Source organism: Dipteris shenzhenensis, chromosome 32 (genome assembly GCF_047967505.1).
Source record: "Dipteris shenzhenensis isolate YYH24624 ecotype China chromosome 32, Dip_SZ_1.0, whole genome shotgun sequence".
NCBI lineage: Eukaryota > Viridiplantae > Streptophyta > Polypodiopsida > Gleicheniales > Dipteridaceae > Dipteris > Dipteris shenzhenensis.
This window is the reverse complement of record NC_141627.1, coordinates 22,454,741-22,743,098: the sequence shown is the minus strand read 5'-3', so window position 1 is coordinate 22,743,098 and position 288,358 is coordinate 22,454,741. Positions and strand designations below refer to the sequence as shown.

The window sequence follows — 288,358 nt, the reverse complement described above, 5'->3', positions numbered from 1 at the left end:
TCAGAAACGATGCACACGGTTTTAAGCGGTCTTTATCTAGAGAACTTGGATACAGGGCAGCGAAACAAACAAGCGGCAACTTAGTGGTACAGGACGGTGTCGACGAGCCTTGGATTAATATTCACTCCAGATTCGTAGGTCAGCTTGGATTTTGAGGAAAATGGGTCAAATCACTCCTACAAAAGCTATTGCGGAGTGATGTAGCCCGTATCGGCCTTAGCTTTGGAACATTTGGAGTTCTACTCGCAAGCGCATCCTTTTGAAGACCTTGTCACTGTGACTATCAACTGGTCTACAAATGTAAGCAACTTGTAAGCATTTCTCTGGGTCATTTCACTCCGCGCTTGAAGTAACTTCAATCTCTGTCATATTGGAGTCTGGAGGATGTCCACATGGGAAGCTCATGGAGCCGCAGACAACGCCTTGCTCGGCTGGTCATCGGTAAGATGGGGTTTGCTTCCCATCTTTTTCAGGTTGATTGATGATGTTATGTGAGAGCTCCAGTAGTCACGGTGGTGTCGTGTAGCGAATAGACGTCATTGGTATGCATTAGGTCAGATACAGTGGTGCGCTACAATGAAAAATGTAAGCCGCGCTGTATACATCGAACGCAGATGAGATGAGAAATTTAGCTAAAAGGCGACTGATGCACTTTCTATTTGTGGCTTCTTGTCTTCGCTTTCCCGCTCACAGCCCTGGAGTTCCATCAACCGTCTTTGATCGCAGCCCTAGAAATTAGCTTTTCAATACCATAGATTGGAGCAAGGTTGGTTGGAAGTTTCTCAAAATAGATTTGCACGTTATTAGACTTGGATCTTGCTGTTCTACCTGTCTGTGATTGCTCGGCAGTGGAGAAGTGATTGTGACTCCAGTCTCCACAGCTATAGGGACGCGATCCCCTTTATACAGAGCTTAAGCTTTTATATGTAGCTATCAAGTGAAGAGAGTGATCTTGGATAATGGTGGAGGGTAGGGAACAACAATGGAAAGACAATCAATGAGCTGCCTTATCTAACCTTAGGCCGAGGGCATGTAGGTGTATATTCAGAAACTTGGCATCATGTAGGGAACAGCAGGAATAAGGACATACAAAGAGCCGTTCCATCAAATCTCAGCCCCAGGGCATGTTGGGTATTATGTATTTGGGCAGGCTAACATTGGCAGGTCCTAATCTTTAGGTAAATCTATAGTTAACCAATGGGGTTTTATTGCAACCCTCATACATCAGTGTGAAAACGCAGGGATCCCCACATGCTAAGGAACCTTGCTGATCCAACTCTTCCAATTTTCTTATCATTAAGGTTTGCAGGTGTTAGCTTTTCCACCTGTTGTCCTAAGATACATATTTTATTTATTTCCTCCATGTGGTTTTATGTGTTAGATATGCGCATTTATAATGGCATTTGTTTGTACATTAGTACGTGAACGTGTAGTGTGGTTTTATGAGAATACAAAGGTATTAAGCCTCTATCAAGTCATGTGGTTTGTTTTCAATATATATTTTGAAAGCATAGATATAAATTAATTTGTGGTTCTTCTATTTGTACTAAATAAATGCATTTTTGTGCTTTGCAGTTTGATGAAATGGTATGGAATGAGTTTGAAGAAAGTGGCGACCATATTGTACCAGGGACTGAAGCTTTGACCAAAAGTGCATGGACATCAAAGGATGAGTCTCGAAAAAATTTGAACAATGAATCTGATCTCAGTACGACAAAGAGCTCAGATCAAAAGTGGACAAACTCTCTTTCCTCTGACCTAGACTCGACGGAAGGATGTTTTAGTGATTTGAAAGCTCAGCAGGCAGTCCTCCCTTCCAAGGAGGAAAGTCCAAAACTTAAGGTTCCAAATATAATAAACAAGTCTGCCTGCTTGAGTCCAATGGATAGTGATTTTAATGGAGGATCCATGGATGGTAGCAAGGGATCCAAGTTTGATTCGACTGACTATGAATTTGGAGGAGCTGAGGGCCTATGCAAAGTTGAGTCTGGCTATCAGGATAACGATGCAGACATAATCAATGGCTCTTGTCATTTTTTGCTGTCGGACATCTGTGCTCCTGGAGGAGATCTCGAATTTCTTGGAGAAGTGCATGACGAGGAGAGAGGAAGTAACTTACTGGATTATGGCTGGGAAAATGCTAGGAACCTGGAAGATATGGACAAGTTATTTCTGTGAGTCACCTCTCAAATGTGTATGTTTCCTTATTTTAGCAGCAGGGTCCTCAATAAATGTTAAATGATTCAGAGTTTTACAGTATTTTTGCTGTTTGTCAAGCTGGGGAATGGAAACTAATTGTGTTGTTTTGATAAGCAGAAATAATGATCCGCTTTTTCCACAAGCTTTTGATGATAGTCCAGATGGAATGCTTTGGGAATCTTCCCCTCCTGTGATAGGAGGCAGTCCTCCCATACTTTATCAGCCTATCAGGAGTCAAACAAGCCATGAGCTTAGACCACTTAAAGGAGACTTGAAGAACTTTGAAACCAAAACAGAATTTGTTCCTTGTGAAATTCCTGCAACATTAGCAAAAATGGAAACTGTTGCTGCAGCAGGAAGAAAAGAACAATCTTTATCTTGCCATGCCAAGCTGCCTATTGTATCTGAGAAATCACCAGTACGTGCAAAGGCAGAGAATCATGGAGGACAACCTCTCAGTGATAAAGAAAGATTATGGGAGGTCAAGGTGTGTTATTTTGTTCCTGCCTGTGACGTGTTTGCACTAAATCTTGGCATCAACCAGGGGCCATGTTCCAGGCTCTTGGGGACTTGAAATGTCTAACGCGCTATGGTTTATGGCAGACATTGGGGCCAGTTCAGGGGATTGTTGGTTCAGAGAGTGTGGAAGATGACAGCACTTGTACACCCAAAGAAGCTGAGAAAGTGAGTTATGAGGTCTGATTTTGAAGTGTTTTTTCTGTTCTCATGTCTACGTCAGTGCATCTACTTGTTGCTTGTCTACACCAAGGCATCTACTCATTGATTGTCTCTCCCCTGGATCTTTAACTCAAGATTTGTCTAACGGAGTTATGCTCTTCCAGGCAAGTAGAGCAAGGAGGCACGCAGCTCGCCGGAAAAGGCTTGAAGATAGATCAAGAAAGCAAATTACGGAACGAAAGCTAGCACCTAGCTCCTACAGTTACTTACCATCCAATAAGCCTCAACTCCCGAGTTCACAAGATTTTCCATCTCCTTCGACCCCAAATTCCCAAAGTACACGGAGTGCGGTGTGTGAATCACCAAACTCAATGCAGTGCCCACAGCCTGTTCCTTATGTTCATGCAGGGTTTGGGTTCCCAGCCCATCACATGCCCATTGTAGTTCCATGCTCTTCTGCTGGCCCACAGCAGCTGCAACAACCTCAACCAGTCTTTATTGGTTATCAGTCTCCACTTATAGATCCTTCTAAACTTCAACAAGTTGGAAATTCTTTTGAAACCTCTCCACAACCCCCCATTGGAAGCTCCACCATGACTCCTCAGGAGAAGATTGAGAAGCTCCGTTGGAGGCAGAAAATTCAGGCTCAATTGGCTGTTGAGCAGCAGCAACAGCAGCTGATAAATCAACAACTTATGCTTGAGCAAAATCAGACACACAGGCAACAGCAGCACCAGACCCCACCCGTGCTGAAAAGCTCACAAGAGGCTGCAAGTGGAGGTGTAAGACTTATACCTACACAGGCTGCTGAGCCACTCGTTTGGAATGAGGGATCAGTCACCAAGGAAGAATCAACAATAGAAGAGGGAGATGACTCTTTAGCTGCAACCGTGCTACAGCAGTTGATAAATATTGCCACTGAAGTACGCATTCTAATACCTCAGGTTCTCCGGGAAGTTGGTTGTGAGCTTGGCACTATACAGGCAACTCCCTATGTTATATAGAGTATTTTTATTTTTTGTCACTCGTAAACAAGGAAAGCAGTACACAAGTTTCTAATTCAACATATAAATGGCTTGTACAGCTGGACGTCAGAACAAGGTTGTGTTTACGTGATGGTTTCCACCGCCTAGCTAGAAGCGCAATGCAACGGCGTGCAATGGGTGATGGAAGAGGCGTTAGTGGGAGCAATACTCAGCTTCACAATGGAACCTGTGGACCTGAGTCTTCTTCTAGTAGTGACCAGTCCTCTAGTAGAAGGTATTGTTGAACCATGACTTCCTTGTAGATTGATTGGCTTTGCTTTCAGGTTAAATGAAACTGCTGGACAACTGATTCAACTCTCTTTCATCCCATTGTTCTCAGTCGTAGGGACCTGCTTGATCTTGCTTACTTTCACCCTTTATTGTCATCTCAAATACCTCAGTTCATAATCTGAACTAGTTGATCCTTTTAGGCCTGGTCTCTCTCTCTCTCTCTCTCTCTCTCTCTCTCGTTCACACACATGCGCACACCACGCACCAGGCACACATGCATGCACATATGCTCGAGCACTCAGTCCTCTCTGCTTTGTAGAAACTTTTACTGCATCCTAATACAAAGCTTATAGTTCTGTTGCTCTCTTTAAACCGTGTGTAACATGCACAGAAAAACTAATACTAAATTTTTCGATTGTGCAGAATTTTGACAGTGGCAGACATAGTGGAAACAGAAACCAACCCTATTGATAGATTTATAGCTAACCTCCTGTTCCACAAACGCTATCCTCCAACCCTGGGACCTGTGTATATGAGTCCAAATTGCTGTGCTGGTATGCCAGAAAGTACACAGGCAGTTTTGTTGCATCAAACTCCTTGGGCATGGCACACAGCAACTCCATCTGAAGGTTCTCCTGCTACTGGACCTTCCACAGTGAATAGTAATGCTGCTATTCTTCGTAAGCCCTTACATGTAATTATTGATGCACCAGCGTGTAGTAACACTTCTGAGAGACTTACCAGCACATCTGCTTGCATATCTTCTTCTTTTGCCCCTGATGTGGCTCCAGAAGTCGGCTCACCTGTACAAGCAAAGTCTGTTTCCTCTCTACAGGTGGAAGGTTTCCTTGTAGATCGAAGTAAGGAAGTGAGTTCAAATCCTCAGAATTTATCTGGGTATGAGCCTATCAACAGCATGATAATAAGGCATGCTTTATATAACCATAGGGAAAGTGCAGTTGGATGTGTTTCTGCAGAACATATGCAAGAGCACAAGCAAGCTGATGAAATCATGGCAGAAAGGAGATTCCCATCCAGTGATTTGGGTTCAGAGGGATTGCTGCTAGGTGACCAGGAAACTCTGGTATCTGCATCGGACAGCTCTTTAATAAAGTCCGTCAAGGGTAATGAAGCTGAAATGATGGAAGTGGATATTCCTTCTAGGAACTTGTCATTGGTGGATGTACACAGCCTAGATGAGGGTTTGGAACCACAGGTACAGGTGAAAGAAGAGCTCAGAGGGTAACTGCACAACTTCCACCAGAATGCAAGCCAGTCCAGGGGTCCAAGCTGTGATGCAGCTTTGCGAGATCAAGAACTAAGCCATGAATTTTGTACTTTTGCAATCTGTATAATTATAGTTGACCATCCACTCACATTATTTATGGTGCATCTTTCCCGATCTTTTCTATGCTGATGTATATGACTCTTTGAGATGCTTTCATACAGAAGTCTGTGGATGTTTACTTCATAGATTTTTCAGTGATTTTCATCCATGTGAGTTGATATGAAATGTAGTTGAACAATATGCCTCTAAAGATCTGAGTCTTTATGGTCGTTTGTTATGCTACTCAGAAGGATCCTTTTCAAGAAAGAAATTTATGGACATTGTACAAGGCTGAGAATGTTGTATTTCAAGTGGTAATTGGAGTTGCCGTTTGTTTATATCTGCACTTTGAAATGACAGACAGAATCTTAGGAGATTTAAATTTCATTTTCATAGTTTCCATCATCTTTCCTCCTATGGTTTGCCATGCCCTCTGTTTTATCAACTCTTGTTAACTCTCTCTCTCTCTCTCTCTCTCTCTCTCTCTCTCTGTGCAGAAACTACAGTGTATGGTTTACAGGGTTGGCAAGGTGCATACCACTCTAAATAGGGACATGCAGTATTTGAGACAAGAATCTCAACTCAGCTCTCGTTGGAGGTGCAGAATCACAATGGATGGATTTTGTCAACTCTTGAACTCTTGAAGACCTAGGTGCATGTACTAACAACAGACATGGCTTTCCCACGAAAGCCAAAAGTGAGCCTGCCAAATATATATTGTCTGGTCACATTCATGTCATATCTCTACAGGTGACAGTGATAACGGTTGCTATGAAGGATACGTGGATGCAGAACTAGATGTGACTAAGGTTTGACATAGATTCCTTTCTCTTGTGTGGCCTTTTTGCCCTGCCAAGGCCGGCTACGCAGTGGCTTCCCCTAACATTTCGTCTTTCCTTTTTTTTAAAAATATTTTTTGTATGGTCATGGCCTTTGACACTAGGGTGGCAGCTAGGTGAGAGTCACCTGCTGCTACATTTTGGATGTGGCGAACCTTCCCATCTGTCTCGCCATGTGAACTTGGCCAGGGATTTTTAGACTCAAAAAGTATGGGGGACAAGCAAGTGGGCTACAGTGGTGGATTCTCTTTCTGTGACCTCCTGTCATTCAGCCGCTTCAGATTTTTACTATCCAGCTAATGTCCAGGGTGTTGTCCCAGATGGCCACCGTACAGCCCTTAGTTCCTCTTAAAGGCTTCTGTCCTGTTAGATGCTTTACACAGAGCTGTCCTCTTTTACTCCACACTCAGCACCACTGACTTGCATCTTTCAGTGACAATGGTGGATAAGGTGCAGTCTGCAGAGTGCAGGGTAGCCAAGAGATGATTTCTCTAGAGTAGTTTCAAGCTGTTAAGAGTAGCATATGGGAGAGCAATCAAGAGGAGAATGCCTTATCTTGTGTGTCCAGTGAGAGGAGGAGCCCTCGTTAGTATGCAGTAGCAATCTAGTTGGGTTTTGGTGCCGCCCTAGGCAAAAGGTATCAGTGCCATGTCAGATCGACAGTCTCTGTATGAGCACGCCACATTGTCTTTATTACTAGTGAGATGGTGGAGAGCACTGGAGGATTCTCAAAACCAGCAGACCCAGAAAGTTTGGAATCTGAAGCTGTAATAGGGATGCTGTTGTGTGCACGGATTAGTATCTGATGTGTACTAGGGTACACAAGACTAGCTCAGGTAGCCTCGGGAGGCTTAGGGCTAGGCAGGCTTGATTCCCAGGTTGAGTGGCAAGGGTATGAACCAAATAGAGGTCTCCGCTATAAGGGGTCCAGAGGTTCAGTTTTCAGAGAGCCGATAGGGAGCAAGTCTAGTTCCCTCGTGCTAGGTCTGATCCTGGGTTGAGTCGTGGACGTGCGCCTGCATCTTAGCATAGCCCAAGGCCCAATAGTAGATCCCCTCTACACCAGACCATGGATTGCGCACGTGAAACCCCTCCACGCCTTTCTGCTTGGATCACGCCAGCTACTACGGCCTGCTGCTGCAGACTATCTTACAGAACAGCTGCCATCACCATCAAGCTTGGTCAGCCAAGATCAGGGGGGGTTTCTGTTCGTCAGCTCGGAATCAGCCGCTTCTTTCTCCTTAGCCAGCCTTGCTCTTGCTTCGCCTTCTCCTACCCTCGTGGCAAGCCTCCACTCTGCTCCATTCTCCTAGCTCCGATCCACCTATTGCTTCTCTTCTCTAGACTACTCTCTTCACCAAAACCAGTTCTGGTTATGGTTGATTCAGTAGAACGCAGGCTTTCTGAGGGTGATCAAGATATGGATTATCACGGAGGGGACAACCAGGGTCTCTTTGATGATTTGATTACGAAGACCGTCTGCAATGAATTCACCACAACTCTTGACGCGAAGTTTCAGCTTGTTAATGCGAATCAAATGGGGTTGATGCAGCAACTCCAAGGGATTCGGGCTTCTATCACGCTTTTGACCAACACTATTCAAGCGCTCACATATGTTGATGCTTTGACTTCAGTGTTGGGTCCGAATATTACACCAGATCCCTATCTCGGAGATTAGAAATTCAGGACCAAGGAAGTGGTTGACACTTGGTTGTACAAGTGGCAAGTACACTTCCAGTTTCACCCTTATCCTGATGAGAAGAAGATGCAACTTGCAGGAGGGTATTTATCAGGGAAGGCTTTATTGTGGTGGAAAGAACTCCATCCGAAGTCCTCCACATGGATCGAATTTGAAGAGCTCTTCAGGAAAGAGTTTCTAAAGGAGGAGGATTATGATATCGTAGGTAAGCTCAAGGACAAGGCACCAAAGCTAAGAGAGCTAACCAAGCATCGATGACAGGTAATCCTATAAATGTCATTACCTACCCACTTTCTTGTAATTGCACTTTTAACAATTCGTTATTTGGTCCCCGTGACCTTTTCTGAGCTTGTGGAGAAGGGACCAAAGAGTTCACATCCTCTTTGACCCGAGCAGCTCTCACGATTTTATGAACTACAAACTTGTGCAGAGGATGGGGTTGTCCATGACACCTAGCGATCACACCTACGAGGTGTAACTTCAGTTGGGAAGCAGTTTTGGGATCATAAGGTCGGCGAACTTGCTACCAAGTCTTGAACCCGGATGTGCTCAACTATCATGGGTTACGCTCTCCCCGTATCTTGGTTAACACCCTTACAGGGTGGATCAAGGGTTGGAGTAGTGCCTATTTTGGCAATGAGATCCTCTTCTGCAACTCCTTCAACCCCGTAACATTTTCAGGCATATGAATACTGGCATGGGCATGACTCAATGCATCCACAGTTTGCCTAGTCACAAGTAGTCTTGAGATTGTGGACGAGCATTTCTAGTTTCAGGCATTTTTTATTGTGCATTCGTAGTCATAACACGTGCCCTATTTTTGCTCAAGTCATTGCCATCTCGTCTCCCCCTTCTCTCCATACCTAGGGCCCTTAGCTTAAGAGTCAAGATTGCTCACTAACAATCACATTCATTGGCACTCATGATCATGGTCCGCAAGTTCCCCAAAACGCAAGGAGTCAGAGTATAGACCACCCTCAAGAACACACAACAAACACTCACATCCACTAGCCCTCATGTTCATGGTCTACAATTTCCACAAGAGGCAAGGAATCAAAGGAGCAAACCACACCCACAGGTATAATGAATGCTGACTCACTCTAACGCACTTACCCTGATTCAAGACTACACAGCTGCTCTTATGTGCTATGTCATGCACTTGGAACATGTGGACTTGTGAATCAGAATAGAGTGGTTTAAAACCCACGATATTCAGATTGGATGGAAAGATCATACACTCTCTTTTTTGGACAAGGACAACAATTTTGTATCCAATGTGATAATATTTCCTCTTCTCAGGGACCTATTGTATCTGTGATGCAGCTTCGGAATATAATAAACACTTCTCATTATGATGTGTATCAATGTGTCTTGATTCCGCTTTCTTCATTTGTTGTCTCTGTTAATAACAAAAATGATTTAAGGGTGTTTGAACACCGAGAATTGAGAACGTTGTTAGATGATTTCATTGATGTATTCCCTGCACAACTGTTGGAAGGTTTACCTCTAGAACGGGCAATAGATCATCACATAGATTGTCCCTGGGGCTCAACCTATTCGTATTCCACCTTATCGGATGAGCCAACTCGAGGAGGACGAGTTAACTTCACATCTACAAGATTATCTTAATATGGGCTATATTCGCCCAAGTAAATCACCCTAGGGTGCACCTGTCCTCTTAAGAAGGAAGAAATATGGTTCTTGGAGAATGTGTGTAGATTATAAACGATTGAATAAAGTGACAATTAAGAATACATACCTTCTTCCTTGTTCGGATGATTTGATAGACCAATTGGCCGGAGTGAAGTACTTCACTAAGATTGATTTGCGTATGGGTTACCATCAAATCCGTATCTATGCTAAACACATAGAACCGCTTTCCGAACTAGGTATGGCCATTACGAGTTTCTCGTATTACCTTTTGGTTTGACCAATGCTCCTGCTACCTTTCAGCAAATGATGAACGATTTGTCCAAAGATTATTTGGGCAAATTCGTTGTTGTGTTCTTAGATGACATCTTGGTATATAGCCGATCGCTAGAGGATCATATTGGACACCTCTGGATTGTCTTAGTTATTTTAAGACAACATAAGCTCTATGCCAAGATGAGTAAATGTGACTTCTTTATGAAGGAAATCATTTACTTAGGACACAAGATTTTTTCTGAAGGGATCAGCATTGATCTCGATCGTATCCAAAAGGTTTTGGGATGGCCCATCCCTCAAACAGTGAAATAACTTTGTTCTTTCCTAGGATTTATGGTCTTTCTAAGTAAGTCTATGTGTGATTATTCACACATCACGGCACCCTTGACCAACATATTGAAAGGGCGTGGACGCAGGTCTACCCAGCTGATCTCTTGGAATGATGCATTAAACAAGGCTTTTAAAACCTTGAAGCAAACTATCAACGAAGCCCTTGTTCTTGCATTACCTGATCCTACCTGGCCTTATGTTTTAGAGGCCGATGCAAGTGATTTTGCGATTGGCTCGGCAGTTTTATTCCAAGAGGGTAGACCTGTAGCTTTTGAAAGTAAAAAGCTAGATGGCACCTAATATCATTGGTCCATACTAGAAAAAGAACTATATGCAGTTGTGTATGCTCTAAAGGTTTGGAGACACTACTTGTATGGTTCTAAGTTTCTTGTAGTGACAGATCATCGGTCAATCAAGTATGTGTGTGACGGGAAGAAAGGCTACATGGGCAAAGCTAATACAAGATTTTGATTTTGAAATACATTATCGAAAGGGTTCCATAAACAGTGTGGCGGATGCCTTAAGTTGAGTCAAGTTTGTAAATGCTATGTCATTTACGGAAATATCCTCATACCTATTTCAATCCTTGAGAGGGCTTTGCGCAACTGATAGTCATTTTAGTTCTTATTGGCAGAAGGTCTAGGATGGGAGCTACATGGTTGACCAGGACTCGGGGATTGTGCCACCTACATTACATGCGACAGGAGGTCAATGGATGATTAGGAATGGCTTGATTTCCGGAATGAAAAGATATGTGTGCCAAATGTTTCGGATCTTCGATCCAAGATTCTCTCGGAGTGTCATGATGCTCCTAGTGCAGGACATCTAGGTATACATCAGACTCTATCTCTTGTGAAACTTACCTTTTATTGGCTTAAGATACGTGCATTTATTGAAAGCTATGTGGTAGGTTGCCGTGTTTGTCTGGTTACTAAGGCCAAACACCTTAGAAGCACGGGCTAGTTACAGTCATTGCAAATCCCTGGTAATAAATGGGAAAGCATTTCCATGGACTTTATTATAGGATTGCCTACAATGCGCAAGGGTCATGACTCCATTTGGGTCATAGTTGACCGTCTAACAAAGATGGCTAGAAAAGAATCTAAGTTTTTTATAAAATAATTGCTTGAAGTACAAAGTATTCAAAAATGTGGTTATGTGTCACAAAATTTATATTCTGATGCACACAAGTTTTTTAGATGGTGCAAAAAGGCATGATATTCATCTAAACCATGCCTTGTCATTTGATTTGATATGTAACACTATGCCATTTATATTTGATAATCAAAAAATGCAGGGATGTTAAAAACTCATCTTTTGGGCCAAAACAATCAAATGTTGACATCTTGCCAAAATATAAGGATGTGAAAATGTTAACGCGCTCCCTGTTTTGGCCCAAAAGAGGACATTTTCACATCCCTATATCTTTTGATTTACAAGTCCAAACGGGGTCATGTTACATATCAAATCAAATGGCAAGGCGTACTTTAGACGATTATCATGTCTCTGTGCACCATCTAGTAAAATTTAATGCACCAAAAAATGAATTTGTGGCTAATTTGCTGCATTGGTAAGATTAGTGGGAGGTAATAATAAATCATTAGGGAAGGATATTTTTGCAGTAACAAAGAAACATGGGTTTTGTTCCAAGAGTGAACAGAGTTTAAAAACCTAAGCATTTACATATGCATGGAATCTAGACTAATCCATGCAAGGAGTCCTTGGAAAGATGATCTCAATTACTCTAGTGGAAAGAGAGAACTTGATTGCAATAGGGTTTGTCTTTGATACAAACAATGACTTGGAAGTTAAACATACAAACTGTCTCATGGATGATGTGAAATTAGTGTTAATGGCTTTAAAGTTATATGCATGTTTAACCTTCTGGCATTGAGGGAACATGTGCACTTTTGAATAAGTTATTATTTTTTGCTACTAAAATGGGGGATTTATAGATCTTTTATTGTTTTTTATCGCTCGCTTTTTTTAGCTTGCTCACTTTTTGTTGCTCGCTTTTTGGTAATCCTCTGGCATAATTATATATCCTCTCACTGTGGCTTCTCACTTATCACGTCCGGCAATAACCCCACAAAGGGCTTTGGCTTTTTATCTCGGTCATTTTTATCACCCTTGTCAAAATAACATCAACCTCGAAGGTAGTGGTCAACCAAGAAGTTGAAAATATCTGTTTAAACTCTACCTAAGAGGGTGATGCATTGTTTTGCAACAAAATATTCGTCCACCATTGCAATGCATTACCTTTCAAGAAAGTAGTAGCCTTTCTAATCTTGGACGACTCCGCAAAGTTCCCTCCTGAGTAGGCCGCATCAAATTGCTACAAGAAGTTAAAGCTTTCAATCTGTTCTACACACCTTTAAAAGTTTCAAATTGGACAGTTGAGCCTTCCTCTTTGAAACCCTTAGCTTTTCCTCTCAGAGTCAAATTATCATACACATGGGGCTTTAACAAAGGAATCAGAGCACGATTACTGACATTCTGGTTGGCTTTTTCAAAGCAGGATTATTGACATTCTGGCTGGCTTTATCACTACTAGGCTGTGCCCAATCACCCAGCTAGACCTGGAAATTACCCTGTTAGAATGTCAATAAAACCAAACCTGGAAATCAGCAAAAATATCCCCAAATGAAAATCGCCTAGCCTTCTTGCCCTAAATCAGTAGGAATCACCTCCTGGGGTGAAATTGCCCTGTTTCCTTGGCATCTAAATCAGTAGGATTCACGCTCACCAGAATCAAGTTCCAAAAGAAATCGCCCTTGCATGACCTGCTCTAGAACAGCCTACAAACCTCTAGGACTAGCTCACCCTCACCAGATCTACCCCGGACCAGCCTGGAAGTAGCAGAAGACAGATCGTAATTCCTTGTGGTAGCTTCCTGCACACACCAGAGTGTGCAAATTCTCTTTTGATGCTTTTTGCATGCCATTGACCTAACCTGGGCTCCAATTGCACTTGAATTGGCTTACTTTGGCCCCTGGACACAATTGGTTGATTTTAAGGTAAAAATAGCAAATGGATTCTTACTTCTCTTCTGGGGTCACTAGAAAACTACCCTAAGGCAAAATTACTACACCAACAAGTGCACAATGTGCCTAGGATCACTAGGAATTGATCCCCCGAGCTTGACACATGTACCAGGACTCTCGAAATTCCCATGCCACCAAGGTCCAAGGTATTCGTGTGTGTAGTTTCAATTACGTTAGAATTCATGTCCTCGTGACATGCTTGGTTCATTTCGGAAGCAAACCAATACTTAGGCTTTTGGATTTCTTCAAAATACATAAATGTACCATCATCCCTTCAGAGTACTCTCTGGGTGAACAATGTCTATTAGCATAAAATCTATCCCAATCTCGGGCACTTCTAATAGACTCCTTGGCAAACTACAATGTTTCTTGCATGTCCTACAAGAATGTCCTTGCAGCATCATTTTTTATTCCCTTGAACCCAACCATGTGACTTAGGTTGAAATACATACATAAGCATAAAAGTATTGTAACTTGTACTTGAATGCTTTGCACTATTATAAGCAAATTCGATCATGGGGAGATGATCTTCCTATGAAGATTGTCTCTTAGAAACATATGCCTGAAGCATATCTTCAACCAATTGGTTAACCTTCTCTGTACTGCCATCAGATTGTGCATGATCTGAGGAACCCATACTTAGAGTAGTTTCCAACCTCTAAAAAAAAAGTGTCCAAAAGTTACTTGTAACTTTAGAGTCCCTCTCATTGACTATGTCGGAAGGCAAACCATATAGCTTAAACAATTGGTCCACAAACTCGTGAGCTAACTGAATAGCTGATATGGTCGATCTAGTAGGTAGTGCTTGCTTGATTTTCCAACCACTTCAACTAATTGTCGCTCACTTTTTTGGGCTCGCTCGCTCTATTGACTGCCTCGTTATGCCATACTTGGGATAAAGTGAGACATCAAATAGCTTTGATCTTTTTTGACCCAGGGGTCAAAATTAATTTCATCTTCCCTGCACTTGCAACTAAGCTTTGAATTCATGCAGAGGAGATGGGACCCTTGTATGAAGCTGGAATGGCTAATCCCGAACTCACTACACCGCTGACTCTGATTATTGGGAAGTTGTGTTTGCATATACAGTGTCTTGTGCACAGTGAAGAGTTTTACATTATGCCTTCACATGATTGTGATATTTTAGTGGGCATACCATGGATGCATAAAATGGATGCTGTCAAAGCCCATAAGAGGAAAATTATAGTTACTCATCGAGGGAAGACTCATGTGATTAATGCTAATTGAAGGGAGAATCCTATTGTATCGCTTTTGCCATTTCTATAGTAATCAAAAATCATCTTTCTGTGTACATGGTTTTTTCTCAAGAATCTAATCTTATTGATGAAAAGTTCATCGTTTCAAAGTTGGATTAAGAGCTGGCAGCTTTCCTAAATCAATTTGTTGACTGCTTTTTTGATGCTTTGCCTGGTGCAGTTTTGCCTGAGAGACCAAAGGATCATGGTATGGATATAGTACCAGGCAGAAACCTAATAAGCCACCATATAGGGTCAGTGTAGTGTAGCAGGGAGAAATAATGAGTTAGGTCAATGATCTTTTAGAGGAGAAGGGGTTGACTTAGCCCAGTATAACTCTGTACTACTCACCGCCCATATTGCTTTTCTAGAAGAAAGATGGTTCTTGGTATATGTGGATTGATTACTGGGCCTTGAGCAAGATCACCACTAAAAATCGCTTCCCAATTCCTAAGATTGACGATATTTTGGATAGACTCGAGGGCTAGGCGGTATTTAGCCGCATTGATTTGAAAAGTGGTTATCATTAGATTCGAATACGCTCTAAGGATGTCTATAAGATAGCATTCAAGACTAGTTTTGGTTTATATGAGTTTTTGGTGATGCCTTTTGGGCTTACAAATGCTCCGGCCACATTTAATTGTATGATGGAGAGGATTTTTCAGGAGCACAGGTCCTTTGTTGGGGTACAATTTTTTGATGATATGATTTTGTTCTCAAAGAATGAGGATGAGCATAGGAAGCATTTGGTTATGTGTTTGCCGAGCTCGAGAAACAAAAGTTGATTGTCAATCCCGAAGAAAAGTGAATTCTTCATGTAAGAGATACATTTTTTGGGACGTAATGTTCCCAAGGATGGGGTACGGATGGACCCAACTAAGGTCGAGATGATCAAAAGTTTGCTCCAACCTAGGAATTTGCATGAGTTACGGAGCTTTCTTGGGCTATGTTCATATTATCGTCACTTTGCCAAGATATCCCGTCCACTATGTCCTTTGTAGAAGAAGGAAACACCGTTTGTCTAGACTGAGAAGTAGAATGCCTCTTTTGAGACACTAAAGGAAAAGCTCACTTCAGATCCAGTGCTGGTTTTTCCTAATTTACAAAAGGCTTTTCATGTTTAAGTAGATGCATATGGCAAAAATGGTATCGAGGCGGTCCTGATGCAAAAAGGACAGGTTGTGGCTTATGAAAGTCACATTTTACAGCCTCCTAAAAAGCATTTACAAATTTATGAGAAGGAGATGTTGGCTGTAATTCATGCCCTTTCTACTTGTAAGAATTATTTTTTGGAGCTGATTTTATAGTGCAAACTGATCATCAATCTTTGCGGTATTTCCTCATGCATTCCAAGCTATCACAAAAGCATATGTGATTGGTAAATTTCTTATCCATGTTCCATTTTTAGATTATTCACATGGAGGGCAAGAAGAATGTAGTTACAGATGATTTGTCTAGGAATCCATAGGTATCTTAAGTCTATATTGCTTATCATGATGCATTAGCATCCATAAAGGGCTAGCATGTTGAGGATGAAGAATTTGCTCATAGTTTTCATCAATTTTATCAGATGGGTAGTGACTAGGCCATTGTGCTCTTAAGGAAGGGTTTTAAATGATGCATGGTTGCTTGTGCGTTACCAAGCAGTTGAGGCATAAAGTGATCATAGAGAGTCATGCACCACCATATGCAGGGCATAGGGGCATTGATGCCATAGTCAGAGCGGTGGAGCATTACTTTTATGGCCTAGTTTGTGCCGAGATGTGGAAGAGTATGTCAAGACATGTTTGACATGCCAAAAGGAGGTTAAGTATGATCAACAGAAACCACTAGGCTCGTTACAGCTCTTGTTGATCCCTAGCAAACCATGGGAACGTATCACCATGGTTTTCATCTTCGATCTTTCTCGTATGCCCATGGGACATGATGGAGTCTACATGATTATTGATTGATTCAGTAAAAGCAAGCTCATTTTATTCCCATCAGGAAGAAAATTACATTAGATCACATGGCACGATTATTTATGCAGCATATCCTTAAGTACTATGGCATGCCGACATCTATTGTTAGTGATGACAGGGATCCTCACATGACGAGTCTTTCTAGAGGGCAATTTGGGTATTACATCAAAGCTCTCATCCACATTTCATCCATAGACTAATGGACAGTTAGAGCGAGAAAACTCCACGGTGTTGGATCTTTTGAAATGATATGTCTGACCATAAGGCTCAATGGTAGCAGTATTTACTTTTGGTTGAATTTGCATATAATAATACGATGCATACTGCCACAGAAGATTCTAGGAAAGGTACTGGGACACATGCCCATCTTAACATACATCTCGCCCCTGTTTCATTGTGGATCATTAGTTGGACTTATGAATTGGCTCCATTTCAAATTGTTGGAGGGTAGAAAGTTCCATCTATATTGCATACCAAAGATAAAATCTTTGAGGCATATAAGTTTGTGGAAAACTAGGATGAAGCTTAAAAGAAAATCAAGCTTGCTCTTCATCGGAAGACTCAAGAGAAGCAAAAAAAGGTTGCGGTGGATAAGCATCGCAAGAATTTGTTGTTCACACAAGGTGATTATGTATTGTTGCATTTTGCTAAAGGAGGGATGAAAAATAGCATAGGGAAGGATAGATTATACCCTAAGCTAAGCCTACAATACTATGGGCCTTTCAAAGGCATTGAAAAGATAAATGATGTGGCTTACAAGTGAGAACAGGCGAATGGTTGGAGAATTCACAATGCCTTCCATGTGAAACTCTTGAAACCATTCCATGGTCCTCTTCCAGAGGATATGCTTGCTGAGGAACTACCAGAGGTTAAGGAAATAGATGAGATCTAGATTCCTTAGCAGATCCTGCAACATAAGGAAATAAATGTTCGAGGTAAAGTATCACATCGCTACTTGGTGAAACTCAAGAACTATTCTTCACTCCATGTGAAGTGTTTGGAGGAGAGGGATTTGGCAGATGTACCCCAAATTTTACAACTTTATCTTAAAGCTTTTTAGCTAGATTAGACCTTGGTCAAGGCTCCTTCAAGTTTCGTAGGGCATAGGTCCAAAGTATTGTTTGCTACTCAAGAGGGGGTAGTTCCTCCACCTCCATGGTGCAGATAGGCCCACATGTCTAGAAGTCACTTGGTGACACTATATGCTTCACCCAAGGTACTGAGCTGATAGTATATCTGCCGTGGGACTTCTATGACTAGTGTACTTGTCACTTGGATGTATTTTGCATTGTTGTCTGATTTGTTATCCATGGCTCTACAGATCATATATAAAATATTGGTTTTGAAATGCATGTGAAGATTTGTGAATCTAATCAAATCCTTTGTTCATGTATTTCAGTGGATGGCAATCGAGGTCAATTGCCTTCTGTCAAGATTGGGATATGTCACAAGGATGTGAATTCTAATGTAGTTGAATTTACATGGGAATACCTTGGACCTTGTTGGCATGGGAATTTCGGGAGTCCTAGTACATGTATCATGCTTGGGCTGATCCCAGGAAAATTGTGCACTTATTGGTGTAATAATTGTGCCTTGGGGTAGTTTTTGGCGACCCCAGAATAGTGGTAAAATTCCATTTGCTATTTTTAGCTGAAAATCAGCCAATTATGTCCAAGGCCTAAAAATAGCCCAATTCAGGTGCAATTGGGGCCCAAGTCAGGTTAGTGGCATGCAAGAGGCATCCATGATAGAATTCACCCACTCTAGTGTGTGCGAGAAGCTGCCAGGAGGAATTGAGATTTGTCTTCTTCTACTTTCAAGCTAATCTGGACAAATCTGGTGCACTATTTTTTAGAAGGCATCCAAATACTAGCTAAGGGTAGTGTGAAACAGGCAGATGCATTGCAAGCTTGGCCTGCACGTTTGTATTGTGCAACACCGTCTCATGATGATGGGGCAGGTGCCATGGACCAATGCAATTCCTCTACCAAGTGGAGTAGGCCCATCAAGGGCAAAAAACAATGAACACCTGGAAGGGGGTGAATAGGATAACAAGGAGTAGGGACAGGAACAAGGAGTAGGGATAGGGAGGAATTGTGATTTGTCTTCTTCTACTATCAGGCTAATCCGGGACAAATCTGGTGCACTATTTTTGAGCAAGAGAACAAAGGTGCAAAGCAAAAGGCACAAGAATAGGAGAAGGCACAAGACAAAGGTATCGAGTAGGAGACATAGGAGCAAGATCTGAATAAGGGTGCCGAAGAGGCACAAGACAAAATGCTGGAGGGGAACAATAATGATGGCACCTTTGAGCAACAAAATCACGACAACCCAAGGGAAACAGTGACAAGGACACCTCCGAGGAACCAAAAGAAGGAAATACAGAGGGGAACAGCCAGAAGGGCACCTTTGAGAATTTGGAGCAAGAGTCTGCTAAGGGGGGTAAAAGGGGCCATAAGGCAATGGAACCCCCAAGCAGCGAGAAGAACAAGCCGCACCAAAGGAGCAGAGGGAGGATGGAGTAAACAAGGGCAATGCCGAGCTCTCACAAAAAGTCGAGCAACTGAGGGGTGGTACCACTTTGGCCACCACCATCACTTTGGCTTCACCTCCCTTACCTTTACAGGGTCTGAAGCCCTTCCCCTTGGATCCCATGCTAATTGAAGGCAATCATTAGGATCGGGCTACCATTCAGAGCCAGTGGCAAGTTCTAAGGGAGAACATTGTGCATGCGGCTTAGGCCTTAGATTTTCTGGCCAACCATTAGCTCCCTCCTCATGTACTTGAGTGCAATCTTTTCCTTCAGACATAGTATGTCAAAATCAAGGGCAATTTGATTCATGGAAATTATGGCTGTTCCAGGGCTTCTACAAGCTAGACTAGTTGCTTTTTGGGCCTTTCAAGCTGTGTTTTTGCTAACTGGCCTATCTTTTGCTCATTTCTAATAGAGACTAGTAGGCTGTGGATACCATGGTTGCCCTATTGCTAGGCAGTAGAAGTATAGTCATTGAGAGTTTGGTTGATTCTAGGTTGGGGCTGCTTTCGAGGCGATTGTGTAGTGAGATTGCTCACAATTGGTCAGCTAATGTGCCTTGCTGTGCATTGCAATCCATTGGTTATTAGTCAAGCAGCACCATATCAGCCAAGGATTAAGTGCTGGCCTTGCTTTCCAAGGGATCAATGCCACAACAGCTTTGGTGGAGCTAACATTATTTGGCAATCTCCACTATGGGAGCTGGAGGCAGGTTGTCAAAAGGGTTTTGCTTTGGGATTGGATGCATGTATTGTTATGATTGGCTGAGTTTTTGGGAGTAGAGGTTGTGATGTGATCTGGATGCCTACATGAAGGATTCAAGGCTTGTTGTAATCTATTTTTAGTGAAATAAATAATAAAAAGATACCGCAAGGGGCGCCTGCGCATTTGGGGGCCAATCGGTGTACTATGTCTTTGAGCAAGAGCATTCTAACTCCCTTGTGTTATTGTTTTGCTATGGATGTTTTGCCAATCGTATAATACTTGCTAAGTTGTGATTTTACCATGCTTATTTATCATAGGCCGGTTGCATAAGCATTTGACAAAGGGCTAGCTATGGTGAGAGCTCTCACTCAACATAGCCACTCCTCCACCTTATTTAAATCTCTCATTGCTTGCCCTCAATGTGTGTATGGATGTGTCCATGATATCATGTGGATGTGCCTAGAAATGAATGCAACTATGCACGATGATATTTTGGGTTCGAAAAGAAATCTGTTTGCTATGGTTGTTTTGGATCATGGTGGATGCACGGTCCATACTGCATGCACTTTCCTTGGAAACTTACAGTAGTGAGGGGTTTTGGGGTGCACTTAAACTTTGTGGGGGCTTGGGGGAGATTTACGGACATTTGAAAAAGTAAGAGAAGCTTAATCCAAGCTACTGGGTGCCGTAGTGAACCATAGCCAAGATAAACAAGTACCTTGATTGAACTAGTCAATCGTACAAACATTTTTATTATTTTAATGTGTTACCTATCACTTATAAACAACAAACTTGAGAATCAATTTGGGAACCAAAATGCCTAGTTGAGATATACGATTGTGAAGGAAAATTAGAAAGGCATCTTAAATATACGTTGCACTCCTAAATTGATTATCATTATGTTACATGTCTATTAAAACCTTCCATGGCTATTTGTCTCAAATTGCAAAATTGATGTTGCTCTATATATATTACTTAATTGTTTTTTACGTCAATGAGATGGCTAGGAAAATAACATGAACATATTCATTGTGTAGTTATAGGGTGAATGTGGCTTTAAAATGCATGACTAGGTCTGTTTGTACTATATTTGCACTTGGCTAAGGTGTGCTACTGTTGCGTTGGTGCTCATGGTCAATATAATCAACTTACAATTTTTTATGAGTTGGTTTATAGTACAATTTTTTCAATCCTCTAAGAATTGATATTTTCTTCTCAATGAAATCAACTAAATTTGTACTAGTTATATTTTTATCCGGTTATGAAGCTTGTAAGTTGAGGGGTTTACTATATGTAAATCCTCTATTATCACGTGCATTCAAGGCCTAATTTAAAAGAACCTTATCTGTGTATTTTTTCATGAATAAAACACACCCTTTCTCTATTCAATCTATGAATACTCCCTTTAAATGGTACCCTTTTGTATATTAAACATGTTCAAAAAAGATTTTAAAAGCCTCTTCTGATGTACCCACATGCTGTGCTTATATATTACGAGTGGCCCCTAATCAGAAACTCACTTGGTTGTATTATTTAATAGGCTTGCACTTTTTGCATTCATTTATTGATTGAATTAGATGATGTATATTTTTATTTTATTATGGAACACCTAACTACTAATTTAGAATATAATCTAATTTAGCATTTTCAAAAAAGAAGTAAAAAAAGAACTAGAAAGTTTTTAGAGACGAGACGCAACATCAGGTCCATAGGACATGATGCTCCCTATAAATCTAAGGGGCACAGCTTTTATTATTTGTAATAAACAAAGATTAGTAATTTTTGGAAATCGATGCCCAGCAAATACATTAATTAAGGATTGCTCACATGAGCCTGTGAGTTTTGTCTTTGAAAAGACGGGAGTATATTGTATCATCACTGCAATCTTTAATATCTTTGATTTTACATTTACCATAGTTATTTATTTTGATTCCCTAGCTCTCGCTCACCATCTCAAGAACATGCATTAAAAAGGAGAGGGCTGGTTAGGTAAAATCATAAGTTTAGAGAATTTGAATCTTGTAAAAATGGACCCCCACATATTCAATTCATAAATAGGAATCTCCTACCCTTTCGAAAAAATCCAAAACAATAAAATTGTGGAAATTAACAAAATGAAAAAAATAAGAAACTTATAAAATAAGAAAGTTGTAAAACCAAAAAAAAAAGAAAAAAACACACATGACGTAAGGGGAAAGGAAACATGCTTCCTCTGTGCTCTCTCATTTGCTCTGGTTTCAGTTCTACTTTCAACTCTACTTTTTGCTTTATTTTCTACTTCATTTTGTGTTATGCTTTACTTAGTTCATATAAAAAAACTTTACCTTTGATGGGTTACTCGCTTGCTCCTTCTATATATAATGATCATATTGGGATAGGAACCTACATGGCAATGAGAATACATTAAGTTATTTTTTAAATGGTGGCAATTGATAAATGTCCTACAAAACACACATATCATGTACTTATATACAAAATTACCAGGATGTGTGGGCATGTACATGTACTTGTCTAGAAATATGCATATTTGTATGTCTACATATACATCTCCAAAATCATTAATAGTCCCATAGAAACCTCCTAAATTTCTAGTTTATCTACTTGTATATATCTCATTTCAAATTGGATATGAATACAATGGTTTCTTTCGAAAAAATCCCCACAAGATTTGTCATTTTCCTTCCTTTGCCTGACTATCAAGTTCGAATGATGATTAGTTGGCCCTTTCTAACCACTTTTGCCAACCAAAGGAGGTAGCTAGATGTTCCACTTCTTGGATCGGGTTATATGGTTGGTCTTTAATTCTTAGATAACTCCAGCATCCCGATGCCATCTTGTATTTCCTGCAAGGTGGGAGCAATGGGGTCGATCCATGGATTCTAGTTCCTTCTGCCATCGTGCTCAGAGAATTGAATGGAGACAGTACATCAGTGTTGAGAAACCATGCTCAACATCATGTGATCATATGTGCATAGCACTAACCCAATAGAGTGCTATAAAGGAAAGGGCTAGATGCCATCCTAACCATAAAAGGGTTTGTATATATTCTACATTTTCAACTAAATCTAGTGTACAGTTAGTAATTTGTGGTGTGCTCTATTGGGATAACTATGGTCAAGAGCTTGCTCTATGGTGCACGTGTGCATCTAGGGGAGTCACATGTGTGTGTGTGTTGTAGAGGCACATCTAGTGCTATGATGTGTCTAGTGTGTGACCTAAGTGATGATGTAATCCAAAGACCCCCACATGGGAGGTTCCTTTGATTTAGGTTAATCCCACTGATGTAGGGGCTGATTGCCACTGATGTAGGGAAGGTGCCTATGAGCTAGGCCACCCTCTTCCCATTTCTATAAAAGAGAGTCACCTCTCTCACAATCGATGGAACACTCATTTCTATATCTCATGTGTTCTCACTCCTTGCCATGATGCACCTCTTTTATCCCACTTAGCTCTTCATTTGGTATCAGAGCAAGGTCAATCCTACCTAGCTCCTAGAGTCACCTAGAGCCCAAGATTTCATCTTCTTCATCACCTTCCATTTGACCCTCCTTGAGCTTCTAGACCTCCTAGGCTACCACATCATCATCTTCTCCAACTCCTCCACCTTCATTTTGTTTGAGCTCTCTTATGGCGTGACCATTAGAGGTGCCATATCTCAACATCTAACCATTAACTTTTAGGACTCTTAATGCTGTGGCTTTATCTAGTTAAGTGCATGTCTTCACCGTTGGGATCTACGCAATTAGGCTTCTGCTACCCGTGCTGACACTCAGACTGCTCGCATAAATTTCATGCAATTTAGCCTGTTGGAGCCATATCTCGTCAATTTCTCTCAAGGCATGCTGGATGACACTCCTGGGAAGGTGCTGATGAATTTTGGTGGAAAATGGTCCACAGAATGCTGAGAACATAGCAAAAGACCAGTCAAAAAAGGTGGGACTCCCACAAACAATGCACCCCGTTTTTTTGCTTATCCTCTCCTGAGAATCTTCTCTAATGTTAGGCCTTTTATTTTTTCTCTGAGATCCCCTTGAATGCCGTTCTCTACAGCCACAATTGCACCCTCTAGCTTTAGATTGTTCGATTTGGGGGAAATAGTCAAAATATGGTCAAACTTTGACCATCCCAGAGGTTTGACCAGTCAAAAAAATTTTATTCTATATTTGTTTCTAATAGATCTCTATTTGACTAAGTATTGACTCCGAAATGGACTCCACAAGTGTCATGCTACTTGTCATTTATGGTGATGATGTTTACATTGTCTATGTTGGGTGCCATTCACAAAGGGATAGTTATCATTTTGAAGATAGGTGACGTGTTGAGAGATACTAGTTGTAAGAGTATAGACAGTACCCTTGAATGATATATCAAGTGGTAAGACCTACTCAATATCATGTCTTCAGAAGGTGAAGGAGTTTCCCAAAGGTACTTACTTGTTCATAAGTGACATACATAGAAAATCATCACTTTTCATTGGGTGCTCTACCCTGACCTTGATGTCTAAAAAGATTGTATTAAGTGATAAGCTTAGATGTGACATGATCAAGATGATATGTTGTGGTACCAAGATAAAGCTTGGATACTTCAAGAAGATTATGGAGAGGGAAGTACAATGGATAGTCCAATATGAAAAGGCCCTTACTATCACAGCATTGGGACTTAGTGACTCATACATTCATTAGATAGATGGGTGTGAGACTTCACATGAAGTTTGGGTGCAACTTGAAAAGGTATTTGGTGCACAAGTTTTACTCAAAAGTCTTCTAGATGAAGAGTATAGCAACACCTTTACATCCAACTTGGTGGAGATTGAAGCTTCTCTTTTGGAAGAGGAGAGAAATGGCTCCTACTACAACTCCAAGAAAAATGAAGCATATCTAGCTGAAGGAAGAACTCCATCAGCAAAAGAAGCATCCAACTTTGTGGTAGAAGACAAGGACTTTGCCTTTTGAGCAAATTGTCTTTGAATTTTTGTTTATCATCACTTGGAGGTTCTCTGCCTGGAGTAGTTCTCCAAAAAGAACGTCATATGTTTTGTCTTTTGTAAATCACCTCTGGTCACCATATGATGTAGGCCATGTGATATGTGTTTGGTCAATCCCATTTTCGTAAACCTTGACCCTTGGGCACCTTTGCAAGCATGAGATCCTAGACATAGATTTATCCTTGACCACCATGAGATGGCATGAGAAACCATGAGACTAGATGTATCCTTGACATTGTAAGAGGCAAACCCTTGAGTGGGGGTATGTTGGCATAACTATGGTCAAGGGCTTGCTCTATGGCATGTGTGCATCTAGGGGAGTCACATGTGTGTGTGTTGTAGAGGCAGGCACATCTAGTGCTATGATGTGTCTAGTGTGTGACCTAAGTGATGATGTAATCCACCAAAAGCCCCCACATGGGAGGTTCCTTTGATTTAGCTAGTCCCAGTGATGTAGGGGCTGATTGCCACTGATGTAGGGAAGGTGCCTATATCTAGGCCACCCTCTTCCCATTTCTATAAGAGAGAGTCACCTCTCTCTCAATCGATGGAACACTCATTTCTATATCTCATGTGTTCGCACTCCTTGCCATGATGCACCTCTTTTATCGCACACCTCTTCGTGCTCTCTACCTGTGCCCTCTCTCCCTCATCTCCACTCTTCTCCTCTCCCCTCTTCATATTTCTTCATGGTATCAGAGCTCCCTTGCCTTCCCCTGAGGCATTGAGATCGTCGCGAGAGAGATTGAGATTGAGAGATAGAAAGTGATTGTCCTTTCATTCCGTTGATAAAAGAGAAGTTTTCGCCACAAAGCACACCATCAGCAACATCGTGAGAGGCAACAAAATCTCATAGATTCCAACAAAATCGTTGGAGATTTCGACAACCCTCCTTGCAACATGTGGCAATAACCTATCCTGCCATGTGGTACTCTATCCTGCCACATCAGCAAAGCTAGGTATAGCTGCCATGTCACCACACAACCAAGGATTGGTCTTGATAGAGCCACATGGCACCCTATCTTAGCTACCACATCATTGCCTACACCCTATCTACCATGTCATCAATGACACTTGGCAGTCTTATCTACCATGTCATCATTTCTAGCACAACATCCATGTCATCATTGACCAAGTCAAATTGCCACATCAGCCAATCAAGGTCAGGTTGCAACATCATCAAGTCAAAGTCAAAGTGCTACATCATCACTACCATGTGGGCCTGCCAAGCACATTGTTCACACTGCATGTCAACCCACTTGCCACCTCATCACATGGCTTCACAGTCACACCCCTTGCTAGGCACAGTCATTGCATGTGACCCCCTAAGTGCTACATCATCATTGAGCACATTTGCACCCTTTTTGCCCCTCCACCTAGATCAAGCCGTATCTCTTGATCCAAGAAAAATTTGAGGGCATTCCAAAAAGGAAAAATGCTCAATTTTTTGTGCTCTACGTGCTCGTCACATCACACGCACATTTTGGTGCAAGTATCACACACTTTTGAGCCTCCTCGACAAATTCATTTTCTTCATGCACATCAACCTCTACATCGATGCATCTGACCCAACACCTAAAACAAATAAAGAAAAGGAATTATTTGCTGCTTTTATATCAATCGATGGTTGGTCTAGATCTAGTTCAGAGTAGATTAGATCATCCATAGTGGAGAGAACTCCAAAGTAGCCAATCGAAGCCATGCTGAAAAATTCCTAAATAGTTCCCAGTGCTCACATGTGGTTTCACATCATCACATTACCTAAAACCTAACGTTCCACAATTCAGTGAGTAGACTTCAGAGTATTTAGAGACATTGACAGATTGTTCAGTGTGCAGATAGCACATGATTTGATTTCACACACACATGCCATCATTGTAAAGCCTCTTTGGCTATTTTTCAGTGTTGTGCCCATTATTTTAAGCCTTGTAAAGCCTCTTGGCTATCCCCAGCATCATTTGCCATAAGCCTTGTAATAGATTGGATTATATATTATAGTTTCATCTTCACTGATAGTTCAGATTTCACTTGACACAATCAATTTTTTTGTTAATAGATTGGTTAACAATATGCAACCGATGGTTAAGTGATGTGATTTAATGGACAATGGCAATTCCGTAGAGCCAGGATTGTGTCTTGGAGCTAGATGGGTCCAAGAGGATGGTAAAAGAATGAGAAGGGAGAGTGGTATAAAGAGATTAGTGTTGGCCCTCCCTTCAAAAGGTGACTTGTATAAAAGGCGAAATGGTTGACTTTCGTCTTCATTGTTATTTGCACAAGTTTGAATACAAGCTCCCTCTTCTCTTCCAAGAGAGTGTTTTGGGTATCCTCTTGTTTCCATTGTAGTGCCCTTGTGTCTGCCACTCCATCCCCCTTCACTCTCCTCTTCCCTTCTCCTTCTCCATCCCTTCTCCTTCTACCTCCCTTCTCCCCTCTCCTCTCCCCTCTTTCCCTTCCCTCTTTCTCGTGTGGAGACACATTGCAACAATTCGAAGACTGCTCGAGTGACACTTGCAGATGGCTCGTGCTTTGCATTGCTCCCACAAGGAGTAGCTTGGAGTGGAGGCTCCATCGGCATCTCTTCAACATCCCCATGACACGAGTCACTATCGAGACCGACACATTTTTGGCATAGCTATCGGGGAATGAAGGTATGCTTTTGCATTGCACTTGTCTTCATTCGTTATCTACCCAAGCTTAACTTGGAGCTTTGTTAGTGGAGTTGTAGGAGAGGAAAGGGTGAAGAAGTGAGAGTTTTGGATGAAAAAGTTAGGAAAGCTGTCATTTTATGTTGGAAAGTCATTTTGGATCATTTGAAGCTTGTTTTTCACACTTTTTAGTGTTCTGAGTTGGTATGAGGTCTAAACACACAAAAAACAATAAAAAATTATGATTCTTGCTGAATTTCGAAGTGGTTTTGTGTGGTAAAACTCACCCCTCAAGAAATCTTGCATTTTGGCTTTCAAAAGTTGTATTTCTTTCAAGTTTGTTTCATTGGGTAGGTAGATTAGGCAGTTTAGCATCCCCCCATCATAAAAAAACATGAACAGAAACTTCCAAATCATCAAGAATCATCAAAAACTAGTCAGTAAAACTGTGTGTTCATATCCCCATGGGTCGACATGATAGTGCTATCATGTTGATCGATACCATAACCGTATCCCACCAATCAAACTTGCATTGACCCATCGCCATAGCTCTATCCCGCCAGTCAAATTTGCATTGACCCATCGCCTTAGCGTTATCTCGTCGACCGTTGCCTTAACTCTATCCCATCGACCTGACACATGTCAGTACCGCCACCCTAATTAATTACTGTCAATCAGCTATCCCACCGATCAAACTTGCATTGACCCGGTGCCATAAGGCTATCCCTCCGATCGTTGCTTTAGCCTTATCCCTAGGGTCATCACCATACCTCTATCCCACCGACTTGCTATCCCGTCGGCTGTTGCCTTAACTCTATCCCATTGGCAGTTGCCTTAACTCTATCCTGCCAACTTGCTATCCCCACGGGTCCTTGCCATACCTCTATTTCGCCGACTTGCTATCCCCACGGGTACCCGCCATAGCTCTATCCCATCGATCAAATAGGATTTGACTCGTTGCCATAGCTCTATCCCATCGATCGTTGCTTTGACTCTATCCCGTCGACTTGCTATCTTGTCAATCGTTGCCATAGCCCTATCCCCACGGCCATAAGGATAGCTCTAGGAACCCAAAAAGCAAGAAAAAGCACATGAAAATTGGGACCTTGAGAATCAAGAAATGATCAAATTTGCATGCAAATTGCATTGAAATATACCCCATTTTGCCACAAGGGGCTACCGCCCCTTGACCCCGCATCGAGGCGGACTCAACCAAGAATTGAGGCCTCAACTGTGCCAATGAACACATGATCTTGAGATTAGGAAGAGTCCTACAAGATTACCTTGAGTCTAACGATAGTGCCTCAAATACCATCTTGTCGACCTCCATACCTAGCTTAGCATCCTCAGGGTCAGTGAGCTCAAAAATCAGTTCTCACTCATTGCAAGAACCACCACCACCTGAATTATCCAACTCGGAAGAGTCCATGAGTCAAGATAGAGACATGGCTGAACCCTCTAATGTTACAGCCTCAGTGGCTCTGAACTCCATTCCCATTGATCTCCACTCTCCTACCCCATCTACAGTAGCGGCTACATTAAGGGAAACCTTTTCCAATATCATGGGAAGGTTTGGATTGACAGACCGAGTAGAGTGGCTAAAGCCAGTTTTGCTGGATAGACTAGAGTAATGCCAGAGGCTCAAGCACTGATGCCAAAAGAAATACTCCGGGACCCATGTCCCACAATACCTAATGGCAATCAACCCCCATCGTACCAATTTTTTGATGATAGACAATCCTATGGGGATGGATTTGGACCCATATTCTCACCAGGGTCTCACAACCTAGGGATCAAAGGAGTAACCCCAAAGGTCAATAGTTAAGACCCTCCACCTCAGAATCCCCTATGATGTCTCCTTGGCAATAAAACATGGGAGATATTCCCTACCCAACAAGTTCCCATTATAAGCCTATGCTTGCAGGGAACATACCACTCCCTAGAGGACCTCCAATCCAACCTGTTAGGCCCAACCTAACCCAAGTCACAATGCCAATGACTAGTGGGCCTAGATCCTCCCATCCCAACCTTGTGCCATCCAGTCCATGGAACCCTTCATCAGGACCACCAATGTACAAGACATGGCCCACCATTCCACAACCTCCTCCTATATCACAAACGGTCCTTACAGATGAAGCTATAAGAATCCTAGTGCAAGTGCTAGGAAAGGGGGTCGCCGCTCTACCACCAATGTTTCTTGGAAGGGATAACAACCCCTCAAGGAGAAATCCTATCACAATCTCCAAGCTAATCACACCAAGTTTGTAGGAGGGAGACCCAGTCTCCCATGTTGAGAGGTTTGAATAAATTTGTGACACCTTTGGTGATATTGGGGATCTAGACAAGGTAAATGCTTTTAGCTTGAGTCTTGATGGCAAGGCTGGACAATGGTTTAGAGCCTTAAACCCTGAGGAGAAAATAAATTAGAACACATTGCATAAATCCTTCATTGTGGGGTTTGCCCCCAGTGGTCCTAACTGGAGCCCACTTAACCAGCTTTATGAGGTGAAGTAGAAGGACACTGCTTAAGAGACTACATCACTAAGATTAAACATCTAAACTCGTGATGTGAACCCCATGAGAGGATGAGTGCAACTTCTACCACGCTTCCTCATAGGGCTACGAGATGCTAAGCTGCATGATCATTTGTTTGCTATGAATCTTGAGAGTGCTCTCAACGGAAGTAAGAACGGAAGAGGGAGAGAGAGAAACAGAGATCCACACAAGTTTTGGTGGGAGCAAAACCACGCTAATCTTCTTTTTCATTCATTTATATATGTGTTTGAGTATTGTACATAACCGGGGTAAAGGCACAGTGACCTTTAACCCCCACAACCTCCCACTTAAAGGACAATGTGCCTTTCAAAGAGAACAACCAGTGAGCATACTATTCAATGCCCATCAATACATGACAATACTCAAACTGCTGACTAGGTAGACTCTTCGTCAGCATATCTGCAGGGTTATCATCTGTATGAACCTTGACAAGCTCTATGCGCTTGTCCTCAAGTACCTCCCTGATGAAATGGTACCTGACCTCAATGTGTTTGGTCTTTGCATGAAAGACCGGATTCTGTGCTAGCTGAATAGCACTCATGGAATCACTAAGCAATGTCGGTACACCTGTATGAATCACCAAATCTCCCACTAGCCGATCAAGCTATATAGCCTCCTTGCAACCCTTTGTGGCTACAACATACTCAGCCTTGTGGTAGACAAAGCAACGCACTTCTGTGCATGAGACATCCACGACACTGCACCACCTGCAAAGGTGAACATATAACTAGAAGTGGATCTCCTACTATCCACATGCCTTGCATAATCTGAATCGGTGTACACAAGTACACGCATGTCTCCTCTACTAAAGTAGATGCACATCTCCTTGGTACCCTTCATGTACCTCATGATACACTTAACTGCCTCCCAATGCCTCTTTCCTGGATTAGCCATATACCGGCTAACAACTCCCACTGCAAATGCAATGTTTGGTCTAGTAGCTATCATAGCATACATAAGACTCCCAACTGCTGATGCATAAGGAACCTTGGCCATCATGGCCCTTTCCTCATCTGATTTGGGACTATCTATATGACTCAGTTTCACATAACTCACTGCCTTCCCCCCCTCCATATTGAAATGCTGCAATACTTTTGTAACATACTCTTTTTGTGAAAGCCAAAGGAGTTTCCTACTCCGATCACACGTGATGCGCATACCAAGAATATGACTTGCAAGTCCCAAATCCTTCATATCAAAGGCCTCATGCAACTTGGCCTTTAATGCATCTAGCTCATAAGTATTCTTGCTAGCCAATAGCATATCATCCACATATAGTGCCAAGATTATCAGGCTATTATCCTTAGCCCTTTTAGTGTAGAGGCAGTGATCAATTTCACTCCTTCTAAAACCCTGGGACCGAATGAAAGCATCAAACTTTTGATACCATTCTCTAGGTGCTTGCTTAAGACCATAGAGACTCTTCTTCAGCTTGTAAACTAAATGCTCTTTGCCCTTTTCTTCAAAGCCTTCTGGCTACACCATGTAAATTTCCTCATGCAAATCCCCATGCAAGAAAGCTGTCTTGACATCCATCTGCATAAGCTCCATATCCTCTAATGCCACTAGTCCAAGCATGCATCTAAGTGTGGTCATCTTCACAACCGGAGAGAATATCTCATCAAAGTCCACATCCTTCTCTTGCTTGAACCCTTTAGCAACCAAACAAGCCTTGTACCTAGGCACATCATCACCTATGACCTTCATTTTGTAGACCCATTTACATGGCAATGCTTTCTTTCCATGTGGAAAAGAAACCAAGTCTCAAGTCTTATTCTTCATAAGTGAACTCATCTCTGATTGCATAGCATACTCCCACTTGCATTGATCCTCGCGCATCATAGCCTCTCTGTAACAAGAAGGCTCCCCACAATCAGTAAGCATCACATAGTCTACCCTTGGAACAAACCTATCAGGCGGTCTAGACACTCTAGATGATCTACTCAAGGGCATTTCAGCTTGCTGTCCCACCTGCATATCAGCCACATTTGGCTCATCATTTCCACCAATAGATGATCCATCATCTACCCTTGATTGTATACCTGTGGGAGTACTTGGTGGTACCATTTCTTGCATATTTGGTGCATGGACAGCTTGCTGTCTATCAACATATGCAGGTGGATTCACATCTTGGAAAGTGATTCTCCTCATTTCCATATCCCTCATGGGTGCCTTATGCATCTTCTTCTCATTGAAGACTATATCATGGATGCATATGATCTTCTTTGCTTCTGGATCCCAGAGATGATAGACCATCTCTCCACTTTTACCATACCCCGAAAAGATGCATTTCCTAGACTTAGGATCTAGCTTCTTTCGAAGCTCTTTTGGCACATGTGCATATGCCTCACACCCAAATATATGCAAATGAGAGTAAGAGGGCTTCTTGCCACTTCATGCCTCTTCAGGAATACCACCATCCAAACTCTTAGTAGGTGATCTATTGATCACATGCACTGCAGTCTTCATTGCCTCATCCCAAAAACCACCAGAAAGACTTGCATTGGAAATCATGCATTGCAATCTTTCTTGAATGGTATAGTTCATCTTTTCTGCAACTGGATTTTGCTCTGGAGTACGAGGGGATGTGAGCTCCCTCTTAATCCCACGTGTATCATAGAAATGCTGAAAGTGATGAGAAAGATACTCTCCACCATTGTCAGTCCGTAGGCATTTAAGCGTTCTACCTGACTGATTCTCAACCAAGGCCAGCCATTTCTGAAATACCTAGAATACATCACTCTTCTGAGCTATAGCATAAGCCCACATTTTCCTAGTTGCATCATCAATGAATGTCACATAGTATTCAGCCCCACCTAATGATCGTGTAGGCATGGGACCACATACGTCTGAATGCACCAAATCAAGCTTTTCAAACTCTTTCTTTCCCCTTCTTTTATGGGCTGATTTAGTCTGCTTTCCAAAGAGACTACAAGTTCATGGTTTCTTGGAGTTTGTATACATTTCAGCGATCTTTGCATTTTCTACAATTATTGGTGGCTATTAGTATATGGTATTTCTCGATGTTTCTCCTATCTATGGTGTTTTGAGTTTGTGTTGAGATTGAGTTTCTTTTCAGTGTGTTTGCAAACATGACTGTTCATCCAGCTATAAAGGCATTTAAGTGTAGCTCTGCTAGTCTCATCAACGCAAAGGAATCCATCTACCTCCTCTTGAGTAGTTACATAAGAACCTACTTGACTACAAGTCATCAAAAGGCATGTCAATTTATTACATCATCTTCAAGGCAACTGGTAGCATCACAAGAACCTGTCTTGAAAAAACAGATAGTAGCACAAGAACCTTCCAAGACAAAAGCTGAATCCACATTCGCAACCACACAAGAACCTTCCTTACTGAGAAATTTGGCATCTATCATCAAGGAAGAATTTAGGTTAGGGTTAGGGCATCTAACTCTTTCCTTTATAGCACTCTATTGGGTTATTGTAAAACTCTATAGCACTCTATTCGATTTAGTTGAAAATGTAGAATATATATAAACTCGTTTAGGGTTAGAATTAAGGCATATAACCCTTTCCTTTATAGCACTCTATTGGGTTAGTGCTATGCACATATGATCACATTGGGGCTATGCACATATGATCACATGATGTTGAGCATGATCTCTCCATACCTTCCCTCAAGATTAACATCATAAAGTAGGCCTTTGCTCAAGATGATGACTCTGGGGAATCAAAGAAGGACTGAGCATTACATTTCATCACATCTCTTTAATAGGAATGTACTTTCTCTGCATTAAACAAAGAGCTAGTCGATGTTTCTTGAAAAGCTCTTTACCGAGTGGTTTGGTAAATATGTCTGCAACATTATATTTGCTATCACAATGTTGTAGTGTGATGTCACCAAGTAACACTCTTTCTCTGATGAAGCGCTCTCTAACATCATTGTGCTTTGTCCTAGAGTGATATATGTTGAAGAAGTGAAAGGAAAGCATGAAGCTAAACACGAAATGAGAGAATGCTTGCTTGCTTATGGAATGAAGAAAGGTGAGGTCCATATGTAGGCACCTCTACATGAGCCACCAAGCTCCACAATCATCTCCTCAATCAGCTCCTAGAATCTCTCAATCATCCTATGTGGCATCTACCACCGCACATAGAACCTAAGGTGTGCTTGAGGCATACACCTTGAGATATCCCATCAAACCCCCCCTCAAGGGAATGCCTCGGGCTATGTCAAGGATACATCTAGTCTCATAGTTTCTCATGCCATCTCATGGTGGTCAAGGATAAATCTATGGCTAGGATCTCATGCTAGCAAGGGTTCCCAAGGGTGTGAAGTAAACAAAGGGATACATAAGACCTTCCAATGGTTATCTCCCCTACATGTACATGCACACAATGTCTGCAGGAGGTACCATGGAGCAAAACACATACACATGGCCTACATCATATGGTGACCAGAGGTGTTTACAAAGAACACAATAGTTTATTCCATTCATTTTGGAGGACTATCCAGGCAGAGTACCTTGACTCAACAAAAAATAGAGATCTTGAGTATATATGGAGATGGTTCAAAAAGCATAATCTTCATAGGAGGCCTCATCTTGTGGAGGCACATCAACTGAAAGTAAATTGGCAGTTTCTGGTTTTGTAGTTGTTTCCTTTTTGGAAACATGGGAACCAAGTGATGATCTATAGGAATGGCCACTAGTTGAGGTGGATTGCCCAACCAAAATAGATAATAGATAAGATTGAAAAGGCTTAATTATTTTCTCAAAGTTCTCGCTTTAAAAGGTCTGTAGTGTGAACCCGCTCTCTTTTTTAATGTGTAGTCCGAGAAATACTAGATGCGCCTTGCTTGTGTATCGTTCAAAGTAATGTATTAGGTATCCTTCTATCTCCTCCATATCTATTGCAAACCCAAGGCAGTAAAGAATTCAAAGAAGGTCTTATTAACCAAACCTCTCTACTATCTGTCCTTAGTATAGGGGCCATAAGTGGACAATGTGGTCCTTACACCACATGTGGAAAAGTTTCATATTGGATAAAAAGTGAAAAAAGGGAAACATATAAGGAAAAAATATTTGAGACATCTAAGTTTAAAAATGCAACAACTAGAGTTTGAAAAAATTCTAATCAAAATTAAGAATTTTTAATAATATTGACTTTGATAAACATAATATTGAGCCACACATTTGGCCCATCTACCGGTAGGTGCATAGGATGATCCCAACGACATTCTACCTCATCAAGGAGTACGTATAAATAGTTTTCATTACGTAAATAGATTATAAGTCATATTGAATAGAATATTATTTTCATTACCCAAATAGAATATTAATTTCCATGTGTTTTTTTTGTGCATGCGCCAGCCAGTGCACAGGTTCTAGCACCACTATTCGTATGCAGATAGAGATGCTGAGAGCTGAGATGAGGGCATTGCAGGATGCTAGGGCACCCCGTCACTTGGTTGCGAGTCTAGATTCAGTTATTGAGGCTCTGGGTCGATTGGACACAGTTGAGGATGTTGTGGATAGCTTTCAGGCACAGGCTGAGGCGGAGATCACTGGTGGTGGCTTGGATTGGTTTTGAGCATGAGTCACATCACAGGCAGGCCTTAGAGGATATGTTTTGGGATGGTCACACCGAGGCAGCACACATTTATCCGAGATATCTCGGTGCGAATGGTGGTCGATTTCCTCACAACCGTCAAATAGCCAGGTCATTTGCCATGCAGCTATACGCTGAGTTTGTGCTTGGTCATCGGGTAGACTACCTTAGTACCTGTCCAGGATCAGGAGCGGGACATGGTAGGATGGGGCGTCAGGAGCGTCAGATTGTAGGTGTTCGGCGTCGATGCGAGGCACCAGAGTTGCACACCATCCCTGCACCGGCATTGCGAGCGATGGGAGGACAGATTAGGGGGGATGTTCATTCAGTGGCATCATCCTTGCAGCACATGGTCTCTGCCCTATCGAGATCTATTGCGATTCCACCTCCCCCATCTCGATCATCGATGGAGCCTCCCACATCTACACCACCTCCCACATCTACACCGCCTCAGCATGAGTTGGAGGCTCGAGATGCATGGATTGCAGAGTTGGAGGCATTGTTGGCCGAGTCTAGGGATGAGGTTAGTTATTTTGATTATGTTAGTTTATTTTTTTGTAGCGTGTTTTGAACTGAAGTTTTTTGGTTAATTCTCACCATGTACGCGACATGTTTGCATTGCAGGCACATTTATTGCATCAGGAGATGGAGTCTTGCGTACGACTATTGCAGACAGATTTGGAGGAGCAGAGGATTCGGACATGCATAGCATACCATCGTGCAGAGCATTATATTTTGCAGTTGAGGCATATTAGTCGTAATCCATCTCGCCATAGGATCGACCCCAGCATGGCCCTATACCCCGCTCCTCCTGTAGATGTGCCGACTAGGACACCCATAGATGCAGCAGTCATAGCTAGGCTTCCTACTGCCACTTGCGTCCTTTGCCACGAGGAGTTTGACACCGTAGGGTGGTTTGGACTAGGGTGCGGCCACATCACACATCTCCATTGCATGACCCGCCACATGGTGGCATGATCAATGTGCCCTGTATGCTTTGCTGACATTAATGTGGCCACATACAGAGGACTAGGCATGGATGATCTATATCCTGGTCATTGTCAGGCCATTGATCCATTCGCCCACGTAGTCTTGACAGAGCACTACAGGGAGGAGGCACAGAGAGCATTGCTGATGCAGGAGGGTGCTGATACATCGGTGGTTGCAACATGCGTTCCACGACGCTTTTCGTATGGTGATTTCATGCCAGGTGATGAGGCACGAGCAGAGGAGGCACGCCGGATTGAGCGAGAGGCAAAGCTGCAGACATCATTGTAGCAGTGGGTGGAGCAGCAGCTAGGGCGGGGCCGAGACCAGCGTCTTCTACATGTAGAGACGATTACTCGCGCTGGTTTTGAGGCATGAGTATTCGCAGATGCATGGCTATGGGAGCTGAGACGCACGTACATAGAGGAGGCGAGGGAGGCAGAGATGGCAGCGGTGGCACGTGCAACATGCCCTCCTCTTCATCAGGATGAGGCTGGCCCATCTCATGCAGGTGATGAGGCTGGTGCATCTGAGCCGGCTTTGCCTGAGGGCACATAGCAGACGGTTGGGCAGCGGGTCATACAGGATCCACGTCAGCATTCCACTAGAGGATTATATGTAGAGCTATCAGATTCGGATTTAGGATGATTGTTTAGGCTTCACACGTTCTTGTATAGGGATGCACTTCTGCAGCATGATGATGATGATGTACAGATTCATTTTGGTACTTTCATGATATTTTTCCCACTTTTATGATGTATGAGCATTTTCGTACTTTCATGATGTTCTTCACACTTTGTTTATCTCAGTTTATCTCAGTTTATAGTTTGTTTAAATGTAACATAAACATTTAAAATTAGGAGTATGATTTTGAATTTCGAATATCTCAATTCACACATCTAATACATAAGGTATTTAAAAAAGAATGCCATGTGCAGTAATTGTAAACATTAAGCATTAAAAAAGTGTTCAAGTTCCAACTTTATCATTTTGAATATCATATTGAATTTCGTATATATCAATGCTTGCAATTATTACACTAAACCTAAGAGCCGTGCGAAGTTTCATCCCCATGTGCGTATTTAAAATTAAGAGTATGATTTTGAATTTCAAATATCTCAATTCACACATCTAATACATAATGTATTTTAAAAATAATGCCGTGTGTCGTAAATGTAAACATTAAGCATTGAAAAGGTGCTTGCAAAAATGTATGCATTATACCTTCCACGTGGCACAAACCAGATCAGTTGGAGACCAAATCTTGCATGGATGTACGTCTAGGGTAGCCTAAGAGCCATGTGAAGTTTCATTCCCAATAGGGTTTAGGATTTAGGGTTCAGGGTTTAGGGTTTAGGGTTTAGTCGTGCTAGTAGGGATTATAAAAATGTATGCATTATACCTTCAACGTAGCGCATACCAAATCAGTTGGAGACCAAATCTTGCTTGGATGTACGTCTAGGGTAGCCTAAGAGGTGTGTGAAATTTCGTCCCCAACAGGGTTTAGGATTTAGGGTTCAGGGTTTAGGGTTTAGGGTTTAGTCATGCTAGTAGGGATTGTAAAGATGTACGCATTATTTTTTCCACGTGGTGCATATCAAATCAGTTGGAGACCAAATCTTGCGTGGATGTATGTCTAGGGTAGCCTAAGAGGCGTGTGAAGTTTCATCCCCAACAGGGTTTAGGATTTAGGGTTCAGGGTTTAGGGTTTAGGGTTTAGTCATGCTAGTAGGGATTGTAAAAATGTACGCATTATACCTTCCACATGGCGCATACCAAATCAATTGGAGACCAAATCTTGCATGGATGTACGTCTAAGGTAGCCTACGAGGCATGTGAAGTTTTGTCCCCAACAGGGTTTAGGATTTAGGGTTCAGGGTTTAGGGTTTAGGGTTTAGTCGTGCTAGTAGGGATTGCTTCTACGTGGCACAAACCAAATCAGTTGGAGACCAAATCTTGCGTGGATGTATGTCTAGGGTAGCCTAAGAGGCGTGTGAAGTTTCGTCCCCAATAGGGTTTAGGATTTAGGGTTCAGGATTTAGGGTTTAGGGTTTAGTCGTGCTAGTAGGGATTGTAAAAATGTACGCATTTGTCCTTCCATGTGGCGCATACCAAATCAGTTGGAGACCAAATCTTGCGTGGATGTAAATCTAGGGTAGCCTAAGAGGCGTGTGAAGTTTCGTCCCCAACAGGGTTTAGGATTTAGGGTTCAGGGTTTAGGGTTTAGGGTTTAGTCGTGCTAGTAGGGATTGTAAAAATGTATGCATTATACCTTCCACGTGGCACATACCAAATCAGTTGGAGACCAAATCTTGCATGGATGTACGTCTAGGGTAGCCTAAGAGGTGTGTGAAGTTTCATCCCCAACAGGGTTTAGGATTTAGGGTTCAGGGTTTAGGGTTTAGGGTTTAGTCATGCTAGTAGGGATTGCTTCTACGTGGCGCAAACCAAATCAGTTGGAGACCAAATCTTGCATGGATGTACGTCTAGGGAGCCTAAGAGGTGTGTGAAGTTTCGTCCCCAACAGGGTTTAGGATCTAGGGTTCAGGGTTTATGGTTTAGGGTTTAGTCGTGCTAGTAGGGATTGTAAAAATGTATGCATTTGTCCTTCCACGTGGCGCATACCAAATGAATTGGAGACCAAATCTTGCGTGGATGTACGTCTAGGGTAGCCTAAGAGGCGTGTGAAGTTTCATACCCAACAGGGTTTAGGATTTAGGGTTCAGGGTTTAGGGTTTAGGGTTTAGTCGTGCTAGTAGGGATTGAAAAAATGTACGCATTATACCTTCCACAAACCAAATCAGTTGGAGACCAAATCTTGTGTGGATGTACGTCTAGGGTAGCCTAAGAGGCATGTGAAGTTTTGTCCCCAACAGGGTTTAGGATTTATGGTTCAGGGTTTAGGGTTTAGGGTTTAGTCGTGCTTAGTAGGGATTGTAAAAATGTATGCATTATACCTTCCACGTGGCGCATACCAAATCAGTTGGAGACCAAATCTTGCGTGGATGTACGTCCAAGGTAGCCTAAGAGCCATCTGAAGTTTTATCCCCAACAGATAAGTCCACGTGCGTATTTCATTAGTACATGCACCATTTTTCATACGTAGTCGTGCTAGTAGGGATTGTAAAAATGTACGCATTTGTCCTTCCACGATCAGTTGGAGACCAAATCTTGCGTGGATGTACGTCTATAGTAGCCTAAGAGCCATGCAAAGTTTAATCTCCAATAGATAAGTCCACATGCATATTTCGTTAGTACGTGTGCCATTTTTCACACATCGTCGTGCTAGTAGGGATTGTAAAAATGTACGAATTTGTCCTTCCACGTGGCGTATACCAAATCAGTTGGAGACCAAATATTGCGTGGATGTACGTCCAGGGTAGCCTAAGAGCCGTGTGAAGTTTCATCCCCAACAGATAAGTCCACGTGCGTATTTCATTAGTACGTGCACCATTTTTCATACGTAGTCGTGCTAGTAGGGATTGTAAAAATGTACGCAGCTGTCCTTCCACGTGGCGCATACCAAATCAGTTGGAGACCAAATCTTGCGTGGATGTACGTCTACGGCAGCCTAAGAGCCATGCAAAGTTTAATCTCCAATAGATAAGTCCACATGCATATTTCGTTAGTACGTGCGCCATTTTTCACACGCAGTCATGCTAGTAGGGATTGTTGGAGACCAAATCTTGTGTGGATGTACGTCCAGGGTAGCCTAAGAGCCGTGTGAAGTTTCATCCCCAACAGATAAGTCCACGTGCATATTTCATTAGTATGTGTGCCATTTTTCATACGTAGTCGTGCTAGTAGGGATTGTAAAAATGTACGTAGCTGTCCTTCCACGTGGCGCATACCAAATCAGTTGGGCACCAAATCTTGTGTGGATGTACGTCTACAGTAGCCTAAGAGCCATGCAAAGTTTAATCTCCAACAGATAAGTCCACATGCATATTTGGTTAGTACGTGCGCCATTTTTCACACGTAGTCGTGCTAGTAGGGATTGTAAAAATGTACGCATTATACCTTCCAAGTGGCGCATACCAAATAAGTTGGAGACCAAATCTTGTGTGGATGTATGCTAGGGTGGCCTAAGAGTCATGCGAAGTTTCATTCCCAATAGATAAGTCCACACGCATATTTCATTAGTACATGCGCCATAGCTTTACCACAGTCATGCTAGTAGGGATTGTAAAAATGTACGCATTGTACCTTCCACATGGTGCATACCAAATCAGTTCAGACCAAATCTCGCGTGGATGTATGTCTAGGCTGGCCTAAGAGTCATGCGAACTTTCATCCCCAACAAGTAAGTCCACATGCGTATTTCATTAGTACGTGCACGAATTTTCTTAGTCACGTTTTAAAAATGTCCTAAAGCACAAAACAAATTACAACATTACGACTAATAAACAATTTTTTGTTTTACAAACACAACAAATCCCATTGAGAAGACATCGGACATCATGTAAAAAATAGAATCTAATACAATGATGTGTATGAACATGTATACAGCCATCATAGTGAAATACAAAATATGAGTCCATGAAAATTACAATGGTACGGTCACACAGTGAGCCTATACATATCGAATACGAAAAAGTGTAATCAACTAGTGATACCCAATAAAAATCAATCTGATCAACTGATGATCCCAAAAAATATGATATGTAATGTGCTACTCCTCAGGATCATCTCTCATGCCAATAGTTGCAAGTATGCTCTCGTGATCTGCCACTGGAGTGGACGTCGCCTTGCGAGTGCGAACACGACTCAAAGTAATCTTGATCCCAACAACAAGATGAGAATACATGTATGCCTCCTGATCCACCATGTACTCCTAGAACTCAATATAGCGACCACGCCTCTGTATCTGCTAAAAATAGTGGCCACCTACGATCATGCTATGAGCATTGAAGTGCATCCCATGCCCATCCACTGTATCCTCATTCAGCACACTCTTCAGCATAGAGCATTGCGACAAGTAATAATCCACACCCTCCTGATTGCCCTCTGAAGCAATAACCGCGAAGATATCACCAATACGCAAAATATATGTAAGCTGGTCATAATCTCTAGAGGAACTGAATCCCGCATCCTGATCATCATGTACCTCCTCCCAAGGCTGGAAGGGAGAAAGCACTCACCGTACCCATGGATCGGCCCATGGTATCATGGAGCACCCTCCCCAATCATCATCAATGCATGCAGAGCAAAAACATGCAAACCGTTGAGAAAAGATCACAGGGTGAGACTCACCTACGCTCTTGATGGAATGGAAATCAAGAGTGCCAGGCACAGAACGACAATCAAAAGGCCTAGACCCGATCAAGACTCCCAATGTCCACGCACCAAAAATACCGGCTCACCACCCTATCGTCACACGACTGAAACGAGGAGGTAGCACTAGTGGATAAGTGCTGGCTGCACCACTGCACCACATCATGTGCATCCTTGAAGCGATCGGCACTGTGACGCAACTGGTATCGATGCAAAGCACACTTCATGCAAGCACCTGCACCATTGTGCTCTCCCTTACCGTGCCCTATCTCGAAGTAGCTCCATGTAATCGGAATGCCTGTCTCACGGTGCCATCTGCAGAACCAATAAAACTGTCTAGCGGATTTGAACTGACCACCGCAACCGTCTGACCAGATTCAGTGCCGCTGCCATGTGACACCATGATCCCTCAAGAAACTATCATGCAAAGTGAAGCAATGCTGCACAAAATGGGCATCATGTGATCGATCATCACTAATGTAGAAGTGATACTCTCGCACAATGACGCGTGAGTCCATGGTGCTATCAATGCCATCCACATGAGCCTGTGCATGACGATAGCTAATGTGCACAAATATAGCAACCTGCAATATGGCATTGAAAAAAAATATGACTATTGAAATAATTCAATATAATGAGGCAGGGAAAAAATCAATACTCAATCACACGTCACCTATTCGGAGAAATAATACTCCGACTGGATCTCATGCTGTGGTGCAAAGGTGTAATTCTCCGCAAAGTCCACCACTGAGACAACCACCCCTGTAGGAAATGTCCTGAAACATGCACGAAACTGATGATCCTCCCATTTCGCAGTGTGCAAGTGGTGTGCAAGTGGCGTATGTAGCGGTACAGCTTCCCTCGAAAACTGTCAATGAATACAACACGTGGTGTCTCCTTCCCCACAAGCTGCAACCTCCTCGACTGTGCACCACCATCTAATGTCAAGGTACAGTACTCATACTGCTGCCAACGAACCATCAGCACATCACAAGTATCTAGTGCAACTCGTGGCACTCTAGCAAAGTCACCACACAAAGTACACGTGCCTTCCACACAATCAAGGGAGTGGAATAAAGCATCACCATCTCGTGTACACAATATGGAATGAATGAAGTCACGAGGGCTAGTAGGAACCACTCCCCTATGACCATCAAGGGAACGGAATACGTCATACATCAATCCAAAATCCACATGGTAGCGACAACAGCATGTGTCACGCTCCTGAGAGCATCGCACAAACCATGGCCTGCATCGCTCAAATGACCTCTGCCCAATCTTGAACTTCGGGTGCGCCTCTACAAACTAAGTGTACAACTCAGTCTGGGTACACTCCAAAAAACATGCACCATGCTCAATGTACACGCTGCGTGACACCCTCTTCCGCAATGCCTTCTTGAACACCGGGGATGCTCTGCAATGCTCCTCCCAAAACTGTTGTATGAAGGACCTAGTGGAATCATCCAATAATCGATCGCTGCGAGGTGCACGACCACTCGAAGCCCAAAGAGCATCAGTCTCACTATCCTCTAGACTCTGCCTCCTAATGATGCCTGCTCGCAATGTGCGCGGTGCAATCTGAAGAAGACATGAAGCGGTACGCACATGGCCTATCATATGATGTCTACTAATGGTAGCCACAATAGCACGACGTGCTACCAAGGCATCACTAGAGTTCCTATGATTAATAGAAGCATAGGAACGTCGAACACTACTAAGGACCTTGCTAGATACAACCCTATCTCTACGTGCACCAAGACCAGCAAGCCTCCTACACTCTACCAAGTCAGGGTGATCAATCAGGGACGTGAGAAGAGAAGACTGCAAAGCTGGCGTGAGGTCACAAAAAAAGGCTGCACAATCTTGCTAGTACGACGACGGATAGTGGACTTCGGCAAGTCACGTCGTGAAGCAACACTGCTGCTGCAAGGTGGGGCAAGGGGATCAATGGGAGATGGTAGGGTGGACGGGGGAAGGGAGGCGCCAAGCGGAGCGGGGGGAGGGGGAGGGTGGAGGGGGAAGAGGTAGAGGTGGAGGCCAAAATGTAGGTGGCTAGGGGAAGGGCGGAGGCTAGAGGTAGGGGAGCAGATGAGGATGGGGGGACAATGGAGGTGGGGGTGGGGGTGGAGGTGGGGGTGGAGGTGGGATGTAGAGGTAGAGATGGAGGTGGATCAGTGGTGGCAGCGTGAGCTCGAGCTCTAGAGGCTCTCTTGCACTCACGAGCCTTCCGCTTGCGCTCCTCGTCAATGAGATTTGGGGGGGGGGTCCTACATCTTTCACGTCTACTAGCTCTACGGCTTTGAGAACCCATTCTCAATGAAAGTAGGATGGAAGGTGTGACAAAGTGATGAGGAGGCAAGAATGGCTAAGAATGGGTGAAATGAACCAAAATGTGGTGTCTTATAGAGAGCCTCAACTCATCCACTAGATTGCTCTTAGATTGCTCTTCATTATTATTGGTGGAGAGGTGCTGAGATTGAAACTAATTGGCTAAGTTTTGGTGCTAAGATTGATACTAATTGGCTAAGTTTTGTACCTTCAAATACCTTGATCGAGATCTGCTATGCTCAGAGCCCAGATCATATACCTCGATCAGACCATATACCTCGATCAAGGTATTCAGTGCATTATGCATGTATAAACCTCGATCGAGGTATCCCTAGGTGTCCTCGATCATATACCTCGATCGAGGTATTGTATGCCTCACCCATGTCATATACCTCGATCGAGGTATTGTATGCCTCACGCATCGTCATGTGTATACATCTGGCTGATGTGGCACCATGCATGGTCATGATGTGGTAATATAGTCTCTTCCATGACATTGAAAGGTGATGTGGCATGATGAGTTGGCATTCATGAGGTGGTAGATTGACATGGCAAATTGAGGTGGAGGGATTGGTGACGTGGCAAGGTTGAGGAGGTATGCCAAGGTGGCATTGTGTGATCACATGGCTCATGATGTGGAATGATGAGGTGGCACATGTGGCAGCACGTGTGGCAATGTAAGGTGACATGGCAAGGAGTGATGTCACATCTCCTTGATGAGATGGCACCACGTGGTCTAACAACGTGGCATGGTTTTGATGACTCAGCCTTCCACATGGGCAGCATGCAGACTCCAAAGGCTTGCCACTAGGGTCAGTGATGCTCCTAGCCTACCTCACCAAGCCTAATACCAAGCCTACCTTGTCTTGGTATTAGGCTTGGGTGGCCCTTTTTCCCCCACAAAAGGGAGATTTAACTGTTGGAGGCCATATCGTACGTTTCCCTTACTCAAATTTAACCAAAATTTTTTCCTCTTATTCATCATGCAGAGCACTAAAAATATTGACATTTTTGAAATGTTTGGTTATGTTTGAGAATTACTAGATTTATTTTTAATATTCTTTGTTGATCCTTTGAGGAGTAAAAGTAAAAATTAAACTTCAATCTTCCTAAATCTAACCGTTGGATTTGGGATTTGATGATTCAACCACACACCTTTATGTGCCTACTAACCTTCCACCGAATTGGATTTGCTTAATTATTCAAAATACTAAAAAAATGTGGTGTGCTACTAAAATGCACGTATTTTATGACTTTATTTATTGCAAATAATTATTTATAATTAGATAAATCATTCAAAAAATTACCAATAAATCAAGTTAAGCTCTACATAATGCAAAGAGACCACTTACAAAGTTTCAATAACATTTAATCTAAAATGAGTGAGAAATTTAGAATTTAATATGACACTCTCTATTCGTGACAAACGTGTGACCACCCTGGAACCATGCCGTAAGACACAAAGAAATTTTTTATGTGTGCATCGAATTTTCGATCAAACTATACGATTGTGTGCACAATAGCAAGTGTGATGTTGTGTCAGAAGACTTCAAAGACTAGATCCATAGGGAAGTAGGTGAGATTTGCATTTTTGTGTGCTAAAAAGCTTGTTTTTCCACCTCCTAAGGATTGGGGAGTGAACAAAAAGTGGATACCCTTAGCTTGCTACTTCCCAAATCCCTTGGACTGCCTCATCTATAGTAAATGTGATGGATGACCTTACCTATAATACTTTGTACTTCAGTGTGTTGACATGATGGTGTCCTTGGATAGTGAAGGGAGTAATGGAAGACAGGTGGACTATACCCATCATGATGATTAGGGATCGTGATAATTCCTTTATTCTCAATAGTATTGTATTCCAACTATCGGTGAGGATAAGGGAGGAGGCAAATAAAAGGATGATGATAAGGGATGAGTCTACCTATGGATCTTTATTCTTTTGGGATTCATCCATGTTTTAGGCCTTCAAAAGACCACTTTAGACTTTTGTCCCTAATTAAAACACCTTGGTGTATCCTTTTAGATGGGCATAGATACTCAAGCTTCAACCATGGATTGGTGTAATTATCCCATGTGAGACCGTCAAGAAAAATCCTATGATTATAGTATTATATTAGCTTGAATAAGAACCGAAAGAAGCTTATTGATGAATTCCGACTTCTGAAGCAAGTATGGTGTGGGTACTTTGCATGGTTCTTTAGTAGAAGATTTGAGATCCAATTGGGTCCGTGATGCACAAGAACAAGAAACTAGTACATGGACCCTTTCATTAATGAGCTCTATAATGGGGATATTGGACATGTGCCCAAAGAATGGGGTCTTTATGATAGACAGCAGTAGAGATATCCCCTTGAGGATTCCAAATTCTAGCAGTTGGAGCTCTTGACTCTTCTTTACCTTGCTGGCCAAACTACAGTGCATCTTCTTCTATTCCTTCACCAATATCCTTCTCCTCGAATCCTTCCCAGACTAAGCTCGAAGAAGAAGTGAAGATCAACGCTCATCAATGGGAGACCAGAGCTTACCAGACTAGCTGCTGGTTGTGGAGCATGGGAGTTAAGCAGTAGCTCAACTCAGACAAAAGCAAAGCTAAGCATGATGATTTCTAGCAACTTGACGTTCCAGGTTGGGTTCGGTTCATATATACTTACGTTTATCTCTGGATTTATCCCTACTAGCCACATGGATTTTGCATGCAAGATGAGAGAGAATGAGTAGATCTTTTTAGCTCATGTCTGAGCACGAGCTTTCCAGTATTGGTGCTAATTTTGGTGAGGAGCAGGCCGTGCCCGTGGAACTCTAAACTTCGTGTTGATTCTCGTCTCGGTGAGTGCAGTAGCTCTACACCAGAGCACGCTATGCCTAGTCTTGGTCACCTTGGAGTTACTCACTCATGAGTGGCTATGGAGCTCCCATGGGATCTAGATTGCCTGGCACCCCTGCTTAATAATACACTTTGGGAATAGATTAATATATTGGGCTATATAAAGCATCTTCAAAGCATTGCCACGGATGAAGATTCATCTCGGGATAGATGGTACATCTGCCCGTAGCTTATACGATTTCACGTGAACTCTTTGGGATGAGCCTTTTTCTTTGTCTGGCATAGAGAAGCTCGCACATCGCTTCTACTAGACCTATGACGTGCTCTGTCATAGTCTGTTGTAGCTTCCCTAAGGATCACTACTTTCTGTTTCCAATATGTATGGTTTCATGGCAAAGATCAAGGCCTGGTTTTGAGTTCTGAACTATCCTGAACTATCCTAGATCTATGAACATTTCTAGGAGAGTACAAATATCTCAGAGACATTTGCTCGTCATTTGCTGCTCTAAAAGAGCTATGTTGAAGAGCTTCTCATCTTATGCGCTCTAGAGAGTCGCAGGCTACAGCTTTATAGCTATAGCTACAACTCTATGCAAGAATTCTCTGGCTCACGTGACGTTCGAAGGGTGTCTTGGCATTACACGATTGCTTGCCTACGTACATTCTTGCACTGGGATTACTGCGCCTCAAGAGACTGATGGCCAGTGCAGGATATTCTCTCTTTTTTGGTCGTTGACGTTGTAATTCTGAGAACTTTGGGATGCCCATGCAGGTGGCTCAACCACATTATTTATTGTGCTTATACTCTTAGGTGCTATCATAGTGTCCAATAGAGAATCAGGAAACCGTTCCATGTAAGTCATCTGAGACTTTCGGTGCATTTTTCTATCTAGCTCTCATTCTCGGCTGCTGAGTCGCTTAAGGAAAGAGCAGCTCTAATATTCTGTTTTGAAGATGTAGCTCTCAACCCAATTAAGACTATGGTCACACTGAAGACCAGGGTTGACACTCAACACGGCTGGGTCGTATACTCTCATCTGTATACTCCAAAACTCTCATTATACGTAACAAAGGCAACATGCAGGAATGAGCATTGTTGGTCGTAGGGAGCAGTGTCATGATAGCATAAGTAGATGAAAATTACTACCCTGAGAGGTGGCTTTCAAGCACGTAGCATGAAGATGTCCATGAGCATTGAATATGCTTCTTTACATATGCCTTTTAGGCCATACAGTTGAGCCTCAAAGTTGTTTGGAGCTCTGACACGACGATATGTTTAATTAATTGGGTTGGGATATGCTTGTAGGGACCGAAAGCTATGACTGGCTATACATGGAGTCCTCTCTTTGTAAAAGATGTATTTCGATGCCCAAAGCTTGTGTTTGCTACCAAAAACATGCTTGATACATGTGCATTAGGATGGGCTCATCAATGAAGTTTCTTGGGGCTCTTCCCGCCTTGCACTACCTCCCATAGCTCCAAATCTTTGCCCACAACCGAGATTTGTTCTTTGAGATTAGTTGTCTGGCCTACCCGAAGTACATACATTCTACATATGTCTATTAAGTTTTTACTCTTTGGTCATGACTTATTTATGGATGTCAGTCTATATGCGGCTCTAAAAATAAGAAGATACTTTGACTCTTGTATAATATATTGAGTTCAAGGGGCTTTGGATGTCATGAGGAGTCACTCATAGGGCCCTAGTGGATTATAGCACTTTACAACTCTTATTTATGCAAAAAAGACCTTTATGTTTTGGAAATGGTTGGGCCATCCATTTATTCTGTTGGAATGCCCATAAGTATATATTTGGCAGATTTAATGCTCCAAGACTTATTGGTAATTGGAGCAGATTGCCCTTTAATTATTTTGGAAGGGTATACTATAACTATACCATTTGGAAAGTGCCAACAGGAGATTGAAGAAAGGTATAAGTATATTGAGGTTATATTTGGACTTTTTGACCTTGGGAATTCCCTTGGACTTGGTTGGAGTACCCAAATTTATGGTTTACTTGAGATTCCCACTTATTACTTGGATTTCACTAACATTTTATATGCATTTCTTCATATCTTTAATTGCCCACCTCTGATTACTATTGAATAGTAAAATGCCAAGATTTGATTATGCTAATCTAGATCGAGTGACACGAATAACAACTGTAGCATTGAAGCTTGCAATCCCATGATTCATAGTGTGCATGTTCTAACGTGCTATGTTTGTGGATGGATGTAGGTGAGTCGGCATACCTCTCCATCAGATTTGCATTGAAAATTCTAAGGCATGAAGACGATGTTGGAAACTTCGAAGCATACGCTACAGCAGATTATCTCCAAGTATTATTAAATAAGATTGAACATTCTATTAGAGACTAGCCATCAATATTGTTGTTCTTTTTGCAATGTTCTGACATGAATGTGAGTATAAAAATTGACTTTCACTTTGTAACTTTGTTAGAATGAATGGTATGATATGAATTACTCTCACTTAGGCAATATTAAGAGATTGCTTAATGATGGATTACTCTCATTAAGTGTTTGAAAAGGGCAAGGGCAGATGTTTGCAATTGATTTATTTTGACATTGGAAACTGGTCTAGTAGTATAGTAGGATAGTTGTTTGATAGGACAAACACACACACACACACACTTTCTACACTCTTTCACACATTCATGGAGTTAGTGACTCTTGTCTCGGCAACCCTCCCAATTAATCTTTGCCATAATTTATCCCTAGTCAAAGCTATTCCCCTTCTTAATATATGTATATATGTGTGTATTTATATATACATTACTCTCTGTCTCTCTCTCTCTCTCTCTCTCTCTCTCTCTCCAAATGAAAACCCCTTTTTCCTTTTTTTCATTTTTTACCTCCTTTAAAAATATGTTTTCTATTAAAACCCCTTTTTTTTTAAATTTCCTATTTTTCCTATATTTATCTTTTAATTAGTTATCTTGTCCTAGCAACCACAAAAGACATGGATTCCTTGAGCCACATGTGCCCCTGCCCCCTCCCCTCCTCAAACATGTGGCTTGAGCCACAATATCCCCCCCCCCAACATATGGCTTGAGCCATATGTGCACCCCCCAACTCTCAACATATGGCTTGAGCCATATGTGCCTTCCCCCCCCAACACATGGCTTGAGACCCCCCCCTCCCCCCAAACATGTGGCTTGGGCCATATGTGCCCCCCACCCCCAAACATGTGGCGTGAGCCACATGTGTCCCCCCCCCCTCCCTCTCCTTGACATTTCAAAAAATTCCCCGCCATCCCTCTCCTTGACTCCCTCCCCTCTCTCCTCTATCCCCCCTTCCCTCCTCTCTCTCACTTCAACCCTCCCCTCTCCCAGCCCCTCCTCTTAAGTCCAAAATAAGAGAAAAAGTCCAAATTTTTTAAATATAGTGTTCAATGCTCAACCCAGCAAGGTGAGCAAAATGCAAGAGCGTAGCTACATAGGCATATTGCAATTTTGAAGGTGCTGCAGTAAAGTCAAAATGTTGGCAAATACAAGTGATGTGGGAGTGTAGACCGAGAAGATTTTAGAGGTTGAGCCCATTTTGCCAACACAAGATCTCCTTGTAGGTATTCCAACTCGAAAGTTTTGCACCGAGTATCAAGTCGAGAGGAGATGCCTATAAGAAATCGAGTCTATTGGCAAATGGAGCAAATGGAGTTCGTTGCTCCTCCAACTTATACATCAAGATGCACTCGGGCCAGTGCAGCCTGTTATAATAGTATATGACTAAACAATAAAATCCTTCAACCATTTTGTTGAAGAGTGCACAAATGCCAACACAACATTTTCAAGACGGAGTGCCGGTTGATCGTTGCTCAGATTTATCAATTGCCCACCAAGCCTACAATGTCCGAGCTCCCTTCTTATTACTCCAACATTTTGTGTGATCTTGAGAAGAGATTGAAAAGCTTATTAATAGTCATGTAATAGAGGTAGCAACAATGCAAAATAACATATGTGACTTATGTAAGGATCTAGGCACTAAGTCCTAGGAGAGGGTGTCCAAGGTCCATCCAACTCTACACTACTAATTTTGCCACAGCACTAGAACCAACCTTGAGCGGCCTCTTGTCGACATCAACTCTCTCTATCTATGGCCACCTCAAGGGCAACATGATTTTGAAACCAAGCACCCAACCTTTCCTCCCCAAGCCTCTACAGTAGATGAAGCTGGCCCTTCTCGTCTACCAGTTCAACCATATCCCCCACTCTGACAAAGGTGACATCATCATTAGTGATGTCATGGCTTCAAACAAAGGCTAGTCCTTGCCAACGATGAGGACATGGCTAAGGGTAGCCGAGGTGAAATGTTAGCTTTTAGGTTAGGCTAACATGGAGCCACAGGTTGAGCAATCACCAAGTGTTGATCTTGGAAGCAGTTTGGAGTCCTGACCGAGAACCTTTTTGCAGCATGTAGAAGATTTTGGCTTCCCAAGCTATCAATGGTAGCAACATAATGTGTCAAGTGCTTCTACACATAAAAGGTAGTTTTTTGTATGTAGATGATACAATTGTAACAGGCAAAGAAGAGAACAAGAGAGCAGTGAGCTGAGTTCTCTTCCTCTTACCTAAGTTTGCTAGGATAGGGAGCGACAGAGTGTTCATTGCAAGCCAAGGTGGCTTGGTTGTACTCAGATCAATTCAAGTTGACTCAATACAAGTTGGTTTCGTTTTCCATATACTTATATTTGTTAATGAATTCCTCAGTATTCTGTTATGTGTGTGCGTAACTCAGTATTATTGCCAAATTTATGGAATTTTATTTTTCTCCTTGAAAATGGCTTTTGCTTGCTAAAGACTTCTATCTCTATTGAATTTGATTGTTCTTGTTCTATCCAATCTTGGACCTTGAACTGTCACCATGTTGTGCATTCCTCTAAGGCTTCTTTCCTTTGAACTACATATTTTGCATCTTTGCCACTAGTGTGCCTTCAACATGGTCACCGCTCAGTCGTTTTCTATGATCCTCCCACTAGCAATCATTGCCACCCCAAGGCTCTCATAGGATGGGGGTAAACTTTGGAGCATTTGTTCAACAAAACTCAACATCGTCTATATCAAAGCTATTCTTATTCAATTTTTTCCCTCAAATTTTAATCTTGTTCAAAGAATCTACTGATGCATCACCTTCTTCCATATTATGAAGTTTTGCAAACTGTGCCTTCAAATTATAACATGTGCCCAATGACTTGCCTTGATAAATGGACTTTAGCATAGTCCATACCTCAAATGAATATCTCAAATGCATCACTTGGGAAAAAACTATATTCTTTAGGCATATTTTTTAAAAAAATGGCATTCATTTCGTCATCGGTATTCTTTTATGCTTGTGTGGCATTTTGTGCTAGAGCTAGCCCTTTTTCATCATCAACAAGTGCATACAACTTCCTACTGATCAATAGATTTTTTATCCCAAATTTCTAGATGTGGAAGTTTTTTGCTTTAAACACTATAGTGTTTAGCACATGAAACTATCCCACTTCGTGATGACTCAAGTATATGTGCACATTGAGAGTGAGATTTATGATACTAGTGCCCAGTAAGCTACCCAAAAATGACAATTCAGCATTACACAATGAAGACGGAGATGTGCTCTCCATTCTAGTTTAGAAATCTTTGAATTTGGATTTTTGAGCAAAAAGTTGCAGTCCCCCAAAATTTGATGCATTTTTATGGCAAAGATGAGTAGATTTGACCTTTTGATGATCAAAACAAGGTGGGAATTCCCTATCTTTTGGAATGTTATTGTAGGTGTAAGTATGAGGTAGCTCAATAATTATTTCTAATGACTTGTGAAAGGGAAATGAAATGTGTAAATTCGAAGGAAATGGAAAGAGAAAAAGAAAGTGAAGGTGAATGAATAGTTGATAGTAGGTAGATGAGTGAAAGAGAGGAGAGAAAATAGTTGATAGTAGGTAGATGAGTGAAAGAGAGGAGAGAAAAGAGGTGAAATATGGGATGGACCATTAAATATGAGTGGGGACGTGGCCATTTTGGCAAGGGATCCTCATTTAAATAATATCACATGCTTTTAAAAAATGTGACATCATACAAGCTAAAAGACAAAGTAACTCACTACCCCTCATGTAAGGCCAAAAACTCAATCCACAAAAAGTTACAAAGACACTTAAGACCTACAATGACCTAAACTACTAATCCTATCACTAACCACCTGCTAATAGGGTCAAATCAACTAAAGGGTAGTACTAAGAGACAAAGAGAGTCACCTCTCTAGAGAGAAATACTTAGCAAAAGCCAAAAGCACTTAGGATCTCCATAAGAGGACAACAATCTGACCCTACCGATACCACTAAAAAAGGCCACTAAACTAACATTTAAAATGGCTAACTTGACCGAATGAATCAACATTTGAATCTTGGACCCAATTAGCGTTTTGTAAACAAGACCATCCCTTAGGACCCTTGTATAACAAATTATTTTTTCCTTGGAAGTAAACATGAAGACCTTGGAAGGACTCACCTTTCAATTTTTTTCAAGGCCAATTTTATATCTTTCCCTCGAGCAAAATCCTATTTTTGGCTTCAAAGGTGTTGTTAGTATTTGGTAGTATTGAATAGTGTGGTAAACCTTTGAGATCTATGATTAAAATTATGGACTTACGACAAACCACATTAAGGCATGGTATCAAAGCAATAAGGTCCTACTTGGTAGCTGAGATTTTTTGAATATGTATCAGAGTGTAGTGTCATGAAAATTTGAGTGCCACTATGCAAAAGGTGGAATGTCTCCAACGAAGGTGTTTTCTTTCCCTAATGTCTAAGATTCAAAATTCCTAAATGAGATTTTTTCAAAGTTGCTATGCAAGGTTGCATGCTAGGGTGTTGAAAGTTCCTCCAAAGGTCTATTGTATGCAAAAAGGTTGCATGAATGTTTGTAGAACTGCATGCAATAGTATAAATTTGAATTTTTGAAGGGGTGTGCAAAAAGGGTTACTATAATAGGTTTGCAAAGGTTGCTGAGGGTTGTGAAGGTGGTTAGATCATTATCAATCTATACATAGCCTTGATTACGGGTCGGGAAGTAATGAGAATAAATAATAATAATTAACCTACTTAACTCAGGGGTTAGAGTATCTGGGATTATCCTCAGGATAGACCCACATAAAGGACTAGCCAAAAGTGGAGAGCAAAGAACACAAAACAATAAAACTAAGCTCCACTTTTCCTTTGTCATCCTCATGGAACATTTGGATACCCAATAGTTGGAGCAGAGTTAGACTAGCTCTCTTCATCTTTGACCCTGAATAGAATGGGTGACTTTGGAGTCTACATGACCTTTTGTTGAATCTTACAGGTTTCAAAGTACTAGTCATGCACCAACGTTTCATTTTGGAGTTGTTTGAGAGTATCATTAAAGTTAAATTTCTATTAATCAACCACCTGTTAGGCATGTATAACTAGAAGAGTGCAAAAAGGCAAAAGATTAGTAACATCACATTCATGTCTAATTTTGAGATCTACTTCTACTGAATCATTCCATGAAATACTCTTTAGGGTTAATAATTGCATCATAAAATTGAATATTTTTTTGAAAATACATGTAGACCACAATTTTAATGGGACAACTTTTCTCTGTGGAAAGAATAGACAAGGGATATGCTTATTCAAAAGAAGTAGATTAAACCCTTGGAGAGGATTGCAGCTAAGCCTGCAACTATGTCTGAGGATGATTGGAATGAGTTGGATGCATTAGCAAAGTCTATTGTTAGACTTCATCTTGTAGAGTCGGTTTATTTCACAATAGTAAATGAGTAGACTACATAATTGTGTCACTTATGAGAAGGAAACTACCACTAATAAAGTTTACCTCATGAAGAGGTTGTTTGAGCTATAGATGAAGGAAGGGGTCTCCATTGCTTCTCACTTCAGTGAATTCAATATTATTTTCAGCCAGCTTCAGGCTCAGTAGCTGAACTTTGATGCGAAGACTAAAGTAATATTCCTCTTGTGTTCATTTCCATCCTCATGGGATACCTTCCGTACATCTATCAATAACTTTGCACCTGGTGGAGTACTAAAGTTTGATGATATTGTGGGTAGCTTGTTGGCTAGGGAGATTAGACGAAAGTCTATGGATGGCAACAAGCAGGATGTAGCCTTAAAAGTGCAAAGGGGGCAAATCATAGTTCAAGGGGAAGTCCCAAGAAAGAGGGAAGTCTCGTAGCAAATCCAGGGCACGAAACATTTAATGTTACTATTGTGGCAAGAAGGGCCACATGAAAAAGGATTGTTGCAAGCTGAAAAGAGAGAAAAAGGATAAGAAAAGGAATGCAAATTGGGGTGCAAATAAGAAGAGAGTCCAAGGGAGGACAAAGGAAAAGTGAAGATCAAGGATATCAATGCAGTCATTGATGATAGTGACAATGCCATTCTCTTCATGTCTAGTCTACCTGTGCAGAGTTGCTTACCAATTCAGATGATGCATATTCTCAAGATTGGATTTTGGATTCTGGTGCTTCATTCCATGTTACTCCCCATAGGGAATGGTTCTTCACTTATGACAGTGGAAAGACAAGTGTGTGCATCTTGGAAATAACTATCATGTGACATAGTGGGAGCAGGTGACATATAGTTTTCTTTTGTAAATGGGTCTGCATTTGTTTTGAAAAATGTGAGACATGTGCCTAAGTTGACCAAGAGTCTCATTTCAGCAGGTCAACTAGATGATGCTGGTTTTCAGACCACCTTTGGCTTTCAAAGTTGCAAAATTCAGAAGGGCTCTATGGCTTCGGCAAAGATGTGCCAAGTGTGAGACATTGTATCCCTTACCTGTATGAGGGGTGTCTAATCATGTTGTTCTAATAACCAAACAGCCAAGTACTTCTTTGTGGCATTGCTGATTGGTCCATATGAGCTAAAATGGGATGAAACTCTTATGCCATTTGGGTTATGTACCGCACTTGAGTTTTTCTGACATTGGAGAGTATCTCTCTCATGACTTTCAGCATTTTTGTGGTACCTGTGAGATCGAAAGGGAGCTCATGCCCCCACATACGCCAAAGCAAAATCCAGTTGTAGAAAAGATGAACCGCACCATTGAGGAAAGGTTGCAATGTATGCTTTCCAATGCAAGTCTTTCTGGTGGTTTTTGGGCTGTGCAATGAAGAGTGCATTGCATGTGATCAATAGATCACCTAGTAAGAGTTTGGATGGTGGTATTCTTGAAGAGGCATGGAGTGTTAAGAAGCCCTCTTACTCTCACTTGCATATATTTGGGTGTGAGGCATATGCACATGTGCCAAAAGAGTTTCAAAAGAAGCTAGATCCTAAGTCTAGGAAATGCATCTTTCTCAGTTATGGTAAAAGTGGAGAGTTGGGCTATCATCTATGGGATCCATAAGAAAAGAAGATCATACAAAGACATGATGTGGTCTTCAATGAGAAGAAGATACATAAGAAACCCATGAGGGATGTGGAAATGAGGAGAATCACTTTCCAGGATGTGAATCCCCCTGCATATGTTGATAACTACGATGTGCCAATGGTGTCAGGTGCTCGACACGAATGCTGGATGATGGTATCAACGATATGTGGGCGATACGAGTGCAAGAGTGATGTAAGCGGAGCAAAAGACTAGAGCGAAACGAAATCACAAGAGCCAACCCTCAACATGAATGGAACAGAACACATGGTCTTTATACCAAGTGAAGGGAGATGAGGGGAGGAGAACATAGCAGGGAGAAGTCTTAGAGTAGCAACTCAACGAGCAAAGATGGAAAGAAGCATAGCTCATTAATAGGAATGAATTATACACCAAGGAGAGTTACACCATATGATTGATATGCCCAGGAGAAGATACACACTAAGCGAGCTCGACTCTAGCCTCTCTCTCTGCACTCCTGCTCTATTCTCCAATACGAATGCACCTTTCCTCCAATGCCCCCTAATCCTCCCTCCTTTTCCCTCTTCACGTTTCCCTCATCAACTCCTCTTCGCTGGAAATCTCCTTCCCTCCTTCCTATTGGTTGTCTTCCTGTCTCCTTGGCCATTCCACCACTTCATTCCTTGATGGCTTACAACACTCCTAACCTCCTCAGAGTCGGTGATTTGAGTACTCCATGTGCACTTGACAATAGTTGGTGGCGTGCTCAACTGGTGGCACAACTTCCCATATGCCCCACTTGTGCTCCCTTAACTACTGGACTGCTTCCCATGTGCACCACTTGTGCTCCCTTAACTGCTATAGTGCAGTGCACCAGTACTTCACTCTAACCAAGGGTGGATTAGCTTTGACCAAGGGTTGATCAGCTTTAACCAAGGTCGATCGACATGTCCAGACATGTACTACTCCAGCCGTGTACTGCTTCAGTCATGTCTAGTCATATACCACTTCTCTCTTGTATTGAATGACCGAAGTGTGACCAAATGTGACTAAAGTGTGACCAAGTTCTATCCATCCTTGACATGTCGCTAAACTAACCAAGATGTGACCCAGGCTTGCTGATCACCCTTACATTTCCTCCAGTGTGACCCAAGTCTGATCAGTAAAAGTACAATCGAATCCTTAGAAGATAACAAGGCTTCTTCAAAGGCTCAAAGGTCGATCTTGTATTACATCTTAAAATTTGAGGTTGGGGGCTTTGCGAGTCACACTCCCACATAATATTTTTATGATAAATGCTACGAATGGAGCTTGAAGAATGTGACCACACAAGCACCTCAAGTCTTCATTAGGATGCCATGCGGAGTTAACGTGAAAGACGCATACATACAGAGATTTGCACAACCTTCAACCAAAAAACTCAAACTTATTTCTTTCTATCAGAATCACTCAAACTTTCACGTAGATAGACTCAAACATTCTACAACACTCACGTAGTTAACATGTATATATAGAGTTGTTTGTTCCATGAAGCTAATCCTCTTTTGATGATGCAATTTATGTCATTCTCAACAATATCAGGATTGTATTCATGTGGCATATCGTAACTTGGTTGATGGAGATGTGGTGTGCCTTTTATAAAGATGATCTCTACTACCTACTTGTTGATAGGGAGTGCATCATGCACCAAGAGATCCAAGGGTTTGGACACCTCCACCTCCCTCTCATTAGCATCCCAAGTTCTCATAGGAGGACAACATTTGAGTGATCAAGATCACTACGTGGAACATTTAGGTAGCACATTGCAACCTAGTGAGGGAGGGCAATAGGTTCTTCAGGTTAGCATTCTTGTCAGCATTTGGTTTGACATCTTCACCCATCTTCACCCTATGCACCATATGCCAAGTACACAGTTTCAAGATAATCGCCACCCAAGAGACAAAAAATTATGTTCACACTAACTTACTCTTCTTCTATACTAGCCTTCAGTACCTTCTTTATTTTAATAATAAGCCTTGCAATGCTTTATGTATGTCAAGATGGGTACTTTTCTTGATGGAACTCACTTTTATACGAATGGTGCATAAAGAAAATAACACTCCACAAAAACCCACTTCATTAAGAATCCCATTTGGAAAAACATGATTCCAAGCAACAGATGAGCTTATAATGAGTCCTCATGCACTCCCTATTTCGTGCTAAGAAAAACAAGGAAATTTTCCAAAAGCAAAAGGATGGGTCAATTTACATGAGCAACATCGCTACTACAGAGCTATATTACATTAGAAACAATGGATTAAGCGAAAATCAATGGTTTTGAAAATGGCAACAAATTTAGTAGGTATTGCTTATTGATGCTACATTATCCTTGAAGTAGAGTTGCAACCAAAAGACACAAGAAAAAGAAATCGACATAATCATGTATTTAAACGATTATAAGAACCCCGTTGCACTCGACTATATATTCTATTTCAATTGACATTAATACCCTTAACAAAAAACTACTAATAGAATATATTATTTCTAGCTAGATTAATGTTGGTAGCTTGAAAATTGTTAATGTACTATAATATGCAATGCATCATACTTGTGATGCACCGCTAAACTTTCAACAAATTGAAAGGTGGCATGGATTATTTATTTTCTCTCTTGTAGCTATACTAAAGACAGGAATCTCACTATAACACTAAGAATTCTATCAAGGAATCCTTGTATACAAATCATTTTACATCAACATGTATGCAACTTGATCCTCGACAACCAGCATGGTTGCGTCAATATTTCAAATTAGGCAAATTGCAAATTGGAATCTCGCTAGAAAGATATCAAGTGGTTCAACTTAGATAACGAAGCTTCTAAGACCATAAAGAATTCTTGACAACCTCAAGAGACACCACATGAAGCAAGTACTATGACATAATTAAAGAAAAAGATACTGGAAATCACTTTGCATAAGAATTAAAGTTCCTTCCAATGGAGAGATACAAGGCAACACCCAAATATTCAAAAAATCAAAGGATGACTCCGTTCTATGACAAACCACATTAAGGCAAACAACAAACTCATAGACAAGGCATGAAGAAGGAGTAAGAAATAAAATAGTGCTAAGAAGCTAGATATAAACCCTTGTTACAGTCAACATGCTTATGACAAATGGCTAAAGGTTAAGAAGTTTAATATGTTACTAGACAAAAGTTCAAAACGCCTGCACAAGACCAAGAAATACTACAAAAATACTTCATCTAATAGCCATAATTTTGGAACTTATTGTTAGACATCAAGTGAACCATAGGGCAAAGTGTATATAGATGTTTGAGCAATTTCACTATATTCATAACAATTTTTAGTTAGGATTATGAATAAACACTAACATTCAATTGCAAATAGTCATTTATGTGCCTGAGTATAGTATTTGTGGGTAGTGTTTTTATTTAAAACAATGCGACAAACCACTATACGCCTTGCTCAATATTAAGGCTATTTATATGTATGGAATTTGCAATTGCTTGGACCCTTCCATGTTAGGTCTTCAAAGGCCATTTAGGATGCTCACCCACACTAAATGTCTTCGTTCTCTTTCATATATGTATGACCTCAACCATCAAGGATATGTATGTTCTTTGATAGGACAAATATAAAACTTCCTAAGGTATGTGCTATTGACTTTTGGTGTAGGTGTTTTCTACTGCAGGGACTAGTTAAAACTATTCTTTTCATCTAACATTTTGTTCAATGCATTTTATTATATACATAACAAATCTGAAGTTGACTTGCATACATGCACATAAGACAAGTATGAATGCATACAACTGAAATTCTCATTATACATTTGATGATAACAAATAAAGATAGATAAACAAAATAAATGGACAGCATTATAGCCGGAGCTTGCAAAATTTACATCAAGCAAAGCATACTCATGCTTTAGAAATGTTTAGTAGTATAGGGATATGATGACTCATATTTGAGCCCTCCTCTGCCCAAAATAATGCATTGAACTTGTGGAAATCATATTGTACACCATATACATGAGTGGTACTATGGGCTGTCCAGACTTAGATATTGAACTTTGGACATTTGGCTAAAATGGTGCTAGCTAGCAGAAGAAAGTATCAAATGGCGAGGTTGCAATGCATTCTGCACAAGCTCATTAACCTTTTTATTACGGCGACACACTTCTGAAAGTTCTTCCAGTGAATTGGAAAGAACTGGAGATTCTGCACCAGAAGCTGCTGCTGATACAGCCTGCAAAAAGGCCATCCGATCACCATCTGTAGCCACTGCTAGTGGAATGAGACAAACAACATCATGTGCCCACTGTACGACTTGTGCTCCATATAGTCGAGCGAGTGATAATAATACATCTGTCACCTGTCACAAAATTTATGTAATTAGCAGACATGTAACTTGGACTGCGAAAATTTGACATGTTTAAAGAAAACAACCTGACATTCAAAATCAAAATCTCATTAAGCTTCTTACCTCTTCCACTCTTGATTCTGGAAGTGCTCCCACCAAAGCCCCAATGAGTATTCTACACAGGGTTCCTCCCCGTGGCAACAAAACAGAATCAAGGGTGGCTCTGTATTGTTTTCCACCAAGTGAATTGCACAACCGAAATATGTCTTGAAAGAAGTTCAAAATAGAACAACATGCTTCCCTGGAAACAGTCAAAAGAAGAAACTATGTAAAAGAAGGAGATGAGCCATATAAATTAGATCAACACAGACGCTGGAAAGAGGCCCCTTGATATGAGAAAGACAGATGTCAGAGTGGCGAGTTAACATGCTGTTTGTTAGATGTACATAGCATTCTCACTACAATGGGTTTTTAATGGAGGTGAGCATTTTTAGTCAAAGCCACTAGTATCACAGGCTAGTATCCATCTAGAGAGGGAGCAAGACAGTGCAGTTTACATTGATATGCTACTTAAAACATACCAACTGTAGCCAACAGCTGAGTACTTCAACGAAGAAAAGAACCCCTCCCCCAAGGGGACCCAATGATGGCATCCAAACCAAAATACGACATCTCATTGAGATGCGTTGAAGGTGAGCTTCAGAAATCATTGTGGCTACCCATGGAGGAAAGGAGTTGATCCTAGAGTAGCTACAGAAATGCACATCTTCTTCTTTTGGATGAAACATGATGCTTGTAGCACAGCCGTCAATGATTTCCACAACATTACATTTTGCCTAGGTGATACAAAAAATCTATTAGTAAGGGAGGAGAACGGAGGGGTTGTCCACCTAGTAACGTGCAGCTGGTATGATATTTCCCTTGCTACCTTTCATCAAGTTTCACTGTTTAATGCCCAATACAGTACACATAGCTTCTCGAACTTGCACGCTGATGCCATTGCCTTCAAACAGCATATCATCAAGGGATAGTGCAAAGCAAGGATATTGAATGAGCAAATAAGGGCCCCTCGCCTCCCATTGCACCTCCCACCCATCAGCTCCTCCTTGCCTCGACCTGCTCCCCCGCCCCGTCGCTCTACCTTCTCTCCACCTGCCTTCAACTTTTGCACCTCCGTTTCTCGTGCCACCCCTCCCCTCCGCCTATTGTTTTGTCTCCCTAGCCTCGCTCTTTCCTCTTGTCCGCCTCCCTACCTCTAGGCTCTCCACCCCCATCTCCTACTTCTTTGAGTCTACTTCAAACAACCATGGGCCTACCTCCCCCATCCCCCCTTTTTTTGGCTGCTCCCATTGTTGCTTCATTGTTGCTATGTGAGCTGCAGATTCTTTTCCCCCTTCGCCTCGTCCAAGCCAATTGCTTGGCTAGCTTGCAAGGCTATATCAAAGCTCATTGTCCTTGTAAGGAGCCAAGCTAGGCGAACAAAACGAAGGGGGGGTGAAAAAGGACACAAAAGACTTGAAAAAGGGAAGAAAAAGGGATCTTCAATTTATCGCTAGCGCGAGCAGCTTGTTCTCTCTTTGGGGATTGTAATCTTGTGGTGACCGTTGCTAGAACGCTCTTATGGTAGCTCCCTCGACTCCCACAACCATTCAAATTTTCCTTTTCCCAAAGGACAAGCAACAAGTGCATATAGTAGTTTAGTCTTGGCAGGACAAAGCAGTGGTGGGTCGCATTGAGGCTTCACACCCATGCCGATCCAAGTTAGAGTTTAGATCTAAGCAAGTTTGGCTTTAGATGGTGCCACCGTCACCAAAAATGGGAGAGGGGTCTTTCTTCTCACACTGAGTTCCCGACATGACCTAGGCCCTTGTGGAGCAGAGCACTTTTTCGCATCTAGGTTTCTTCATACCATGGTATGATGGTTTCACAATTGATAACATGGAGACGACACACCATGTGTCGCAATTCCCAATGACGCTTCGTTTCCTGAGGCTCCCAATTAATATCTTCCCAATTTGTCTTCCATCCGAGCTTGTTTTGGTACCATGATGGAGTCCCCATCTACTATAGTAGCCTTGGTCCTTATGGATGATGGGGTTGCACGGGCATTGGTGATGGGGTTGCACGGACATTGGTGATGGGTGATCGCAGAATTCCTAAAGTCCCTACGTGACGGTTTCCTTCCAGTGGTCTACCCATGCATTAGCGGGAAATTGGATGCATCTTTCACACATGAGGAGCTCTAGGAGGCCCTCCTACCACAGAAGTGTCCGAGTCAGGATGACCAGACACCGTCTTCCTTGAGGCATTTTTTGCACACTTCCTTGCGGTTTCCCTTCCAAGAGATCTTTCACACCGGATGGCTCCTCCAATCGCTTCATTCGGTCCCAATAAAGAGAGAACGATAAGGTATCCGGAAATGGCACCCGGTCACTCTTTTGGATGCCTCTTGCAAGATCTTAGCTAAGGTCTGGAGCTCGTTGGCATTATTCATGATACTCAAGGCAAAATTTTATCCAAGAACGCAGATCCGAGACAATATCTGGATTGGGTTTGGGAGGAGTCAACCTATCCCACCCCTCTTGGATTTGAAAAAGGCTTACAACAAGGTGGAGTGGACATTTCAGAGGGCACCATGTGGAGGATGAGTTCTCAGATTGGTGGATTTGCAAGGCATGAGAAAAAACTGTCCTTAGAAAAAGAGATGGAAAACAACCCTTGCAGTAGACTCATAAAATAAGGGAGAGCCCCCCCATTCTCTACAAAATATAGCCCTCCTAGAAGAAGCTGCCCGGGAGGACCCTACATGCTCACCCAGATGGCCAGCGGTGTCAGTATAATGTCTGTCCATATATTGGACAAATTAAGAGAAGAGTGAACTCGGATCCATCCAATGCCTTTGTGCATCTGGCTCTCCAAATATGCCACATTGCAATACCCGCTAGTATCTCCCAAGAAGAATCCACATAGGAAAAACTCTCAAAGGTGAGACAGGAACGTCATCTAGAGAGCATAGCTCACTAAGTGGTGTCGAATCGATAAGGCTCAAGAAGAGTTATGTTTCTCATAAAAGACTTGAGGCCCCAAAAGAGAGAGCCAAGCAACTGAATCCCAAGTAGAGAAGAAGGGGGAACATACAAAAGTACTGAGAATCCTGACTCCCCCTCCAAATAATCCTCGTGTCACCATTTGGGACTTCTCCTAAGAAAATAAAAGAGTAATCTTTATTAGAATTGACTTCCGTCAAAGCATGGTGAAGTTGGTTAACCAAGAATAAGTTTTCTTGTTTTTACTCTTGCCTTGCATTGATAAAAAGAAAAATGTGGGGACGTGCACAAGGGATTAGAAATAGTCCAAGAACTAAAATGCATGCATTAGTCTAACCTTTAACACGTTACAATGTTGGTTTTTGTTTGTGGCAATGTGTAGGACCAAGAGAAGTGCAAAAAGGCCCTAGCATTAAGGAAAAAGTGCAAAAAGCAGGTCCTACAAGGCAAAAAGCACCAAGATGTGGGTGCCTACTTTATGGAGGACCCCACAAGGCCAAAACAGCAAGAATTCCAGCACAATTTCCAAGAAAAGCCCCCTAAAGCTGATTTTAGGGAAAGCTTAGCTTTCTAAGAAAATTATTCCTAATTTAGGCTTAGCAAAAAGCTAAAAGATAGCCCCAGCGTATTAGAAAGCTCTTGCTTTCAGGTTGGAGGCTAATTCTATAAAAGAAGAACCTCAAAGCTCCAGAACACAGATTGTACTCAGTCCATGCTCTTGTGAGAGCCAGTTGTACAAAGCCTTATTCTACTGCAATAAAGACCTTTGGGGGCGTCCAACCCTTATTTCTAGGCCCTAGTGCTATGTTTTGCTCCTTACCCTTCTCTCCCAACACTCTATCTTGTTGGCGATTCGATTTCTACAGTTTCAGCACATTTTCCGAGGAGTGTATGGAATTTCCAACACCAGGCATCTTGCCCCGAGTACCGCGATTTGCTTCAGAGGAGTCCTGCGTTGATTGCAAACAGTCCCACGGTGTCAAAGTGAATTGCCGGTTTCGATTACAACTCGCCTATCTGTAATCCCATAAGCAATGCTAAACTGACTCCATAACAGAAAGGCAACGAGGACGAGTAGCATGGGCCCCGAACTTGAATCTCCACAGGTATCAGGACGTGGCTTATTAGCTACTTTCTTTAGTAGCAACGGTCCAAAGACTCGGCAAAGACATCCGTCAAATGCATATCGGTAGACCTCGGTAAAGGCATCCGCCCACCAGGCGCGTATCGGGATCTATCAATCGGGAGACCTCACTAACATCTATTTAGCGCAGGGCACTCAGCGGGCTTGCAAACACAGGCGCTATGAAAGCGAACTTTGGGGGATAGCATAACTCATTAGATACTTTTTAAAATCTTACCCCATACCCTGAACTAGTGGTTGAACCATACAACGAAGAGCCACACCCACCCATACTTCATCGCGCATCGGGCCGGCTCCTGTCTTCACCTGTAAGCGTTTACCTCCTTGGAAGGAGTAGGGGCTTTGCAGTTGATTGCCTTAGGCCTAGTCGAGTTGATTCGGTGGGTCCAATTTCCCATCTCCAACATCATGTTTTCAGAGCAAGGGAGTTCAGCTACCAAGAGGCCCAGTTCAACTTCTAGAGGATCCAGTAAGAAGCATTCTAAGGGATCTGAAGACGATCTTAACGAAGGATTTGTGAAAGAAAAGATCAGGGAGTTTCAATCTTTAAAGCGAAGCCTCGATTTTTCGCATTTATTCGAGGAGATGATGACCAAGCAAGCTTCAACGTCGCTAAAAGAAAAGGGAGATCAAGAGCTTTCTCTCACTTTTCCATCAAAAGACCTTTCTAAGCATTCACATTCTTCAAGGAAGTGTTCTCAGAGTCCTGCATCATACCAAAAGCGCCATACTTCAAGAAAAAGAGGGAGGAGTTCGAAGCCTCACGGGAGACGAAGCCGAGAGCATGGAAGGAGATCTCCCAGTTCAAGCCCATCTTCTTCTAGTTCTTCTTCTTCTTCTTCTTCCTCTTCCTCATCTTCTTATGTATCCCGGGTCATAAGCATAGAAGAAGGAGATCCAGATCTCAAAGTAGAGACTTCAAGGAAGGTGGTGAGTCGGTCAAAGTTCACTCCCTTTAATGGAAAGTATGGAGCCACTAAAAATGCTTTGCTGTTCATTCGTCAATTTGATATAGCCTTCAAAATGGAGCACTATCGCGAGAAGTCCAATTTAAAGATTTTAAGTCTTCACCTAACAAATAGTGCCAGTGCTTGGTGCGGAGCTCTTCTAGTTGCAGAAGAGGCTCCAAGGACATGGAAAGACTTTAAAAAGCAGTTTTCTAAGCAGTTTCTGCTTAAGAATTTCTTTGATGATGTTCATATAGCCTGGGAAAGTGTGCGCATGGCAGCCTCTAACACCATCGAGACATATAATCAAAAGTTTTGGATGTTGGGCAGAACCACAGAACAAGGAAATCGAGAGCTTTGTCTCGCATGGGTAAGTAAGAGATCATGAATGCTTTAATTGTTTTTTATCCGAGAGCTACCGATAATTTCATCTCAGAAGATCTGGCTTTGAGGCTAGGAATTAAGATGGAAGAATTGGGATTATCTTTGGATACAGAGCATGGTTTTTTGAAGGGGATCTAGTCAAAGTCACACCTTTGATTGGAAAGCTCAAAATTCATGTACAAGGCTATGTGGACCACCAAGAGTTTTGTGTTTCACCTCTCAAGCATTATGACGCTATTTTGGGTACGCCATGGTTCCATAGAAAGGAGGTAGTTCTTGGTTCTAAAGCAAGAACTCTCATTTTTGTGCATCGGAATAAAGCACAAGATTTTGGCCAAGGGAAGAGGCGAGACCATTCTAGTTGTATCAAATATTTCCATTTCTAAAACAATAAAGTTTGCAATTTCTGCGTATATGGTCTTTGTTAAAGAGAAAGAGGGTGAGCCTTAAGTGGGAATAAGTCCTTTAGAAAAAGAAAAATTTCAGTTTCTAGAATCTTTCAAAGATTGTTTTTGAGATTCTCTACCAGGAGAGCTTCCTCCAGAACGGCCAGAAGATCATGTTATAGAGCTCCTTCCAAGAAGTGAGCCCCTAAATCAGACACCTTATCGTGTGAGATTAACTGAAATGCAAGTACCTCCATCTGCCAGGTGACCAAAAAGTGGAAAGCAACTTACCTGACTTGGTACAATCTCTAGCATCCATTTTGTGTTCCTAAATAAGAAGAATACCAATGGGACTCCCAATAACACCTGGATGAGACTGATTACAAGCAGCTACCTACATCGACAATGTGGCACACCACCAAGGCCCCCTATGTTCCAAGCGATGAGGATGCCACTGTCTCGGAGGTTGCCCCAATTACTGCTCCAGGTGCTGCCCGGATAGCAACTCTCCACCTTGACCTGATTGTATCCTCAACACATCGTCACGATCATGATTCCTCAGAGCACAGGGTGGATTCCCAGGCAGGCCCGGACCTGGAGCTAGCCTATGCCTAGTTTAGCTGAACACCTCAATTGATGGAGTCTTGTGGTATGGGACACAAGGGTTGTGGCTGTTGACAGCGCTTGGTGCTCAGCTAACCAGGCTCAGAAGGTGATGCTTTATATTGGATCTATGGTTGGGTGGAGAGCTCGCCAGCTCTCCCAAATTTGCTTCCAGAAAAATTTTTCCCAGAAATCTCTCCAAAATTTAATTATGCTTGATAGCTCTGCAAGTGATAACGGAGTGAGATATCTAGATACCTGGCATAACCACAGTCAGATCCTCGATCTCAAGTCTATTAATAGACTATGACCCTAAACACTCCTACACAAGTCGTAGCCATAGGCAGTCTTACACACGTAACCAACTGTTCATTCATCATTAAAGAGGGTATTTTCCAAACCATTCTAGGCATTATCCTAACAAATGCAAGGCTACAAACGAAATTGTTGCCCATATTTCTTTCGTTGCTTATTCAAACAGGCTGCATTGAAATGTGTCACCTTTCCTCCAACCCCCATGTGCGCTTTCAGAACGTGGGACTTTGTTTGGGGATTACTTATATAAAACACATAATGTCATTCTCATTTGGATTCTTGTCGTCTAGGTTTAGTAGGTGAGATTTGCAGAAGTAAAAATGCTTTTGTATTCCAGGGAGATCTGCTTATTTTTGTCCATGGAAGCTTTTGTTGTCAAGAGACCAGATTTTTGACTTTGTAATCTGTGGTTAATTGTCCCTCTAATTACACACACATGTGCCACCACACATCCGTACGCACACCCCCCCCCCCCACACACACGCACACATTTTCCCTCATACAATCCCGACATGATGTCAGTTACAACTGAAGTAAATTTTCCTTCTTGGGCACAAATAAAGTAAGGAAGACAATAAGTGCACTAAGCCAATTACAAGATCGTCATGAAAGCCCACCTGTGCTGAATGGTGATCCCTATCATAGCACAATCAACAAGGCTTGGGAAGATTGGATTTGGCACCAATAGATGAGGACAATATCTTGTACATCTTGATGCAAGCAAAAAGCAATCATCTGCAACATCTGGATGTGATGTGAATTCCTGCACGTAGTTCTCAGTTAATGTCTCTAACAATTGGATAGATGGCCATAAAATTTAATCGTTTATATGCATACAACAACAAGCCTAACCTCAATGCTCTTCAACATATTGATAGCTTGTCCAAAAAGCACTGTAATCAAGTTCCCTAGGTAAGCTGAGCAGGACTGATCACTAGAAAAAACCTGCAAGAGCGTACATTAACACATTTTTAGATTAAACCAATATGATTACCACCCTTCTTCGGGATTGGTCACAAGGATGTTCACAACTTCTTATGGCTCCCAATCATTGCCTCTATAAGAAAACCATGACTGCTTGCAATCAGGATTGTAGCAGCAATTATCCACAATCTATTCAAATAACCTCATTAGTACAGGACATGTAGGATATTGGTAGAAAAAAAAATTTACCAAGTCATCAAGAAGTCAAGATGCATTTCCTAATAGACAAATTCCTAGCTGACAGATTTGAAAAAGCTCAAGAACTGACCAACATTGCAAAAACATTGCAATCCATATGGACAACTACCACCGTTCCAGTATAGCCTTGAGGCTACCTCCACTCCACTCTCCTATAATGAGGTATACCAAGTCATCAGAGAGGATTTATTACAGCTCCACGTGTATAGGACTTGGCTTGCACCTCGAGAGCTTTTGGTAAAACTCACCTTCTAGACAGATCACAACTTGCAGATGTCACAAACCAAACCCTTGGGCTACACTCAGATCCATCTCCCACATGCACTCAGGATTTTGATTGGGCACTGTAGAGTGTCTTCTCACAGGCTACGGGTTGAGACAGGACGGGCATAGGGCATTCCAATATATCCTGATCCTTCCCTCCTCTGTAATCTTCAGGAGGTAGCCCAACTTCTAACAAGTGCTACTGTCACACCAGTGGTCTCCCAACACTCAAATAGGAGAGAGGAGATCTCTCATGTTTCTCATATGAGAGCCCACCCAAGGTTAGGTCAGTCAGGTCATGCTCTCTGGGTCTCTACTATGTCTCATCCCCTGCTGCCCCTGGCTTGGGTCACCGGACAAAAAGTCTGTTATCGTCGTCTGACTGGACTCTGACGTTCTCTCCTGTGCTCTTCTGTGTGCTCACAAGAGCTGATCCCTATGTCGCTGGGAGACTAAAAGGAAGATAGCCATCGTTGTTCATCATGGTGTGCCGAGAAAACCCTGAGTGGCGCTTGAATAGGCAATAGTGCCATCCACGGGTCTTATAGTGTATATAGACATTCAAAAGCTAAGTGCTCCTCTATCTCGGTCGCCTGCGTATCACATAAAGTGCAGATCCCTCTCTCGTATGGTCATGCTCAGCATCAAGAACATTCCATTACTGATTTCCTTTCTCAATGATGCAGCACGCTAGCCCCCTCCAGATCCAAATCTGGTGATAGACCACAGCTACCAAAAATGTTTCAAGGTTTCAAATAGAAACATTTTGAAAACCTCATACAAGTTTCGCCTAGAAATACAAATAATTAATATATGTAAAATATAGAATATTTCTATACATGTAATCCGAAAAACATAAGTCTGCAATATTAAAGTCTGATCTAAAGAGGCAAGCTGAAGCAAGGAGAGAAACAACTAGAGCAGCCAGCTTGGGCTGCAGCCTGCAAGAGAGATGAGGCCCGCTGCCCAAGGGATGGAGAGCAAGCAAAGGATGAGGGATGGAGAGGCAAGCAAAGGAAAGGAGAAAGCTAGAGCAGCTAGGCAGCAAGGCACAGGCAAGGAGCGAGTCAAGAGCAGCACCAAAAAGTCTGTACGGTGGTTTTTGATCCAAAACCCCCAAATTTCGGGGTTTCACCAAAGAACGGCCAGTTTTGCCCAGGCACTACAAAGGAGACAAGATAACACCCAAAGACACTCTTGGAAGAGAAGAGGGAGCTTGTATTCCAAACTTGTGCATACAACAATGAAGAAAGTTTAGAGGGAGGGGGCGCGATAGGGGGGCAAGGGGGATGAGGGGGCGTGCAACGAGGGGATTTGAGTCTTTGGGGTGCACTCAAGGATAATGGGTTGGGGGGTCACAAGGCCTAGAAGGTGGACGCGTGAAAAGAGTGGTCACATTTGGTTGAGAGAGAGTAGTGGATGATAGAGAGAAGTGAGAGCATGGAGGTTTCGGCTGGTCTATAGTCAGAGGGGAGTGGAGAGAAGAAGCGGAAGCAGTTAAGGGGAGGGGGAATTGAAGGGAGAAATGAAGGCGAGGGCGTGGGTTGCGAGGGAGGGATAGAGGAGGTAGGGATCTTTGGTGCCAGCCTTGATGTTGGTTGTACTTGCGTTGTGTTTTGTGGCACCAACTTTGGTGGAAGATCGACAAACTCCTCCACCTTCACGGAATTTGCATGCTTGGCGTGAGGCACCTGTGGTCGCGCTTCTTGTAGGGACACCTTTTGCTAAGGTCCCATCCTTGCCTATTTCTGCCACCAACGGGCCTGCCTTTGTCGATCCTTTGTTGCGCACTTGTTGACTTTCGTGTCCTCCACTAGCCTTTCTGATGGGGCGACCATGGGGTTGCAATCGGTTGTCACTCAGCTCTTATTCCCCCTATCCTCCTTGCTGTGATCTGGAGGAACTTGGAGGCTAGGGTAATGGTAGCTCAAAAATGTGGGTAAGCCACGGAGGACATCCATCTATCTACAACATAGGCATTGCCCTGGTAAGACCAACCTAGCCCTAACCGATTCTTCCTCTCAAAGTCTTGCTCAGATATCTTCTCCAAACTCAGCTCATCACTTCCAACTTCCAAGGGGAAAACCCCCCCTCCAAACCACTTATGCTCACGTGAGTTTTGGCACCTAGGGCCCGAGAGCTATAGTAGCGTACCGAAAGAGTACTCTCTCATCGTGGAGATATTAGTCTTGATTCTCCTGACCTTGATGGGAGGCACCATTGGAACAGTGGGTAGCTCCACCCACCAATTTTGGGGCTTCATCTTTGGGGTGTAGTGGACCCCAGTTCTCCTCGACCCTATGTTGAAGATCTAGATCGTGGAGGTACTCAGAACGAGATAGAAAGCTCAAGAACTCTGGCTAGCACATGGTGACAATGACGCCTTCTAGATTGCTTTTCCAAAACATACGCGTTGTGGTAGTCATTTACTTAGACAGGAGCAAGAAACTCAACCAAGTGATGCATTGGTCCGTGAAAGAGTGTGCAGTTCAACTGGGAGTCTTGACCTCTTTCCGATGTCTTGGTTCCTTAAGATGAGTTTAGAGACAATGATGCATCTTACACATTCGAGCAAGGGATCTGAACTACTCCCCTCTAAGCCACTGGCAAAGTCTACTTGCTGAGAAATGTTAGACTTCCAACTATTGAAGCCTTTGTCGCCACCCCTTCATCGTCTCCATGATCTAACACCAGTGAGTTGGAACATGCACGACTTTTAGTATAGGACACGTCCCCAATGCACCTAATATTATAGGACCTACAAAGAGCTCTTGTTGCACGGTCAATGTATGCCCTCATGCTCCAAGAGAACATGTTTTCAGCCCTTCAAACATTCGCAGACCAAGAGGCTTTCTTCTAGGTGGGGTGTGCATCTCAATGGGGTGGGCCTTGGCATTGGACATGTATGATCAATGTGCGCTCATAGTGGGACATGTAGCAAGCATGGGACTCAGAATGGGAGATACCCAAGGTAGGGATCCTCAACACGTATACACTCAATTGCCACTAGCAAAGAGCACCCACTTGGGAGCAGCTCACACAAAATCTTCCAAACATGGATTCCTTGATTGTGGAGGTGATTTCAACACCCTGAACTTTGAAGAAGACAAGCTCAGGGGGAGGCCTTCTTCGTTGCATACCTTCCTCAAAGTGGGGCACATGAGTGGTTCATCTTCACCGTCAAGAGTCGGGACTTAACAAATCAGCACTGCCATTCCCTTGAACTACCTACTTAGACCGCTATCCGTACATTCTGCTAGAAAAAGCACAGAGAAACATATAAGTACCATTTCCTACTACACCTGTCCTCCGTATCCTCCATACGCACTCAATCAACCAATCCATACACGTGTCACAATACATGTGTGCATGCTCGCAATCAATCCTACAACTATACGGACGTCCGTATGACTGTACGGGTTTGCATAATTCGATGTCCATACAACTCCCAACTGTCTGTCCATACAAATTCTGGCAACCTCTCTGTACAATACAGATTTTTTTGGCAGCGTTTGGTTCGTACAGTTTAACAATTCTGCTCAGCACCGATTTCCAATACTCATTTGTAGTATTTAGCCCCACCGTGACGTACAGTCAGCTCACTTGACTTAGTAACTACTTGACCCATCACAAATTGGGGCTTTTGCGTCTATTACAGCACATAATACATTGCAATCAGATTGCACATGTACAATGACATTTTGCATTTTCCTGCATTTGTTCTCTTTTTGACACAGTTGCTCTCTCGGAATTTGAGCTTTAGCTCCATTTGTTCTGAAGGTAGGAGTCGAAGAGAGAGAGAGAGTGCAGGGACAAGACGAGTCGAAAAAGAAGTCACGTCAAACTTAGATAGATAAGGTTGCAAAACACAAGTACAAAGTACTTGTATCTAGGCCTAGGACTAAGTGTCCTAGGTGTCACATAGGACTAAGTGTCCTATGTGGCATAGAAGGCACTAACACTATAAGTGCCTACACTTATGCCTACAAGGCACATACTATGGCCTATAGGGCAACACTAGAACCACCAAAAGATGGCCTACAAACCCCCCTCCATGGGATGGGCTGAAGTACTCTGGAAACGTCTCAGAATACCTGGTAGTTTCTGGTCATGGTGGCACATGTTCATCCAAAAGGATATAGCCACCTATGAATGTACAAGGAATGTCAGATCATGTAACAAAGGGAACCAAGTGTAAAGCCTGTCGGAAGACTTCGAGCTTGGGACGAGGAAGTGCCTTTGTAAACATATATGCGATGTTGTCCTCTGTGGGAAGATAGGACAACTCTACGTCTCCTGCTGACAACCGCTCCCGAACATAATGATAGTGAACTTCAATATGCTTGGTACACGCATGAAACACTGGGTTACGAGCAATGGCCAAAACACTCTGGCTGTCAGTGTAGACAATAGTGGAGGATGTCTGGCAAATACCAAGATCTGTAAGTAACTGTCGAAGCCAAACACACTCTACCATAGCGGTGAAGGCTGCCCTGTACTCAGCCTCACAACTAGACATGGCAATTGTCGGTTGCTTCTTGCTGACCCAAGAAATACATGAAACGCCAAGCAAAAAAAAATTGCCAGTATGTGACACTTTGGTGTCGGAACATCCTGCCCAGTCACTATTTGTGTAAGCATGCATGGTAAGTGAACCCTGATCACCATAGAAGAGGCCTAAATCCTGAGTGCCTCTGGGATATCTGAAGACTCTCTTCACGCCTGCCAATGCTGTGAACTGGGCATGTGCATGAATCTGCTGAGCTGAGATACTGCATACTGCAAGTCACGTCTGGTGTGACATAAATAAATAAGGCATCCAACAGCCTGCTGATAAAGAGTGATATCACATGGTGGGCTCCCATCATGAGCTGAGAATTTGAAGCCAGGGTCCACTAGAGTAGAGATTGGCTTGCAATCCTCAAACTGAAAACGATCAAGGAGCTGTCCAATATACTTGGACTGAGACATCATGATACCCCCCTCAGCATGAGCAAACTGAATGCCCAAATAATAATGGAGCTGTCCCATGTCTGACATGTCAAAAATCTGCTGCAAATCAGCCTTGAAAGTTGCAATTTGCTGAGTATCTGGGCCCATGATAAGCATATCATAAATCAGCACTAAAAAATCAGATCCACTCCCACGGAAATAAAGAGTGGGTTCTGTGGGACTATTCTGAACCAAGGGATAGTAAGTGTGCATGAATTTTGGCATACCATGCCCTGGGTGCCTGCTTCACACCATAAAGGGCTTTTCTAAGCCGGCATACCTTATTTTCAGAATTAACAACCTCAAATCCAGGAGGTTGTGTGACATAGACTTCTTCCTGCAGATCCCCATGAAGAAAGGCAGTCTTGATGTCAAGTTGGTGCACTTGCCAATGATGATGGGCTGCAATGGCAATGACACATCGAATGGTAGTAATCCTGGATGTGGGAGCAAATGTCTCCTCAAAGTCAATGCCTTGTTGTTGGGCATACCCTTTTGCAACAAGACGGGCTTTGTATCGATCTATGCTGCCATCAGATTTCCTTTTTAATTTGTAGACCCACCACGTTCCAATGGCATGCTTGCCAGGTGTACGATTGAAGGTACGTACGACAATGAAGGTACGACAGAGCAGATAGCGTTGAAGGGCCTCGAACCAGATCTGGGAATGTGTCGACCAGTAGGGAAGAAAACTCTCCAATGAGCAATGGAGGACTCGGGACTGAGGAGAGCTGGAAGGCTAGAGCAATACCTGCTCTGATACCACTGAAGGTACGAGTCGAAGAGAGAGAGAGAGTGCAGGTACAAGACAAGTCGAAAAAGAAGTCACGTCAAACTTAGATAGATAAGGTTGCAAAACACAAGTTCAAAGTACTTGTATCTAGGCCAATACCTGCTCTAATACCACTGAAGGTACGAGTCGAAGAGAGAGAGAGAGAGTGCAGGTACAAGACGAGTCGAAAAAGAAGTCACGTCAAACTTAGATAGATAAGGTTGCAAAACACAAGTTCAAAGTACTTGTATCTAGGCCTAGGACTAAGTGTCCTAGGTGTCACATAGGACTAAGTGTCCTATGTGGCATAGAAGGCACTAACACTATAAGTGCCTACACTTATGCCTACAAGGCACATACCATGGCCTATAGGGCATCACTAGAACCACCAAAAGATGGCCTACATGTTCTAGCATTTGGCCTTTGTTCCTTTGGGGCTCTCTTTTCAGGCACCAGCAGCGCAAATCACTTGAATTCATGTTTGGACAGAGCTTAATTGGACACAATTTTGTTAGACAGAGTTTTGCCGACCAAACTTCTGTTGGTAAGACTTTTGCAGGCAGCCTTTGTGGGAAGATTTGTGATTTTGGCTCAGATTTGAACAGCCGTCTGGGGCAATCACATTTGCACACATTTGCTATCATTTTTATCTGACATTTGCAAACATGCAGTCAGATTTTGTGGACAGCAAGCTCATTTGATAGCCTTGATCTGGCGCATTAGCATTTGTGCAGTCACATTTCTGTATTTGGGGATTTCACAATGGCACATAATGATTTTCTTGGGATGATTTTGGCGAGGATACAACTATCCTATGTGATCATATATGGTGTGCCAGCTATGGTAGCCAAAAATCTTTCAAGTATTGTTGCAGGAAGATATGTGAGATATGTGTCTCGGGTACTTACTGCCACTACGACCAGTACCACACCGTCGCTACTTTAGGATCATCTGCCACTGCTGCCACAGTGCCTCCCATCAGGATCAAATGCGATGGGATGGGAAAGATGCACAGGCGCATGCTTTGATTGCCTTGTCCGTGAAGCGGTTTATTGTCTCCCATATTCGCTCTTGCAGGACAACAAAGGCTGCATGGGATCAATTGGCTGCTCTTTATCAGATCAGAAATCAGGCCGGAGTTGCCTTTTTGAGCAAGCAATTAGATGTCAAGATGAAAGAAATGGACATCATGGATGCCTACTGGACCAAAATCAAGGATAAGAGAACAACTGATTAACACTGATGAGATTGTGCTAGATCCTCAAGTCGTTTCCGCTACATTGAGTGGCTTTCCTGATTGTGGCTGGTGGCCATGGGTAACCCCAACCACTCCACCTTTGATCAGCTTGTCACGTTGCTTTTGCAGGAGGAGCAGAGCCGTGCCAACCAGGCTGCCTCGTCGTTCAGCAACTCCTGAGCAGGCCGATTCGCTTGCGGCACACGTTGCATAAGTAAACTGAATTTGGATGCATAATCCTCCACATCCTGATCTCCCTGATCCAACCGCTGCAATCTATCCAAAGTTTGCATAATCATTTTATCTTTACGAAACCGTCTCAAGTATGCGGTGCGGACGAGATCATATGTGGCGAATTGATCCACCGCATACTCTGCAAGCCACCGTAACTGTCGGACCTTAGCATCCGGGTCATCAATTTTTTTTCCCAAAAACTTAGCATACTTGACTTGACTCGCCATCGCGGTGCCTCCAAAGTTTGGTGCTCCTCCTTCTGATTAAGATAAAGCATTTGGCACTGACATTAATTTAAAGGAAAGGGGGTGAAGACTCAATGGAGTGACAAAGGATCAAAGTAATCAGCTGACTGGCCAGATCCCAGACCACCAACCCCATATACCTAGTTATGGGAGGGCTCGCTCTAGGTAATGCCTCTAGTTATGGAAGGGCAAACCCTTGTACTAGGTATAGTAGGATCGAGGTGAGCGGTTCTAGCCATCCAAGGTAGGATACTCAGGTCAAGTGGCAGAGATGCCCTTCTTTTCCTACACCATCCATATAGGTAGACAACTTAAGCTAGACTCCAACTCAGATCAAGTGGCAGAGGTGACCTTCTTTTCCTACACCACCCGCATTGGTAGACGACTTGAGCTAGACTAATTGACTAGGACCCCCCCAGGGGACTGGCAGCAACAGGTGCCACATGAGGACCTTGTTAGGTTTTGGGCCAAACTAGCCTCCGCCTAAGAAAGATTTCTTATTTCTTCTGGCTAGTAGGTCTAATCATAGGGCCATGCTTGGAGTAGACAAGGTCTAGCACTGGTGTGACGTCAAGGGCTTTGAGACCATAGCTTTTACTACTTGTGGAGCTGTCCAATGGCTTAGAGGATCTGACAAGGCTCCCTCAAGATGGTGGCCAGGATGCGACGTATACCCAACTCGGGTCCCTCCTTAGCAAAGACAACGTTCTCTCAAGATGATGATGTTCGACAGACGATTGCTAGAATCACTGCTGGAATATCTCGATAGCGCATTGGTGTTTAGTGATGGAGGGAAACAAACTTGGCCTACAGCCCACCCTGTCAAACATCTGGCATGATATCATCTACACAATGCAAGCCACTAGACGGAAGGCCGCAAAAGGGTATAGGAACACTGCTGAACGGCACCGAAAAGCAGAGCATTTTTGCAGGCATGGCCTGCCCACATCTTTTACACTCTCCTTGATCGAGGAAGCCATTGGTTGTATAGCCTCCACTCTAGTTGCTTGAACCCATTTCCTGGATACTCTAGGCAGTGAGTTGGGATCCTCAGAAGAAACCACCTGCCCATTTTGATTAATGAAGCCAGACATAGATAATTGATCTGTATCGTTTAAACGAAAACAATAAATAATAGAAGGTTCTTTTCTTTTTGGAAAAATGCGACTGCAAAGGTAGCAGCAGCAGCAAGACACACAGAACCTAGTCTCAAGTTGCTTCTAACCTTATCTTACGCTGAGGATGGTCTACAGGTAACAAAGGCACCCCACACAAGCTACCATGCTAAAGGGTCAACAGGAGATGGAGGCACCCCACTCAAGCCCTCCACAAAATAAGTCTTCATCTAACCAAGGGGTTCAGATTGTGTGCCATCACGTCATGCTTTACCTCCACGAGCATATGATAGCGATTAGAATAGCAATAAAATCTCCACACCCATGCGATTGCTTAAACCCAGCTCGATGTCTTCTTCATCATTCCCCTTACTCAAAGTGAGTTTCAAAGATTTCCATGACTCCAATTGTTTCCAGTCTTATCCCACGCTTGACTGCATCATTTTCCTTCATAGAATTTGATGCAATCAACTTGGTCCCTCTTTGCATTGACTTCATTCAATCCTATGACAATGAGTCACATACCTTTGAGTTCTTCTGTTTTGGCCAAACACTTACTACTTCCTTGGTGTCCAGTGTATTTCCCCAATCTCTCAGTGAAGACCAACATATGTTCAATCAGCTCAGATCATGTGCATGGACCGTAAAGGCAGCCTATGGATGCTTGGGGCTAGGCAGGCAATTCTAGGGTTGAGATGCAAGGGCACAAATGGATTAGGGTTCGAATTAGGGTTTATGTTATTTTTACCTGCACTAGGCTCGAACCTATATAAGGAGCCCACGGTTCAGTTTTCAGCACCCAGTTTCCCCCACTAATGCATCCCAAAGCATCACTTACATGGATCATATCACATGACTGTCCTGCAAAATTGTCAGTAATTCCAGACTCCAGTTACCATAATCCACTTTTCACACTTACTTGGGTGCAAATCCATCCAAATAAGATAGTTAATGCACATTGCTAGAAAACCCCGTCAGCCTCTCTCAGACTAAAACAATAGTACGAGACATTAGTATAAGATTTCAGCAATCGACACAAAGATACTTGCTCAAATCCAAAGCTATATGCCAATCTTATCGCCCTTGACGTTAAAAATGCAGTTTCAATATATCATGACATAGTAACCCCTTGCATAAGTCAAAATTCTGACAGAAATGGGACTGGACAGAAGAATCTGATTACAAAAAAGCTAATACCACAGTAATCTACAAGACCTGTGCCCTCTCACAAAGACAACCACATTATCTTGGCCATGTTCCTTCCTTCTCAACGTCTGATAGAATAGCAAGAGATGATCTCTTCGTGATAGCAAAATACTATCAAACTTCAACTATAAATTAGGTTGATTGGAGAGAGATATCCAAAGCATAGATGGCGCACTTGCTTTAACGTTAGTATGCCTGCTTTCAGCCAAGTCTGCAATCCATCTCCTCTATGCCTTTTCACAAGCTCAAGTCACTTCATAAATCATCTACGATTGGACAAAACATTGGAAACTCATAACTTCTCCAAGATGTTTTTCTTATCCTTTATCTATCAATTTTCTTGGTCTTAGAAGTAAACTAATTGGGTTGTCTCAATGTCAAGCAACGATTGGTATGAAAGTAGTTGTTTGGACAAAAGCTGTCAAGTAAAGCCATGTCAACCAACACCACCCACTTCAGGCCAAGTCATCTCCTGCTTAATTAGCTGATCATTACCCAAGTAAAAGCCAAGCATTCACATTGCCCATGTCACACGAGAACATGTGGAAGCATGCTCAAGAATCATTACAACAAGATTAGATAGTCTGTGCAAATGAGGAAGGGAGCCATAAGGCGGCACGGGGAACCAAATAAGAGTATCCCAATTTGTTATACCTAACTATCCTTTTCTTCATTAACATGCTTTCACCTCTTATCTAGCACTTATACCTTTATGACTTCACTTGCTAGGTAAAGAAAGCAAGATTGTCGGTGTTCCCGAAACCTCTCTTGGACTTCCACTAGAAGGCCTGCAACTATGTCACCCAAAGACCTCCCACAAAGCCTGACCTGCAGCCGAACAAGAAACAAATTCCAGCATTATTTGATTTCATTCTTAAATTTACAAACATTTGTTTACAAGACACAAAGAAGCAGCTAAAGTATACAAAAGACTGCTGACAACTATGAGCATGTGTAGCTCTTTTGCAATGAAGATCGTAGCACAGCCATACAAGGGAACGTGTGGAACATCCACATACATGCATCAACCTTACGAACCTACCATGGAAGAAGCGAATTGATGTCAGATTCGTTACATCTTTATAACTTACGATGCAAACAGCACAGCAGAAATGATGTCATCAGAAAACTTGATGTGAAGTCAAGATATCCTGAAGGTCCTTTAAAATGATGATTTTATGACTCCACCCAACAAGACTTTTAGGTTTTAAGAACAGACTGCATGAGGGCGACAAATGTTTATAATCGTGATGATTCCCATGCAAATTCCTTTCCATGCATGGTGGTGTTAATTAACCCAAACAAGACTTGTCACTTGAAAGTTGCAAGAGATATAATGCAAGGAATCTAGAAGTGTCGACTTTAATACATATATAATTTATCCTAGTGAACTGTCCTCTAGATATCACAGTTTAGGTTGATCTTAGACTCATTTTCCCACTTAAGGCCTTCTGTCCACCTCACCATATAAGTGAATGTTCAATTTTCCATGTAAAAAGAAAGGGCCATGTTATATTACATTGGTACTTTAGATGGATAGGTTACACCCATTTGACCCTGGTACCCCTATGATGCATCGCCCTAGATAGACAAGAAACCGGGTCATCCAAACAAATCTTCTACAGCTACAAATTATTCGATCTCTATTTTAGCCCCCTTCCTTCAATAAAGCATAAAACATATTGCACCATTTTCTTCAGGTTACAAAAGACAGCTTCATTCCGAGACCCCAATACCCTTAGATCCATTAATTGCATTTCACACGATTGTTTCTTTCTTTAGTAAGTGGGAGAAGCACATAGGCTCTCCAACATTCTATTGCATTGTGTCTCATGATCCTCAAAACACGCCAATGCTGTCGATACATGGATCAAAGGATCCGGAAGCTTCCCTCCTTGTTCACCAAACCAGAGGCATGGCCGGCAGGTAACATGGGCACTTGTCCCTGACGGAAGGCAGCAACTAAAAGACCACAGCGGACCAAACATACTAAGCATCGCTAGCAGTCTATCATGGGTTTAATGCCACCACAGCCCCATCCATCACCCACAAGGGAGATGCAAAAAAAGCAGCACCTACTCCTACAATGTCGAACCTATGCACATATCAACAAAAAAAAATAGCGACAGCACTGACAACCTAAAAAAACTTTTGGGAAAACCAGCCAAAAATCTGGGAGGGCCTCTAAAGCAAGTCTTTGAATATTACATTAGAGCTCCTAGCAAGATTCATGTGAAGCTCAGCTTCTACAAAGATCACTATGAGGGGCTTCATTGACCTACCAAGATATACAAAGATCCAGCACTGACCAGTACTCCAAGGCCGAAGCCCCAAGCAAGAGATATGACAAACTCATCAGTGTGTCAATAGACAGATCAAGCTTGCGAATCTTCTTGTTAGAATTATTATTATATTCTAGGCAGTGGCCAATGTATTGTAATAAGTAGGTTAGGAGCACTTTTCCCTCATTGAGGTTTTTCCCCCTAACCACAATCGAACCCTAACTACGGTTAGTGGATAGGATAGGGTTCGGTCACTTAGACAAAACCCCTCACTTCAATTTTGTACTACACTCATTCTATTCAGTTATTCAACTTCCACGTTTGCTCACACTCTTGCTCTCTACTCTCCATTGTTGACATTTGATATCAGAGCAGGTTTTCCCTACTCTTGCTCCTGCTACACAATTGCATGTCCTCTTGCTCCAGCTCGGACCTCCATTCCATACACCGTCCCGTACAATTCAACCTACATTTCGTACAGCTCCGTCGCCATTCCGTACCTGCAACTCCTGCAAGCATTCCGTACAACGCCGCCATTGGAGTGGGGATCGGTCTACTCCTTACGTGTTGGGTCTCACACTCTTTGCTCTGAAGGGGGGTGTTGGAGATATCATCGCCAAAGAGTGTGTTAATGTGTTGTGTTGGTGTGTACTACGAGGAGTTCTAGTACTAGTTCATGTGTGTGAGTCATGTATGAGTGCCACGTTTCACTATGGGACTTATCCCATATGCACTTGGTGTTGGTGTGTGAATGTGTAGCCTATATAAGGCTTGTACTTCACTTGTCATGTCATACTTGATGAATGAATGAAAGCCTTCATTATGTCTTCATTTGAGTATCACTTCTTGACTCCCTAGCCCACCTCTCTCTTCCTCACACCATGTTTCTAACAAATGGCAGAGGTATAAATAAGTAAATTGCTCCAAAGGCTACGAAGTCATAATTGTGGAGGATTCAGATCTCATGCTTTTGACCAATTTTATCAAGAGGTTGGAATTCTTCGAGAATATACAGTGCCTTATTCAAAAGCGAGTTGCAGAGCGTAAAAAATTAGTCATTATGAACGATATCCAATTCATTTTAATACCTGCAGGATTAGAAAATGACTTTTGGTAGAGATTGTTGATACAACAATGTATGTGCAGAATAAGCTTAGCACTTCTTCACTTCACCATAAAACACATGTTAAAATTTTAGACATGAATTAAGCCAAATGGTGAGCATCTACGAGTATTTGGTTGTCATGCATACGTTCATATTCCCTGGAACAACATACAAAGATAGGTCCTACTCTACAAAGGCTACATTTCTTGGATATGCTACAAATGCTATAGGATATAAATTATGGACAGTTCTTCTCAAAAGGTTATTATTACTCGAGATGTATTCTTTGATGAAGGGCATATGTCAAAATCTTTTCACATTACTCAAATTAGTAAAACTATTCTACATGAATTTCATGCTAATGAAGATGTTAATACTCTAGTAGTTCATAAGGACAATCTAGAGAGTACAGATCCAAATTATGACTGTTTGGATGGTGGTATCCTATCTAATGATGATGACTTAGAAGATTATTCCGGTCCTAAAGCACAAAATATTGATCACAATCTTGCGACATATGAAGAGCAGCTTGCATCAATTAGGCCACTCATTGGCAACTAGCTATGGAGACTGAGTAGCATCTTTGATTCGTATCTATCTATGCCAAGGCAAGCAAGTCACAAGGGTGGACCTTCAAACCTTCAAGGCACACCACCTATCGGGTCACCTATTTGCTACTGAGTCAGACACCTTGGAACAGACAACATCCTTGAAGTTGATGCAAGCATGATAAGTGGAGGATGATGATGAGCACTAGTATGCTCCTCTTCTTGAGCTTGAATTCTTCCATAACTGGATGTTCCGGAGCAAGTGGGATTTGAACTTACAACCCCCTAGCTAGACCAATAGAAGCCGATGATGCCTCTCCGTATGTTTAACCTGTTGAAGCCCTGAGAGGTCAACAAGGGTGAGGTTTGAGTAAAATTAGACCTACATTGGTTATCCTATGTGGGTGCCGTGCCGGCTCACCATGAGTTCTCATCAAATTGGGGATGTCCAGCAAGCAAGGTGGTAGCCCCCGTAGGCACTATTACAGCTATGAAAGAGAAAACCAAAAAGTTGAAACCCATCATCAAAAATTGTTTTGCATTGCATGGGAAGTAAGGGGCTTTTCTCTAAGCATGTAGCTGGGAGGCAAGGACAGAAAAATGAAGAAAAGGGTTAGAGGGCAAAAGAAAACGCAAAAATGAAGAAGAAGAAGAAGAAGAAGAAGAAGAAGAAGAAGATCTAACAGGGTTTAATATCTCCCAGATCGCTACTTGATTTAGTAGCCTCAAATTCATAGGCTCAAGGAGGCAACAAACCTCATATAGACGTTCTAAAAAGAGCTTGGGCCTCAACTTACCTAGCCGCACTTCATGGACCTTCAACTTAACCAAAACTATACACGTGTTCTCTCGATGATGCCAATGGGGTAAATTGCAAAGCAATTTCAACCTTCATTGATTTGTGGAAAACACCTTCTGTAAAACAAGTTGAGCGAGCAGCCAAAGCTATTGAGCAAATCATTGTGGTATTCGGACCTCCCGACAACCAAAGCTCTATTGGTTGGCCTTTAGATCGCTCCAATTCGATCAATGCTTAGCTCTCACATCACGACGATTCTAAGAAAATAGAATTACCGAATCCCTCCAATACAACTGTACTACCTCGTGCCTCTCAAGATCTTAGTCTATCCTTTCTTCATGTTATAGATAGGTTTTATTGGACCTCAAGTTAAGGCCAACGAACAACAAAGAACTTACCACAGGAGCGAGCGTGGTTTCTACACGTGGTATCGAGTGCCACATTGGCTGGAACACGAAGCTGCAAGTGGTGCAACTTAGTTTTTCAAATCACGAGCCACCAATAGCAGCATGTGGTGAGCAGATGATTTAGGGCGGTGGACCAATGGCGAGCAGCGGTGTAGCGAGCCAAGCGCACCATCTTTTAGAAGGTGGTTTTGCTTAGTCTAGAAAGGTTTTGTAAACAAAGACAAGGGCAAAGAAGGTGATAGCACGAGCGCACTCTCCCTCTCACCTGAGGTTGCTAGGTTAGGAAGTTGAACACCGAGTGTTCACTGCAGGCCGAGGCGGCTTGGTTGTACATACAGTTTTCATCAATATGAGTTGATTCCGTTTCTCTCTTTTTCAATGAACTGTTATTCACTTGATATACTATTAATTCCTAAGTTTGTTGACTCGATTCTCCCGTCACCATATGGTTCCCCCTTCAACAACTATTCCCCAAACACCCTGTGTTTAATGTTGCTCACTGTTTCGTCACCTTGAGCACACTCTGCACTCGAAGGATTGCAAGAGCGAGCATCTTTGCCCGAGCACTACACAGGGTTGGGTCATTTTCGAGCACCGAGCACCTTAAAGTTAGCTTGTCGAGAGTGAGCAAACCGGCGCGTTAACATTTTGGTGATCCTGCTAGGGAGGGTCAATTGAGTTGCGAGTTGACGAGTTATTAGTTTGGGAAAATCTAAAGGACTGAGATAGCAAGAGTAGAATTGAGAGGTCATTGAAAGGTTCATGTTGTCCAGTGACAAAGTGAAACAGTAACTAGGTATTGTGACCCCAGACGAGTGGCATAGTCTGGTGGTGTGCTTGAAGACTAGCGTGTGGAATACAAAAAGTATTCAGACAGCTACTTGGATACTTTCCGCCTTACGCAATGGCTGACACGCGCTCGAAAAGAAGACGAAGACACACGACCAGGCACGAAGAGGTCCTGAGCAAAAGGAATTGGCTACATCCTACCATGAGGACTGGTGCAGTCTCAAAACCAGAGTTTAATGCCCGAAGGACACTGGCAAAAGCGTCGACTGTCCAACAGGACTATAGAGCGCGAGGAGAAAGACTTGGCCATGCCATCTCGGGGGTGGAAGTTGATTACTATGCAGAGTTAGAAGGACAAAAGGCTGGTTTTGGGATGAGGCGTCCCAAAAGATTGGCAGATGAAGGCCCGTCATGGTAGCAGGTGGAGTCTGAGCATTCTTCTACAGAAAGCTTAGATTTTGAGTGGTTGGCCGTGCCTCTCCAGAGCATCAAAATAAGTATGAGGACCACGCCAAGGAACGAAAAGAGAGACTTCGTCAATACTCGACTGGTATTCCAGAAGAATCACGTCAAGAAAGATACGAACGAAAAAGGCCAGCCATAATAGATGGCCAAAGAATCAATAGACAAGAAGAGCGGCGTGCTTCTGATGGAGAAAGATGCCACCAAATACTTGAAGAGGTGAATGTGGAGCAACTAAGGCTACTCGGCCTGCCAAGTGCCGATGTACAACGATCTGCACCTCTAAGGCCTAAAGATAGCACACAGGACCGAATGCGGGTTGGACGACGACGACCTACGCATGAAGGCAGATATGATAGGTGGAGAACCAATGACTCGGTTCTTCCGAGTAGAATACTGTTCACCCTGGGTATGGAGAGAGTAGAGTGAAAGTACATCTAGAGTGGGTAGAGTGAACGTACCTCTAGAGTGAGTATCAAAGGCACTGATGACGAAGACCCATATAGTCATCTTCAAAGTTTCTTGCGAGTTTGCTATATTAATGGTGTCACGACAGACGAAGAATACATGGATTATTTCCCGTGTGCCTTGATCAAAAATGCTCAAAGGTGGTTCAACCAATTTCCAATTGACTGATATGCGATGTCAAAAGCATTCCTGCGGAGATTCAAACCGGAGATCAATGAAGAAGATGTTCACACAAAGTTAAGTGAGCTAAAACAGAACAAAATAGAATCTGTCCAAGACTTTGTGCTTAGGATGCGAGCTCTTATCAATCAGTTGAGTGATGTGCTAAATGACAAGCTCTGTGAGCCTGGCAGATTACAGGATGCACTCAGGTAGATCTGCGTAAGCGAGAGATAGTCAATCCTACAAAGACTTATGAAGAGTTGCTAGACTGAGCTGTTGCTCTAGAAAAGAAAGAGAAAAACAAAGAAAGAAGATGCTGACGGTGATACTGAGCAAACACTTGCGAAGAAAGATAAGCTCAAGACTGAGCTAAAGAAGGCCTTGAAGGAATTGGATATTCGAGGAAAACCAGGTAGTAAAGAAAAATGGTGTAATAAGTGTCCTAGAAGTGGACACTTGAAAGAAGAATGCAAAACAACCTATTGCAATTCTTGTACTAAGTTTGGGCATGATGACATGACGGATTGTTGGTTCAATGACAAAAATCGCCAAGTATCAACGAAACATGGTGACTACTGACACTCAGCCACCGAGGGGTAAGCCACCACATCCTACGCAGAAGAATAAATGTAAGAATGTAAGGAGAAAACAGATCCATCCAAGATTAAATGTTTCAGTAGTGGAGAAAACCATCTTCATTCTAATTGTCTGATTTGGGCTGAGCATTTGTGTTCACCAGGTACAATGATATTTTTTGCTAAAACTATACTAAATCGTGGAGTTCCTCCTGAGTTATGTTAACATAGAATACCCTTGGTGCCAGATGCTATACCAATTCAATAACAAAGTTATAGAATGAATCCAAACTATGCCAAATAGGTGAAAGCAGCGTTAGATCAACTTTTGCGCGTTGGCTCTATTTATGCTATTGACCGCAATGATTGGTTATTTCCCATTGTGGTTGTATCAAAGAAGAATGGTGAACTCCGAGTATGCGTGGATTACCGAAAACTGAATGCACAAACTGTTCCTGACCCATTTCCAATACCTTTCACTGATGAAATCTTGGATCAAGTTGCAGGAAACTGAATGCACAAACTGTTCCTGACCCATTTCCAATACCTTTCACTGATGAAATCTTGGATCAAGTTGCAGGAGCAAGACATGACATGTACTCATTCATGGATGGTTACAGTGATTATAATCAGATTATTGTAGCTCCAGAGGTTTAGTCTAAAACTGCCTTTATTACAGAATGGAGTGCTTATGCAACCCGAGTGATGCCCTTTGGTTTGAGAAATGCTCCATTGACTTTTCAGAAGTTCAAGAAACTTTTCGAGATTACCTCAATGAATTCATTGCCATTTATTTGGACGATTTTTGTGTCTATTCATCATATAAGGACCATCTCTACTATTTGGAGAAGGTATTTTAGAGATGTCAACAAGTAGGTATGTCACTTAACCTGGCTAAAAGGGTGTTCCGTGTCCGAGTGGGTATATTGCTCAGTAATGTTTTCTCAATATGGTATGCGCACCAAGCCAAGTAAAATTCGTGCTATACAACAAATGCCAAAGCCTGAGAATCTAACTCAGTTGCGTTCTTTTGTGGGCTTTATCAATTTCTATAGATGCTTTATTAAAGATTTTGCCAAGATTGGAGCTCCATTGTGTGAGTTGACGAAGAAAGATGCCAAGTTTGAATGGACCGCCGAGATGCCCGTGTAATTCCATGATTTGAAAAGCCGAGCAGCAACTACACCCATTCTGAGGCAACCGAAATGGGATGTCATTTCCATGTGCATGTCGATGCTTCCGATAACGCATTAGGCATTATCTTTGCTTAACCAAATGGTCGATTGAATAATTCATTATATTATGCCAATCGGCTATTGACTCCCACTAAGTCCAACTATAGTACCACCGAGTGAGAAGCTTTGGGTAGGATATTCAATGTGCAAAAACTAAGGCATCCTTTTGTGTCTTATGTAGATCATCAGGAATTACTTTATCTGATCAACAAAACTGTTATTCAAGGTCGCCTCGTGCATTGGATGTGTGAGAAAACAATACAACGTCTGTGCTCAACAGATAACAGAATCTCGTATGCAAGAGAGAAAAGCTGATAGTATGGAGAATCAAAATTTTGATTCTTGTAAAATTGATACAATAGATGGCGCTGCCTCCCAGCCGTGCGCTCCTGTGTGAGAAGCTTCGATGGCGTGCTAAAAACAGTAGAGGACGGAGGCTGGATGCTAAGGAATCAGGATTGCTGTAGCCAGTGATGAATATGGGCTTCACGGGCTTGCTCTTATATAGCCACCAGTCTTAGTCGGTTAGACCCAATTGGAAGACCGACCCAGTCCGCCCAAAACGATCGACTGGAGGTCGGTTCCGAAATAGGCCACCAACCAAATGATAGAACCGTGGCGTAAAATAGAGCAACTGACCAGCCCAAAGCCATCCGAGATCATCTAGGGCTCCAAACGGGCCCCACAACCCGAGAGTAGGCTGCCCCGGAAAATGCTCCGTCTACCCTCAATGCGGTCAGTCATGGGATGCCTTCCCGCACTTGCATGTAGCCTAGTTGGCAGTGTGCCAACTCTATCTGAAGCCGTCCAGCCATCAGGCCACACATGGCTCCCATCTGGTGTCCAAACCAGGACCTACCAGGTAACCGAGCTACTCAAATGTCTTCTCCTCATATGGGAGGCTTACAAGTAGAGTTAGCTGGTTCCCGCGTAGTTACACGAGAGTGGAGCATTGATATCTAACACCCTTCCTCAATGTCCACCCGCAGTTGGACAGTATACCAAGTCGACCTCTCCATCCATGATGAGCTCGCGTACAAAGTGATATTGAATCTCAATGTGTTTTGTGCGAGCGTGGAACACAGGGTTCTTGGCAATTGCCATGCAACTCTGATTGTCACATGATAACTGCATAGGCTTGTTCTGCACTGCACCCATGTCCCCTAAAATCCTCCTTAACCACACTACCTCACAAGAAGCAAAACATGCTGATTTGTACTCAGCCTCGGTAGAAGAAAGAGCAACTGTGGGTTGCTTCTTACTGACCCATGATACAGCTCCAAATCCAAGTGAGAAACACTAACATGTCACTGATCTCCTGCTGTCCACGTCTCCTGCCCAATCCGAGTCACAGAATCCGGTCAAGATGTTGCCCTTGGTATAGGTGATGCCATAATCAAGTGTGCCTTTGATGTATTTCAGCACCCGCATCCCTGCCCTCCAATGGTTCTCCTGGGGCTTATTGAAAAACCTACTTAGTACACTAGTCGCAAAGCTGATGTCCGGCCGCGTGTTGCACAAGTAAATCAAACTGCCCACAAGCCTTCTGTACTTCACTTCGTCCACCAGTGGTGATGAATCCTCGTTTGAGAGCTTCACGTCAACCTCCATAGGGGTGCTTGCACTCAGCCATGCCAAATGCCAAACTGTGAGATGCATCAGTCCAGCATACTTCAACTGTGAGATGAAGATCTGTTTTGGCTCTTGCCAAACTTCAATCCCCAAACAGAAATGCATCAGTCCGAGATCTGTCATTTCAAACTCTCTTCCTAGCAACTGCATTGTCTGTGAGATCTTTTCTTCATGGTTCCCTGTTATGATAAGGTCGTCCACATAAAGGACCACGATCATACAACTGCCTCCTTCTCTGTAGATATACAAATTTGCATCAGATGGACTCCTCCTAAACCCGTTTTATAGAAAGTAGAAATCAATCCGTTGGTACCACGCTCGTGGGACTGTTTCAGCCAATAAAGTGTCTTCTTTAGTTTACAAACTTTACCTTCTGAACCAGGGATCACAAAACCTGGTGGTTGTTCCACGTATACCTCCTCCTTGAGATCGCCATTCAGACAGGCAGATTTTATATCCATCTGAAACATGGGCCAACTTCCCTATGCTGCTAAAGCCAAAATACTGCGAATTGTGGTGGTTAGTCGAACTGTGGGAGCAAAGGTATCCTGATAATCAAAACCATGTACCTGTGCGAATCCTTTTGCCACGAGCCGAGTCTTGTACTTATCCAACGTGCCATCGAACTTATACTTGGTCTTGTACACCCACTTGGTGCCAATTACCTTGCATTTTGGTGGTCGATCCACAAGGTCCCAAGTGTTGTTCTTCATTATGGAGCCATACTCCGACTGCATAGCCTCCATCCACCTATCATCACCATGTGCTTCTTCAAGACACTTGGGTTCTTCAGCACGAATCACCTCTGTCATCGAAGCCTAGTTGACCAAGTGTTCCTGCGCTCTTCTTTGCTCCTCTAATCTCTTAGACCGGCGGTGTTCGGATGGTTCCTCCTCAATGGCTGGAGATTCTTTGACGTCCAAAAGCTACTTTACCCACTTCGGGAATGGCTGTTGCCGTTCTGGTTCTGCAGGCTCTTCTTCCTCTTCTTTATCTTGAATCCTCCCAAGCATCGTTGGGGGAGCTCGGTCTGCGGTTGGTGGTTGTACTGGATGGATATCCTGGTCCTGGTTGTCTGGGAAGGAAGCATCCTCCTCCAATTGATGCGGCTGTTCTGAGAAAACCACATCACGACTTACTATTACCTTCTTGGTAACAGGATTATAAAGACGGTAACCCTTCGCCTCTTCACTGTAGCCCAACAAAATACGCTTCCGGCTCTTCGGTTCCCATTTGGTCCTGTTAGCATCAAGGACATGCACAAAACAGTTACATCCAAAAACTCTGAAATGTGTAGCTGAAGGTTTCTTACCAGAAAAGGCCTGCAGTGGAGTCATCCCGTTCACAGCCTTCGTGTAGCTACGATTCAGAATATAAACTGCCGTGTTACATGCTTCAGCCTAGAAAGTCTTTGGCAAATATTTCCCTTTCATCATACTCCTGTCCATTTCCCAAATGACGCGCATGTTGCGCTCTACTACTCCATTTTGCTGTGGTGTATGTGGCGGGGATTTCTCCCTCTTGATCCCGTGACTTTTACATTAACTTTCAAATTCACTTGATATGAACTCACCTCCTCTGTCTGATCTCAACTTCTTCATCTTCCTCCCCATTTCTCTCTCGACCATTACATGCCATTCTTTGAACTTACTAAAAGCCTCATCTTTAGTCTTCAAGAAGTATATCCATATCCTTCTACTGTAGTCGTCGATCAGCGTCATGAAGTAGTAGGAACCACCCAAAGCTTCCGTCTCCATCTTTCCGCAGAGGTCCGTGTGAACGAGCTCTAGAGGAACCTTTTCCCTGCTGGCCTCTTTAGAAAAGAACTCCCGATGCTACTTGCCCATCATGCAAGCTTCACATACATTGGGCAGATCTGTAATTTCTAACAGGTCTGCAATCATTCCACTTTTATGCATCTCCTTTAAAGAACTAAGATTTAGATTATCAAACCTCTCATGCTACAGCTTAGTGCTGCACATCGGCTCGAGCACTGAAAGCTAAGAGTTCATAGATGTTATTGCGCCGTGTACCTTTACCGATGACCTTCCCTTGAAGATCCAAAATCTGTGCGCCATTCTTATCGAATTGAACTTTGAGATCCCGATCCATGATCGCAGAAACGGACAACAAGTTCCTCTTGATATCTGGCACATAAAGAACATCGGACAACTGTTTTACAACTCCATCTGACTTTAGAGCAATCGTACCTTTTTCTTTTGCTGAACATTTTGCATCATTGCCGACTGCTACCAGGATGTCATTCCCTACCGGATGTAGAGAGATATATCAATCCTTCCGACTGAGATGCATGACAAAGCTAAGGCATCTCGTGAATCCCATCTCTTCTGATCTGGAGTAGTGGCTATAGCTGCACAAACAACTTGTTCTGCAACTGCCCCCTGTGCACGACCTCTTCCACCTCCTTGCTGAGGAGGGGTATTAGGTGCCATATCTGCTGGTCGGATCTCACCCCCATTCACATAATCCCATAAATTGCGAGAAATCAGAATATTGCGTACCATAAAACTCCAGAGGGAGTAGTTGGTACCATCCAACTTGTCTTCCTGTGAAAGACCACCGAACTGGAAGTCATTCTGATTTTGTTGGGCCATATCTGAGAAAGAGATTTAAGCAGATACAAAACTGAATTCCCTTACTGGGAATGAAATGCACAACTCCCAAAAAACACAGCCAAGCACCGGCTGTAAATGCAACTCAGATTTCTGTACTTGCACTGTCAGAAATCTGTCCAAGCATCAAAAACTCTCCAGAATCTGCCAAAAGTGCTGCAAAACACTCCAAGAAAGGCAGTATGAACTGAAAACTCCAGAAATTGCTGACCCTTGCTCCTTACCTGTTTCTTTTCTTCGCCGAGGCCATGACTTACTACCTCCGGGCGAGGTCTACCGGGATCCGGGGGGTTCGCCTTCCACTTCGGGAGGACACGGAGCTTCTGGACTCGGAGTACGCAGATGATACAGCCCTTTATGTCCAGGATGATGAGAGGATGCTAGAGAGGGTGCAGATGGCCTTGGAGGTCTTCTGTTCGGCCGCTGGTGCGGAAATCAACTGGAACAAGTCAGTTGGTTTTCTCACAGACCCTGGGGCGTGTTCTCAGTGGGGACGATTTCTGGGTTTCAGATGGATTCCACGAGGACAGACAGCTAGATACCTTGGCTTCCAGGTTGGCCTAGACATCACGCCAGCTCAGCAGTTTCTCCCGGTGCTAGACTCCATCCGACGGAAGCTGGCTTTCTGGAGTACTGCTAAGCTGTCTCTTGCAGGTCATGCCCTGGTAGTTAACCAGGTCCTTCTAGCCACGGCTTGGTATGTGGCTTCATGCTGGTGCTTCTCGAGATCCAGCGTGGCACAGCTCAGGAGGTTGGTTCGGAACTTCCTTTGGTCTGGGGAGGATGGTCTTAGAGATACCAGAGCCAGGGTTGCTTGGCAGACAGTCATTCTTCCGCAGGCTGAGGGTGGCCTGGGGGTTATCGATCCAGAGCTTCAGAGTCAGGCCTTGTTAGGCAAGCTTGTCATCCGCGGTTTGACCCCGGGGGGGCAGACGTGGAAGATGTTACTTCAGCAGGGAATAGGCTCTTGTGTCCCGCGCCGAGGTGGAGAGTGGCCACCATCCCTCAGGTGGATCTTCACTTCTGCCCCGCTCACTCAGCCCCGTTCTCCACTCGTTCGTAGCCTCCTCATGGTTTGGAGGCGGCTTTGTCTCAGTCTCATACAGTCCCAGCCCAGCTGTCAAGAGGAGATCGATCGCCAGCCGCTCGTCTGGAATGTGCAGGTCAGAGACGCCGAGGGCCTTCAGTTGGGGGAGAGATCACATATCAGGTGGGACGGCTGGATGAGGGGGCCAGCCCGGTCCCTTCGAGTTTGGAGGGATACGTACAGACATCTGCAGATGACCGATCTTGCAGTCGCAGCTGGAGGTGCACGTGGAGTCCAGGCGAGACGCACGGAGATTGACGGAGCGATCCCAGCCGCTTGGTTGGCTCCACCTGAGCCTCAGGTCCTCATGCCTGGAGACACCCGTTGGCTGGGACAGTTCACCCCCCGTGGCATCCCACTGGTGGTCGCAGGACGTTTGGATGACTCCTCTATCGCCTTCTTCGCGGTTTCAGGGGATGGACGACTCAGGAGAGAGGATGCGCTCATCGACCCCCTACTCCCGTGGCAGAGGGTTAGGGTCGTAGGCCTTCTGGGGAAGGTCTGGCGTACCGACCCTAGCATCGAGCAGGACCAGTTGCAGCTTTGGCGTCTTTGGCTATGGGAGGGGCGGGCCTTGTCAGAGCTTGAGTGGGACCCAGGAGAGTGGTGGTGGCCAGAGATTGTGACAGGACAGGGGCCGACTTCCTTCTTCGCTTACAGCACGACTCTGGGCAGGCGAGTTCTCGGGAGGATGCAGAGCCGCCCCCCCACCCAGCGACCTAGCTGGTACGCACAGGGTATTTCCAGGTTCTTTTTGCAGGCATTCTGGAAGGCCTTGTGGGAGAGCTGGCGGCCGCGGAAGATCTCATACTTCCTGTGGCTTCTTGCCCACAAAGGTCTTCCAGTGGGGAGCTGGTTGAGGCAGATAGGCCAGGACGGTTGTTGTCAGATTTGCCATGCGGACGAGGAGTCACCAAAACACTGCCTGTGGAGCTGCACGCGCGCCCAGGAAGTGTGGAGGTGGACCTTCGGGCTTCTTACCCGCGCAGCACCAGAGCTAGGAGTGATCACTTGGGGCGCGTTCTGTTGGTGCAGCACCGCACCTGGTCTTCATCACTTGTTCGAGGCATGCCAGCAGGACCCCACCTTCCTTATCACACAGGGGACGTGGGGGCCGCTCGAGGGTATCCCACAGCACCTAGCAGAGGCTGATACAGGAGTTCGGGAGAGGCAGCCAGTCTGGGAGATTATCAGCAGCATTACAGGATGGCACATCTGGACCTCGCGCTGCGCGCAGATCCTCGGTGGCACTTCCTTATCGACTGCCCAGATCATGGCGGAGATTTGGAGTGAGACTATTCATACCCTCAGAGGCCAGTGGAACCAGATTCAGGGAGACTCCCGGGCTGGTCAGGAGAAGGGGAGACGCTTCCTCCAAGCTTGGGACACACAGAGCCTCTTCTTCGAGCAGACTACGCAGGGCCTTCGGTGGCACTACTCACCACCCCGATGGCTGTTCATTCACACTCAGCATATCCCTCCGTGAGAGTATGATTTATTATGCTACCTTTTAGGGCTTCGTCCGGTTTGTGAACGCAGCCCGTCAGCTATAAGCTGACCTCTTGTATTTTGTTCTCGAAGTAATATAATTAGCATTGTTTTTTCGGAAAAAAAAAAAAAGTAGCAGTATCCCAAAGCTCGTATGCGCTTAGGATGGTCTTCATCTTGAACTTCCAGAGTGGATAGTTAGTGCTGTCAAATTTCCGCTTTCGCCGAACGGTGGGATTCGCAGTCTTACAGGCTGGGCCATCTCTCACAATCTGCTCGTAAACAGAAACATACTACCAAATCTTCTTACTAGAGCCCAAGCTCTGATACCACGTAAGAAAAGAATACGTCTGTGCTCAACACATAACAGGATCTCGTATGCAAGAGAGAAAAGCTCATAGTATGAAGAATCAAAAATTTGATTACTGTAAAACTGATACAATAGATTGCGCTACCTCCCAGCAGTGCCCTCCTGTGTGAGAAGCTTCGATGGCGTGCTGAAAACAGTAGAGGACGGAGGCTAGATGCTAAGGAATCAAGGTTGCTGTAGCCAGTGATGAATATGGGCTTCACGGGCTTGCTCTTATATAGCCACTAGTCATAGTCGGTTAGACCCAATTGGGAGACCGACCCAGTCCGCCCAAAACGGTCGACTGGAGGTCGAACCGAAATAGGCCACCGACCACACGATAGAACCGTGGCGCAAAATAGAGCAACTGACCCACGGTCACTGTTCGGCCCAGAGCCATCTGGGATCATCTGGGGCTCCAAACGAGCCCCCCAACCCAAGAGTGGGCTGCCCCGGGAAATGCTCCGTCTACCCTCAGTGCGGTCAGTCATGGGATGCCTTCCCGCACTTGCATGTAGCCTAGTTGGCAGTGTGCCAACTCTATCTGAAGCCGTCTAGGCATCAGGCCACACATGGCCCCCATCTAATGTCCAAACCAGGACCTACCGTATAACCAAGCTACTCAAATGCATTCTCCTCATATGGGGGGCTTACAAGTAGAGTTAGCTGGTTCCCGCGTAGTTACACGAGAGTGGAGCATTGATATCTAACAAGATGATCCTTCTCCAGAACTTCCATTTTAAGATTATTGGCGAGCCCGCGAAAACTCATATAGAAGCTGACTGTTTGTCCAGTCTACCTATCCCGAAAGATACCAGGGAATGGGAACCTTCCAGAATTTGGGTGTCAAAACGAGAACGTTCTGGGAAGGGGGAACGAGAACCGAAACGCCACGTCATACACGACACATCATCATATGACATAAAACTATGTTAGAAAATGAAAGAAGCTTATAGCTTTTAACTCTCTATATAAGCTCTACAATACCAATTTGAAACTTTCAATGGAAAAAAAGGGAAACGTTTCGGGGTTGTTTCAGTTCCTAGAACGATGATCCAGACGTTCCGTATGTCGGAACGCCATTCCCTGGTAACTATGCTTCCGGATGCCGAGCTCTTTGCAGTTGATTACTGTGAGCACGCATATGCCGAGTTGATGCATTATTTGTCTAAAGACACATTTTCTGATACAATGCCTCGTGACAAGCGCGGGCAATTAGCCTTAAAGGCTTGGAAATTCACTTTAATTGATGGACACCTTTATTGTTAGTGTGTCGATGGTGTTCTTCGACGCTGGGTTTTGCCACACAAGTGAGCAATAATTCTGCAAGAACCTCACTCGAGTCCTTCAGGTGGATATTTCCAAGGGGAGTTAACTACAAGGAACGTGTTGCATACATGTTTATGGTGGGAAACTTTATTTAAGGATGCTCAAACTAGGTGTATGCAGTGTGATGTCTATCAGCGCACTGGATGATTATTGCCAAATCAGTCTATGCCATTGCAACCTATTCGCCCTTGGGAAGCATTCCAAAGATGGGGCCTTGATTTCGTTGGCCCCATCAAACCTGCCAGGTTCACACAGAATAAAATATATTATTGTGGCTACTAACTATGCTACTAAGTGGGCTTAAGCTAAGGCACTCCAAGATAACTCGGCTCGAAGCACTACCAAGTTTGTTTTTGAAAACATTATGTGCAGATATGGATGCCCCATACAGCTTGTCACTGATTAAGGCTCACATATTTTCAATGAAGTTATGCAGTTGCTGAAGATTGAAGTCAAGATCATGCATACAGTTTGGACCAATTACTATGCTCGTGTTGATGGCGAAGCCGAATCAACTAATAAGACACTCAAGCTGATTCTCACTAAAACAATGCGGTCACATAAGACTAATTGGGATACTAAACTTCATGCAGCACTTTGGGCTTACCCAGCTGCTTACAAAGTCACTACAAATCTAACTCACTTCTGTATGGCCTTTGGATTGGAAGCGGTTGTTCCCTTAGAATTTATTGTTCCTAGTCTGAAGTACAATAGCCGAACACAATTCCCGTGTCCAGTGGAGTTGGCATGCTGGGAGCCGAAGATGATGAGCAGCACTCGGAAGATGACCGCAATGACCAAGAGAATGAGGGGAATGACGGAGGGGAACAGCGGCAAGTGCATCTCCCAAGAGCAGTTGGCAACAAGGACAGATTCTACCAAGGGGGCAGACAAGGCCGACGCCGAGCAACCACAAGAGACACAGGCCGAGCAACAACGATAACCCAAGCAAAAAACAGGTGGAGTAATAACGGATGCTTTAACTAGTGCCATCACTCTCCCTATGCCTCCCGCCACTTTACGAGGCTTACTCCCACTTGAGCCGTTCTCCCTCGACCCCATGCTAATGCAAGACGATCACCAGGATCAGAACCCCACCGAGTCACAGTGGCAAATCTTAAGGGAGAATATGGTACACGGTGCCCAAGCTCTGGACTATCTCGCCAACCAGTGGCTCCCTCCCCAAGTCCTAGACCATAACATGTTTCTTCAAGCGTAGTATAGGGAGGAGCTAGCTCCGTTCTTGGAAGAGAAAATAGTGGGACTAAGGCAGGCACCGGCAAACCTTACCGCCGAACGCAACAACTTACAAGAATAGGTCGACAGCAAGAAGGTGGTGTATGATGAGTTAGTCAAAAGCTATTCCATGCTGGGTCAGACTCACACCGAGCTACAAACGGAGTACGGTTACCTCAAGTGCAAGGTAGACAGATTACCAGGCAGCCTCAACCTCAATCTCGCAAGGCCTTGCAAAATTAACCTCACAACAACCAGCCTGCAATTTCACGATACGTTGGAGAAGGTGCAAAACACAAGGATCAATCCCAAGGCATTCCAAACTACACAAGCACAGGTCGACGTGTTACAGGAAGAAAACATCACGCTCCGACATGTAGTTGAATAAGCTGAGAGCCAAAGGGAGGAGAATGCTCGGTTAAAAGGGAATTTGGAGAACCACGCCCAACTTCAATCTCTCATCCGCACAGAAGCTGCCCCAAAGACAACCACCACATAAGCACGACTCTAGAGGTGGGGACTAAGACATCAGAGTAGGTTTTTGATGCAGAGCCCATTTTGCCAAGGCAAGATCTCCCTAATGTGTGCCAATACCTGAAGTTCTACACCGAGTACCAGGCCAAGAAGATTTACCCGTCTGATACCGCGAGCGTGGAAGGCAAATCGAGTCTGATCGCTGCCCACATCCACCAACTCCCTAAGCCCTCTATGCCCGAACTACCATCCATGATCCTACTATGGGCAGATTTTACAAGTAGCCATACTAACGAGGCGGCAACAATGCGGAATAATATCCACGATTTATGCAAGAATCCCCTCATGAAGTAGCACGAGCGAGTCACACATGTTCCCATGTCATTTTGAAACCGCGTAGGGTATCTCCAATCCATTGGAGAGCCCCGTCACCAAGTTAATTGGCTAACCCACCCAGATAAGCCACCACTGATATCAGCTCTGTATAACCGTGGCCTCCCTACCAACAACCACGAAGGTTTGGCCCTTCCGACCCAACCCCTCCAACTTCATCTCCTCGAGCTCCCACACCAGATGAATCTGGATCATCATCTACAACAGGGTACTTTGCTACGCCTCCACGACGACGCAGCAATCCTACATGAGGCCCCCGAGACTTCAACCCGTAAGCCTCAGCATAAGAGTAACGGCTGGTACCTGCCAGTCCATAACTGTGAGGATCCGGTTGAAGATTAGCCGAGGCAAAATGTTGGCCCTCGGCTTAAGGCCAACAAAGAACTTACCAGAGGAGCGAGTGTGGTTCCTGCAGGCAGTACCGAGTGCCACATTTGCTAGAAAGAGCAGCTGCAAGCCGTGCGGCTTAGTTTTCTGAATCACGAGCACCAATAGCAGCATTTGGTGAAGCAGATAATTTAGGGTGATCGTCCAATGGCGAGCAGCGATGTAGCGAGCCGAGCGCACCATCTTTTAGAAGGCGGTTTTGCTAGCCTAGAAAAGGCTTTGTAACAAGGAGAAGGGCAGAGAAGGTGACAGCACGAGCACACTCTCCCTCTCACCTGAACTTGCTAGGTTAGAAAGCTGAATACCAAGTGTTCAGTGCAAGCCGAGGCGGTTTGGTTATACATACAGTTTACAACAATATGAATTGATTCTGTTTACCTATTTTTCAATTAAGTGTTGTCCACTATGTATACTATTAATGCCTAAGTTTTGTTGACTCGGTTCTCCCGTCACCATACGGATCCCCCTTCAATAGCTATCCCCGAACTCCGTGTGTTCAATGTTGGCCACTATTTCGTCACCTTGAGCACATTCTAAAGGATTGCAAGAGCGAGCATCTTTGCCCAAGCACTGCACATGTCGAGAGTGAACAAACTGGAGCGTCAACAGGTTTTCAAGACAAAACTTCCACAACCTTCAAGTATTCTAGCAAAGTCATTGCATTCAAAAAAAGGATGGGCTTCTATGACAACTTTTTGATGTTTTTAAATACTCGAGCATCTCGCAAACTATAAATGCTACTGCCAGCATGGTGCAGGGATGGACATATTTCTAATGCAGATCATGCAGTCATTTTGTTGCATCAAGAGCTAGTTGCTCATCAATCAAGAAAACAACAGTGGTCAAGACTTTGGTACGTCAGCAGCCTCACCAGCCTTAAAGCGCATAGTCTGTACAAAATCAAGAAATGAAAGGTTGGGCAGCAGTTCCTTATTCCTTTAAAGAGTCCTTCATTCAGCTTGATTATAATAGTTCAACCTACATTAAATCATTCTGTAAGTTAATTTTCCAATATCATCCAATAATAGTAACTGTTAGGACATATGAATCTTACAGTATATTTACAGAGGCGACAGAGCCGCTCCATTGTTCTCATGTCTGCACCTCTCCTGCATAGCAGAACAAAGGCAAAAAATAAGGTACAAGCCTCGTCTCTATTTACTCAGAGCAATAAACATTTTTTCTGGTCAACATTCTATACCTTAAGGACGCATGCATTGTTGTCCTCAAATGAATGACATGACTTAGCCAAACACATCTTTTGCTACATTTGTGTCCTATGTGGCTTGGTTTACCTAATTAACAAAATTGAGAGGTAAAATAAATTCTACTATTATCACAGTTTCATTTGAGAATTATTTACAAATTCAATAAGTCCCATTATGGATAATTCTATCTATCATGCATGCCATTTGAGAACACTAAGCAAGGAGCATTGAATAAATGCCCAAGCTTGTTAGCCCTCAGAAAACTATTCAAACCAGAGACTTCCATTTTTAAAACTCAGGAGCTCTAGAATCCCAGTGTAGATAAGGTTTCCACCCCATAAACTAGCTAGTCACTGTATACACACATTGTTTTGAATTTCAGGTCCTTACTAGCAAATAAGAGAATATTTGTGCATTGAATGATATCATTACAAATATCATCACACCTCATATTCATGAAACTTCTAGTCCTGGTCCATCTCATGCCTACAAGTTTATGACAATAGACACCAAGTCTACATCAGGGTTGAGATGGCATTTTGAGCCTCAACCTTCGTTGTTTTCCACCTCTTTATGAGGAGTTTTCCTCGTGCATTGCATGATTTGAGCTTGCTCTTGCAGGTTTTTCATACTCTTGCTCTTTCTTGGGGGGGGGGGGGGGGGGGGGGGGAAAGATTGCTCCAAACTGAACACTCCTTTGTGTGGTAGGTGCACACACTCAAAGCAGATGTCATCAGGCAGAGTTATGGTAAACATTTACAGTGAAGATATATTCCAGCCTGTGTGACTGTCTTCACTGCTGTTCATAAAGGTTACCAGATGAGGTCAGAATTTGTGTGTTTTGCAGCAGCACATGTTCTTGTCGTTGAGTTTCTTAAAATACAATAGTTGTTTTCTCTCAACCCACTCTGCCGGATCCTGGCATTGTATCTCCATATGTTCAAACTTGCTTGGTCCTTCCACCACGCTTCCTACAATGTGTAAGTTCTACAGAGGTCTATTTCTTCACTCTACAGAGGATCCCATTATCCAGAAACCCAGATAAATTCAGATTCACTTGTCATACGCACTGAGCACCACCTTCAGAGTCTCATCAGACAAATCAAGGATCAAGGCACATTAGAGGATTACCCCTATAAATCAAAGAATATGCCTGACATGTGACTCTCGAAAGGTCAAGACCAAGGACCATCGGATCTTTATCTGTCGTGTCTAATGTCATTTTCTAGTGATCAAGATCCAGCTTCGGTAAACACAAAGATCAGAGTACTTGACCCTTATCGAATTTGGACATGAAGAAATACATGTACCACTTATTCTGAGTCCCCCAAAGGTTAGCAATACCACAGGATTGGATACCACACACATCTCATCATCAAGCTTTCATTCCTGCGTTCTCTATTTACACAAATTATTGAACACAAGCTTTTGAGATACTTACTGAATAAAAACCATCTTCAGAAGAGGCCACAGGTTTCTAAATGCATTTGCAAGAGGTTCAGCCTGGTTAACATATCTGCAAACAAATTTCCCTTTAGCCTTACACCCTTGTTCCGGAACCTGTAGTAAATCATGAGTTTTAAAAGCCTTACCTGAATATATTGGCCAGACGATCAATGGGAACAGTATATTGACTGGAGCTCACATGCTGAAATGAATCAGTTTGCTGAGCCTCTGTCACCACTTGCTGAAAGGTTCAAAAGTTGGTGTTAAGAACAAAGAATAAATGTAACTGACCAACACTAGAGTCAAGATATCACAAACAAAAACACACAAAGACAAGCACACCTGCAGTGATGTAGCCAATGGTAGACATAGCGCTTCCAGCACCTGAGGGATCTGACCAAGTGGAAGAGCACTAACCACCATACTGTAAAATGCATAAACCATAGCACATCGATTTAATCATCAATAAAATGGCTGTGTAAACTAGGAGAATGAAGAGAGAAAGGGCAGGCAATCGAGCAGTTCTATTATATTTATTATTTTTCTATCTTTTACGAAAGTATTACTCTCCCCTCCAGCCCAGGTAGAACAAGAGGTACGGTAAGGGGGGAGTGGGGGGATCTTCAAATCTGCTTTCAAGCTCTTGACTCTTATCCACAGACAGCGAATCCAAAAACAACCAAAACTACATCATATCTTCAGTACTAACAGAATATGACATGAAGCTAACTAAATCGGAGATCAACTAAGTTGCATCTTCAGTACTAACATAATACAAGACAAGGCTATCTAAACTAAATCAAAGATCAAATTGAAGATGCAATGAACACTTAAAAGTGTTTCCAAGGCCTTCAACAATTCATTGCATTTGGGACCCCAAAGAACTAACAGCATTCTCCTTTGAACATTACAAGTGGCACATGACAAATAAAACCCAACAGATGATGTTGTGTGACACAGGGTACATGGAACCTACATAACACGTGGCATGTGATAGGTGGCAAAATCAACATCTAACAAGTGGCACTATTTAATACATGGCATCACACAGGGTACCATTACACCAGCCCTACTTGATACATGGCATGGTTTGTCGCATCTATCCCTGTAGAGGCCATCACCACTGGTCACATCTTCAGCCACCACTTGTTACATTTGTAAGCACCTGTCACCACACGCAAGTCTCCTTTGTGGTTGACTAAGACCTACCACACCGGCAAAACTTGACCACTAGGAGATGAATCAAGTCCGCTAAGTTTGGCCTCGGATTGGTAAAGCACTGAGGAATTCCTCTCTCTCCGTCGCTTGCTGATCTATGTTGCTCAGCCCTCCGTCGCTGGTTCATCCGTCAGCCCTCCGTTCCTGTGTTCGGCCGTGCGTTCGTTAGCCCTTCATTAGCCCATTAGCCCCTTACAGTTCACCAGCCCATTAGCTCATTAGCCCATTACGGGCCACAGCCACCAGCCCATCAACAGCAGCAGCGCAAGTTTCGTCAACAAATCGTCACCATCCTGTTAGCTCATTAGCCCGTCGTCCATCAGCAGCGCCAGACAGCAGCAACCTCTGCTTCGTCACCTAACCCCAAGCTAGGCTGAAACCCCTAGCCCAGATGGGGGTTTAGCTCAGCAAGGGGTTGCAGGAGACATGGCCAGTCAAGAATGGCCCAACCTCTCTTCCCCCTCCTCTTCCTCAAAAAACCCATCAACTCCAACAGCTCCTTCCAGCGGGGCCAAATATGCCACAGTTGTAGCTCAAAAACCCTCTCCTTATGCACATATATTTGAGAGAGGAGGTCTTTTCGGCCGCCCCATTATAAAATATTATGAACATATTTTGTTCTTACAAGATCAGGTGAGAGAGCTGAGGACACAACTGGCAAATGCTATAGCTAGAATCCAGGTTCTTGAAGGACCCGGCAAGCTAGAGGTAATTAATGAGGCTATAAAGTCTTACGAGGATTCCCCACCTACCCCCCCGGTTACTCTACATAGTCAAGGATCTGGTTCAGACTGAAATGGAGACAGCGAAGAAAGAGGTAATTGTGGAGTTTGGACCAAAGGTCAATAAATATGATATCCAAGAAGAGATTAAGGAACATACAATCAGACGGGATAATGAATTTAAAATCAAGATTGGGGGACTCCCAAATGGATGGTACAATGAGGAGGATTCATTCAATGATACTTTGGCACATGTTAAAGCACCAATGCCTAACATTGACTAAACAGCAGATGAGGATGACAAGCCTGATCACTCTGAGGATGAAGGTGAAGCTTCAGCAGTCTGTATTAGTCATCGTAAAGGCCATGCTATTATTACACTTAACTCACGAGATTTAAGACTCAGATCCTACGACAATCCTACAAGCTGAAAGGAACTAAGCTATGGATAGCTAAGGCACTTACAAGAGCTTAATTGAAGGATAAAGCAATGGAGTTAGCCAAAGTTAAGGCTGCCAGGAAGGATGAAAGGTGGGCAGTGTACCGCGGAGGAATAGCCCTCATTAAGGAAATCAAATAAAAACCAGAAGACTCTCAGTCTTAAAATTATGTACGGCCAATTATATATAGGTTAGGATAGAATTTAGGTACTCTAAATAATTGGAGTTGCTTTATGCACTCCTTGGGAGCTGCCATCTGCCCTCCCTAAGCTATTGTACTGGATGGTTTTTTATTGTCCCATAGACCTTTGGTCTCCCGTGGGACGTTAAGAGACTCTCTCTCTCTCTCTCTCTCTCACCTAAGACATAAAGGTAGTTTCTCTTAATACCCTCCCCTCCAAGGGAGGAGTCTTTGTGTACGAGGATTTTGTATTGCTCAGGTCCCATAGGCCGATTTTTTGGTCTTCAGAGGACGATAATATATTCTTCTACTTCTTCTTCTTCTCTCTCTCGACCTGGTCACAAGTCAGCTCCAATCAGTAAAACAGGAAACTACGGCAACACTGGACACTAAAGTTAACACATGGAATGTGTATGAAGAAGTACAAGAACAGGAAAAGAGGGTGGCTAATACACGACTCGTACGCATAGGGGGGCTAAAGAGGGCTGGTTTGAAGGAACTCAAAAGGAAACACTGGAAAATATCATGGAAAGAACCCCACAACTAGAATGGGATGCTGAAGATGTAATAGTTGTCTTATAGGAGGGGACACGAGCCAAAGTATGCTTCTAGAACAAGATAAAAAGAAGCAAGATTCTTAAGCAAACCAATAAGCTGAAAGGCACTAAAATATGGATAGCGGAGGAGCTCACCCCAACTCAGCTCAAAATGAAGGCCACTGAATTGGCTAAAGTGAAGGATGCTTGAAAGGAAGGAAAATGGGCTGTTTACAAAGATGGAAAAGCACTTATAAGAGACTTCAAATCCAAGCCTAAAGACTCTCAATCTTAAACAGATGTAATATAGGCCGATTATCGTTGGTAGTAGATTGTATAGACTGTTGTTAACCTATAATAACTTTGTGAGTGCTATATACACTCATAAGAGAATCTCAGTCTATAACTAACGTTTTGGTGTTCAACTTTTGGTGTGTGTTTGTCCCATAGGCCCGTGAGGTATCATCTGGAGGTAGGCACATATTTTTTGTATCAGGACTAGACACACCGTCCTTCATAACCTCTTTTTGTAGAAATGGTTGGCTGGCCCGTTTTGAGACCGCCACTGTTATGCTCATTGTATCAGTTATCTTTAGTCTCATAGACCTTCACGGTCCCCCTCCCCGTCGCTCTCAGCCCCCCCCCTCCCCGTCGCTCAGCCCCCTCGCAGCCCCCCCTCCTCGTCGCTCGCAGCCCCCTCCCCCTCTCTGTCGCTCAGCCCCCCCCCCCTCCCCGTCGCTCGCAGCCCCCCCTCCCCGTCGCTCTCAGCCCCCCCCCTCCCCGTCGCTCGCAGCCCCCTCCCCCTCTCCGTCGCTCAGCCCCCCCCTCCCCATCGCTCGCAGCCCCCCCCTCCCCGTCACTCTCAGCCCCCTCCCCCTCTCCGTCGCTCAGCCCCCTCCCCCTCCCCGTCGCTCTCAGCCCCCTCCCCCTCCCCGTCGCTCTCAGCCCCCCCTCCCCGTCGGCAGCCCCCTCCCCCTCTCCATCGCTCAGCCCCCCTCTCCATCGCTCAGCCCCCCCTCCCCGCCGCGCAGCCCCCCCCCTCACCGCCGCTCAGCCCCCCCTCCCCGCCACTCAGCCCCTCCCCGCCACGCAACCCTCCCCTCCTCGCCACTCAGCCCCCCCCCCCTCCACGTAGCCCTGCCCCTCCCCGCCGCTCAGCTATCCCCCTCCCCGCCACTCAGCCCCTCCCCGCCATGCAGCCCTCCCCCTCCCCGCCGCTCAGCCCCCCCTCCACGTAGCCCTCCCCCTCCCCGCCGCTCAGCCCTCCCCCTCCCAGCCACTCAGCCCCTCCCCACCACGCAGCCCTCCCCCTCCCCGCCACTCAGCCACACTGTGCCCCCCCCCTCCCGTAGTTCTAGTGTGCCCCCCCTCTCTTGTAGCTTTACTCTGCCCCCCTCCCGTAGCTCTACTCTCCCCCCCCCCTCCCGCAGCCTCTGCACCACCCCCCCCCCCCCCAGCCTCTGCCCCACCCCCTCCCGCAGCCTCCCCATGGTCTGAGGGCCCTTGTCTGCTGCAAGCCTTGGCTTGCCACTGGCCTTGCGCAGGCCTGCGCACCCCTACAGCAATGCTGAACAAGATCTGCCTCCCCTGGAAATCGTGCACTTGAACAAGTCCTACAATGGCCCACAAACCCAAACAGTCTCCGAAGCCAATTGTGGGAGAGATCACTAAGCGCATCTCCAGGAGTGGATTAGCAATTGACAGCCAACCAGCCCTGAAAACATCGGTTGCAATGGACACCAATGCAGTTCTTTCTCCCGCAGCCATCATCTCTACTCCAACCACTGCCTCCCCCACCACTGTACCACTCAGCCTGCCCCCCACAGGAGAGGGTCACAGTTCCTCACCCCCCACACAGCTCCCTCCTGTCTCCACCACTCTTATGTCCCCCCTTCCCCTCACCCAGCAGCCTTTCTCCACTCCTCTGCCATATACAGCCAGCCTATCGCCCACGCCCCCACAGCCATACGCCATGTCCCACCTGAGACGATACATTACATCTTTACGGAGCTACATCGACTACGGGATCATATCGTAGCACAAGACCAGCTTATTCAGAGCGTGCGCCAGGAGATCACTCACCTCCGTCAGGAGGTTGTCTCTCAGACTGCTACAGTCACACCGGCCCCGCGCACTACACCAGAGGTGGAGGAGCGGATTGCTACTATCCAGACTACTATTGCAGAGACTACCAGATGGGTGGACGTTGCGAGACGGGCACCCAAAGTAGCAGTCTCAGCCACCATTGCCGAGCAGGAACAGAGGGCCAGTAAGGCTCTCAACATCCGAGTACGAGGTATCGCCCGCGCAGATTCACTCACCCCCTTAGCGGACGCGACTGCTTTTGTGACCTCTACCCTCGAGCTCGTCGAGCATGGGATCGAGCATGCATGCCGCACAGGACGGGACCCCACGCACCCACAGCCACTCATCATCCGATTCAGGGATATTCAAGCTCGACTTGCAGCACTCAGGCAGCGTGCTACACTACGGGACCACCCTACTATCTTCATGGATGAGGATCTCACACCTATGCAGGTGGAAGAGTGGCGCACCCTGCTTCAGCAGCGAGATGTAGCCCGTTAGGAGGGGAAGTGGGTTGTCATCCGAGATGGCCGCCTATTAGTTGGCCCCCGCTGCCGACCCCCACCAGGTACTCCAGACACAGTAGCAGACTCCCCCCCCAAATAGGGAGACATGGTCTATGAGATTCAGACTCAGCACACAGTACCCTTGGCATGCACCATATGGAACTGTAATGGTACCCTATGGTCTGACCCTGGGAACTTCTCAGAGTCATACACTCGACGCGGCATCGTTTTCTATACACAGACACATGAGAGCCCCGAGCGCCCTCTCCCCTCGGTCAGTGGCTATACCTGCGAGTCAGTATTCCGTGAGGAGACCAGATATACTGGGGGGGTCCGAGGGTCAGGCAGAGTTGCAGTACTCCTTCGTTCAGCACTCACGAGCTTGACATCCGTGGTTAGACGGGATGTCCATGCCCGTTACCTATGGCTCCGATTCCGACGCCCCTCCACACGCGACCTCTTTATTGCAATCTGCTACTTTGCTCCTGAGACGTCACATTTCGCACGGATGCTTCGTGAGGATACGGGGGTATCCCCCTATCTAGATCTCTACTCAGACATTGTGGAGTTCTCCAGACGCGGAGAGGTCCTCCTAGTTGGGGATTTCAACGCAAGCACAGGTGCACGTCAGACATCACTCCTGGACTTCCACTCAGATCCGGTCCTATTACCTGAGATGGGCAAAGAGGACTCGGGCTTCCCCTGCTCCTCGGTTGACAGTCACGCTCCCGTTACTGGGTATGGGCAGGCTCTTTTGGACCTTGGACGTATACATGATCTGGTCATCTACAATGGACTAGACCGGTGGCCTGCCTCCTCTGGTTTCACATGTTTCCCACATGGCGGAGGAGCCAGTGTCGTCGACTACATTCTGGGATCTCCTGCTTTAGCCCCACAGATCACTCACTTCCGCACTGCACCCTTACCCCCAGGAGCCGATCACACTTACCTGTTCTTCCATATACTTGCATCCCGAGCCCCTCCCAGCCACACCCCGCACTACACTACATATCATGATATACACTTCGATCATAACCTCTCACCTGATTACTCAGCCCACCTAGCCTCCCTCCTCAGACACATAGACGCCATACCCTCTCTAGATCACCGAGCCACCCTTATCACCCACTCCCTTCACAATGCAGCCCGCCACATCTTTCCTTCCACTACTCGGTCCACCCGCCCTCCACCCGCTGGCTCCACCCCTTGCAACAGTTGGTATGATGACGAGTGCAAAGCATTACGCCGCACACTCCAACTCACGACCCAGCGAAACGCTAGGGCCAACCCACGTCTCACCAGGGATTATCGTCAACTAGTCCGTCGCAAGAAGCTAGCCTTCCTGCGCCAGAATGAGGATACGCTACTGAACATTCTGTTTAGTAGCAACTCCAAGGATTTCTGGAGGAAATTCCTAGAACGCCAATCCCCCTCCCCCCTCACGGACACTTCCCTCTGGCACACCTACGCACGCACACTCTATGATATCCCTGATCAGCCTCCTCCCGACCTCTCATCCACCCCCTGCCCCAATTCTTGTATCCTCTTCACAACCCAAGGAGTCACCCACGCAGCGCATAAGCTTCATAACGGTCGAGCTAAGGATCATGAGGGCCTATGCACAGAGTTTGTTGCCTATGGCATCAAAACTCTAGCCCCCATCCTGGCAACGCTGTTCATGAAGCTGTCTGCCACGGGTTTCCCAGAGCCTGCTGGACCCTGAACACTATCACACCCATCCACAAAGCAGGAGATCCCATGGATCCAGGGAATTAAAGGACCATCATGGTTGGACATGTAATGTCCAAGATCTATGCATCAGTGTTAGATGGCGAGGTCAGTGCTCGCGCAGCGAGTGGGGAAAACAAAGATACATTGGAGAAGGAAGATATTACTCGAATAAATGTCTTTTGTGATAATCTCCTCCATATCATCCATGCACTTGTGGATGGTTCGGGAAAAGTTGCACGCAGGAAGGTGGATGCACATAGACCTGTACCCAAGTAACATCTTATTGGATTTTGTTGAAAAGTCTAGATGCCGAGTAGGCATCATAGACTGGGGGATGGCCATGGACTTCTTAGAGAGTCGAAAGGCATTCAAGAATATGAAGAAGCAATCTTTGGAGACAGATGCCGACTTTGCTAAGAGAGTTCGCAGAGGGTTCGCATGAAAGAGGAAGAGCATGGATGGAAATAGTGGCTTGCACTAAGCTACAAGAAGTAGCCTTAAGAGGTAGATATACATACCATGTAGATACCTATGCATTGGGTTGGAGAGAGGTATCTCGGTGGCGAGTCATCTCATGTAAGAAAGCGGCTAGGCATCGCTGATCCGGGAACTGCAGCATGTGTGGGAGGGAGCCGAATCCGTTGCGGAAGAGGCAGTGGTATCGGCCTCGAATGGCATAATAGATAGGACATCTGAAAGCAAAGTGCTCCTCCGACTCGATCTCCTGCAAGTCGCAAAGTGGGCAAAGGCGGTCCTCTCGTGGGATACCCTCTGCGCGTCCGCTCTCGATCCGTAATTGGTGTGACGAGACCCTAAACTGACCGAGGGAGATCCGGAGCGCATGTGGTAGATGAAGCTGTGTGTGACCCGGAGGTGTGATGAAGCCCTCCTGTGAGATCTGGAGGCAGTGTCGGCGGTAGAAGTTGAGCTTCACAGGAAGCTCGGAGTGAAGAAACCATGTCCGCCAGGTGTGGAGCTGGAGTAGATCCGTTCGAATGAGCCGGTTGACCTCCTGGTCAGTGGGGGAGAGGGGAGATGGTGGAGCGTCGAGGCTGTACTGAAAAGGAGGCAACCGGTCTAAGTCGAGGCCCAGTCGGGTGAACCAACTGGAAAGATGACTATACCAGCATCGCTGGTCCCCATCAACGGATAAGGCCATAGAGGAGGATAGGGCTAACCAAGGTAGGCGGAGGCGACCGTCAGCGGAGGAGCCAAAATCCCTGACTCTGTGGAGATAGGTGATAGCCTGAAAAGCCGCATCAAGCTGTAGGGGTGAGGCGCCGAACTCTGCTAGAATGATCTGGTGTGGTACCGATGGTTTGCTATGGATCATCCGAGCAAACATCAGTATCTGTAGGCGCTCAACTCGAGCCCACTCTGTGTCTGAAAGGTGGACTCCCCACCAAGCGCTACCGTACATGCCTGCTGGGCGGGACCAAAGAATAAAAAAGGAGAGACTTGGTCCGCGGGTCCTGGAAGTGGGAGTGGTAGCACTGTCGCTCCAGCCTGGCAAGAGCGGCGTATCCCCGGGTGATCCTGGCCAGCATGGCCGGGCGCATCGTGAAGATCGGGCCTGAGAAGACAACACCCAAGTATGTGTAAGAGTCAACTATCTCAACAGGGTCGCCAAAGAGGAGGAACTGCTCTCGGTGCATAGCGGGTCTAGAAGTGTTGAAGATCATCACCTTGGTTAATTGAATCATCTCAACTATCACATATTATTCTCTCCTCTTTATATAAGGCGCTTACATCTCGCACGCAGGAATATCACTCCGGCTACTTGTCGCAGATGTTTGGCTCCATGGGAGTGTGTGCCTCATCTTCTTTGGCATTGCTCCCATACTCCTGAGTTTCTGGGATTCCTTAGGCAGCGTTTGAGAACTAGATTTCCGAAAGCTACTTTTTGAAAATCTTTCTGGCTTTTTGGGATTCACCCACCTAGACACGAGTTTGATCTATTTTTCACTTGGGTTCGCTATTGGGCACTCTCGACTCTATGGAAGGACAGAAATCGTAGAGTCTTTGGTGATCCAACATTTTCACTTTTCTCTTTTTTTAGGCACTCTTTGCAGCAATCCGTTTATGATTGTCTGCAAACTCAATACATAGACTATGATATATACTTCTCATTTCTTGAAATCATCTCTTGATGTATTTGGGCACTTTTCCACCCTTTTTGGGATAGTGCCTTGTAATATAATGCAAAAGAATTTTCAAAAAAAAAAAGTGTGTGTGTGTGTGTGTCCGCAAGCGCATTGTAATATAATCTTCAATGGATTTCACCAAATAGTGTCCGCACGCGCGCATTAGGGGATACACTCTGCTGAGTATGGGTTCATTCTGCACAAACACATCACAGATAATATTTCCAATGCTTGTGTGGGGATCAAATATGCCAAATACATTGAACAGGAGGACTTCATTTCACAAACTAATGCAATCATTGGGATTTGGCAAAACAATGAAGCATGTCATTTACTGGTTATATGAAGATAGTAAAGTTGTGGGCATTCCGATTTCGCATCATGCAATCGATTTGTGTTGCCTATGTGCAGTTTTATTTGCCTTTGACGACATACACTAAGCAAGATTTCAATTCGTTCATGTCCACTGTTATGGCATCATGGACGAAAAGCTTCCATATTACTCTCAATAAATCATCTGTGCTAGGCCAAAAAAGCATGGGGGATTGAATATTTTTAATATTCACATGCATATTTTAGCACATAAGGGAAAAATGATGTATCAATTTTGCAACATGACCAGCCGTGGGTGTACAATTTGATTTCACATTTATCGACAAATGCCTTTGGTCACTCGCCCCACTCAATGGGATTTTCTGCTCGGGCTTATGGATGGCAAGGTCAAGGGTTGCCCTTTTGTTACTCGTACGCTTTCTGACTGGAAACATTTACTTTCCCACCATTTGTAATCTGTTTTGTGGTCTCATCTCCAGGACCAGACACTGTCATGTGCTTAAATGGAAAGTCTGGGTGCACTACAAGACATTTTTTTGCATGCAGAGTGTCTCCATTGGCCGAAAGTGTTTCCAAACCTTTAGCCATGAAAGACTCCCACTGGCTTAGTCTAAAGGATTATCCCTTGTGGGTCATGTGCTAGATGATGCAGATATACTGTCATATTTCTCTTATTTCGGATGATCCTGCTTGTCATTCGTTGTTGTTAGCTGTTGTTATGGTTGCAAGCTTCTATAAAATTTTGATCCCTCCTTGGATTTCGGCTCATTCATATCATAGCTGGCCTTTCACTCGTACTCCGAGATGGTGGAGAAAAAGATTGGATATATTTGGGCTTGTAAACTTCCATTTTGGCAACAGATTTTCTTATCGCAAGTTATACTTTGGAGTTCTCACCCTTGGCACATCGTCATGTTGCACCTGCTCGTTGTGGACAATCTTTGTCCCCGCACGAGACTATGCCTCACCTCTTTTGGCATTCCGTGAACTCTCGCGATTTTTAGTTGTTCTACAGCAACTTCTACATGCACGCTTTTCTATCTCTTGCTTTGGCATGTGCTTCTAGTTGTTTGGGGTTCATCCTATTAGACAAGGGTATGATCTCTTCTTCTCTTAGGTTCGTTATTGGGCACTATTGGATCGAAACCATTGGGTCTTTGGTGACCGGTCTCTTCTTTCGGGCCTCCTTATGGCAATCACTATTCGATTGTCTGCAAGGTTGGGATATTGATTATCCTACTTACTTGTCTTATATTGACATCTTAAGATATGTTCTAGCTCAAACTCCCTTTTTTTTTAAACCGATTTTTTAATTATAAGGCAGTATAGATTTTTACCCCCAAAAAAAAAGTATGTACGCGCTAAGAGGGTTGAGTTTTGACACATGATGGCTGCTGGACTTCTTCACGGGGGCAACTTGCTCATGTTTGTGACTCTCATTTTGTTCAGTAGTTTGGACTTCCACTCACATGAGGTATTGTCGGCACGACATGAGTATTTACAGCATGTATGTCCTATTGTCTCCTAAACAAGCCATGCATCTTGAGGCACCGAGCAATAGAATTATGTGGCAAATGGAAGTCTCCAGGTTGGGATGGTCTTCCTGTAGGGTTCTTTTTTGCATACTTGCAAATGAAGGCCCGTCACACCCATACCTCTCATCTATATCAAAGGTTCCTTACATAAGGGTTTACACCCTACCTAGTATGGGTTCATTCCCCACAGACATATTACACATAATATTGCCAATGCCTATATAGCGATTGGATAAGCAAAGTACACTGAGCAGGATGTTCTCTTATTGCAAGTAGATATTGCTAAAGCATTTGATACTGTACAATGAAATTTCATCTCACAGAATATGCAATCTTTGGGTTTTGGGAGGAAAATGCAACATGTCATTTAAAGGTTGTATAAAGATAGTAAAGCCGTTGGCATTCTAGCAGGTGATGCTACTGATAAATGGACACTTTTCTCGTTCATTACGTGAAGGCTGCTGCTCTTAGTCCATTGTTTTATGCTATAGCTACTCATCCAATGCTTTAATACATGGATCACTTAGTAGATACATGTGCATTGTCGCTGATTGCAGAAGCGTATGCTGATGACTCCTTCACTCCCCGAAACATCAACTCAGTAGAAGAATTAATAAAAAAAGTAATAAAAGGGATAATAGGATCGACTAGAAGCTTTTACTTTAAGGGCTCATAGGACGCTTTTTGGCGGGCTGCATATTAGGAAGCAAAAACAAGAAGAATCCAATTTGCAACTCTTCTTACGAGAGTCTCCATTTATATACGAAAATATCTAAATCTAGCTCCATATTCCAACAAAAAGCTAGAGTCATGCCTAGGTGGCTCATTATACGAGACCATTTGAAGCATATATAGGGGAAACGGAATAGGACCAAAGAACAAAAACGTTTCAGGATTTTTTGGAAGGGCCGAAATGGGAAAACACCACATCAGCAAGGGGTTCTTATAGTCTAGAAAAGGAGGCACCATTGACCATTCAGAATTCATAAATAGTACTTAAATTTGAGATTACATTCAGAATGCTATGGCATACAGCCTACTTGTAAGTTAAACATAAAGCATAGTACAAATGTGAAGTAAAGCAAAGGGAAACAACGCGTTCCCCTTGGGGAAATGCTTCGCAAGGTGGGGAAACATTTCCCCATGCCATTTCCCCCTTGGGGAATGTTACCCACAGAAACGCCGCTTTTGTTTCTGGACAGCCCCGAAACCCAAAAAGCGGCCTCCAAACCGTGTTTCCCCTTAGTTATGATTTGAAGTATCACCTGCAACAAAATCAAGTCCCACATCTAATTGGACATCATATACACCATGCAAAGCCACCACTAGAGATGGAGTATCAATGTTGTTTTTGGCTCACTCATGCCTTGGAAATAATTGATTTAGTCTCCCCTTTAAACACAGCGGTGAGACTTTGCTCTAGGTATCTTCCCCACTTTTATACTTTTTTTCTTGAAAAATAAATAATATAAATGTATGAACGAAAGTAATTTAATGTATGCACCCACCATATGTCATGCATGTGCATGCATCTGTGTTTGAAATACTTACGTTTTCTAAGACCAAAAGTAACATTAAAAAGACTGGGATTTAGTTTTTAAAGACACTGCAATGTATGCAAAGAGATTTTCACCTCAAACCTTCGACAATTTGTAACTCATCATCAGCCAAAAGCTGAAATTGCTTGTTACCACTCATAGCCTCTGTATAAACTCCAAGCAACGCATCAATGGAGCTTCCTAGAATGTTCCTGCAATCTATACATCAACAGGTTTTGTTACTCAAGTCATAGAAAATAATCTCATCACATGAATACATCTACACAAGCACGCAAAGAATCTCATAACATGAATACATCTCCGCTAGCACCATGAAACCGCTTTCAATTCCTTAGCAAAAACTAGCATGACATGAATGCCATCTACACATCAAATGCAAAAGCCAAACATACATTTCGCGGCTCATAATGCGTGTGCAAAAGCATGTGGCTCAATGATTGTCCGTATTTGTTTAGATAGACATGCTTGCAGGTTCAGCAACAAGTCTGTGCATCACCTATTCCTATCTTCAATTGCAAACTGTGTACAATGCACTTTCAGGAGGTTTGGTAAAATAAATGAAGTTGTGAGCAATGTCCATATCTGGAGATTTCGTCATTCACTGACAAATCTGTCTACATCGGAAGTAGATGCTGATCTTTTTTTAAACATCAAGGAAGAAACAAAAAATAGTAAGTTCTTATATTGTGTCTTACTGTCTTTCCTTTTTCGGATACATGCACACGATGCCTTCGATGTCTCAGCTGCTAAAAGCAATTGAGGATGCAAACAAGAAGATCATAGACATGGATAGCACCTCCCCATCCACCACCTTAGTGAAAGAGGACTGCATGGAAGCAAAGAAGCCATGTCATAACCCCTAACTGGAATGGACCTACTTGATGCCTAGACCCTACACATATGGAGATGGAGCATCAAAGGAAAGGGTTCAAGAAAGTCAAGGAACCGGGAGCACAAGGCCAATGTTTAGTTTCCATAGAGACAGAAGGATTATTATTATGTAGGACTGGAAGCTATGAGAACTGTCACTGCGCACACATGCACAACAACGGAAGTAAATATTGACCAAAAAACATTCACTCACTTGAGCAAGAGAGCGAATGAAAAAAAGATATCTTACCATCTTTAAAAGCCTATGAGACAAAGTACAATCCAAGGGTAACTCATACAAGCCATAGTGGGCTGAAGCAAAGGGCTCGCTAAGGCCCTTGCTGAGTGTTGTGCTAAACTCAAACTCAAAACTAGTGCTCAATCTCTTAATCAAAGTCAAAATACATAGCCAAGGCCATGGTGGCTCTCTTGTGAGCTGCGAACATATCTCATATTTGTGTCTGTAGGTTGCATCTCTCACTATGGCGAGGGGCCTTATCTTTCTTATCTCTTAATCCGGTGGGCCAAATTAACAGTGAAGCCTAGGCTCATGTGGTCCCCTCTCAATAGAGCTTGGATGGGCTGATGCATGCTCTAGTCAACCTCCACGACTCCTCGTCGCCTCTTCCCACTAATCCATGTCGTCTATCTCCTCTACTCCACTTTGTCTTGGGGCAGACTCGAATGAGTTGGAATCTATGACATGTCATTGGGCTCGGCCCATCGGTCTCCCATGCCATTGTCACCTCCTGTTGTCTTATCTAACGCAATAGAGTCTCTCTATGTCACCCATCTCCATCAAATAGAGACCAAGGGAGACTTGGACTTGAAAGTGAATCAATTAGGAGAGAGGCCAGAAAGCGTGACCATCCTTATAGAAATAGTGATATCACCCTCGGATCTCATAGTAAACTAGGCAAGTACATAGGAAATGCTTCTCTATCTCCACCTCCGCCAATGTGCATAACTTGCACCTCTGTTGCTCTCTAGGCGTGCCTGTGGCTCTCCCAGCCTCGATCCTCAGCTGATGGGATGAGACCTGCATCTATCCGATGGCAATCTTTACAAGGTGTGAGACACGGCTGTCCTCCCAATACTGGGATTTGATGATCACTCCATCCTCTGATAATCTCAAGAAGTAATCGTAGCAAAATTAGATCTTAGTGGGGAACTCCTAGTCCCCCCCTCTCACCCTGAGGGCTATCATTGAGGAGGCAAGGTCGAGACGTCAGAAAGTCTACGCTTGCCTTGTAGACTTTCGAAAGGCCTTCAACACTATCCCAAGATCCCGCATGATCAGGAGGCTAAAGGAGATGCAGATTCCAGAGACCTTGATTTGGGGGGTTTCAAGCATGTACGAGTCTGTGAGAGAGAGAGTCTGTGTGCCCCAGGAGGCCTATCAGATTGGATTGAGAGCACAATCGGGGTGAAGCAGGGATGCCCCCTTTCACCGACCCTTTTCGAACTCTACATTACATCCTTCATAGACCGACTAGGAGGCGAGGGATCATTACTTGCTGATTTGATGATACAAATACTACTATATACAGATGAGAGTCCTCATATCATCTTCAACAGAGGGGCTACACAGACACTTAGAGGCCCGCGAGGTGTTTTGCAGAGAAAAAATCCTGACAGTTAACCTTGGGACGACCAAGGTTATGATCTTCAACACCTCACGAGCAGTACTTCTTCGACTAAGCTTCCCTTATCCAGAGGGGTCAGTGGAGATAGTGCAGTCTTGCACATTGCTGGCGGCAGTTTTCACAAGACTAGTCTTCACGATGACCCACACAGCCACAGCACGACTCACACAAGGACACAAATAATGTAAGGGATCCCAAATTTATATCACAATACCATGGCCATGAGGGAGAGGTGTGAGTGCTCTAGCCCGACTACAGAGACAATGCTTCCAGGATCCACACACAAGGGGTTGGCTTTTCGACACCCTAGTGAGGCCGACTACTATGTATGCAGCACCACTCTGGGGATGTGACCTCCCGACGACATATTGGAAGAAATTTGAGAGGCTACAGGTGACCATGGGATCTAGGATGATTCGGAGTAAGCCCTCAATCCCATACTAGATCATACAGGGAGAGTTCGCTATGACACCATTTCAAATCGATGCCATCTTTTGGACAGTGACTTTTCTACATAGAGTCTAGGAGCTACCCAGTTGGAGATTGCCAAGGCTAGCACTTGAGCCATCCAGACGACTAGCAGAGAGTGAGGCAGCACATCATGGTAAGCACTCGAATCCGCTTGGTTTGCCTAACATGGTATTCAGATGGGCCGACTCCCCCCATTTCAATACAGCATGGATGCACCGCCAGAGTCAATCCCACGAGATGAGATTAATTGTATCATACACTTAGACCTCCTCCAATTTTATTCGTCGTCTCGGACTTGGGAGGGGACCAGGAGTTGCCCACCAAGATCTAGTTCTATCACGACCATTTCCTGAGAGTATCGGAGGATGGACTCATCATCAGGCCCCAGTACCTCAAGGACACAGGTGTCTCACACGCATTGGCGATTGCTATTGGTGGACAGACGCGAGTCTCGTCACATCAGCTGAGGATTGAGACAGGTAGAGCTGCAAGTATACCCAGAGGTCAACGAGCTTGCAAATTGTGCACGATGGAGGAGGTCGAGACAGAGGAGCATTTTCTATGCATGTAAAAACCTTCTCGTTAACTATTCCTTCCCTAGCGCAATCACGGGCGATGGCAAGTTATTAGTCCACCCAGCCAAACTCTCAAGGAAGGATTCAACTCATTTCGTAATTCATCTTGATTATCCCTCATCCTTATCCTTGAGACCCCAATCTCCCTAGATAGTTCCTGGCCACATGTCACATTTTAGGCCCTTACTTAGATGCATCCTTTTTCACCCCTCTCTTGGAGTTCCCCTTTAAAACAATTGCAACTTGGCAATTTACATATTAGATGCACCTAGGCCCTAGCCCTATTAGAACTATCTAGTCAATGCCATTACGCCCTCACCTTGGACCTTGGCAGTTACTTCTCTTGACCATTTAATTACGCACATTAATTATTACAAAAGTTGGCCATCTAAGAGAAAATGCCCACCGATCTATCCGAGGTCATGCTATCTCGGCTTGAGCATAACATTCCTTCCCTCTTCAAGCATCAGCGTCCTCGATGATGAAATCTGGGAATGCTCTCCGCAACTGGTACACGGATTCCCAAGTAGCTTCCGATAGAGGCTGACCATGCCATGCAACCAACACCGTGGGTATTTTTCGATTTCGTATTTGCATTGTTCCTCGGTCCAGGATTCTTGTTGGTTTGCGCCTTGCAATATCCTCTATCTCCTGAAACAAAACCACACCTTCGATTAGTGAGTCACCTGTATGCAAAAATTTCTTTAAACGCGAAACATGAAAAACCGGGTGCACCTTACACCCCTGTGGCAATTCTAATTTATAGGCTACACTGCCTATTCTCTTTAGAATTAACCACGGCCCACAGTATCGAGGTGATAACTTAGCACACTCTCCTGAAGTCAACGACTTCGAGTGCGAAGGAATTCTGAGAAAAACTTTTTCTCCTTCTTCAAATACTCTTATAGACCGATTTTCATCCGCATACACCTTGGCTCTATCCATAGCCTGACGGATATTAGCTCTCGCAAGTGCTAGCATCTCCCGCATCTGAACTACAAAGTTCGCGGCACTAGGCACTTTCTGAGGTACCCCAACTATAGTCGGATTGGCTGGTCTATAACCATAGTTCAGCTCAAACGGACTGAACCCAGTAGATGAATGTTTTCGATCATTGTAGGCAAACTCCAACAATGGCAACCACTTGTCCCATGTATGTTGCCTCAATGACACATATGCTCTCAGCATATCCTCTAAAGTCTGGTTGACTCTCTCCATCTGACCATCCGTCTCAGGATGATCCCCACTACTCATTCCTAACTCAGTCCTTAGTGTCTCAAATACCGCTGTCCAAAAGTGACCGGTAAACCTGACATCTCTGTCTGACACTATGGATCTAGGCAATCCATGCAGACGAAATATATGTCTAATAAACAACTCCGCTACTTGCGGGGCACTAACAGACTCTCTAGTCGGAATGAAGTGAGCCATCTTGGTTAGACGATCAACCACCACAAGGATAGAATTATACCCTCCTTGTGTTGCAGGTAACCCTACAATGAAGTCCATGGAAATGCTCTCCCACTTACTTAGTGGTATTTCCAAGGGCTGTAAAAGTCCGGGTGGCTTCACCCGCTCGGCCTTACTTACCTGACACGAGAAACACCGTGTCACATATTCATGAATATGCTTTTTCATCTTTGGCCAAAAGAAATCTCGCTTCACGAGATCATATGTCTTCTCGACTCCTGGATGTCCCGCACACGGGCTATCATGGCATTGTCGAATGACTCTCTGCCTGAGATCATTCTGACCAGGTACTACAACCTTGCTATTTCTAACTAGCATACCATCCCTTATGGTATATCTTGCATAAGTTTGGCCTTTTCTGGATGCCAGGTCATCCTTTTCATTTTCCCCGGGTTTTAACACATGAGCCTTAGGCCATAAGCTCTGGACAAACTCGTCCACCTTCTGAGTTTCTCTGATCTCGGTCATTAGAGCACTCTCTAATACCGTGAAACTCAGGTTGTGCATAATGTGAGACAACGCATCAGCTACCTTATTGTCTTTTCCTCTTCGGTACCAAATCGTTAGATTAAACTCCTGCATGAGCTCTGCCCACCTAGCTTGGCGGCCCCTCAAGTCAGGTTGTTTACAAAAATGTTTCAGAGTATCATGATCTACATCCACATAAAACTCTGAACCATACAAATAATGCCTCCATGTCTTCAAAGCATGGATAACAGCATACAACTCTAATTCATGAGTTGGCCAATTCCTTTGAGAGGGAGAAAGCTTCTTGCTTTCAAAGGCTACTGGCCTTCCCTCTTGAAGGAGAACTGCTCCTACCGCAATGCCACTTGCATCGGTTTCTAGGAACAATGGTTTCTGGGGATCAACTATTTTTAACACCGGTCCTGAGACCACAGCTTGTTTTATGGTGTTAAAACTTTCCTGTTGATTCTGTCCCCAAACAAAAGGTACTTTATCTGAGGTCAGATCAGTCAATGGCGATACTATTCCGGAATATCCTTTGATATGCCTTCTATAAAACTGGACAAATCCCAAGAATGATCGCAACGCGGTCAGACTCTGAGGGATTGGCCAAGTTAGTATCGCAGCCACTTTCTTCGGATCCATTTCTACCCCCTGTGGAGTAATTATGAACCCTAAATACTCAAGCCTAACCATACACAGTATAGTTTTCTTTTTATTCACGTAAAGACTGGCTTTCCTCAAAGTACTGAACACTATCCTTAAGTGTTCACGATGCTCAGTAACACTTTTACTGAATATCAAGATATCGTCAATAAAATGTACTACGAACTTTCCGATATACGGACGTAGTAAATCGTTCATAAGCATGACGAAGGTCGCTGGAGCATTGGTAAGTCCGAAGGGCATTACCAAAAACTCATAATGACCAAACCTGCTTCTAAAAGCGGTTTTATGCACATCCTCGGCTCTAATCCGGATCTGATGATAGCCGCACTTAAGATCTATCTTGCTGAAAATCACGGCTCCATATAATGCATCTAGCAAATCATCAATCCGAGCCATCGGATACCTGTGCTTAACAGTGATATTATTCAATGCTCTGTAATCTATACAGAGGCGAAACGTATCATCCTTTTTCCTCTTTAATATCACTGGCGAAGCAAAAGGTGAGAAACTTGGTTGAATCTGCCCCAGCTTGAGGTATTCTTCCAGTTGTCTACGCACCTCCGCTTCTTCCGTAAAACTCATTCTATAGGGAGGTCTATTTACAGGTTCTGCCCCCGGGATTAGTTCAATCTTATGTTGAACTTTCCGCTCTGGAGGTAACCCATAAGGTAGTTCATCCCTAAAGCATTCAGAGAACTCCTCTGTTATAAGATTAGCCAGCTTGGCCATCTCACCACTTTGCGTAACATCAGTGCTAGTCGAAGAATCATCCATCGACTCTACCGATGCGGTGCAAAGGTACAAAAACTCTACTTGAGCCTTTCTGATTTCCATCACGGAAACCAACGGTCCCTGAGATATATCTTTTTCACCTCGTAAGACATAAAGCACATCATTCATCTTGAATTGATATACGTGCTTTTTCCAATCAATGGCTGGATTCTTCCTAGAATGCCACGCCATTCCCAGGGCTATATCTGCATGAGCAAGCTTGGTCATTTCAAAATCAAGCTTCTCAACATAGTCCTGAATCCGAAGCTCCAATTGGGTAACCCTTTGGTCCCATACTTCAGTTGAACTTCCATCTGCCATCCTGACTGTATACGCATAGTCAGATGGACTCGTCCTTAGTTTCAGCCTCTTCACGAGCTTGGAGTTAATCACATTGTGAGTTGACGCTGAGTCAAACAACACAATGACATCATGATTGGCCACTTGCCCTTTCATCTTGATTAACTCCGTATCATTGAAGGCTGTATACCCCGTTGCTGCGGGCTTAGATAGGATGTTATCAGGTGCACTCGTCACTAACTTAGCAACAGATACACATAACAAACAAGGTACTAACCTCTGAGAAGGTCCCGCCAGTTGCATCTGCATATGTTCCGCACTGGGACTCTCCTGCATTTCTACGTCGCATTCAGATATTATCATACTAGCCGTGCGACGATCTTTATTCAGTGGACAATCCTTCCACTGATGTCGCTGAAGGCAGCCGAAGCACAATCCTTCTTTTCTAGCTTTCTCTTTTTGTTCAGGGGTCAACGAGGACTTTGACCAAGCCCGGGCTGCCATTGGAGTTATTTTCCTTTTCACCCCAACGGTGGTACTTGTTTTTGTTGGTCCCTCAACCGGCTTCACCTGCTTGGTTTGGCCACTTGGCTGCGAGACACTTGTCTTTGAAACCCATTTCCTCTGAAATCCCCCTTTCCTCGGGTGCTCATACTGAGTCCCTGCCTGCACAAATCCACCAGACCTGCCTCTGGCATCCTCATAGTTCAGGGCTACTGCTATAGATTCATCTAGTGTAGTTACATATTTAGCCCGAACTTCCATTTTGATTTTGTCGTTCAGTCCATAGATATAATCTTTTAACTGAACCGACATAGGGAGAGGGTCTGTTATTTTCATAACACATTCTCTGAATTTATCAGTGTACTCTGCCACTGACAAGCTCCTCTGACGAAGACTTCTATAAGCATCCCAAGATCGGGATTCTTCATCAGGTGGGAGAAAGTGTTTCTTGAATTCAATTTTGAACCCTTCCCAGGTGGTTGGAGCAACTTGATCCTTCTGTTGCTTTATCCACCATCTGTCCGCTGCCTCAATAAACAGGTGTGTGGCCTCGCGGATTTTCTTTAGATCGGATTTAATCTCACAAATGGCGAAGGCTTCTTCCCACTTGTGCAACCAAACCTCGATCACATCAGAGCTGCGCTCGGTCATCCGACCAGCGTACTTCTCCGGTCTATAATTAGCGATATTAGGCACTTTGACCCTTGCGCGCTCTAAGGAATGTACACTGGGCTCTGGCTCAGCTAGAGCTTTGCCCTTATCAATCCTAGACGGTCTAGCCGACAAGGCTTGCACCATCTCCCTAATCTCATTTTGACCAGCATTCGCCTGAAGTTGCTGGTTCATAATCTGCTGTAAAGCATCCTCTAATATTGAAATCCTACCAACCAATGTAGGTGCTGCCTGATGTGACATCTGTTGTGTTGACTGAACTCTAGACTCGCTAGGATTTATTCTTGAAGTCTGTCCTTCTGCTTCCATTTGTTGAAAGGGAGTTTTTTTTTTTTTTTTTTTTCTTCTTTTGTTGTGTCTTTTTTTTCTACAGTGCAGAATTCACAGGACCATAGGAAAACAGAAAAAAAAACTGGGCGGAAAGAAAGAGTTCCCTGATCTTGCGCCGACTCCGACTGCTCTTTCTCAGACGTAGAGGTTCCCTTCAAAAGCTATTCCAAATAGACTGTGTAGAGGCCTTAATTTGCTTCTGTCGGACAGCGAGCAAAATGCAACCAAACATATCTGACGATTGTCAACACGATGAAATCGACGTGACGCCTTCACGTAGCGTAGATCGTCAACCCGCTCCAAGGTGCAATTTTGAGCTTTCGTTATCCGCACAGCCTTGGTCTAGGTGAGGATGAGCCCGTCGGGTTTTTCGTTGACCAATATCTTGCTGTCCGTCGACTCTCCGTTGCTGGCGTCAGTCACAGACCTCGACTCTCCCTTGCTGGCGTCAGTCACAGACCTCGACTCTCCCTTGCTGGCGTCAGTCACAGACCACCTTCGTCGAAGGTCTCCCCGTTCGCGAATGGCTTCCCTCCGTAGTCCACGAGAATACTGCTGCACTCCGTCGTCACGGCGACCCTCTAGGTCCAGCCAGCATTTGAGAAGTCCTGACTGACCGGCGAACCACCACGCTATCAACCCGTCCCTGCTCACGGCCGTTGCGAGATCGCCAATTCGTAGACCCCCTACGTTCCTACGCTCCAGAATTCTGCTGTTCGTCAGTAGCTTCGGTCAAAGCTCACGAACCTCTTCCTGTTCCAACCTGCTCTGATACCAAATGTAAAAACCTTCTCGTTAACTATTCCTTCCCTAGCGCAATCACGGGCGATGGCAAGTTATTAGTCCACCCAGCCAAACTCTCAAGGAAGGATTCAACTCATTTCGTAATTCATCTTGATTATCCCTCATCCTTATCCTTGAGACCCCAATCTCCCTAGATAGTTCCTGGCCACATGTCACATTTTAGGCCCTTACTTAGATGCATCCTTTTTCACCCCTCTCTTGGAGTTCCCCTTTAAAACAATTGCAACTTGGCAATTTACATATTAGATGCACCTAGGCCCTAGCCCTATTAGAACTATCTAGTCAATGCCATTACGCCCTCACCTTGGACCTTGGCAGTTACTTCTCTTGACCATTTAATTACGCACATTAATTATTACAAAAGTTGGCCATCTAAGAGAAAATGCCCACCGATCTATCCGAGGTCATGCTATCTCGGCTTGAGCATAACAATGCATGTGCCCAACCTATTGTGAGATCCGGAGACGATACCACTACCTCTTCAAGGAGGGACTTGGCTTCCGTCCACCCTCACGACTGATCCACTTTCAAGATGAAGCCCAAATGCTTGAGGGCTTCATCCAATTCAATATCTGAGAAAGGCATTTCCAGCATTGTAGCTTTTTGCAAAGAAACAATAGGAGAAACAAGCTCTGTAAATCTGTTCCGAGCCAATGCAACCTGAGGTGTAGAAGAAGAGGGCTGAGAAAAAAGAAGCTGAAAATGATCCAGACATTGTTTTTGTAGCTGAGATAAAGTCTAGGTCACCATCTGGTTTCCTGACCGTCATGAAAGATTGACTTTGTCTATGTGCATGTAAATTCCGAAAGAAAGATTTCGAGGAACAACCCTTATCTAGCATAGGTTTAACTCTAGCCCTGGTCTGCCATTTAGAAAGCTTTCGTTTATCATTGGCATCAATTATGGAGGAAGCACAGGACAATAAATGCTGCTCAGAAGCAGATAGAGACCTTTGATGACTAATCTATACCAAATATTGCTTGTATGATTTTGCCCACTGGATATGCTGTCTGGTTTCTGCCATGTACCATCTTCCATATTCCTTAATGACATTTTGAGTACAATGTACAAAAGAGTTCCAAGCAAAGTCCAGATCCTCCTGAGCATGGGATAACAATGGCCTGCAAGCCAGTCTGATCATTTGCTGGAATTTTTCATGAGAAAGATGTAATTGATTGACCTGTAAATGTCTGACTGGAGAAAGCTGCAAGTCATCCAGAGGCATTCCAAATGAAAGGGTGAACCAAAGTGGAGTGTGATCAGATAATTGTTGAGAATAATCAGTCCACATGTGGCATGTATATTCATCATATTGCTGAGCATGAATAAGATAACATCTATCAAGCCTGGCCCAATATTCTGTAAAAGCATTATGATGATATGTAAATCCCATAACTAAAGGGTGAGTTGCTGTCCATAAATCTGCAAATTGAAGCGATGAAGTCATATGTTCCCATTGCTGGATTTCAGAGGGCAGCATATGGGATTTGTGCGTGGTATTGTCCTTCCAGTGAGGAGAATTATTGAAGTCGCCACAAAGTAGAGCATTTGAGGACCAAGGATATTGCTTTATGGAGTCCCACATTTGAGCTCTAGAAGCTGAATTTTGAGAGGCATACAAGGAGCCGATTTCAAAAATCTCTCCATTGATCATACATTGGATAATCATCCATCGACCACCAAGATCATTATATGCTATCCAGGGTTGCAGATCGTGTCTGGCTAAAATGCACAGCCTAGAGAATTGTTCAGATCCTGCATAAAATATATCATATCCTGAAAAGAACCAATGCTGGCCAGCAAAAGAATGCTGATTATGCTCTTGCAGACACACTACATCTGGATGAGTTTTATTTATATAATGCCATAGGAGCCTCCATTTATTCAGGTTGCAGAGGCCTTGTATATTATAAGAAATACATTCAAGAGAAGCACACATGAGAATATGTACAAGAGATGAACAGTTCTCAAAAAGAAAGGGAGGCATCAAGCCTCTGCCATTGCCACAGGGTCTTCCTGACCCTCAGCATCCGATTCTCTGACTAAATCATCTTCTTCACAAAGTGGAAGACCCTTCTTGACTGCATTAACCCATGCCTTTGAGATGGGGTTGCCCGAAGAGGTAGAAGGTTGTCCTGCAGAAGGAGCAGAAGCATCCCAATTACGAGATTGGAGAGGTCTTTGTTTGAGAGGCACCGTCTTCTTTGCAGTCTGCCAACCCTCGTGAGAAGAAGAATTATTTTCCACTAACTTTTTCCTTTATCCTTATTTTGAGCTGAATTGGCCTGGCTCCCTGTATGAACTGAAGGCTTTACTCCTTTAGCTTCAATCTTTTCCACATATGTCTTCTCGCCTCCTTTATGAGATGGCAGAGGAATGGCTGCTGGAGGAGGCGGATGAAGGATAGAGGGACACTCCGAAGCTAGGTGCCCAAACTTGTGACAAGAGAAACAAGCTCCAGCAAAAATGCCCCATTTTAAAGTGAAAGATTTCTTTCCCAAATTAACACCCTCAATCTCAACTGCAATAGCAGAGGGGGTTGGTCGATCAGTATCCCATAAGATGCAAAAACAATTTCTATTACCTGTGGGACGAGGGGGACAGATCACTTGTCCCAATGTCATGGCTAAGCCCGGAAGCTCTGTTCTCATGTAATCTGGAAAATCAACCACTTCAACCCATACAGGGCAATGATGCTTGATGAGAGTCTGATAGTCCTTATTAGGGGACCACGGCATGATGTGCACCATTTGACGACCAAAAAATAAAGGGGACATTTCCAGCATCTTTTGTTTTGTCAAGGCATCCAAAAGATGAACTTCATAAAATCCTCGGGAGGCAAAATAGACTCCTTCTACATAGCATTCACCTAGGAGAGAATTCATCCATTGTCCCACATCATTAGCCGAGGGTATTTTGCCTGGGAAAAAGATGATCACTGCAGTTTGAGAGAGCTTCTTCAAAGGATGCACAAGAGAAGGCAACTTCATCTTGTAAGTGAGTTCCGGAGCAGGTAGAATCCATTCTCTTCTACTTTGTTGAAAATCATCATTCAACATGTCAAACACATAGGAAGCATCTTCAGATGAAGGAGCTATGGGGGGCGAAGTTTCCCTTGATTGTCTTTTAGATTCAGGAGAGTGTGCTCTCTTGACATAATACTTGCTTGTTTCTGCCATGGAGGCTAAGGGATTCAGCAGGTACCAAACGGAGAGAGGCAAACGGGTCACGACGATGACTAAACGGCTGTACGGACGTATGGACTGACAGGTTGTATGGACGTACGGAGAAGCTGACAGATTGTACGGAAGGGCTGACAGATTGTAACGGGACTGACAGATTGTAACGGGACTGACAGGCTGTACGGAACAAAAGGCAGGCTGTACGGAAAAAGTGACGGGTGTACAGGAAGACTGACGCTGACGGTTGCACAGAATATCTGACGGGCTGTACGGACGCAGGGAAGGTAGTCTAGTAGGGCTATGCAGGCATGTACGAAGCTCAATTCAAAGACCCGAAGAGATAAGCCAGACGGGTGTACGGGAATCATACGACAGGTATCGTACGTCGGCTGTACGGGAATCGTACGGCATACAGGAATCGTACAATGGCCGTACAGATGTACGGAAAGGGAGACAGGCGCCACACGATCCCTTTCAAGGATGAAACAGCAGGGGCAACGATCTCTCACGCCTGCGCAGCTCCTCTCATACACACACACAGACACACAAGCTCAATAATGGTGCAAGCAGTCTGACTTGGGATAAGAGAAGATAGAAAAGCCATGGGGTTGGAACTAACTGCCGTATGCATAAAATGGCACTGTGCGGGCAGCCCGCATTAACCAGGGGCACCATCGCATTGTACAGGGAGCGGCCACCCTCTTGACTACACCTTAAAGGCCTGTCAGAGGAGGCCAGTCTGGGTCGGGTGACTCCGATGGTCGGACCTTCCGTTTTACTGGAGCAACTACACGGTCGAGGCAGTTCGACTGGTTAACAGTCCTGCCCCGAGCTGAGTTAGGAGCATAGATGTAGAAAATATCACAATCCCAATTCCCAAGTTGAAACTCCAAGCCAATAGGGAAGAGAGTGGGACAAAGAGCTAGACAAGAAGAAATTAAACTAAAGGAAACCTTTTCTCGAGCAGCTTTGTCATTTTACAGACGCTCACCTCCCAGACACAAGTTTCCTTGTGAGTGTGCAATGTAGATCCTCTTTTCCTTAATGAGAAAATTGGGCTAGCAAAAAAAACTTCTCCAAGGCAGCTTTGCAAATTCACAGGCAATCCCCTTAACATGAACCTATCTTCCCTGTGATTATGCACCTGTGATTATGCATCACACATTCTCCCTTCAATTTGATATTTGATAAAAATCAGATGTATTGTACTCTTTCTGAAAACTGTCTTTGTTAGGCTGGCATTTAAATGTCTTCCAGAAAATCAATTGCCACTTTGATCCTTTCCTTACCATCACAAACATGCCTGAAGGCTAAAGCAGCAGCTGCGGCAGGATCATCTGGAATAGATAATCCCCTTGTTAACAATTGAAGCAGAGATGGCAGCAGCGAAGGAGCACTAGGTGCGACACCAAGCCAATCCGCAAACGCTCCGATAGTCAAAAAAGCTGCATGATATCTCAGTTGTAAGAAATCGTTGCTTGATTTAGATCCATGATCCCATGACGTGTGGTTCAAAACGACTGTACTTCTGGATGTGAGTCAAATTTTCCATTATCAATTTATAATAAAGGTCTTAAGCAGTTGAAAAGAGGTTTAACCTACCGGTATATAGTAGCTTATGCTGGCCTGGGAGTTGAGGAAGAAGCATCATCACCTATAATTACAAAATCAACTTTCCCTCTTATAACTTCAGCCATTCATCAAATTCTCCGCGTGGTTTTTGTTTTAGTGCATTTTACTGACTTGCAAAAGAGCGTCACCTACCTGCTGGATCTCTGACTTAAGAAACATCAAGTCATTCATTGGAAAAACTCCAAAAAAATATAGAATTAAGGCCCAAAGGAAATGCAATAAACAAAGATTTCAAAGCTTGTAATCAGTTTAAAGATTAAATTTACTCTTGGCATTATAGTGGCCTCATCTTTTGGAACTGCCTTGGCAATCCCCCGTATGCAATACAGTGAGGCTTCAGCAGATTGCCAATCCCAGGAATTGTCCTCGACAATGGAGCCTGCACTCTTCAATCAACCATACAAACAAATCTTTAACTGGTATTACGATACCTTTGCCTTATTTAAGTTCCAAACTCCCATAAATCAAGCAGTGAGAAAAAAATCAATTATTTGACACTACTGGTCACAAGAGTAGATTACATGATAATCCAAAAACTTTGTGTTGACCTTGCTTCTTGGGAACCATGTTCCTTTTGTACCCAATACCAATCCACATTTTTTAGTTAGCACCGCAAAAAGATCAAGTGCCACACCAGAAAACCGCAACAACAGGAAAAGCATGCAGTTTCCCTCGACCATACTAATAAAAGCAAGACAAATATCTCTCGTGGGAAAAAAACAAGACAAAGAAAGGACATCAAGCTCTGAAGAAGATTTGACCCTCCAAAGAAGATTCTCAAGACTTTAATAAACTTTATCTCTCTTCCTAGGCATCTATTGTAGGTGTCTGTATGTGTCCACCAGCTGATCAACTCCCCGTGACTTGAATGCTGAAGGTCCTAACAAGCTACCAAATTCCAATCGGATTTCCTTTGTGGTTGTGGCCGACATTGCTGAATGCTCAAGAAAAAGAAATCAGTAAATCATGGATAGAGGCAACTCTCGAGCAGCTGTCTGTTTCCTTCCACTACCCTCCAGGGAGCTAGTCAAAGGTGAGTGTGCACCTTCTCGCCATCTCCCTATCTCCTCCCTGTGTCCCATCCTCTCCTGCTAGTTGCCTCCATTGCCCCTCTCTCTGCTTGCTGCACCCTCTCTTGTTACTCAACTCTAAAGGCTCCACTCCATTGTGTCTCTAAGATATGTGTACCTTCTCCAAATAGTTTGTCCATGTCTTCCTCTTCTTCTTCCTTGAGCCCCACATTTCGCAATTGCTCTTCTTTGATGAAGCTTGATGCCTCCTCCATTGTCAAGGATACTACCCACGATCGCTGCTCGGTCTTGTATCAAGACCAAGCAAGGTAGAGAAGCAGGTGATGCATATCTATGTGGACCTGCAGCAAGGTGACGAAGGGGGGCATCACATGTATTTGACCTGCAGAAAGATAATACAGAGAGGCGGCAACCTGTTTAACAATTCGAGGCAACAACAGTCTGAATTTCAGAGCATTATTCCTATCTAGCAATCTCACACAGAGAGAAGGGCAGCAGCAGATTCAAAGCCTCATTCTTGCAATCATAGAGGATAGCGCAGACAGTCTCAAAAACCAGGGCAGTCATTCTCACATCAACGCGTACAGAGATGACAGAGAGGACTTCTTTAAAACTGATTAATCCTCTCACCAAAACCTCCTCAAAAAAAAAAAAACTCAATGCTCGACCTATTGATAGAAATAATCAGAGATTTACAGAACATGATGCTTAAAAGAACAATAACACAATTACAAGATAGAGTTTTGAAGAGGTGAGAGAGACAGTGCAAAAGTGATGCAAACAATTACAAGAGGGAACTCAGCAAATAGAGAGAATGGAAAACAAAGTTCAAATGCTGGAAAGATACTCAAGACACACCCACACATGCGGTTATTAAGATTAAGACCATACCCAAAGGCTTGAAGTCAAGCAATAGTTAAAGGGGAAAAGATATGGGTCGATGAGGATCTAACAGAAGAACATTTCCTCTCTAGAAAAATTAAACTTGACAAAGTAAAGGAACCAAGAAACAAAGTCATCGGAGAAAAGAAAAAATCAAGAGAAAAGAAAGGCAAGTGGATTCCTAAAAACAACTAGGGGTGGGAGACCCTTAGGATATAGATATGGATATGGATATGGATATGGAATATAGATGGCATTAACATAGACAAAGTTGCAGCAATTTGAGAAGAGCTAAAAGTGATATATTGCACTCGAAACTTGGGAACACCACAGTTACGTGGGGAGCTCATATACTTGCTTCACCAACAAAATTGAAGTGCTTGCTCCTTTGCCCAGGACCATGGGACCTTAAATGTCCAAGCTGTTCTCAACAAGGTCCTAGACTTGTAAACTTTGAAGATTGATCTCTCAAAAGAGGGGTCAAGATTTAGAACTTGAACATACAGGCCAATTACAAGGTGCCACAATTTTAGAACTGTCTTCACACAGATAGCAAGAACCAGACAAATTTCTGATTTGCCAAAACGGGCTCGCAGTTGTGGTCTATCGGTGTTGAGTGCAGCTTTGCAATTCTTGTCTACGTTTAAAGATTTGAAAGTTCTGATTTGTCGATTCAGGGTCGCAGTTGTGATCGATTGGTGTTGAGTGATGTCATTACAATCAAAGATTTCAGACAGTTTTGCGTGGCATCACTCCGGCTCCGTATTGAGAGTGGTCGGGCTGAGGGCATACCCGGAGATGGTCGTATATGCACCCCATGCAATCACTCCATGCTCCTCTGACTCGATCTCCTAGTGATCGCATGGGGTGCAGATACGACCATCTCCGGGTATGCCCTCAGCCCGGACCACTCTCAATACGGAGCCGGAGTGATGCCATGCAAAACTGGAGAGAGAGAGAGAGAGAGAAAGAAAGAAAGAAAGAGCGAATCCAAGAAGTACCTCATACAAGCCATTGAGGGCTGAAGCAAAGGGTGTTGGGATATCTCAAGGTGTATGCCTCAGGCACACCTTATGTTTCTATGTGTGAGTGCTAGAGGCACAGTTAGGTGCCCACAAGCACAGTTAGGTGGTGGAAGAGCCACATAGGATGATTGAGAGAATCTAGGAGCAGATTGAGGAGATGATTGTGGAGCTCTGAGGTCATCAGTGATGTCAGTGAGCTTGTATGAGGTGCCTACTTAAGGACCTCACTTTTCTTCATTCCATAAGCAAGTATTCTGAGTTTGTGTCCACTCTACTCTTTCTTTTCAGTATTCCAACATGGTATCAGAGCCCTTTGATCCCCCTTGAGCCCATTTCTGCCACATCATCATCTTCTTCTTCATCTTCTTCTTCTCCATTTTCCTCTTTCTTCCCAAAATCTTTGAGAGCTTGGTTCTCCATCTACAAACGGCCATTGCCCAAACCCTCTGAGCTGGAAACTCCTCTAGTATGGGCGAACTTCCACCTGCAAGCAATTGAAGAAAAAACGTCTGTGGTGGCTGCCATTCTCCAAACAGCGAATTTCTTCTGTTGCTCAATACTCCCTACCTACTCCGCCATTGCCTGAGCCCTCTTAGGAGTAGATGGGCGACCTCAAGACGAAGATTTTGAGCCATTTTTCAGGTCATTTGGTTCAGTAACGAGGGAGAAATCGTCAAAACTCAGTTTCAGCCTGTAGCAACTCTCCCGGGCAAAAGTGCGCACCATTTCGTCCAACCTCTGTGCTGGACCTTCTCTGGTATATGAGCTTTCTTTTGCTTCAGAAAGCCCTCTTTTCCTTGCTTTGAAGAGTGAGCTACAAGCCCTCCAAGTTCAGCTTTTCAGTTTTGACAGTTTTGGACAAGTTTTTTGAAGATGATGCTACATAAAATGCTACTCTAGCATTTCTGGTTTTTTGAAGCTTTCAATAACTTCAGTACAAGTGTGGATTCAGTTTTGTTTTGACTTGCTAGACCTGGTTTTGATTGGAAAGTGTTTATTTCACCCACTTCTATGAAGCATGTAAAAGGAAGCATCATTGTTTGAAATCTAGTCACTACTATTGCTCATACTTTGGAAGTATTTCAGTTATATTTTTGCCTTGTAAGAGAGATAGACACTGTCCAATATCTGGGTTAGACCCTCTCATGGCTACCTTATATAATCTTGAGAAGTTCAATGGAAAGGGCTTCCATACTTGGCAAATGAAGGTGAAATTTGCATTGATGCGGGAGAACTTATGGGGACTTGTCAAACCTACTCCTACCGCTTCTTCTACGGCCTCCAATGCTGGAGAATCTTCAGCTCCGACACGACCGGCAAGGGATCCAGCAAGAGAAGAAAAAGCATATGGTATAATTGCTTTAGCTTTGGGTGATGATTACATACATCATATATCTGACTTGGAGTCTCCATCGGAAGCATGGCAGAAGCTAGATCTGATTTTTGGTGCAAGCTCTCACATATCTAAACTATCACTTAAAATCTCTTTCTTTGAATTAAAGATGGCAAGTGATACTACTTTAGCTGCTCATGTCAACTATATGCGGAGTCTTATGACTCAGTTAGCTTCTATCAATTCTCCTATCACCCCTGATGATGCTATGGCAGTGCTACTTAAGAGTATGCCTAAAAGTTTTGATCACATTGTTAGCACTTTGAAGAATCTTCCCAATCCAAACCTTGAAGGCATTATCTCAGCTCTCCAAGAAGAAGAAAGACACATGGAGCTAAGGAAAGGCAATGACACTGCTTATGTTATGAAATTCCAGAAGGGCAAGTATACTCCTTGTATTCACTGTGGAAAGACAAATCACCTTTCAAAGGACTGCTTCAAAGTTAATCCATGCAAGCACTGTGGCAAAAACAACCATAGTGAGAAGTTTTGCAAAGCCAAAGCAAAGACAGAAAATGCAAATCTACTTACAGTGAATGAGCCTCCACAAGATGAGGCATCCTTTGAAGATTATGCATTTTAAATCATCTCTATGTATGCTCCAGATCTCTCTTATGTCAAGGTACTCAGCCTGGATAGTCCTCCAAAATTAATGAAAATAAATTATTGTGTGTTGTGTGTTTTGTAAACACCTCCGGTCACCTTATGATGTAGGCCATGTGTATGTTTTTGTTCCATGGTACCTCCTACAGACATTGTGTGCATGTACATGCAGGGGAGATAACCATTGGAAGGTCTGTTTGTATCCCTTTCTGTTTACCTTACACCCAAGGGAACCCTTGCTAGCATGAGAACCTAGCCATAGATTTATCCTTGACCACCATGAGATGGCATGAGAAACTATGAGACTAGATGTATCCTTGACATAGCCTGAGGCATTTCCTTGAGGGGGGGTTTGTTGGGATATCTCAAGGTGTATGCCTCAGGCACACCTTATGTTTCTATGTGTGAGTGCTAGAGGCACAGTTAGGTGCCCACAAGCACAGTTAGGTGGTGGAAGAGCCACATAGGATGATTGAGAGAATCTAGGAGCAGATTGAGGAGATGATTGTGGAGCTCTGAGGTCATCAGTGATGTCAGTGAGCTTGTATGAGGTGCCTACTTAAGGACCTCACTTTTCTTCATTCCATAAGCAAGTATTCTGAGTTTGTGTCCACTCTACTCTTTCTTTTCAGTATTCCAACAAAGGGTTCACTAAGACCCTTGCTAGGAACTAAAAGCTGAAAAAAACTGAAAGCAAAAGCTAAAATGCTAACATGCTCAGCTAGTGAACAAAATACTAGAGTAGCAAAGTTTCAGGAGCATGTTAGGCGCTCAAGGGTAGCACTCCTAGTACATGCTCAGGCTCCATATATCTAGGTAACCTGGTGGCACTCTGATGAGATGTGAGAAGCTCTTGTATCTGTTTCTCGCGAGCTGTCTCGCAACGTGGGGGAGGGCGTGGTCTCCTCGATCTCTAGAGATATATTAACGCCCGCAAAAGACCTCCTTGCTGAGTGCTTGTACTGCTAAACTGAAAAACAAAAAACCTAATAAACCGATAAGACAATAAACTAATAACCTGATAACTCTACAGAGCTCAATAGCCCGAACAAAATCAGATATAATCTGGAGACTAGCTAAGAGCTGTAGCGTGCTGAGGTCTGCGATCTAAGACTCCGGCTCAGAAGCCAAAGCCCGGCACCGTGGTGGCTCACCTGTGAGCGATGAAAATGTCTCGAATCTGTGTCATGCTGTGGTGGCGGAGGGGGATGTGGTCTCCTCAATCTCTGAACCCGCTGGGCTATGTTCAAGGTAACCCCTCGCCTTGGGCTGTCTCCCCTAAGGAATGATGTGATAGGACAGACCTCAATAGAGTGTGCTCTGGTCACTCTCCATGCTGTAGGTGGTCTCTCCATCCCTCTATCAGTAATCCAGGATGCCCCCATGTTAGCTATCTCCTCCACCTCCATCCAGATGTGTCCTGGAGTTTACTCAAATGCATAGAAGTACTGACTCATATAAGCTCACCACCCCCCAAATCAGCGTCTTTGGAATTTGCAAGATTCCAAATTTATGTCTGCAAGAGGACATGCAAAGACTTACTACATCTAGATAAGCAAAGAGTCGATGGAGCTCATAAAGCAGCTCATCCCCGAATCATTATAGCATAACTAATTTCTAATACTACCATGCGGTGGCCTCAATAACATCAGTTTAAGACAAAATCTTTGGGTTTAAATTTGAAGTCACGAATCAGTGCTCGCCCATCCCAATAAACAGCCCATTTGCCTTCTTTACATGCTTCTTTCACTTTATTGAGCTCAGTATGTCTTTGTTTAAGCTGAGTCAGAGTGAGCTCTTCAGATACCCAAATTCTTTTACCCTTCAGCTTGCCTGTCTATTTGAAAATTTCAACTCTCGCTTACCTCTCATTGAAGCTTGTGTTCCATTCTGAATAATACTACTTATAGCGTTTTCATCCCATTCAATCTGTGGTACTTGTTTCTTAAGGCATATGATCTTTTCCTCTGTGAAACCCCCTCATCTTCCCCCGATGTGCAATATCGTCTTGTTGTGTAATCTATTTTCCTGCTCTTTCACTTTAGTGTAAGAGTCAACTTTTTTATCTTTATTGCTAACATTTGCAGCCATATCCCGCTTGCTTGAGCTCAATTGAGTACCGATTATCTTCTTTATTGTGGATACCAACTGAAGAGATGAAGTACATTTGTGCAACACTTTTTGAATAATATCCTGCTTTCCTCTCCCCTCCATATCATTGTTTTTTCCTTTCTAGAAGGTTGAGCTCACGAATTCCCAGTTGCAAATAATAAGTATTCTCTTGCAGGTCTATCATGCTTACCATTTTCTTGTGATGTCGAAATGTCTTTGCATACAGAGAGGGCCTCTTTGAGAAATGTATGGGAGACGTGACGAAGCTGCAATATCAGAGTATGAGGGCTTGCTTTGTGGCGTGGCAAACATCTTCCCCTTAGGAAAATTCCATGGGTTTGGCACCCGTACAAATCTAAGAAACCCCTCTTCTGAGTCTAACCGCCAAGCTTGGCCATGGGTTCAACCCAGCCTGGAGTCGTGCCCTTGGCTTGCTACTGCAACCTGCGCTTGGAGCCGAAGACTTGGACCTTCTGCACTCTGATAATCTAGAACCTGCTGCATGACCCCTAGACCTGCTGCCACGATCTTGAGGCGTGTAGTGCTGTTGTGTGTTGCGCTACTGCTACGCGCAACGCCTACTCCGCCGTTACTACTACAGCCTGTGTTCAAAGGCAGCTAAGAGAGAGAGAGAGAGAGAGAGAGAGAGAGAGAGAAAGAAAGAAATTTTATTAGAAGCTTTGGAAGACCGATGGGTCTATGAGACTGATACAAATCACAGTAAGGGTGGAGCTACTAAAACGAGCATCATCACCCGTGCTGAATCCTAAGTTTGATCACACATAATCAAATACATCTGAGTGTGACAATGAAAAGAAAAAATATTGGAGCGAAGCCGAATCCTCCGTATGTCATGTCGCCCTGGCTAGTGCATAGCCGGTGATGGGACGCTGGCATCCGTGAAGGGGTGCCGTGCGTCTCGGTCTCCTGGACGAGGCTCGACGCAAGACCAAAACCACCGTGACTCCCGTGGGACGTATCCCAGGTCTAAACAATGACGGGAGGTCCCCCAGAGTAATATGTGTGTCCCCTGCATTACAGATATTTGAGTTGCATTTACAGCCAGTGCTTGGCTGTGTTTTTTGGGAGTTGTGCATTTCATTCCCAATAAGGGAATTCAGTTTTGTATCTGCTAAAATCTCTTTCTCAGATATGGCCCAGCAAAATCAGAATGATTTCCCGTTCGGTGGTCTTTCATAGGAAGACAAGTTGGATGGTACCAACTACTCCCTCTGGAGTTTTATGGTACGCAATATTCTGATTTCTCATAATTTAAACGATTATGTGAATGGGGATGAGATCCGACCAGCAGGTATGGCACCTAATATCCCTCCCCAACAAGGAGGAGGAAGAGGTCGTGCACAGGGTGCAGCTGCAAGACAAGTTGTTGGTGCAGCTATAGCCACTACTCCAGAGCAGAAGAGATGGGATTCACGTGATGCCTTAGCTTTGTCGTGTATTTCTCTTTCAGTAAAAAGATTTATCATTCCGCATATCCGGTCGTGTAAGACCTCAAAGGCAGCGTGGGATATTTTGGAGAGCATGTATGCAGCTCGGAATGATGCCAGGGTATCTTTCTTGAAAAGAGAATTAAGTCATACACATATGGAAGAGGGTGACTCCATGTCGGTGCACCTCACAAAGCTACAGGATATCAGAAAGCAATTATTAAACATTGATGAGATTATTCCTGATTCAGAGATGGTTACCACCACTCTGAATTCTTTTCCTAAGACTTATCTCAGCTTTCATACCTCGCTGAACTTATCATTGAGGGGGGGTGCAAATCCTCTCACTTTTCAAGAGTTGATAGGACTTCTGCTTCAGGAAGAGCAGACCAGGAAAAACTTGGCTTCACGTGCAGATGAACAAGCTATGCTCTCAAAGTTCAAGTCAAAAGGAAAGGGATATACAAAGACATCAGTAAATCAGCCTTCCAGTGGGTCAGGACAGCCTTCACAAAAGGCTAAGAATGATGCAAGTAAGCCCAAGAAGAAGGGTTTTTGTCATTACTGCAAAAAGCCAGGTCATAACATTGCAGAATGCAGGAAAAGGCTTGCAAAAGAGAAGAAAAACAGCTCCGGTATGGCTGTTTCAGATTCAGCTCCTCATGCATCTGACAGTGGGGATGCTGCAGCCAACTTTGTTGGACAGGATTATGCCTTTTTATCTTGCATTTCAGATTCTAGGCTGGCTGCTCCAGATGCTCGGGATAGTACAGCCACTTGTAATGATGATACATATGCCTTTTTGACTTGCAGTTATGATCCTTCCACGGATGCACCAGCTGTCAGTGTCAATGAAACACTGAATACTTGGTATTTTGATAGCGGTGCCTCCAAGCATATCACTTCTAGGAAGTGACTCTTCACTTCCTTGCATCCACCTCCCGTTGGTAAGAAAGTCACTTGTGCCAACAACTCGTCATATTCAGTACATGGTACAGGAGAAGTTGAGCTTACCGCCATTGATGGCTCAGTTTTCAGACTTTCAGATGTCTTGTATGTGCCTGGTATCACCAAGAATCTCCTTTCAGTGTCCACTCTTAACAGGGCTGGATTTAAGGTCATCTTTGAGGATGACAAATGTGCTGTCCGAGACAGAGAAAATGATTATGCCTTGAGATTATCTGGTACTCTGCTGCGTGGGCTTTTTCAGCTTGATCTTTTTGAGAAAAGAGCAGCCCATGCTCTTGCAGTTTCTACTCCTACTGTTGCCATGCAGAATGCAGAGTTATGGCATGCCAGATATGGCCACATGCATTACAACAGCTTGATGACACTTCAGAAGCACTCTATGGTTGATGCATTGCCACCTCTTAAGATACCTCCTCCACATGCCTGTGAAGGGTGCATTTTAGGCAAGATGCACAGATTCCCCTTCAAAAAGGATGGTTCAGTTAAAGCTGTCCGAAAATTACACCTTATACACAGTGATGTCTGTGGTCTCATGAGGACTCCATCATTGGGTGGTCATCTCTACTTTGTTACTTTTATTGATGATTACTCGAATTTCACTTGGGTCTTTGGGCTGAAGCGCAAATCAGAAGTGTTCATGGTGTTTAAACACTTTTCAGCCACGGTTGAAAATGAATCTCGACTCAAGATACAGACATTGCGCACAGATAGAGGTGGGGAAGTCTGCAGATTTTGATGCTTTTCTGAAAGGCAAGAGTATTGTGAATCAGCTCACAATGAGGCTGACCTCTCAGCAAAATGGCAAAGCTGAGAGGAAAAATAGAACTCTTATGGAGATGGACAGATGTATGCTGAAAAGCAAACACATGCCTCACAAATTCTGGCTTGAAGGTCTAATGTGTGCCAACTACATCTTAAATCGGTCTCCCACTAAGGCTTTGAAAACAAAAACTCCCTATGAAGTCTGGAATGGGAGAAAGCCTTCAGTCGATCATTTCCGTGTCTTTGGATGCCTTACATATGCTCATGTGCCAGTTGAATTTCGGCATAAGTTGTCAGATAAGGCAATTAAGTGCATGTTTGTTGGGTACAGTGCAGAAAGCAAGGGGTACCGTCTCTACAATCTTGCTACACGCTAGATCATTGTCAGTAGAGATGTGATATTTGCAGAAAATTCAGCTCACACTCAGGCTGAATTTCATATGCCTTTTTCTTCAGAGGATGTTTTTGAGGGGTTGCTACCCATTGCCTTCGGTTCCCCTACTGATATTTCTGATGCAAATCAGAATTTACAGCCACCTCCCGATGCTCCAGTTCAGCCACAGGATGTCTTGCCAACTCCACAGGCAGTGGAACAGGTGGTTCAGCAAGAAATTGCAGACATACATAGCAAAAACAGTCCCACACTGGCTGTTACAGACTCTCAGGGAGAGCAAGATTTATGCTCCATTACCTGGCAGGACTCGCAGTGCAGTAAGGCACATAGAAGGTGCTAATTCAGTGGAATCAGCATATGCAGGTACTCTTCTCGATGAGGAGGAGCCTGCAACATTCGAAGAAGCAAAGGACAATGTGCATTGGATGAATGCCATGCACGATGAATTGCAGTCCATTCAGAAAAATCAGACTTGGGATGTCGTAGACTTGCCACCAGGTAAACATGCCATTGGTACACGATGGGTTTTCAAGGTGAAACGGAAGCCAGATGGCTCCATTGACAGATACAAGGCAAGGCTAGTTGCCAAAGGCTATGCTCAGAAAAAGGGCATAGATTATGAGGAGACTTTTGCTCCTACATCCCGGATGACCACCATCCGATCTGTTATTGCAATGGCTGCACATTTTGAGTGGAATGTTCATCAGTTGGACATTAAATCAGTTGGACTTGTTGGAAGAGGTTTATGTCAAACAACCTCCAGGCTTTGAAATTTCAAAAAATGCACTTCAGGTATGCAAGCTAAATAAAGCTTTGTATGGGCTGAAACAGGCCCCTCGTGCATGGTATGCCAGATTCATGCCTTTTTGACCAGCAAGGGGCTGCACAATAGTCCTACTGAGAGCACCCTCTACATCAAGAGGATGGGGGAGAAATTTTAGTCATCATTCTTTATGTCGATGACTTACTGCTCACAGGGTCCAATGAAGATAATATTGCAGATTTCAAAGCTGATTTGCAAACCAACTTTGACATGTCAGATTTGGGGCTGCTTCACTTTTATTTGGGGATCCAGTTCTCTCAAGAGAGACGTGGCACTATTATGTCTCAGTCCAAGTATGTGCAGAAACTCTTGGACAGATTTAACATGCATGATTGTAAACCCATATCCACTCCCATGGAGCGGGGGCTGAAACTCACAATGCATGATGCAGGAGAATCAGTTGATGCCACATTTTACAGTCAGGCTGTTGGATGCCTCATCTATCTCTGCAACACTAGACCTGATATTCAGTTTGCAGTATCTCAGGTGAGCACGTATATGAACAGCCCAAAAACTATGCATTGGCAAGTAGTTAAGCGCATCTTCCGTTATTTGCAGGGCACGAAGTCTTTTGACTTGTTATTTCCCAAAGGGGGTGACTTGCAGATGCATGCCTATAGTGATTCAGATTGGGCTGGTGATTATGACACTAGGCAGTCCACTAGTGGCAATTGTTTCTTTTTGGGTAAAGCTTGCATTTCCTGGCTGAGCAAGAAACAATCTACAGTGTCTACCTCATCATGTGAAGCTGAGTACAGGGCAGCTTTCACAGCAACAGTTGAATGTGTCTGGCTGCGTCGTCTATTTGCTGATCTTCATCTGTCATTGGAGGGTCCTTCTCCAATTCTCACTGATAGTCAGAGTGCCATTGCAGTGGCAAAGAATCCAGTGTTTCATGCTCGCACGAAGCACATTGAGGTTCACTATCACTACGTCAGAGAGAAGTTGCATGCAGGAGAGATCAGTATGATCTTTGTGTCCACACATGACAATGTTGCAAATATTTTAACCAAAGCACTTCCACGTGAAAAGTTTGAGGCATTTCGCAGTGCCCTAACTTATATCCGTTTGGTGATTAATCATCCTTGTACATGACATTGGCACTGCAGGGGGGTGTTAGAATTATAGATATAATTCAGCAATGACCAATGTAATTTAATAAGCTAGTTAGGGACACTTTTCCCTCTTTAAGAGGTTTTTCCCCCTAACCGCAGTTAGTCCACTAACTATGGTTAGTGACTACTAACATTTTGTCACTAGGACAAAACCTTATCTCACTCCTTTAGTTGTATCACTCTCACACTCATTTTTGCAACTAAGCTTTCAGCTCTCTCTCTCTCCCATTTCTTGCTCTCATTGTTGCTCTCTCACTTTCTCACATAAGCATGGAGTGGCGATAGTGAAGAATCAGTATGTGTGATCAGCTCCTGGAGGGAGGGGTGCTATTGTGAAGTCGGTGATACATGAAGTGAAGGTAGGGGATCCCATGATGTAATCTACTACACTAGTGCCCCCCCCCCCCCCCCCCCCCCCCGTGTGGGAAGCAAGTAAAACCTGCTGAGGAGGGCCACAGGTCAAAGTCCCTTGTAGATGATGCGATCATGCCGGGCTCCTACCCCTACCCCTAGGGAGATGGGGCCTATGAGACTCAGGTTTCCGAGACCCTAGCCTGGACCATTTGAAACTATAATGGTACCTTATGGTCAGACCTAGGGAACTTCTCGGAGTCTTATACAAGACGAGACATAGTCTTTTACACGAAGACACACCAAAGTCCAGAGCGTCCACTACCGACAGTTAGTGGCCACACATGGGAATCAGTCTTTAGGGATGAGACGAGGGATACACGAGGAGTTTGAGGATCATGCGGGGTCGCAGTATTGTACAGGTCTTCCCTCGCTGGAGCCATCTCCATTGAGAGGAAGGACGCACACTCCCGATTCATGTGGATCCGGATCCGACGCACAGCCACTCCTGACCTTTTCATAGCAATATGCTACTTCCCGCGAGACACATCCCACTTCGCCAGAGTGGCACGAGAGGAGGGTGAGACATCGCCATATGCACCCTTACATCAGGATATCCCACACCTTTCAGCCCGCGGGGAAGTTCTCCTTGTTGGGGACTTCAACACCAGGACGAGCACGCGCCAGGTACCACTTCTGGACTTCCGAGATGACTCTATCATGCTACCAGACATGGACCTAGATGGAGCAGGTATGACCAAGATCTCATCGGACCGACACGGGCCTGTTACACCATATGGACACGCGCTCCTTGATGTGGGCGATGGGTGCCGGTCAACAACCTACCATCTCAGACCACGGCCCATTTTCCCTCCTTGCGGGCACCATCCCGCTGCTGCAGAAGAACTCGTCGCTCCTCAATCTGTAGTGGTGTCAAATCCTCGTCCATGGACAGGGTGGGATGCTCTTGTAGAATGGCTCGGCGTCGGAGTGTTGCTAGTCGAGCATGTGAATCTCTGAAGCGAATGACTAGGGGCTGCTCTCGGTTGGGGTCTCTCCCAACACGCCATGCTCCCTTTGCCATGGCCAAGGACCCCCATGGTGGTGGTCACAAAGGTGATCGCCTCCCCCATGGGCGTCGTAGTGGTGCTGGTGCTGTCTCGAGTGATCCCTCGTATCCGGATGTTGAGGGCTTTCGAATCCCTCTGTATGGCCGCTGAAACGGTTGCCTTTGCGGGCTACTGTTTCGCCACGTCCACCCACCTAGTCGTCTCTGCTATAGCCGACTGTATCGTGGCTATCTGTGCCTCCATCTTTGTGGCTGGGGTCCATCTAGGCGCTGCTCTCAAGGTCTCGAGCTCCTCTCGAAGCTGTGTGATGTCGGGTCTGAGCCCTTGGATAAGGGTGCCCTGCTGATGTATAATGCGGGCCTGCTCCTGGGTGTATCGCGCCTGCTCCTGAGTGTAAAGTGTCAACTCTACCTGATGGGCCCTGATGCTGTGTATCTCAGTCAATAGGGAGTCCCAGGCATCTGGTGGGGGCCTAAGATATCCTGGTCAAGGTGGAAACTAGGTCTCGAGAGGGTTTGGAATGAAAGTGGGCTGCTGAGGTTATATGGAGGGTGGGGACAGTGTAATCTGGGCGGGGGAGTGGTATGTAGGAGTAGCGAGGCTGAACGAGGTGATGAGGGGTGGCAGACTGAAGATAGAGGTGATAAGAGAGTTTATTAAAGTCTTCGAAAGACCGATGGGTCTATGAGACTGTGAGAATCCTGATACAAACAAATTGTCAGGGTGGAGCTACTAAACGAGCATCCACACCAATGCAAAATGCAAAAAGCTAGTGTTCAGTAGCATGAAGTCGACGATAGAGTGTCATCATCAGACCCCAGTACCTCGAGGACAGAGGAGTTTCACATGCTCTGAGGATCGCCATTGGACAGGTCCCATCAATTGAAAATTGAGGCAAGGAGAGCCGCAAGTATACCTAGAAAGCAGTGGATCTGCATGTTATGCACATTGGGGTTGGTTGAGGAAAAGGAGCATTTTTTTTGTTTGCCGAGCCTACTATAAGATCCGGGGACTCTACCATTGTCTCTAGCTGAAGGGAAGCAGCTTCAATCCACGCTAACAACTGATCCACTTCCATGATCAAGTCTGCATTGGGCTCTATCTAATGTCGACATAGAGAGACACTATTCTGACACGCCAAATAACAACAAGAGGTGACCAAGCCACAGGAGACAGAGGATCTCCAAGAACTACGACACGTGACAGACTTCTATGCATTTGGGTCTACTCCATGCCATAGCAGAGTAGAGGGGGAGGAGCTAGCTTATGAGAGAAACCTGAATTAGCAGAGAGAGCTGACACAGTGCCGCCGAGAGAGGGACGTAGAGACCACGTGCAAGATGAAGAGCGACCAGAGCACACTCTATTGAGGTTAGGCCTATCACAACTTTCTCAGGGGAGACCAATCGAGACGTGGGGTCACTTTGGACATAGCTCAACGGATTCACGAATCGAGGAGCTGCCGCATTGTGAGACAGCTCGATAGACACACATCCTATATATATTCAAAACTCACCAGAGAGCCACCACAATGCCGGGCTTTAGCTTCTGGGTCCCAGCTCTCTGTTTGCTTCAGTTTCTATTTAATTTTGATTTTGATTTTGCTTGAGCTGTTGAGCTCATTAGATCAAGATAGATTAATACACACCAAAGGCCCTAGCACGCCCTTTGCTCCATCGCATTGAGGCTTGTATGAGTTTTCTATTTGTGCAATTTGCCACATAGGCCCGCGAGGTCTCCCGCGGACATTAATAGATCTTTCTTTCTTTGTATGCCCTCGGACATGGCGAAGTGGAGGAGGACGAGATAGATGATGTGAGGGCCACGTGGGTCATTGAGATGAGATGACGACAAGAGGAGACGCAACCAAAGATGCTGAGTCGAACGAAGACATGCACAATGGAGGTTCATCCCATCACAGCTCTACTCGGAGGGGATCGCCTGACTGCGCCCCCCACCACAAAGAGAGAAAACCCGGCACACAAATACGAGACATTTTCGCACCAATCCAAATCGATGCCATCTTTCAAACAACATATCTTCGCAGGGTTTGGGCCTTCCCTAGCTCAAGACTACCAAGGCTGGCACTAAGAGTCACTCAAACGACTAGCCAAGAGTGGGATTGGCATGGCCTCGTACGCATGCATATCCAAATACTCAGGTATTAGATGGACAGCCTCCCCCCCTTTCAGTACAGCTTGGATGCCTTCAAATCCCGCGAGATGAAATCAACTTGGATCCCTTCAAATCCAGTACAGCTTGGATGCCTTCAAATCCCACGAGATGAAATCAACCATATCATACAGTCGGCTCTACTCCAACTATATACAACATGGACGACCAAAAGTTTCCCGCCCTACCATGACCGCTTCTCCAAAGTATCGTAGGATGGAGTGATAATTGGACCCCAGTATTTGGAGGACAGACGGATTTCGTATGCATTGAGAATTGCCATGGAAAGACAGATGCGAGTCTCCTCCCATCAACTAAGGGTCGAGGCAAGAAGAGCTACATGCACACCTAGAGAGCAGCAGATCTACGGGCTAAGCACACTGGCAGAGGTGGAGACAGAGGCTCACTTTCTATGCACTTGCCTCGTCTAGCATGATATCTGAGGTCGCTACCATTGCCTCTTTCAGGAGGCGCATAACTTTGGGCCACTCTCCCCACTGATCCACTTCCATGACCAAGTCTGCACTGGCCTCTATTTGATGGAGATGCAACGACACAAAGAGAATCTATTGCAGCAGACCAGATAGAAAGAGGTGATAGTGCCACGAGAGACAAATCATGCACAGCAACATGTCACCGACTTCTATGCATTCGAGCCAGCCCCGGGACATACTTGCCAACATGAGGGTAGTATGGATCAGTGAAAAGAGACGATGCGGACTCCATAGCAATGGAGCCAGAGACACAGAAACCACACACAGTGACGATGTTAACCAGAACACGCAAGATAAGGTCCAACCCATCCCTCCACTTCTCGAAGGAGACCATCCCAGCCGGGGTGTCACTCTTGATGAAGCCCACTGGATACCGAGATCATGAAGACCACGCCCCCCACCACAATGATAGACGAATCAAAAGAGAAAGATATGAGACATCTTTGCAGCTCATCAGAGAGCCACCATGGAGTGGTTAAATTTTTGAGATTATTAGGCCTTAGTGAGTCCTTTGCTTCAGCCCAAAGTGGCTTGTATGAAGTACCTTCTTGATTGTACTTTGTCTCATAGGCCCGCGAGGCCTCTTATAGACGTTAATCTCTCTCTCTCCCTCACCAGATTATTCACGCTGAGTTTGGGTCATCCCCACCTACAACTGGATGCAGCATTTCAGGTTATCACCTACCTATACCGAGTCAGGGGGTACGGGGATTGCACTTCTGGGCGCAGCATATTATTATGGCTAGCATTGACCTCTTCTATGGCCCTATCAGCAGCAGGTGACCAGAGATAATGGTATGCACGCACAGAGAGATGGTTTGAGCGATTGGGGCTCCACATGGACAGACTCCCTCCCTTCCAGTACAGCATTAATTCACCGTTCTCTCCTCTCTTGTCACACAAGGTCAACCAGATCATCCGCGAGGACCCTTTACAACTACACACATTCCGGACCTGGTTGGACGAGCGGGCTTCCAATGAAGCTCAACTTCTACATGGATCATTGTTTACACATCACAGAGGAGGGTTTCATTGACCCACTGGGATATACGCAGATCCACTTACCCCACTCACTGAGGATTTCTATTGGGCAATTTTTGGGTCTCTTCACATAGACTGCGCATTGAGAGTGGCCGGACAGAGGGTCTACCCGGAAGAGGTGCACATGCACATTATGTGACACACAAGGAGGTCGAGTCAGAGGAGCATTTCATTTTCACGTGAAAGTTTACTATGAGATCCAAGGATGCTTCTACTATCTCTTCAGAGACAGTTCTGGGGTGTTGTCTCGATTTCTCTCTTATTTAAACCAGAGATGCTTGGCGGCTTTCATCCATGAGGTAGTCAGGCATCGCGAGCGTCTACTTCGATCATGGAGACAGGAGCAAACCTCCTCCTTGGTAGACCCTTCTCAGAGCTCCAACTAGGGCAGGTGGGACCCCACACTACAAGGCCCCAACATGACCGAGATCCAGAGCCAACGACACGACAGATCAAACAGAGGATTGACGCACAAATTACACCTAGGGATATCTCCTCTCTGTCTGGAGTCGGAGCTCGACCGACAGGGGTCACTGTAGCCCTTATTAGACGCAGAGCTATGACCAGGAGACGACACAGGACCACGCCTTTGAGCAGCCAACAGCACTCCATTGCCGACTTCATGCTCCCGCTATCTCATCCACCTAGATGAACTGCTACTGATGATGACGATGATGATGATGATGATGATGATGATGATGATGATGTGCAGTCGATCACTCTGACATGACTATGTAGTACTTAGCACTAGCTTTTTGCATTCTGCATTGGTGTGGATGCTTGTTTAGTAGCTCCACGCTTACAGTTTGTTTGTATCAGAATTCTCACAGTATCATAGACCCATCAGTCTTGTGAAGACTTTAATAAACTTTCTTTCTTTCTCTCTCTCTCTCATTGGACAACATGAACAGATTTATTATTTGCAGCAAGCAGTCAAAGAGTTAAGGCTTGAGTTGGCAAAAGTAAAAGCTCGACTTCAAGTTGCAGAGGGACCTGGCAAGCAGACAGTAATTGCTGAGGTTGTGAACTCATGTAAGAATTTTCCTCCTACTCCTCAACTAGTCTCTACAGTCAAAGATATGGTCCATACTGAAGTACAATCAATCAAGAAAGAAGTGATTGAGGAGTTCGACACAAAGGCAAACAAAACTGATATCCAAGAAGAGATCAAAGAACACCAAGCCATACGTGATTATGCATTGAAGATTAGAGCGGGGGGGGGCTCCCTGAAGGATGGTTCAAAGATGATGACTCTTTCAATGAGACTTAAGCACATGTCAAAGCAGCCATGCCTAATATTGATTGGAAGGTTGATGATGATCATGATGATGACCGGGGAACTAATATCCGGCACTCCAAAGGACATGCTATTCTTACACTTACATCGTGAGATTTGTGGATCAAGCTTCTTCAACAATCTTAAAAGTTGAAAGGGACCAAGATATGGATAGCTGAGGAACTTACACAAGCTCAATTGAAGAATAAGGCAACGGAATTAGCTAAAGTTAGAGCTGCTAGGAAAATGGGCAGTTTATCGTGAAGGCATAGCACTAATCAAAGAGTTTAAATCTAAACCAAAAGATTCTCAGTCTTAAACTGATATATGGCTGATTACTCTTTCAGACTATTATGTAGGTATTCTAAATAATTGGGGTTGCTTTTGCCCTCCCTGGGAGCTGCCATGTGCCCTTCCTAAAGCAGATGTACTAGATAGTTTTTTGCTGTCCTGTAGACTTCTTGGTCTCCCGTGGACATTAATAGACTCTCTCTCTCTCTCTCTCTCTCTCTCTCTCTCTCTCCATCCATCCATCCATCCATATATATATATATATCACACACACTACCAATGCACACGCAAATATGTGTGTGTGTGTGTGTGTGTGCGTTTGAACCGGCCATACAGGTCCGTACACCTGTACGGAATTGTACGGAGCTATGGTGGGCCTGTACGGAATTAAGACAACAGACAGCTGTTTATTGATCGCTGATTTGGAGCAGCAGGTAGCTGAGGCAGACGGGCTTGTCTAAGGAGGCTAAGGAGCTGATGGAAGGGCTGGAGCAAGGGCTGCAGGTCCTCTCTCTCTCTCTCTCTCTCTCTCTCACCACACACCACACACCAAGCTGCTGCTGCCAGATCGTTTCCTGCTCCTGGGTTGCTTTGTACCGGGTTTGCTTACGGGCTGCTTCTAAACACTGGTTCTGAGTATTCTCTCTTCCTCCTTTCTCTCCTTTTTGGTTCCTGGGTCTCGTGTACTCTTTCCATCGCTAGAACTTCTCTTTTTTCTCTGATTTCTAGTTCATCTTGGATCTTTTTCTGGTTTTTTCTCTTTTCCTTCTCCAGAACTTGTATTTTCTTCTCTCTAAATCCCTAAATATCTCTTTCCTCTTCTTCTCCTTGCAAATACACTATTTCCTTCTTCTTTGTGGGCTGTTTTTCGGGACTGTTTTTTCTTTTTTATCACTTTACAGGTACCCCCTTTTTGGGTTCCATCTTCTTCAGAAGACATGGCTTAATACTCTTATGAAAAAACTTTTCAAAAGGATCGATTGCCTCAATGCAAAAAGCAAAAGCAGGGTGAGGGTCAGCATGACCCTGTGCATGATTCTGTTGAAGCACAACTGGTGTATGATGTCATGCACGAAGGATTTGCAAACACAAGGATAGAGTGGAAAGACTATGTTCCATCGGTTGGTCTCATGGTTGAAGTGGATGAAATTGTGCATCTAGTTAGAGAATATGCCAAAAATGCAGTCCTTTTATTTTTCCCACGTCGGATGCCACCTGCACCAGACGTAGGCAATTGGTTGACCCGAACACTGGCTGGCTCATTTGTTCGTAATGTACACTATGCAGCCAGAGGCTTTTTTGAGGTCATTATGGTATATGAGATTCATAGGCAAATGCTTTTGGAACATTCGCCACTCTTTTTTGGGCAGCAAATGGTGCACGTTTTGCCATGGTCCCCCACAAGGGATTATCAGGCTCTGATTCGACGTCGATGTCCGGTATGGGTGAAGTTGTAGACTTCCCGCAATGCATGGCTTCACTCTTGCCTAAAATTGCAGCAACTTTAGGCAAATTGGTTTGCCCACCGCGGCCTAACGGCAACTCTAATCGATTTTGCATTCTCTGGGGTACTGATAATCCCACACCGGAGTCTTATTCAATCACGGTGAACAATGTTGACATGGGAAGTGCATTTTATAAATTGAAATGGGGATTATTTGCAGGGGCTTGTTTTGAATGTAAAAAATTTGGGCACATGGTTATAGAGAAACGATAGGGTTTGCAGTGGAGCGATCAAAAATAGACGATACTCAGACATAACTGAAGAACGGAACTCATAAAACATAGTGCCTGTTTGGTAATATGAAAAACTGAATACAAGAACCTCAAGCCGTCATGTCTCAAGGACCGTGGCTGAGGTGAATCAGAAAGATGATTCCATGTAGAGAAACAGTAGAAAAGATAGCAGCAGAGGGAGCGAAACGCAGTCCTCCGTGTAGCTCGATGATGACGAAGATGATGAAGAGCTGGAGCTGCCCTAGAGGTAGGAGAGGATGGCAGGAGATGAAGAGGAGAAATGTGGAAGCTTGTCAGGCAGCAGTCAGGAGCAGATCTGGAGCAGCAGCTGGAGATTCAGGGCTAGATCTGAAGGAGAGGAATAGAGAGATAGAGGAGTCGGGGCAGAACTGGAGCAGAGGAGTAGATCTGGAGCAGGAGGGGCTGCAGCAAAGGATGGAGGAGGCGAGGAGCAGCTGCAGGTCCAATCCACTGAGAGTGAGGGGGTAGGGAGTCTTTTATAGGCCTGACCTAGGAGGTCGGCCAGCTGGTCGGTGGACTGGCCAGCTGGTCGGTGGGCTGGCCAACTGGTCGGCCAGCTGGTCGGCCAAGTCTGGGTTGGCCAAACCAGCTGGTCCAGCTGGTCGGCCTGATTCTGGGCGACAGCATGGCCCTGCTGGCTGCTGGTTTGTTTGCCCCTAAATTGGGGATTGTAGTTGCTTAACAATGGTTCCCCATCTTGTGATGCTAACTCAAACCCGTACTTTGTGATTTTTTTGCCAAGTATGTGAAGCAGCACAATCTAGGGCTGCAATCCCTCATGAGGGTCCACCAACCCATGCACCCATCATCAATATAGGCCACGAAAAGCTGGTGAAGTGAGCTGAGTGGGTGAAGGCGGAGGGAGGGAGGGAGGGAGAGAGAGAGAGAGAGTTAAGAGCGAATGACGAATGAGGGGGTTCTTGCATGAGCAAACAACACTATGCCAAGCTAAACATTGTCTCCAAATCAATGATCACAAGAAACTTGCTAAATGGGAGACCAGAGCAAGACAAAGAGCTTTCACAGACAAAGGCTGCTCTTCCAAACAATTTTTAAAAGCTTGCATCAAAAGAGATTAAAAACAAACCTTTTCAGGGTGCTTATGCCTGATGGTTCATGGACTACATCCCGGTCACAGCTTGCTTCTGTTTGTGTACATCATTTCTCTCAGCAGTTTGATTATGCAGATCCTCCCTTACAGCAGGTTTTGTCTGCAAGAAATTTACTTTTACACCATGTTTCTCCTATTATCTCCACTACTCAAGCTTTGGAATTGGAGGAACCTTTTACTGAAAGGGAATTGTCAGATGCAATCAAATCCTATGGTAGATGGAAATCTCCAGAATGGGATGGTCTTACAGTTGAGTTTTTTTTAGAATATTGGCCTCTTTTGAAGCATACTTTGCTGCATATGGTGAATTCTGCCTGGCAAAATCAGAAAATGCAAGACACATGGAAGAGAGGTCTTGTTAAACTCCTTCCAAAAAAGCAAATCTGTGAATCTTTGGCTGATTGGAGACCTATTACACTTATGCCAGTTATTTACAAATTTACTACCAAAATGATTGTTAATCGGATAAAAGGCTATTTGCATGATGGATTGCATCCTGTTTTGTTCCTCGTAGGCATATCACAAACAACATTGCTAATGCCTATGTTGGAATAGAATATGCCAAATATATGCAGCAGGATGTTTTGCTATTGCAAGTTGATATTGCCAAAGCTTTTGATACAGTTCAGTGGGACTTTATTTCACAAACAATGCAGGCCTTGGGATTTGGCACAAAAATGCAGCAAGTTATCAATTGGCTATATCAAGATAGTAAAGCTGCCTGCATACTTTCGGGGGATATTTCTACAACCTGGACTCTTGGTTGTTCTGTTCGACAAGGCTGTCCCCTCAGTGCTTTACTATTTGCCATAGCCACTCATCCAATGCTTCAATATATGGACCATCTTTTGGACACAGGCATGTTGCATGGATTGGAAATTCCTGGCAGCCGTAGCATGATCGCTCAAGCATATGCTGATGATTCTTTCTTTACCCCGAAAAATACTGAGAGCGATCTCTCCTTGATTATGCAGGCTCTTTCCACATATGGCTTAGCTGCTGGTTTTCATGTGAATTTTCAGAAATCCAAGCTATTGTCATTGCATGCTAAAGACTGGCATAGTCTTTTGTGGCCTGGGGAAATTGTTCCACCTTCTAAATTGATTCGACATCTTGGCTATCCTCTAGGTTGGGGGCTCACTCGTTCTCAACAAACTGCTTGGGTGCTCACAAAGCTGAGGAAAAAACTTGAATATTGGAAGCTTGTAACTTGGCCATTACATGTTCGTTTGCGAATAATGCAATCCATTTTGATAGCATACATACAATTCTATCTACCCCTCATTATGTTTACTAAGGCAGATCTGGTTTCCTTTATGTCTGCTATCATGGAGATTTTTTGGCGTTCAAAAAATGGCAAGAAAAGTCTCAGATTACTCTCTATGCATCGTCTCTGTTCTCCAAAGATACACGGGGGTTTGAACATACTCAATATTCAAGTGCATATACTTGCTCACAAGGGGAAAATGATGTTGCAGCTTATGCAAGAGGATCAGCCTTGGGTTTTCATGATCCGCTCTCTTTTCTTGCATATTGATACTTCTGCTTTTGGGCATTGGCAGCCTACACAGTGGGATTTTCTATTTGGCTCTATTCAAGGCAAGATCAGAGGCTGCCCTTTTGTCTCTCGTTTGCTTCTTGATTGGAAGCATATTTTATCCCACTTGGAATGGACTAGAAGGGATTCTTTGTTGGGAAATTCCTTGACGGCTGAGAATATTTATTGGTCCAAAGTATTCCACCCTCCTTTGGCTATACAAGAACCCACGCGTTCTTATTTTATATCTTTCAAAGGTATTGCTTCTGTAGCGGATGTACTTCAAGATGATGGCACTCTTTTATCTTTTTCTGCGGCTGGTAGCAAGTACAGTTTGGGAGCTCATTATCGTCCTTTATGGCACAAAATTATAGTTTGGGAGCTCATTATCGTCCTTTATGGCACAAAATTATAGTTTGGTAGCAAGTATAGTTTGGGAGCTCATTATCGTCCTCTATGCCTCACATTTTTTGGCATTGTCCACATACTTGTGATTTCCTCGCTCTCATTCGTCAAGGGCTTCGAGCAAGATTTCCTACATTTACTTTTGGCAGGTTCTTCTGGTTTATTTGGTTTTCATCCCGCTAGACAGGGTTTTGATTTATTTTTTGTTTGGGTGCGCTACTGGGCACTTTGGACTCTATGGATGGACAGAAATCATAGAGTCTTTGGTGATCCTACTTTTCCATCTTTGGTTCTTTTCAAACGATCTCCGCGACAATCGTTTTATGATTGCTTTTAGACTCGTTTGATTGATCATGATGTATATATGGTTTATACTGAGATTTTCGGTTGAGTAGTAGTTACTCCGCTTTTGGAGTACCTATGAATGTAATTATTTCACAGCAATAAAATATTTCTTCTCACTAAAAAAAAGTGTGTTTTAACATCACGAATATCCAAGTGCACATCCTTGCTCACAGGGGAAAAATTTTGCTGCAATTTCTGCAAGGTGATCAACCTTGGGCTCTTATGATTAGATCTCTGGTCACACATATCAATATTTCTGCCTTTGGTCACTGGCAAATAAATTACTGGGATTTCTTATTTGGTCGCATCGATGGCACTTTGCCTGGCTGCCCTTTGGTCTCTAGTTTGCTTCTTGATTGAAAGCACGTCTTCTCTCATCTGGAATGGCATGGTCGAAATGTCCTTGCTGGGTAATTCTTTGTGAGCTAAAAGCATTCACTGGTCGACAGTTTTTCAGTCTCCACTGGCTTTACAGGAACCTCGCCGTTCATACTTTGTTTCTTTTAAAGGCGTCACTTCTGTTGCTGATGTTATTCATGATGATGGCTCTATCCTACCTTTTTCTCTGGCAGCTACACGGTATGGCTTGGGCTCTCATTATCGTGCTTTGTGGCAACAAATTGCTTATATCCTTTCGCCTTTTGTTCCGATTCCTCCTTTGGAACTTCAGAACAGGTTGGAGGATTGGACTTTGACTTCCCCAGAGTCCTCTTCTCGCCCTTTGAGGCTATCTCAGATTACGGTGCCTACATTGTATAAAATCCTTTTGCCTCAACCTTGGGTTTCAGAGAAAGGCAATTCTATTTGGTGAATGCATCGCCCAGCCAAGTGGTGGAGAAAGAGATTACAGCAGCTGTGGCCCTACAAAACTCCTCTTCGCCAACAGGTTTTCTTCTAGAAAGTGCTTCTAGGCATTCTTCCATCTGGACAAATGTTGGCTCATAGACACATTGCACCCACTCATTGCCACACATGTTTGAGTTCTCAGGAGAGTTTGCCTCATTTATTCTGGTTTTTTCCATGTTCTCGTGAGTTCATTGATCTTCTTCGACAGCGGCTGCGAGCGAGATTCCCAATTGTTCCTTTTGGAAAGTCTTTTTGGCTCTTTGGTTTTCATCCACCCAGACCGGAGTTTTATCTTTCTTTGTTTGGGTTCGCTATTGGACACACTGGAATTTATGGGCAGAAAGGAACTATAAAGTCTTTAGTGATCCTATATTGTCCTTGTTTTGATTTTTTAAGCATTTTCTGCAACAATCCTTCTTTGATTGCTTGCAGACACGCTGCATAGATCATGATGTATATCTAGCATACACTAAGATTTTCAGCTGATGTAATTTTGGTTGCCTCGTTTTGAGGTCGCTACTCTTGTAATATAATCAATCAAAAGTTTTCACTATAAAAAACAGCGGGTGGGTGTGTGTGTGTGTGTCTGTGTGTTCATTGATCTTCTTCGGCAACGCCTGCGAGCGAGATTCCCGACTACTCCTTTTGGGAAGTCTTTCTGGCTCTTTGGTTTTCATCCACCCAGACCAGAGTTTCATATTTTCTTTGTTTGGGTTTGCTATTAGGCACTCTGGACTTTATGGACAGACAGGAACGGTAAAGTCTTTGGTGATCCTATATTTTCCTTGTTTGGCATTTTAGCGTTCTCTACAGCAATCCTTCTTTGATTGCTTGCAGACGCGCTGCATAGATCATGATGTATATCTAGCATACACTGAGATTTTCAACTGATGTAATTTCGGTTGCCTTGTTTTGAGGTCACTACTCTTGTAATATAATCAATCAAAAGTTTTCACTATAAAAAAAAGTTTGTATCACACACACACACACACACAATACCAATTCACACGCAAATTTGCACTCAAAACACAAAGAGAAGAGAGATTAGAAAATGGGCCAACAAGGATGGCGTTGGGAGCAAACTATACTTGAAGTAAGGACTTTGAAAGCAGCTGAAGAGTCGCATCCCCTCCCAACACGGTAGCCACATCCATAAGCACCTCTGCTACAGCTGCAATCAGCAAAACATTTCAGCTGACATCTGATAGCACTCTGCAAAAAAATGTCCATAGCAAAAAGGTCCATGTGGTAAAACAAAGAAGCTTTTGTTTAAACTTTTGGAGGCATGGTCTGTCGAAATGGAAGGAGACTATAACCCTATAATCATTCTAAAACTCATAGCAAAGTAGAGATTTGACAGAAAGATTCCCTTGCTTGGCCATCATTTAGAACATTTGCAATAACGCTGGCAGGAGGTTTGGGGAAAGAGCGGGGGTGGGTTATCTTTTGGATGCACTACAAACTTTCAGTAGTGACTATGCTTAACTGTTTTTCATTCTCACATCTGGGCTTTGAAGATGATCCTTAAGCACCAAGCTCTGAGATAAAAACACAAAATCTCAATTTTTTTGCATGGCTTTAAAATTTTACATCATCCATGCTCTGAGAATATTTATGTGATTTTACTCACCATATCTTGTTTGCTTGAAATCATAAAGCTCATCTTTCCTCCATGACTCAAAACCCGGTGGATACTTCACACGATAGCTTACCTGCACATGGCACAATCAGCACAATTGAATATGCAAATCAATGGAACAAAGGTATGAAAGAAAACCATACGTGACATACTATACAATGTTATTGTCCATAATTCCCAATATGTTACACATTTCCATACTTCATTAAGCAATAAACGAGAAAGGGCACCTGTACGGCACTCATATCACAACATTTTGAAAATGCATTAAGATCCCACCAAGGCAAAGTTCCAACTGCTTAACATTTCCTGGATGATATCTATGAGCCCAAACAGGGTTAGTTTGTACTGGCACATGGCAGGGTGTAGGGCATTATATAGACAACAGATAGGGACAGCAGGTTAGGGGCAAATATGCCACAGAACAGAGGTCAGCCAAGTCACAAATCCAGGTCCGGCATGGGAAAGACATGGTTGGGCTCTTGGTCAGGTCATAAACAGACCCAGTTGCCCATGTAGGTAGGTCGGTGTGGGAGAAAAGGAGGCAACCACCAGCCCCCCAGCAGCTACTATCCAAACACAGGGCATATATCAGACACCTACATATATACACTAGTGTAAATAGTATCATTGAGCCTGAATTCCAACTTGACTGCACAGTGCAAACCTGTAGGCCTCATGTGCTCAAGGCAGAAATGGCCTCTAAGTTGCATTAAAACAGCAAATTAACAGTCCATAATGCAACCATGATCCATTCCGCAAACAAACAGGAAAACGGGCCGAGGACATGGAGGCTGTGTTTGCCAAGCATAAAATCCATATGGAATGGTAGTCAGACACTCACACCAAGGAACCCCCGAAGACTATCTCAATCTACATGCTAAAGCCATAACTCATGAGAATCTGCGATAATACAACCAGGATAATTCCAGATCAACATCTTAATCGAAGCTTTATCATAAACACTCAGAGTGATTTATGCACACTCAGAGTGATTTTGCATAACAGGATGACTTGTTGGCAAACTGACTGAATTGCAAAGAGGCCATCAGTTTACTCTTCCTTACTTCAGATGGAACGCACAGATAGCATAGAGCAACCCTTCTGCCTATGCGCAAAACACAAACAAAAGGTAGGCATTGGGCACCAGACATTCTTACCAATGAAACTAGTAGCTCAAACGTTGGACGAAAGATGCCCATCCTTCGCTCTCTCTCCAATTCAATAGCAGCCTCACTTTCCAAATTCTTATAGTACTCTCTGCGCAAGGTATTTTAACTCATCAAAATTCTGCAAGATACTACCAATCCCATGTAAGGCATTCCAAGCAATGTCTCAAATTCTTATTAATTCCAGGTGAATAAAGATTGAAGAACCCATATTGCTGAGAAGGGAAAACATTGATGTCTCGAATTCTTATTAATTCCAGGTGAATAAAGATTGAAGAACCCATATTGCTGAGAAGGGCAAACATTTAAACAATCTCAGCTATGCAATACGACCCTCTAATGATCAAAATATTACATTAAATGCAAAGAAGCTCTTCATTGAAGAACCCTCTAATGACCCTCTAGACAAAGAAGCTCTTCATTTCTTTGCTTTAAATATCGAATGAACACTCACAACACCACATTACATAGTATACTACAAAAGAAAGCGCAAGGCTTAAAAAAGAGAGCAGCACAAAGATGCACAAGGTACAAACACTTTTCTCCACGAGGTGAGAGTGGTATCAAATCCATCCTCACAAAATATTATTATTGATGTAACATTTCCTCCCCCTTAAGAAGAGTTAACATCCTTGAAAATAATTCACCATTCAACTCTACTAAATATTCAAGAATAATAATGTATCGTGTAGACCTTTCTACATCAAGAATTCTTTCTGGCTCATGTGGAAGCGCGTTGTGGAAGCGCGTTCAATCAAGTCTGCGAGAAGCTTTTCGCTTACCAGACTATCACCTTCAAGTAGTCGTGTCTTCCAATGACTCACATGAAATAATGCATGCACTCTACATCCTTTTGGCAACGCTAGTTTGAAAGCAAGCTCACAAATCCTTTTGAAGAATTATAGAGGGGCCACAATACCTTGGAGATAAATTAGGGCATGCACCATCCTTCACGGTCTTCGAGGACTCTAATGCTCTCAAATAAACTCTCACTTAAACTCTCACGTCTTCAAATTCTGCTTTAGTCTATGTGAAATTATATAACTTTTAGCCTCTATCTTGAGCTTTCTTCATACTTTTCTAGGCAGGTCTCAACATTTGATGCATGTCCTAGATAAACTCTTTGGCTGCTGAAGACTGCAGACAATCAAACATGCTCATGCTCCAACTTATGAAAGACAATTCTCCAAAAACCATTATGAAACTTACTGCTCCATCCACTAACAATACCGCTAGGTAAAGCATACAACTTGAAAACGCCTTCAACAAACAATCTTGGCAACTCAAGGGTTTCCAATTTTTTTGAGTTGGAATCAAATAAGCCACACCTTGTACAATCAATCAACTATTACCCAAATTGAGTGGGAGCACGGAGGACTTTTCTTTTCACACACCCCTCAGGGCCTTGATGGCATTTTCATGCACCTAAGAGGCTGTGTTTTCAGCTAGATTATTTTGTAATTATCCCTTGCAATGTTTTGTTGATCACAAGAGTCCTTCTTGGCTTACATGTATTTAGTCATATTTAAGGAGCCTGGGGTAGTTAGACATGTAAAAAAAGAGGGCAAAAGTGCATACATCAGAAATGGCAAACTTATTATTACAGAAAAGAGCAAAGGAGTGTGGGGAAAAAGAAGGCATAGGTCCTCGAGACCCTCGGATCAAAATAAGGAATGTAGGGGATGGCCTCTATAAGCAGCAGCCTATAAGGCAGAAGCCAAAATACTTGGTTGGCAACCACGGCTCTTGAGGCAGAATCTATAGTGGTAGTACTCTAAGCTCAATAACTCAAGCAAATATTTGATTTGGACTGATGTCCACACCTACCTGGCAGCCTAAGCCTCTAGCTATAGAGCCTCTGTCAAACCGAGTAAAAGCACCTTCCACTCCTCAAGGCGATGTGTCCATGTCACTAGTCCAAAATCCTATGCATTTCTGTCACTCAATAGAGGCTTCTACTGCTAAGCAACAGGTCCCAAGCCAAGTCCTTAAAACGTGCAAGTTCCTAGCAAAGGCCTGCAGGAATACAATTGTACCATCCAAGGCTCACCGTCAAGAAGTTCTTATCATTCCATAGTGGAAGACAACGTCAGTCTGCAAATGAAAAAAACAGCTCATAACCTCTGTCAGAAGAGAAAAAGGAAGGAATGCTGGGGGGAAACCCTAATGACCTGATCTAGAAATGTGAAATCTGTCTCATCCAATTATCAGAATAAGAATTACGCTCTGAGCTTATTGATAAAGAGAACACACTCCCATAATCCAGGACTGTATGAATCCCATAAGTCAAAGAGTAGAGATTGAACAAACTCTTAAACCAGGACCAAGCTCTTGTCATGGGAAGCATTGACCTATGGGCTGGCAATAATCAATGCGAAAGGGGATTCCTCCTTAGTTTATACAAAAGTGTTTAGCTGGGTAGGGGCTCCTAACTTTTCCCCCATTTTCACTCCAAAAGCAGAGATTGAGGAGGTTTACAAAGTACTAAATAGTAGGTGGAAAACAGCAAATACTTGGAAAATATATTTGCCAATGTATGGGTCAAAGCCCTACCTGAGGAAATGTCAACCCTTCTCTGGCTCATCCTTCATAAAGCTATTCAAACACACTACACTCACACCAGAAACGTACTCCTTAAGTTTAAGAATCGAATGAGCCGAAATGAGTAGATTAGAGCACAAAGCAAATCCATATATTGTAGCAATCTGTTTGGTAGAAATACCTTGTTTGCTTTTCTAGGAAGAAATGAAGTTACAACCTATGGGGTAAGTTGTTGAAGTAAATTCTTATGCCATTCAATCCAAATAAGACACAAATAAAGCTAGGTAGGTCCTTATATATTCAATAAATATTTCATACTAAGCCCTAAAGACTACCATACCTCTTTGTCAAGACACAACTAAAGCGATAAATCTTTCACACCAAGCCCTAAAGACTACCATACCTTTTTGTCAAGACACAACTTAAGCGATACCAAAAGTTGTAAGTTATCTCTGAGATCACATCCTCAGGATGAGATGTCACCTCCACTAGTGCCTCCACAATCATCATAGCTTCCTCTGATCCTGTAAAAGATAAAAAATCAAGAGTGTCCATGTCTTTACCACAGCACGATGTAGCTTCTCATACTTCACCCATGACTTCCTATTTGCCACCATAGGTATCTACAACGAAACTCAGGGAAACGTAATGATCAGACAATTGGGCAAGATTGTAAATTCATCATTATTCCATATTTATGTAATCATCCTAGCATAATATGCATGTATCTCCAAAAAAAAATCTTAACGAAATACATACATATACCTAAATCGTTAAAGACCCTAGCGCTACCTAAATTCGTATAGACCTACGCAATTCTTCAATAATTAAACAAGCCTCACCCTGCTCTCCACAACAACGTAACCATGAGTAATCACTTGGAAATTTGATAATACTCTTCTAAATTTTAGTCAGAGATCAAGGGCACACATATAACTATCACCTCCATCACTAGTCGACACAATTGTTCAAATATGTAAACACATTTTACAAAGATACAATTCATCCTAGACTAGCTACCATGCTGTTATTATCTTTACATATTCTTGCCAATCCTCTCATGGCTGCCCCGTCCTACCTCTAGTACGTTTTTCACCCCCTATGGCATCGAACATGCAGCTTTAAAGCTTCGTAACGGCAAAGCGAAACATCACAAGGGACTGCGTACTAAATACATTGCAGGAGAAGTGGTTTGCACCAATTCTCCCAACACCTAGACCCTTAACACCATCACTTCCATTCCCAAAGCACGGGATCTGAAACCAGCCTTCAATAAATTCAAGGGCAGTAAAACTAACAAGTAACCAGTCAACACTGTTACATTAACAATTCAGCAAAAGTATAACCAACAGATTGCGAGCTAGAGTGCCCCTACACCAAGACAAAGAAACACATTGGCCCCAAACCTTGGCGCCCCTTTCGGTATTTCTTTAACTAAGCGAGAGGCCCTGAAATCCAGGCTACATAAAGGATACATTCCTTCTTACAACTGGGACTTACAACTGGGACCTTCCACATCCCCATGGGCATCCACATTACTGTTCACCGCTCTCACCACTCCTGGCAATAGGTCTCCATCCCTAGTCCACGAAGCTTGCACACAACCTGGAACTATTACTAGCAGCTCACTTAGTTCCCCACAGCTATCACTAGTGCCCAATTAGTCATCCATTTGCTCAAAGCAGCGAAAGAAAGCATACAGGAGCTTTCTCCACAGTCCAGTACTGCCATGAGCAATAGTCTCTCACCCTATGGGTCGCACATTTCCTGATACATCAACTTGATTCCCATAAGAGAACTAGCATCACAGCACAGCAAACACTATGGCAGTCACACCTATACCATCCCTCTGGAGATTTCAGGGATACTTCCCATGCCAAGCATGGATTCTCGACCCCTGCAACTCAGCAATGAGGCTGTAACAAAGATGTGCTGTCTGCCTAGCACCACTACCTGCATGTGAGCCATCTCCTGGAGAAACCAAAAGCATATTCCCACACGGAACATGTTACTAGCCAAAGCCATCCAATGGGATACACAATGAATTCAATCCCATTTGCATTTCAATGCATCTTCCACTCTCGGTAGGCATCAGAATTCCAAACATTAGCCCTGCTGGGCCGTGCTCTCACACCCCAGTGATAACAGGCATTTACATCAGAGCTAACACCTACATAAGAACCAAAGAGCGTTTACTAGCAGCCCAAACAAGGCCACACACTCCCCAGACAATCACAAGTGTCAACTGACTCACTGGAAGACCCAAACAATGGGTTGAAGCATCACTGAGGTGATAAGAAGCACGAACAACCTCTGCAAGCATTCATTATGAATCACCCTGGCAACCAGGCATTTCCAAAGACAGCAGCTCACAAGCTGAACAAGGATAAAGAGAAGACAACCAGCTTACCCAAGTCAATCAAGGAGCATTCAAACGAGCTCTTACACGAGCTTGAGCAATAGAGCCCCCAATTATGCATTGCCATGTCTGTAAATCAGCTTAGCCTGCTCATACAACAGCAATGGCTGAGGGAAAAGGGAAAAAGAACGAGAAAAGCCCCTTCACGAAGCGATTTGTGGCCTGTGTACTTGGCCCTATGAGCAGCCAGGCCTCAAGCATTGAAGCAGCCAGCCTTTCTTGCGCTGGCTGCTCTCTGTACCAGCAGCCCACGGAGCTGCAAACGGACGCCTAGCCTCCCATACGGACTCCCAAACAGCCACACAACTACCAAAACTGCTGTGCGCAGTCCCCAAGGCAGATCCGTGCGTCAAAAAGCATCAAAATCAGCCCGTCCGTGCGTCCAAAGTCTCTCCGTCGGCTCCCGTACGTGAAAAACGTGAATTTCCAGCCCTTTTCTCCACATTGAACCTTGCTAAATGCATCTAAGGACAGGAAAATGCCACATGGCATTCCCCCCCTTGATTTTCCCCTTGCCCCTCTAGTGGGACCTTTTTTAAGTCCTAACCAATGAATTTGCCCCTTGTGGGACCTCCAGATATCTGACCATGTCTATAACAAAGAGACAGAGTTTCTACCCCTCTCTTGAGCATTAAGGCCATGCTCCAGACCTACGCTCTGTTAAGCCTAACGAAGCCACAACCGAAGTTGGCTCAAGCTAAAAAGTAGTAAAGCTATTACAACTCAGGTGGATTTGCATGATCACCCTCTTCCAGTCACTTCACTTACAATGGTGAATGATTCCAAAACTTCACCAGAGAAACTTTACCTATGACTTTCCTTCCCTTATGTGCCAATACCTGCTCTAGAACAAGATATCATGAAGTTTCCCAACTTCCGGCTACACACAGAAGGCATATTCTCTGGCACATCTCTTGGAAGGTTTGAGAAGATTCACATTTCAAGCATTATGAATCCTTCAAAGATCTAGTAGCTTCAAGCAATAAGCTACATCACTGATCTGCTAACATACGATGCAAATCCCTGAAGCATCCATCTCTTGTCACAAAGTTGGCAAAAAAAAGTCTCCACTGCTTTCAATAAAGCATCAGTACGTTGATGCCCTACACGCTACTCATCCTAGAACCTTGCAGACTCCCCATCCTCTAATAATAGTCCTTCATTGCATCCACCTCAAGACTCAACACATATGCTTCTCAGACAATCTAGTATGAGTGAGGAAAATATCTCAAGGTGTGATGATCTGTCTACACAGTGAAATCAGCCCCTAGCAAGTAATGCTCCAATGCAAAAGAGCAAGAGCCAAAGCCAGCAATATTTTCTCATATACTTGCAAATTTCTTTCAGCATCCTGCAACATTCTACTCTCGTAGGCAACAACCAGTCCATTCTGCATGAGAATTGCACCAATGTTATTCCCACATACATCACAGTGGACAGCATAAGCCTACCCAACATTGCCATTTCCCATGACAGGGTTTGCTATACCAGCCCCAGTGCCTTGCATACCAAGCATACTTACAGGAGCTCCCATAATGCCATGCATTCCACTTTGCATTCCTGGCTGCATGCCATTGTTTCCATTCATAACTCTTTGGATTCCCACTAGCATACCCCCAAGCATAAACCCTTGCATACCTTGCATTCCAGGCTGAAAACCAACAGGGTTGACCATTCCCAACTTGGCCAGCCATTGCTTGAAACACTGAACCACCACCAAAATATCATGGATGCATTGTGGGTGCAAAATGACTTGCTGTCCCTGATTTGCATGCTGAAAACTATTGCCTTCGCCAATCAAATCAACACCACGACAATGAATAATCTGTTGCAATGGAGCATCCTGTCCATTTGGCATAGCTATTGGCGGTCCATTCAATGGCGCCAGCCAATAGGATACACAATGAATTCAATCCCATGTGCATTTCAATGCATCTTCCACTTTCGGTAGGCATCAGAATTCCAAGCATTAGCCCTGCTAGGCCCTACTCTCACAATCCAGTGACAACAAGCATCCACATCAAAGCTAACACCTGCAAAAGAACCATTCTCCTAACCAATGAATTTGCCCCTTGCCCCCTCTAGTGGGACCTTTTTAATACCCAACCAATGGCCAACTTTGGATCCTAAGGTTCTTTGCCCCCTCTTGGGCCCAAACCCCCGAATTCACACCCAAGGCACAATGTGCTAGGGGTTCTAGCACATCAAGCAGACCTTGACCTCGCTCCTTGTTTTCCCAGGGTTCGGCCCACATGCATGCGCCAAAAATCACGCCCTCGTGACAAGATCCCAAGGGCTTGAGAAAATATAGGACCATTGTGATTAGGCATGTCATGTCCAAGATTTATACACTATTGCTCAACACACAAGTTAGCCCATTTGCAAAGCTCCAGGGAGTCTGGGCCGAGGGATTTGCTAGGCTTCGGAAATGGACCACATATATTAGAATGAACAAGATCCAATAGATCATGAGAGGAAGGTTAGTGGGGGTAGCGAAAGGCTTACGACGATGTTTGCCAATGGTGCATTATTCAGAATTGATGGCGTCTTCATTTAGAAACCTTGGACTCGGTGAAGATGAAGCATCTTTGAAAACTCGGAATGAGCAAATCTGGAATGCCATATCTTGTTGTAATGATTTCTATGCGTGGTGACAATGTTGACAATGTCATTAGTGATTGTGAGCTCAAAAAGATTTCCTGTTCGTGGTGCAATGACAATACCCTAATCATTTTTCTTTATCTGACATTGATTTTGATCAATCCAACAAGATCTCTAAGTCGAGCAGCTGATAGAGGTTTCGATGTAGCTGAGGAACACGTAGCATGCCTTACAAAAGCCGTGTTGAAGATTGTGTTCCAAAGTCAAGGTCATCGATCCCCTTGTCTTCACACGTCGTGTCATCCACTAGATATATGAGTTTCTACACGGATAAAGCTTGATAACTGTGAAGCCATTGATGTCATATTTCTTGAAGCTCCTGAATCGATTAGGAATTAGGCGCCACCTTGAACTAGCATTTACCTTTTCACAGAGGGTTTGTTTGGCAACATAATTAACATTGTCATGATCACTATGTTCATCAACCATATGAGCATGATATGAGCATGATTGCATCGATCGGCATATCTCCTTCGATCATCATATTTCCTTTTGTGGCATTGATGTGTGGTATGCCCTATGTGACCACAATATTGGCATGTTGGCAGCCGAGCATCTGAATTCAAGGATGTTTCATGTTCCTGGTCATCCATCTTGGCGTAGCATAATGTCCAGCTTTATGACAGTAGTTAAAAATGAAAATACCTCTTGGAGTGAGAAAACAGTCCAGGTCGGCTTTTTTGAAAACTTGGCTGATTGCTCTAAGGAGGTTGCATATCTCCTTCGATCATCATATTTCCTTTTGTAGCATTGATGTGTGGTATGCCCTATGCGACCACAATATTGGCATGTTGGCAGCCGAGCATCTGAATTCAAGGATGTTTCATGTTCCTGGTCATCCATCTTGGCATAGCATAATGTCCAGCTTTATGACAGTAGTTAAAAATTAAAATACCTCTTGGAGTGAGAAAACAGTCCCGGTCGGCTTTTTTGAAAACTTGGCTGATTGCTCTAAGAAGGTTGTGAAAAGGCTTTGAGAGATGGAATAGGTAGCCTCGGGAATATATGTTTCTCATAACGCTAGTGCGGTTGCATGAGTCTCATTATGCCACTAATCTCATTCTAAGTACTCAAAGAGTGATGAGCATGCATTGTCGAAATCAATTCCATCTTTGTGTGAGAGGATAGTAACAATGATGTCATATTTCTCCTCTGGAATAGTATGAAGAAGCTGGACTACAAGCTAAGATCGCGGGATCAGGGGTGGGCATCTTGTACTCTAGCACATCCAATTTGCTCCTCAAAAGAAGAATCCCTGTGATGGATTTCTTTTCATAAGTTTTCAATAAATGAGTCCATACATCATGAGATGCGGGCAATTGAAATACATACAGCATAAGAAAATCAAGGAGTATGGATAGAATGTATCGACGGGCAGCCTTATCCTTTCTTATCCAAGCAGTAGAGGCAGTTTGCCATTCGTCAAATTCGAGCTCAATGATAACCGCTTCGCCATCTTCTCGCATGGGTTGAGCTAGGGATAGAGACATCTTGAAGATCATCCCCTTCGAGTGCTAACAGTATTTTGGCTTTCTAGCTTGGGAATTCTTGTCTAGAGAAAACTGGAATGGACGCTGGCCAAGTGGATATGCATTGATCAACACGAGATTTGCCATTTATAAGGATAACTGACAGCTTGTTGTCCTTAAAATCCAGCAATGAGAATACATCGCTTGGGAATAAGTCGGATCGAAGGTACTTGGCAATACAGCAATGAATCGATTGATATAAATCTTGAAAAAACCGGATCCAAGTGATGGAACGAACGCGAAGGAGTCAGCTGCAATAAGGGCCAATATAATGAACAGCAGGTTGCCATGGAACAATCAGTTGATGTACTTCTAGTAGCCGCTTATGTGACACATTATCTGGATCTGCTTGAGTAGATCATGGTAACAGCGCCGGGTTCCTTCTTTCCACAAGCCCCTTCTACAACTATGGTGGTGGACGTATGCAATCATGATGTATCGTTGTGAATATACGTTACTACGTTGTGACGTGGCCAAAACCTATGAAAATTTGTTGTCTTCCTATGGCGTGGCCATCACCATTGAAAGTATGTTGCTATGTTAGGGCGTGGCCATAACCTAGGCATGTGCTATGTTGTGGCGTGGCCATAGCTCTCAACAGTAGCCGTGATATGTGCAAAAGTGATTTCCTTGGAACAAGAACCAACTTCCTTGTGATATTCCATCTTAACTCTTTAAGAAAGCGACAGATGGTTTGTTGATGCATATTCTCTATGATTTCTTGGGTTATGAAGATCGTTAACCCACGAGATATTTATGCGGGTTGCCATGGAACAATCAGTTGATGTAGTTCTAGTAGCCGCTTGTGTGCGCATTATTTGGATCTGCTTGAGTAACAGAGCCGGGTTCCTTCTTTCAACGAGCCCCTTCTACAAATATGGTGGTGGACGTATGCAATCATGATCTATCGATGTGAATATACGTTACTACGTTGTGGCATGGACAAAACCTATGAAAGTGTGTTGTCTTGCTATGGCGTGGCCATCACCATTGAAAGTATGTTGCTATGTTAACTTACGCATGCTGCTATGTTGTGGCGTGGCCAAAGCTCTCGACAATAGCCGTGATATGTGCAAAAGTGATTTCCTTCGAGGACGAGAGCCAACTTCCTTGCGATATTCCATCTCAACTCTTTAAGAAAGCGATAGATGGTTTGTTAATACGATTTCTTGAGTTATGAAGATCGTTAACCCACAAGAGGTATTTGCCAGTGGCTTCATGCACTTACTGAGGTTTGAGGCTCTGTAATATATGGTCGGGCAGCTCTATTCCCAGAGCATATTCACCGAAAAGTATAATGGTTCAATGAAGCCTGTAAGCCCACACCTGGACATAAAAAAATTACATACCGAAGGATATCCATGGGATTCGTTGATCTTGCACCTGGCTTCAATAAGAGACCTTTACACTGGAGGACAGCCAAGAGTAAGCATTGCATACAGCTCAAATTAGCAATGCTGCATACGCTTCATCTGCTTCTACAAGCAATCGACTTATAATACAGTGTGCAAAAGCAAGCAATGACATGGAGCACAAGACAAGTAAAAGCTAATACAGCTCTGTGTAATATTTATATGATCTATTGTCCAAGCAACCGCCACTTTAGGCATTGCTTTTCACCACCTTGTACTCTTTATAATGAGTCGTCTCATTGACATGGAGCACAAGACAAGAGAAAGTGAATACAGCTCTACGTCATATATACATGATCTATTCTCCAAACAACTGCCACTTAGGTGTTGCTTTTCACACATCTCTGTTGGTGGAGGACTCGTCCAAGTGTCTAGAGAGGGTTTGGCTGTCCGTGGAGGTGTACTGTTTGGCTTCGGATGCCAAGATAACTGGAATAAGTCAGTGCATTAGAGTCAGCAGTAGTTAGCCTAGTTATTAACTAGGAATACAATACAGTTTGAGATAAACAAGACACACAAATTGGGACCAATGATGAAAGCCTTAGCTATAAGAGAAAATCGTCACAGCTTTAACAGCGAGGCAGCAGAATATCAAACATCTGAACATCAGATTTTGAGTATCAAATGAAGCTCAAATGCAGCCGACAAGGTAAGGATTGTTGAATCATATATATTTATGATTTTTCTTCTTAATCTATGAAGTTGCAAAGATACCATTAGCTATCAGCTCCACATATGATTCTGCCATTTCTGTGAAAAGGTGGGCAATGCCTTTCATTATCTCCTCATCCTGCATGAAGTTTCTTAAATCCTTTAATGCGTGACCAAAAAAAATTGGCAGGAATAAGCATGCTTTTACATCACAAAATAGTTAGAATTGACAGATTTGAATTCAACTTTCAGAAAATTTTTCTGGGGAAACTGTGCAAAGGAGGTGCAGTAGAATTGGCAATGCTTCAAGGACTTATCAACACGAACATGCCCTACCTCTCAGTTTATCAAAAACAGAAAATGCAACTCGTAACCTCATAATAGTCACCCAGTGTTACAAAAAATTTACTCCATCATGCATAGCAAATACTAGCTATAAAGAATCATGACTGACTTCATTAGTAACCCACAATGCATGTGCGTCACTGTAAACAAAAATATCCTATTGTTTTGTTTTAGTTGGCAGGTGTTACCTCCTCATCACCTTCAACTTCTGAAGCATCCAGTACACCATTTTCTTTCCCTTGTTTCTGAGCCATAGATATCTGTATTCAATATGAAAAACGCAAGGCAATCAGGAGCTAGAATACAATCGCACAGAGATAGCAACGCAGAGTCCTCAGATTGAATTAATCTAAGGGGCTAACCGTACAACTAAGAAAATAAGCTAGCAGCAAATTATGGCAAGCACCATTATTACATAACCTCCATTTCCACCCCCAAGGGAGAGCAATGATCGACAAAAAGATCTGCCTCTACTCAATGGAGCATGCATCTGCCCATAACAAACTGTCTTGTCCAAAGATATGCCACAGTTTTCTCATAGCTTACTTTCCCCACTATTATTAAACTATGCAATCAGAAAAGGTACTGAAACGAACTGAAGCAAACACCCCTGGTTGAATAAAGTGCTGATTGTGAGCCAAAAGCAACCAAGGGGGAATTTAGAAACCACTTCTACCATTGAACAAACCTTGACCATGAAGGCCAAACCAAAAACCCATAAGCAAACACATGGATAACTAAGTACAAGGGCTAGTGTCAGATATTCCTCAAGCTCCATTGGAGAGTAAATGCTCTGACTTTTAAGGAAATACCAGGCGACTCAGAAGTAACCCTGAATTATTCCAAATGCCACAAAAGTGGAGCACAAAGATATGGGTTGCCCAAACCTACATGGACATACTTCCCAAATCCAACCAAAAGACAAATTAGCTATATTCAAACCCACCCCATCAGAGATGTGATCAAATGTAATGTCATGTCAGGACAAGATACGCAGTGTATGCAGCCAGCAACTCGTAAATGGAGTAACAAGCACCCTGTCTTTTCTCACATCAAAACTTATTTTGATGGAACGTGCTTGCATTAAAGTTTTCCATACACGGGCGAAAGAACAGAAGCCCACAGATGGAGCCAAACAAGCAAAAAAGTTGGAGAAGCAAAGTCCGCTGTGGTATTAGTTCACTGAATATGCTCTATATTTTGTTTAGGGCACGATTGTTACATCAGAAGGCACCAGGAAGGAGATTTCCTCGATTACCCTCCTTTTATCATTCAACCTACTGTCCTGATGGGTTGCCATGGACACATAACAGGGAAAATATAATAATTCACCAGCCCATAGGCGACTGGTTAGCGTGATGCCTCCCTGAAACTCATAGTAGTAATGAAGCTGGATGAGCAGAGACTGTCACCTCCTCCCAACTTCATGGGTTAATTTCCCAACCTGGATGTGGGTACGCCTCTACTAAGGCTACTTGCCCTGTATAGGTCATTTTCCATAGTTTATTTAATGATCACCCCTAGGATTTATTTTTGCACTCTTATGTGAACTTCTAGTCATACGCTTAGCTAGATCCACTTCATAGGGTGTGAAATAATGTGAAAACATTTTCTTGAGTTCGCTAATATGTTCCATATAGCACTTGCTTGATCCATCCATCCAATAGACCAAATACTCTCACAGCCTATGAGTCCTGTCTTGAGTTAATGCTGCATCACTTTAGCTTCTTTCTGTCTACTACAGCTTCAGAAAGTTGCTGCACTTGCAGGCTAATGTTCTAAATCTTCAGCCTTTGCACATTATCCAGCTTACTGTTGCTGCTTCGTTTCACTGTTGCAAAAATTTTCTGTCTCTATGCCTACAATTTGCATTTGTTGCAGGTCTCTTCGTTGATCTTCTCCATGAACTTGAGCTTTGCTCAAACAGGAGATCCTAGTACTCAAGCTCATTTACTTCTGCAGATCAGCTGGGTCTAACAGGGGATCTAAATACCTAACCTCGATAAAAAACTGCCGAAAAAAGGGTCTTGATGAATCTAGCAAGGCTGGCTGTGATACCATATACAAAAATCACATGAAGCTTCACAGTAATATGATGCATACAGGTTTCTCTCTCTCTCCAACCACCACTTGACAACTCACAGCTACCCCGCCTCACCTCTTACGCACTGTTCACCACGTTTGAGCCACATAACAGCCAAGCCAAAGATCATCAAGGGAAAACGTACAGAATACATTCCATATAGAGTAAGTACTATGGCCCTAACCTTGGCAAAGCTTTTGTAATGAAGCAATTTGCACCTGTTTCGTCCAAACCTGGATCCTTAACAGCATCACTCCCTTTCACAAAGCAAGGGATCCCATTAGCCCGGAAAACTACAAGACCGTTATGATTGGGCCTGTCATGTCCAAGATCTATGCATCAGTGATCGACACACAAGTTAACCAGTTTGCAGAGCTCCAAGGGCTTAGAGCTGGTGGACAGGTAGGCTTGTGGGCTGATCATGCGACCCTGGATCACATCCTCACACTTCGAGGTGTCATTGAGGAGGCCAGAGCATGGAGACAGAGGCTTTATTGCTTCTTTGTAGATTTTCACAAGGCTTCTGACACAGTGCCGAGAGCTTGCCTCATCAGTTGCTTGCAGGATCTGGGAGATCATTTGGGAAACATGGCACTCTCTAAGAGGATCTCAAACAAGGTTCAGAAGGCGACAAGGTAGACCAAGAAGATCACGAGCACTATTGGGGTCAAACAGAATGCCCCTTATCCCAAACTCTGTTTGGCATCTAGATCAACGAGCTTGAGACCTTCATCAATACACTAGGAGGGGGGCTCTCCTCGCTCCCCGCTCCCCGCTCACCTCTCCTCCGCTCAGCCTCTCCCTCTCCTGCTCCCTCGCTCCCCGCTAGCCCCTCCACTCCCTCGCTCTCCTGCTCCCCGCTAGCCCCTCGCTCAGCCACCCCTCGCTCCTTTTCCGCTAGCCCCTCACTCCCCTCAGCTACCCCTTGCTCCTCGCTAGCCCCTCTCTCAGCCACCCCTCGCTCCTTTTCCGCTAGCCCCTCGCTCCCCTCAGCTACCCCTCGCTCCCCACTAGCCCCTCACTCAACCACCTACCTAGCCTACCTAGCCACCCCCTCCCTCCTTTTCCGCTCATACCCCCCCCCTCTTCTGTGCTCCCCTCGCCACCTTCGCCACCTCCCCCCCCCCCCCTTTTCTTTCTTTTTTTACACCACCAAAAAAAAAAAACCCACCCCCAACGAAAAAAAAAAAACTACTCACCATCTTAGCCTCTCCTTCTCCACCTCCTGGCTGCCTCTCCACCTCAGGCTTCCACCCCACCTCGCACTGGACGTGCCTCCCAGGGAACTGGTGCTCCCGCTCCCAGCCGGACAATAAGACCAGGCCTTGTTGGGGGCCAGACTTGTCGGATATAGAGTGGGCCCGTGTGGAGCGGCTATAGGTTCTCATGTTATCACGGATGATTCGTGGTAAGTCATCCATTCCTCACCAAATCATTCAGGCTGAGTTTGGGTCACCCCCTTTACAGCTAGATGCTGCATTTCAGGTCATCACATATCTGTACCGAGTTAGGAAATATGGGGATTATACCTCGGGGCGTAGCAAGCTACCATGGATAGCTCTATCCTCTTTTATGGCACTTGCAGCAGGAGGAGATCAGAGGTGCTGGTATGCACGTGCAGAGAGAGGGTTTGAGCGACTGGGGCTCCACATGGATAGACTACCTCCCTTCCAGTACAGCATGGATGCTCCTCCGTTCTCTCCCCTCTTATCACATGAGGTCAACCAGGTTATCCGTCAGGATCTACTATAACTACACACTTTTCGGACCAAGTTGAGACCGAGTGAACTCCCAGTGAAGCTTAGCTTCTACAGAGATCACTTCTTACATATCACAGCGGAGGGTTTCATTGACCCACCAGGATACACACAGATTCACCTACCCCACTCGCTGAGGATCTCTCTTGGGTAGTTCCGGGTCTCTTCACACAACCTTCGCATCGAGAGCGGCAGAGCAGAGCGACTACCCAAGGAGAGGCGCATATGCACACTGTGTGACATACAGGAGGTTGAGACAGAGGAGCATTTCATCTTCAGGTGTCCTCTGTACTATGAGATCCGAGGACGTTTCCACTGCCACTTTAGAGATAGTTACGGGATTTTGGCTTGTTTCCTCTCCTACCCAAACCAGCGGTGTTTGGCAGGTTTCATTCATGAGGCACTTAGACACCGTGAGAGGATACTTCGAGCACGGAGATAGGAGCAAACTGCTTCCTCGACTGATCCCTCTCAGAGCTCTATCACGGAGTTCTTTCAGCTAGATCACATGGACCCCCACGAGATGAGGCCTCAACATGACCGTGACCCGGACGCTGTGACCCGACAACTCAAACAGAGGGTCGACACAAAGATCACACTCAGGGACATCCCCTCCTTTAGAGTCGGAGCCCGACCGACGGGGGTCACAATAGCCCTGATCAGACGCAAAGCTACGACCAAGAGACGTGCTAGGGCCGCACCTTTGAGTGGCCGACAGCACTCTATTGCCGACTTCATGCCTCCACTGCCCCATCCATCCTGATATCTTGCTACTGCCGATGATGATGATGATATTGATGACGATGCAAAGACTGATATATAGTCGACCATCGATATGACTATGTTGTACTTAGGACTTAATATTGCTATTCTGCATTTTTGCCTTTTGCATTGGTATGGCATGTTTCCTCTCCTACCCAGACCAGCGGTGTTTGGCAGCTTTCATTCATGAGGCACTTAGACACCGTGAAAGGATACTTCGAGCACGAAGACGGAGCAAACTGCTTCCTCGACTGATCCCTCTCACAGCTCTATCACGGAGTTCTTTCAGCTAGATCACATGGACCCCCACGAGAAGAGGCCTCAACATGACCATGACCCGAAGCCTGTTACCCGACAACTCCGACAGAGGGTCGACACACAGATCACACTCAGGGACATCCCCTCCTTCTTTAGAGTCGGAGCCCGACCGACGGGGGTCACAATAGCCCTAGTCAGACACAGAGCTACAACCAAGAGACGTGCCAGGACCGCACCTCTGAGTGGCCGACAGCACTCTATTGCTGACTTCATGCCTCCACTGTCCCATCCATCCTGATATCTTGCTGCTGCCGGTGATGATGATGATATTGATGACGATGCAAAGACTGATATATAGTCGACCATCGACATGACTATGTTGTACTTAGGACTTTTGCTATTCTGCATTTCTGCATTTTGCATTGGTATGGACGCTCGTTTAGTAGCTCCACTACCACAGCTTGTTGTATCAGGATTTTCATAGTCTCATAGACCCATCGGTCTTCCGAAGACTTTATTTCTTTCTTTCTTTCTTTCTTTCTTTCTTTCTTTCTTTCTTTCTTTCTAGCTCCTTGATCAGATTCTCCTCCATGCAGACGATGTGGTCTTATTCTCCTCTTCAGCTAAGGGCCACCAGCAACACTTGGATGTACTCCATACCTTCTAAACACATGATCTAAAGGAAAAGGTTTTGATCTTCAACACACCCCATCCACTGATACACAAAGAGCAATTCTCCTTGGACAGACCAATGGAGATCATCGCGCCCTACACATACTTGGGAGTTCTTTTCTATGGCCCAATTTTCACAATGCAACTAGCGATGCAAGCCCAACTAAGCAGACACTTCCTAGGCTTGAGTACCAGTGATTTGATTCTCATCTCAACAACCCTCGAACCAAGTCTCTTCTCTTTGATTCATTGGCATGCCCCTTGTTGGGGGCCTAATCTATCATAGCTCTGGTGGAGAGGCTACACGTTCTCTTATTATCATGGATGATCCGCAGTAAGCCGTCAGTCCCACAGCACTCATTTTGGCTGAGTTTGGGGTACTTGACACAGCATTCCAGGTGAACACATATTTTAACAAAATCAAGGATTATGGTTCCCCAACCTCAAGCCAACACACGTTACCATGGCTTACCCTCGCCGCATCCATTGCACTAGCAACTAAGGGCGATCAGAGATGTTGATATGCTTATACATGCAAATGGTTTGAGATCCTTGGACTCCATATGACCCTTCCAGTATAGCCTTAAGGCCCCTTTCTATCCCCCTCACCTACCACGAGGCTAACAATGTTATCTAGGAGGAGCTCATACAACCACACATATTCAAGACTTGGTTAGCCTCTAGCCAGCCAACTTCTTGTGAAGCTCAGCATCTATAGAGAAGAGCTTACAAATATCAGAGGGGGGCTCCACTTCCGCCATTCTTTCAGACTTCAATTAGATAGTTTCGTGTTTTGTCTCCTAGGTGCTATATCTTGAGATGGTGTGTTGCCGTTTTTAGCAGTATGGCGTGTTGCCATTGTAAGCACTAAGATGCATGGCTTTACCATCTAGCCCTCCAACAAGCCCAGTAGGGATTGAGAAGGTTCAGTTGTGCTATCTTCTATCAGCTCTTTGTTATATCTCAGTTTAGTTTTTATAAAAGATAGCGACTCTTTCTCCCATGGCTGTGTTAAGTATCTGAGATTTCTTTCATTGCATACATTACATTTTCTCCATTAAGGAGGCAGACGAGGGGTCCCAATGGTGATGCCATTGGATCTCATACTACACAGGGGTGCTCCTCGGACTCAAATCTCTTGTAGATCACATAGAGTGCAAATGTGACCCTTTGTAGGTATGCCTTCATCTCATCCACTCTTAGTGCATCAATGCCAGTCGATAGTCACCGAGGGAAAGATTAACAAATGGAGGATTCACAAACCACTAAGTCCACCTGGTAAGTCGGCACCTTCCGAAATGATCAGCCATGCACTCCATGCAATTGCCATGTGCTTCTAGAAGCCCATTGGCTACATTCAACATTTATTTGATCCTAACCAAATTAAATTCTTTATTTGATCCTAACCAAATTAAATTCTTTTTGAATCCTACCAAGATTTGCTTCTCTATAACATTCCTGTCTCAACTATATCAGAGATATTTCATGCATGACGTTGTGACCAGCTACTCTGGACACATAGACTAGATCAAGGTGCTCCATCCGACCCCACTCACAGTGTAATTGTTGAGTTTTTCCACTTGGATAGCATGGACCAATAGGCCACAGGGAGACGGTGTAGCAGATGCTCGGAGCAAGAGATACAACAACCCGACAGTGTGTTGACGCACAAATCAGCCTTGGGATCTTCCCTCCATGATCAGCAACCAGAGGCACGACTACAAGTGTGACAGTGGCACTTGTCCGACGCAGCTCTATTATGGGTTTTATGCTGTCGCAGCCCTATACACCACAGCTGTAACCGGCCTTTGAACACAAAGGGTAGTGTAACTATCTCTACTATCTCACAAAACTGAAAATACAGCCAACTTGAAACATTACCATTGTCCACATACAGAACTCAGAGCATAAAACTTCACTACATAGCATCATTGAACCATTTAAGACAAGGGAGGCTAGAATGCCCCTACTCAGAAGCATGAAGAGTGACACCTGTTGGCCCCAACACTTGGCGCCCCTTGCGGTATTTATTTAATTACTGGTTAGCCCAAAATACAGAGGGACTCCCTTCAAGAGCTCACCCATAGGTGCAACCCAGTACAATGCCAACCTGTGGCTGTGCTAGTGACCAACTCCCAGTGCTATTCCTTTGGTTCCTTTCAGTAGTCTACATAACACAAGTAGAACAACCTGACAACATGCCAAGCAATGCATTCACACATATCCAAGCCATTACTGAGCCCAAGGCTAGCCACTGCACTCCTAGGAAGAGAGTATCACAACCAGTGCCCCAATCCTCTCCCGGGCCAATGGCAGGGCATCCAACCTTGCAGAAACTCAGTAAGAATGGCAGTAGCATGGAGTAGGAAGAGAATATGAGAATTCAGCCAACAGAGAGAGCCTGTTTCAGCCCGGAACAGCTCCAAAAGTAGGTTGAATAGCAGACAGCAAACTCTGGTAGGAGGGAGCTGCCTATGAGCGACTTCCAGCACCAGAAAAGATCAGAAAAGAGAGGGTACAGCAAGCTGAAACAGACCCGCCATCTTTTCCACCACCAGAATGGTGATTCCAGCCCACCAGCAACTCCGTTTTCAGTGCCCCTTGCAATTGGCAAGAGCAAGAAGAGAGGCGTCCAAGAATATGGCTTCAGAATCAAGAAAGGAAGACTTTTGTCGCGAATAAAGTCCAAAAAAGCTCCAAAAGTGGCCCAAAATGGAGGCGTCCAGGTCCTGGAAGCATGCCAGCAACAGAAAAAACCAAGGGGAGGAGAACTGTCGCGAAGAAAGCTTCAAAATCCACTTCAGCCAGCAAGAGAGAAGCAGCAAAAATCCGCCATCTTCAGAATGAGGCTGCCCTGGTAGGGGAGAAGACTCAAACCAGCAAGGAAGAAGGGTGACACCTTGGTGCCACAAGGCAAGCAGATAAGCCCCACACAGACACATGTACAAAATGAGGCGTGGGATTTTAATGCCCCTAGGGGGTCAGATGGCACACCATGACCCTAATGCTTGGGAACCAATGATCTAGTTTGTAGGATCTCTAGGTTGTCAGTTTTTTAAGAATGACCCCACTGAACCAAACCAATGACCTTAGAAATTGAAACCACTCTAATAGCACTAGGAGTTGCACGTAATGCACATGAAATCATAGGTACCTCTTGGGCATTAACTAAGGCCCCTAGCCTGGTACTCGAGGCTAAATTCAGTGACAGTAGTTTAGACACTTCACCACCACCACCACCACGTCCCTGTGACAAAAGCCTCTCTCTGCTAAGACCCTCTGATACATTCACAACTGGTCTCACATTCTTTCTGTCGATTCACGGACGAAATTCTCAGGCGTTGGCATCCCGAATATCCTCCCAGCCTCCTTGTGGATTGCATGTACAAAAAAAAAACGTAACTTTATTTCCTTCATGCCTATCCACAAGCCCTCAGTTCCCCAGATGGTTCCCTCTGCCACATGTCATCATTCTAGACCTTTAGCTTAGTACACCATTTACCCCTCTCTTGGGGCACAATTAAAACATTTGCCCCTTGGCATTTTTACACATTTAGGTACACCTAGGCCTGAACACTCAGAACCACCTAGTCGATGCCAATACACCCTCACCTAGGACCTTGGCACTTACTTCCCTTAACCATTTAATTTATGCACATAAAATATTACAGAAGTCGGTCATCTAAGAGAAAATGCCCACCGATCTTTCCGAGGTCATACTATCTCGCCTAGAGCATAACATTCCTTCCCTCTTCAAGCATCAGCGTCCTCGATGATGAAATCTGGGAACACTCTCCGTAACTGGTATACGGATTCTTAGGTAGCTTCTGATAGAGGTAGACCATGCCATGCAACCAACACCGTGGGTATCTTCCGATTGCGCACTTGCATTGTTCCTCGGTCCAGGATTCTTGTTAGTTTACGTCTTGCATTATCCTCTATCTCCTGAAACAAAACAACACCTTCGATTAGTAAGTCACATGTATGCAAAAATTTCTTTAAACAAGAAACATGAAACACTGGGTGCACCTTACACCCCGGTGGTAATTCTAATTTATAGGCTACCTTGCCTATTCTTTTTAAAATTAACCATGGCCCACAATATCGAGGTGATAACTTAGCATACTCTCCTGCAGTCAAAGACTTAGAGTGCGAAGGAACTCTGAGAAAAACTTTTTCTCCTTCCTTAAATTCTCTAGCGGATCGGTTTTCATCCGCATACGCCTTAGCTTTGATCCATAGCTTGGCGGATGTTAGCTCTCGCAAGTCCTAGCATCTCCCGCATCTGAACCACAAAGTTCGCGGCACTAGGCACTTTCTGAGATATTCCAACTATAGTTGGATTCGCTGGTCTATAACCATAGTTCAGCTCAAACGGACTGAACCCTGTAGAGGAATGTTTTCTATCATTGTAGGCAAACTCCAACAATGGCAACCACTTGTCCCATGTATGTTGCCTCAATGACACATATGCTCTAAGCATATCCTCTAAAATTTGGTTTATTCTTTCTCTCTGACCATCCGTTTCTGGATGATCCCCACTACTCATTTCCAACTCAGTCCTTCGTGTCTCAAATACCGCAGTCCAAAAATGACCGGTAAATTTGACATCTCTGTCTGACACTATGGATTTGGGTAATCCATACAGACGAAATATATGTCTAATAAACAAATCCGCCACTTGCGGGGCACTAACAGATTCTCTAGTTGGAATGAAGTGAGCCATCTTGGTAAGACGATCAACCACCACAAGGATAGAATCATATCCACCTTGTATCGTAGGTAGCCCTACAATAAAGTCCATGGAAATGCTCTCCCACTTACTTAGTGGTATCTCCAAGGGCTGTAAAAGGCCGGGTGGCTTCACCCGCTCTGCCTTACTTACCTGACACGAAAAACAACGTGTCACATATTCATGAATATGCTTTTTCATCTTTGGCCAAAAGAAATCTCACTTCACGAGATCATATGTCTTCTCGACTCCTGGATGTCCCGCACATGGGCTATCATGGCATTGTCAAATGACTCTCTGCCTGAGATCATTCTGATTAGGTACTACTACCTTGCCATTCCTTTTCAGCATACCATCCCTTATGGCATATGTTGCATAAGTTTGGCCTTTTTTGGATACCAGGTTATCCTTTTCCCGAGGTTTTAACACATGAGCCTTAGGCCATAGGCTCTGGACGAACTCGTCCACCTTTTGAGTTTCTCTAATCTCGACCATTAGAGCACTCTCTAACACCGTGAAACTCATGTTATACATAATGCGTGACAACGCATCAGCAACTTTATTATCCTTCCCTCTTCAGTACCGAATCGTCAAATTAAACTCCTGCATGAGCTCTGCCCACCTAGCTTGGCGGCCTCTCAAGTCAGGTTGTTTACAAAAATGTTTCAGAGTATCATGATCAACATCCACATAAAACTCTGATCCATACAAATAATGTCTCCATGTTTTCAAAGCATGGACAACAGCATACAACTCTAATTCATGAGTTGGCCAATTCCTTTGAGAGGGAGAAAGCTTCTTGCTTTCAAAGGCTACTGGCCTTCCCTCTTGGAGGAGAACTGCTCCTACCGCAATGCCACTTGCATCGGTTTCAAGGAATAACGGTTTCTGGATATCAACTATTTTTAACACCGGTCCTGAGACCACAGCTTGTTTTATGGTGTTAAAACTTTCTTGTTGATTATGTCCCCATATAAAAGATACTTTACATGAGGTCAGATCAGTCAATGGCGACACTATTTCGGAATATCCTTTGATATGCCTTCGATAAAATTGGACAAATCCCAAGAATGATCACAAAGCGGTCAAACTCTGAGGGATTGGCCAAGTTAGTTTCGCAGCCACTTTCTTTGGATCCATTTCTACCCCTTCTAGAGTAATTATGAATCCTAAATATTCAAGTCTAACCATACACCATATAGTTTTCTTTTTATTTACATAAATACTGGCTTTCCTCAAAGCAAAAACATCCCTTTTCAATGATTCACTTACATCCCACTAATCCAACCAGTGCAACAAATGGAACACAAATTCATGTTTAGTGCATGATACTTAAATAGATGGTGCAAAAAGGCATGATAATCATCTAAATCATGCCTTGCCATTTGATTTGATATGTAACATGACCCTATTGTACTTGTATATCAAAAAATATAGGGATGTGACTGAGCCAAAACAAGGAGCGTGTTAACGCGCTCCCTGTTTTGGCCCAAAAGATGACATTTTCACATCCTTGTATTTTTGCAATTTCATTGAAGTTGAGTTTTTAGCATCCCTGTCAAATCCAAATGGCATCATGTTACACATCAAATCAATGACAAGGCATGGTTTCGATGAATATCGTGCCTTTTTGCACCATCTAAAAAATTACATGCATCAAAATATGAATTTATGAATGTTTGACCGATTGGTTGCACCAATTTTAAAGCAAGGTTTCCCATAAAGGGAGACAGAAGAGACTATCTATTTTGGCCAGAAAAGCCAAATTTTAACATCCTCTACCTTTTAATTGCACTCGGGGGGTCACTCTTTATCAACCCTAAAGCATGTGTGAACAAACATGTTTTAAAAATTACCCCTATTCTTGCATTTTTACATTTTCTCATGCAATTGGTTAAATCTCTATACGTGTTTACATTTTGAATCTTAAAATTTTGACCACCCTTCATAAATCTACATATACAAATTCATTAAGTTGCTATTTTATAAATCCCTTCATACACATTAACAGCATGTAAGTACCCCCATTAAAAGATACCCCTCATTGCACTAAAGTGCTATGCTACATGTTTATGAGTGACCCCTTGGGTAATTGCCAAACCTAAATGGGGTCTTGTTAAATGGACTACTCAATTTCAAGAAATATGACACATAACCCCACTTTTTGAATACTTTCTACTTCAAGTAATTATTTTTTGGGACATGTAGATTCTATCTTTGCTTGCTTGATTTTCCTACAACTTTGACAAATTCTCACTCGGTATTTTGGGCTCGCTCGCTTTTTCCTGCTTGCTCTATTGACTACCTCCTCAGATTACAAAGACACCTAGGAGTGTTTTGCAAAGAAAGAGACTTAGAAGTTAATCTTGGCAAGATCAAAGTTATTATTTTTAACACCTCACAGCCCGCACTTCATCGACATAGCTTCACCTACCAAGAATAGCCACAGTGGGGATCGTACAGTCCTACACCTACTTAAGGGAAGTCTTTACGGGGCCAGTCTTCACGATGACCCATGCAGCCAGGGCACGTCTTACACGAGGGCAAGGAGCTCTAGCCTGACTAGAGCGGCAATGCTTTCAGGCACATTTTCAGGACCCCCCACGAAGGGGTGGCTGTTTGACACGGTGGTGAGGCCGACAACCATGTATGCAGCACCTTTCTAGGAGTGTGGCCTAACAAAGACTGAATAGCGACAGTTCGAGAGATTGCACGTGACTATGGGATCCAAGATGATTAGGACAAAGTCTTCAGTTCTGCACCAGAGTCGTGATTTGGGACGTGATGAGCTTATATGAGTCTGTCACAAGGAGGGTGCGTGCGCCTGGTGGTCTATCAAATTGGATTGAGAGCACAATCAGAGTGAAGCAAGGATGTCCCGTCTCTCCGACACTCTTTGGGCTCTACATTGATGAGATTATGACATTCGTTGACCGCTTAGGTGGAGAGGGATCCTTGCTTGCAGATTTGATGATACAGATATTACTATACGTGGATGACATAATACTCATCTCCTCGTCTACGGCGGGTTTATGACAACGTCTTGAGGTTCTTGAGGGTCAACCTTGGCAAAACCAAGGTTATGATCTTCAACAATTCACTAACGGTATTTCAGCGACAGTTTCACATACCGAAGGGAGCCAATGGAGATATTACGTTCATACACCCTATCTTGGAGCTTATTTTGCAAGGCCTATCTTCACGATGACACACGTAGCTCAAGCACAACTCACACGAGGGCAGGGGGCTCTAGCACGACTAGAGAGACAATGCTTCCAAGCACACTTTCAAGATCCCCCGACAAAGGGGTGGCTCTTTGATACACTAGCGAGACCCACGGCCATGTATGCAGCACCCTTTTGGGGATGTGACATGCTGATGTCTGAGTGGCGGAAATTTGAGAGGCTATAGGTTACCATAGGGTCCAAGATGACTAGGAGTACGCCATCAGTCCCTTACTAGATCATACAGGTTGACTATAGATTGCTGCCATCTTCCAAATAGTGACATATCTACACAGAGTATGGGCCCTACCTAGATGGAGACTAGAGACCTCTCGACGGCTAGCTGAGCGCGGGGACAAGAAAGCCTAGTATGCACACATCTCCAAATGGTTTCGATCTCAAGGCATTCAGATGGATTGCCTCCCCCTTCCAGTACAGTTTGGACTTCCCATCCCTTCAAATCCCACGCGAAGACATTAACCATATCATATGGCTATACCTACTTCAATTATACAAATCGCGAGCTTGGGCGGGAGACCAAGAGCTCCCCACCAAGATCTGGTTCTACAAAGACCCTTCCTAAGAGTGTCAGAGTATGGACTGATCATCAGGCCTCAGTATCTAGAGGACAAACGGGTTACCCATGCGCCGATGATTGCCATAGGGCAGATACGGATCTCGTCTCACCAGTTGAGGATTGAGGCAGAGAGAGCTGTAGGTATAGCTAGAGAGCACTATCACTGCTTCTTTCAGGAGGGACACGGATCAGGTCCACTCTCCCGTCTGATCCACATTTATGACCAGGTATGTGTTGGCCTCTTTCTAATGGAGATGTGGCAACACAGGAGACTTTGTTACATCAGATCAAACAGCAGGAGGAGACAGCACCACAGGGCACTGATCGGGCATAGAGACACGTCACTGATTGTATGCCTTCAAGTCAGACCCAGGGCACATTGGAGTAGAGGATGAGGAGATAGCCGACATGAAGGCAGCATGGATCAGCTAACAAAGATGACAGAGCAGCTAAGCAGGTACCACAGAGGGTGGTCAGAGCACGAACGATAAAGGTCCGGCCCATCGCTGCTCTACTCAAAGGAGACCAACCGACCCGAGGTGTCACCTTTGATGTCGCCCACGGCATAGGGATCTCGGAAACCGCGTCCCCCTGCCACGGCGAGAGACAACTCGACAACTACAGATACGCAACATCTTTGCGTCCTATTGGAGAGATACCACAATTCCCGGATATGTCCTCAAAGCTTTCGCACTGCCTACTGGGACCTCTTGAGAGCCTCAGGGAGTGTGTTTCTTCATTTTGAGATTTGAGTTTTTGAGATCATCAGCTTAGCATAGCACTCAGCTAGGGCCTTCGCGAGCCCTTTGCTTCAGCCCATGATGCCTTGTATGAGTTGTTCAGCTGATTGTACTTTGTCTCATAGGCCCGTGAGGCCTCCCGAAGACGTTAGTACAATGCCTTCCTTTCTTTCTCTCACTCACACACTAGGTAAGACTCTTTATTGTAAAGAAGATGCATTTTGCAAACCATGAAATGTCATGCAAGACTTTACATATGGATTTCCTTTGGAAAATAATTTAATACCTTCAGAGAAGCTGAAAATCGTGGCCGCAAAGCCATCACACGTGGCACAACAATTTGGACCAAGGGCATCTGCTCTGCGAAACCTCCAGGACTTCCATTGATGGTAAAGCGAATCAACTCAGTCACAGCTGTAATTAAATACATCAATTCATGGCAATCAAATGAAACACTCTTAAAGGATAGCTTTAAAATCTGTGAGTCAAAATTGAATGAGCATCACCTCCAAATAGTTGTGACAGTGAAAAGACATCAAGATAGCATAGTCCAGTTCAAAATTGAACCATTGCATTAACTATCGAGCACCATACCATCTATTGCAGCATCAAATGTCTGGTCATAGGTTAAGCCAGAAAGCGCTGCAGCCACCAATGGATGTGATGCCAGCATAGAAGCTTGCATTCTGATCAGGAAAAAAAAATGCACGAGACTAACCTGTTAAAACTATTGTAATCCCCCCCCCCTGAAAAAAGGAAAAAGAAATAATATAAGGCGAGGCAGCTGCCATATTGAACAAAGAAAAAAGAAATAGTATAAGGTGAGGCAGCTGCGGTATTGAACAAAACTCGAGATGCACTTGAGGTCATACACATCAAATTGCACGAATCTTAGTTTTCCAAGCATTGACGTTGGCTATGTTAGAACCCCCCCCCCCCCCCCCGCCCCGTTCCCAATTGTCTCTTACATGGAAACTTGCAACAACGTTCTCTTTACCGGCCTGGAAGTGTAAAACTTGATAGGATGCATCTACAAACAAATATTGAGATCAATATAGTTTGAAACTTACCCATAGCTAAGACGAAGCCATGCTGCAAAGGCTCGTATAATCTGTCAACACCAAAAGCGTTATGATTCAGGACAGTAGCTTTACGCATTAAGAATGACTTAAATTGTGCTCCTTTATAATTCAGTGGTGTGAAGGCAGAAAATCTCAAAGACTGTACAAATGCAAAACTTTGGCAGCTATAATTATTCTTTTCTCACAAAACATCCAGTGGTGAATCCCTCGTCTCCTATATTGTAAGTCATTCAGAAACTGCGATAGCTCGCATTAAGAGCATGCATCAGCATACCTGTTCAAGATGCTCCATTGAGTCTTGATGCAAATGAGCTGTCAATAGCTTGAAAGCATCATGTACAGATGACACAAGCTCCTTTTGGAATTGCCGCCGCCTTTCTGGACGAACTGCAATCTTGAAGCTGTGTGCCTCCTGTGACATGTGGCAGACAGAGACGAGCAAACAAAGGCAAAATCTCAAAAGAATGGAAATGGAACATTATACTAAGTCTTTCAATTTGTTGTGAATCATCGCCAGTTTTTTGAAGCATTTCAAAAAATGAATTGAGTTTTCTAAAGCAGCATATGTGTCATGTCTATATTTTCCGGCATGATATATTTGTGCCCATTTTGTAAAAATATGTTGACTAAAGGTACCATAGAACTCATTTCTGACACTAAAAAATATCCTCCGAGTTGAGACAATCGTGTCACAAAAGCTTTAAGGATTCAAGACACAATACAAGTAGCCATGGCCTGATCCTCGACAGTAATCTTTTACTGCAGAAATTAAAAAGACTACTGTGAAAAAGTAATGAATGTAGATCAATATAACATTCCATAAAATCAAAAAAAATAAAAACTTAAGTCTACAATAGTGCATATTATGTGCTATAAGGTCATTATTCTGTGCCATTATTTTCATCCTCATCCTCTATGTACACCACCCTCTCCTCCTCGTCCATGTCCTCCAGGCTCCTCCTAAGCAGTGCTCATACATGCGAAATTCAAGGCCTTGCATCTTATAAAGCATAGCAAACCTGTCCTCAAATATGGGGTCTATCATCTACACCAGTGCCAGCCTTGCAAAGGTCCTAAGGCACAAAATGCAACCAGAAAATAGCTTGCCCTTGGGACATGTTGGCAAGGCAAAAAAACATCTGAAACTAGCTTGTCCCAGATGGGACTTAATGGGGTAGAAAATACATCCTGAAAGTTGCATGTCTCTGGAATATAATGGGACAGAAAGCACAACCTGAAAATAGCTTTGCCTCTGGAACAGGATGGGACAACTTTGCTCGAATTTTCATAGCAAACATAAAATTTGGGTGCAGTCAAATCGGTTGAGAACATAATTTCATGAAACAAACGTCCGTGCAAAATTGTATACAAAATTATTGAGCAGATTTGGCCCTAAAGTAAAAATAAAGTTATTGCATACTTTAGAAATTGGCTATGCTAATACAGCCATAATTGCGGTGCATTTTCACATGACCCCAGTTCAGCCTCAAACTGGCAAGGCCCTCCTGTTTGACTCTCTAGTAAGACCAGCAGCACCATATGACCTCACAAGAACCAAGTGGTTTGGATTTGAGAGACTGCAAATCATGATGCTCTCATGTATGATCCGTGGGAAGAATTGCACTGCACATGACATTATCATGGTTATGCAGTTTGCAGCAAGACCCTTAGACACAGAATCGAGATATTACATAAATAGGGTTCAAGAGTACGACATCACCAAGGTTACTGCCGTGAAAGGCCCTTTACTCATCTATGCAGCTTGCAGCTGATGGGAATGAGAGATGTTTGTATTCATGTGCTACCAGATGGTTCCATGCTTGAGAAAACCCTCAGAGAACAAATATTAAGCTCATCCAAGAGAGCTGGAAAAAAATCCAAGGTTGAGACTGAAAGTGCCACCTTAACCTTGAGGAGGACTCTGAGAAAAACGAGAAGCCACTCCAATCTCTAAGAAAACCGGTCCTCCTAGCACAAGCCGCTTGGGAAGAGCCTTTGCATGCTAACCCAAATGGCCGTCAAGGTGTCTACAATATCTGTTCAAATACGTGCCAATGTGTCTGAAGGGTGGATCTAGGAGCCGTCCAAAGCCAATGTGCATCTGGATCTCCAAATATGCCACGCTAAAATATCCGCTAGAATCTTCCATGAAGTATCTCGTTTGTAAGGAGAGCTGAGAACATCAACCAGAGAGCATTACTCAACTAGATGTCATCAAACCAAAAGAGCCCAAAAAAAGGCATGCCTCTCATAAAATAATTGAGGCCCTGAAAGAGAGAGCCAAGCCACTGAGCTCAAGGTCCTGAAGAAGGGAGGATGAACACAAGTTCTCAATAGACTAGCAATCTCCTTCCAGATGATCCTCGCCTGCCTGCAGTACCATAAACTCCTTACACAGAAGCAACAAGGGCAAGGAGAGGCTGCTCCGAACATGGACCTCCACTAGTTCACTAGAATGTCTCCGTAGATAGAAAACCAAAAGAAAAGCGTGATTTTTCTATTCATGAGGGATTTTCAAAGGTCTCTTCCAAAAGGATTACCGCAGGTCGCCAAAAATCTGAAAATTCTCCCAATGAGGAGCTCTGGTGGATTTTCAGCCTCCAAGTTTGAGCTGATATTCCCTAGCATTACTGACCGTGTAGCGAAAGAAGGGGAGGCTCTTCTCTCGATGCACTGCATCAATCCACTCCCACTCCCCAAGTCAAATACTTTATGGGGACACCTCCATAGAGCAAAATCCTCCATGAACCCAAGGGAATGTAATCTAGGTTAGGGTCTAGATACCGACTTGAATCCAAAAAACACTGCTCCACATGACCTAAAACCTTGACACGCTGAAAAGCAACATCCACAAGGATATCCTCATCTACAACCTGGACAACTTGCCCCCAGATTGAACATCAAAGACTAAGGTATCCACCTCTGAACGATGTAATCCTATCAAGTGGAATATCTCACCTCGTAAAGGCCCCAAGCCAAGTAGAGCCATAGTCAAGCCTGTCATCTCCATCAACCCAATCCAATGGTATGCATTGTTTCTTTGCAAAGGTTTAGAAGGACGATCCAAGATTCAGGGTAGAGTACATGGTGGAGAACTCGTCTCCCTCGTAGATCATGGAGTTTAAGGGTTGAGGAACAAAGGGTTTACGGGGAGCATAGGAGTGGGAGAGGAAGAAGGTGTAAGAGCATGGGGGAAAGAAGAGAGAGGAGGGAGGAGGAGGAGGAGGAGGAGGAGAGACGAGGAGGAGGAGAAGGGAGGAGGAGGGAGGAGGAGGAGGGAGGAAGAGAGAGGAGGGAGGAGGAGAGAGGAGGAAGGAGGAGAGGGAGAGGATGGGTTGCAAGGTTGGAGGAGAGGGGAGGAGGAGTTGCAAGGTCAGGACATGCTTTTGGACGTGGAGTGCAAGGAAGCATGGACACTTGAGACAATTGCTTGGAATACCAAAGTAGAACTCAACACAATGCCCCAAAGAGTGTGGGCTTCATTCCATTATGGGGTGTTTATACAAGTTGAAGAGCTTCTCTCTCTGCATGTAGGAATTGTAACACGTTCTCTCACTACATGTAGAACTTGCATATAGAAGTTGCATGTAGAAGTCGTATGTAGAACTTGCATGTAGAACTCGCATGTACAAGTCGTATGTAGAACTTGCATGTAGAACTCACATGTACAACTCGCATGTAGAACTCGCATGTACAAGTCGTATGTAGAACTCGCATGTACAACTCGCATGTAGGAGTTACATGTAGGACTCGCATGTACAACTCGCATGTAGGAGTTGCATGTAGAAGTTGTATGTACAAGTCGTATGTAGAACTTGCATGTACAACTCGCATGTACAACTCGCACGTAGGAGTTGCATGTAGGAGTTGTCACCATCTAGATTTTTCTCTCTCCAAATAGGATGGAGAACAAAAGCTACCGCATGCAATGGAGAGTGCATCATATCCCACCTGTCAACACACAAGGCTCTAACATCAGCTAGCTTTGAGGAGTCAATCCCGTCAATAGTTACTATCTTCTCGACCATCTGATTAATAAGCTCATATACAAGTCCCATGGTATCCCCCTCCCTATCAGCCAGGCGAAGGATCTTCAAAATAGGTGCACAAAGCTTCACAATGAGTCTTGCATCCTGCGAAAATGAAGCACCCAATATAATAGAAGACACATGTTGTGTTTCACAATGCGTGACACCTTCTTCCTGCAATACTCATCACTAACAACCATGCGGCGCAATCTATTGTATACCCTCTCATCCAACAAGTTTGCTAACATGATAAACATGTAAGCAAACCGTGTTTGTGCTGGTTTCACCAATTCCTTCTTGTTGCTAACACGGTGTGTTTTCGGTAACAAATGTCACAATCATGTTAGCATGTACTAACACTGGCTTCACCCATGCAAGCTTTCCAATGTTCTCAAACAGGAGATCAAGACAATGACATGTGCATCTTGTATAGAAAATGTGAGGCCACTCTTCCTCCACCAATTCTCCTACCCGCACACAGTTAGATGCATTGTCCATACACACCTGCACCACATTTTCAGCCCCAACATCAAAAATGGCATCTTTCAGTATCCCAAAGATGTACTCCCCTGACTTATACTGCGCACTTGTGTCCACTGACTTCAAGAAGGCTGAGCCAAATATGCATGAGACCATGATATTGATTATAGGCCAGCACCGAGTGTCAAACCAGCCATTACAAATTACGCTGCAGCCATATTTTTTCCACTTATCCCGAAACTGTAGCATCTTTTGGTCTATGCATACTGCTTCATCAGTTAGCTCCCTTGTGCGCAAAACATTGTAGGATGGAGGCTTGAAGGTAGGCCCAACTTGGCCAATGGCACGAACCATCTCCAAAAAATAAAGGCTCCTCACCTTCCAATGAGAAATATCCTCTACAAAGAAAAAACGACGAAGAGCAATGTATGCATCCTTCCGTGCCTGTGACTCCCATGCCTTAGCCAAGGCTCCCTTTGACATCTTCTGTTTCTTTTGTTTTAGCTCATATGCACTGGCAGATGCATTTTCACTTGCAGTACCATTTACTGAGGCATCCCCCAGATCAGCCACATCTTCATCAAGCTGTTTTGCAGACGTTTTCAGAGCTGCCTTTGCCTGCAATCTTCAACAAGTACGGGTAGATCCTCCATCCCATGAATGAGGGCAGTATTTACATTTGCAAGTGTATTGGCCCTTCCCCAAAGGCTTTAAGGCCTCTACAAATTCCCATTCTGGTCCTTTTTGTCTTCCCATTTGCAGATCTACAAGCTGCAAATTTGCAAAAGAGGGCAAATAAGGCAAAGGAACAATTTCCAAAGGAGGGCTTGAAGCCCCTACCCTGTTATCTGGCATCAACTAAAGAGAGAGCACTTGCTGGGGAAAAGAGAGCAGCCATAGCCATTACCTTGACGTTTGGAGCAGATAGAGCGTACGGGAGAGTCGGGAATACGGCCATTGTCAAGAGCCTTCAAAAACGGCATACAAGATAGATAAAAGCACATCAAATCATGTTTATAAGGTACAGATCTCGATTCCCACCCCCTAAAAAGTCATGTACGGATGGTTGTACAGATGGCATACGAAAAAAACATCAATACGCATACGGACATAACTATGATGGTATGGCTGCATCAATTTGTTGAATTCTCCGTACACGTTCTCTAAGGTGACCTCTCTTCTATCTAGACCACTGCATATAGCGAGAAGTACAAGTGGTCAATCATGATCATCAAGTATATTGTCATTCCACATGACAAGCTGCCATTCAATCTTGTGGGGAACTCTCCAAAGAACCATAAGAGGGAAAGAGGGAACCCTGAAATATTTGTTGAATTCTCCCTACACGTTCTCTAAGGTGACCTCTCTTCTATCTAGACCACTGCATATAGCGAGAAGTACAAGTGGTCAATCATGATCATCAAGTATATTGTCATTCCACATGACAAGCTGCCATTCAATCTCGTGGGGAACTCTCCAAAGAACCATAAGAGGGAAAGAGGGAACCCTGAGATGTGCTAAAGTAAAAATCCACCTAGTGCTATCCATCCAATCCCCACCCATGGAAGAAGAATAGGATTATATGCATCAAATGAAAAGTTCTTTCCGAGGTTCCAGTCATGGCAAAATCGCCCTAACCACCACCTTGTGTAGCACGACCCTACATTGCAAGTCTGGATCAATGCTATTCAGACCTCCTTCCTGCATGGGAGGCCTGGCTCTAATGTTTGCTGAACCATCTAGCACACTACATACAAAATCCCTTACAGGCCTTTTGAGCTAAGTGATGCAATCCCTAGAATGACACCACCAAGAACAAACAAACCATGCTATGGCTAGTAGTACTTGGTTGACCACAATCACCTTATCCCCTTCGATAACCTCTCTTGATTGTGGGCTGAGCTGTACAAAGAAGAAACCCCTCCAATCCAAGCATCTAAAAATTTAAAGCATAGAAGGGCACCCTCCAAAAGACCCTAATCTACTCTGTCATAAGCTTTCTCAAAATCCAAGAGTAAAATGGCAAGCCCCTGGCCACTCTACATAGCCCAATGCGAAGCCTCCGAAAATGAGAAGATATTATTAAAAATGCTTCAACCATGCACAAAGCCCGTCTATGTATCATGGATGAGATCTGGAAAAATGGATTGCCCAACAGAGTGATTAGCCAAAATCTTATAAAAGATGCCCAACAAAGTCATTAACCTCCATTGAAAGACAATTTTTTTGCAACTCTCCTTTGGGATAAGAAGAGTGAGAAGACCCTCTATAAGTGAATCAAGAATAATACCAGAGTCTCGAACGCCCTACAGGGCTTAGGTAACATGGTCCCAAATCATGTCCCAAAAACATTAAAAAAGGAGGGTGTCGACCCATCTAAGCCCAAGCACTTGCCAGTGTGGACAAGAAGTGCAGTCCTAAAATTTCGATTTGAAAGGTTCATCAAGTGAGACCCTTATGTCTAGTTTCACCAATGATGGTATGCCCTGCCAAACTCTATCTCTAGCATCATCTCTAACAAGTGTGTCAAGAACTGTTGAAAGAAGGGAGACGTAAAAACTTGTAGCTATACATAAGATGGCAAAAATTTGACTGTAAAACCCCCTCAGAGTCAATAAGATGAGAAACACTTCCTCTATCGTGTCTTAGGCCAAGAGTACAGAAGAAATATTAATTGATTGTTCCTACCATCTGAATCCAAAGGGACTACCGTGCATGGAAGACATATACCTTTGTAAGACTAGAATAAGTCCAATCATACAAATTTAGATTTTTTGTTGTTCTAAAGATCAAAATTTTACATCGAAAATAAAAGAGAAAATTAAAGAGAATATGAAAGAGAAGAAAAAAGAGGTAAACAAAAACTTTTATGAAAAACAAAAGGAAGACATACTTAGCAAGCAAAGCAACACTTATGTCGTCATCAGTGTCCAAGCATAAGCAGCTATACTGGGTTTCTAAAGACCCGCGGAGTCTCTTGGGCAAACCCAATGCTTACTAAAATACGTCAAATAAACAAAAGAGAAAGAAAACAAGAAATAAAGAAGAAAGGAAGCAAGTGACTAAGCAAAAATAAACAAGCAAGTCAAGAAACAAAATCTTCCAAAAAACTGGAATAACTCTCTCTCTCTCTCTCTCTATCTCTCTCTCTCTCTCTCTCTATCTCTCTCTCTCTCACTCTCACTCTCACTCTCACTCTTATTTAAAACATAAAAAGCCAAATGGTCCTTTACACTTATTTCCTACAAAGAGGCAAAAATACATTTCTAACTTAGAAAACACAAGCATACTCAAACAAACTCTCTTTTGAAACTAAAAGAAAAACGGGCTATTGCTCCCCACTTTTTGTTTTCAGCTTATGTTCAATCATTCTAAACATACCTAAGGCCGATACACCATAGATAAAAGACTTCATATCTAAGATTGTGCGTACTTTTTTCATTATTTTCATTGGATTATACCTCTTGTGTAATAGTAAAGTGATCAAATTACTACATTGAGTGATAAAAGACTCCTTAGTTGTACAAAGGCGGGAAAATCTGTGGAATTGGGAAGAAATGACTCCATATTTTGCCAAATCAGAAATGTTTAAGTCAATGAGAGGCATTTTTTATAATGTGTAAACCACTATATTCAGGTTGTTCATGTTTATCGTATATATCAACCTCTAATCCTATGGTAGATTGAGAAATTCTAAGATCTAAGAAAACACAAGAATCCCCTCTTGAAGTGTAGTTCAGTTCACAAGAGTCACGAGGATAGATTCCTTCTCCAAAAGCACTAGCGTCTTTGTACATAAAGTCTTGAAAGTTAGGAACATCTTGTACAAATAAATCATCTATAAAATGCCTAACTTGGCTAAGCTTATGTAAAATGATAGGGCAGGTATTGATAGAAATAAGACGTTGCATAAACTCAAATTCATAAGTGAAAAGATAAAAGTTTGCTAAAAAGACAGCACAATTAGTGCCCATGGGGATTCCTATAATTTGTTGAAACAAAGAGTCACCTATTGTGATGTAAAGATTATCTAAAAGAAAATCTATCCAAGAGCAAACATCTTCCACACTTACTACCTTTGTGTATCTTTTCTTTTTAGAACCTATGTCATGATCTTTATTTTTTAGCCACAAGAAGTCAAAGCATAAGGCCGTTTTCTCAACTTTTAGCACTTTGCATCTATCTTTAAAAGAAAAAGTGATATATTTCATTCAAAACGAATCATACAACAGGTGGGAGAGAAAGTACTCTATCCCTAGCCTCAACAATGTGGCAAAAAAGCCATGGTGGTGGTTTAAAATGCAACGACATCCCAAAAGGGGTCAAATGAAAAAATAATGAGCAGTCCCGTGTCCTCATTAAGGATAACAGTCCCCCACGAGCTGCCAAAGAGGTGCCTGTACACCACTCCCACTGACTCCTGAGAGTGAAGATAATCTCCGCCCAAATGGAAGCAAGAGTGTCAGCCTCCGTGCATAAATGGCCCCCAAGGACAAAAGAACATCGCGAACACCATATCGGCCATAGGGTAATGCTGGAAATCACCTCCCAGGCTGACCCTGCAGGTGAAGTAGGCATGGAATCCTGAGCTGGTACAGGTACCAAAAGTAAATCCTGCGGCTCCATGATGCTGACCTCTGTGAGACCCCATCTCTGGCAACGCTGCATGAAGAAACCGTGATCTCCTGGCTCTGACTCAAAGAGAGCAAAGGCTCCAGATCCTCTCCCCCAAAGGGCAACGCCCCATGTCATCAGAAAGGACTCGGATGTAACATATGAGAACAACCTGAAGATACCTGTCCATACCACTCTAGAGCTGGGGCAGCTCCATAAACAATGCTTACTAGATTCCTCTGCAAGCTGACAACGCATACACAAGGAGGGTCTACCCATCTGCTGAAGCCAAGTACCCACAGGTATACCCCTATGTATAGTGAGCCAAAGAAAGTAGGAGACTTTCCTCGCTCTACTGATGCCCCAAAAGTGAGTCCAGTAGCTCAGCAAGAGCTCTACAGTAAGCACCTGTGCGTGCCAATGCTGTGAGGCAGATGGTAGGTGATGAGAGTCTCTCTGCTGAAGCCTGTAACCTGCCCTCGTCGAGTACTGGAAAAAGGAAAGAGGACGAACGCCTGCCACCGGAGCAGGCCACGCCCACTCACCTGGGTCCCAGTCGAGCTGTCCCAGTCGAGCTCCGCAAGAGGTCAACCCTGAAAAATCCAAAGTCTCCATCTAAGATCCTCTGCAATGGTCAACCTGGAAGGATCTGTGGCCCATTCCTTACCCAGGCAACCAATGACCCTGACTCTCTACCAAAGGAGCTCCTGTCGATCATCCAGGGGCTGAGTGGGATACAATCTGTGAGAGGAGTCCGTCCCAAAATAAGTAAACGGTGCCGGTCCTAAACGAACTCCAATGCATAGCCCTGCCTCACTAAAACAACCTGACCAAGTATAGATGGGATGAACATAGGCTGGATCTGTAAGCATATCCCTCCACTCCTGAGGAATAGCTCTCGTGATCAGTAATCTGGTGGCAGCAATCTGTCCAAGTGGCCCGTGTCTATCTCTGATCTCCTGCTCTGACATGTACACCTCCCCTAAACCAATCTCCCACTGTCACAATCCCCTAAGCAAGCCATCTGGCCAAGGGAGTCCTAAGATCTATACCAGAGGAAGATCCCTGATACCGAACCAGGGGGTTATGATAAAGTGGCTGTCGGGCAATTTCCTCTCTGGAGGAGGGAACTGCTCTGATGAGGTGCTGTCGAAAATGATCCCAAATCTGAATAAGCCTTTTCACAAGTGGTGAGGAAGGCTGAGAATGCTGGTCCGTCAGGAAGATCCAACTGACTCTACCTGCCCACTGGCCTGCTGCTCTAGGGGTGCACTGGTGAATCCCATGCAGTAGGAACTGTTTCCACGGCTGATCTCCTGGAGTCAAACCTCTAACAAGAAGCTTGACTAAAAGAGCTCTGCTCTGCATCTCAGGATCAAGAACCCCAAGTCCTCCCTACGAGGAGGGTAAAGTGATAGTATCCCATGAAACCCTGGCCCTAGTGTCCTCAGAACCGTCGCCACCACTCCATAGAAAGTTCCGGAGCAATCTCCTCACCTGACGGATCGAGTCAGCATGAAAGCACCAACATGACGCAACATACCACGTAGTCGCTAGTAGAACCTGGTTGAGTATCAGCGCTCTTCCGACCAAAGAAAGTCTAGCCGTACTCCAGTAGACTAGCTTTCTCCGGGTGCTCTCAAGAAATGGGGCAAACTGCTGCGTCAGGGACACCTCAATGCCAACCTGGAAGCCTAGATATCTCGTGGAGGTGCCTCTGGGAATCCATACAAAGCCTCTGTCTCCTCCCCATGCTGGGGTATCCTGCTGAGCTCCAGTCTAGATGCCTTTTGATTTGTTCCAATTGACAAGTCCCCCTGAGGCTAGGCAGAACTTGTCAATTGAATCCGCAGCAGTAGCAAGACTATATGCATCTCCTCTAACTGTCAGTGCCGTGTCGTCAGCAAACTCAGTGTCCAGAAGCTCCTACTCCTGCCGGATAGGCAGATGGAGGCCCAAAGTGCCATGACTAATAGCCTGCATAAAGTATCCCATAGCCTCCGCTACGAAAAGGAAAAGGTAAGGTGCAGGCGGGCATCCCTGTCGTACCGATCTGGATAGCTGAAAAGCCGGTCCTCTGCCTCCACAGACCACCATCCTGCTAGAAGAGTGGGAGTAAAGTGAGGAGACCCAAGAAATCCATCTACCACTGAAGCCTAGCCTCCTCATAGTGCCCTCCAAGAAACCCCAGTCCACCCTATCATAAGCCTTCTCAAAATCGAGAAGAAGAACTGCAATCTCCTGCTGGCTCTCCTTCGCCCAGTGAGTGGCCTCCCAAAAAGTGAAGATGTTATCGAAGATACTCCGATCTTGGACAAATCCTGTCTGAGTAGCTCTGATGATATCTAGCAGCATAGGCTTTAGGCGAAGAGCTAAGGTCTTCGCTAGGATCTTGTAGGCTGTCCCTAGAAGTGTAATGGGTCTCCAATTATCTTGTCTTTCCCTTTCGGGATGAGACAAATCATATCTGTGCATAATGTCTTGCCCAAAGATCCTGTATCGAGAGCCTCTGAAAAGGCAGAGAGTAGATGAGGCCCAATCGTATCCCAAAGAGCTCTAAAAAGAAGTGACGACAAACCGTCCTCCCCCGGGCATCTGTCTCTAGGCAGCTCATGTAACCCGTCCGTGATCTCCAGGAGTGATAGTGGGCTATCCAAAACATGACTCATCCTGTCTGAGACCATCAGAGGGACATGGCTCCAAATCTCCTCTCTGGCTCTGATCATCTCCTCGGTGACTGGATCGACGGTGTAAAGAGTGGAATAGAAATCAGAAGTGATCTCAACAAGACGGTGAGAGTCCGTCTGAAGAGACCCGACCTCATCCACAAGTCTACGAAGACTGTCCGAAGAGTATCTCTGACCCACTGCCCTGAAGAACTCTCTAGAGCATCTATCCCCCTTCTGAATCCAGAAAGTCTGCTGGGAGTAAAACCTGAACTGGGCCCTCCTGCCCTGAATCTCCTCTAGTCTCTCCTGAGACTCCGAAAGCTACCCTCTGATGAAAAGAGAATAAGGAAAACTCTGAATCAATCTCTGAAGTCTGAATACCTCCGCTCTTGCATTCTGATCTCTGATTCTGAGTTTTTCCTTCTCCTCTTTTGCCCTCAACTGGCAGGCCATGCTAACTCTAGCCAAAGCCCCCTCTACCCACATCAACCAGCCCTGACCCACAGGAGTGTCCTCTGACAACCAAGCCTCTCTCAACCGTTCCACGAACTCTGTGTCCTGAAAAACAAAGTCCGAAACTCTCACATAGCTTGTGCTCTCCAATCGAGACGTAGGAGAAATCTATAATAGGACTCGAGCATGGTCAGATAAAACATAACCCGAGCGGATCCCAATCTGTCCTCCGCTGGCCTATCCCACTCCACTCTCTTCCTATCAGAAAGGCCACCCTCTGTCTGACCCGACTTGTCTTTAGAGAATTCAACCATGTTGAAATCTCCTCCAACAATCCAGGTGTCTGCCTGAGGAAGGGACTCTCTAAGCTGTCTCCAAAAAGCACGTCTGTGGGCTGGATCCGTGGGAGCATACACATTGAGAACACCAACTGCTGTGCTCTCAATCTGAAGAATAACATAGCATGCTCTGCTCTCCACTAGTGTACCCTCTTGGGTGATCTCTGAGGCCCACCTAGCTGAAACTGAAATGCAAACTCCTCCCCTCGTGCCATCCGTTGGGCTCCAATATGTCCGGCTCTGTCCTCTGAGTAAGGATCTGCATCTGTCAATCCTGTCCTGGGAGAGCTTATGCTCCTGGATAAGCACAATGTCTGGAGGGGACCCTGAGGAAATAAACCGAAGGGAGTCCCTAAGCAACTGCAATCTAGGAACTCCCAATCTACGAACATCTGCATCTGAGGTAAATCTGCGGCCGTTCAGTCCTCTCACATTCCAAGAAATGATGGACAACCTAGACATCGGATGGAAGTGAGGGGTGCCAGTGACAACGGCACAAAACTCTCTCTCTGACAGCGCAATCCAAAGTCGGTCTCTGATCAAACTCCAAATCTGCCCCAACTCATGTAAAATGGCTCCATCCAAGGAATAGTACTCTGGCGCGAACTGAGGAGCTGAAAGTCAAACCAACCAGCACTCCTGGGCAAATCAAAGTCTCCCTGAATCTCAATGAACAGAAACAGAAAGGCCCTGCCACCGAAGCCAGGTCGAAGAGTCCTAGGGCAAGAATGAATCTGAGAGCCGACAATACAGTGAACCGACGAAAACTGAGTCATGCTCATGAGCTGTCTAGCAATCTCGCTGTCAAGTAACTCAGCTGACCAGCTTTCGCTCCCCCGAGATCAAATGCTACCTGCGGAGAAACGAAGAACGTGCCCCTCTCTGGAGAGAGCAACAGATCCCAAGTACTCCTCTACCTCCTCTGACTGTCGGCAAAACACCGGTAGAAGTTCCAATCGAGGGAGGGAGTCTGTGATAACCCCTCGAGCCAAAAAGGGCCAAAACTCAATGGACAGATCTCTGTCAACCAAATTGGGGTCAGGTCTAGGAGTCAGAAGAGCTGAAAAGGGCTGAGCCATCCTGACTCTGCTCCTGGAATAGGTGAGAGGGAGAGGAAGAATCTACAACGAGATGCCTGTCCGCATGGGTGACTGATAATCTCGCTCGATCTCGTCTGCTAGGATCTCCCAATCCTCATGCCTGTCTGGGTACTGAGCAAAATCTGTGACCGCACTCGCAAAAGATCTGGATAAACCAGGAGTGAAAAGCTGCGAGGACGAGGCTGTACTGGGAGGGGTGTCTAAAAGGACGCTCCGCATAGCAACAAAGGAAGGTACTGTGCGACGGGGCTGTGAAAGGGGTCTCCAGGGAACCTCGTACAGGCGCATGAGATCCTGGGACGGGCTCTGACTCTGACCTGTGTCGTAAAAAACCACTCTCTCAATGGACTGCTGGGGAGAGGCATCCATCACAGTAACTGCAGCCTGAGCAGTCTCCTGGTGAAAAACTGTCTTGCATCTATCTTTGTCAAATCTCAGATTGAAAACTTCAGCCACTAGCTTTTTTATTCTAAACTTCAGGTCTTCTTTGTGTAAAGCGTCATAAAATCATAGGTTTGAACAAGAATAGGAGACTCTTTTTCCTGAATGCTTCGAGAGGAATTAAAAAATTTTACAACACCAATCACTCCTACGGAGTCATTTAAAACCTGCATGGAAGACATACTCTACTTTTGATCTAACAAAACCTGCTGATCAGCCCTTGCTGCAGCAAGAAGGGGGTGAATCCAAGCATCTTTAGGCCATTTCTGCTATTCTCTCTGTAGGACTGCTAACTACTGTCTGAGACCAATCTCCCGCCTATTGAATCTCACGTCTTCTTTTACTAGCAATGGTATGATACCAATCACTAATACCAAAGGGGGTTGTTGCCAAGTGATGGAGAATTAGGGTTCGATTCCAAGGCGATAGCATTCCACTTTGCAAACGAGAGACCCAAATCTGCAAAACATCCTCTGTAAGGCCCTCCTCTGCATACAAGGCATCTGGTATCCTAATACTGACAGAGCTGCATCTCAATAATCATCATAACGACTAGAAAGTAATCTGAGGTGGAAACCCTTGGTGCAATGCATACGGAGCCACCTCTATCTAATGCGTAATCGTCACATAAAATATTTCTATCCGCACATGGATGAGCATATGTAGTCTCCCGTTCGACCACAAGAACAAGAGCGAATGAGATACAGTGTGAAAGGCATCACTTATCCAAGCATCTTTGCCATTGAACTAGAAAAAGAAGGCATACCAAGCTGCTCTCTTACAAAAATGCCCCTTCTCTTCCCCCACTTTTGTTTGAAGGCAACTCCACCATGTTGAGGTCACCTCCAATAATCCATGAGTCTGCAATTGGACCCAAGAGAGAAGTTCTTTCTTGAAAAGCACCCGATCCCCTCTTTTGTTAGGTCCAGAAGACCAGCTTTTCATCCCCCAATTAAAACAATGACCCATTGTGCTCTGAAGGTTATAATGATACCATGGCCAACCATTAGGGGAAAAGAGAAAGTAGGGGTGAAAAAGACCATCAGGGACCAGTGCACTCTGACAAAATAACTTTGCAAGAGAAAGCAGGAGAAAATTGACGATCAGGACTTTCAGCCACTCTGACTGACGAATAGCCCCCCATTTTTAAGCCAACTGTTACTTTCAGTAATCACCTAAATCAGGCTAACCGTCAACCCCTCTTTTTTGCTTTTATCTAATTGCTCAAAATAGCATCACCTAAATTAGTTTCTTGCTTGTGGACAATCCTGTACTTCTGCATGCAATAAAGCACCTCATGTGGTTGGTATAAAAGCTGTATATACCCAACGCTGAAAAGCAAAAGCTGCATGATCAAAGACCAAGGCTACATGGACCCAAAAGCTAAGCCTGCTACATACAATTAAAAGTTAAATTTGAATGTACCTGACAATGAAAGGCTAAGGTTGTATGCGTAAAAGCTAAGGCCATGCAGCGAAAAGTTAAAAATGCAAGGCTGCATGCGCCAGGCGATCAATAGCAAAGGCTACTTACAGTTGACAATTAGAGGCAAACGTTAAATGCTCCAAACAAAATCAAGTAAAAGCTGCATGCTTTCTGCACGGATCCTGTCCTGCATGCACACCAAAGCATATGCATACGAATTAGTCATGCACACATTAGATACAAATGCATGTCACAGTGTGTCTTGAGCCCTTGCATGCATACTTTACAAAAAACTGCTGTGTCAGCGAATCCAGAGACTAACGCATGGAGGCATATTGCATGTCTAAACATGCCTAGGTGCAACCTTTTCCTCAGGCTGCTCTATGATCCTACAGGTTCTTCATACAGCTATCCAGGCTGCTACACAATCACCTTGGGAATGTCACACAGTCCCCAGATTAAAACTAGTCTGCAAAGTGGGGATCGTACCACCAGAGGCAGCTTGACTAGTTGCAAGTATTTACAGCCCTCCCGACTGTGCGAAATGGCTCTTTCATAAAGCTCCTTGCCAAATATGCCCACGCATGTACAGAAAGCTTTACTTCAGAAGCCTTGCTACTGACAAATCTATCAAAAGCCTAATTGCGTAGGCAAATGCTGCACAAACTACTGTCGCAACCTATTGACCTTCTAGAAGATGATCAAAGTGCCTTCAAACATAGTTTCCTGTTTGCCATGATCCAGCTAAAGATAGGCTGAATAATGAGTCTACCTCGACCCTGTCAGTCCATCACTCTTTCCTGGGGATTGAATACTCTACCGAGAAAGCACTCAAGTTCTAGTGTGTAGCCCTTTGAGCAAAAATCATATACTGATGAGGCACACAGACAAAAAGCTCACCTCCTAGCTGTTAGCCCAGTACTTCAAGCCACCCCCGAGCATGAGGTCTAGACCACCACGATAGCTTCCCAACATCAGCCATGTTTTTCTCTGAATAGCTTACTTAAGCTTTTCCTTTCATGGATCAGCTCTCACCTATTGAATCTAAATATCTAGTCCCTTACCCTAGATACAAATCCAAGATTTTACAGTAGCCTGGCCTTGATCGTAGCCAGTCCAATCTTGGTTAGTCCCTAGTTAGTCGGTGTGGACATAACACAGACCATCACAGTAGGCCCCCTAATGGCCAAGGAATATGGTTCAGCGCTTGAGCACTGAGCAGGCTGAATAGGCAGGGATGCATGCATGGATGGCTTCCTGGTTACCACGCAAGGGGGACGTGTGGCACATCCACGTGAGACTGAGGAGGGGAGAGAGATAGATATGATATGATGAATGTCTGTTAGAGACCCAACAGGACAAAGTTGAGTCCATGAAAAAACTACATGTTGGCGCTCAAAAAATAGCTGTCAACAAAAGTTCATGTGTTTGCATCCCTGAGCATGCTTGCAAGCGTGCGCGCAAGACTTTAGTGCGATGTGCCAATACCTCCTTGATGTAAGCTCATATCCTCTTCAGTGGCTGGTCGAAGAGGATGTGCAAGTTTTTGTGTGGACATCTTTATTTCATATTTCTCCCTGATCAGCATCACACAGGTGAGGAAGCAAATAGAAGGAGACGGCAAAGCAAGGGGGTGGAACCAGCCGTTTCCATGGCAAGAACAGAGAAGAGACCAAGCATGTCACATTTGGGGCCATGGTAAAATCGCAGGTGGAAAGAGGATGCGATGGGGGTGCTTTGCCTTTTCTGCTGTGATGCTTCTACAAGGAAGGAGGCCTTAGGGGACAGTAGAAAAGCAGACGAGGGAGGATCTTATTTTCAACATTCTGTTGCCCCAACAATCAAATTAGTGCTCCCTCCCATTGCCCCCGCCGGTCCTCTCCTCCCCAATTAATAGCTTCCCAACAAATCAATTTTGATTTTTGTAAAGTAGAGGACATACTAGCAACCTCTCAAATTGTGCGATGGTGAGGCTAAATTTTCCTTGTGAAAAGCAATATTTCTTCCGATTCCTTTTCGCAAGCTGCAGCAGCATACTCCTCTAAGAGGGTACTCCATGGTAGTCTTTGGCCTGCGTCTGTCCAGCCAAAATGTGATGGTAAAGGAAGAACCCTTGGAAGATTGAACGAAATGGTTAATGCACAGCAAGTTAACCCCATTCTAGCGACTAACCATGACTCCATCGATCTGGCTTTCAATAATCACAGGACTTCAGCTTACAAAAACGAGACAGTCGTCTCAGTTGACATAAAGCATCCACCTTATTAGGTTATTGGTACAATAGACATTGGTATACCATATCAAATCACTATGCTTACCACACACTGTCAAGTATCACCCCTTTTCAAGTTCCCCTATACTGAAGAATGGCTATTATGAACTTGAAAATTGCCTTGGGAATAAGGAAACACCCACAATGACAAGGTATAAAAAGAGCAAAGTTTGCCAGGCATAGCTCCTAAACATTTCAAAGATAAGACAAAAAGGAAATCAGGAAACTCCCACGATGACAAGGAACAAAAAAAAACAAAGTTTGCCAGGTATAGCTCGTAAACTTTTCAAAGATAAGACAAAAAGGAAGTAAATAAAGAGATCCAGGATGCAGTAGATTGACTAATCAACTGAGCATATGTTTACTGAACAAAGGATGCAGCAAGATTTATTGCAGAGCACAGGTTTTGGGCAACTGACCTGAGGCAAGACTGTGAGAAGCTCCAAAAGGCTTGATATAGCCTCAGGCCCAGAACAAAGCTCATCTTCCAACCATTTCATAACACCACCATTGCCCCACTGTTCTGCAGGAACATGCATTGCTAACGCTGCCAATCCCAAGCAGAGCTGCACAAGTAGCATCAGAAACAGCAGAACTCACAATTATTAGAACCAAAGAATACAAATGCACAAAACTCACATTGTTGGCATTCACAAATGCACCTGTGTCCTTACAGCCGAAGGCCCTTGGCGAAATCGTTTCAACAAAGTCTGTAAAACAGAGCAGCATCACGTCACTCATAAAATGCAGGTGAATCTAAGACCTATTTAGCCAAATTTTGACCCCTTTATCCAAATAACTTGTACTATTTTAAGCATACAATTTTGACCCCTTTATCCAAATAACTTGTACTATTTTAGTTATGCAGGTGAATCAAAGACCTATTTAGCCAAATTTTGACCCCTTTATCCAAATAAATTGTACTATTTTAAGCATAACTAAATCAATAAAGAGTAATGATAGGAGGTGAACAAATTAAAATGAGCACTATTTTAACTTCCTCTGGTCAAATAAAGTGATGTAGAAGAAGATTGAACTCTTTTACACAGAAGACCAGGTTTCATATTCTCCATCTCAATTTTTTTCCCCCTTTTCACCTGCACGGAGACAAACAATGACACATACCTTTACAAACAAAAAGGGAATGACTCTTATAGGAGAACGAATCAAAAAGACTGAATTTAACACCTCCAGCACCAAACAGGTCCGCAGAATGTTGTAGAATTTGTTCAGTGGCAGAGCCCGATCACAAGACAGAGACATAGTTGAAAGCGACACTTTGTCTCTTCGAAGACTTGGTGGAGGTCCAAGACCTTCAGATCGAAAACTACAGAGCAAGGCCTTGTTGACTACCCTTGCCCTTTCTCAGCTCTTCTCATCCCTAAATCCTTTTCAGCCCTCTCTTATCGTCTTCTCCCTTCTGTCAGCTTCTCTGAGCCCCATCCCCCCTCAGTCAGGCTGCTCCTGACTGACCCAAACAGGCCGACCAGTCAGGCTGCTTATGGCCGACCCAAAATAGCCGGGCTGCTTCAGGCCGACCAGGCCCTGACCTGATCTGCTCCATAAATTCCCCTGAGGGGCTCACATTACTAGGGCCTTTGGCCCACACTTTCATGCATGGCCTGGCCTAGTACCCAGCCTATAAACAGGCCTGGTTGGCTGGCTATTCCCAGCCCAACCAGCCCACTAATCAGGCCACTTGTCTGCTGGTTTGTCCCGCCAACTTGCGCCATTTCTAGGCCCTGTTGCAGGTCGTGTACCTGCCCACAGACCCTGCCAAACAGCTTGCCACATAGGCGCCTATGCTCCTGGTTAACCCTGCCATCTGGTGCTGCTCCAAGTCTGCCTCTGCCAGGACAAATCCAGGCTGAACATCCATAGCCAACTTTCCGTCCATAAGCTCCATTTGTTGCAGCCACCATGGCTCCCCCAGGTACCTCACTACTTTTCTTCACTCTTTGATTCCTGCCCACATGGCAGACATAACCCTGCCCATGTGTCAGTCTCTCAAGACCCAGGTCCACCCCCCCCTTGCTCTCCTCATATGGGGGCTTACAGATGGGGGGGTGACCTTTCCAACACTTCATTCTCAGCACTCTCTCTCATCCCTCTCTCTGCCCCCACTAACCCCCTTTGCATCTGCACCCCCTCTCAGTCCCATTTCATTCTCACCCCTATGTGCTTCTCATCCCCTTAGCCCCTGCCCTCTCTCAAGACTAATCCCCCTTCATTCTCAGCCTTCCCTCTCGAGTCTCAGCCCCCTCTCATCACTTTCTACATGTCATGTGAATTATTTTCTCTCCCCTTCCCCTCTTTTTTTTCAGCTTTAAAAATATGATTTTTAGAAGCTCGCACGTTAAAATTTCAGAAATGCAACCTTCCGAAGCTCGCACTTAATGTGCATTAACTCAAAATGCTATGAACCTCAAGAATTGTACAACTTTGGGCTGTTCCACATACACATCTTAAAGTTCTTCACTCAAGAAAGCTGACTTCGCATCTATTTGAAGTTACTACCATCGAGATTGGTCCTATATTGCCACACAGAAGTCCCCCAATTGTTAAATCCTTCCACCTATACATACCCTTTAGACACTAATTGAGTTTTGTACTGGTCCACAGAACCATCAGACTTGTGCTTCACTTTCAAGACCCACCTTGTCCCTATGATTATACCATGCAAACCTAGCCACAAAATTCAAGTTTGTTGCAGTTTATGGTGTCCACTGCAATCCTCGTGGCCTCCTTCCACTTTCCCTGTTTGATGAACGAATTGGAAGACAACATTTGCCTTGGAGACAAAAGTCTTTGAAAACAATTGTCTGCTTAGTTGCCCATCATGCATGACTCACTAAAAGTGGAAGACCCATGAATGGTTGGTAATATTCTACATATCTAGTATTTCGCATCTGCTACAGTACGTCTATGCTAAGATGCCCATATTACTCATGCCACAACTTGCTCCTTGTCAAGAAAAAAAACTTTCATAGTGTTTTGTGTAATAGCATAAACACACAAGATCCTTGAGAATTCAAGAAACACTTTCTACAAATAAAAGCTCAGCCTTATTCTCCACCAACTCTATCCTATACCTAGATGAATCCAGGAACATTCCCAAACTCATCCTCTAAAAACACAACATAGTGCAGTTTCAATCTCATGATAGTCACTCACAAGGTTGAAAACCATAAACTCCATCATGCATAGCAGGGACTAGCTACTATGACATCCCCACTGACGTCATCAGCGCCCAACAGTGGGTGTAGACCATAGTATAAAAATATGTTCTCACATACAAATCCACACACCCACACATACTTGAGCATCCATTTATACAAAGTCTTCGTACTGAGTTTCTGTCGGCACTCTGGAGGTGAAGGGCAGACTCAGCCATGACGAAGGCTAGCACTAAAGGAGAAGGCTAATCAAAAGGTAGTCCAAAATCTCTTCATTCAAGCTACAACTGCTTGTGAAGTCTATAAACGTTTTCATTTTAGTCTCTCCCCAACGAGCATCTAAGTCTAAATCTAGCTGATAGGGCAATGCACCATTTAAGATAGAAAGAATTATCACAATACCAACAGGCCGCAACTTGGACGAAAACTTCACAAGGTGAAATTTGCATGTCCGCTAATACGGCAGAAGCATATACCTAGATGAATCCAGGAACATTCCCAAACTCTATCCTCTAAAAACACAACATAGTGCAATTTCAATCTCATGATAGTCACTCACAAGGTTGAAAACCATAAACTCCACCAACTCTATCTTCTATTTTACACATCAGTTTCATAAAATCTTTAAGCATCTGTATCTTCTCCTTTTTGAGCCCCCTTATATTGGTGTTCCATGTTAAAATCCATACCCTATCATGAGATAACGCTGCAAAATGTTTGATGTTATATTAAATTCTAATATGGGTAGATGCTCTTTGTAATTAGGTCACCCTTCACTTACACACACTCCTAGCATATCCTCAATGATCCCGCTTTTAACCCTTTCAGTTGACCATCAATCTTTGCATGATTCGTAGTACTCATAGTTCAAGTAATATCAACCTCTTTTTTAAAAACCCTCTAAAAAAGAGGATTTGAATTTACCATCACAACCATGACAATACCCGCCAATAGCCCATACAATCTAGAGATACGCTCCAAGAACAGTCTAGCCAATTCAAGGGATTTTAACTCTGTTTTGGTTAGAATTAAGCAACTCATTTTGGACAGTCAATCCACATTTGTCCACACAAAGTGATGCCCTTATCCATCATGTGTTCAGCTTTATTCACCTGGCATATTTAGCACTTACACACATATCTTGGACATTCCTATTCGTTCTAGACCTGGAAAACTGTCTTCTCAAAAGCCCATATGAATTTCGCTAGGACAATCATGACATTCATAAAATTTCAGCACCTCTTGTCGTTCGCATCCAAGACATATATTCAACACTACACTTGATGATTAGGTAATCCTCTTCAATACTATAGCTCTTCCATTTAAGAACTTCATCAAACTTCAAAGTGTAACCATTTCCATGTAAAGCTTCTCCATTAATTCGAGCCCTGTCTTTAAGAGCTTTCCATATTTTCAAAAAACAAGCACCATGCTCATAACCTTTTAAGGACGCCCGAAAGTCATTTTGAAATTGAGCAAATTCAATTCATTAATCATTGCCATTCACCATGGGAGTCCACTAGAACATTGGTGAATCTACCTCTTACACAATTCTGCAAGGTCGGCTCAATTAGCCAATAACCAAGATGACATTACAAAAAACTACCAATCTTTGGTGTATCAGAAGACCCATCCCATGTGGAAATACTCAATCATTAATAGCACAATCGAGATGTTCACGCTCATTGTATCTCATAAATACAAACTTTATGACAGCTTATGCACTTGGTTGATTTTCTTCAGTCAACAACACTTACCTCTCGAGACTCTATGCCCTAGTGTCACAAACTGCAATCCCATGTAGCCACGTGTGTTAATATCAAATGAAGTGATCAGTTTTACTTTAATCAATTGTGATCATTAGTGGATCCTGAAATTCAATATGGGATTGAACTATCCAAGAAAACAAATTCAATCCATTTCCAACTCACGTAGCCAACTCTATGACACTCCTAGATGTGAGTTTGTGATCGTTGATCCCATGGTCCCGCCGGAATCTGTCGTCACATGCACCTACACCCGTGGAGAAGGGAAGGAAGGGTGGGGTGGCGATGGCAGCAGGCTGAAGGCAAGGAGCCGCTCTCCATTGCCGTCAACCTGCACCTGCACCCCTCAATTGCCGTTGACCTGCACCTGTGGACGAAGGGAAAGGGTGATGGCAGCATGCTGAATGCAAGGAACAAGGGGCAAAAAGAGGGAGGCAGCGAGGGAAAGGAGCTCCCTCGCTCCAAGTGCTAGTTGAGAGACTATTTGCAGCAAGCAAGGACAGAATTTTTAACGATAAATGTGGAATTTACTTTACTTGGCTAAGGTATTTTTCAACAGATGAGTCATACATAAAGTATACCCAATCCTCACAAGGCGAAACAAAAATATTTCTTTTTAGCAGTTGAAATTACTCAATCACAGAAAACGCACGATGAAGAAATTTCAACATAAATACAGACATGAATACACAAATCCTCCTTTTATGATGAGTACAATCAATTAAGCTCAATCAAGCTTGTTGCAAAGAAGGAATAATGCAAAGGATTATTTTAACGACTTAATCCTCTCACAATTCAATTCCCTTGAGCCAAGAAGCAATTAAGGGATCACTGATTTGCTGCATCCACTCCAGTATTCTGGCCAAAAGATAGGATGCTGACACCAGAGGACTCCATTCCAGAATTGGGTTTCTTGTCTTTCATCCCTTTCTTGGCCTCAGGATTAAACTCCACCTAAGATATAACTCAAAGCGAAGGCCAACCAGGGGTAATGATTTACCTGCTCATTGCAGGTTCGAGCTGCCAGGAAGGATGGTAAATGGGCAGTCTACCGGGACGGGATAGCACTCATAAGAGAGTTTAAATCAAAACCAAAAGACTCTCAGTCTTAAACTGATGTAAGGCCAACTATATATGTGTGTGTATGTTTTATCTAGGCTACAATATAGGTACTCTCTAAATAAATGGAGCTGCTTTTGCACTCCTCGGGAGCTGCCCTGCGCCCTCCCTAAGCTGATGTACTAGATGGCTTTCATGTTGTCCCATAGACCTCTTGGTCTCCCGTGGACGTTAATAGACTTTCTTTCTTTCTTTCTTTCTTTCTGCATAGGACACTTGCATGTCACACTATGCCTCTTCTTCAATCTTTAAATACTTCTTCTACCCTGGAGGATAAATAAACGTTTTGGGATACCTATGTCCCACCTGATCATCATGAACAAGCTGTTGGGATAAATAAACGTTTTGGGATACCTATGTCCCGTCTGATCATCATGAACAAGCTGTTGGGAAACAAAGCATGCACCAGAGTTTACTATGATACAATGTTAGCATTAAGGATCTATCTTTCTAAGGGCTTAAACCCTTAGCGGAAGACTTTTGCCAGGCAAAACCTTTATACAGGTTCACTCACAGATGATGTATGCACAAGAATAACTCAAAGCAAACACTCAGATCCAAAAAAATATACACAGCAAATAGGACAGAAAACATACAAGATGTATATGCATCAAAATGGGCCAATTTCTGACAAATGGATGCACCTCCAGTTCCTGATGCTCTCTATGGACCTCTGAGGACTGCTACTGCTGCTCCAATCTTTGCCTCCTCTGGTCTGCTGTGTGCTCCTTGTGAGCTTTGATGGCATTTCAGTTATTTGGAGGAATGAGACAAGGCCTTTATAAAGGCAGGCGCTGGTCTGCACCCCCCCCCTTCCTGCAGAGGGCTAACTGAGCCAGACCTGGACGACCTAACCTGCTCCACCGACCCCTCTTCAGGGGCGCTCTTGTCTGGCCAAGACCTACAGCAGGCCTACTTAAGGCCCTCCCAGCCTACATGATTATGACAAACCACCCTAATGAACTAGATAACCAAAATCTTAGCTCTACATTGAGTAAATTTATCTGAATCTGAGTGAAGGCAATAGACAATAATTTGAAGTCAAGTAATATATCTAACAACATAAAGTTAAGAAGTAACTTCATGTTGTCTTTCCAAATCTCAAGCTGTTGATGTCAGTATATTCTACATACCAGTAGAGAATCCCTCAAGGATATAATTGCTGTGGGTGGTAATTCATCAAAATCACGTTGTACCTGTCAAAGAAATCCAATATTTGTGAGAATAAGAAGATGTTCAGACTATGAGCCGGAAGCATGACACAATTGCTCCTTAGCTAGAAAGAAAAAATATATAATTCCCCATTCCCAATAGGATTAAAGCAAACAAAATAATGGAAGCTATGTATCCTAGTTTACAGCAATCGTGCAAAAGATCCTGGAATAACAGCACAAGTAAAAAGAATCTTACTAATAGACAACAAATCTGTGACTGAAAATTCCCTCAGTTCCCTTGCTCCTATTCTCAACCAACAAGTTAAGACCCTGTCAAAAAATACCTTCCCCCTTTGAAGTTCTTAAAGATCTGTTCAATGGAACTTTTGAAGAATGTGCAAGCCTTTTGACTGAAGGGGCCAACTGAAGGATCGCCTTCCATATCGCTAAAATGTCCTGCCATCCCACAGCACCATTGACCCTGCAACACTAATCATACAGATTCACGCCGATACGAAGCTCAAACCAATATCCCATGATCAATTCCTAATTGGCCAAACCATCCTGATCAAGGTGCCACACCATTGCACGTTAAAGGCTTTTGGAGATGGTCAAATCGGCTCAGAAGCCAAAACACCAGCCACTCAATCAAAAGCCTAAAGGATATTTTGAAGGCCAGAAGGATAGTATGGCAATGCAGAATCCTGCAGCCACAGCAGCCTCAGCCTCAGCCCTAGCCTCACCATCATCCTCATCGGGATCGGCATCGGTGTAGGCATCGGCATCAGCTAGGAATCGATACCGGTCCCGACATATCCTGCTAGTATAGCCTCTATAGTACCCCCCTATACGTTCTTACAGTACTCCTCCTTGCCATGCCCCTTCAGCCAGCCACCCTTCCCCTCTACAGTCGGACTCACCTCACCCATATCCAAGATGTCACCCACCGCACTCATTCTTTTGCCATCCCCATCCCCCTATCAATCAGCCTCCATTCATGCCTTACCCATACCAGTAACTCAGGCACACCCGATTCCACCCAAGGCTTGGGAGCAGCTCATCATGGAGGTGCATCGCCTACGTGCACAAGGGATAGAGCAAAACCACATAGCCTCATTCAAGAGGTACTATAGCTTCATAAAGAGATTGTAGCCGTAGCAACAACCCCGAGCAGTGGGCCAATAGTGGAGACACAGATAGCAACCATGCATTAGCCTATCACAAAAGACCTCCGTATGGGTGGATGTTGTGAAACGGGAGCATACAAAGGCAGACACCATTCTAGAGCAATAACAAAGAGCCAGTAAGGCTCTCAACATCAAATCCACGTCCAACCTCCCATCAACGATGAGACCAGCTTTGTGCCCTTCCACCTCGGGAAACCGAAGCATGGATGATGGGATCCAAGGTGCCTAGCACATAGGATGGGCCCCACTCAAGGGCAGCCTCCAACCGTCCAATTGAGGGAATATCCTTCACGGCATAATTCTTGTGTGTGTAAACTCCAGAAGTGCGAGCATCATCACGCTTGAGGTTCACATAATCATAGAAGGGCATCTCAAGTTTGATGGCCTCAAGTAGGGCCTTTTATGAACGCAAAGAATCTGCCAACATGTCATCAAAAGTAGCTTGCTGCCCACCACCAACCCCCTACTGCGCAGGAGCTGCTGCCATCTGATGCACTGGCTGCGTCTGGCTATATGTTCTCGCTGGCAGAGCGATAGGTGCATGAACCCCGGGCTGGGTCTCTCTGCCAAATGCATCTCTCCGAAATGATGGCATACCAAAGGGCTAAGAAGAGGACTGACCTCTCTCCCAGGGGTGTGGGCTGCCATATAAACCCAAGCCAGCTCCAAGCATACTTGCTAGTGCGGTGAAAGGAGCACTAGCTGAATGCACACCAATGGGTCGGCCCAAAAGAGACGGCTCAGCCTGCATAGATGCAGAAAGCTGAGAGCCAAAAGATGGCCTGACATCCTGCAAGAAGGTGCTCTATGGCACAGAAAATGCATCATCTAAGTCCAGATAATCCCCAAGCTGGGGTACATGCAATGGTCCAAAAGACTGATGCTCATAGGCACAACAGGCATCTGCCATAAAACCCCTGCATGGAGCAGACAAAACATCCTGACTGTCTGAATGGTCCCCTTGCTGGGGTGCGGGCTGCTTACCCTTATCTTGCATAGCAATGACAAATGTGATCTGCTGACCAATCTGATGTCCCATCTGGACAAGAGCCGTATCCTGCATAGCCATAGCTGTGGCAAGCTGCTGGCTGAACTCCTGTCCTATCTGGCGGAAAGCACCCTTGAGCATAGAGAAAAGGGCATCCAAAAATTGCGTATGCGCTACCTGCGCTTCCCAAGATGCAGGAGAGAGAGGTTGAGTGGAAGGAACCACTGCACCACAAGTGGATGCAGCCACTGTGGCAGGCACTTGCTCATACTTAGCAACCTCATCGGTGTCATGCAATATATCACGAGGGGAACGTTTCAGTGGCATGGTAACTAGCCCTAGAGAGAGGAGCTCGAATGTAGGCAAGGAGAAATGGATAGAAAAACCCTGCTGTACTGAGCACTTGAGATAGTGTGTAGAAAAAACACGAAAATGTCGATGGAGAGGCTCAGAAGAAAGGTCGTCGAAGAAGCTTTGAAATAGGGCTTGAATGAGTGGGGAGACCTGACACATCCCAGCACTCCTGAAACCCCTGATCTGCAAAATAACCACACACAACATCAGAACTGAGCAGGCTGCTCACCACCCAACCATGACATCTACGGGATGTGATCCCGAATCAGAAGATGTCCCCCCGAGCCACGAGCTGAGCTACCGGCACGAACTCCCAATCAGATCCAAACCAGCCTCGTGTCCCATTCCACCAGGTGGCGCTGTGAAGCCCTGGATCTGCCACTGGGCCTTGGGCTACGCTAAGATGCAGGCGCGCGTCCGCGACACAATCCAGGATCAGACCTAGCACCTGGGAACAAGACTTGCTCCCAACTGCACACCGAGAACTGAACCCCCTGGGCCTCTTTTATAGACTCGGGCCCGGGCGCCAAAAATAGCGAAGACCTATAAATAGTTCGTACCCTTGCCACTCAACCCGAGAATCAAGCCTGCCTAGCTCTAAGCCTCCCCAGGCTAACCTGAGCTAGTTCTGTGTAACTAGTACACGTCAGATACCACTCCGTGCACATGACATACTCCCCCTGTAAATGCATAACATAACATGTGAGAGCTCCCGTGTAGGCTTGAATCCGGATGGGAAGCGCTTCAACCTTGCGATCCCAAAACTGCTTCCCAGCTGGAAGCTGCACCTCGTAGGTGTGGTCGCTAGGTACTGTGGACAGCCCCATCTTCTGCACAAATTTGTAATTAACAAAATTGTGAGAGCTGCCCGGATCAAAGAGAATGTGAACCTGTTGGTCCCTAACTTCTCCATAAACTTGGAAAAGATCATGGGAACCAAACAACGAAGTATTAAAGGTACAATTACAAGAAAGGGGGCAGGTAATGACATTTACTGAAATACCTGTCATCGTAACCTGGTTGGCTCCCTTGGCTGCGGTTCGTGGACCTGCCTGGAGCTTGGGTCCTAGCACCAATTTCTGGTTCTTCCGCTTAGGACACTCATTCTTCGTGTGGCCCCGCTCCTCGCAATAAAAACATCGGCCTTCTTTCTTGAGCCTGAGAGTGCGAAGGAAACGGGCCTTACCATTCTTCGCAGGAGTTAAGCTTTTCCTGGAGGCGTTGTCCGTAGACTTCGTCTCCCCAATGCCAGTCGCATGCTGAAAGAACTTGCGTTTGTTCTTTCCGCTGGTCTCAGTAACTGTGGTTGCCTTGGTACCGGCCATGGTATCATCATATATGCGCGCATATGTCATGGCCTCCTGCAATGTTGTGCACTTGTTATTCTTAATCTGTAACTTATAGGAGTCTGGCAAACCATCCACGAAAAAACCTAACAAGGTTACAGGATCCATTTTAGTGGCCCTGGTTTGCAGATCCCTAAATCTTTGAAGATAAACTTCAAAAGTTAAATTCAATTTTGACATATCGAGGGCCTTGAGCTTGCCGACGATATCGTAGTCATCTTCCTTCTTCAGGAACTCCTTCCTGAAGATACCCTCAAATTCTGTCCAAGTATCAGGCTTAGGCTGAAGTTCTTTCCACCAAAGCAAGGCTTTACCTGACATAAACCCTGCTGCTAGCTGAATCTTTTTCTCATCTGGATAGGGGTGAAATTGGAAGTGTACTTGCCACTTGTGCAACCAAGTGTCAACCACCTCCTTTGTTCTTGATTTCTGGTCACCTGGAAAGGGATCCGGAGTGATATTCGAGCCTAGCACGGAAGCCATGGCATCCACATGCGTGAGTGCCTGAACCGTGCTAGCCAGAAGAGTCAAAGTTGCTTGTATCCCTTGGAGTTGCTGTGTCAACCCCGATTGATTAGCGTTGACCTGCTCAAATTTACCATCCAGAGCAGTCGTGAACTCACTGAAGGCTTTCTTAGTGATCAGGTCGTCATAGAGACCCTGATCATCCTCTCCCACTGGAGTGTAATCTAAGTCCTGCTCTCCCATAGCAAACTCGGGATTTGGAGCATCAGACATGGCTGAAATCTGATTCGATTACAAACGGAGAGAAATAACTGACTGAAACGAAGCACGGAGGGAGATGGAGCAGAAGAAAACCGTCCCAGATAAAACTGACAGAAAAGATGCTGAAATCTGGAAGACCACGAGTCCTGGTGCCTCCCCGAATCTGCTAACCGAATGCGCAGTCGACAATAGGAGCTGTACGGACTGCTGACGTGGCCTGTACGGCTGCTGACGCAGTCCGTACGGTGGCTGCAGAAGCTGGCGCAGCTGCTGTTCGGTACAGCAGCTGGTTCGAAACAGGCAGGACAGTCCGTACAGGCTGTACGGCTGTCGCTGAAGCTGTACGGGCTGGTATGGCAGCTTCGGGAGTTGTGCAGGGCTATCGCAGGCAGGGCGGATGCAGGGAAGCTGTTCGAACAGGGCGCGGCTGAAGGGCGAGGCTGGCTGGCACAAATTTCGAGGTAGCTTCTCGAATCTTGGGGCTGCTTGTGGGTTGCCTAGCACCCAGCCCCCACCTATATAGGGTGCAGGGCTGCCTGATTTGGAAGCTAGGCTTCCAAAAAAGGCTAAGCCCCTCCAGCTTTGGAGGGGTGCTTTTTCGAAAAAAGCACCTGAGCCCCTCCAACTTTGGAGGGGTGCTTTTTTGAAAAAAGCACCCTGTTTCAGCGCAGGCTGCTCGCAGCCCTAGGCGCAGGCTGTTCGCAGCCTGTTGCGCTGGCTGTGGACAGCCCGCTGCGCTGGCTGTGGACAGCCTTTTACACAGGCTGTCCCGCTACACTGCCTCGCCTACAACGCCCCTTCCTAAGCTCCGCATCCCCTACTCCCTGGCTGTCTATTTCCTGCACTTCTCTCCTTCTTTTCTGCTCTCCTTCTCCTCCCTCAAAACTTCTCTCCGTAGCCTTCAGAAATTTCGATTCTATTTCACTCCTCTTCTTCTTCCTTTTCCAGATATTTCTTCACCCCTTCTACCCCAGGTAGACAACAAAAACGCAGCAGGAAATCTCGAATTTTAGGGCATACCTGGAAGAGAAATCCGTCAAATTTCTCGCATCAGAAGTTCCTACCTCAGGAGTTGGCTCTGATACCAACTGACACATCCCAGCACTCCTAAAACCCCTGATCTGCAAAATAACCACACACAACATCAGAACTGAGCAGGCTGCTCACCACCCAACCATGACATCTACGGGATGTGATCCCGAATCAGAAGATGTCCCCCCGAGCTACCGGCACGAACTCCCAATCAGATCCAAACCAGCCTGGTGTCCCATTCCACCAGGTGGCGCTGTGAAGCCCTGGATCTGCCACTGGGCCTTGGGCTACGCTAAGATGCAGGCGCGCGTCCGCGACACAATCCAGGATCAGACCTAGCACCTGGGAACAAGACTTGCTCCCAACTGCACACTGAGAACTGAACCCCCTGGGCCTCTTTTATAGACTCGGGCCCGGGCGCCAAAAATAGCGAAGACCTATAAATAGTTCGTACCCTTGCCACTCAACCCGAGAATCAAGCCTGCCTAGCTCTAAGCCTCCCCAGGCTAACCTGAGCTAGTTCTGTGTAACTAGTACACGTCAGATACCACTCCGTGCACATGACAAGACCTAAGTCACCTAGGACAATTAGTACAGTTCTAGCCTAAGACCTTTAGGACTATTAGGGCACTGTCTTAGACCAACCTAACCCACCCTCTAACCTTGGTTAGTACTAACCTAACCTAGAGCCAAACTGACTAAGCCTAACCTAACCACATCTACTAACCTAACTAACCGACCAAACCGACTAACCCACTATAGTCAGCAACCTTAGAAAGCTAAGGTTTGCAAGTGAGCACGGACGGCGGCGCACGGGCGTAGACTAGCATGGACGGCGACGAGAAGCGCACACGGGCGGTGCACCGATGCGGACGGGCGGAGAGAGGTGCCGTATAGTTGAGCTTGCAGGCGGATGTGCGGGCAAGCATCGTCGACAGGGTGGCGGAGGCCACAAGCATAATTGCTAAAACGAGAGAGGCGGAGAAGCGGGCCATCTTGACGGAAATGAGTCTCTCAAACAGCTCCTCTTCTCTAGTAGATTAAGAATTTCGCCGAGCGGCCAAAGCTCCAACCTGCTTCTTCGGTCTCTGCAGCCTTGGCAAGCACGCAAAGGAATATGTATGCATTGTGGTGTCACAGCTGATGACCGTTGCGCTCAATTGCTAGTTGTAGAAGGTGCATGTTAGAAAGCCTTCCGACTTGGGTCACATCTGTAGGTGTTTATGCATTCGCCCAGAGGAGTAAGAATGCTGATTTCCAGCCCTGGAAGAGCAGGTTCAGAGAGGAGAAAACTGTAGTGTGTCTGACAGGAAGTTGTACACGAAACTAGCACTTCTCTCTTCCAACAAGAATGAATCGTAGCACACGAGGAAGAGACGGGGCAGGTGCCAAGAGCATGATCTCTGATACCAATGTAAGAAAGGGGGGAAGGGGCAAATTAGAGAAAGGGTAGAATTGGTAGGAGGGAGAGAGAGAGGGGGAGAAGGAGAGGGAAGGGTAGAGGAAGGGGAAGAGAGAGAGGAAGAGAGACACAGAGAGAGATTGGGAGAGGGAGTAGGCAGCACGTAGGAAGAAGGAAGGGGAGGAGTAGATAGGATTAGACGTCACATCAAATGGTAGGAAGAAGGAAGGGGAGGAGTAGATGGGATTAGACGTCACATCAAATGGTACCATACAAATCATTAGGGGCTGACTTATATAGTCCCCCTTCTTACTCCTATCTTACCACCAATTTCCCTTCTTTTTTCCCAACTATTTCCCACCTAATTCCCTGCTATTTCCCACCTTCATTACACAAAACCAAAGAGATGCTAACCATGCTAATAAATACAGCTTTCAAAGAAGGAATTCACACAGAAAGAAAGTTTATTAGAAGTCTTCGGAAGATCAAAGGGTCTATGAGACTAAAAGAAACCTCATACAACGATCTAAGGGGTGGAGCCACTAAGCAAGCATCAACACCCATGAGTACAAAAAGAAATTCCATCATCATGGTCACAATGGACCAATATATAAAAAGAGAAAAGCTCTCTGCGGGCGAGGCATCAATCCTGGGAAGGGGGCGTCGCTGCGCGAGGCTGCTGTGGCGGCATAAAACGTGTGATGGAGCACTGGTGGCTGGCGGCATGCGTTACCCGCTGTGGTCTCCAAGCTATGGCCCTGTGGCAACAAGTGCCACTATCACCCATGTGGGTCGTGTCTCCGGTCTAGTAAGCATGGAGGGAAGGTCCCCAAATATGACCACAAAGGGAAGAGACAATAAAATTGTACCGATCATAAAGGAAGAGGCGATAGGGCAGCAAGCAATTACAAAGCGACCACCGCAAGCAATAGCATTATTGTATGGTAGCTGAAGATCACCAAATGATGCAAAAGAGCAAGGAAAAAGAGCACCATCTCAGGCGGCCAACAATAGACCAATTAGTCACAATACGAGCTGCAACAAATGAATCAACAGCAAGAGGAAAGCACCTTACTGCTGTTTTGTGGACTTCAAGAAAGCCTTAGACATATTACCCCGCAAAAAACTATAGGATTGAACCGCTGCAGATACCTCAAGACCTTAGAAAATCCACGCTCAGATTTATGAGACGGTCCTTGCAGAATTTTCAAAGCTACTAGTAGATGGGTCAACCACCAAGGAGAAGATAATCAGAAGCAATGACATAGGGTCATACAAGGCTGTCCACTCGCAAACTCTCTTCAGCTTATTCATAATAAATTATATTCGATATATATCTCTTTCTGCACACACACAAGAATATGTATTGCTATAGCGAAAGCAGTTCCAAACATACAAATTTGAAATCTGTAGATATAACAAACCAGAAGACCCAACAGCCAGACCGAACATCAAACATTAACCTTTGTGTACGAAGAGCCAGAACTCCAAGAGAAAAAAGAGTCTACCTTAGTCCTTAGTGTCTGAGCACAGAAATAGAGAGCTTCAAGACTGCTACTTGGATCATGAAGCAGGCTATCTGCTACCTGCATCCCCACACAGCAATGCAGCTAAATCTATTTGAAATGGAATTCCCAGGTTTGGGAAGCGGGGGGGGGGGGGGGGGAGGATTTGTTGCATGGTCTCTTACGTGATATCTATCCACAACATGGAGATCATATTTCAGAATTATTGACAGTTTGACACCAATGCTTAGGAACAGCAAAACGAAATTCAGAAGCATGTGACATTTTCAGAATGAGAAATCTATTTCAACAGAAATAAAAAAAAGGTGCAACTTTCTAGACAAGAACCTCATGGAATATGACGTGCATCTTTATTTTCACAAATAAACATGGTGCCCGGCGGCCCGGGGGGGGGGGGGGGGGGGGGGGAAGGGGGTTCGGGGATCTGTTGCATGGTCTCTTACGTGATATCTATCCACAACATGGAGATCATATTTCAGCACTTATTAACAGTTTGACACCAATGCTTAGGAATAGCAAAACGAAATTCAGAAGCGTGTGACATTTTCAGAATCAGGAATCAGGATATATGCATTTCAACAGAAATACAAAAATATGCAACTTTCTAGACAGCATCGTCATGGAATATGAACATGCATGTTTATTTCCACAAATAAACATGGTGCCCTAGTGTTAGTTATTATGTAAAAACAGCAGTACGTGCAGCGTTGTTCAGAAAACTTGTGTGGTGCTTTTCATTCTCTTCAATTTAAGAGCCTAGCTCAATGTATATTATGAAAACCTTAAAAATTTTATTCTCAAAAGTGGCAGTGTGGTATTTCTGCCAGCTAGAAACACAATCAGTAACTCCACAGAAAATGAAAATGGAAAAACAACTACCCAATTATATGTATAAAGGATTATCCTGTAAAGCCCATATCATGCATTCCCCAAAGTTGGGACACCTCTATGATCCATTTTTACAACAGCAGAAATCTCCGATGACTCCTGCAGGTTCGATCCTAAAATATAATTGAAGAATATCAATCAAGCAAGTATAGAGCCTATAATAGGGACACTGAAAATGTTAAGCACAACAATTTAGGTCGCTTAGGAAAGACAAGTTTGTACCTACATGCATAGAAAAAAGCATCATGCCTTACATCGAGACAGTACTTGACCTGAATTAGCCCTCATTATACCCACAGACTCTGCAAGATAACATTTATGATCTTGCCAGCTAACCAGAAAATTCTCCAGAAGACTCCACCCTCAAACCTAGAGATTGGAAGCATCCACATGCTCTAGAACTGTAAACACATACTTAACACACAAATGATAACCCCTCCATATGGGAGACCTCACCTGGAGTGGCTGGCATGCTATTCTCTCAGCCAAGTGATTAGCTACTGGAGTCTTGTTAGTCAAGTGCAGGAGGTTGAGACAGAGGATCAATTTGCATTAAGATGCCCTATGTACTATGAGAGCCATGGACAGCATCACTATCTATTCAAGAGCAGATTTGAACCACTCCAGAATTTTCTTGGGCCATCCTGATCTTATCGTCGAAGTCCAACCAGAGGATAATCACAGACTTCTTCTTTGGTGACTCGAGCCAGAGGCAACAGCGGCACGACACGAGAAGGTAGAAAGGAGGGTAAGTGGTCTATCTACCGTGAAGGCAAGGCACTCATTAGGGAGTTCAAAGCGAAAACTAAAGACTCTCAGTCTATAACTGATGTAGGTAGGGGGGTTTTGGGGAGCGGATGCCCACTTTAGTCTCTCCACTCTTTACTTCTTCTATTGTACCTGGTTTTTCAGTTCAATAGACCTTTCGTAACACAGACTATAACTCTCTCTCTCTCTCTCTCTCTCTCTCTCTCTCTCTCTCTGAGTCTTAAACTGATGTACTACAGGCTGACTATCTCACCAAGTATAATGTAGCTTATCTATAATAATTTTGGAAGTGGTTATATGCACTCTCAAGAGACTCTCAGTCTAAAACTGATGTTTTGTGTTTACCCTTTTGGTGTGTGTGCTTTGTCTCACAGTCCCGCGAGGGCTTCTGAAGGGGGGGGGAAAGAGAGGCCTGCATCTCTCTCTCTCCTCTCTCTCTCTCCTCTCTCGGCAGAGTTCACCATGACACCTCTCCAGGTTGATGCCATCTTTCAAACAGTGACCTTCATCCACAGACTTTGGGACTTACCCCACTGGAGACTTCCGAGGTTGGCCCTAGAGTCATCCAGACAGCTAGCAGAGAGCGGGGCAGACACATGGTATGCACACATATCTACATGGCTTGCCAGGCACAGTATCCAGATGGACAAGCATCCCCCTTTCAGTACAGCATGGATGCACCTCCTAAGTCAATCCCACGAGATGAGATCAACCGTATCAAACTGTTAGACCTCCTCTAGCTTCATACATCCCAGACTTGGGGGGAGGACCACGAGCTCCCCACCAAGACCCAGTTCTACCGCGACCACTTCTTGAGAGTATCAGAGGAGGGATTCATCATCGGACTCCACTATCTCGAGGACAGAGGAGTCTCCCATGCACTGAGGATTGCCATTGGTCAGATGCAGGTTTCGTCCCATCAGTTGATAATCGAGGCAAGGAGAGAAACAGGTATACCCAGAGAGCAACGGGTCTGCACGCTATGTGCGTTGGGGGTGATTGAGACAGAGGAGCATTTTCCTTGTGTATGCCCGGCCTACTAAGAGATCCAAGGGCGCTACCACTGTCTCTACCTGGAGGGGAGTGGCTTCGGCCCTTTATCACGACTGATCCATTTCCATGACCAAGTCTGTATCGGGCTCTATCTGATGGAAATGCATCGGCACAGAGCGACACTACTGCGATAGATCAAAGAGCAGCAAGGGATGGCCAGACCACCACAGGACAGACGATGACCGGGCACAGCGATGCATCACAGACTTCTATACATTTGAGTCAGCCCCAGGACACAATGGAGTGGAGGAGGAGGAGCTAGCCGACATGAGAGCAGTCTGATTAGCAGCCGACACGGTACCACCAAGAGAGGGATGCAGAGACCACATGCGCAACAGAGTCCCTAGAGTACACTCTATTGAGGTCCGACCTATTACAGCTTTCCTCAGGGGGGACTGATAGAGACGAGGGGTGACTCTGGACATAGCTCAGGAAAGTTCAGAGAGCGAGGAGACCGCGTCCCCCACCGCAGCGTGAGACTGCTCGACAAACAGATACGAGACATCTTCGCAGCCCACTAGTGAGCCATCACTGTACCAGGCTTCGGTTTCTAATTCTGTTTCTGAGTCCCAGCACCGAGAGACTTGTTTTTAAGTTTGTACCTGATACTAGATAGATTAATCTGGTCCACTATGCAATTGCAGTTGACTATTTCTATTCATGATTATGATTTTGTTAGCATAGATTAGTACTCAGCAAGGGCCCTAGCGCACCCTTTGCTTCAGCCCACTGAGGCTTGTATGAGTTCGCTTTTCTGTGTACTTTGTCCCATAGGCCCACGAGGCCTCCCATGGGCATGGATACACCTCTCTCTCTCTTTCTCTCTCTCTCTCTCTCTCTCTCTCTCTCTCTCTCTCTCTCGATGTTCTGCAAGGAGAGAGACTTGACAATTAACCTTGGGAAGACCAGGGTTATGATCTTCAACACCTCGCGAGTAGCAGTGTCCCGTCACCATAGTTTCACATACCGTGGCGAGCCTGTGGAGATAGTGCAGTCCTACACATATTTGGGGATACTGCTCACGGGACCAGGTTTCACGATGATCCATGTGGGTGTGACATGACTCACACGAGGACAGGGTGCTCTCGCCCAACTAGAGAGGCGATGCTTCCAGGCACACTTCAAGGACCCCCCGACGAAGGGCTCACTCTTTGACACGCTAGTGAGACCGACTACCATGTACGCAGCACCTTTTTTATATTTCAGTGACGGAGTAGAAGAGATTTGAGAGACTACAAGTGACCATGGGATCCAATATGATTCGGAGTAAACCCTCAGTCCCTCATCAAATTATATAGGCAGAGTTCGCCATGACCCCTCTCTAGGTTGATGCCATCTTTCACACGGTGACGTTCCTCCACAGAGTTTGGTCCTTACCCCAGTGGAGACTACCGAGGTTAGCATTAGAGTCCTCCAAGCGACTAGCAGAGAGTGCTGCTGATACAGCATGTTACGCACGGATATCCACATGGTTTGGTAGTCATGGCATTCAGATGGACAAACTTTCCCCCTTGAGTACAGTCTGGATGCACCACCCCAGATGATCCCACGAGATGAGATCAACCGTATCATATGGTTGGACCTCCTCGAGCTCCATACATTTAGGGCTTGGGGGGGGGGAGGAGCTCTCCACCAAGACCCGATTCTACCATGAGGATCTCAGAGCACGATCTTGTCATCAGACCTGAAAATCTTGAGGACAGGAGAGTTTCACATGCACTGAGGATCGCCATTGGTCTGTTACGAGTCTCATCACATCAGCTGCAGATTGAGACAAGGAGAGCTACAGGCATACCCAGAGAGCAAAGGACTTGCACGCTATGCCAGATGGGGGAGATCGAGACGGAGGAGCATTTTCTATGTGTCTACCTAGTCTACTATGAGATCACTGCCTCTTTTAGGAGGAACATGGCTTTGGCCCACTACACGACTGATATATTTTCACGATCAGGTCTATGTTGGGCTCTACCTGCTTGAGATGCACCGACAAAGAGACACACTGATGCGACAGGCTAGAAAGAAAGAAAGAAAGAAAGTTTATTAAAGTCTTCGGGAGACCGTGAAGGTCTATGAAACTAAAGATAACTGATACAATGAGCATAACGGTGGCGGTCTCAAAACCGGCCAGCCAACCGTTTCTACAAAAAAGAGGTTATGAAGGACTGTGTGTCTAGTCCTGATACAAAAAATATGTGTCTACCTCCAGACAATACAAAAAAGAAGGGGGGGGCACTAAAAATGGGGCAGAGGGGGGAGATACACTATACATGTGCAGGTGGTGATTGTCAGAGACCAATCATATAGGGGCCGTCAAATGGGAGGTCGGAAAAAAACCCTACGATAGATGATTGGCCTCTAACGTCACGTGGCCTAGTCGAGCTCGATCGTCGGGGGCGGCGGGTGGCCCTATGGATGAGGGCAACGGTAACCCCGGTGGAGCAGGCAGAGAGCAGAGACGAGATGTCATGGACCTGGATGTGTGAGTCTGTCCGCTGGCGCAGCTGTCGTGGCTCTGGCTCTCGCTCACGTCCGCGTCGTCGGCTAGACTGAGAAGAGGTATCCTGTGACTGGAAGAAGTCAGTGATAGGCCGCTGCGTGTCCTCACGCTGTGTGTGCTGCTCGTGTCGCCGTGCTCGGAGAGAGGTATCTCGGTGGCGAGTCATCTCATGTAAGAAAGCGGCTAGGCATCGCTGATCCGGGAACTGCAGCATGTGTGGGAGGGAGCCGAATCCGTCGCGGAAGAGGCAGTGGTACCGGCCTCGAATGGCATAATAGATAGGACATCTGAAAGCAAAGTGCTCCTCCGACTCGATCTCCTGCAAGTCGCAGAGTGGGCAAAGGCGGTCCTCTCGTGGGATACCCTCTGCGCGCCTGCTCTCGATCCGTAATCGATGTGACGAGACCCTAAACTGACCGAGGGAGATCCGGAGCGCATGTGGTAGATGAAGCTGTGTGTAACCCGGAGGTGTGATGAAGCCCTCCTGTGAGATCTGGAGACAGTGTCGGCGGTAGAAGTCGAGCTTCACAGGAAGCTCGAAGTGAAGAAACCATGTCCGCCAAGTGTGGAGCTGAAGCAGATCCGCTCGAATGAGCCGGTTGACCTCTTGGTCAGTGGGGGAGAGGAGAGATGGTGGAGCGTCAAGGCTGTACTGAAAAGGAGGCAACCGGTCTAAGTCAAGGCCCAGTCGAGTGAACCAACTGAAAAGACGACTATACCAGCATCGCTGGTCCCCATCAACGGATAAGGCCATAGAGCAGGATAGGGCTAGCCAAGGTAGGCGGAGGCGACCGTCGGTGGAGGAGCTGAAATCCCTGATTCTGTGGAGATAGGTGATAGCCTAAAAAGCCGCATCAAGCTGTAGGGGTGAGGCACCAAACTCTGCTAGAATGATCTGGTGTGGTACCGATGGTTTGCTACGGATCATCCGAGCAAACATCAGTATCTGTAGGCGCTCGACTCGAGCCCACTCTGTGTCTAAAAGGTCGACTCCCCACCAAGGGCTACTGTACATGCCTGCTGGGCGGACCAAAGAATCAAAAAGAATAGACTTGGTCTGCGGGTCCTAGAAGTGGGAGTGGTAGCACTGTCGCTCCAGCCTGGCAAGAGCGGTGTATCCCCGGCTGATCCTGGCCTGCATGGCCGGGTGCATCGTGAAGATCAGGCCTGAGAAGACAACACCCAAGTATGTGTAAGAGTCAACTATCTCAACAGGGTTGCCGGCGAAGAGGAACTGCTCTCGGTGCATAGCGGGTCTGAAAGTGTTGAAGATCATCACCTTGGTTTTCCCAAGGTTGACCTTCAAGTCATCTGTATCACAGAAGACCTGAAGTCCATCCAAGTGTCGCTGAAGACCAGTAGCAGAAGAGGATAGTAGTACTACATCGTGTGTGTATAGGAGAATCTGGATGACAGCCTCCGCAAGAGCGCAGCCTGCACTTCCGAGTGTCCTGATGGTGGTCTCGAGCTCGTCGATGTAGAGGCCAAATAGAGTCAGTGACAAGGGACATCCTTGTTTGACTCCGATAGTGCTCGTGATGTCTGGGGTCCAGCTGGTGCCAATCCTGACCTGCCCCGTCACCCGCTCATAGAGAGCTACTACTGCCCAGATAATCACCGAGTGGTAGCCTAACTCCTGCAGACGTCTGATGAGTCGGGCCCGGGGAACGGTGTCGAATGCCTTGCGGTAATCCACAAAGCAACAATATACTCTTTGTCTCCTGTGTCTGGCCTCCTGTATGATCCCTCTAAGTGTAAAAATGTGATCGTAAGTCGAGTGATTCGCCCTGAAGCCGACCTGTCCGGATGCGCTGAGCCCCTGTACCTCTGCGTGAGCACTGACCTCGCCATCTAACACTGATGCATAGATCTTGGACATAACATGTCCAACCATGATGGTCCTGTAATTCCCTGGATCCATGGGATCTCCTGCTTGTGGATGGGTGTGATAGTGTTCAGGGTCCAGGCTCTGGGGAACCCGTGGCAGACAGCTTCATTGAACAGCGTTGCCAGGATGGGGGCTAGAGTTTTGATGCCATAGGCAACAAACTCTGTGCATAGGCCCTCATGATCCTTAGCTCGATCGTTATGAAGCTTATGCGCTGCGTGGGTGACTCCCTGGGTTGTGAAGAGGATACAAGAAGTGGGGCGGGGGGTGGCTGAGAGGTAAGGAGGAGGCTGATCAAGGATATCATAGAGTGTGCGTGCGTAGGTGTGCCAGAGGGAAGTGTCCGTGAGGGGGGAGGGGGATCGATGTTCTAGGAATTTCCTCCAGAAATCCTTGGAGTTGCTACTAAACAGAATGTTCAGTAGCGTATCCTCATTCTGGCGCAGGAAGGCTAGCTTCTTGCGACGGACTAGTCGACGATAATCCCTGGTGAGACGTGGGTTGGCCCTAGCGTTTCGTTGGGTCGTGAGTCGGAGTGTGCGGCGTAATGCTTTGCACTCATCATCATACCAGCTGTTGCAAGGGGTGGAGCCAGCGGGTGGAGGGCGGGTGGACCGAGTAGTGGAAGGAAAGATGTGGCGGGCTGCATTGTGAAGGGAGTGGGTGATAAGGGTGGCTCGGTGATCTAGAGAGGGTATGGTGTCTATGTGTCTGAGGAGGGAGGCTAGGTGGGCTAGGTAGTGTAGTGCGGGGTGTGGCTGGGAGGGGCTCGGGATGCAAGGATATGAAAGAACAGGTAAGTGTGATCGGCTCCTGGGGGTAAGGGTGCAGTGCGAAAGTCAGTGATCTGTGGGGCTAAAGCCGGAGATCCCAAAATGTAGTCGACGACACTGGCTCCTCCGCCATGTGGGAAACATGTGAAACCAGAGGAGGCAGGCCACCGGTCTAGTCCATTGTAGATGATCAGATCATGTATACGTCCAAGGTCCAAAAGAGCCTGCCCATACCCAATAACGGGAGCGCCACTGTCAGCCAAGGAGCGGGGGAAGCCCGAGTCCTCTGTGTCCATCTCAGGTAATAGAACCGGATCTGAGTGGAAGTCCAGGAGTGATGTCTGATGTGCACCTGTCCTTGCGTTGAAATCCCCAACTAGGAGGACCTCTCCGCGTCTAGAGAACTCCACAATGTCTGAGTAGAGATCTAGATAGGGGGATACCCCCGTATCCTCACGAAGCATCCGTGTGAAATGTGACGTCTCGGGAGGAAAGTAGCAGACTACAATAAAGAGGTCGCGTGTGGAGGGGCGTCGGAATCGGAGCCATAGGTAACGGGCATGGACATCCCGTCTAACCACGGATGTCAAGCTCGTGAGCACTGAACGAAGAAGTACTGCAACTCCGCCTGACCCTCGGACCCCCCCAGTATATCTGGTCTCCTCACGGAGTACTGACTCCCAGGTATAGCCACTGACCGAGGGGAGAGGGCGCTCGGGGCTCTCATGTGTCTCTGTATAGAAAACGATGTCGCGTCCAGTGTACGACTCTGAGAAGTTCCCAGGGTCAGACCATAGGGTACCATTACAGTTCCATATGGTGCATGCCAAGGGTACTGTGTGCTGAGTCTGAATCTCATAGACCATGTATACCTATTTGGGGGGGGAGTCTGCTACCGTGTCTGGAGTACCTGGTGGGGCTCGACGGCGGGGGCCAACGAATAGGTGGTTATCTCGGACAACAGCCCACTTCCCCTCCTGACGGGCTACATCTCGCTGCTGAAGCAGGGTGCGCCGCTCTTCCACCTGCATAGGTGTGAGATCCTCATCCATGAAGATAGTAGGGTGGTCCCGTAGTATAGCACGCTGCCTGAGTGCTGCAAGTCGAGCCTGAGTATCCCTGAATCGGATGATGAGTGGCTGTGGGTGCGTGGGGTCCCGTCCTGTGCGCCATGCATGCTCGATCCCATGCTCGACGAGGCCGAGGGTAGAGGTCACGAAAGCAGTCGTGTCCGCTAAGGGGTGAGTGAATCTGCACGGGGGATACCTCGTACTCGGATGTTGAGAGCCTTACTGGCCCTCTGTTCCTGCTCAGCGATGGTGGCTGAGACTGCTGCTTTGGGTGCCCGTCTCGCAACGTCCACCCATCTGGTAGTCTCCGCAATAGCAATCTGGATGGTAGCGATCCGCTCCTCCACCTCTGGTGTAGTGCGCAGGGCCGCTGTGACTGTAGCAGTGACAGAGACAACCTCCTGACGGAGGTGAGTGATCTCCTGGCGCATGCTCTGAATAAGCTGATCTTGTGCACGGTATGATCCCGTAGTCGATGTAGCTCCGTAAAGATGTAATCTATCGTCTCAGGTGGGACCCGGGAGGATGCGAACTAGGACATGGCGTATGGCTGTGGGGGCGTGGGCGATAGGCTGGCTGTATATGGCAGAGGAGTGGAGAAAGGCTGCTGGGTGAGGGGAAGGGGGGACATAAGAGTGGTGGAGACAGAAGGGAGCTGTGTGGGGGGTGAGAAACTGTGACCCTCTCCTGTGGGGGGCAGGCTGAGTGGTACAGTGGTGGGGGAGGCAGTGGTTGGAGTAGAGATGATGGCTGCGGGAGAAAGAACTGCATTGGTGCCCATTGTACCCGATGTTTTCAGGGCTGGTTGGCTGTCAATTGCTAATCCACTCCTGGAGATGCGCTTTGTGATCTCTCCCACAATTGGCTTCGGAGACTGTTTGGGTTTGTGGGCCATTGTAGGACTTGTTCAAGTGCACGATTTCCTGCAAAGGCAGATCTTGTTCAGCATTGCTGTAGGGGTGCGCAAGCCTGCGCAAGGCCAGTGGCAAGCCAAGGCTTGCAGCAAACAAGGGCCCTCAGACCACGGGGCAGCAGGCCAAGCGCGAGCGAAGGGGGTGGCGCAGAGGCTACGGGAGGGGGGGGCAGAGCGGAGAGGCTATAGTAGGGGGGGGCACAGTGGAGAGAGGGGGAGCGGGGAGAGGCTGCGAGAGGGGGAGGGAGAGCGGGGGGGGGACAGGAGGGGGTGGGGCAGAGGCTACGGGAGGGGGGGTAGCGCAGAGGCTGCGGGAGGGGGTGGGGCAGAGGCTACGGGAGGGGAAGGTGGCGCAGAGGCTACGGGAGGGGGGGGGAGTAGAGTGGAGCTACGGGAGGGGGGGGCAGAGTAGAGCTACGGGAGGGGGGGGGAGCGGTTGCGGGAGGGGGAGGGGAGGAGCGGCTGCGAGAGGGGGAGGGAGAGCGGAGATACGTGAGGGGGGGCTGCGAGAGGCTACGTGAGGGGGAGAGCGGCGCTACGGGAGGGGGGGCTGCTGGGGGGGGGGGGGGAGCGGCTGCTAGAGGAGAGGGGAGAGGGGCGGAGAGGGGAGGGGCTAAGCAACGGAGAGGGGATGGGCTAGCGACGGAGAGGGGGGGGCTGAGCGACGGGGAGGGAGGGCTGAGCGGCGGAGAGGGGGGGCTGAGCGGCGGGGAGGGTGAGGGGCTGAGCGGCGGAGAGGGGGGGGCTGCGACGGGGAGAGGGGGGCTGAGCGGCGGGGAGGGGGGGGGCTGAGCGGCGGGGAGGGGGGGGGCTGAGCGGCGAGGAGCGGAGAGGGGGAGGGAGAGCGGAGAGCGGGAGGGCTGAGCGGAGAGGGGGAGGGCTGAGCGGCGGTGAGGGGGGGGGGCTGAGCGGCATGGACTGATGCCACAGGTTGCCATCGACAAATCACAGACTTTTATGCATCTGAGTCAACTGCCAGTGTAGCTGCGGGAGAGGAGCTTGATGAGATGAGAGCATCGTGGATCAATGGTAGGAGTGTCCACCACGATGCGGCCAGATGAGGGACACACACTCCATATGCAACACGAAGAGAGCCCAGAGTACGCATGATCAAGGTCCAATCTATCTCATCCCTTCTCAGAGGCGACCGCCAGAGACGAGGCATCACCCTTGACGTAGCCCACCTGATCCAGAGATCGAGGAGACCACGCCCTCCCCCACGTCACAAGACAGCTCGACAGACACAGATACAAGAGCTTCTCACATCTCATCAGAGTGCCACCAGGTTACCTAGATATCTGGAACCTGAGCATGTACTACGAGTGCTAGCCCTAAGCGCCTGACACGCTTCTGTTACTTTGCTACTCTAGTATTTTGTTCACTAGCTGAGTACGTTAGCATTTTAGCTTTTGCTTTCAATTTTCAGTTCTCAGCAAGTCTTAGTGAGCCCTTTGCTTCAGCCCTCAGTGGCTTGTATGAGGTACTTCTTGGATTCGTACTTTGTCTCATAGGCCCACGAGGCCTCTTGCAGAAGTCTCTCTCTCTCTCTCTCTCTCTCTCTCTCTCTCTCTCTCTCTCTCTCTCTCTGGCACTTTTGTCTTCCTAACCAGAGGGGCTCCAAAGAAGACACCTTGACGCACTACAATTTTTTTGTGAGTCTCGTGATTTAAAGGTCAACCATGGTAAAACCAAGGTTATGATCTTCAATACTTCTCGAGCCGTCATGCACCAGGAGCAGTTCACGTTTGATGGGTCACCTAATGAGATAGTTTCATCGTACACGTATCTTGGAGTTGTCTTCTTCGGACCCATCTTCACTATGAGACCTGCGATGCAAGCCCGCCTGGGCAGGGGATACGCTTCATTGGCCAGACTAGAAAGGTAGTGTTTCAGCTTGCACTTTCAAGATCCACGAACCAAGAGGCTGCTTTTTGACTCCTTGGTCGGCCCAACGGGGATGTATGGCAGCCCTTGCTGGGAGCCAGACTTGTATTGGATATAGAGTGGGCTTGTGTGGAACGGCTACAAGTTCTCATGCTATCGCAGATGATCACCAGATCATTCAGGCTGAGTTTGGGTCATCCCCATTACAGCTAGATATTGCATTTCAGTCATCACGTATCTGTACCGAGTCAAGGAGTACAGGGATTACACTTCTGGGGGCAACAAACTACCTTGGCTAGCATCATCCTCCTCCATGGCACTTTCGGCACAAGGGGACCAGAGATGCTGGTATGCACACACAGAGAGATGGTTTGAGCGACTAGGGCTCCACATGGATAGAATCCCTCCCTTCCATTACAATATGGACGCTTCATTTCCTCCCCTCCTATCACACGAGGTCAACCCGGTAATCCGTGAGGATCCCTTACAGCTACACACATTCCGGTCCTAGTTGGGACCGAGCGAACTCCCAATGAAGCTCAGCTTCTACAGAGATCACTGCTTGCACATCACAGAGGAGGGTTTCATTGACCCACCAGGATACACGCAGATCCACTTACCCCACTCACTGCAGGAGCAGCCTTCTTCCTTGGTAGATCCCTCTCAGAGATCTATTACGGAGTTCTTCCTACCAAATCACATGGACCCCCACGAGACAAGGCCTCAACGTGATCGTGACCCAAAGCCAGTGACCCGACAGCTCAAACAAAGGATTGACGCGCAGATTACACTTGGACATATCCCCTCTCCGTTCAGAGTCGGATCCCAGCCGACAGGGGTTACTAGGGTTACTGTGGCCCTTGTAGGCGTACAGCTATGACCAGGAGACATCACAGGACCGCACCTGTGAGCAGCTGACAGCACTCTATCACGGATTTCATGCCTCCATTGCCTCATCCACCCTGATGTCCTGATGATGTTGATGATGATGAGATTGACATGTAGTCGACCACTGACATGACTATGTTGTACTTAGTACTATCATTTTGCATTTTTTCATGCAGCATTGGTGTGGATGCTCATTTAGTAGCTCCACCCTCACAGCTCATTTTGTACCAGGTTTTTCACAGTCTCATAGACCCATCAGTCTTCCGAAGACTTTAATAAACTTTCTTTCTCTCTCTCTCTCTCTCTCCCCCCCCCCCCCTTCAAGGCTGCGTGGCAAGTGGGCAAGGATGATGCACCTGCGAGGCCATTGATAATTAAATTCAGGACTGCCACGGACACATCTACTTTCATGAGTATGACAGCCACATTGAAGGGAACCAGAACATACCTGGATGATGATCTTACAATCTTGAAGCAGGAGCACCAAAGGGAGGGTATGATACGCATCATGGTAGCCAGAGGAGAAGGAAAATGGGCTGTATAGAGAGATGGTAAAGTCATAATCCGAGAAAGGAAAGAAAGAGGAGAAGAAATAGGTGGGGACAGCTCATGACAGTGCCCATGCCATGGGGTGAGGCAACAACATGGATTGATGATGGTGGTATGGAATTGCAATGGCACCCTATGGTCAAACCCAGAGAGCTTCTCAGAGACTTATACTGACAGAGAGATCATATTCTAGACCGAGACGCATGAGAGTCCTGAAAGAGGACTACCCATTGTCACAGGATAACCCTGGGAATCAGCCTTCAGACTGGAGACGAGGAGAAATAATGGGATACGTGGTTAAGGAGGGGTAGCAGTCCCGCTTAGATCACATCTGAGCAGCTTATCTCTGTGATGCGGAAGGAGGAGCATGCACGACACATGTGGGTGTGATTCTAGCCACCTGGCACATTACCACTCTTTATTGCAGTGTGCTATTTTCCCCCAGACACATCGTCTTATGCGGATGAGGTCACTACATAGAGCCATAGCCCAGATGAGATGATATGTGAGAACATTATGGAGTTTTCCAGACAGTGAGAGGTACTCGTCCTTGGTGACTTCAATGCGCGCACAAGGAACAGCAGGTGGAACTACTTGATTTTGAGTCAGACCCCACAGTAGAGCTCGGGATAGTGAGACACTCAGAGAATGCACATGTGACAGGCTATGGTAGACATTTAGGAGCAATACACAACCTGATCATATACAATGGTCTTCAGCGATGGCCTTTGTCAGGAGGGCTTACATGTTTCCCACATGGAGGGGGTAGTAGCTTTATAGGCTACTTAATGGGCTCCCCGACTTTTGTGACACAGGTACATGACTTCATAGTCCCTCCCTCCCTCTTGCCACCAACGACTCGTACCTGTCATTTAGTATCTTGACTACCTGATCCACCTGACAACACTAGAGATCAGCTCCTACACATACACACAGATGAGTTCTCGGACAGGCTGGTTTTAGGAGACAGCATTGCACTCTTAATCATATGTTCACTTTGCGGGCAGCCATCGATCTCGCATGATCAGACAACTATACAGAGATGCAGATTCCAGATGTCATGATTTGGGGACTGATGAGCCTGTATGAGAGGCCTGTTAAGTTGGGTCAAGAGCACGATAGGGGTGAAGCCGGGATGCCCTGATCGTGAAGACTGGCCTCGCAAAGACTGCCCCTACGTAGGTGTAGGACTGTATATCTCCACTGACTCTCCTCGGTAGATGAAACTATGTTGATGAAGTGCTGGCTGTGACGTGTTAAAAATCATAATCTTGATCTTGCCAAGGTTATCTGTCTAGGCTCTCTCTCTCTGCAAAACCCTCCTAGGGAATCTAGGAGTCTTTGTAAGCCTACTGCTGAGGACGATAGTCATCCACGTACAATAGTATCTGTATCATCAGATCAGCCAGCCACGATCCCTCGCCTCCCAGGCGCTCAATGAATGTCGTGATCTCATCAACAGATTGCCCAAATAGTGTCGGCAACAGCCAGGACACGTCTTCCACGAGGGCAGGGAGCTCTAGCTTGACTGGCCGGCAGTGCTTTAGGCACATTTTCAGGGCCCTCCGATGAAGGGATGTCTATTTGACAGGTTGGTGAGGCCAACAGCCATGTACGCAGCACCCTTATGGGGGTGTGACCTGGCAGCGGCTGAGTGGCGACCCTTCGAGAGGTTGCAGGTGACTATGGTATCCAGGTTGATTCGGAGCACGCCTTCAGTCCCCCATCAGATCATACATGCAGAGTTTGCCATGACACCGCTCAAGATCAATGCCATCTTCCAGCGATTACTTATCTTCACAGGGTCCGGGCCCTACCTAGAGGGAGGCTCCCTTCATACAGTTGTATTCAGCCCTTTAGGCATCTATTCATTCAGTTATATATTCCTCTTCGGAGGTCCCCTTTTATTCCCCTCTCAGTCTCTCACACTCACCCTCACAGTATCCACTTGGATTTATGAGTGTGACAGGCTTCAAGTCTATCTCTTTCAGTTAGTAGTTGAGGAGAGAGAGTAAGTCAGTACTTCTCCCCTTACAAGGGGGAAAGACTCCAGAGAGGAGAGAAGGAAGAGAGCCCAAGGGGGCTTCAAAGGGGGCTGAGTGGGTAGGATACGGCTGAGAGAGGTTGTAATGGAGCCGAGGGGAGAGCACAACTTGGTAACTATGATCTCCTCTCCCACTCACATGGTGTCTCCTCTCTCCCCCCACATCACACCCCCCTAGTCATGATTGCTTCTCCCACTCACACAGTGTCTCCTCTCTCCCCCCACATAAAACCCCCCTAGATATTCATGCCATACCAGACCATGACTTTGTTTCTCCCCAGCTCATACTTTGCCCGTCACCTCCATGGTGCATGCCTATCCACCATGGCAGCCCATGGCCCATCTAGACATCTTGCAGAAACTACTGCAGCTCTCACAGAGATGCACCACAAGCCGGCCAGGGAGGTTGAGGAGCAGAGACTGATTAGACATGATTTCCTCACAGCCCAGACAATGGCCTGCTAATCTCCAAAATGAGGTGGATGACCTTCGACGTCAAGTAGAGATTCCCCCAGAGCAGTCCCGTGATATAGGAGCAAATAACCACATAGACAGCCATTGAGGAGACCTCCAAGTGGATGCGGGCCTGCCAGTCTACTTAAGCAGCAGCGGAGAGCGAATAAGGCTCTCAACATCAAGATCCACGGAGTGCCACGCACCAGCTCCACCAATTCAGGCGCTACCACCGTTTGTGACCTCCACCTTGGGGGTGCCGGAGCACGGTAGTTGGATGTCGCACGTAAGGAGGGGAAAAGGGCAATGGTACGCGAGGCTTGGCCCTTGATAGGGATACAAGGTCTATGAGACTCACAGGACCGAGACCCTGTCATGTACCATTTGGAACTATAATGGAACCTTATGGGACCTTCTTGGAGTCATACACACAACGAGACATTGTCTTCTATACGGAGACTCATTAGAGCCTAGATCACATACGTGGATCAGCCGAGGTTGCAATTTTATACTGATCATCTCTCACACGGATGATCATCGTGGGGCAACGTGACCCACATGCTAGATTCCTCTGGATTCAGAAGCACATCATTGAGGGATACTTTCATCATCGCAATCTACTACTTTTCCCTAGAGACCTCACATTTGGCCAAGGAGATTCAAGAGGTGATCATATACCTATACCAAGCATATCCCACCCTACCTATACCACTTTTCAAAAGATCCACTTCGATCACACACGAGCCTCCACCGATGCCACCCATTTCTCCACTACGCTTGAGGATATACCCCTACTAGACAACAAAGCCACCCTTATCATTCGTTCCTATATGATGCCGCCATCTAGTCTATCACGAGGACATGATTTTTGTTGGCAAATAAACCCATGGATACTTTGGCCTTGGGGAACTGGCCTAGAGGAAGTGCTAACTTCCTAAAAAGCCCCTTAGATGTGATGTAGGCCCAAATGGCACATTCACTCGGCCCAAGTGCTAGGCCCAAGGCAAGCAATAAGAGGGCCTAAATGTTAGGCCCAAGGGAAGGCACAAGTGTGACCAACAAAAGTGGGTTAGAAGCATTAATGAGCCACGTGGCAGTCCATTTTGATGCATGTGATTGCATGCACCCCTTTCTCTCTCTGAGGTTCTTTCTTGGCTATACAGAATTCTCTTCTCGCCCATGAGCCTTGGGACGCAATTCGAGGCTGTTGATACATTTGTAATTTTTGGAAGGTTAAAAGTTGGGTATGTCATTAGTTTTGCAAAAAACACACACACACACACACACACACATTTTTTTTGGGTGTACATGAACCTTTCATTAAGAAGAATGTACATTCATAGCTGTCTCAAAGTGAGAACTACTACTCATATACCTATATATACCTAGATGAATCCAGGAACATTCCCAAACTCATCCTCTAAAAACACAACATAGTGCAGTTTCAATCTCACGAGAGTCACTCATATGCTAAAAAACAGACACACACGGGCCTGTACACACACATATAGCCACAAAGTGTAGTCCCCCCTCCTGCAACACACACACACAAGACCATCTACAAGATCCAAACCACCTAAGCAGAGGGCTTCCCAAGGGAATTGAAACAAGGCAAGACCGCCTGAACTACCGCTACTCCCTACCTATGGATCTCTTCCCTCACCATACCGTCGACAATACCCTCAAAAAACGGTGCATTCCTCCATGTCCCTCTTCCCAACCGAAGAAGCAACAGGATCATCACCCCTGAGACTACAACTTTAGCTACTTTGAGACCCTCCATTCCAAAACATGCTAAGACTGCAAACATGTTGCCAACATAAAACTCCATGGATCAAGAATCAACCTTCCCCGACACTCAATCAGTAAAGGCACCATCGAATACATGAAATGCATGCCTAGAACTCCTCGTTTGCATATGTCGCAACAATTTCCTTATGCCTAGAATCATGTGCATGTCGCACAAAGAACTACCATTTCTCACATTGCAATGAGCGTTTTTTGTTTGTTCTTATCTAAGTGTCCTTGTTTGGTCTAGGAATGCTAGCAATGTATTAGAATTTTACCCAACAGAGGGTACACACAGCAGAAGACTTATAGTAATGCCCAGGAGCTCACACAGTGTGCGTGTGGGGTGTGGAATCACAAACTTCTTTACTTAATGTGCGTCACATAGATGTGCAGACTCATCAATAGACAATGAACCGACCAGATAGAGAAACCACCAAAATATATATTTCCGTCCAAAACTATGGACACAATACAAGAGAGATAGATCCAAAGTCCCACCAATGGTGTGGTCCTCTGATCTTACCACAAGGTCCTTCTCCTATCTGCTGGCTATCTCTAGACTCGAGCCCGCGTGCTCCACCTCGAGCGTCTGTAGACTTTCCGTCCAGTGTGTTCTTCTCCACCTTACTGCCTGTGAATCAGCCTAGGTGGGCAGCCCCTACCAAGCTTTGTCTGCAGCACACAGTGTTAGAAAATACCCAACAGAGGGTACACGCAGCGGAAATAATGCCCAAGAGCTCACACAGTGTGCGGTGTGGGTGTGGAATCACAAACTTCTTTACTTATGTGCATTCAATAGGTGTGCAGACTCATCAATAGACAATGAACCAAACTAGATAGAGAAACCACCAAATAATATATTTCCGTCCACAACTATGGACACAATACAAGAGAGACAGATCCAGAGTCCCACCAATGGTGTGGTCCTCTGATCTTACCACAAAGTCCTTCTCCTATCTGCTGGCTATCTCTAGACTAGAGTCCGCGTGCTCCACCTCGAGCGTGAGTAGACTTTCCGTCTAGAATGATCCTCTCCACCTTGCTGTCTGGAAACCAGCCTAGGTGGGCAGCCTCCTGTAAGCTAAGTCTGCAGCACAAGGTACTTCTTTCTCCTCCTGACTGTAGGCCCAAAGATAGCCCTGCTGCTGCTCCTTCTGCTGGTGGTCTGGCTGCTGCAAGTGATGATGAAATGAGGCCTGAATGACCTCTATATATAGGCCCAAGAGCCTGGCCAGCCAACCGACCCAGCAGCCCTAGAAAGGGCCGTCTGCTGGTCGGTTCAGCCCCCTGCCCCTGGCCGACCAAAACCGACCCACAGCTCCCTATTTATGGGACTGTGGGCTGCCCTTTTGGGGCTCTCAATACAAGGGCCCTTGGCCCACCTTTCAAGGGCAGATGCCCTATAAATATAGGGTCCAGTCCAGCCTCTGATCCCCCTCTTTGCCACGTGGCCCTGCGCCACTGTCTGCCTCCATGTGAGGCCTGTTCCAGCCTGCGATGCTGGCCTGCCAGATTTCTTTCCAGGCCCCAAAGCACTGCTGTTCCTGCTGCTGTCAATGCGCCTTGTCCAGGGCTTGCTGCAGGTCGAGATCCTGCCTGCAACCCTTGCCATCCGGGTCGCCTATTCCGTGACTGCATCCTGCCATGAAGGCGCCTTGAGCTGCCTCTGCCAGGCCCTTCACTAGCACCTGGGTGCCATGCTTTTGTGCTTAGGTTCACGCCCCCCATGCTCTCCTCATATGGGGGCTTACAGATGGGGAGGTGACCTTTCCAACACACAGGTCCCTGTTCTACTGCTCCAACCTGCTTGTGAATGGCTGCTCCAGAAGGTATGATGATCTCAGCACCTTGCTGCCCTAGAAGACAGCCAAGGTCCAGCCTCTCCCTAGAGCTAAGTCTGCAGCACCTGTTGCACTCTCTCACCTCCTGTAAATAGGCCCAGAGAGTAGGCTTCCTGCTGCTCCTTTCTGCCCTGGAACTGCTGGATGCTGGATGTGAAATGAGGCCTGTGGCCTCTGCTTTTATAGGCCCCCAAGGGCCCCTTGAAGTAACCGACCAGCCAGCCCTAAATGGGACGACTGGCTGGTCTGTTTGGGCCGACCAGTCTGCCCCAAAACCAGCCCTTTAAGGGCTCCAAAACTAGGGCCCTTTGGCCCACACTTCTAGGGCTTTTGGCCCTCCAATCTAGGCAAGGGCCCAGCCTATATAAGGCATGCCACTGCCCACTGTCAGCCCCATTTGCTGCTCTACCAGGCCTGCTGGTTCTGCCCTCTGCTAGGTTCTCTCCAGCCACGTGTGCAGCACCGTACACTGCTGATGTCATCGCACCCTGCCAGGTCAGATCTAGGGCTTGCTGTCCCCGCCATCTGCACTGTAATTCGCGCCATCTGTTGCAGCCTTCTTCTCTTGTGAGGTGCTGCCCATGTGGCAGCCCCCTCTCTCTCTCTTCTCTGGGCATCTTCTGCCCTAGGTCTCCCTCCCCCACGCTCTCCTCATATGGGGGCTTACAGATGGGGAGGTGACTATTCCAACACAATGCCTAAGGCTTTGCACTCATCATCATACCCCCATTCTGATGAACGCACACTTCAACTGACTTTCCATCAATTGCCTTGTGAAAGAATACGTGCTATGGAATGACGTGGATGAATGAGCGAGTAGGTGAGCTTTAGAATCTAGGGTTGGTTCGTTGTCTATGTGCAACTAGCATATCTATGGTGCAATGAATGGTCAAAGCCATGGTAGTAGCACATTGTTATAGAAGTGATTGTGGAGGTGGTTAGTATAGGTGGGGACAATGTCGAGTCAAAGAATTGATGTGAATGATTGGCACTTGCAACAAGGGAGTGGGCTATGAAATCGAAGATATGTAAGGTGAAGGGCTAAGAAAACCATAATGTGGTCTATTTCCATGTAGGGAGCACGTATGCCTCTCTAATCACAGCCTTTGCTTCAAACCATCATATAATAATCCCCATATGCACCCAGCATGTATATCCTATTACATAGTATCTATGGGAGCAAATATGGCATTCTCTTAAACCTGCCAAATTTACTCGGAATAAATACATCATTTTTGCCATTGATTATGATACTAAGTGGGCAGAGGCAAAGGCACTTTGAGACAACTCGGCTCGGAGTGCTAAGATCACCTTTGAAAATATCATATGCAGGTATGGATGCCCTTTGCAACTTGTCAGTGATCAAGGGACGCATTTCCTCAATGACGAGATACAATCACTCAAAAATGAATTCAAAATCATGCATACAGTCTCCACCACTTACTCTACCCATAGAAATGGTGAAGCTGAGTCAACTAATAAGACATTAAAACTCATCCTCACTAAGACAGTACAATCCGCTAAGGGTGAGTGGGATACAAAGCTGCACTCTGCTTTTATGAGCTTATAGAACTGCTTACAAGATAACTATCAATCTTACACCCTTTCATATGGCCTTTGGCATAGAGGTAGTTGTTCCCTTAGAATTTATTGTTCCGAGTCTTTGAATTGCTAACGAGCATCACTTAGATGAGTCTGAAGCAATCAAGGGCGATTGCATCAACTAAGGCACTTGGATGAGTTACCTCTCCGAGCTGCCTGGCCACAGTTGGTGATACAGCACAGAAGATGCATGGGCAAAAACATGGAGATGTTCGTTCTTGATCATGAAAATGGGATCCGATGGCCATGACACTTTGCACGGGCCTCAATCTAGGTGAGTTTGAGTCCCTTGCAAAGTATCGTGGCCACCGGGTCCCATTTGCATGACTGAACACCCACCAGTGCATTATTTCGAAGAAGGACCACATTAAATGCATGTATTCTTTATCTTGGCATTGGAATCCCCAAGAACTAGGATCTCTTTGTTGTGTGTATCTCTTGATGTCCTCGTAAAAGTACCAAGAATGATGATACTTGCCTCCTCCCTTTGTCTATGACAACCAAATGAGGTTTGAGATGCAAGCAGACTACAACTACCAATCTTCTTGATCCTCATACACCTTAATCTATAGAGGTCTTTGATCGATATATGGACAACGATGTGTACCCATGTACTATGAGTAAATCTCTCTCCACGCTCTAATGTGTTTTGGTATAAACCATGAGATCTTTCCCATGGAAAGTGAGGTTGAATGGTAGAACCCCACAATCCCATTTCTATCCTAGACAACAACCAACGAAGCATTGATTGTCCTACAAGCCACACACGCATATTTGGTGAGAGGGGTGCGCTTTGGTCCTAAATAATGACTCTCCCATCTCTGTATATTACACTCTTGCATGACCATCTTGAAACCCTCCTTTAATCTGCATTTGCGCGAGGTCCTTCTTGATTTCGATTGCAAATCTGTATAATTATGTAGTCACAATATGCAATCATAAAGTGTAAGTAGATACTTCCCCATGGATGTGATCTCAATCCTTATCTTTGCCTCCTCTTCGCCATTCCCACCAACCCTGTATTGTTACTATTGCATGCTTGAGTTCCTTGCTTTGAAATCCCCTATTAGATCATTGTACCTTTCTTGGATTATCCTTCAATAGATGTTGGAGCCAAGATTGTTTGCATAAATTGGGATAGAAGGAATAGCAGCCACTATGGTCGCCACTATGATCGTTATGTCGTTTCCTTCCTTGAATTCCAAAGACGTATACTTCAGTGCATCTCAAGTAAATATCCATACATATCATCCAAATAAATGAGGAGATGTGAAGAAACACCTCGAAAACTCAATCATTTGGCTTTGAACTAAATGATGATACTTTGCATTGCATTACTTCTACAAACAATGGTTCTAGAGGATGTGTGTCCCTATGGTAGCATTCTTTGTGTCCATTCTTTGAGATACATGGCATTTTCCAAAATTGTGGAACACTCTCGTCATTCCCCTTGACATTCGTTTCCTCGCTTTTATAACTTTATACCTTCCTCGCTTTGTGTGGCAGGAGCAGATTGATGATAATTAAAAGACGTGCCTTTTATACCCTCCTCGCTATGTGGTGTAGCAGGGAGGACAGAGATCATGATGATTGATGATCAACGTCATGGCACAAGACGAGACAGATACAGAGAGATGCAACTGCAGGTAAGTATTGAAATAACTGTATAAGGAAGTTAAAGATCAACAAACCTATAGGCCTAGAATGTAAATGAAAATAATATTTACGCGGGATACGAATTCAAATCATGCGCATTGTAGCAAAACACTGAGATACAAATGACAATTAACCACTATCATTCGGTAACATATTCAAAGAGCTTTCGAAGCGACATAAGCATCCTTTTTATAGTGAGCGAGAAGAGAGAGTCCGGCTACAAGTTCTCTCGAAAAATTAAAAACGGCCAGCTCAAGACCACTTACCTGCCATGCTTCTACGCTGCGCTGGAAGTTTTGAAGCCATTCATTAGCAGCACTCCGGATCTGAGAGTCGGGATCGTGATATAGTGCCTGCAAAGCTTGCAGGAGGGTTGTCTGGGTCCCCATGGAATCGAACAATCAGCAAAAGGGAGCAGCTACAACTTGAAAGATGGTGAGAGAGGGGTGGCGAAGCCCTAATCCGAATGGCGAGCTGCTGATCCTTCGTCTCCACTCCCGCGAACTTATATTGTATTTATACTCCTGTTTTGGCACGGACCAATCCAATTAATTTCAAATTTTTTGGAACAGCTCGTAGAGGTTTTTTGGCCTGCCATAGGAAGGCCTTTGTCATAAATAGGTATTTTTTAAGACTTTTTTTTTTGCCCTGCCCATAAGTCTATGGGCATTGTAGAAAGGGAATTTTTGCTTGGGATTTGCACCACGTGGAACTCTCGTCCCGCCTCGGATTCATGCCACATGGTGTTGTAGCCTTGCCATGTGGAAACTGATGATTGGCTATGTGTTCATCGTCGATGGCCGGATTTCATGCACATCTGCATGGAGCTTTGTTCTTCGTTGTCAACGAAGGCGCGCACTCTGTTCCTCTTCGTTCTTGCGATGCAGATTGCATGGAGGGTGCGGAGTTCATGGAGGTCTACATGGAGCGGGTTTGCTACGAGGAGTGCAATCGTATTTTTTGTTCCTTCTGTTCCTCATCGTTCTTGCGGTGCAGATTAGACGAAGGCCTGCATGGATCAAATTTGCTTTGTCAGGCTCTTTATGTGTCCCTTCCTTTAGATGTTTCTACATTGCTCCACAACGGATGGGCTTATGAGGGAAAGCATGGGCCAAAAAAGAGCGAGTCTCTAGCTTCACCAGGGAAAGGTATGGGTTCAAATCGTAGCAAGCAAACGGAATAAACGGGTATGGCAAATCCATTTTCCAAATGAGAGCTATTCGTTCGCTTATAAAAGGAGGATTGGTTCCATTGTGTGTCCACCGAATGCTTTGCTTGTTCATTCTGTGTACTTGTTAGCGAACGCTTTTTCCTGTCAGAAGGTAGTAATCAATATGTCAGGAGCAAAACAAGCTATCTCTAATGATGGATTGGTAAGCTCAGGAGAATCAATGGATACTAGTAGTAGAGAATTTGAGAAAGGTCTTTGTTCGCAAAGTATTTCTTCATTTTTCCTCTAGGTCTCTCTGATCTATTTAGGTGCACGGTGGAATCATTGCTTCTCTAGAATGGAAATTTGCATCTTCTTCTTCCACTATCCAGGGTCTTTCTTGTTTTCTCGTCTTTCTTTTCTGCCTTTTGATTCAAGGGGTTTCTGTTGTTGGTATTACTTAAAAATTCCTTACGAACTTGTTATCAAACAGCTTGATTATGGGCATATATTTTAGGACCTACATTATCGAAATCCAATTCGTGTCATCGCTAAAATCTTGAAATGTAGTATGTTCTATGTGTGTTTTTGGAGGGCGTAGAATTTCGATTTTCTCGATCAAATTTGAGAAATATGTATTCGGATGTCTCTTTGAAGGACTATAGAATTTCTGTTTTCTGATCGGATTTGAGAAACATATATTCTTATGTCTGTTTGAAGGGTTGATGGATATGGCTTTGAAGGACGAGCGTTCTATCACTTCATATATTTAATCGGTTCTGTTTGCATGTATAGTGCTAATCTCAGTACTCGTTATTTACTATAGAAGAAGTCGTTGAATGTAATACGTACAATTGTGCAATTGACGATCATTTACGCGGGCCTGAAGATGAAGATAAACTAAGTAAAAGAAGAAAAAGGTTGGTGAGGCATACACAATGGTGTGTAAGTCTTTACAAAGGACGTCACAAAGCCCAAACTCTTGATGGTAAATTCTCCGGTGGGCCTCTTTTCGAGTAGCATGGAGCGTGTTGTGACAATACTCCGATTATGGAATTTTAGAAATCGGCAATGAAGGGCCAATATCTCATCTACATCCCAGCCACGTACTTTGCACAGCAACCTGGGTAGCATCATGTAAGACAATGTAGCCCTTCTAATAAGGGAACTAAGAAACAATTTGGATACCATCAGAGCTATAGCAATATGGTGTTCAGTTTCTTGCAATGATGTAGTTCAAAATGTGAAGAGAAGATGACTCTGTACTTTTAATACAAAGAAAAGAAATAAACCATGTTTGTGTAATTTCATTAAATTGATTCTTTCCCTAAATGATATGCAAAAAGAAAGAAACTATAATAATCTTTCCAACTTACAAGAAAGGAAATAACAAAAAAAATTATGTGAGAAGTACATATTGCTACCAGTCTAAAAACTTGTAACAAATAAAGAATTACAAAATTAAGAACATGATAAACGCTTGGAAACAAATGTATACATCTCCAAAAAAGTATATCATTAGTCGAAATAAGATTGTAGGTCGAAAAAACTAACATAAGTACCAATCCTTACTAAAAGTAATATTTACATGAATGAGTGTACGGATTAATATATTGTATGTGGAATAACAAAATCTAAACATTACTAAGTTGATATTATGCGTCTATGACTTAAGACGGCCCTTGTTCCTTTGGAATTGAAGGCCTTATATAGAGATTTAACTGACACCTCATTCTTATGTTGCATCCTTTGTCACGGATGACTTGATGAACTGAACAAGCAAGTCTGAATGTAAATCTCAGTGAAATATGTAAAGACATCACAACAAAAAACATGGCAAAAAAAAAGCATATTCCTTTAACGCCGCAGGCTTGCTTGGTAGCTACATAGAACGCGGTCTTCAAGGTTTTTTTGGAACTATTATGGATACTACCTTCTTTAATTGGGGATAATACCAAAGGGAAAGATGCAATCGATGCTAGAGGAGGGGTTGAAGTCTTTATCACACATGTACGTGAAGCTAATATAACTCAATGTTGCGCAAGCGCTCAGACAGCTTCTCGCATCGGTGGAATGAGACCTATATTGACACAAAATTTATAAAGACACCTGGCATACAAGAGTCATCAAAGGGACTTAAAGAAATGAAAATGAAGCCCATATACCTTGCATCGGATCAAAAGCTTAAGTCATTGTCCCTACACTTCAAATTGATATTTTCGAAACTCCTATGTGTATTAAAGTATTTAACAGAAAATAAAACAAACGGGTTTGTCCAAAGAGAGAATTTTATAAAGCGGCTCCCACACGAAATGGGTCAACAGACCATGGACTATGTCCACATGTTTTGGAATTTCCTCTGTTGTGCGGAAGTTCTTCGCTCGGGTTCTGTATGTTGGGCTTCTTTTTTCCCTTCCACTGTTGTTGCACCCTAGCACTCAGCTTTTTCCATTTCTGAATACTCCAATCGGGAAAAAAATATGTACAAATGTTATATGTCATCTTGCTTTGTTATCTATGGTACATTTACACATGGTGATTTCAAATTACTATTCATAACCTAAATTTTGGCATTTAAATTCTTATTTCAACGAAAAACATTGGGTTCATAGCAATTTCTCCTTCTCTTCCAAGCAATATGCAAATGTTATGTGATACATTCTCCTTGTATTTGAACGGGATTCGAACATAACCTTTTAAAGTTTGCATTGTACTTCCATCTCTCTTTCTCTATCTTTTTGTCTCCCTATCTTTCTTCCCATGTGTCCTTCCCTCTTTGTTCTTTGCGTTGTTTGCAAGATTGCATGTACATAGCCTTCTAATTGTTTGTAGCATAAGCTTTCAATTATTCTCCCTTACAAATGGATTCAAGAATTAACTTGAACTCGATTGGAACAAAGAATTCAATAACAAAAAACCAAACAATACCGACTTGCTTTCTTGTTTAATAGCTCTGCATCCTACATACACATACGACATGATGTTTGAAATGCTTGCACACAATGTTGTCAGCAATAACATCGATGATCCAACAACCACTAGTGTAATAAAAAAACAAGAGACACATCCACATGCAAATGATAAAGCAAGCAACACAACATTGTCTGCATTTAAAAACTCCACCAATTGCCCGCCCCTAATCTTTGATTGCCTTCAAACACTACATCAACCTCTTCATTATTCTTTCTCTGTCCTGGCTTTTGATGGCCACTCAATTGTACAAATTATGGAATTCACTCACTCGAACAACAAACAACCAATTTTGTTACTAATAAATGCATCAACCACTCCCCCCATAATTGTGCCACTTGCAAGGAAACAAATCAAAAGAACATACATTATTTAGGCGAAGAGTGAGGAATCAGCTCTTTTGCATCTCCAGTAAGAAATTTTGCATTCCACAATAAAACAAATTGCCACCCTTTACAAAGTAACTGTGAAACCAAGCACCCTATCAAGGTAGCATGTAATAAAATTTACAAACTAAAAGCCATAGTTCTCTGTTCTAACAACGCCAATGAAGAAGAATGCATGGTACGAGGCGAAGAAGTATTAGGAATTCATATCGATGACAGCATGATTGGAGGAACATCTACTCAAAATCCCAACAAAGACATCTCCTTGAAACGGAAAAGAGGGATGCAAAATCCAAAGATGACGTGCCTTGCAAAAATAAATGGCACACCGAGCTTTGCTTGCTTTACATGTGGATGTTTGACATTCAAATCAAAATTGAAAAAAGTAAACATCGACACAACATCTATAAAGGAAGACTTAAATAAAGTAATACAAGAAATCGAAAACAAAGTCCTTGCGTGCTATAACCAAATCCATACATGGAAAAAATCAAAGTTCTCAAAGGAAAACATGTCAATGTCCACCCCCTGGAAAAACACATCCAATCTGAACAAAATCGAGGAATGATTGATTTCAATAAGAATACCTTTCGCACAAATTAGATAAATAATGTATGAAGGCTAGCTTGGGCTCCACGATAGCGTCATAAATGTTTTTGCAAATGTTGGCAGAGTGCAACAAGTTCTTCCTCGATTTGTAAATGACTCTGCTACAGTGACAATAGCAATCAAACGTCACTTGCACTATGATCATAGTGACATCAGCGGCTTGGTGCGTCCCACTTTAACAATGCGGGCACTGCAAGAAATGCTTGCAACCCTCTTTATATTAAAAACAATGCTAAGATCAATCACCTTTGGATCGAACACATCCAACAACTTCATTGTGAAGAAAAAGAACTGCAACAAACAGCAGCACAATGACCGAGCACACTACTGCACTTGACGTTGCAGTTGATTCCTTCATGCATGGCATTTACACAGGGTAGCAAGTTATTGATTTCAAGAACAATCCAATAGTCATCGCCCCTTTAAAAGGATTTTCTCCTTAGCCTTTTCAAAGATGAGCAATGTCCCAGTGGTGGTCCTATCTCTTCAAGCAACGAGCCTACATACAGTAGCAGACAGATTCCCCTGCCACCTAAACCTACGACAAGTGGTCGATTTTGTCAGATAAGGAATACCACTTGTACTACTTTACAGCTAAGACAATCCACTTTACTACTTAATAACCGAGACAATCTGCCTAGCTTATGGGCTCCCCCATGTCACCAAGCCTTATGCCACACTCAGAGGAATGGATAAATGGTATGAAGGTCTGGTGGAATATAGCATAAAAATTCATAGGGTAACATCCCTATCAGCTTAATTCAAAATGCGGACATAGTGAAAGCAGCTCGAGTAGTCACCCTTCTAGCCCAAATTCACACACTGAGCATAATTTTGGCTCCTTGTGCTTAATGAAATATTATAAATACTCTAGACGAGGAAGTGTGAGCCACTCATCTAGGGGGGTGGAGATTGTACCCAATCTACTTGTCGCTATCATTGTGTGGTTATCTTCTTCATCTCCGTATGGTTAAGTGGTGTGGCACTTATAACAAGCTATGGGCTAGTTGGTTGCTATCTTGTAAGGACACTCACTTGCACAATGTGGGCCTTGACAAGTATAGCATTGTTGCAATTCAAAGAGTTCATATTCCTTGCTTGTTGCATAGTGGGAGCAGTTTGATACAGCTGAATATATTGTTAATGGCTTATTTGGTTGGCCTTATATACACGACTCTCATATGACAAGGGATAGGGTGCTAGCACAACATAGTTGAGATCTTCCCATTTAGTGGTTCTGTAATAATAGCCTGATTTATAGGTGTAAATTTGTGGTGGTGGGGGTTGCACACCCAGTGGCAAGGGTATGGCCCTTGGTTGGCCGAGGGGGCTCCTTGTATACTCTACCATATAGCTAGTTGACCTTGGTTTGGTGGTGCGAAGGGTTTCCTATTAATACATGGGTGGGGGAATAGCCCTAGGGTACCGATGTTGCAAAGTCCCATGATTTCCCCATCTTGCACAATGAGCACAGTAAAGTGCGGCCTAGCTCTAAGGTAGGGTACTCATTTGTAGGGTGGTTGCTCGTGCATATCCCACACCATACATTGTCTCATCTTGGAAACAAGTGCAAATACCTGGGCCTTATCTTACCTATTGGGCCACTCGAGTCAATAGATCTGTGGCCACTTCATCTATGTTTGTGCTTTTGGCTAGTGGAGTTGCCTACTTGGCTTCACCTATGTAATAGATTTGTCGATATGAGACACTTCGGATGAAGCTAGAGGTAGCTTTTACAGTTATCCCTTATCCTTCATATTATCATCCAAGAGTACAACCATCTTGTTGCACAACTCAAAGGATGTGGGTTTTAAGGTAATAGATGATCATGCAGCTTTGCATCCCTTAACCCAATGAGAAAGCGTGGCAATAGTTGCTCATCACTCATCATTTCATGAGACTCACAGCATGAATTAAAATGTTTAATTCTCACAATGTATTCTCACATGTCTCGTGTTCCTCTTGCTTGACCTCATACAACTAGTTGAAAGGGCTCCATCTAGGACCAGTGGGAGCAAACCCCACTATAAAGGCTTGTCTCAACATTTCCCAATTGATTTTGTCTCTCGCTCCCAGGGCCATGTACCATTGGCTTGCCTTACCATCTAGGCTCAGCCCAAATGCATTCACTTTGTCTAAGTCATCAATGTCCCTAAAGGTCTCACAAATCTGCTCAAACCTTTCAACATGGGATATGGGATCTCCCTCTCCTAAGAATTTGGTTATGAGCTTGGAGATGGTGGTTGGATGGCTACTTGACGCACTAGCATCTCTTCCTGCAAAAGCCCATGGTGCAGACCCCCCTCATAGTGCTTGCACTAGGACACCAGATTAGCCTAGCATGGGAACTCAACAAATCCAAGTCATCATCCTTCCACAATAGAGTTTTGTGTCCTGGTAGAGAGCTGCATATGGTGATGTCTTTGTCTCCTCTCAGACATCTCAAACAAAGTAGGAGGTCTTGAGAGCTTGGGTTGTATTAACATGATAACTTGATATGCATGCATCCACCATATTAATGATATAGCCTCATTTGTCAGCACGGCCGTGTAGATATTGTGTTAACTAGCCCTAGCCTAATAGGACCTGGAGTCAGCATTTGTGGTGGGCTTAGCCATATTAGCCGCACTGGGGTGGGCCTTGACATAGGTATGTTCATATTGGGCATCATCCTTTAAGCAGCTGTAGGGAAAGGAGTATGCTATGGGGCTTCTACCCAAATTTTGGGATGAGTTGCCATCGTGTAAGAGAGAGTATTTTCCCCAAAGTCCATTTGATCATTTCCCCATCGTTCAGGAGTCGGTGGCCAAAAGATGGGTACCTAGGGCTTAGAGGCTTTGATGAAGGATGACTCACCCTCATACAATTGAACATGAGGCCCCATAGGATCTCCAATCGAGACGAGCATTGGGTTACTTGGGGCACTATTGGTGGCAGATGTTGGAGGAGTGTCTTGCTGCTCCTCTAGCACTCTGGTTTGCTAAGCGAAGGGGTTGACCAAATCTTGGTCGGACAGGCTGAACTTTCCCATAAAAATTAGAGAATGATTTGGGTTTTCCGCCATTTCGTCATTGAAGCTCATTGTGTCCTCCAAAATCGAGGACTCTATGTATGAGACTGTGTACTGAATAAGAACTTAACGTCGAGATTCTAGATGGAACTAACAATGCAGTGTGTGATGGGCTAGTTAGAATGTTATTTGAAGTGTTTTCTTCCAGCTCTGTGTCAATTCCTATCACCCTACCAGACCTTAGGTGTATGTGTTGATCACTCAGTCTGATTGCTCCAGTCAGAATCAATCACTATGTCTCTTTGGCCTTAAAGCAGTAGTATCGCTGCATTAGCCTTAAAGCGATGACTTCCTAAGTTGCTACATTATCATGTCACTGCATTAGCCTTAAAGCAGTGTTCTTAAAGCAATGAATCCTTAATGCATTGGTTGAGTCAATGCAACGACTGGTAAGGCAACGCAACTGGTAACGCAGTGGGTGAAATACAACTCCTTGTGAGAGATTCACATGCATGAGCCTAACACTTGTGTCATTCAAGTGGATTGTGTCAGTGTGATTTGACAAGAGTGAAGAGGGAAGAGAGGAAAGAAGAGAAGGGGGAGGGGATGCAGAAGAGAAGGAGGAAGAGTGGAGGGAGGGGAGTGGCGATGATCACAAGGAAACACTCAATGGAAAGCAAAAAGTCGCACTCACAAGCGAATGAAGAGAATGAGAGAGCTTGTATTCCAAATGTTGCAAGACCAAAGTCAAATTTCTTGCCTTTTATACATTCCACCTTTTGAAGGGAGGGCTAACCCTTGTACTCTTTCACCTCTCTCACTCTCTTCTTACAAGCATTTGGGCCCATACGGCTCCAAGGTGGATAGCATATAAACTTTCTCACACCCTCTCCTACTTCTCTGCTTTATCATTACAATCACACGATGCTTGCATGAGCTGTTAACTGTTGTGGTTAACATCCATCGTACCTACCACTCTCTCTCTCTCTCTCACACACACACACACACTCCTTTCTACATACAGACATATGCATGCTATCACATGAGCCAATCTATCTCATGTTGGGTGATCCATATTCATCTGACCATTTGATGAACCACTAGCTATTGGAAATGTAAGAGAGAGCATCTTAGTAAGGACCGGTCATTAATCTTGAAATACCATTGTAATACCCATTTAGGGTAATCAATGGAATAGCCATTTAGTGGCTTTAATCTTTGTATGGCCGACATATTAATTCAAAGGATTCCCATTGGTCGAGTAAGGATTAGAGAGAGAGAGAGAATTTCCTTTAAAAGAGGATAATGCTTCGACATAAGTCCTTACTTTTGCAAGTTTTGTAATAGATGTTCTATTGTATTTCTTGAGAGTTAGAAACTGAAATAGAATCAGTAGATGATTGTTTGTTGAGATTTTGAAACTAAAATAGAATTAGTAGATGATTGTTTGTTGTACATACCAAATACTTTCTTTGTTTATTCTTGTCATTTCTCTTATCTATGAGTTTCCATGTAATTGTCCTATTCTTGTATTGTGATGTTAATGTTCTAGATTGTTCTGATATTCATACAAAAATGCAACTTGTTAACACTTTGGTGATGACTATATGATAGCCAAAATAATTTGAATGGATGTATGTGCATGATGACGAGAACTATCATCACTGAGTCAAACAATGTGCCATTGTTCTCCAGTTAAGTTATGATACAAGTAGTGGTGTTTCAAAACCCCCTAAGGATTTGCTAACTTTGTTTTCCTATTCCATCACTAATCCATCCATAGCAATATTGGTTCTACCACCGTATCCTCCCCTAGTACAGTTTCACTATTACGTCACCAAAGAACACAGCCTCAAGAACTAGCCATGATGGTAAAATATCCTGAGTCTTTTGGATGGTCACCAGATGATATTTATGCCCATGTTATTTTGTTTGCAAGTGTATGTTAATGCTCCGGCCATAGTGCACATAGATCAAGCTTTGAAAAGGGTGAACTTTGTTCCAATGCTATAGAGAGAAGTGGGGATTTGGGTACCATAGTAAGGCAATGCACATTTTGGCACTTATGATACCTCCGTGATGCATCTTTTGTGATATACTGGGAGGAAAAGATTGTGGTCCATGTTTTGGCTGGATGGACCAATAAGTTCTTATGGTGGATGAATACACAACCAAGTTTCAATGCCTCTTGCAATGATTACCACAAGCCAAGATACTAGATACTGAGGTGTTGAATTCTTATTTTATTCATGGTTTTTTTGCAACCCCATCGCTTGGTGCTACGCATTGCTCCAAGGACTACCTCCCCGTCGCAGGACCTCCAAGGCAGATGTGCGCTACCTTAGGCCTCTCAGCCCATTGCGATACCCATAGCCCTATCGTGGGGCCTATCCAACCCACCATGCTTGCTCACGGAGCCTTTATAAGCTCTTTCTGTTGTTGTGGGGAGGTAGGCGGGCTGAGGGGAGGAGGGAGGCGGGTTGAGGGAGTGGGAGATTTATGATACTAGTGCCCAGTAAGCTACCCAAAAATGACAATTCAGCATTACACAATGAAGACGGAGATGTGCTCTCCATTCTAGTTTAGAAATCTTTGAATTTGGATTTTTGAGCAAAAAGTTGCAGTCCCCCAAAATTTAATGCATTTTTATGGCAAAGATGAGTAGACCCTTAAATGTCCTATTGCATTTATAAATATTGTGAATCTGGCTCTAGAGAAAGTGGTGGAATCTCACTCTAGAGCAAGTGCTGGAGTCAATGATTCAGAGGGAACAAATATTAGTGCATAAGGGAGCATTCTCACAAGTCAAAATCCAAACAAATTGAAATGACTCATGAGTCAGATTCCTCTAATTTGGACAATAGTGACTCGGAAGATAAAGCAGACAAGCGTTGTGAATGGAGATGGAGGGGCAAGAAAGCTAAAAAGATGAATCTAGAGGAATCCCTCAATAAAGTTAGGATCTCCAAAGATGATACAGGTGCCACACATCATCTCGGACCAATTGTGTCGTGTAATTAATACCACAATCATGGACATGTGGTTAAAGACTGTGGACTCAATAAAATTTGATGTGTAATTTGCCAAATGACAATGCACACAATAGAGTCTTACCAAAGCAATGGTAGGCATGAACACAATAGCTTGTTGGGGCCACTATGGTAGCTGTAGCCATGTCTCCAACATAAATCGTCGTAGGTTAATATGACCAGGTGCATCAAGCATATCAAAATTAACAATGCCCCACCAATGATGGTGTGCAAAATGGCCAGTCAGGGCCTCAACAAATTATCTATTATTATTGCTTGATTCTAGGACATTGAAAGCGCGAGCATGTACTATGGAAGAAGCACCAAGCTAAAGAATGTGCTACCCTTGCTTGTGTCCATCCTTAAATAGAAGGCAATGCTAGAACGTTGAGCAACTCAAAGTCGATGTTTCACACATCAGTTCGATGCTTACTATAGCAAAATAGGAGACAAATATTCAGAAGGAAAGATGAGAAGAGCATGTGGAGTAGCTCACAAATGAGTTAATAGGAATTTGAAGCATTTAGGTAGTAGTTACAACTGAGCACCTCATAGTGCTTGAAGGGATGTGATGCAAGACTATGGAAATGTAGACTCAAACATGATTCATGGAAGCATAGTTGTGAGCTTATGTGCAATGGAGAGCCACCTCCCAATTACTCAATGTTAGGATGTTAATGGAGCTATTAGACATAATCCGAATAGAGCTTACCATGTGTGGGAGGAACACTCTAAAGGATTATGGATAATCCTCCAAACCAGGTGCAAGCAAGAGGTGTCTCTCCGAAAGGCCTATTCAAATGCAAGAAGTGCCACACTGCCCAATGTCAATGCCATCCTACCCATACAACCAACAGCACAGATGATAGGACCAAGGGAACTCAACCATAGGAAGCACCTTGCCATATGGCAACCGGAATATTATCATGATCTAGTGCACGAGAAGGTAGAAGATGAAATGGGAAAAATGCAAAGGCCATGAGCAAGCGGCCAATCAAGGATCCAATGCCATATTAACACATACTCTCATCTTATTGGCAAATATAGGCTATGGACCCTCCATAGAAGATCTGAGGGCCATGAATATAAGATTCACCAAGGGACCCTCAACATAAGATTTGGCCATCCAGATCTTGAAGGAGAAATTTCTTGCCCTCCAACAAAGTTATGATATGGCAAAAGACTAGCTAGTGGTGATGAAAATGATGTACAAAGAAGAGCACAAGGCCAACACCAAGGAGGTTGAAGACTAGTGGGGCTAGAGAGATCCAAACTCTCAAGGAGTATAATAACATTTTACGCTTCTATATCCAAACCAGAAGGGCCATCCAATGGACGACCATGAACTTCTTGACGATCCGACTCCAATTCTGGCACAACATGTCTTCCCATCATCACCACCCTTCTGGACTGAACCCTATGGAAAGAATCTAGGCATGCTTGGGCAAGTTGTAAATTTGATGATGGAAAGGGTACAACTACAAGCAGAGACCCACTACTTATAGTAGCAAATTAGGGAGCTTTCCCATGATAGGGAGAGTCTAGTACAAGACCTGACATAAAATAGTGCCAATGGGAAAATCAATTCCAGGTGATCCATCAAGCATGCTTGGGCATCCAAAGCCTTCCCCAAGTAATGGCCAAATCACAAGTACCACATTAATAGTGGTACAAATCCCTTTCCAGCTTCATGTAGCATTGGGGTGATGAATTAGCCTTGTTGCCTTGATTCTAGCCTCAGTAACTATTCGATTCTTGGTTTATTGTAATGCTTTCATGATGCCACAGAGCTATGCCAAAGTTCAATAACTTGACTTATTCATGCATTCTTGTATAAGGTTTTTTGGGATAACTATCCTCAAGTTTCTAATGACTTGGTTGAAAAATGTTGCAAGAATCAATCAATCATGATAGAACTTCAAAATTGCCCTACCTTATGTCATCCTTGGTAACTCACCCACACTTGCTCATGCCTTACCCACTCGCATCTTGTGAGGGTAAGCCCCCAAGAGAGCATGAGGATATTCCTTCCCTCATTGCTCCAAGTTGACAGTCCTAGTTTCAAAGAATTTTGACATTAAAGATGTATAGATTTGATGTTAGGGTAAGTACTTTTGATTGGATGCTAGCTCGCTTGCAATGGTGGCACCAATACTACACAAGCCAGCTTCTTTCCCTTCATTGTAGTTGATGGAAAGCTCTGCTGACAATGCCTACATAGAAGCTTGTCTCAACTGACCCTACCATGTGGTGCTCGAATTGGTAACCATTTGGATTAAAAGCTACAAGGATGGTAGCGATCAAGTGTCATTGTAGGTGGAGAGAGAAAATAAACCAGTAGCAACCTATGCGTGACACACCATGCTTAAAAGTAGAGGCATTGTCACTTTGGCTCCCTTAATGTTCCAATTAAGCCATCATATTCTTGGCCACTAATGTTATGTAATGCACCGCGGTTGGATTAGATTTAATCTAAGTCATCTGACCATGGCATTTTCAGAAAGAGAAAATGCCCAACCCATTTACGCCAATCACATTGCGTAAGTAGACACTCGTGCCTACCACATTTTGTAATCACACACTAACCCCAACTGACATACGTAACTAAACCTCTCTAACTTAACAACCTAACTCAACTAAAGCTAAACTAGTAACATACATCTTACCAAATCAAATAAAAATTCATAACAACTAAACACATTACACATTAAACAACTACTATAAAATTAATAAACATTATTATTGTAGAATGACATTAAAGAACACAAGAAAATTTCTCAATAAACATGCCATCACATTGATCATATCTACATATTCAAAAACTCCCATCATATACATCATTTTTTTCACATCAGAAACCTCTACATAGTACCAAATATTTACATCATCCACCATAAAGAATTTACATAAATCTAACCAAAAACTGTAAACTGTCCATAACAAAATTTTACATCAAGTTGAAGTTTCATCTCCATGAGTATGTCACCACTTCATCTTCAATACTAGGTCTTCTTTCCACCAAAAGATCCAACAACCAACTGACTCATGTGCATGTACTATGCATCCATATGAGCAAATCTGGCCCAAAAGAAAATGCCAACTACAATGTCAATCCACCACAAACTAAATTTATCACACAATTCTTGAAAACTGACTGCTCCAGCATACACGAACCGACCATCACATTACAATCCTGCATCGATAAAACTTTCATCCCTGCGGCCAACTCTCTTCAATGAGGTTCAAATCAGATTTCTCTAAACCATGAAACACCTCCAAATTCCCTCATCCATATGAGCAGAAACATCCAAAGGCTCAACAACTCCTACATTAGGATCCACACCAATTAAACTATCCAACACATGAAAACCACCACTATTCTTAAGAATTCCAATAGAATCAACGCCAACGGAATCAACAAGGGCTCTACAATCTTTAAGAATGCCAATAGAATCCACATCGACAAAACTGCTAACACATGTACTATCATTAACCGCACTTCAAACCAACCCAAAAACATGGAGATTCACTATTTGTCAGAATACCAGAACCATAAATACTAGCAACATCACGATCCTTTACACAAGGAGCAGAATCACCCTCGAGATCTAGAGCTTCCAAAGCAGAAGAGACTGTAATACTAGATTCTAAATTACTACTAGCTCCTCTACTCCACCATCATCCAGCACCACACCCGAAGCATAATTCCTTGCAACACAAACAAGCATAAAAATTCCACACACACCAAAATACTCAACAAAAATAGAACGCAAACAACACACACATACACATTTTGAAGAATCCCCTACCACAGGACAAATTCGATCCATGCCATTGACTTCCTTCGCTACTCCAGCAATAGTCTTCTTTGACACATCCCCATACTCTCTTAGATGCCACATAAGGTTTTGCTAAAACATCAAAAGCAACTTGTACTTGACAATCAGTTGTCATATCATAATGACGAAACCCTTCCACCCTCTTATGACCTATCACCAACATAGCAACGCCAACTGGAACTACTTCGTAGACTCTGGTTAGAGACATTATACACCTCCAATCCACATGTGCACAACATATCACAAATAATACTGCCAAGCATCTTCCTTCCAACACGATCTCGATTATACCTGATTTGCACTTCAAAATGAACAACACAATCACAAACAAGTAATAAAACACCGAAAATCACAAAAACAAATAAGGAAACTAGTACTTACCAAACCATGAGGATTACTGATAGGCTAAAGGAGCATAAATTTCAAATGTAGACCTGCATCATCTTCACCATGTGGAGGCAAATGTTTATGATATCTTGAACCCAAATAGGAGGCCATAAACCCTCCTTATAGTGCTTCAAATCCACCTTATAGTTCTTAGAAAGCTTTCACTGTACCTATGAAAATCACACACATGCAACAGTAAAAGCAACTTGTCACAAATCCAAAGACACATAGGTAAAGACCAAGGCACCTCCAACACTTGAAGATTTGAATACAAAGCAATAAAAATAACGGAATATTCCACTTATTGTAAGAAATCTCCCACATGCAACAAATTCGTTCCGCTCCAACATATACAATTTAACACCACCACAAACACAAAACTAAGAAAGGCAATAAAATGCAAATCGTTGTTGTTTGCAAGCCTAGAGAACTCATACTAAAATATGCATTTTCCAGAATCATGCGTTCTTAACTCTCTCGAACACCCCTGCCTCATTGAACGAGTCATTGCTACAATAAGTGCCTTCTAGCTCGAATGAAAAATCGGATAACACTAATGTTGAGAGGAACCTCTGCCACACTAGAAGTAGTAATCCTCATCTCTTGCTCCTTCCGCACAGTCCTACTAAAGCACCTATACATATTCATCAGGCTCTTCGCAGGATGAAGCTTACCATTTTAGCTTCACAACTTGCAACTGGAAGACTTGTAGCAACTAGTTCAACTCCCTAAGCTCCATCTTCTCAATTGCCACACCACAATCTAAGCCTCTTTTCTTACACCACTCATCGACCCGCTTTCTCACCCACTCATCTTTCATCACGCTCCGATTTTCCCCACCTTTTGACACCACCTCCACAATATCAGGATCCAAATCCAGAAGTGGAACACCACCACCACCAGGATCAAATGTATTAGTAGAAACGAGATATGCAACAGAGGGAACTCCCAAAGAATGAGCTTCCATAGCTGTATTATCCCCTATAGAATGCACACCAAAGGATTCATCCCGCGGGCCTAGATCAAAAGACAGGATATCAAACATCACCACGATGAAACACCAGAAACCCCGACGGGATATCAAACGTGCACCATACCAGAAACCCCAATGAAACACTAGCACACCACAGCGAGCAAAGGCCACACACTGCCAAAGATAACTACCAACGCAACAAATGCAAGAATAAACGGAGCAGTAGAGACGCAAAAACGTAGAGGTGAAAAACCACACACTAGCGAAGAAACACGGAGGAAAGACGAAGATAGCACAAATGACCTCAAGTCCCATTGCATGCGGAATGCCACCGTCCCAATCCCCCATTAACTGCAATTAAGTTGAGCCACCTCCCCACGACCCTTCGTGTGGGTGCAAAATGGCGAGCCAATGGCTCGTCGCCACCAGTTGCTCACCATTGGCCGGGCACGTTCCTTCTTAGGAGGCCCATTGAACTTCATTTCATGGTTCGAAAGCCTTTTATGTAAGGACACGTGGCGTGGCGTAAAAGCAAAGGTTAATATTAAAAAACAACAAAACGAGTGTGGGGATTTTTGAGAGCCGTTGGATGGAGGAGGGGTGGGGGAATCGGACGTTGGGAAGGATCTCTTTTAAGATTGAGGTGTTTAAGGGGCAAAGAACGAGCGCTTCGAGCTGGACATAGTTTTCTGGGCTCTGAGATCTGGATCCTCGCCATGACGGCCGATACCGCTGCAGAGCTTGCTTCCTACCTCGAACAACAACGAATTCAGGTACACCTCTCAGTTTTTGCCTTTCTATCCTGCCTTCCGGAACGTTTGCCCTAGATTTTCCGGAACATTTGAGTGCTACCCCAAGGTTTTGCTTTTTCCTTTCTCTGGCCTTCGCACCGCATCTTACCCTGGTTTTTTTAGAGAAGATAATCTTATATGCTGTAGGCTCACTTCGTTGGTTATAGGTTCCTACCTCGTAAACTGAGCCCCGTGCACCTATTCTAATAGTCTACGTGAACCTGGCTTTCCATTAATTTAATCCTTCTATATTTTTTAATGCGAGATCCAACATTTTTATCGCACAGCTGTAGCGATGCTCATGTACTCCAAATATATATGCAGCATTGTGATCTTTACTATAGATTAATATAATTGCATTTCACGGCTCATTAGTATATTAGATAGGTGCTTTTCATTCAGCTATGCCAAATAATGGTCTATGATTTATCACATTGTAATTCATTACTTGCATCCATACATGGTCATTGAGAAAGAAAATATTGCAGATTTCATATCCTACGTGCACATGAAAAGCGACTTTGTGGACTTGAGATAATTGCTGATTGAGAAGTGATGGTTTGCATTTTTCTTGAAAATTCTGAGCTCACAAGTCCCAATATGCCACGATAGGGCTGTATCACAAATCACGGTTCATAAAGTGAACACAAATATACTTGAGGAGATCATGAATTTTGGCTCATAAAACCCATGCATATAAGTGTAACCCTACATACAAGTGCAATTAAACAGCTGGACGATGTTATCTTCCTATATGGCTCTAGCATTAATCAAGTTTGAAGAAAATTGCTCCTAAGAATGAGTTCGGGTCCTTATTGTAGTATATATTTGAACGTATGTACATTGTAGGCATGTCCGTAACAGACATAGATACATATGTATATCTGCACATACATATAAATCCATGCGTTGAAGTGTGAGGTGGACGTGATCTAATTATTTGTATAGCGTGCTCCATGTCGGGAGCCCTCATTCGCTGCCACCAGGACAATTCATTTGTTTCGGTTGAAGCCAATTTTTCACTGTATGGTATGGAGTAGAAAAACAAAAAACCGGGAACCCTGTTTTCCTGCTTTGCCTAGCGAGTCTGGCAATATGAAACTGGTGGTTGGACGTGGTGGTTTGAGAATCATGAGATTGGAGATAACAAATGCAAGTCTAAACATCCACAATGAAGCTAGTAAGCAGGGTCCCATGCACTTGGTCTGATGATGCATGTGTATTTTGCTATATTACTGGCAACAGAAAAGTGCCACCAGGATATGTATCACTATTTTAGTCTGGCAGGATGGTTGGAGTTGGTGATCGATTTGATGAGGACCTTGATCCCAGCAGTTATTTGTATTCTCAAATTCTGGAGTTGTGGGCTTCCAGGCTCAAAGTATTCTAAATGCCATAAAGGAGTCCATCTGTACTCGATGTCTTATAAGGATCTTCATATAATAAGTTTCAACCCAATGGGTTATTCCTTGTTGTTTATTCCTCTCTAGCTGTCTTTAGGGTTGATCTAGTGCATTTAAGCATCCTGCAACTAACCATTATTCAAGCGATTCCTGTAAGCAACCATTGTGTTCTGGTGTAATTTCTTTCCGGGAAGGGAAATTGTATTGTCATCCTCCAAATTTGGTCTTTATATGCAAATCGACATTTGATTCTGTGATACCCTTGTCTATTGATTAATTTCAAGTCTGGGCTGTTTTTAAACAGCTTCTCGCAATATTTTCTATATGTTTGTAATGTAGGTATCCAGAACTGCTGGGGCATATGCTTACATGTTTCCCAAATGTACAAGTAGCTCAATTCAGAATCCGTGTCTTTGCTACTCAATCTTTGGTTGTCTTCACCATGACTAACCTAGTTGGCCTTTTTTTAAAGAAGGATTGAAACATTGTTTTTAGTATAAATCTGAGAAGCGGAAAGTGTGGGTTGTTATTTTTTCCCAGTCAGATGATCCATTGATTGAAGATGAGAAGGATGAAGACGACGACGATGATGATGACGAGGATGATGATGATGGTCCAGAACTTGAAGAGGCTCAGGCTGATGGTACATACATTTCATTATTATCGATTTCCATGCTTTGTCAAATTAGACTCTAGCACCACCCTTCTCTAATTTTGTTCTTATGAATTCCCTTGACATTTGTAATGGCATGGAGTACTAATGAAAGCAATCTCCACTTTTTTAAAATGTAGGAGAGGATGGCATTGGTGCAAATGGGAAGTCAAAGCAAAGTCGCAGTGAGAAGAAGAGTAGGAAAGCAATGCAAAAGCTTGGCATGAAGCCTGTCACTGGTGTTACGAGAGTGACAATTAAGAAGAGTAAAAATGTCAGTCAGTCATCTGGGTTTTTGCTCATGTTCCATGCTGCATTTATCCTCCTCCAAACTTCCAAGTGGTTTAGTTCAGCTCATGAGGACGTATTTCACATCCAGAATGTGCAACTGACTGAACTTCTTGATGCAGATTTTGTTTGTAATATCAAAGCCAGATGTTTTCAAGAGCCCTGCATCAGATACTTACATTGTGTTTGGAGAGGCCAAGATTGAAGACTTGAGCTCTCAGCTTCAAACACAGGCGGCTGAACAGTTTAAGGCACCAGATCTTGGACATGTAGATTCAAAAGCTGAAGCCTCAGGAGCCTTGGAAGCTGAAGAAGAGGAGGAGGTGGATGAGACTGGTGTAGAGGCCAAAGACATTGAACTCGTAATGACACAAGCTGGGGTATCTAGAGCCAAAGCTGTGGCTGCTTTGAAGTCAACTGATGGAGATATCGTTGGTGCTATTATGGAGCTTACTGCTTGAGTGGTGGGGGGACTGCTTCTCATCTGTCTCCCAATTTCAGCCTCACTCTGCCAGTCTTTTTACTCCTAAGGCAGCAGTCTACTACTTGTCAAGGTATGAATATTAACAGAAGTGCCGGGTTTTTCCTTTTGTGGTAGCATGACACGTATGCCAATACCTGTCCTGCTGGGAAGTGTTGAAGGTTTTATCTTTTCAAATATGAAGTAACCAAATATAAAGTAAGCTTGCTCTGAACAGTAGTAAATTAAGCCCCAAACCCATCAAGTAAGGAGTCTGGCACCCTCTCTGCACCTTCTCTCTCTCTATCTCTCTCACTCACACACACACACACACACACACACACACACACACACATGCAGGCAGATACTTTTTTTTTGGGGGTCCTGAATTGTTCTAATTTCCTTGAGCTCTATATAAAGCTTGGCTGCTTTTGTCTAGCTTAGCTCTTCTCATCTGGGCAACCTGGGTACTATTGTTTTAGGTAAATAAACCTGTGGTTTTCTCTTGTTGAAAGTACTGATTGATTTTTGAGACATGCTTTGCTTTGTTAATTCTTCAGGAAAATTTCAACTGCATGTAGCGCAAAGGTAAATAAACGCAATGTAAAATTCAACAAATTTGCAGAAAGTTCTGGCTCATAGCTGTTCTGAGAAGCACGAGGCACTACTTCCCTCCATTTCTCTATCGCACCTACAGATTCTAGCCATTTCTATAACTAGCCTTGTTTGATCTTCATTTGGTGCAGGCCATGTTATAAATGTTACTAGGTCTGGTTGGATCGTTGAGGTTCTAGGAGATGGGATTTGTAAATGCATACATAAGCTCTAGTCACTCCAGATATTCATTTCATCTTTTCCAGTTTGAAGGCCAGATCGAGATGTTGTGAACTTGCAAAATACCTATGCGAAACCTTACTTAAACGTGAGGCAATCAATTGCCTTTACATGACAAATGATGGTTTACCGAAAGATGTAATGGATCTAGGCATGAAGGACCAATTGGGACTGGGTATGATCATTGTTTTGAAAGTGCATCCAGTCTTGAATGGAGTAATGGGATCTTCTTTTGTACAAGCCACAGATTTAAATGAAGTCAATTGCAATGATTTTCCAAGTTTGTAAACAAAATTGACATTTAAGAAAAGGGAGGTCTATACATACCCGAACAATGTGCCTTGCGTCATTTAAACCGCACTAACCTAGGCCCTGGTCTTCTGGGGGCCCTCTCTTGGCATTGTCAAGCGGGGAAAACAGATCCTCTGTGCAGCCAGCAAAATAGGGTAGAGGGGCAGTGAGGGAGGGGGTGATACATTGTTATTAGGACATGCAGTCCGTCATGTGCGAGTATGTGTTAAGGTAGCATGTTTCGTTGGCCAAAAAAGCTGGAACATGGATGGTCTTAGCTTATTGCGTATTTAGCACCTTTGTGTTGTAGTGGATTTCCCAAGTTAGAGAAGGGCGCTTGAACTTTAGCTCTCACTCTATTTTGTAAACCTAGGATCAGAGGGAGTTGGGACGTGGGTGAATGAAGCTGCCTGAAGAGCTTACAAACTGTTTGTGGGGAGATGAGGTAGGTTTAGCCATGGAAGTGGATTGAACTGTTTGGAGGCATCAGAATTTACTTGGGTGGAGGATGTAGTAGCAAAGCTAAGGAGAATGTTAAGAAGGTAGGTTTAGCTATAGAAGTGGAGTGATCAGGACATTACTATTTTTTACCTTGATGGATGATCTCGAAGTTCAAAAGGGGATCTGAGGAAATGGGAGGGAAAAGGTATGGGGGGGGAAGGAGCAAGGGATTTGGGACTGTTAATGCTACCTTCATGCACCCTGTTCGTGATGTGTTGCATATGCACACGCCCACATGTATTATGTTGCTTGCATGCGAGATTAAACCCCCATAGTAAAGCTAGATTGCATTGATGGTGCTTATGTGTTCTAACGATGCACAAACCTATAGAGTTGGTGTTTTTGTGCATGATTGGGTTTTGGCTTACCGTGAATGGTTTTAGCCATCTCTAGTGATAGGAGGCTTTGGGTTGCTTGCCTAGATTCTACTTGGGAGCTTCGTAGTTCCAACCAAATTACCTTTTATTTAGCTCAAGCTATAGAGCTTGCTAATTGAAGTTTTTGGTTCAGGTAGCTTCTCATTTAGAGTTCCTCATTTAGAGTTTGCAACTTTTGAAGTGTCATTTCAAAGAGGGGTGTGTGTGCGTGCGTGTGTTTGTGAGAGAGAGAGAGAGAGAGAGGTATTAATGTTTGCAGAAGACCTCACGGGTGTATGAGTCAAAACACAAACACTAAAAAGTGACTTACTACATTTGGATAACCAAAGGATTGGGGGAGTGCACCAAGCTAGCTTCTGTCGAGTTTTTATAGGGCATAACTAAATTCTAATACTATCATAAGGTGGCCTTTATAACATCAGTTTAAGATCGGACATCACCTATCAAATGCCCTAGCACCTTTCAAAGTACTACAAATTCCCTAGCCTCATTGTTGAGGATTAGGTCACTTGAGCCTTAACCCAATGTAATGTGCTTTTTGTGTTAAGATAGTATGCTCTTAGATTGCATCATCTCAGCAAAAGATATAGCAATTGATCTAGTTAGGGCGGTGGTCATTTAGTTGGCAAACAAAGCATAGCACTTATTTAAAATCAAGAAATTCATATGATTTTTGGAAAATTTAAGATATAATCCTAGTTATAAGCTTTAGGATTGCCCTTGATTGAAGGCTTCAAAAAGGTGTTAATGTGTTTGGTTTGAGTTGGTTGGTTATAGCCATGCGGAGCTGGGCATGGCTAGCTTTTACCTTCATAGTGGTTGACATGGGCCACTATGTCTACAATATCATTTTAGCCATCTTGGTGGTTGATGTATGCCACTTTTGTGCATGTAGTGTTTTTGTTCCGCATCACTAACTAGCATGGCGATTGGAATAAATGCAAGAATTAACGTGGCCATAGCAGTGTTTAACTTGTCCATGCAAGTTATTCCAGCAAGCGTGGTTGGTGGTTTGCATGGTCTTATGTCCACCAACCACCTTGTTCATGGCGTCAAAGGTGCATGAGTTATGCCACATGTAGGTACCAACATGGTGTGTGGCTTGCTACTGCCACATACTAGATTTGATGATGCTAACAGTAGTGCAATATAGGAGTATAACAAAATGGAAGCTGGTAAAAGTTTTGTTGTGGTGAGAAATGAGGCCCTACCTTTCATGCGACAAAAAAAACCGTGAGCATGCTCACTATTCCTTATCATCATGACTTGCTCACTAATTTTCGTGTCCGCCAACTGGCTATTCCTGATCATGCATTGACCCTTGTTAAATGAAAGACGGTTGAGTTTTAGATGCTATTGCTTATAGATAGGCTCTCCTTAGAGTCTCTGTTATCCCTCGGATTAGGCTAATATGGAGCCACAGGTCTAAGTGCAGTCATCGAGTGCTGGCCTCAGAAGCGGTTGAGTCTTGATTGAGCACCATTTTGTAGTGGAGGTGCAGAAGATTGTAGCGGCACCACCAATCAATAGATGTGGATTGACGCATGGACCACGTCTACACATAGAAGGTAGTTAAGTTAGCTAGATGTTATGGTTGAAATAGGCAGAGAAGGGAATAAGAGAGCGTTCTTGCATTTGACTTGAGTTGCTAGGATAGAGAGCTTCTCTTGTCATCATATGATTCTCTTGCGATAGCTAACCGCGAGCTTTGAGTGTGAATGTTACCATCTGTTCTAATACCCAAGCACGCCATCCTTGGGCATATCCACCGAGCATAGCACCAGGTTGGGTTAACACCGAGCACCTTTTTTGAGTCACGGGTGAGGGAACCAAATCGTCATCACCATTTTGGCGATCTTGCTGGGGAAGGGTCAATTGAATTGAAAGTTGACGAGTTGTCAGTTCATGAGATTTAGAGAACCAAGTTAGTAAGCTCAGTGTCATGGGTAAGTAAGGCTCAGTGACGAAGTCAAATAGTTACTAGGAATCGTGGGCTACTATAGGAAATTTCTCTGAGTAACTCCAAATGAAATGTCATAGTGTGGTGATGTGTTTGAAGGTGGGATACACAAAGGATTTAGACTACTTGGATATCTTCTGCCTTAGTTGATGGTTGAGACATGCTTGAAAAGAAGAAGAAGAAGGTAAACGGCCATGCGTGAAGAGTTCTCGAGCCAAAGGAATTGGTTGCATCTTACCATGAGAATTGAAGCGGTCTTAAAATCGGAACTGTTCGCCCGAAGGTGGCTGGCAGAAGCAACAATTGTCCAACATAAGTGACAAGCACGAGGAGAGAGACTCAGCTACACTACCCCTGGGGTGGAAGTTGATTACTATGCAAAGCTAGAAGGATGGAATGGTGGTGTTGGGCTGAGGTGTCCTAGAAGATTGGTAGATGAAGGTCTGTCTTGGCAAGTGCAGTTCGAGCACTCATCTCCAGAGAGTTTGGATTTCGAGTGGATGGCCATTTCCTCGGTGGAACATCAAAGTGAACGAGAAGACTAACTCAGAGAATGAAGAGAGCGTCTTCGACAGTACTCGGCTATCATTCCAGTGGAATTACATCGAGAGGAATTACTCGGCTATCATTCTAGAGGAATTACATCAAGAGGAATTACATCGAGAGGAATTACTAGGCTATCATTTCAGAGGAATTACATCGAGAGAGATATGAAAGCAAAAGACCAGCTACAATTGATGGTCAAAGAAACAACCAATGGAAAGAGCGGCGTGCTTCTGATGGAGAGAGATGTCACTGAAGACCTGAGGTGAACGTGGAGCAACTAAGGCAATTTGCTCGAGTTCCTCTCATAGCAGATAGAAATTCTACTTGGCTTGTAGACATACATCGAATCGTACCTCTAAGGCCTGAGGATAGCACCAACTGAATGAGGGAGAATCTACAACGGCCTCATACGCATGAAGGCAAGAATGACAGATGGAAGGCTAGTGACTCGGTCCTTCCGAGTGGAAGACCTACCTACTCTGGTTATGCAGTAGGGAAGTCTAAGTCCAACGCCAACATTAAGGAAAAATTTCAAAACTACAAAGGCACAGATGATGAAGACCAATAAAGTCACTTGCAGGGTTTCTTGCGAGTCTGTCACATCAATGGTTCAACACAGTCTGTCCCAGACTTTGTGCTTGGAATGCAAGCTCGCATCAATCAAGTCCATCCAAGACTTGCACAAGCCAGAGATAGTCAATCCGACTAGAACTTGTGAATAATTGTTCGACTGAGTTGTCGCTTTGGAGAAGAGTGAAGGCTCGAAGAACAAGGCAAATAAGAAAGGTGCTGACAATGACATTGAGGAGACGCCAGCAAAGAAAGACAAGCGCAAAACTGAGCTCAAGAAAGCCTTAAAAGAATTGGGCATTTGAGGTAAGCCAGGTAGCAATGAGTATTGGTATAAGAAGTGTTCTAGAGGTGGACATGTGGAAGACGAATGCAAGACTAAGAATTCCAATAGGCTTGTACCAAGTTTGATCCTGATGAGTCCGAATATTGGTTCAATGGTAACACTCGCCAAGTATCAGCAAACAAAGTGGCGACTGATGCTCGGCCACCAAGCGGTAAGCCACCATGTCCTAAGCAAAAGACAATGGTAAGAATGGTAAGGAGAAAACCGATCCATCTAAGATGAAGTGCTTTTGTTGTGGGAAGAATCATCCACGTTCTGACGTTCTAATATGGGCTGAACATTTGAAGTTTCTCAACACTAACATGGAAAGAAAAGAAGTGGATCTAGAATGCTGAGCAATTGTAGTCGAGCTGCCAGATGAAGTTGATGTCCGAGTGGTCACTCGGTTGAAAGGATTAGTAGCAACCCCGCTGAAGACACATGCTTAAAGACATCAATTGGAAGGCTCAAAAGGAGTTGGCAGCCAAAATTGCAAGTGAGTTAAAAGGGAATGCTCCAGCAGTGGAGATACCCGAGCAGGCTCAATAGCCTATTACTGAGCAAGGGGAATCCTCAAAATCTGAGACAAATGCAACAAAACCGAGTGCTACACAAGAACCTAGCGCAGAGCTAGTCCAAGCATTGGAAATATTTAAGAACATGCAGGTCAGTTTGACATTTGCCGTGTTAATCCAAGTAGCTCGGTACTGTTGGGATTTCTTTGTTCACTGGATCAATGAATCATCCGAGCAACCGAAGGAGATACAATCTCTAGCCACTATACATGTGATTGATACTCTAGTATTGATGAGGAAGTGCCAATAATCACCATCAAGGTTAAGAAACAAACCATAACGGGAGTAATAGTGGACGATGGTTCTAGAGTGAACATTATTTTTAAAGAAATTGCTCAGAGACTGAAGTTCAAGTCATATAAGCCATCATATTTTCGAGTGCGCATGGAATATCAACGACCAGTTGACCCAAAATGTATGTTACAGGATATCATTTCTGTAGGCATAATTTATTATACAGTTAGCTTCACTGTGATTGCCATTGAGCAACATGCCTATCCTATACTGTTGGGATGACCTTGCCTGAAAAGTGCAAAAGTACTCCATGATTGGCCAAAGATTGATGGAGTTACAAATCCTACCTATCGGTGAGATTGACATTTACCAAATGGTTGTAGACACAGAGGTTGAAAGATGAGCAGATTGCTAAGCAAAAAGATCTCTTCTTGAGTAACTTCATTGAAGATATTAAAGGGGAACTAGAGAGAGCTGAGATGCCAGTGACTATCACTAGACTCGATACTGAACAGTTAGTGCTAGAGCCAGCACAAGAGATAAATATGAGAACAATAATTATTTTTCAGATATATGGAGTTACACAAATCTATGAGGAGTTCCTCTTGAGTTATGTCAACACAAGATACCTTTGGTGCCAGATGCCAACATGATTCGATTACAAAGGTACGGAATGAATCCTAACTATGCCAAATAGGTAAAATCCAAATTAGATCAACTCTTGCATGCTGGGTTTATCTATGGCATTGATTGTAGTGATTGGCTATTTACTATTGTGGTTGTGCCTAAGAAAAATGTTCATGTAATTTCTCAATATGGCATAAGAACCGAGCCAGGTAAGATCAAAGCTATACAACAGATGCCTGAGCCTCAGAATCTAACTCAATTGTGTTCTTTGTGGGGTTTATCAACTTCTATTGATGGAGTTGCGAGAGAGAGCTGTCTGCAAAATATTATCGTGCAAAATATTATGTGTGCTTGAGGAGTTGCCTTCGCAATGTTGTCTCTCTTGGAATGCATTGAAAGCCTCTCTCTCTCTCTCTCTCTCTCTCTCTCTCTCTCTCTCTCTCTCTCTCTCTCTCTCTTCTCTCTCTCTCTCTCAGAGCCTATTTTGAATGCATGCAACACAAGGGTGGCCCTTTGGATGCAGTGATCTGTGGGTGTGCCTTGAAAGAGAAAGAGAGAAGGAGAGAGTGATGGAAGTAGTGAGGAAAGGAGAGAGACAAAGAGTGATGGAAGCATTTGCAGAGCCCGTGGCCATATGCTGGCTATAGCCAGCACACATTGCCATGCAAGCAACCACATTAGCTACCACATAGGTAGCCAAGTTGGCTGTCACATAGGTAGTCATGATAGTAGACAATGAGTACATAAAAAGAGGGAACAAACTTGGTGACATTTCAAAGTAAATTCAAGCTGTCCAGGACAAGCAAAAAAAGCTTGTAGGAGACAGGATTGAACATCTAAAATGGAATTGACTTGAGACATTCTTCGCCCAAGATCAAATTCATTGACAGATCACCTCAATCCCCAGAGCTTTGTAAAACAAATCCTATCACCTATTACTCTCCACTTACGCTCTCCACTTACGCAGTAGTTCATCTGAAATTTTTCTTGAAATATTGAGATTTATAAATATAAAACTTAAAATCGAAGGCACTCTAGAATCTGCGATCAAACTTTTGCTTTCCAATGCCTCAACCAAGGTTTGCATTAATGGTGAGATGTCCGCGCCTTTCCCATTGAGAAGATCCATTAGGCAAGGCTGCCCTATTGCCCCTCTCCTCTATGCTATAGTAGCAATTGACGCTTTGGGTTGGTTGCTCATTAAAAAAACTTATAAGGGAACAATCAAAGGAATTGAGTTGCCTACTGGAAAGTAGATGGTTATGCAACAATTCGACGACACTAATCTTATGCCTAGAAAACCACTCGTGATGTGAGTGAAGCTATGGAATGTTTGGAAACGTATTGTCTAGCCTCAGGCTCTCTCATTAATCATAACAAAACATGATATTGCACTCTTACTGGAAACTTGAAAGCCACAAGTTGAAATCACTTGGGTTGTCAACTGATCCATAAAGGCACTGTGTTTAGACTGCTCAACATACACATGGGCTTCCAAGTGTCCATGAAGGAATGATGGGATTGGGTGCTAAATAGGTTCAGCGCTCAATTGGAAAAGTGGAGAGGATTTCAAGCAAATCTAGCGGGAAGACGAATGGTTCTCAACCATTGCTTGTACCCCATTACCATTTTCTACCTATCTTGTTGGCATCCAAGTCAGGCTGGTTTGGACAAGCTTATATCCAAATGCAAATCTTTTATGTGGGGAGGAACTAACAAAATTCAGCCCAAGTCCCATGTCTTTCATGGATTGCATTAGGAGATCCTAGTCAAAGCTTTATCAAAATCTATTTTGATGAAGCAAATATCTTGACTCAACTCCCTAGAATGTTCACAACCTTCCCAGATATTTACAATAGCCTCCAGGAGGTACCTCCCTTTTATGAAACCCTTCTATTCCTACAAAATCCATCTTGTGCTGAATTCTTAGTGCTAAAGCTTTGGCAAAGATTTTGTAGCTACAATTAAGCATAGTTAGGGGTCTCCAGTTATATATATATATATATATATATATGTTCTTGTCCATGTTTGTGACTTACTGATATTGTGATAAATTTTTTCCATTTTAGCATTTGTTGCTTAGAAATGCTCATTTGCAAGAGACTAAAATGAAATTGTTTAGTCTACACAAGTAGTTGTAGCTTCTACTTGAATGAAAAGAGAGTGTGGACTACTTTTTGATTAGCCTTCTACTTTAGTACCATTTTCACATGAAGGATATCTTCATTACTATCACCTGTGATGATCGAATCATCAACATAAATGACAAGCAGCATAATCCCTTTCTCTGTTTTTCTCACATAGAGTGAGAAATCTGCCTTGGAAATCTGAAAGCCAATAGTGACAAGATACTGTCCTATCTTGTCAGACCATGCTCTAGGTGCTTGCTTCAAGCCATACAAGGCTTTCTTCAACCTGTAAACAAACTCAGGATGAATAGCATGAACATAACCTATTGGATGCTCCATAAAGACCTCTTCTTGCAAATCACCATGCAAGAAGGCATTCTTTACATCCATTTGATGTAAAGACCATCGCTTTGATGCAGCCATAGCAATGACTGCTCTTACAGTTGCCATCCTTGCAACCGGACTGAATGTTTCTTCATAATCAATGCCATATGTCTGTGCATACCCCTTGACAACTAATCTTGCCTTGTATCTATTCATAGAACCATCTGCATTGTGTTTGATCTTATAAACCCACTTACAGCCAATTGCATTCTTGTTTTTAGGCAAAAGCACCAATTCCTAGGTAGCATTGGCTTCCAAGACATCCACTTCTTCATCCATGGCTTTCTCCCATTTTTCATTTCCCATGGCTTGCTCAAAAGAAGTGGGTTTTGGTTCCTGTATCACTTTGACCATATAGGCATAGTGAATGGCTGTAAATCCATCATATTTCAGCCTATCCACTGGATACCTAGCTCTGGTAGACCTGTGCAAAATAGGCTCACTTCTAGGTGCTCTTAAAACATCCCTGGTCTTCCTTACTCCAGGTGTAACAATAGAAGGAATACCCAACTCATCATCAATGCTTTGTTCTGAGCCACTGGATTCACCATCCACATAAAAGTGACCTGCATTCACATCAAACATGGGCTGATCTACCTTCTCTTTTCCTTTTCGTGATACCTGCATACCACTATCTGCATTGCTTTGAGGAGATTCTCCTGATCTCAATCTGCCTATCCATGGCGAAGTATGTGAACCACTGCTAGAGGACACTGCAGGTCCACTGATATTTTGTGACTGCTGCATTGAATTTTGTGCAACATTACCATTTTGTGCATCTACATCAATCATCACATTTACTGGTTTATACCAGCTACTCATCTCATCAAAAACAACATCTCTGCTCATTGTAAACTTACGAGTAGAAGGGTTATAGCATCTATACCCTTTTTGCTGCAGAGAATAACCAATAAAGATGCACTTCTCAGCTTTTGGATCCACCAACTTGGACCTCAACTCATCTTGCACATGAACATAGGCAATGCAACAAAAAATTTTCAACTGAGAAATGTCTGGTTTCCTACCAGTATATATCTCCTCTGGCGTCATGCCATGTATTGCTGCAGTGGGAGTCCTGTTCATTATTTAAACTACTGTAGAACTGCTTTAGCCCAATAATAATCTGGTAGATCTTTCTCATTTAGCATGGCCCGAGATACCTCTCCAATATGCCTATTTTTCCTTTCTGCAAGTCCATTTTGCTATGGGGTATGACTGCATGAATATTGCTGCTTTTTGCCATGCTCGTGCAGGAACCTTGCAAACTCATTTAAGAGGTACTGTCCCCCTCCATTTGACCTTAGGCATTTTATTTGTAGGCCTGTTTCTTTTTCAACCATAGCTTTAAAAGCTTTGAAGTGCCCAAACACTTCACTTTTCTTTTTCATAAAATACACCCAAACTTTTCTACTGAAGTCATCAATAAAAGTGACAAAATAGTGACAGCCTCCAATAGATGCAGCTTTATTAGTCCACACATCAGAGTGGATTAATTCCAATGGCTTTTTACTCTCTTGAACATGCCTAGGAAATGGTTTCCTTGCCTATTTTCCAAATTGATAGGCTTCACAAACCTTATGCATTTCTGCAACCTTGAATTTAGGCAATCCTGCAACAATATTTTGGGCTTGCATTGATTTAAGTCGCTGTATATTAACATGACCAATACGTTTATGCTAGATATCAATATGTGCAACTACACCGGTCCCATGTGCAAACATTGCTGCAATCAATTCAGGCATGTCCACATCCAATGTAAACATCCTGCCCTTCTTCTTTCCTTTTGCTATCAAGCGACCGTTATTTTTCATATCCTCAACAAAGCATCCATGAGGATTAAATCTTACCTGCAAGCCCTGCTCAACCATTTGACCAATAGTCAGACAGCTATTTCTTTTTCCCATCTTGCATAGACAAAGGAATTTTACCAATCTGCACAATAGGATGTGCAGTATCATCACCAGTCTCCACAAATCCTAGTTTTTCCATTTTCCTTGCATCCTGCATCCATTTTGCATGACTTGCCATGTGGTTTGAGGCACCTGAGTCAAACATACCACACATCATTTCGTTCTTCTGCACTTGTCACAGAATTGGTCATATGCTGCACCATAAATAGATGCTCATTTCTGTCATCACCCTGTCTACTAGAAGATGCATAATTGCCTTGCTGCAATTTTCCATTCATGATGTCATTTTGGTTTTTGTAGCAGTCCTTAGCCATATGACCCATTTTACCACAGTAGTAGCATTCAACATTGCTGTTTGCATTTTGGCCTCTCTACCATCCACCACGGCCTCTTTGGCTCTCCCTGCCTCTAGAGTTACCATGTCCTCCTGCATAGGATTGGTTTCCTTGAGTTTGCTGCATATTTTGATTTCTACCACGGCTTGCAAATCGACCTCCTCTACCTCTGCCTCTACCTCTTCCAGCATTTGAGTAGAAGACAGTTTCTTTTGAAGTTCCTCCTGAAGAAGATGCACCCCCATTTTTGTGCTCTTCAGAAATTAGAAGAGCAAACAACTCTTCAAAATCAGGAAATTTTTCACGGACGGCAATGGATGTCCGGAATTGTGCATAATCCTTTCCTAGACCATTCAAGGTCACAGAATCTAGATCATCATCTTCCACTGGCGGCCCAATGGAAGCAAGTGCATCTGCAATTTTCTTTACCTTCATGTGGTAGTCATTAATGCTCAAATTTTCTCTCTGCACATTGTGCAACTCCTGTTTGAGCTGCATTTTCCTGGCTTGCGTATTTGTGCTGTACATTTTTGCCAAAGTATCCCATGCCTCCTTTGGCGTACTTGCATCCTGAATATGCACAATCATAGAATCCCAAATACTGATAGACAGCCAATACATAACTTTCCTGGCTCTCTCATGCCATCCTTTAAATGCCTGCATTTCCTGTTGATTGGGAACATTAGGAAGAACTGGTTTTCCTTCATTTCCTGTAATGAACTCCTAATAGCCTTTTCCCATAAGGAAATTCGTCATTCTAAACTTCCATGCCTAGAAGTTGTTCTTGTCAAGCTTTTTTGTGACAATTTGTGAAAGAGAATCAGACGCCATTACAGAACACTGCAAAATATTCTGTCACTGCAAAAAACACAGCTTTTGCCTCACACGGGCAGATCTGCAAAACTGACGAAAGTGGTATTTGACCACACAGTCACTTCCTAGTGACGATTTTGCATCAACAGGCAACAAGCATGATTTTGCAACTCCCAATATCTCTGCACATAGGCATACGATGCAATTTCTGCGGTAACTTTTCATCGACCAGCCGAGCAGTGGTCGTACAGTAAAAATAGGGCCTTTTTCTTAGTGCCTGCGAAGAACTTTCGCCTTCAAAACGGGCCCCGAAATGGCCTCGAATCAGAAAAATAAAGTCACCCTGTAGCATATACTGCCCTCTTGCCACACCGCGAAGGGTGTCTCAATCTGAGACAGTGCACTCTTGCACTTTTGGCTGTGCTACCTACAGAGATTTGCTCCCAAACTCGAAATATGAAAGCAACACTGGTCCTCTTACCAGGACACCACGAACTTGGTTTGCTTTCTTGAGCTCCTTACCACGAACAAGGCTTTGATACCATGTGAAGATAGTGGGAGAGAGGGAAGGAGTCTCACTTGTAGCTTTCTCACATGCACAATGGGGGAATACCCACAAAGGTGGAGGCTGAAAACAGTTTTCCTCTTCGTAGTTGTGAAATCCAAAAGAACTCAAGTACAAAGAAATAGAAGAACCCTATATGTGGGTCTCAAAACCAAACTCAACTAACTAAGGTGGCATACTAACTAAGCCACGAACTAGAGTAGATAAGGATAGATGTCATCCAGCTATTATTCGTGGGCGGTGTACCAACCACATCTGCAGCTAACAAGTCGGTGACATAAATGCACAACGGTCACCCTGGCATATCGTGGGTGGAGCTCGATATCTCAACACTTTACATTAGATGGATGTAAAGAATGCCTTCTTGCATGGTGATTTGCAAGAAGAGGTCTTTATGGAGCAGCCAGTAGGTTATGTTCATGCTATTCATCCTGAGTTTGTTTGCAGGGTTGAAGAAAGCCTTGTATGGCTTGAAGCAAGCACCTAGAGCATGGTCTGACAAGATAGGACAGTATCTTGTCACTATTGGCTTTCAGATTTCCAAGGCAGATTTCTCACTCTATGTGAGAAAAACAGAGAAAGGGATTATGCTGCTTGTCATTTATGTTGATGATTTAATCATCACAGGTGATAGTGATGAAGATATCCTTCATGTGAAAATGCTATTGAAGCAGAAGTTTGAGATGAAGGATTTGGGAGAGCTGCGTTATTTCTTGGGCATTGAGGTGATTAGATCACCAAGTGGGATACAGCTCTTGCAGAGGTAGTATGGATTGGACATGCTATCCAAATATGGGATGACAGGCTGTAAGCCTATTTCAATTCCTTTGGAGCAAAATGTGAAGCTGAGCATAGATGCAGGTGAGCTTTTGGAAGACCCTACTATGTACAGACGCATAGTAGGAAGTTTGATTTATATGACTATTACCAGGCTTGCTGCAGATGCAGTTGGTACACCGCCCATGAATAATAGCTGGATGATAGCTATCCTTATTTACTCTAGTTTGTGGCTCAGTTAGTATGCCACCTTAGTTAGTTGAGTTTGGTTTGAGACCCACATATAGGGTTCTTCTATTTCTTTGTACTAGAGTTCTTTTGGCTTTCACAACTAAGAAGAGGAAAACTGTTTTCAGCCTCCACCTGTGTGTGTATTCCCCCATTGTGTATGTGAGAAAGCCGCAAGTGAGACTCCTTCCCTCTCTCCCACTATCTTCACAATAGGCACAATATCTTTCCTCCATTCTGAGTACCACAGATGTGGCTATAAAGGATAGTCCCATTATGCTAATTTCCTATCCTCTTAGTATGCCAAGACATTATATTCTTCTTTAATCAGCCATTCTGAATTGAAATGGGGTTGGTGCAAGATCATTGCAACAAAATTTTTTAAATAGATCCTCAGAGAGGATCTTTATCCATGATCCTCCATCTACCAATACGTCTGGTATCCTTTGCCTTTTATAAATCCACATCTATGAGTGGGACTTGGTAATCCACATCTTCAATGGTGGATTTGTAAATGTTTGGTGTTTCGTCTTGATCTTCACTCTATGGAAGATATTTTGTTTGAGAAATGTCCTTAGAATGCAAACTTTGACATAATTGGTTCTTGAATGCTGGAAGATTTAGAAGTTGATCCAATGTGATCTGAACTTTGGAGTACCAAAGCTCTTTAAAGAAGAGTGTAGGGCCTTTATGTTCATATTTTGCCTTTTGCTGCATCTGACTTATGTTCTTCAATGTGTTGTCTGCAACCCTTTGGTGTCCGTCAGCTTGACCTGGGCACCTCTGTTTTTCTACTCTGCTCAGCCCGAGCTTCTTCTGACCAGGATATCAATTTTTTCTTTGGGAATATATTCTAGGTTGGAAGAAGTTTGTCCTGCTGTGTGTGTATATGGAACCCTATTAGGTTATTGAATGCTACTTTGCTACATTGTATGATCTATATTTTGATGTCAGATGCTTTTAGTCAGAACTGTCGAACTATGTCCCTAGTTGTCTGAGATCGATCTTAGCCTTACCCTTGTTTTGGAGCTATGATGTTCTTTCATCTATTGTTGCATTACTCTCAAGTACTTTTTGTAGAGCATTATTTTGGACTTGTGCTTGATTGGGCCAACTCATTGGCTTTGCCGTCTCTCTTAGTGCATCTCCAAGTCTAGGTATTGGCTTTATATCTCTGGATCTTGTGACTGCTAGTGCCTGTATATTCCTCTGATTTTTTGATTTTTTTGATCATAATCCTCATTGATAGAAGCCAAGTACACCATATGAACACCTGGTGGTGGCTACTGCTGAATTTGGTTACCTCTTGCATTATAATTGATTATAGGTATTCCTCTTTCTCCTCTATGTTTGCATGAAAGATCACATTGAGGTCTTTGTCTATGGCCTTCCATGCCACATTATGTGCATGCTTGATCTTGGTTTTGTCCTTGTTGAGTTCCCCAATTTTGTTGATTGGGTCTGTTAGTGCTGCATTATGGAATCTTTATTGTCCTTGCTTGCCTACTGAAACCTGATTAGCTATGCCACCACGGGTGGGGCGTGATTGTTTGAATTTTGAACATGAGGAGGAACTCTCCCCCTATAACTTGGATTACACCAGCGTCTCTCTTTCTCATGATTGTCCTTCCCACAAAGTTCACAAGCAACTTTACGTGGGGGTGGGGCTAGGGGTGGGGGTGTTTTTAAAGTTTCGAATTGCTTTTTAATAATTTGCTCTAACTTAGAGAGCTTGTGTATCTTCTTTTTGGCTTTTGATTTCTCTCTATTCTTGGTTTGTTTTTTCTTTTTCTTTGAGTGCCCTTCTTCTTCATTCTCTTCATCTGATGTATAATCTTCTGTATCATCACTATCCTCGTCTTCTACATCAGTGTCTGTCTCTATTTTAGAGTCTATGTTAGAGTCAGAATGTCTTTTCTTCTCTTGTTTTTTAGACCTTGACTTTGTGCCTAGTCTTCTTTCTACTCTTTGTGCTACATCAACCATGTTGTTGGTCATTTGCTCCTGCAAGCTAGTCTCGGCTAGCTACTACTATCCTCAACTCCTTGTTTAGTCCTTTATAGAAATAATCTCCCAACTGCTCATTAGGGGGTTGTCAATTTTTTGTCAGTATTCAATTCAGATTTCTAAACATTTGAGCATAGTCTACAACTAAGATATGCTTTTGCTTCATATTCTGAAGCTTCTTGAGTATGTCTTGTAGAGCTTTTTCTTTATGAAAACTGATTAAAAATGCAGTTTTCAATTCATCATAAGTTGCAAAATGAGCTACACCATTTTGCATAAGCCAAATCATTACCTTACCATTAAAAGTTGCTACAAACTGCTCTTTCTTGGTGATGTCCGGAAGTTGTCCAAATTTGCTTGCCCACCTTGTTTAAAATTGTCCGACATGACTATCTGGATCTTGCCCTTTCTTGCTTGTGACTTTGGTTGACTTTACCAAAGGATTCTACATTCTTGGTTGGCATTGTAGTTGTCTTTGAACTTGAGCTTGTAATTTCTTTTTTGGAGGTGGAGGCAATGGATTGAAGTTGAGTTTTCTTTGAGCCTAAACAAATAGGCATGCCGCAAAATTTATTGCAATACTCCTTTTGAGCAATTATTCATTAGGTGATTGCACCATCAATTTTCTAAGTTCAATTTGAACCTCACTTATTTCTTTGCTATGCACAGAATTATCAGAAGAGCTTGCTCCACTGGGTGTATAGTCGGGGTTGTTGAAAATGTCATCTTGATCTTACGTTTGTGTGCCCATTTCCAATCTAGCATGATTTCTTGTAAAATAGGCATAGCCAATTCGGTGAGGTGACATTTTCTCCTTAAAGTTGTTCAACATGGACCAGGATACTTGCCATGTAAAAAAGGAATGGAGAATTGCAGTCATTGGCTACTACTGTCGGGTTGCTTATAGTGTGTGAAGACTTTGACCGCAATGTCGCTTGTCAATCCGTGTATTGTACTTTTCTTACCAAATAGTTGTTCGCTATTGGTGTTTGTAAATGAGGGATGTTATCAAGTTGTTGCAAGCTTGTATGGTCTGAATGGAGTCGGATTACAATCTACTTCCTATTGAATGCTCAATCCGAGACACAGCTTGGTAGAGACCTCACTCACTCACAATGTGTTCACTTGTCCAGAGTGTTGTGGTGGCTATCTAGCTGGTTCTTATCATCGCGAGAAAGTTGCTTATAGAAGTCATGAAGGATTTCTGAAAGTGGTCCTTCAAGCAATCTCCGAATGATGTCACTCACTGAATTAGCTTGTATGTCATCTTGTGCTTTGCTAAAAGTCATCTTTGCAACAATACATTGTTGTTGTTTTGATTTTCTTGGGAGTTGCTGCCTTTTCTAGTCAATTTGTGTTATAGTCATTGTAGGTCATACGGTTTTCACTCTTGTGTAGATTTGCTATGTAGCAACAATCAACAGTCAGAGATTAAACACAGTAGAGGATCGCTAATAGTATTACTGGTGTCTCCAAAAGACTAAAAAACACCTACACACATCCACTCCTGAGAATGGGAATGCCAAGGTTGGACTTAAATCTGACTAATGTCAGAAAAGAAAGAGACAGTACAAAGCATACAAATAGCTGAGACAATCATTTGTAGAGTAGAATTATTGCGTATAGTTTGTATTATAACAGATAGCAACAACTCTCTCCATGCAAGAGGTGATGACCAACTTATAACAACATCCGATGGTATTCCGACCTCAATCGAATGATAGCCAGAAAATAGACATAGTCCCAAAAATGATGTGGTGGATAAGGCCACTACTACATGTTGTTAGGGACAGTTATAATTGTCCCTACAGTTAGAAAAGTATCCACTACTTGCTATTGTGACCCCCCCTTACTAGAGTTCTACTAACCCTCCTTGGTTGAGGTCCACGTGGGTGGAGTCTTCATTCTCAACAAGAAGTAAAGTCCTTGCACGCACAAGAGCAAGCTCAAGACACTATTAACAATGGCTAGGAAAAAAGGCATAGAAAAGAAGAAGAAAATAAGTGCACCAAGATGCTCTACAAATAGCTTGATGATCTTGTGGGGGTCACTCACAAATATGTAAGGGTAACACGTGGGTTCAATGGAAGGGATTTTCAAAATCCTTTTTTTGCACACTTTTTACATACAAAAGGGTACCATTTAAATGGGGTGCTCATAGATTGGATAGAAAAAGGATATGTTTTATTCATGAAAAATTCATAGATAAGGGACTTTGAAATTAGTCCTTGAATGCACATGATACAGGGGATTTACATATAGTGAACCCCTCGAGTTGATGACGTTAGAATGGATGGGGACAAATCAAATTCAGAACTAGCATCGATGAAAAAATTTCCTAAAGATTAGAGAGTTGACAAGGAGGCTTTTTACCAATGGCTATGCAACATGCAAGATGCATTGAACATCGATAAAGACAAAATGATAGAGCAACTGGAAAGGGAGAATGTAGAAACTAGAGCATTGATGTAAGAGCTACAAGAGAGCTTCAAGTCAAGGAAGAATGAAGATCGGGTAGAGAGAAGCCATGGTGGACAAGACAAATAGAATATGAAATTTTGGTAGGATTTGTACGATTGAAAATTATTCTAGGGCTTTGCACGAGCTTTCCATGGCTCTTCAAAGTTTTGAAGAGCTATCCTCCATCCTAAACTAAAACCCAACATAGAGTGGATCTCTGGAAAGAGGCCTACAATGAAGCTATTAGACAATTTTGCCAGGTTCAATGGCAGTTGATAGAATTATATAGAGCTATTTTGCAATGAGTGTGCATCAAGTAGAGGTGCTGCAAGAGAACATTTGCACCCTCAGGATGAGGTAGAAAGGAATCAAGAGACAACTTCATGATGCATAGGGTCAAACTGTGGTATTAATAGCTACAATAGTTAAAATGGATGACTATCCTCTTCAAATGTGGTAGGGTAAAACGTGCATGGTATGTTGTCTGCATATCATAGATGAATGTATGATCTGATGGCCCTAGTGCGTCCATGCTCTATATGTGTTTTGATTTGGGCTATTTGTGGATACAAACTCACTTTGTGGAGGATCTGATTGTGGTTTGCCACTACCCATATCATGGAAACATTGATTATGCCTACCTATTGCATCTATATATAGTAAGAGAGTAGATTCTACAACAAAAATGTTTAGGTGGGCCTACGAGGCAAAAAAAAAGGGCCTTGAGGGGAAGAACTAGCCCCCTAAAAGAAAGGATTCTGAAGCAAAGAGGCCCAAGCTCAAGCCTTGGGAAGAAGGTCCAATCCTCCCCTTAGGTCCAATCCTCCCATTAGGGAGTGGATGAAGCCCAAAGATCTCAGAGTGACCTGATGAAAGGAGATCAAAGTCAAAAGTAGAATGTGGAACCAACCCTCTAAAGGAAAGGATCGATAAGGGCCCATTTTCCAAGTGACCAGATGTACCTAAAAGGCCTCCAAGTGATCAGATGTAGCTGAAAGACCTCAATGTATGAGATGTACATGTTCCATTATTAATGAAATCACTCTTTAATTTTTGCCAGAGTTCTTAAATGTTTGCAACCATTCAAATTCAAGTTTCCTTTATACAAACAAGTTGTTTTAGGATCTTTCTTTATACAAACAAGATATTTAAGGATTGCAACTAGCATGGTGGTAGTTTTTTTGGAATCGCAACCAGTGTAAAGAGAGTGGGAGAGAAGTAAGCAATCTCACTTGTAGCTTTCTCACATACACAATGGGGGAATACACACAAAGGTGGAGGCTGAAAATAGTTTTCCTCTTCTTAGTTGTGAAAGCCAAAAGAACTCTCTCTAAGTACAAAAGGAATAGATGAACCCTATATGTGGGTCTCAAACCAAACTCAGCTAACCTAAGTGGCATACTAATTTAGCCACTAACTAGAGCACATAGAAATAGCTATCATCCAGCTATTATTCATGGATGGTGTACCAACCGCATCTGTAGCTAACAAGTCGGTGACATAAATGCACAATGGTCACCCTAGCATATCATGAGTGGAGCTCGATATCTCAACACTCCCCCTCGAGCTCAATCCCAATTCCTGCACACCAAGTAGGTCTCTGAACTTGCACAACTTCTCTGCACCCAATGCCTTCGTGAATATGTCAGCTACCTGATCCTCTGTGCTGACATAAACAAGATTAATAAAACCTACTAGAACCTTCTCGTGCACATAGTGATAATGCACCTCAATGTGCTTTGTTCTAGCATGATAGAGTGGGTTATTTGCCAAGTGTATACTGCTCATGTTGTCACAATAAATGACAACTGGCCCATCTGTCGGATGCGTATCATAAAGTAGCTTACGCAACCAAGCTATCTCACATGCAGCCATTGCTGCACCCTTGTACTCAACCTCTGTGCTCGACAAGGCAACTGTAGGCTGTTTCTTGCTGCTCCAAGTGACTGCAGTACTCCCAAAAGAGAACACATATCCACTGGTAGATCGTCTATCAGAAATACTACCAGCCTAATCAGCATCAATGTATCCATGCAACTCTATCTGAACCCCAGTCTCATAAAATAGTCCATACTACAATGTGGACTTCACATACCTCAGTATGCATCTAGCCGCATCCAAATGTGGTTTCCTTGGAGCCTGCATAAACTGAGTTACCAACCCAACAGCATAGCTCAAATATGGCCTCGTAATAGTCATATAGATCAAACTTCCAACTATGCATATGTATATAGTAGGGTCTTCCAGAAGCTCACTTGCATCTGTGCTCAGCTTCACATTCTGCTCCAAAGGAACTGAAATAGGCTTACAGCCTGTCATCCCATATTTGGACAGCATGTCCAATCCATACTGCCTCTGTAAGAGCCATATCCCACTTGTGGATCTAATCACCTCAATGCCCAAGAAGTAACGCAGTATCTTCAACAAAGCATTTATGAGGATTTAATCTAACCTGCAAGCCCTGCTCAACCATTTGACCAATAGAAACCAGGTTCTTCATGATATTTGAGACATGAAATACATCAGACACATATTTCTTTTTACCATCCTACATAGACAAAGGAATTTTACCAATCTGCACAATAGGATGTGCAGTATCATCACTAGTCTCCACAAATCCTAGTCTTTCCATTTTCCTTGCATCCTACATCCATTTTGCATGACTTGTCATGTGGTTTGATGCACCTGAGTCAACATACCACACATCATTGCTTTCTTCTGCACTTGTCACAAAATTACTATAAACAAATGCTCATTTCTATAATCACCCTGTCTACTAGAGGATGCATAATTGCCTTGCTACAATTTTCCATTCATGATGTCATTCTACTTTTTGTAGCAGTCTTTAGCCATATGACCTATTTTACCATAGTAGTAGCATTTGACATTGCTGTTTGCATTTTGGCCTCTCTACCATCCACCATGACCTCTTTGGCTCCCCTTCCCTCTAAAGTTACCACATCCTCCTCCATTATCAGCATAGAGGATCAGATAGCTGACATATTCACGAAGGCATTGGGTGCAGAGAAGCTGCGCAAGTTCAGAGACCTGCTTGGTGTGCAAGAATTGGGATTGAGCTCGAGGGGGGTGTTGAGATATCGATCTCCACTCGGGATATGCCAGGGTGACCATTGTGCATTTATGTCACCGACTTGTTAGCTACAGATGCGGTTGGTACACCGCCCACGAATAATAGCTGGATGACAACTATCCTTATCTACACTAGTTGGTGGCTCAGTTAGTATGCCACCTTAGTTAGTTGAGTTTGGTTTTGAGACCCACATATAGGGTTCTTCTATTTCTTTGTACTTGAGTTCTTTTGGCTTTCACAACTAAGAAGAGGAAAACTGTTTTCAGCCTCCACCTTTGTGTGTATTCCCCCATTGTGTATGTGAGAAAGCTGCAAGTGAGACTCCTTCCCTCTCTCCCACTATCTTCACAATTCATTTGATGTATGATTTGCCAAGCAGTGTGGGCACCAGACATTTTCTTGCCGTGGATATGTTTGAGTTGGCGGTTGAGATAAGTGGAGTTTTTGATCCATGGCCTGCATCATATCTTCTTTTAGCTTCAAGGTCATGGCCTCGAGCCGATCTTCATTGGATGTTTCGGCAGTGTCATTTGATTTACCTTTTTTCGTGCACTTATCTCGTGTATTTGATATGGCGTCATCACTGCTAGTGTCTGAGTCTGTCATGCCATCTTCGATGTCAATGGCTGCCGCATGAGCAGCACTGAATGTTTCATAGCTACTTATCTTTTTCATCTCCTTACGGATTTTTTTTCTTAGACCTACTATGAACCATGCCGTGAGGTACTTTGCATTTGGGCATGGGTCACATTTGGTGATCAATCTCTTTATCTTTCCCAGGTATGTGCATACATCTTCCCTCCGGCCTTGTTCGATCTTGCTGAGTTGGAGAGCGGGATCGTCTTGTAGCCTCTCCCTTTGAAAACGACGTTTGAATTCAGTTTGAAGTAGGTCCCATGTGGTGCGTTCTTCCACGAGAAGGTCGAGGTACCATTCTGATGCCTCATCAGTTAAGGCCATTCAAAACCAAGCCACCTTGGTTTCATGGGATTGATCACCACCTGCTCGACATGCGGTATCAAAATGCTAGAGGAAGCGAGCTGGGTCTCCCCTACCATTATATTTGGGAAGTTCCAGTTTTCCCAAGGGGCGTCAGCCTTGATTGTTGTGATTTCATTGATTGAAGAAGTTGTCAGCCTCTGCATCGAGCTCCATATCCCCATCATGGTCATGACGGCGTCCAGCCATGTTGGGGCGTGGAGGAGTTAAAGGGAGTTGTTGAATCTTAGGGGGGGATTCGGGGTAGAGGATTGGTGGGGGCAGTTGTTGCAGTGGAGTTAGATGTGGATGGGGCAAGCGTTGGAGTCGAAGTCGTTGGCCGGAACGTAACTGCATGCAGATTGTGTGTGATTTGCCAAGGGTGTCGCTACCCCAAGTGCAGGTGTGGATGTGGTGTTGTTAGGAGAGTTAGAGTGGTGTTAGTTTCTATAGGGACCATCATGTTAATAATGTGCCTAAGATTTTCCTACGTGTGTAGGGAAATGTGCCGGTGCAGACGGATCGTTAATCGGAGGTCACGGCATGAAAATACGAGTGAATTAATGCAAAATGAGGCCCACATGGGGGCACGAATGAACGTGTGCTAGGGATGCCAAAATGGTGTACAATGGGCTGGAAAAATACCCCGTAGTGTGGTGTTTCCGTGTGTGAAATCTGGGTTCAAACGGGATTCAGTTTGGGTCCCAAACGGATGTGTTTCGTTGGGTTAAAGTAGGGGTAATTTTTGGTTTGGGGGGTCCTAATTGTGGTGTGAATGGACTTTAGGTCCAACTGAGGGGTTGAAACCAAGTTGATCTAGTTAGACTAACTAACCTATTTGTCTAGTTAGAGGCTAATCAGTTAGTCTAACCTAGCCTAGTGAGGGTTAGACTGACCATAGTCTAACTTAGTTAGTGTAACTAACTACAGTTAAGTTAACTGAGATTAGGTTAAACTAACCTAACCAAAGGCGAAACTAACCTAGTCTAGGTTGCTGCCAACTAACCTAGCTTAACCTAATCTACTGAGTTAGACTAACTAGCCTAGGGTTAACCAACTAACTTAACCTAACCTAGGTTAACTAACTAACCTAACCGTAGTTAGTAACTAACCGAAGGTTAGTTTAGGTTAGGGTTTTTTTTTTTTTTTTTTTGGGTGGTGGTTTCGCGCGGGGGGGAGTGGTTTCGCAGGGGGGCGGTTTTGCACAGGGGGGGCTTCCATTGGGTCGCCAGTAGAAGATGATGATTTAGTTTCTGTGACCTTGAATGGTCTAGGAAAGGATTATGCATAGTTCTGGACATCCATTGCCATCCATGAAAAATTTCCTGATTTTGAGGAGTAGTTTGCTCTTTTAATTTTTGAACAGCAGAGAAATGGTGGTGCATCTTCTTCAGGAGGAACTTCAAAAGAAACTGTCTTTTACTCAAATGTTGGAAGAGGTAGAGGTAGAGGTAGAGGTAGAGGAGGCCGATCTTGAGGCCGTGGTAGAAATTAGAATATGCAGCAAACTCAAGAAAACCAATCCTTTGGAGGAGGACGTGGTAACTCTAGAGGCAGGGGGAGCCAAAGAGGTCATGGTGGATGGCAGAGAGGCCAAAATGCAAACAGCAATGTTGAATGCTACTATTGTGGTAAAGTGGGTCATATGGCTAAAGACTACTATAAAAAGCAGAATGACAATATGAATGGAAAATTGCAGCAAGGCAATTATGCATCCTCTAGTAGACAGGGTGATGACAGAAATGAGCATTTGTTTATGGTGTAGCACATGACCAATTCTGTGACAAGTGCAGAAGGAAGCAATGATGTGTGGTATGTTGACTCAGGTGCATCAAACCACATGACGGGTCATGCAAAATGGATGCAGGGAAAATGGAAAGACTAGGATTTGTGGAGACTGGTGATGATACTGCACATCCTATTGTGCAAATTGGTAAAATTTCTTTGTCTATGCAGGATGGGAAAAAGAAATACCTGTCTCATGTATTTCATGTCCCGAACATCACCAAGAACCTAGTTTCTATTAGTCAAATGGTTGAGCAGGGCTTGCAGGTCAGATTTAATCCTCATGGATGCTTTGTTGAGGATATGAAAAATAAAGGTCGCCTAATAGCAAAAGGAAAGAAGAAGGGCAAGATGTTTACATTGGATGCAGACATGCCTGAATTGAGTGCAGCAATGTTTGCACATGGGATCGGTGTAGTTGCAGATATTGATATCTGGCATAAACGCATTGGTCATGTTAATGTACAGTGACTTAAATCAATACAGGCCCAAGATATTGTTGCAGGATTGCCTAAATTCAACGTTGCAAAAATGCATAAGGTATGTGAAGCCCGTCAATTTGGAAAACAGGCAAGGAAACCATTTCTTAGGCATGTTCAAGAGAGTAAGAAGCCATTGGAATTAATCCACTCTGATGTGTGGACTACTAAAGTTGCATCTATTAGAGGCTATCATTATTCTGTCACTTTTATTGATGACTACAGCAGAAAAGTTTGGTGCATTTTATGAAAAAGAAAAGTGAAGTGTTTGGGCATTTCAAAGCTTTTAAAGCTATGGTTGAAAAAGAAACAAGCCTACAAATGAAATGCCTAAGGTCAAATGGAGGGGGAGAGTACCTCTTAAATGAGTTTGCAAGGTTCCTACAAGAGCATGGCATAAAGCAGCAATATTCATGCAGTCATACCCCACAGCAAAATGGACTTGCAGAAAGGAAAAATAGGCATATTGGAGAGGTATCTTAGGCCATGCTAAATGAAAAAGACCTATCAGATTATTATTGAACAGGACTCCCACTACAGAAATACATGGCATGATGCTAGAGAAGATGTATACTAGTAGGAAACCAGATATTTCTCATTTGAAAATTTTTGGTTGCATTGCCTATGTTCATGTGCCAGATGAGTTGAGGTCCAAGTTGGATCGAAAAGCTGAGAAGTGCATCTTTATTGGTTATTCTCTACAGCAGAAAGGGTATGGATGCTATAAGCCTTCTACTTGTAAGTTTATAGTGAGTAGAGAGGTTGTTTTTTATGAGATGAGCAGCTGGTATAAACCAGTAAATGTGATTGATGATGTAGATGCACAAAATGGTAATGCTGCATAGAATTCACAGCAACAATCACAAAATATTAGTGGACCTACAGTGTCCTCTAGCAGTGGTTCACATACTTCATGATGGACAGGCAGATTGAGATCAAGAATATCTCCTCAAAGCAATGCACATAGTGGTATGTAGGTATCACGAAAAGGAAAAGAGAAGGTAGATCAGCCCATGTTTGATGTGAATGCAGGTCAGTCTTATGTGGATGGTGAATCCAGTGGCTCAGAACAGAGCATTGATGATGAGTTGGGTATTCCTTCTGTTGTTACACCTGGAGTAAGGAAGACCAGGGATGTTTTGAGAGCACCTGGAAGTGAGCCTATTTTGCACAGGTCTACCAGAGCTAGCTATCTTGTGGATAAACTAGATCAATAAGACCTAGTAAAACCTTCTCCCGCACATAGTGATAATGCACCTCAATGTGCTTTGTTCTAGCATGATAGACTGGGTTATTTGCCAAGTGTATACTGCTCATGTTGTCACAATAAATGACAACTGGCCCATCTGTAGACTGATGCATATCATAGAGTAGCTTATGCAACCAAGCTACCTCACATGCAACCATTGTTGCACCCTTGTACTCAGCCTCTGTGCTCGACAAGGCAACTGTAGGCTGTTTCTTGCTGCTCCAAGTGACTGCAGCACTCCTAAAAGAGAACACATATCCACTGGTAGATCGTCTATCAGAAATACTACCAGCCCAATCAGCATCAGTGTATCCATGCAACTGTATCTGAACCCCAGCCTCATAGAATAGTCCATACTGCAATGTGGACTTCACATACCTGAGTATGCATCTAGCCGCATCCAAATGCGGTTTCCTTAGAGCCTGCATAAACTGACTTACCAACCCAATAGCATAGCTCAAATCTGGCCTGGTAATAGTCATGTAAATCAAACTTCCTACTATGCATCTACAGGTACATAGTAGGGTCTTCCAGAAGCTCACCTGCATCTATGCTCAGCTTCACATTCTGCTCCAAAGGAACTGAAATAGGCTTACAGCCTGTCATCCCATATTTGGACAGCATGTCCAGTCCATACTGCCTCTGCAAGAGCTGTATCCCACTTGGTGATCTAATCACCTCAATGCCCAAGAAATAATGCAGCTCTCCCAAATCCTTCATCTCAAACTTTTGCCTCAATAGCATTTTCACATGAAGGATATCTTCATCACTATCACCTGTGATGATCAAATCATCAACATAAATGACAAGTAGCATAATCCCTTTCTCTATTTTTCTCACATAGAGTGAGAAATCTGCCTTGGAAATCTGAAAGCCAATAGTGACAAGATACTGTCCTATCTTGTCAGACCATGCTCTAGGTGCTTGCTTGAAGCCATACAAGGCTTTCTTCAACCTGCAAACAAACTCAAGATGAATAGCATGAACATAACCTGCTGGCTGCTCCATAAAGACCTCTTCTTGCAAATCACCATGCAAGAAGGCATTCTTTACATCCATCTGATGTAAAGACCATCCCTTTGATGCAGCCATAGTAATGGCTACTCTTATGGTTGCCGTCCTTGCAATCGAGCTGAAAGTTTCTTCATAATCAATGCCATATGTCTGTACATACCCGTGACAACTAATCTTGCCTTGTATCTATTCACAGAACCATCTGCATTGTGCTTGATCTTATAAACCCACTTACAGCCAATTGCATTCTTGTCTTTAGGCAGAGGCACCAATTCCCATGTAGCATTTGCATCCAAGGCATCCATTTCCTCATCCATGGCTTTCTCCCATTTTTCATTTCCCATGGCTTGCTCAAAAGAAGTGGGTTCTGGTTCCTGTATCACTTTGACCATATAGGCATAGTGAATGGTTGTAAATCCATCATATTTCAGCCTATCCACAGGATACCTAACCTTGGTAGACCTGCGCAAAATAGGCTCACTTCCAGGTGCTCTCAAAACATCCCTAATCTTCCTTACTCCAGGTGTAACAACAGAAGGAATACCCAACTCATCATCAATGCTTTGCTCTGAGCCACTGGATTCACCATCCACATAAGAGTGACCTGCATTCATATCAAACATGGGCTGATCTACCTTCTCTTTTCCTTTTCGTGATACCTGCGTACCACTATCTGCATTGCTTTGAGAAGATTCTCTTGATCTCAATCTACCTGTTCATGGCAAAGTATGTGAACCACTGCTAGAGGACACTGCAGGTCCACTGATATTTTGTGATTGCTGCTGTGAATTTTGTGCAGCATTACCATTTTGTGCATCTACATCAATCATCACATTTACTGGTTTATACCAGCTGCTCATCTCATAAAAAACAACATCTCTGCTCACTGTGAACTTACGTGTAGAAGGGTTATAGCATCTATACCCTTTCTGCTATAGAGAATAACCAATAAAGATGCACTTCTCAGCCTTTGGATCCAACTTGGACCTCAACTCATCTGGCACATGAACATAGGCAATGCAACCAAAAATTTTCAAATGAGAAATGTCTGGTTTCCTACCAGTATACATCTCCTCTGGCGTCATGCCATGTATTGCTGCAGTGGGAGTCCTGTTCATTATATAAACTACTGTAG

The 288,358-nt window shown here is 44.2% G+C and overlaps 3 protein-coding genes across 12 annotated transcripts in view; 2 read left to right on the top strand and 1 right to left on the bottom strand.

Annotated features, from left to right (window-relative positions):
* The window catches only part of LOC147880471 (uncharacterized), a 5,988-nt gene extending 465 nt beyond the window's left edge, over positions 1–5,523 (top strand). For 2 of the 7 annotated variants that reach the window (XM_087370695.1, XM_087370694.1), the window contains 7 exons: positions 1–441; positions 1,576–2,174; positions 2,317–2,686; positions 2,803–2,883; positions 3,042–3,800; positions 3,962–4,137; positions 4,557–5,523. The exon at positions 1–441 is cut by the window's left edge. In XM_087370695.1, the coding sequence (XP_087226821.1) occupies positions 385–441; positions 1,576–2,174; positions 2,317–2,686; positions 2,803–2,883; positions 3,042–3,800; positions 3,962–4,137; positions 4,557–5,379 (2,865 nt within the window). In that variant the 5' untranslated portion in view covers positions 1–384 and the 3' untranslated portion in view covers positions 5,380–5,523. Of the gene's footprint in view, positions 452–1,264; positions 1,302–1,575; positions 2,175–2,316; positions 2,687–2,802; positions 2,884–3,041; positions 3,801–3,961; positions 4,138–4,556 lie in introns of those variants that run through there. The other 5 variants (XM_087370701.1, XM_087370696.1, XM_087370698.1 and 2 more) reach the window with 5 other exon arrangements.
* A 54,644-nt stretch (positions 5,524–60,167) lies between these two features.
* Positions 60,168–240,838, bottom strand: MOS14 (ARM repeat superfamily protein). Of its 4 annotated transcripts, XM_087370765.1 has the most exons (28): positions 240,499–240,838; positions 217,657–217,734; positions 209,093–209,155; positions 202,561–202,608; positions 202,318–202,464; positions 184,353–184,490; positions 184,067–184,107; positions 183,591–183,682; positions 183,283–183,410; positions 168,380–168,451; positions 167,910–167,985; positions 159,578–159,698; positions 156,625–156,724; positions 155,456–155,537; positions 154,914–154,996; positions 128,838–128,957; positions 128,542–128,593; positions 128,229–128,384; positions 114,282–114,405; positions 101,560–101,641; positions 101,364–101,458; positions 101,213–101,287; positions 99,618–99,672; positions 79,432–79,551; positions 68,329–68,421; positions 68,094–68,239; positions 60,774–60,951; positions 60,168–60,662 (listed from the first exon to the last, which is right to left on the bottom strand). In XM_087370765.1, the coding sequence occupies exons 1-28, from the start codon at positions 240,619–240,621 to the stop codon at positions 60,384–60,386; spliced, it is 2,967 nt and encodes a 988-aa protein (XP_087226891.1). In that variant the 5' UTR covers positions 240,622–240,838; the 3' UTR covers positions 60,168–60,383. The 4 variants fall into 4 exon arrangements, with proteins under 4 accessions (XP_087226891.1, XP_087226892.1, XP_087226895.1 ...); XM_087370766.1 differs by lacking the exon at positions 217,657–217,734; XM_087370769.1 differs by lacking the exons at positions 217,657–217,734; positions 240,499–240,838 and adding an exon at positions 217,219–217,292.
* Positions 240,839–257,233: 16,395 nt separating this feature from the next.
* On the top strand, positions 257,234–260,628 carry LOC147880469 (nascent polypeptide-associated complex subunit alpha-like protein 3). Its single transcript, XM_087370960.1, has 4 exons — positions 257,234–257,358; positions 259,320–259,422; positions 259,572–259,705; positions 259,842–260,628. The coding sequence occupies exons 1-4, from the start codon at positions 257,302–257,304 to the stop codon at positions 260,178–260,180; spliced, it is 633 nt and encodes a 210-aa protein (XP_087227086.1). The 5' UTR covers positions 257,234–257,301; the 3' UTR covers positions 260,181–260,628.
* Positions 260,629–288,358: the final 27,730 nt, after the last annotated feature.

Bases quoted from the DNA above. Each gene is read 5' to 3' on its own strand.
- MOS14 (XM_087370765.1), bottom strand. From the start codon at position 240,621: ATGGGGACCCAGACAACCCTCCTGCAAGCTTTGCAGGCACTATATCAC. The intron at 156,725-159,577 runs GTATGGTAGTCT...TACCTTGCGCAG, and splicing joins AGTTGTGTCTTGACAAAAAG to AGAGTACTATAAGAATTTGG. The intron at 60,663-60,773 runs GTAAGAAGCTTA...ATTTTGTGACAG, and splicing joins CAGAATCAAGAGTGGAAGAG to GTGACAGATGTATTATTATC.
- LOC147880469 (XM_087370960.1), top strand. From the start codon at position 257,302: ATGACGGCCGATACCGCTGCAGAGCTTGCTTCCTACCTCGAACAACAA. The intron at 259,423-259,571 runs GTACATACATTT...TTTAAAATGTAG, and splicing joins TGAAGAGGCTCAGGCTGATG to GAGAGGATGGCATTGGTGCA. The intron at 259,706-259,841 runs GTCAGTCAGTCA...TTCTTGATGCAG, and splicing joins CAATTAAGAAGAGTAAAAAT to ATTTTGTTTGTAATATCAAA.